The 288358-nt window shown below is 40.3% G+C and overlaps 7 protein-coding genes across 14 annotated transcripts; 6 read left to right on the forward strand and 1 right to left on the reverse strand.

The window, feature by feature from the left end:
* The first annotated feature begins 9463 nt into the window (after positions 1-9463).
* On the forward strand, positions 9464-19007 carry LOC117407899 (zinc finger protein 501-like). 4 transcript variants are annotated; one of them, XM_059014680.1, is made up of 4 exons: positions 9464-9570; positions 9885-10107; positions 13919-14375; positions 15303-19007. In XM_059014680.1, exons 3-4 carry the CDS (start codon positions 13949-13951, stop codon positions 16430-16432), a joined length of 1557 nt encoding a protein of 518 aa, XP_058870663.1. In that variant the 5' UTR covers positions 9464-9570; positions 9885-10107; positions 13919-13948; the 3' UTR covers positions 16433-19007. The 4 variants fall into 4 exon arrangements, with proteins under 4 accessions (XP_058870663.1, XP_058870662.1, XP_058870664.1 ...); XM_059014679.1 differs by lacking the exon at positions 9464-9570 and having other exon boundaries at positions 9791-10107; XM_059014681.1 differs by lacking the exon at positions 9464-9570 and having other exon boundaries at positions 9791-10107; positions 13922-14375.
* Positions 19008-33096: 14089 nt separating this feature from the next.
* Positions 33097-81153, forward strand: LOC131721174 (zinc finger protein 729-like). The gene is made up of 10 exons (XM_059014496.1): positions 33097-33445; positions 43416-43908; positions 44352-45394; positions 52170-52530; positions 53160-53360; positions 59415-59672; positions 60123-60958; positions 64977-65081; positions 77224-77704; positions 78594-81153. The coding sequence occupies exons 2-10, from the start codon at positions 43446-43448 to the stop codon at positions 79802-79804; spliced, it is 4959 nt and encodes a 1652-aa protein (XP_058870479.1). The 5' UTR covers positions 33097-33445; positions 43416-43445; the 3' UTR covers positions 79805-81153.
* A 14533-nt stretch (positions 81154-95686) lies between these two features.
* On the forward strand, positions 95687-118901 carry LOC131721175 (zinc finger protein 665-like). Its single transcript, XM_059014497.1, has 5 exons — positions 95687-95923; positions 99787-100288; positions 101264-102713; positions 114366-114862; positions 115682-118901. The coding sequence occupies exons 2-5, from the start codon at positions 99817-99819 to the stop codon at positions 116641-116643; spliced, it is 3381 nt and encodes a 1126-aa protein (XP_058870480.1). The 5' UTR covers positions 95687-95923; positions 99787-99816; the 3' UTR covers positions 116644-118901.
* LOC131721233 (zinc finger protein 664-like) lies at positions 109812-223223 on the forward strand. Of its 2 annotated transcripts, none has more exons than XM_059014686.1 (3): positions 109812-109944; positions 220411-220862; positions 221283-223223. In XM_059014686.1, exons 2-3 carry the CDS (start codon positions 220427-220429, stop codon positions 222047-222049), a joined length of 1203 nt encoding a protein of 400 aa, XP_058870669.1. In that variant the 5' UTR covers positions 109812-109944; positions 220411-220426; the 3' UTR covers positions 222050-223223. The 2 variants fall into 2 exon arrangements, with proteins under 2 accessions (XP_058870669.1, XP_058870668.1); XM_059014685.1 differs by lacking the exon at positions 109812-109944 and adding an exon at positions 209943-210122.
* On the reverse strand, positions 124149-156740 carry LOC131696638 (aurora kinase B-like). 2 transcript variants are annotated; one of them, XM_059014689.1, is made up of 9 exons: positions 156714-156740; positions 141535-141584; positions 141083-141167; positions 140770-140803; positions 140392-140583; positions 139226-139364; positions 138855-139003; positions 138320-138494; positions 124149-124568 (listed from the first exon to the last, which is right to left on the reverse strand). In XM_059014689.1, the coding sequence occupies exons 2-9, from the start codon at positions 141577-141579 to the stop codon at positions 124398-124400; spliced, it is 990 nt and encodes a 329-aa protein (XP_058870672.1). In that variant the 5' UTR covers positions 141580-141584; positions 156714-156740; the 3' UTR covers positions 124149-124397. The 2 variants fall into 2 exon arrangements, with proteins under 2 accessions (XP_058870672.1, XP_058870673.1); XM_059014690.1 differs by lacking the exon at positions 156714-156740 and adding an exon at positions 145268-145486.
* LOC131721232 (zinc finger protein 345-like) lies at positions 163993-174526 on the forward strand. Of its 2 annotated transcripts, none has more exons than XM_059014671.1 (3): positions 163993-164206; positions 169330-169795; positions 170190-174526. In XM_059014671.1, the coding sequence occupies exons 2-3, from the start codon at positions 169357-169359 to the stop codon at positions 171569-171571; spliced, it is 1821 nt and encodes a 606-aa protein (XP_058870654.1). In that variant the 5' UTR covers positions 163993-164206; positions 169330-169356; the 3' UTR covers positions 171572-174526. The 2 variants fall into 2 exon arrangements, with proteins under 2 accessions (XP_058870654.1, XP_058870653.1); XM_059014670.1 differs by having other exon boundaries at positions 169327-169795; positions 170190-174525.
* Positions 182666-200591, forward strand: LOC131721231 (zinc finger protein 345-like). Of its 2 annotated transcripts, none has more exons than XM_059014668.1 (3): positions 182666-182880; positions 196758-197262; positions 198785-200591. In XM_059014668.1, the coding sequence occupies exons 2-3, from the start codon at positions 196788-196790 to the stop codon at positions 200230-200232; spliced, it is 1923 nt and encodes a 640-aa protein (XP_058870651.1). In that variant the 5' UTR covers positions 182666-182880; positions 196758-196787; the 3' UTR covers positions 200233-200591. The 2 variants fall into 2 exon arrangements, with proteins under 2 accessions (XP_058870651.1, XP_058870652.1); XM_059014669.1 differs by having other exon boundaries at positions 196761-197262.
* Positions 223224-288358: the final 65135 nt, after the last annotated feature.

Raw genomic sequence — 288358 nt, forward strand, 5'->3', positions numbered from 1 at the left:
ATACACTACAGAACACCCACAAATCAAACTGAATACACTACAGAACACCCACAAATCAAACTGAATACACTACAACGCACCCACAAATCAAACTGAATACACTACAGCGCACCCACAAATCAAACTGAATACACTACAACGCACCCACAAATCAAACGGAATACACTACAGAACACCCACAAATCAAACTGAATACACTACAGAACACCCACAAATCAAACTGAATACACTACAACGCACCCACAAATCAAACTGAATACACTACAGCGCACCCACAAATCAAACTGAATACACTACAACGCACCCACAAATCAAACTGAATACACTACAGAACACCCACAAAACAAACTGAATACACTACAACGCACCCACAAATCAAACTGAATACACTACAGAACACCCACAAAACAAACTGAATACACTACAGCGCACCCACAAATCAAACTGAATACACTACAACGCACCCACAAATCAAACTGAATACACTACAGAACACCCACAAAACAAACTGAATACACTACAACGCACCCACAAATCAAACTGAATACACTACAATGCACCCACAAATCAAACTGAATACACTACAACGCACCCACAAAACAAACTGAATACACTACAACGCACCCACAAATCAAACGGAATACACTACAGAACACCCACAAATCAAACTGAATACACTACAGAACACCCACAAATCAAACTGAATACACTACAGAACACCCACAAATCAAACTGAATACACTACAACGCACCCACAAATCAAACTGAATACACTACAGAACACCCACAAATCAAACTGAATACACTACAGAACACCCACAAATCAAACTGAATACACTACAACGCACCCACAAATCAAACTGAATACACTACAACGCACCCACAAATCAAACTGAATACACTACAACGCACCCACAAATCAAACGGAATACACTATAGAACACACACAAATCAAACGGAATACACTACAGAACACCCACAAATCAAACTGAATACACTACAACGCACCCACAAATCAAACTGAATACACTATAGAACACCCACAAATCAAACTGAATACACTACAGCGCACCGACATGGACGGGGGCCTAGAAGTCCCACACTTTAAGCTGTACCATTGGGATTTTCAATTCCGTACACTAAAAATATGGAAAAATCCACTGTCTGCATTTCCCTGGAGAGAAAATGAGGAAGCATTAGTTTCCCCCATTAGACTACAATATATTTTATTTGTAGGTCTCACGAACAAAAAATGTGCACTACACTCTGGTCCTATCGTTGCAAATACAATAGCAAACTAGATGACGGTAGAAAAGCATATGGGGCAAATAGAGCGCTCAGGTCAGGTAATCCAACCTTTGTTTTCGAACCATAGTCTAAAAAAGGCATTAACACACTTAGTGACATATATGATAAGAAAGGGCTTATTAGTTTCCAGGATTTTACCTCACATTTCAATTTACCAGGATGATCTTTTTTCTTATCTTAGACTGCGCTCTGCATTGCCTGGTACAATGCAAAACACCCAAATAACTGTTCTCCTTTCCGTGAGGAAAGCTATATTCTTATGGAAAATTATATTAAGTAACTGAAGGAAACTGCATTGCTGGGTACCTTCACTGCTATAAATCACATTCTTGCCCTGAGTGCTGTGTTAGATGTGCCGATCCAAAGTTATTTTCCTCCTGGTAAGTATAAACTTCTTTTAATGCTTGTTAATGCTGCCTACATAATGATTTAATATTTTGTAACAACCTGTATTCCATTGTTGCAGGTCTTGTTGTCTGTTCAGTTTGTCCAGTGTCTCTTTTATGTTACATGTACTGTTAAGAGGACGGGTCACAGAGGAAAGACCAGGAGGGTAGCCTATATAAGGGAGTGCCACACTGGCTGAGCAGGAGCAGGATAAAGCGATAGTGTGAGAGAGTAGCTAGAAACTGAAGGGGTTATGTATCAAGATCAGCCGATGCAGCGCCAAGTCAGGGGAATGCAAAGTACTGCTTTACCGCAGTGCAAAAGTTACCCCATTCTATCAACTGGTCTAAAATGAATGAGACATGGCCTAATCTTCCACATTTACATGATATCCCTGTGCCAGGCTCAACTGCACTCGAATATTATTATTATTTATTTCTTAGCAGACACCCTCACCCAGGGCGACTTACAGTTGTCACAAAATATACCCATTTAAAGAATCACAGTACAATTAACAGCAAGTACAATATACAATAACTTCAGTCCTAATAAGAGCAAGGATCAAGGAATACTAGTGTAATACCATGTGCACTGAATTATTATTATTTATTTCTTAGCAGACACCCTTATCCAAGACGACTTACAATTGTTACAAGATATCACATTATTTTTACATACAATTACCCATTTATACAGGTGGGTTTTTACTGGAGCAATCTAGGTATAGTACCTTGCTCAAGGGTACAACAGCAGTGTCCCCCACCAGGAACTGAACCCACGACCCTCTGGTCAAGAGTCCAGAACCCTAACCACTACTCCACACTGCTGAATTATGCTACCATATACCCCCCGTTTATGTATTAATAACATCTACATAAACACTGGCAAATCAGTGGTCCTTAGCAAAGCGAAAGTCTTGAAATATTCTATAAATGAAACCACATCTTAATGATATGTCAGATTATTATTATTTCTGTAACGCACGATATTGGAAACCTTGCAGGTTTTCTAATAGAGTAGTTTACATTGAAAGTCAGTTTAGATACAATGTAGTGTGTATCCCTAGACTTGAAAGTTGAAACAATGTAACCATGACGAGTCTTCCAACAGCAGCCAGAATGCTTTGATACAACGTATTTGGTTTATTTAATTGAACAATGGCTTTACAATCATAAGCAGCTACAGATAAATAGTTGCTCAAAATACATTAAGAACTCACAAATCAACGACTTTCATAAGAACATAAGAACATAAGAAAGTTTACAAACGAGAGGAGGCCATTCGGTCCATCTTGTTCGTTTGGTTGTTAGTATCTTATTGATGCCAGAATCTCATCAAGCAGCTTCTTGAAGGATCTTGAAAGGTGTCAGCTTCAACAACATTACTGGGGAGTTGGTTCCAGACCCTCACGATTCTCTGTGTAAAAAAGTGCCTCCACTGGGTTATGGATTTCTAGGGTATCTTTGAGTTTATATGTACCATAGGAGACATGAACTATTATGTGCAAAACTGTGAAATGTAGTTAAATGTGGTTTATTGGAGGGAATTTTGTACTTTTATTTAATCAGAAAAAAATATTTGAAATTCTGTCTCTCACACAAATAGACTTATTTATAGCAAATTATTGTCAAATTTCACTCAATCCAGTGACATTATTGGGTGTGGATATTCCACTATCAACCTAACTTCACCAGGGTGAAATACCCAAAGGAAAAAGCTGCTTCGCCGGCATTTTAAAATATTCTGCATACTCATACTGATGGCTCCATGCGTGTGTCATTTTTATAAAATAATGACCTAACATTTTCAACATTTCAAACCAAAATGATTTAAACAAATATAGCTTTAGTGTATTACCTTTATGTATAACCAGTTGCTGTATTACAATTATAATAATAACAACAACTAACCCTTTACTGCTCGAAAAAAGGTATAAAAAAATATAAAAATAGGCTTATTATGCAACAGATTGGAATACTGTGTAGGCTACCTTCTCAATATACATTGTAAACTTTATAAACCAAATAATGTATCAGTATTCTTGCTTTATTCCTTTCCTGGGTGCATTTTGCCAATGCTAACACGTCGTTAACTTGTCAAAAGTTTCATGATACGTATGGGGCGATTTCTAAACTGGGTGCTATGGCCTTAACACTGTCGCAAACTCTTGATACATGACCCCCTAAGTGTTTATTGTTTAGGAGGCATGGATTTTGGCCCTATACAGGAATTATCTGTAGTTTATAAAGAATAAATGGTTTAATTTGAAAATGAAACACTGACTCCCTGCGTTCTGCACAGAGTACTAATTATCTGGGTTTATAGTTTCAGGAGCTTTTAGCATGTCTCCATTGACACGCTTGGTGAAAGGACGAGGAGTCACCACAAGTCAAGCAAAAAAGACAATTATGTGGACTTCTACAACAAGAATATCTGATGACGGAGTTCTTCATGTGAACCATTTTGTTCCATTGGTACCTGTACCATCTATCCAAGGAAGAAAGATGGTGACAGTTGACCTTGCCAGTGAAGACAGTGATAACAGTCAATCCATTTTTCCAGCAGATGACTTTCCAGAGTTGCCAACCCAAAAGGAAAGGTGTAGCACTCCTTCACCTGCTCCATCTCCATCAACCCAAAGAAGCAAGGTTTTTACACCTAGTCCCAACAGTTCCTCAGCTAATTCAAGTTCTGATCTACCTGACCAAGATCCCTTTCCGATAGAACCTGGGATTGAAACTGTTCAACCAGAGCAAGAGAGAGAGTGAACCATGCGGCTGGTTACCCTCTTCAAGGTAGATTATGGAAGAAATCTACAGACTCATTAGCCATACACAAGCACACAGTATTGTAGGTCAGGTAACCAGAGGTGTGAAAGAGAACTGCTTTTTTATTATTGATAATCATTACAACAGAAGTCGACAAGACAATAAACAACACAGCAACTTTGTTGATGATTGTGGTGTATGGGAATCCAAGGCTGGAAAAACAACCCAGACAACATTACTTGTTGAAGGATGGACAGCTTGTGTTGTGAACTATAGGAAAGGAGAGTATGGGCATCTCATGAATAAGGTATGGGTGCCGAGAGATGGTAATTATTCAAAACGTGTCTCCAGGATAGAGAAGCGACCAAGCTGCTTGGATGAAGCCAGACGTAATGTTGCTGTGTGGGAGTACTTGGGAAAATTTCCTTTTGGAGTGAGAGATCATGGAAACACCAAGCAAAATCCTTTGGAATTTGTTCAGACAAATCCTAGTGCACTGTACAAGGTAGCAGAAGCTGTCAAAACAAAATGACCATCGGAGGTTGGGATGGGGTGCCAGCCCGCCTCTATAATTTGTGTAATCATTTTTACTGTTGTTTTAATTATGATTTTCATTATAATTTTTGTTTGTTTTGGATTGGCAGGGAGGGGGTTAAATTCCTCCCTGCCAAATACATGTGAGAATGTGGCTGGAGCCTTAATTGGTTAATTGTTAATTATTGATTAATTAAGCCACAGACCATAAAAACCAGGAGGAATCCTTTGTCTGGGTGGAGTGGAGTGGTTTGGTTTGGAGAGACACAGAGTAAGTGTTACCTGAAAAAGTGTGGGTGGGAGTGGATATAGATATAGATACATACTTGCTTAATTTGATTTTTTTCGGTGTTTTGTTGGAAACCTTTGTTTTGTGTTTATACCTTTTGTTTGGCTCTCATGCCTTTTTATTTTGTGTTTTTGGTCAATAAAAGGATTTTGTTTCACTGCATTTTCCTGACTGAGTCTTCTCTCTGCGGCTATCCTGTCACAGAGGTGTACAGTGACTTTCTTCTTCAAGACACCACCAGTGTTCCACGGGATCTGAAGCAAGTTTGCAATGTGAAATACCAAGTTATGAAAAAAGATCACCCGTCAGGCAGCAAAAGACAGAACAGTGCAGATGACGTGCAGACTGTCTTGAACATAATTTATGACAACAAGTTTGCACAGCAGGTCACTGCTAGGAAAGGCAACTCTCTTCTCCCCCCCCCCCCCCCCCCTCGAGTGTGATTTTGTATTTAGAAGAACAGTTAGATGTGGAGAGATGTTGTTGTGGGCAGAATGCTGTGTCAGTGTTAAGAGTTGACAGAACTTTTAACCTGGGTGCCTGTTTTGTTACTGTAACGGTGTTCAAAAACCCAACTGTTATGAAGCGAGAGGCTGGAGAAGCACCTATATTTCTTGGTCCCATATATTTACATTGGGATGGTTCTTATGAAACATACCATGACTTTTTCGCCCATTTGAAGTCAAAGTTATCTGTGCCGAACTGAACAACTGAGATAAACCTAAAGAAAAATATTGTTATAGGTTCTGACGAAGAACGTGCTTTGATGAAGGCTATAGAATCCTGTTTTCCCGAAGCTGTACATTTACTCTGTACTAGGCACATACAACAAAATGTTATGCATGACCTTCAAGAAACTGTTGGGATGACAGCAGAAGAAAGAAAATGTGTAGAGACAGAAATATTTTTTGGAGAGGATGCATTTGTGACCTGTCCCGATGAGTACTTGTGAACAGGCTGGCTGTAGGGGGACGTCAGGCCAGAAAGAAACACACAGACAGGCAGTACTGGTGGGTAAAACTGAGACGCTGTGGCACTCAGTGTTTTATTATACACACAGAAAATAAAAGGTTTGAACAAAACACGGCACTTGAGGCCAAACTAAACAGACAAACAAAACAGACTAACACTTAAACAAACAGTGGACTAACAGACAAACAAACATGGTGAGTCAAAACAAACAAGTATCGTGCTGGTCCTTCCAGCACGAAATAGCAATTGTTACTAATTATTTTAAATTTACTTTACTCTCCTTCTCTCTACCGTTCTCTACTCACCGAGAACCCCCTACCCCAAGTGAGTAAAACGTGCATCTATATATACTGTTGTGCCTGGATTCAATTACCAATTGATTATTTACTTGAATCCCACCATGTAAACTAATTTGTGCAAACCCATGCTCACATACTTTATCTGCACATGAAGTGATTATGCAATCCCCGTGCCTAAATACAACTATATATTTTAAATTACTCGTGCTACACAGACCCATTTATATCCCATGCACCAATACCTATACACCAACATTAACACACCATACGCAACACACAACACATAACACACACATGGGCGGGACACACTGCCACAGTACTCCTTTGAAAAGAAGAAAATGGATCTAGAGTTGCACTATGAGAAAAATCACCCTGCTTTTGTTTGTTATTTCACAACTAAGGTAGTCCCCACATTAAAAAAGAAAGTTATCGACCCTAGAAAATCCAAGACATAGCTGCCTCAGAGCTGGACCAACAACAATTGTGAATCTATGAACTACCTCATTAATTTGTCAACCGGATGGAATGCTCAAAAACTACCTGACCTTATTGCAAAACTACAAACTACAGCAGATTTACAATATATGGATCTACAATTATCAATTCATGGCCAGGGTGTGCTCGGCTCACCGCGCACCAGCGACCCCTGTAGACTGACGCTGTAGCTCTTAGGTAGCTGCATGGCGGGCCTGCAGGGTGAAAAAAAGCGGTCGGCTGACAGCACACACACACACACACAGAGACAGAAAAAGGTAAAATGAGAATATAATATTATCTCAGGACGTTTCACACTACAAGTTCTTCAGCTGGATGGAAAAGCGTTAAATGATTTAGAACATAAGAACATAATATTATTATTATTATTATTATTATTATTATTATTATTATTATTTATTTCTTAGCAGACGCCCTTATCCAGGGCGACTTACAATCGTAAGCAAATACATTTCAAGTGTTACAATACAAGTAATACAATAAGAGCAAGAAATACAATAACTTTTGTTCAAGCAAAGTACAAGTGTGACAAACTACAATTCAATAATACAGCAGATAATAGTGATAGTTACATCAGGATATGATTAAATAGTGATAGTTACATCAGGATATGATTAATTACAAAATACTACAGATTAAACACTTGGCAGATTACAGTATTCTGAAGTACAGGATTAAATGCAGTAAAATAGGGGGCAGATAAGAGCAAAATAAAGCACATTTACATGAAGGGTGATAGTATCCCAGGATACAAACAGAGGAGTTCTACAGGTGCTGTTTGAAGAGGTGAGTCTTAAGGAGGTGCCGGAATGTGGTCAGGGACTGGGCAGTCCTGACATCTGTAGGAAGGTCATACCACCACTGCGGAGCAAGGGTGAGAAGGAGCGGGCTCTGGAGGCAGGGGAGCGTAGAGGAGGTAGAGCTAGTCTTCTAGTGAAGGCGGAGCGGAGAGGTCGAGTAGGGGTGTAGGGAGAGATGAGGGTCTGGAGGTAGCTGGGTGCAGTCTGGTCAAGGCATCTGTAGGCTAGTACAAGAGTCTTGAACTGGATGCGAGCGGTGATCGGGAGCCAGTGGAGCGAGCGGAGTAGTGGAGTAGCGTGGGCGAAGTGAGGCAGAGAGAACACCAGGCGGGCAGCAGAGTTCTGGATGAGCTGGAGCGGACGGGTGGCAGACGCAGGGAGGCCAGCCAGGAGGGAGTTGCAGTAGTCTAGGCGGGAGAGTACCAGGGCCTGGACCAGGAGCTGGGTAGCAGAGTTGGTGAGGAAGGGTCGGATTCTTCGGATGTTGCTCAGGAAGAATCGGCAAGTGTGTGCCAGAGTGGAGATGTGCTGGGAATAAGAGAGGCAGGGGTCCAGGGTGACTCGAAGGTTCTTAGCTGAGGAAGAGGGAGAGAGTGTGGTAGATTCCAGAGGAACAGAGATAGAGAGATCAGAGGAGCGGCAGGAGGAGGGAAAGAAAAGGAGGTCAGATTTAGAGAGGTTGAGTTTGAGGTGATGCGAGTGCATCCAGGAGGAAATAGCAGACAGACAGGTAGAGATACGGGAGGAGATGGTGGAGTCAGAGGTGGGGAAGGAGAGGAAAATCTGAGCATCATCAGCATAGAAATGGTATGAGAAACGATAGGATGCGATGAGGGGGCCCAGGGAGCGGGTGTAGAGAGAGAACAGGAGAGGACCCAAGACTGACCCTTGGGGGACTCCAGTTAAGAGAGGGTGAGGTGTGGAGGTTGCTCCACGCCAGGTTACCTGGTAAGTGCGGTTGGAGAGGTAGGAGGAGAACCAGGCCAGAGCAGTGCCAGAGATCCCCAGGTCAGCAAGAGATGATAGTAGAATAGAGTGATCAACAGTGTCAAAGGCAGCAGAGAGGTCGAGGAGAATTAGGACAGAGGAGAGAGAGGCAGCTCGGGCACACTTAAGTGAGTTGGTGACAGACAGGAGGGCGGTTTCAGTGGAGTGGGCAGAGCGGAAGCCAGATTGGAGAGGGTCAAGCAGAGGGTCAAGCAGAGCCTATCTTGCTCGTTTGGTTGTTAGTGACTTATTGATCCACTGTGTTTACTTTTCTTCCTACACAGTCAGAAACGTCCTGAAATAAATTATATTTAATAATTTAATCTGTTGTGTACATCCGAAAAAAAAGCAAAAAGAAATGTCTACACTGCAGTTCTACATTTTTCAAACCCACATACATATATGTGTTTGAAATGATATATATGAGTAGTGAGCAGAGGGTGGAGGAGAAAATATGTAGTCCAGGAGGGTGCTGCAGGACTACATTCCCCAGAAGACCACGGGAGTGAGCCAGGACGTTGGTTCACCTGGCTTTAATTTTAATGCGGGAGTGGTACACCTGCCTGTGATTAGCAGTCATGTATTTAAACAGGCTAAAAAATGTGTTCAGGGCGGTCTGTGTGAAAGCTGAAGTTCTGTGTGAACCGTTACATTGAATTTGAACAAAAAACTGTGTGAAATCGTGTTTTGGTAACCGGGAAACGGCTTAGCCGCCCGGTTTTACAGTTTAGGTATTTAAAAACGTTTTAGTGCTCTGGTAGTCTGGTTTGTAATTTGAGGGCGAAAACAAGTGTAATCATATATATATATATATATATATATATATATATATATATATATATGTAAAATATATATATATATATATATATATATATATATATATATGTATATGTAAAATATATATATATATATATATGTATATAATATATGTAAAATTAGTGTATGTGTTTTTCCTCAAAGAGTAACTTCCCAACGTTTCGGTTTTTAAAATAAATAATTCCGAATGGTTGTTTTCTAACTTCTGATGTTTGTTGTTCTCATGCAGTTTGAAAAACGGCGGCGTATCCCTGCGTCTGCTGCTGCAGAATGAACCCTGTCATGTGACTAAGTCAGGTGACGAGAGCTCCAGTGACGTAGTAAAAGTGATCCTGCTGGCTTTTAAGACATAACGTGGCGTCGTTGATCAAACCGCATAAGAAAGAACAAAACATCAGAAGTTCCAAACAAAAAAAAAGTAAGACGTTTTGCAAGACGACGACGATAAAAAAGTAAGTTATATTTTTAAAAGAATTGTTTAGTTTGCGACGCACGGGTGGCAGACCCAGACTTTGGTTGCAAAATGAACAAGAGTCTGGTTACATTTTCCGTTCCGGTACAGTCCTGTGCTCATGATCCTATGCATGCTGCTGCTAGTGTAGCTACAGGCTTTTCAGCGCGCTAAATGCGTTTGTACCACTACAGGTATGTGATGATCTCGCTATATAGGATGAGCGGCAATCGTGTAAAGACATCAGGATGTGTTGTGTTATTTTATTAGTTAGTTGTATTTTAAACATTTATAACTCTTCGTTTGCTTTTGTGTGCTGTGTCTTCTCGTCTGCCGTCCCCCCTTTTTTTTTCCTTCTTATGCCATCGAGATGGCCGTCATAGCAGCAATATGTGCACGTGGATGTTAGTCTAATTTAAGTTAATGTATGTTATTTTAACATTAAATATAACTGTGAGGATATTTATTTGTTGATTATCTATCTCTATCTATCATGAAATTGTCGAGGTGTGGATGTTTGTGATCCCAGATTGGGGGTGTGATGAGCAGGGACCCTAGTTTTCCGGAATAATAATAAACTGCGTGATTCCGCAACTAAAATAAAAAGCTACAATTGAGTGTTCCCTGCCACACAAACAGTACGGTTGGGTAACAGTTAACACAGGAAGTATTTATTGTTGTTCTTGTTACACTTGTTGCGTCTCCGTGTTGTATTTTAGTGTATAACTTTAATTCTCGAACTGTAATCTTTTATTACAGTATAACACGTGTAAGTCGCTTTGGAGAAATGCGTCTGCTAAATAAATTATTATTATTATTATTATTTATTTCTTAGCAGACGCCCTTATCCAGGGCGACTTACAATTGTTACAAGATATCAAATTATACATTATTTCACGTACAATTACCCATTTATACAGTTGGGTTTTTAATGGAGCAATCTAGGTAAAGTACCTTGCTCAAGGGTACAACAGCAGTGTCCCCCACCTGGGATTGAACCCACAACCCTCCGGTCAAGAGTCCAGAGCCCTAACCACTACTCCAAATGGTTACACTTTCAAATTCTAAGCAAGTTACAAGCTTACAGGGCCAACAAACTTTCTTTTTTTTATTAAGATATTACACATAGTTCCATGTTTAAGAAATAATAATAATAAAATCATGTTAGTTCAACTCCGAGTTAGTCTTAATAGACCTGCAGGACTCCAGCTACAATTGCTCGCTCTTTGGAATGGCACCACGTCCCTAATGTGCTTGCTGAACAAAATCTGTACTTTGTACAGAAGAATGTCGGGTAAGACGGGTACCTGACCGAGATCAGTTACGCAACCAAATCGCTCTCGAAATTGCGCAACTTAATCTCCTGCAACTGCTTTGTCCGCACCTTAATAACTAGTTTCGCAACAAAAGTGTGTGTGTGTGTGTTCCGGCAATTACGCTGACCTTGCTGGTGCTGTCGGTTCATTCCTTAAGTCTGTCACTGTCTTTACTATTTTACTCCATTTAATCCTGTACGTTACAGAGTACTGTACTGCATTTAATCGTATCCTGATGTAACTATCACCGGCACCTGTTATCTGCTCTGATATTGATTCGTATTTTGTAATATACTTGTACTTACTAGAACCGAAGTGATTGTATTTTATCTAGCTCTAAATTGTATTAATAATTGTACTGTGATTCTTGAAATGTATTTGTTTACGACTGTAAATCGCCCTGGATAAGGGCGTCTGCTTAGAAATAAATAATAATAATAATAATAATAATAATAATAATAATAATAATAATAATAATAATAATAATAATAAACGATGGCTTAACTAATTACGGGTGCAGAATAGTTAAGGCTTGGATTTTGTCACGGGAATTTGTACTAAAAGAGGGGGGACTCGCAGAGGAAGGGGGAAATGGCGGTCCTACTAATTACCACAAAGTGCCGCAAACAGTCTTTCAATAGCAGGAACATCAATGCATTTGAATCATTTCGGCCGATGTACTTTATTGCGTTTCAGTGCAGAACTTCACAAGAAGAAAAGTGTTTGCTTTAACATGTTTATATAATTATATAAACGAGGATAACTAAAGGTAACTTCATGAATGGGTTTTTTATACAACACAGGTAATGGAAATAAGCTTTGATAATAATGTGTGTGTGAGCAAATAAGGAACTCGGTTTGCCAAAAAAAATCGGTCAGTAAAGAAGTTAAAACAGAGCAAACAGTGACAAAGAAAGTAGCTTCTTACAAAATCTTACTGCTGATGGTATCTGTGTCACTGATAGTAAACCGCGTCTGAGTCTTTTAATATAGCACTATACCTGATGTTCAAGGTCTCTGTTTATTTTTATTACCTATGCTATATAAACATTAATAAAGTTACCTTTTAGTTATCCTCATTGATATAAACATGTTTTGTTATTGTAAAGTACTTAACTGCAAGGCAATAAAGTATATTGCCTCAAAGTTATATATAAATGTTTTTTTTTTTTAAATACAATATGTCTACATAAAAAAAATAAATTAGTTTGTCTATATAGTAGGATAAAACAAAAATGAATATTTTTTTTATGATTTTCACATCCGGTTCAAGTTTTAATCCTGTAAATCAGTAAGCTTCACATCGCATATACTGTATCAGTTCATTGCTTTTGCATTTTTTTAAAAAAACATTAAAAAAAGAAAAAACTATAAACTGAATAAAGTACTGAAAACAAGATTCAACATTATTCTCAAAACAGCAGGCTGTATTCCATAGTGCTGTTACTATTCTCAAAACAGCAGGCTGTATTCCACAGTGCGGTTACTATTCTCAAAACAGCAGGCTGTATTCCACAGTGCGGTTACTATTCTCAAAACAGCAGGCTGTATTCCATAGTGCGGTTACTATTCTCAAAACAGCAGGCTGTATTCCATAGTGCGGTTACTATTCTCAAAACAGCAGGCTGTATTCCATAGTGCGGTTACTATTCTCAAAACAGCAGGCTGTATTCCATAGTGCTGTTACTATTCTCAAAACAGCAGGCTGTATTCCATTAAAAGTTATTGTTATTGTATTTCTTGCTCTTCTTGTATTACTTGTATTGTAACACTTGAAATGTATTTGCTTACGATTGTAAGTCACCCTGGATAAGGGCGTCTGCTAAGAAATAAATAATAATAATAATAATAATGGGAGGAAGCAAGGACGATTAAACTGTGAGTCACTTATTCTGCTGATGGCTAAATACGGATCTGGGAGCTGCACCTGAACACACACCAGCACCACTGTTTCCAGCACCGCACCTGCACTGAGAGCACGCACTGTCCGTGTGTCTGTGTTTCGTGGCTGTCTTTGTGTTTCGTGCCTGTCTTTGTGTTTGTTATTATTATTTCGTGACTGCAACCCCTTGGTCTTGACACTGGCAATACCCATAGTTGGGTCGAGCCAGCATTATTATTTAAACGGTCAAGGAGACCCAAAAAGAAAAGAAAAGAACTTGAACCGTGAACTTTGTGTTTGTCGTTGTCTGGAGCACCTGCATCACCCTTTCACCTACGCACTGCAACCCACACATTCACACCCCCTCACTGAAGAAAATATTCCCCTAAAATTTTGGGAGGGGGCCACATTGACCCTCAGTCTGTGAGTCCTGAAGCAAACATTGGTATTTATAAATGTATTACAAGAAATGTTATGCCCTTCAGTAGTAAAGCCACCCCTGCTGTTAAAGCCAGATTTTGTTAGTCACTTGAATGGCCTTATTCGCACTGCATTTAAATAAATCTGTATTTTAAAAAATCCATCAATAAATAAATGGTTTACTTTTTTTTCAGCAGTTACTAAACTGAATCCTGTGTGATGTCATGGACAGTGTGAAGATGGAATCTGTCCCAATTAAAGAGGAGTTCCCTGGGCTGGCCTCCCTCCCCATTAAACAGGAGCTCTGTGAGATGCAATGTGACTGCTGTCAGATGGAGGTCTCTGATATTAAAGCTGAGCACAATGAATTGAAGATGCCCAAGACAGAAGAACCCCTTCCTATTAAAGAAGAGGAGGAGGAGGTGCTGGAAATGAAACAGGAGCCGCCAGAAATAGAGTTTGACCACATGGAACCAGGGAAGGAAGGATCCAAGGACTTCAAACCAAAGCCTGTACCCCTGCGGGAATGTAGCGTGGTGCTGGAGAGAATCTGCGTGAGAGAGCGAGGGGCTGGAGAGGAAGACTGCCCCAACAGCACGCAAGGAGGTGGAAAGGAAGACGGGCGGTCAAATTCAGAATGCAGTCTAGCAGGTGAGTGACTCCCATTGGCTGTGGCATTGTTGTTCTAGATTGCATGCTATCTACAGTGTGGTTGAGAGGAAGGGAGCATGTAGGTTAGATTACTTGGTATTTATTATTCCTGCATCCCTCCAACCAGTTCAAGATAGGACTCGCTGCTGGTGAACTTAAGATACAGATCTAATGTTGCCATTGCTCTGGGGGGTGAGGGTTTTTTTTTCTCTTTGTATTGTGTTGGGATGGAAGGGGATATTATACCAAGGGGGAGAAAAATGAAAGTGCTGTATATATCATTATAAATTCATGGCAAAGTCATGGATACGGTGGTACTGAGAACCAGCTTTTACTGTCGTGAGACTGTCCCAGTGCGATAATGTAAAAATGCCGTTGAGTCAGCTGCACTTTTAGTCCTGCCACCAGGTGGCAAGAGAGCAGACCATGCATTAAACAAAACAGCAGGGAGCTCTGTGGACTTCGACTAAGCTTTAAAGACAATCGTCTTTTTGTCAGAGCACAGCTCAACTGCACATGGTTAGGGGTTATGTGTTGACATCAATGGGTTGTTCACGCTTGTTCAAACGGGAGTTCTAGTTATTGAACTAAAATCAACTTACCTAGATTGCTCCAGTAAAAACCCAACTGTATAAATGGGTAATTGTATGTAAAAAATAATGATACAATTAACAATTGTAAGTCACCCTGGATAAGGGCGTCTGCTAAGAAATTAATAATAGTAATAATAAAGTGGGCTGTATAAAAAGTGCTTACAACTTTCACCAGCATCAGTCTTTACTGACCTTTGCTTTTACAGGCTTTAAGTTTAACCCAGTGCACGCCTCCACAGCTGAAATTCACATGCTTGAATCCACTCCACCACCTAACCACATGTCCGAAGCCTACAAGCAGTCCCTCTTACTTTCTTTCCTGTTTATTTTCCAGGTTCCAGTCCAGCAGCTAAAGTGAGGGCGGGCAGTAGAGAATATCCTGGCTGTGTGAAGCGTTTCAGTCAAACGGTAAACCTGAAAGCACACAAGCGAATTCACACAGGAGAGAAACCGTATCGCTGCTCTGACTGTGGGAAGAGTTACAGTCATTCAGAACACCTACAGAAACACCAGCGCATTCACACAGGAGAGAGACCATATTGCTGCTCTGAATGTGGAAAGTGTTTCGGTGTCTCAGGAACTCTGAAAAAACACCAGCGTATTCACACAGGAAAGAAACCGTATTGCTGTTCTGAATGCGGGAAGAGTTTCAGTGACTCAGGAACTCTGAAAACACACCAGCGAATTCACACAGGTGAAAAAGCATATTGCTGCTCTGATTGTGGGAAGAGTTTCAGACAGTTAGAACACCTGAAAACACACCAGCGAATTCACACAGGAGAGAAACCGTATCTCTGCTCTGACTGTGGAAAGAGTTTCAGAGAGGCAGGAGACCTGAGAAAACACCAGCGAATTCACACAGGAGAGAAACCATATTTTTGCTCTGACTGTGGGAAGAGTTTCAGGCAGTCCGGAGAGCTGAAAACACACCAGCGAATTCACACAGGAGAGAAAATATATTGCTGCTCTGACTGTGGGAAGCGTTTCAGACAGTCCGTACACCTGAAAACACACCAGCGAATTCACACAGGAGAGAAACCATATTGCTGCTCTGACTGTGGGAAGAGTTTCAGAGATTCAGGAGACCTGAAAAAACACAAGCGAATTCACACGGGAGAGAAACCGTATTGCTGTTCTGACTGTGGGAAGAGTTTCAGAGATTCAGTAGGCCTGAAAAAACACAAGCGAATTCACACAGGAGAGAAGCCGTATCCCTGCTCTGACTGTGGGAAGTTTTTCAGAGATTCAGAAGGCCTGAAAAAACACCAGCGAATTCACACGGGAGAGAAACCGTATTGCTGTTCTGACTGTGGGAAGAGTTTCAGGCAGTCAGGAGATCTAAAAACACATCAGCGAATTCACACAGGAGAGAAACCGTATTGCTGCTCTGACTGTGGGAAGTGTTTTAGTGATTCAGGAAACCTGAAAAGACACCAACGAATTCACAGAGGACAAAAACCTTGAAGCGCATGTTCAATGGGACTTTCATTCAAGGGGGGAAAAAAACATCTTGCATTATTAGTCCCTGTGTAATAATACTTTTTCTGTGTCACTCTTAAGACCATGCGTTTTAAATGGTAAAGATGCACTTGAGAAAGTGGGTGGTGATGCGAACATGTCTAGTTTAACTGTGTCAATGCAGACAGTGCCTGGGAGCAGGAATATACAGAAATGAAACTATTCCGCAGCTTATCTGATATACGAGTCAGGAGAAATCGGTAACTCGTGTGGTAAATGAGTTTCAGGGTTTAGCATTTAAACTTGATTAATCTGAAAATAAATAAATTGATCAGAACGAGTATCGTGACCCGGTATATAGCATCCAGAGACGAGACGGCACCGTCCTTACTGGGCAATCAGCTGGATGATTTGTCTTTTTAAATTGAATCCAGTTTCTAAAACTAATGAGAAATGATAGTATTATGACATGAATCACTGAATGTTGAGCCACATGTAGCTTTGCACTGTGCATTAGTCATGCTTTTATTTTAGCCTGCTTTTAAATTGCCCCAAATAATACAAGTGTAACAAGCATGTGTACGGATCTTAGGTACAGAAAGGCATACAGGTTTACACTGTGACAAATTACAAATGAAAATGTAGCTTAGCGACCACTATTCATGGATTACGATTGCAGAGCACAAAATAATATAGGCTAAAATGCAATATGGTAATAGAAATAAACAGATGTGTCTGTACTTTTTGCAAAGGCTTTATGTACATTTTTAGTACAGATAGATATATGTCAGTGCTAGACCGGGACCTTGTTAAATTGTGTAACGAGGGCATTTGTGTAAACGTTGTCCTGGTGAGACGTGACTACAATTAACCCTTAAGTGTGCTGATTTAACGGTTGATTAATATACAACAACATGCTCAACTGCACCACTCTACATTTACAAGATTTGTAAAAAATGTGCATTAATACCTTCTTCTATTACTTGTGGTTCTCTAACCCATAAGAATACAAGGCCTAGCCAAAAGTCTAAATGCTCATGTATACGGTACAAAGCAAGAATTACTACACCTTCAAATATATGAAACAAGAAAACCGTGAGTTCCTAATGTATAATCTCATGTTATGCCCATTGAAGAGTGTTTTAGTTTTGCGTGTTTGCGTGCAATACAGCAAATAGCATTACTGCCTCTATTGTATTGCTGTGCTTGCATTCCCTGCGAGAAGAGCTTCAGTGTTAAAGGGGAGCCTGGTGGCATTTAAGACCCAGCCAGTGTTGCCAGCTATAAATTGCTGATTTCTAATTTTGCAGTTACTTGAAGTAGAGTTTCAATAGGTCTACTGCCCAATTGATTTTTGTGTTCTCTCACTTTCTTCTGGAACTACATTGTGTGTGGCTGTATCAGACTTATTACAAACATAGTTTAAAGTGTTCTGAACAGAGCATTGTTTGCAGACTCTGTGTTGTGAAGAATAAGATATACAGTTTGTAAATGTTTAAATATATTGTATAGATTTATAGGATTTGGCCAAACTTGAATGTAATCTTTTCACAAATCTCTGCTGTACAGGGTAAGTCTGAAAGCCTGCTCTCAGACTGCCATCTCCTTCAAAGTCTCCGTTGTTAACAAAATGACAATTTGATCAAAAAGACCCCAGCTGTGATCTTGGATTCAAAGAGACTCCCAGCTGTGAACACAAGTTGGTTTTATTGTTTTCAGTAAACACAATTGTCTGTGCATTGAAGAGATGTTTCCATTAACATATAGAGTGGCAGAGCAGAACCAGACCTCGGCCATCTGGAAATAGTGTCTTCAGGTATGGAGTGAAAAGCCATCTAGTATAACAAGACTGTCTGGAGAGGATGTGAAGTTGTTATGGACTAGTGGAATGGCCAGTTCTGTGTGTTCTCAAACTGTCCAATCATGGACCAGAATCTGTAAGAAACTGCCTACTGTTTTCTAAGGATAGAAAAGGGATTGTTTTGACACACACACACACACACACATTCTCTCGCTGTCCATTCAACACACTCTCCATTCAACATCAACTGTCCACAATCTCTCCTCTGCTCATCTCTTGATATCCTCACACTGATACGCTGCAAGGGGGAGATGCCTTTGAAAACTACATCATCTGAGTAACTTTTTCTGTAACACGGCATGGCTTGTTGAAAAGGACAGCTTCATGATTCTATCCTGCTGGACATCACTGCGAATTTCCAAACAAAAACACAGCCAGGCATTCATTTCTTTGAGGAAATCACCAGACAAAGAAAAACTAAACTTCATTCTTTGGACTTTCCAAAAATCATCTTCACCATGAGGAGTCAAAACTTTATTCCGAGACTAACTTCTTTCGAAACCAAGTATGATAAATCTGCAGATTTATTGAATTTCCATGGTGCATAGATATATAGGATTAATTTGTAAATCTTTTATGTTAAATGAATCCATTGTTTGAACCTGTCTTGATAGAATATATTAATGCATTTTTTTTATTTAGTGGTTTAATAAATGATCAAATATGTGGTTTAGTAAATTACAAAATGAGTTATGATGAATCCTATACTGATACTTTGAACCTACGTACTTTTGTAACATTGAAATAAACAAAAGTAATTTCTTTTAAACTGAGTTGTCTGGTTTTATTTATGAATGTTAATCAAGCTCTGTTCAGGCCTGTTCACACGGGTCACTTTTGGCAATAGCAGCAAGGGGGCGACAGCTGTTGCCGGCTTGTCGCCTCGCGTGACCACCCTGGTCCACATACCGGCGACGTGTCTCCCACTTATTTTCAGGTGACACGAGGGCAACATTTTCAATACGAACCAATCATATTTGACAGTAATGTCACATGATAAGAAGAATATCGGTCATGAAGTCAGACAGACAGCGTATATGGTACATTCCGATTCCTGCATTTCATCCAATTAATTATATGTAGTCTACAGATGCAATACAGTGTGTATGTGGATAAGCGAATGTCTACAATTTACAATAACATACTTAAGCGATGAATACAATTCTTACAATAATAAAATAAATGTGTAGCGTATTTTAAAAAATGTTTTATTTAACATTTTCTGTGTAGGCAGTACATGTGTGTCATTCCTACATTAACCCCCAATCATAACATCTTTCATTTTAACAGTAAACAAAGTTAAAATAAAAAATCATCTCAGGTCTACTTTCTTGCTCTCAAAATCAAAATTAAAAGTACAGTATTGAAAACATTGTTTAGGATAATGAATACCGATATATTTATTATGTTTGGCATATTAAATGTGTAGACCAACTAACTAAATAATTGTACTAATGTACACATTTTTATTTAATTAAGAAGGAACTGCAGGTTTGTTAATGTAATTAGTACTTTTTTAAAATCGTAGTCTTCGCAGCATGTTTACGTCTCATGGCAGAAGCGTTCATTATGCCGTCAACAAAAGTTGCCTTTGTGACCAGGCCTTAAGAAATGTTATTAACACCTATAAAGTTATTAATGGGGAATATTGTTTAAAATATTAAATTAGCTATATACAACAAACATAAAAAGGATATATTGAAGTAACTTAATCTTGGTATTTTTATTTGTTTACATTAACTGACTCGTGTGTGTGTGTGTGACAGGATGATGGAGTGTTAACGTCACCGACCAGGAAGTAAACACACATCGGCAAGGCATTACGGGCGAGTCGCAAATGCGCTGTTTCTTTAATAATAAAAATAAAAGGTTTAAACAAAATCAAAAGGCTTCTTCAAAACAAAACAGCACAGTGGCCAAAATAAACAGACAAAAAACAGTACACACACACACACTACATAAAACAAGTATTGTGCTGGTTTCAAGCCAGCACAAGTAGCTATTGTTACTGTTATATTATACTTCTTTCGTTCCTCCTCTCTGAACACCCAGCCCTGATGAGCAGCGGCTCTGCTCTTATATATATATATATATATATATATATATGGCCGTCTCCAGATTGGGAATCACATCATTAACTGGAGATGGCCACATTATACATGCGTTTAGCTGGATGTGGAACTTTAACCCCATCCATGCTATAAAACAATTGTGTTTGTAAACGCCAAACAATCCATTTAAATCACAGTAATACAACACAAGATACAAATAAACACAGACAGGATGCACCCCGTCACAGTGAGATAATAGTTTCTTCTGAGATACTATCATTAATTTATATACTAACCAATGTGGTTTATTTAATTTAAGTTAGATAATCAATATTAAGTTAAAATATACACCACAATGTGTCAATACACATCAAGAATGAACACAGCATTCTCTCCAGACTGTGTGTGTGTGTCTATACCAGAGATAATAATAATCTCTTTATTTTTATATAGCGCCTTTCATAGTGGACCACCATCACAACACTTTACCGAGGTAGGCTGTGAACTGTGCATTATATGCAGAGTCACTTACAAATAGGACATTGATTTAACATCTCAGAGCCACACAGTGAATTAGTCAGCAGCAGAGGTGGGATTTAAACCAGGGACCTTCTGGTTACAAGCCCTGAACTTTAACCACTGGACCACACTGCCTTGAGACCTGAGGCCAGTTGCAGAAAGATAGACTTTTGAGACTATGTCTGATGTTAAGTCAGTCTTGATAAAGCCATATGGCTAAGCCTGTTGCATAAAGGCATCTTACCTAAGACCGGTCTAACTAGCCAACCCTGCAATGTATTCTGAGCGATTTCAGATACTGACAGAGAGGGAAACGATGGCGATGTTAGGAAAGAAATGTGTACACAGTTTACACAGCTGAAAATGTATGTATTTTAGAGGAATGCAATGTTGAAAAAGCAACACCGTAAGGGAAATTTTTTATCAAGAGCACAAACCAGAACAAACAACTTCACTCATGCCTTCAATGTCATAGATTAAATTTAACTTGATTGTATAGTAACTATGTAAGTATAGAAATAACATAGACTAATAGGGTTAAAAGTGAATATATATATATTATATATATATAATATATATATATATATATATATATATATAATATATATATATATATATATATATATATATATATATATAAATATATATAGTACTGTGCAAAAGTTTTAGGCAGGTGTGAAAAAATGCTGTAAAGTAAGAATGCTTTCAAAAATAGACATGTTAATAGTTTATATTTATCAATTAACAAAATGCAAAGTGAGTGAACAGAAGAAAAATCTACATCAAATCAATATTTGGTGTGACCACCCTTTGCCTTCAAAACAGCATCAATTCTTCTAGGTACACTTGCACACAGTTTTTGAAGGAACTCGGCAGGTAGGTTGGCCCAAACATCTTGGAGAACTAACCACGGTTCTTCTGTTGATTTAGGCAGCCTCAGTTGCTTCTCTCTCTTCATGTAATCCCAGACAGACTCGATGATGTTGAGATCAGGGCTCTGTGGGGGCCATACCATCACTTCCAGGACTCCTTGTTCTTCTTTACGCTGAAGATAGTTCTTAATGACTTTCACTGTATGTTTGGGGTCGTTGTCATGCTGCAGAATAAATTTGGGGCCAATCAGATGCCTCCCTGATGGTATTGCATGATGGATAAGTATCTCCCTGTACTTCTCAGCATTGAGGAGACCATTAATTCTGACCAAATCCCCAACTCCATTTGCAGAAATGCAGCCCCAAACATGCAAGGAACCTCCACCATGCTTCACTGTTGCCTGCAGACACTCATTCGTGTACCGCTCTCCAGCCCTTCGGCGAACAAACTGCCTTCTGCTCCAACCAAATATTTCAAATTTTGACTCATCAGTCCAGAGCACCTGCTGCCATTTTTCTGCACCCCAGTTCCTGTGTTTTCGTGCATAGTTGAGTCGCTTGGCCTTGTTTCCACGTCGGAGGTATGGCTTTTTGGCCGCAAGTCTTCCATGAAGGCCACTTCTGACCAGACTTCTCCGGACATCAGATGGGTGTACCAGGGTCCGACAGTATTCTGCCAATTCTGAGCTGATGGCACTGCTGGACATCTTCCGATTGCGAAGGGAAGTAAGCATGATGTGTCTTTCATCTGCTGCAGTAAGTTTCCTTGGCCGACCACTGAGTCTACGGTCCTCAACATTGCCCGTTTCTTTGTGCTTCTTCAAAAGAGCTTGGACAGCACATCTGGAAACCCTTATCTGCCTTGAAATTTCTGAAAGGGAGAGACCTTGCTGATGCAGTATAAATACCTTGTGTCTTGTTGCTGTGCTCAGTCTTGCCATGGTGTATAACTTTTGACAGTAAACTGTCTTCAGCAACCTCACCTTGTTAGCCGAGTTTGGCTGTTCCTCACCCAGTTTTATTCCTCCTACACAGCTGTTTCTGTTTCAGTTAATGATTGTGTTTCAACCTACATATTGAATTGATGATCATTAGCACCTGTTTGGTATAATTGTTTAATCATACACCTGACTATATGCCTACAAAATCCCTGACTTTGTGCAAGTGTACCTAGAAGAATTAATGCAGTTTTGAAGGCAAAGGGTGGTCACACCAGATATGGATTTGATTTAGATTTTTCTTCTGTTCACTCACTTTGCATTTAGTTAATTGATAAATATAATCTATTAACATGTCTGTTTTTGAAAGCATTCTTACTTTACAGCATTTTTTCACACCTGCCTAAAACTTTTGCACAGTACTGTGTATATATATATATATATATATATATATATATATATATATATATATAAATATATATATATAAATATATATATATATATATATATATATATATATATATATATATATATATATATATATATATATATATTCATTTTGTTAGTTTCACTCCATAAATAAATAATAAATGGTATTATTCCATGAGCTCAAAGAGTATACCATTAAGCAAATTGCTAATCTTAAATCACCTTAGTATTCTATCATTTAAACCATGACTATTACTTTATTAAAACAAGTGTCACAGGTTGGGTGGCCAGGGGTGACCACAAGTAAATAAATAATTTGAATAGTACCAACTGCGCCACCTTGAGTTTGAAAAGGGCAAGGACCTTTATGACCGAGTAGTAATAGCCTTCCCGGAACAGGCAAAGAAGGAGGCCATCAGAAATGTGTACAACAGTAAGTAAAGCTTCTCATACACTCCTGTGTTCCAGCTGGTTACTTCCACTTAGCTTATCTCGGACTCTCGCGTATCTCCCTCTCTCTCCGGTTCTTGAACCCAACTGTTGCACCCTGGACTGGACCACTGGACTTCGACCCCCAATGGTGGACAGGTAAGTATCACCCTGGAATGGACCCCTGGACCTCAATCTCCGACGTGGAACCAAAATCACCCTAGTGGGCTTCAGGCGTACCATGACAGAACACAGAGCTGACTCAGGGTGGATAAATAAGGTATGGATGTACAGTTTAAAATATCAAAGTCTCAAAGAAATAAGCTAATAATCACGAACATTACTCTTCCCTTCTCTCTCTTCACCGGTCACAGGACTCCTGGCACCATCTACTCAAACCTGGACAGCCCCTGCAACGTAGCCTGGCTAAACACAAGCACAACTGGAAAATAAATAAATAAAAAGATGTATACAGCTCCAAAACACATCTTTCTAAAATCCATTGAGTTTCACGGTCTGGTAGCTTTCAACAAACAGCCCAATATGACGGGATATGAAAAGCAGCCACAAAATGGTTGGTGCGGTACATAAACAAAAAAAAGAAAATCCAAAAAAAAAACAGAAAAATTGTAGCACAGTCCCAAAACAACAAAAATTCCAAAACAGCAAAACAAAGGAATCCAAATCTGTTAATTCCCCTACAGCCAGAATCCTTCTTTCAGGGTAGCCAAGACTGTCTTCCTTCTTCCTTCTTCCTTCTTCCTTCTCCCTTCTTCCTTCTCCCTTCTCCCTTCTCCCTTCTCCCTTCTTCCTTCTTCCTTCTTCCTTCTTCCTTCTCCCTTCTTCCTTCTCCCTTCTCCCTTCTTCCTTCTCCCTTCTCCCTTCTTCCTTCTCCCTTCTCCCTTCTCCCTTCTCCCTTCTCCCTTCTCCCTTCTCCCTTCTCCCTTCTTCCTTCTCCCTTCTCCCTTCTCCCTTCTCCCTTCTCCCTTCTCCCTTCTCCCTTCTTCCTTCTTCCTTCTCCCTTCTCCCTTCTCCCTTCTCCCTTCTCCCTTCTCCCTTCTCCCTTCTTCCTTCTCCCTTCTCCCTTCTTCCTTCTCCCTTCTCCCTTCTCCCTTCTCCCTTCTCCCTTCTCCCTTCTCCCTTCTCCCTTCTTCCTTCTCCCTTCTCCCTTCTCCCTTCTCCCTTCTTCCTTCTCCCTTCTCCCTTCTCCCTTCTCCCTTCTCCCTTCTTCCTTCTCCCTTCTCCCTTCTCCCTTCTCCCTTCTCCCTTCTTCCTTCTTCCTTCTCCCTTCTCCCTTCTCCCTTCTCCCTTCTCCCTTCTCCCTTCTTCCTTCTCCCTTCTCCCTTCTCCCTTCTTCCTTCTCCCTTCTCCCTTCTCCCTTCTCCCTTCTCCCTTCTTCCTTCTTCCTTCTTCCTTCTCCCTTCTTCCTTCTTCCTTCTTCCTTCTCCCTTCTCCCTTCTTCCTTCTTCCTTCTCCCTTCTTCCTTCTTCCTTCTCCCTTCTTCCTTCTTCCTTCTCATCCATCCATTTAACGATTCCAGCAGCCAGCTTTTCTTCAGCAGCCACAACCAGACTACCTCCCTACACTGCTCTCCCCCCTCCTTCCTGTCCTTCCTCTTTTATATCCCCCTGTAGATACTCTCATTCGCTGGACTGGGTTTGGGGAGGGACTTCCTACTAATGTAGGGAAAGTGCTCATGCAGATGGTAAAATAGTGTGCACACAAAAATAAACAGTGATTTAAACATGCAGATTCCAAAGTGCAGCAACAAAAAGAGAACACAAAAGAAAAACAAATCAAGTAAGGGTACATCGTAAATGGGAAACACAATAATAAATAATTTCAGTGCGCAAAATAATAATAATACTTGTGAAACAAGTTACAGAAGTGGCTGAACAGGGACAAGCAGTTTTTTGACAGGAGAAAAGAAGAATTAGAAAGCATCATAAAAACACAAAACTAATTAAACTAATTTAAAAAACACTTATTTATATCATCTGTTAATAAATTAAAACACTTCACAACTTTTATTGCAGTGTATAAGAATATTTGTAAATAGTATTTCTAATATTTCAATGTTTCTGTATGTCTTAACTGTTTAAATAAGTATACGTACTGTACATATTTTTTTGTTAAATAACTATACATTTAATACATTTTTAAATAATATTAATGTTTATGTGAAATAATCACTTTATAAGGATTATTCATAGAAATAATTCTCCACAATCACTTGTCTGATGTATCTCCCAGAGCCTTCATCATGGAGGTTTTCCTGCTGCTCTGTTGGTATATCATCCAGTGGACACAAAGGAGCTTCAGGTCCGTCTGGTTCCTCTGGGTCTGGGAGGCAGAGTTTCCTAACATTAATGTAGACTGTAGCTTGGTATGCTGCTCTGGCAACATTAACCACACTGTAAAATTGATTTTATTGTATGTATTTATTTTCTTGTTAGTTCCTATTCAGATGTGTGTTTGAATATTTTAATGTTTTTTGTTCCTGATCTTACATGAATTATAAAAACATACTTAATGAAATAAGTAAGAAATGATATATGAAGGTATGCATCTCTAGACAAGGGTTCCATTTATTCAGAAGAAAATAAATTCAAAAAAGTTCAAAAGCTCTTTTAAATAACACTAAAAAGGGATGATGCATGTTTGAGTGTTTATCTTTTGAATTAAAAATAAATGAATCCTAAGCAAATAGAAAAATAAATCTGTCGCAATTATTTTAAACCAATCTTATTTTTAGTTAAGTTTAACCCTTTGTGGTCCTGGTTCCGACATTACAATTTTTCCTTTCTGGTCCAATGTCTGACCCTGTCCGACATCATCAAAAAGATGCAAAAAACAGGTCTCCAGTTGTTTTTTCTCTGGAAAAAGCAGAGTGAGACCGATAGGAGCCGAGAGAAGCCGAAAAAAAGGGGGGTGTATCTGAGCAATACAGATGTCCCCGGCACCACAGAGATAACATAGACATAAACAAACAAGACAGCTGCTTCCACATCCAGCGCTCAAAGAATATCACAGACATTTGCAGAGCTTTTTGAGATGTTATAGTAATAAAATAATGACTTGGATCACATTATTGAGGAGTTTGGTGATAAAACGAGTGATCAAGAGATGATTTATTGGTATTATTATTTATTTCTTAGCAGACTCCCTTATCCAGGGCAATTAACAATTGTTACAAGATAACACATTATTTTTACATACAATTACTCATTTATACAGGTGGGTTTTTACTGGAGCAATCTAGGTAAAGTACCTTGCTCAATGGTACAGCAGCAGTGTCCCCCACCTGGGATTGAACCCACAACCCTCCGGTCAAGAGTCCAGAGCCCTAACCACTACTCCACACTGCTGCACTAGTATGCACAACTATGAAGAGGTATGTGAAAAATACAGCGAACAAAGGGTGGGGCGGGGCTGGAGATGCAGTACTGAGTGTCCTGTTGATATGCAGTGCCTTTTAAACCTGTTTTACTGTGAAAAAAAAATACTTTTAAACAGCACGTCTAAAATAAACTGCGCCTGTGAAAATAAATTGGACCTGACGCTGAATAAATGGATTGCAAAGGGTTAAACAATGTACAGTTTCAATCCAAGACAACTTTAATCCTAGACTGAAGTAAGGGAAAGAAATATTGTTACTACAATATACTGATTTGCAAAATCCAGCTATTACCTTACTATGTTACACAGAACAGCAGCAGCACAAATAATGCTACAAACTTGGTCAGGAGCCATCCTCAGTTCTCCATGAAGACCATGGAACCTTCGTTTCGATACACCAAAGCATCTTTCAATCACATTGCTAGTTCCCTTTCAATTCGAAGGTCACAACCAACGACATTATGTATGGGATATGCCTGCCCATTGGGTAGATAATTGCTGATCTCTCTATACCAGAGTTACCGAGACCCCTTCCTGGGATGATGCACTCGGTCCGGCCCACCGAGGGATTAAACCATCATCCTGAGGAAGCTTTTTCTCTTTTTCCTTCTCAAGACAGTACGGTAAGACCTCTTTTTTGAGCTGAGCGTGTTGATAGAAAAGAGCTTCTCGAGTTGATTGTATTTCCCTTCTATTCATGCTGAAAGCTGGCTCGTCGCTTTCTCAGAATCAACGACTCTGAAAAGACCTCCTCGCTTGCGTGGTAGGCTGCTGTTTGTTATCGATTGTATTTCTCTTGCATTCATGATGAAAGCTGGCCAGCCGCATTCCACAGAATCAACGACTTTGAAAAGACCAAGCCTTTTGCCTTTCTGTCTTTCAGTGGCCTCCTTTGTATCGGTCTATCTTGGCCCCCCTGTGGCTGCAGGGGATCAGAGTAATAAACTATCTCGACGACTGGTTGGTCTGTTCTGACTGGACTCCAGTGCGATGTGCGTATACCTGTCAGAAGACAGAGTTGCAGCTATCCAGGGTTGCCTCTCCCTGTTTCAAAAGGGATTGCAGGTCACCCTCGTATTGTGCCAGAAACTGTTGGGTCTGATGGCCGCAGCCATTTTGGCCATTAAGCTGGGTCTGCATCGCATGAACCCGCTACAAGCATGGCTCAATGCGTTCCACCTCAACACCAAATGCAACAGACACCGTCGGCTGACTGTGTGTCACGCGTGCTCGGCAGCCCTATGCTGGTGAAGGACGACCTCTCATCTGCGCAAGGGTGGTGATGACAGATGCCTCCAGCTTGGGTTGGGGGGCGGTCTGGGGAGGCAGAGGAGTACACTGGTCCTTGCCGGACCTCTGGACATCCCTGCACGTAAACATGCTGGAGTTGCAAGCGGTCTCCCTTGCTCTCCACCACTTCCTCCCGGTGCTGAGAGGTACACATGTGTTGATCCGGACGGACAACACGACAGTGGTGGCATATGTCAACCACCAGGGTGGCCTACGGTCCCCGGGGTTGCATCGCATGGCCTTCAGGCTACTGAAATGGGCTCAGAGGAACTTGCTGTCCCTGTGGGCGACACATATTCCCAGAGCGGTGAACTGGGCAGCAGACCTCCTCTCCAGGGAGGGTCTGCATCCGTTGGAGTGGCGACTCCACCCTCAGGTAGTGGAGCACATTTGGGAATGGTTCGGGAAGGCGCAGGCCGATCTCTTCGCCTCGGTGGAGATGACGCATTGCCCTCTGTGCAGGCGTCAGTTCTCCTAGTCTCCCCCAGGTGGCCCAGTAGAATCTGGTTCTCGACCCTGTGCCAGCTGTTACACGGCCAGCCCTGGCAGATCCCACTGCGCATGGATCTCCTCAGTCAGATGAGAGGTACTCTTTGGCACCCGGAAACGAGTAGGTTCTGGCTATGGGTCTGGTACCTAAAAGGGACTGCTGATTAGCCTTTGGGCTATTAGATGTGGTTGTGGGTACTTTGCTGAACGCTAGGGCAGACTCCACTAGGTCTTTGTACAACTACAATTGGAGGTATTTCCAAGCTTGGTGTCTGCCTAGAAGCCCTGACCCCATATCTTGCCTTATGCCAGTTATCTTACAGTTTCTGGTAAGAACTGCTTGATGCTGGTAGGTCACCTTTCACTTTCAAGGTGTATTTAGTGGCTATTTCTGCATGCCATGCCACCTTAGATTCGGTGTCTCTGGGTGCGCATTTTTTGGCTACATGATTTCTTAAAGGCGCTCGCGATTACGCCCTCCCAGGTGGACTGTTCTCCCCGAATGGAGCCTTAATCTTGTACTGGAGGCTCTCACGAAGGCCCCGTTTGAACCCTTACACTCCATAGAGTTGAAGTACCTGTCTATGAAGGCAGCCTTACTCGTGGCTATCACCTCCGTTAAGCAGGTCAGTAAGCTGCAGGCACTGTCTGTGCACAGCTCCTGCATGCATGTTTGGGAGGAAGGCAGCAGAGTGTCTCTGCGCACCAACCTTGCTTTCCTCCCAAATACACATACACATAAGGCTGTGATCACAACCCTTTGATCACAGCCTTCCACATTAATCAGTCTGTGGAACTGGAGTCCTTCTATCCAGCCCTGTTTGCTTCAATGGAGGATGAGAGATTGAATTTCCTCTGCCCAGTGCGGTCATTGAGATGCTACGTGGATAGGACTCTGTCTCTCTGTCCAGCTCTCTGTGTCCCTGTCCAGCTCTCTGTCTCTCTGTGCAGCTCTCTCTATGCAGCTCTCTCTGTGTCCATGTCCAGTTCTCTCTGTCCAGCTCTCTGTGTCCCTGTCCAGCTCTCTGCTTCTCCCTGCCCATCCAACCTGCTGAGTGAAATATAAAGTTTATTTTAATTCAATAGATTTATATAAAATAAATTTACTATTTAAATAATGCTTATGAAAGTGGATATTAGTATCAACTGTAATTATATTTTTATTGTCTAAATTAAAGTAGTATAGGCCTACCACTTATGCAGTTTGTTGCGGGAACTGTGAGATTAATTTATCCTATTTTGTTTTTAAAAGGATGAGCTCTTGGAAAAGTCAACGCCATATATTCACAATTAATATTCCAACTTGTACGTTATCATTCTAATAATTTAAACGTTAGCATTATGTTAAGAATAGCTGTGGCAGTACTTCTATGCATTTTAAGTTACAGTAATATTGCCTATACCACAGAGAATATACCTCAACATTTTTTACTTATTTTTTTAATTCTCAACGGAATTTTTTTTATAGTCCTACGAATATTCTTAACGTATTTACAAAGTTAATACTAATAAAACATCTCTCTATATCAACCCATCTAAAACATAAAACATTATCTTACCGTACAGGGATTTAGATAATTTCCCTACCGCTTATCTCAGAAACTTCTCTGACAGAAACTGAAAATAACGAGATTTTCTTGAGCAACGTCAACATGGAGATATGCATGCCAGAAATCCTATCTAAAATGGTGCTGTAGAGAACCCTTTACCCTTAGGGTTCTATAAAGAACCATTTTAACCTAAGGGTTCTTTTTATGGATACCTAAAGGTTCTATATAGAACCTTAAAGAACCCTTTTTTCTTAGAGTGTATTATTAAACAACGCACAAGGTATTTAGAAATCACAGCTTTATTACACCAGCTTTATGATTTCCATTACATGAGAGTAGATGTTAAAACTTCATGCTGATTTGAACTCGGCTCTCGCCAAGATAAGCAGCAACTAAGACGTAACTTTACAGTAAACTAATGTGATCCATCTGCGTCTCCATCCACTTGTGTTTCCTTCCATATGATGATGTAGATATCCTTCTGTCAGGTGTTGATGGCTGAAGTGTAATGCTGGCTCCAGGGATCAGCTTATTTTGCCTCGCTAGCGCATCAGTCCACACAGCGGCTGTGATGCTTGCTCTGGGGATCAACCACAGTGCGGTCTCCCCAGCGCATCAGCATGACAACCGTCTGGATTGAGCTAAATAGGGTACATCTCTGGGGTCTTCAAGTGGCACCTACCATCCTCGTCGACTAGCCCACGACACCTCAAGAGGGCTCGACGGTGATTCTGGCATCCCAGCATCACCCCCTCCGTCCCCCACTCAACTCAGCCCAGCTTACCTACCTGTACATCAGCGTTTCTTTCTTTCTATTGTGCTTGAGATCCCCAGCCAGAATCTTTCCGTTTCAACCACAGTCAGTTGCTGCTCCTCTCTGCTGCTTCAGATAAGTTCTTCGCTGTGCGACACAACTCTTGGCCACTGAATCCGACGTCTCTGAAAAACGGGGTTGTAGAGCGTGCCACAAATCCTCAACAACCCACCTCCACTGGGTGAACCCAGACTCTCTATCCTCGCTGTTCCGCTTCAGTGGCTAGTTGAGCATACCGCAGTTTCTTCCTCTCATACGCCTCATCTACAGCATCCTCTCATGGCACTGTTAACGCACAACATTTACAGGAGCCCTCTGAGAAAACAGCACGAGAACTTTACGCTCAGCTCATTTACATATCAACTCCCACCTTTCCCATTCATTTGCATGATGTCGAGTTAAAAGTCAGGTTTTCTCAAGTAAAATGAACTGAGCTAATGGAAACACGAAAAAGCATTTAGCACAAGACATTTTACTCCAGCAAATGTCTCCAGCTAAAAAAAAGCACACATGGAAATTCCACCTATATTAACTGCATTGGGGTACAAAGGTATTTTTTTTCAGTAGAGTAACGTTCACGATATTGATTATATAATTAAAGAATACATATGGGCTTCCATAGAACAGTGTAAAACACGACCTTATCTATTTTGAGTCACAAATGAGATGCTGTGTAGTTTTATCTGCTTATGTCATATTGGAACTAATAGAGTCCTGAATAAAATAGTTTTCTTATGTTTTTTCTCTTAACACACATTTGTATCGCTGTGTTATTTATGGGTGACCCATGAATACTGGTAGCTATGTTGATGTCTTGGCAATTACCAGCTTTGTAGAGTCACTGATCACACTGATCTACCCCTCTGATCTCACTCTACACACTGATCTACCCCTCTGATCTCACTCTACACACCGATCTACCCCTCTGATCTCACTCTACACACTGATCTACCCCTCTGATCTCACTGATCTACCCCTCTGATCACAGTGATCACACTGATCTACCCTTCTGATCTCACTGATCACACTGATCTACCCCTCTGATCTCACTCTACACACTGATCTACCCCTCTGATCACACTGATCTACCCTTCTGATCTCACTGATCACATTGATCTACCTCTCTGATCACACTGATCTACCCCTCTGATCTCACTCTACACACTGATCTACCCCTCTGATCTCACTGATCACACTGATCTACCCCTCTGATCTCACTGATCACACTGATCTACCCCTCTGATCTCACTGATCTCACTGATCTACCCCTCTGATCTCACTGATCACACTGATCTACCCCTCTGATCTCACTCTACACACTGATCTACCCCTCTGATCTCACTCTACACACTGATCTACCCCTCTGATCTCACTGATCACACTGATCTACCCCTCTGATCACACCGATCTACCCCTCTGATCTCACTCTACACACTGATCTACCCCTCTGATCACACTGATCTACCCTTCTGATCTCACTGATCACACTGATCTACCCCTCTGATCACACTGATCACACTGATCTACCCCTCTTATCTCACTGATCACACCGATCTACCCCTCTGATCTCACTCACTGATTTACAGCAGGCTGGATACAGCAGTGTATCCCCAGCTATACCCTTCCATCCCACTGCACTGATGCATTCTGCAAACTTCTTCTTATTAGAATACTGCTTTCTTATTAATTTATTGTAATTCTATATTTGGTAATAATAATAATAATAATAATAATAATAATAATAATAATAATAATAATTTATTATTATTATTATTATTATTATTATTATTATTATTATTATTATTATTATTATTATCTCAGTTTTCTTTTTTTTCGTGTTATTCAGGGCTTCAGTATGCACCAAAGTAAAGAGTTTTTTTTTTTTTGTTTTTTTTTTGTGGGTGATTGAAATGCCTTTTCTAGTAAGCTGCAAGGTTACTGGCTGAAGCAGAATTGCTTGAGACTAGATTCTCATTGGTTACAATTCAACTTTCAATTCATTATTTCGCAGGTCAATCGTGGAGGAATCAATTCACCCAGAAACCCGTCAAGCCTTTCGCATGGATGAATTGACAAATTCATTTCTGAATTGATGGACGAATACATTTATGAATTTGTGCACGAACTGATGAGTTAATTGATGACTAGTTTTGGCACAAATGTCGCTCCATACTAATGCGCGTCTTTGTAGGGGTGGAGTCAGTGTGCGTGCATATTTACTGCTCGGTGGTGCCAGGGTGCGGCAGCTTTAACCTCATTGCGTGCAGGTATTTTAAAGATACAGCGACGGATTTCAAACATCAGAACTTAAAAATCGACTCATCCATATTTAAACGGTGCTGTACTACACTTTGCTACTCGTGGACGATAAAAAAAAAGTAAGTTGCATTTTTTTTTTTTTTTTAAATAAAGTTTAGTTGTTTAAAGCATGGGTGTTGAAGACCCAGGCTTTGTTTACGAAATGAACAAGGCCGATTCAATTGTAACAAATAAACTTTAAATGCGCTGGTGAAATGAATCGAAAATGAGGCAACGTTGTTATATATATATATATATATATATATATATATATATATATATGTATGTGTGTGTGTGTGTTTGAAGAGGTATAACTCCAGTGTACATGAAAAGTTTTGTTTGGAAGTACACAAAAGTCTTTCAATGCAGTTGTATCATTTGAGCCGATGTACTTTATTGCGTTTTAGTGGAGTGCTTTACAAGTAGAAAAGTCTAACTAAACGTAACTTCATTAATGTGATTATATATAATCTTTCTATCACACACAACACAGGTAATTGAAGTAAGCATTGATAATAGTGAGTGAATGTGTGTCCGTCCGTCCCGTCTCCAACCCACCCGTGAAACACAGGTAGTGGTAATAGGATTGTCAATAGTGTGTGTCGATAATAGTGTGTGTGTCCGCGTGTAAATAGCAGGACCCCTTTATGTCGATACAGACTACAAACCTTCCCGACACTCTGTGCGCGCATTATTGTGGATTGTAAACAGGATATCTAGACACCGCACTGTTTTAAAACATAAGCAAGATAAGAAACGTGTTTTTTAAAAAAAATGTTTATTGGAAAAATGTACAATATGCCTCTCGTTTTGAGAGACATTTTTGGGGTTTGTTTTTATTAAATATTTGTACTAATCTAGGGAAAACAAGTCTATAGCAGTACTAATAGAACATAAGAAAGTTTACAAACGAGAGGAGGCCATTCAGCCCATCTTGCTCGTTTGGTTGTTAGTAGCTTATTGATCCCAGAATCTCATCAAGCAGCTTCTTGAAGGATCCCAGGGTGTCAGCTTCAACAACATTACTGGGGAGTTGGTTTCAGACACTCTCAATTCTCTGTGTAAAAATACAGGTCTATAATTTTGGCTATTATTATTATTATTATTATTATTATTATTATTATTATTATTATTATTTATTTCTTAGCAGACGCCCTTATCCAGGGCGACTTACAATCGTAAGCAAATACATTTCAAGTGTTACAATACAAGTAATACAATAAGAGCAAGAATACAATATCTTTTGTTCAAGCAAGGTACAAGTGTGACAAACCAAAATTCAATAATACAGCAGATAATAGTGATAGTTAAATCAGGATATGATTAAATAGTGATAGTTACATCAGGATGTGATTAAATACAAACACGTAAGGCGATGTGATAGTGAAAACCGCATATGACTGGAGACATGCATGTATTCTCTCTCTATTAAATACACACATGCACACACACTGTATTCCAATGGTTTGTAATAGTGTCCGTGGCGATATCTTTAAGACCTGACAGCCCCATAAGCATTGTACTTTATAACTATTACATGAAATATGTACATAATACAGTGTGGCATAGTGGTTAGGGCTCTGGACTCTTGACCGGAGGGTCGTGGGTTCAATCCCAGGTGGGGGACACTGCTGCTGTACCCGTGAGCAAGGTACTTTACCTAGATTGCTCCAGTAAAAACCCAACTGTATAAATGGGTAATTGTATGTAAAAATAATGTGATATCTTGTAACAATTGTAAGTCGCCCTGCATAAGGGCGTCTGCTAAGAAATAAATAATAATACTTGAACTGCTGCAGTAACATTAAATAGCATTAATTAAATTATAACAAATCACGTTATGTACAATGAAGGGAACCTATACTGTGTCACCCGAATGCTTCTAAAGTCAGCAAAAACATGCATTATGTTTTCCCTTCGTTGTAAATAAAAATGTGATTTGGTATAATTTAATTCTAGCACTATTAATAAACGAATCATGCAGCATGGTTCTAACAGCAGTTTTTACATCTAATGTAAATGTTCTAATAGTTCAAGTGCAATACTTATGGGCTGTCAGGGCTTGTTTTTAAAAAAAAAAAAAAAACACGCCACATGGTTGTATACAAACCAATGGAATACCTTGTATGTGGGTAGAGTAAGCCTTTCTGTGGACAAATCACGTTAATTCAAACGTGCCTGGTCTAAGCGGTGGCGAGTGTGTGTGTGTGTGTGTGTGTATATATATATATATATATATATATATATATATATATATATATAATATATATATATATATATTAGATAGATATAGATACAGAGATATAGACATGAGCAGTGAGAAAATTCAGCTCACCGCTTACCTCTTGACTGGAGGGTTGTGGGTTCAATACCAGGTGAGGCACACTGCTGCTGTACCCTTGAGCAAGGTACTTTACCTAGATTGCTCCAGTAAAAACCCAACTGTATAAATGGGTAATTGTGTGTAAAAAATAATGTGATATCTTGTAACAATTGTAAGTCGCCCTGGATAAGGAAAGAAAGGATATTCCCGGCAAGTCCTTTAACATACATGATTTTAATAAGTTTTCTGTTTGTTTTTTAGTTCACATTTACTTATTAACCTTCATACAATTCCTTGTGGTTTGTTAAAAAAAGACTGCGGTGAAAACATAACTATACTGAGAGGAAAATATCGGGGACTGAAAAGGGGCCTAGCATAGTGAAAGGGGATAAGAGATCGATGGTGTGGAAAGCCGGATATACTGTTTTCAAATACAGTACAAACATGTTTTGCTTAACTCAGTTTAGTACAGTTTATTTACATCTGAAGTTTGCCTCCGCACACTGTTGAACACTGAGTAGTAGCTCATCTGTTAATCTTATCTCGTCGTAGAATGCCTGCTAATGCCTGATGCGGAGGGTCTTATTGCTTATATACTTAAATGTTGCAGCACAATTATCTGTAATTTTTATTGATTTTAACTGAATTTATTTAGGTTCTTCTTTTTTACGTATCCTTTCACATAAGCACTCTAAAACGAACGTTCTATAAATATAGGCCTCCATAACAAAAATATGTATTATTATTGCTGCTACTTCTACTGAAAGGTCACCCTTTTCCAGACCTCTTCCGGCAGTGAAATAAAAACAATTAAAACAGTTATTTAATTTTATTTTTTGTTTTCAAAATCTTTTTACATTTTATTCTTCCTAAAGTAGAAGGGACCTTTTTTTTGTTAAATCGTTTGGTTTTATTGGTTAGTGTTTTTTTTCTTTTCTCTTTTGTTCTCCCTGCACTTCCATTTGTTTGCAAGTGTAGGAGGGCGGCCATTTTGCCTTTGTTTGTGTTTTGTTTTGTTTCTGTGTACTGTTCCCTTCATTTAAACAATTTACATTTCTTTGCTCAATTTTTTTTTTTTATTAAAAAGCACTTTTTTGTTACTTTTAATCTCAAAACTGTTTTAGTTTTTAAAATAATTTAGTTTAATCCCCTGCTTCTGCCTTATGCAGAGTGGGGGAAGGGCAGACATATTTGCTCTGCCCTATTTCCTTATTTTTTAGTTAAAGGTTTTTAAAATAATTACCTTCAACTTTGTTTTGTTTTTTCATTGTTTATTTTTCTTTTAAGAAAAGGAATTTTTTTAATAACATAATTCATCAGTATTTCTTTTGTCTTTGTGCCCCTGCACTGCTCATTATTTGCGTGTAGGTGGCTGTTTGTTTTTTTGTACAGTGTGAGTGTACCCCTGCTCTGTGAGCTTTTGTCAGTGCAGGGGTGTGTCTGTGTATTTGTTTCTTTATTACAAATGAAAAATAAAATAAATACATAAATAAGAGAGAGAGAAAGAAAGAAAGAAAGAAATGAGCGAGCACAGGTGGCGACGAGCAGAGCAGCCCCCCCCCCCCTTTCAAAAACAAGGGGGGGGGACAAGCAGCGGGCGGCAAAGCCCACCTCTGCAACAGCTGGTGGTGGGTCTGGGGGAGTCCCAGAAAAACAGACTCTCGCTGGAACCCCCTGTGAGGCAGGGCGGTAAATCATCCCGTAAAACTAAGCACCTCACCCTCTGGGAGAGGAGCAAGGCGCTACATCCCCACTGCCGCAACAAGGCAGGGGTCCGCCTCCAGTAGCATCAGGGGGAAAAACAAGGCACAGGTGCGCCTTCCCACGTGTGCACACAAGTGCACAAAAACTGGCCTTGCACTTGGGGTCCTGCAAAACAAAAGCAACTGCCTCAGTGTACCCCTCTTCTGGTGATGAGGGTCCCGGCCCTTGTGCTGCCGCAGAGGGGGAAAAAGATCATCCCCCAAGGTGGTTCAGGGCTCCGCTGAGGAAGAGGCTCCCTAAGAGAGGCCGGAGGTAGGGGGGGGGGGGACCCTGAGGGGCAGGCAGCACCCTCGGGGTAGATCCCCTCCCGAAAACACAAGAGACCCTGAAGCCGACCCTGAATCTACCACAGAGGGGCCAGCTGCAGCGGGGGTCGCCGAGGGGGCCCAGGAGGGGCCCCCAAAAGAACAACTGCCTCAGGCTCCATCCCCTTCCAGCAGTGACATGGGTCCTGAACCCTGTGTTGCCGAGGAGGGGGTGGAAGAAACACCTCCGCAGGCGTGGGCTCTGCAGACAACACGGAGCCCATGCAAGCAACCCCCACTGAGGGGCCAGAGGTAGCAGAAGAACCAGAGAGCGCACAAGGTAGTGCTCTTGGGGGAGATCCCCTCCCCCGGAACAGAAAGACCAGAAAACCGGTCCCCAGCCCACCACTGAGGGGGCACAGGAAGGGCCCCTGAAAGAACAACCGCCTCAGGTTGCCCCCTCTGCTGGCAACAAGGGTCGTGGCCCTTGTGCTACCACTTGGGGGAGAAACTTAACCAACGTCTGAGGCGGTCCCGGGCTCTGCAGAGATGGCGGAGCCTGGTCCAGTGACTGCCACTACCCGACCAGAGGGAGGGGAAGAACCTGAGAGGGTAGATCCCTCCCCTCCCTCCGCGGACTGAGGACGGGCCTGAGACCATCCACCACAGGGACAAGGTACAGCTGCCCCTGGACAAATGGGGGAGAGGATTTTCAGAGGATTCTAAACTCTGTGAGATCCTTCCGCAGGGCCAGCCACACCAATAAAACTTCAGGCTTGAACATGCACATTCGAGCCCGTAAGTTACACAACCGGTTGGTGAACTTCGGGAGAACTCGGGATCTCCTGTGAGTGTCGCCAACAAATCGTAACAGAAGACCATGTATCACATCGGTAATGTGAACGTCAAGGGGTGCAAGGACCGTTTTTGCAGGGCCCTGGTAATCACCTATCTGAAAAAAGGAGGTTACTCTGTGTGCTTCCTGCAGGAAACCCACACAACTCCAGAGGCTAAAGCCAACTGGCTTCTGGAGTGGGGGCGTGGAGGGGGGAGTGTTGTTCCGCCACCTCACTGAATCGTCTTGTGGGGTGTCGACACTCTTCTCCCGATCCTTTCTTCCCATGGTACTCTGTGGTAAACGTCGTGCCGGGCCGTCTGTTACACCACCGGATCCAGGACGGAGACGCTATCGTTCACCTCTTGAACATGTACGCTCAGTCTGGGGGTCCAGTTGTTTCGCTGGATGTCGACCTACATGACCAACATCAGCGCCGACGAGCTTGTGGCCCTCGGGGTGTGGGGGGAGGGGGGGGATTTCAAATGCACCCTCGAGGGCGCGGACTGGATGGGGCAAGAACCCTACCCGTTCTCGTCGGCAGCTCTGAGGGAGCTGATCACTCTGCGCTCTCTGGTCGATATCTGGCGATGGCAACACCCGGACGCCTCCACCTTCACTGACACCAGGGTGAGGGAGGGGCAGGTGTCTCGGTCCCGGATTGACAGGTTCTTCGTGTTGCGGAACCACGTGCATTGCGTTTGCTCCTCCGACATAAGGCCGCCACCGTTCACGGACCACAGCCAGCTGTCCAATTTATTTTCACAAGCACAGTTTATTTTAGACGCGCTATTTAAAACTTTTCTTTTTTCACAGTAAAATAGGTTTAAAAGGCACTGCATATCAACAGGACACTCGGTACTGCATCTCCAGCCCTGCTCCACCCCTTATTCTCTGTTTTTTTCACATACCTCTTCATAGTCGTGCATACCGATTTAAATCATCTCCTTATCACTCGTTTTATCACCGAACTCCTCAATAATGCAATCCAAGTCATTTATTTTATTACTATGACATCTCGCAAAGCTCAGCAAATGTCCATGATATTCTTTGAGGGCTGGATTTGGAAGCAGCTATCTTGTTTATGTCTGTGTTATCTCTGTGGTGCCGGGGCTATGTGTATTGCTCAGATCCACCCCTTTTTTTCGGCTTCTTTCAGCTCCTATCGGTCTCACTCGGCCATTGAATGGTTTTATCTGCTTTTTCTGGAGAAAAAACAACTAGAGACCTTTGTTATACGTCTTTTTGATCATGTCGGACAGAGTCCGACATTGGAACGGAAAGGGTTAAATCTGTATTCATATTTATACTAACTAATGTTAATTAGAATAAGTTTATATAATCATGCAATGCTGGCTCTGAGGATCAGCCTTGATTTGGCCGCCCCAGCGCATCAGCATTCACAACGTCAGAATGAATTTATTTATTTATTTATTTATTTATTCATTCATTTATATGTTATGTATTTATTGGAGTTAATTAGCTTTTTCTTTTCTGTTGAATCCCGCTGGCATAATCATGTTCAGTCTATTTATCCATGTACTTTCATTTATTCTTCTATATGTCGCATTGTCTAATGTTAGCTGCTCTAATACTATAAATTATATTTATAATCATTTGTCATGTCCTTGACTGGTGAAGTGCTGAACTATTGGTTCATTAATTTTCTTAATTCTAATTAATGAAAGGTGGTTCTGAATTATTTTATATAAAGTAGTTCCAGTCTCTCCAACATATTTTATTTAATCACATTTTTCATAGGCTATTCCATAAACATTGCTATTTTTACAATAGGTATTAGTTTTCAGTGGATATGTGGTGTTCTTCTGTTTTTATTATTTTTATTATTATTATTATTATTATTATTATTATTATTTATTTATTAGCAGACACCCTTATCCAGGGCGACCTTACAATCGTAAGCAAATACATTTCAAGTGTTACAATACAAGTAATACAATAAGAGCAAGAAATACAATAACTTTTGTTCAAGTGTGACAAACCACAATTCAATAATACAGCAGATAATAGTGATAGTTACATCAGGATATGATTAAATAGTGATAGTTAAATCAGGATATGATTAAATACAAAGTACTACAGGTTAAACACTTGGCAGATTACAGTATTCTGAAGTACAGGATTAAATGCAGTAAAATAGGGGGCAGATAAGAGCAAAATAAAGCACATTTACATGAAGGGTGATAGTGTCCCAGGATACAAACAGAGGAGTTCTACAGGTGCTCCTTGAAGAGGTGAGTCTTAAGGAGGCGCCGGAATGTGGTCAGGGACTGGGCAGTCCTGACATCTGTAGGAAGGTCATTCCACCACTGCGGAGCAAGGGTGGAGAAGGAGCGGGCTCTGGAGGCAGGGGAGCGTAGCGGAGGTAGAGCTAGTCTTCTAGTGCAGGCGGAGCGGAGAGGTCGAGTGGGGGTGTAGGGAGAGATGAGGGTCTGGAGGTAGCTGGGTGCAGTCTGGTCAAGGCATCTGTAGGCTAGTACAAGAGTCTTGAACTGGATGCGAGCGGTGATCGGGAGCCAGTGGAGCGAGCAGAGTAGTGGAGTAGCGTGGGTGAAGCGAGGCAGAGAGAACACCAGGCGGGCAGCAGAGTTCTGGATGAGCTGGAGCGGATGGGTGGCGGACGCAGGGAGGCCAGCCAGGAGGGAGTTGCAGTAGTCTAGGCGGGAGAGTACCAGGGCCTGGACCAGGAGCTGGGTAGCATAGTTGGTGAGGAAGGGTCGGATTCTTCGGATGTTGCTCAGGAAGAATCGGCAAGTGCGTGCCAGAGTGGAGATGTGCTGGGAATAAGAGAGGCAGGGGTCCAGGGTGACTCCAAGGTTCTTAGCTGAGGAAGAGGGAGAGAGTGTGGTAGATTCCAGAGGAACAGAGATAGAGAGAGGGGAGAGGAGGAGGGAAAGAAAAGGAGGTCAGATTTAGAGAGGTTGAGTTTGAGGTTGAGTTTTATTATATTCTTTACTTTTTTCCATGTATTTACACACTTTACATGTACTAGTGCAAGTATTTGTAGAACCTATGCTGTTAGTTATTCTTTTATGCTTACTGTGAACTAAAATATCGCCTAAATTAACTTCTCTTTTGAATGCTACAACTGGGGCAATTTATCCGCACCCCATTCATATATATATATATATATATATATATATATATATATATATAATATAAAATATAATATGTACACACACACACACACACAAATATATTTATATTATACACACACACAAGGATGCATGCGTCAGTCTAAAACCTGTGCAGCACACGTCAAGTGAGCAGCACAACACATATGAGGATTAATTTCATGGTATGAATAGCAGAATGATGCAGATTCTGTAAAATTAGTTTTCCCGAGGAAGTTACTTGGTGAAGCCCAGCAAACATATTTTGCCTCACTGAAACAAAAGACTTATGTTGGACTTTGTCAAGATTCAAAAGCATGACTTGCAACAGTGAATTGTTTATGGAAAGAAAAACCCACTTTTGTTGGTACGTATTTTATTAATGTAAGAAAAGTAAAAATTTCACAGGCTTAGTTTTAAAGTAAAAAAAATAAATAATAGAATTGTATTTTTTGTTCGAAATCCCAGAAAACTAGCATCACTTAGCTACCATTATTTAATATTAATGCGTGGAATAAATTAGCAATAATACCTTGTGATATTTCTAGCTGCGAGACACACACAACTTAGTTTATAGAAAAACTGAGAGCTCTGATGGGCTAAATAGCTTATTCCAGTCAATGTCTTCTCGTTTAGTTTTGTAGTATTTTTTTATTCATATTTATTTATTTTTGGTAACAGAAAATGATAGGGAAATGGGATGGTGTATTGCATTCTGAAAGTATTCTGTAATATTACTGTCTTTGTAATATTGTATTGCATACATCAATAAACGCTAATAAATAAAAATAAATGGAGTTCCAATGTGTTTATATAATATGGAGGCTGTGTGGTCCAGTGGTTAAAGAAAAGGGCTTGTAATCAGGAGGTTCCCGGTTCAAATCTCACCTCAGCCACTGACTCATTGTGTGACCCTGAGCAAGTCACTTAACCTCCTTGTGCTCCGTCTTTCGGGTGAGACGTAGTTGTAAGTGACTCTGCAGGTGATGCATATTTCACACACCCTAGTCTCTGTAAGTCGCCTTGGATGAAGGCGTCTGCTGAATAAACAAATAATAATAATAATAATATATTGTGACAGAGAAACCGCACCCTGCTATATTTTTTGCCTTTTTTTAATAACTTTTTCAACATCAAGTCTAAAATGATTTTAAGGATATAATTGAGCTATCCTGAATGTGCTACCCACCCAGTCTCTGTGAACAACAAACAAGTGGACTATGTTTGGTCTCAACATTGTTGACTAAACGGACACTACGTCTATATAATATAACAGCAAGCATTCCACCATGCTGTAGCATTAGTAACTCTGTATTGGCCTCTTATGCACTTTGCAAAAAAGGTATTTTGCAGCCATTTAACATGTAATGGACCTAAGATCCAAAGTATCATGATAGTATTACATATCAGGATACTGTGCATGGTATCGTATCGAGGCTCCTGAAATGAGGTATCACAGAACACTATATATATAATATTACATACAAACACATACATTTGTGTGTGTAACTGTTACAAAACAAACATTAGAACAGCTTGCATAAATGAAATCTAAAATGAATTATAAATGAAATGGTTACATTGTGTAAACTTTTGGTATTATAAGCTTATTACTAGAGATTCTGTGTCCTTTCAATAGTAAAACCACCCCAGCTATTAAGGCCAGATTTTGTCAGCCCCTTCAATGGTTCTATTAGCACTGTGTTTAAATAAATAAATACATGGTTGGAATGTTTTTTTTTTTTTCAGCAGCTACTAAACAGATGCCCATGTGATGCCATGGACAGTGTGGAGATGGAATCTGTCCCAATTAAAGAGGAGTTCCCTGAACTTGTCCCCTTTAGTGTGGAGTTCTCTGGGCTGGCTTCCCTCCCAGTTAAACAGGAGCTCTATGAGGTGCAATGTGACAGCAGTCAGCCAGAGGTCTCTGAGATTAAAGCTGAGCACAATGAATTGGAGATCCCCCAGACAGAAGAACTGCTTCCTGTGAAACAAGAGGTACTGGAAATTAAACAGGAGTGTCTGACAGTAGAGTTTGACCATATGGAACCAGGGAAGGAAGAATCCGAGGACTTCAAACCAAACATCCCTGAGCTGAAGTCTGTACGCCTGCGGGAGTGTAGCGTGGTGGTGGAGAGGATCTGCATGAGAGAGCGAGGCACTGGAGAGGAAGACTCTCCCAACAGCACGCAAGGAGGTGGAAAGGAAGGTGGGCGGTCATATTCAGAATACAGTCTAGCAGGTGAGTGACTCCCAGTAGCTGTGACATTGTCATTCTAGGTTGCGTGATATCCACAGTGTGCTTGAGACGGAGGGAGCATATAGATAAGATTACTTGGTATTTGTTTTTCCACTACCACTCCAACCAGATCAAGACGGGACTCAGAACTGGTGAACTTGAAATATAGATATAATGTTGTCATTGTTTGGGGATGGGGCGGGATAGAAATAAACCTGAATTGTTGTAGGAGAACTTTGAAATAGATTTTGATCTCAGGGCTCAGTTTCACCAACATTAGTCTTTACTGACATTGCTTTGGTTTTAAGTTTGTTTGCTTTTATAAACTGGTGTAACCCAATGCAAGCCTGCACAGCTAAATTCACATGCTTTAATCCACTCTACCACCTAGCCACATTTCATAACAGGCAGCCCCTCATACTTTCTTTCCTATTCATATTTTCTAGGTTCCAGTCCCACAGCTAAAGCAAGGATGGGCAGTGGAGAATATCCTGACAGTAGGAAAGGTTTCACCCAGTTAGGGCATTTTGAAAAACACCAACGAATTCACACAGGAGAGAAACTGTATCGCTGCTCTGACTGTGGGAAGAGTTTCAGGGATTCGGGAATTCTAAAAGCACACAAGCGAATTCACACAGGAGAGAAACCGTACCTCTGCTCTGACTGTGGTAAGAGTTTCAGACAGTCAGCACACCTTGAAAAACACAAGCGAATTCACACAGGAGAGAAACCGTATCGCTGCTCTGAATGTGGAAAGAGTTTCAGTCGTTCAGAACACTTGAAAAAGCACCAGTATATTCACACAGGCAAGAAACCGTATCGCTGCTCTGAATGTGGGCAGAGTTTCAGGGAATCGGGAAATTTGAAAGCACACCAGCGAATTCACAAAGGAGAAAAACCATATTGCTGCTCTGACTGTGGGAACCATTTCAGAATGTCAGAATACCTGAAAAGACACCAGCGTATTCACACAGGAGAGAAACCGTATTCCTGCTCTGACTGTGGGAAGAGTTTCAGGGAATCAGGAACTCTGAAAAAACACCAGCGAATTCACACAGGAGAAAAACCATATTGCTGCTCTGACTGTGGGAAGAGTTTCAGACATTCAGAAAACCTGAAATTACACCAGCGTATTCACACAGGAGAGAAACCGTATTTCTGCTCTGACTGTGAGAAGAATTTCAGACATTCAGGAGATCTGAAAAAACACCAGAGAATTCACATAGAAGAGAAACTGTATTGCTGCTCTGACTGTGGGAAGAGTTTCAAGCATTCAAGACAGCTGAAAACACACCAGGGAATTCACAGAGGAGAGAAACCATATTTCTGCTCTGACTGTGGGAAGAGCTTCAGACAGTCACAACACCTAAAAACACACCAGCGAATTCACACAGGAGAGAAACCTTATTGCTGCTCTGACTGTGGGAAGAGTTTTAGAGATTCAGGCGACCGGAAAAAACACCAGCGAATTCACAAAGGACAAAAACCTTAAAGCGCATGTTCAATTGGGACTTTTCACTCATCCAGGGGGGAAAAACATCTTGCATTATGAGTTCCTGTTTAATAATAATTGTTCTATATCACTCTTAAGAGCATGTATTTTAAATGGTAAAGATGCACTTGGAGTAGTGGTTAGGGCTCTGGACTCTTGACCGGAGGGCCATGGGTTCAATCCCAGGTGGGGGGCACTGCTGCTGTACCCTTGAGCAAGGTACTTTACCCTGATTGCTCCAGTAAAAACCCAACTGCATAAAGGGTAATTGTATGTAAAAGTAATGTGATATCTTGTATCAATTGTAAGTCGCCCTGGATAAGGCCGTCTGCTAAGAAATAAATAATAATAATAATAATAAAGTGGCCGATGACGCAAACATGTCTAGTTTAACTCTGCCAATGCAGACAGAGCCTGGGAGCAGGAATATGCAGAAAGGAAACTATTCCGCAGCTTATCTGATGTACCAGTCAGGAGAAACCTGTAACTCGTGTGGTAAATGAGTTTCAGGGTTTAGCATTTAAACTTGATTAATCTGAAAATAAATAAATTGATTGGAACGAGTATCCTGACCCGGTATATAGCATCCAGAGACGAGACTGCACCGTCCTTACTGGGCAATCAGCTGGATGATTTGACTTGTAAATTCATCACGTTTCTAGAACTAATGAAAAAATGATAATGTCCTGTGGCTGAATCACTGAATATTGTGCAACGTGTAGCTTTGCACTGTGCATTGTCCATGCTTTTATTTGAGCTTGCTTTTAAACTGCCCTAACTAATGCAAGTGTAGCAAGCATGTGTACGGATCTTGGGTACAGAGAGGCATACAGGTTTTACACTCTTGTGACGAATTACAGTTAATTACTATTAATGGATTAAGCTATCATTACAGAGCACAAAAATATAGGCTAAAATGCAGTCTGGTAATAGAAATAAACATGTGTGTGTTTTTTTTTGGGGGGGGGGGGGGGGTCTAAAGATTTTGCAAGGGATTTATTTACCTTTTAGTAAATGAGGATGTTTGTGTAATCAGAATTCTAATGAGACTTCACTGTACAATTTAACCCCTTTTAAGGACCAAGCGTTTTTTAGTGGGATGCTCCCCAAGACCACTTCTTTTTTTTTTGGCTGTATCTGACTCTCTTCCTAGAAAAAAATTATTAAAATCTTTTTTTTTTTTACAATGGAATCTTGGTGTCCTTTTCTTATATATAAACATAAAGTACTTAAACCATACAAATGTGTCCCTTTTTTCTTTCAAAATGATTTACTTTTATTTAAATTAAGTATTATTTTATTATTATTATTATTATGTATTCTGCTTCGAGATACATGTATAAAACATGCTATTCTGTGACCTGAGGGGACCTTACAGTACTGAAAGTTTAGTTGAAAAATATTGATGTTTGGGCAAATTACAAGACAATTTGCTGAACATGAGTGAGAGGTGCAGTGTACGATAATGTGTACAATAATTATTACTTTTTATATAGCTTATATGCACATGCCTTCCTCTAATGGATCCTCTAATGTTGGCACACGAGAGTATAGAAGGCTTGGGCGTCAAACTCCAGTTATTTTGCTCTTAATATCCTGTTTAAAACTTTCATTTTGAATGACAAACGGCACAGAAGGACAGCACTGCACAATTACATTAAAATACAATTCATTGTTAAATGGCAGAAAAATATGCCTAAGCTTTTATTTGTTACTGTATTCCATCAGTTTGCAAGAACCGGCACAGTTCATTCAAATACAATAACATCTCAAAGCTGTTTCTCATACAGTGCACCTTACCAAACAAAAAGTTTATTTTTGACTGAATTAAATAGTTAGATTAAAAAATCCTGCCTGTTACACAATACGAAATAGCAATAGCAAAACTGGATTCGAAAACGCTACATATTGCTTGAAATGTATAAGTACAACTTCTTTTAAGTAACAGTCCCCTTTGCCTCGAATGTCTTTTTCAATACAGCTATGGTCGAAAGTTTTGCATCACCTAGAATTTTAGCATTGAGACCATTTAAAAAAAAAAAATACAAATATCTGTAAGAACATAATTTTAATATTTTATTTAACATCATCTAATCAATAAAACTACAAAATAAAGTGTCTACCTGAAGCCATAAGTATTTCATGCTAGATTTTGAAATGTCACATTTTTCAATTTGTCAGTTTTTTGTTAAGTATATGGAAAACTACAAATTATGGTATGTAATTTAATATGTTAATGTAACATTATTCAGCAGGTTTCATTCAACGTTACGAAGCAAAATTACTTCATTCTATTGGGTGATGCAAAATCTTTGGCCACAGCTGTAAGAGTTTTTTTTTTTTTTATCCTGCAAAACTCACCAACATCAGAATCCTGCTCAGGCACTCATGAGTTGATACGGGGTCAGGCTTGTTTCTGGCAGTTCAACTCTTCAGTACATGTTTGTTCTCCAAAAAGGTGAATAATTGTGCTCCTGTAAAATCGTACCTTCTACAAATCACATCATCAGAATAGGGAGCAAGTCTCAACTCAGAACTGCGGGATCTACTCACTCTTCTGGGAGGATCATGGTCCAGGATATCTCCCTCCTCTTGATGTACAGTCCACACAAGCACACCGAAGCCTGGCCTCTTCTTGGAGCAACAATAGACTACAAATGTGATTTATGTTTTTCCACCAGTAAGTAACCTATCTTGTTCAACAAAATACTTAATTACTGGACAATTAAACATACTATTTGTAGTGTTGGCTTAAATACGTGTCTAAATGCAGAAATTACACTAGCAAATGATACATCTCATTCTCCACCTGATCTGAGGCACATCGGAATATAAGAAAGTTTACAAACGAGAGGAGGCCATTCGGCCCATCTTGCTCGTTTGGTTGTTAGTAGCTTATTGATCCCAGAATCTCATCAAGCAGCTTCTTGAAGGATCCCAGGGTGTCAGCTTCAACAACATTACTGGGGAGTTGGTTCCAGACCCTCACAATTCTCTGTGTAAAAAAGTACCTCGTATTTTCTGTTCTGAATGCCCCTTTATCTAATCTCCATTTGTGACCCCTGGTCCATGTTTCTTTTTTCAGGTCGTAAAAGTCCCCTGGGTCAATATTGTCAATACCTTTTAGAATTGATCTTCTTTGCTCAAGACTGAATAGATTCAATTATTTTAGTCTGTCTGCATACGACATGCCTATTAAACCTGGGATAATTCTGGTCGCTTTTCTTTGCACTCTTTCTAGAGCAGCAATATCCTTTTTGTAACGAGGTGACCAGAACTGAACACAATATTCTAGGTGAGGTCTTACTAATGCATTGTAGAGTTTTAACATTACTTCCCTTGATTTAAATTCAACACTTCTCACAATATATCTGAGCATCTTGTTAGCCTTTTTTATAGCTTCCCCACATTGTCTAGATGAAGACATTTCTGAGTCAACATAAACTCCTAGGTCTTTTTCATAGTTCCCTTCTTCAATTTCACTATCTCCCATATGATATTTATAATGCACATTTTTATTGCCCGCATGCAATACTTTACACTTTTCTCTATTAAATGTCATTTGCCATGTGTCTGCCCAGTTTTGAATGCTGTCTAGATCATTTTGAATGATCTTTGCTGCTGCAACACTGTTTACCACTCCTATTTTTGTGTAATCCGCAAATTTAACAATTTTGCTTACTAAATCATTAATGTAGATTAAGAATAGCAGAGGACCTAATACTGATCCCTGTGGTACACCACTGGTTACCTCGCTCCATTTTGAGGTTTCTCCTCTAATCAGTACTTTCTTTTTTCTACATGTTAACCACTCCCTAATCCATGTGCATTCATTTCCTTGAATCCCTACTGCGTTCAGTTTGAGAATTCATCTTTTATGTTGGACTTTGTCAAAAGCTTTCTGGAAATCTAAATAAACCATGTCATATGCTTTGCAGTTATCCATTGTCGATGTTGCATCCTCAAAAAAATCAAGCAGTGGCAGAAGACAAGCTGCCAACCGCGCCTCTGCCAGAACACATTTAAAGGAAAACAATAACAAAAACATATGGCTTTGCCGTTATATTTATAAATACATATGAATAAATCAGAATACAAACACAAACACAAAATAGTAAACTGCACAGGGGCAGAGGGGTACCCAGTTCTAAAATAAATCAACAAATACCTTTGTTTTTAAATAACTAAACTAAAAAAAATGATTTATGGCAGGGCTTTGCCCTGCCCCCTTTTCATGTGCAGGGCTCCTTACCATGTCACACTGTTATATAGCAACCATGACCCTATCTGCACTCTGTAAGGAGTTATAAGCTAGTTTTGCATTTGACCTTAAGGCAATTTTTGAATGGAGCATATATGGGTTCATTTGTGTATTCTATAGTAACTATGACACTCTCTAAACTCTCAAAGGATTTTTAAACACGTTTTGCATTTGAGCTTTAGCAGTCATATGTGCAATTTGATCATAGCTCAAATTTGATTGGCTCACGGGGGGCATGTTTTTTTGTTATGTAGCGAGTTGCTTTGAATAAACTTGATAGACAACCTTGCCAAGGCTATGTATGCAAGGTTTTGCTTAAATCGGCATAACGGTTTCAGTGAAAAAGATGTAGTATGTGCCCCAATTTTCACATCTGTACCATAAGCGGTTTTGGACAAGAAGATTTTTTTTAAATTGGCCAAAATTCATCAAAAATCCAGTATGGCCGCCAAATCATGTTACTTATGACCTTCATTTTCGGTATAACACAACTTCCCCTTGGTGCCTCCTCGTTTTGGAACAAATGGCGCTCCATACTAATGGAGGTTTTTGTAGGGGTGGAGTCAGTGGCTGTGTTCCATTTCAAAACCTCGCCCCTACACCCTACTTCCCTTCAAAGTGATCACTTCCAGGAGTGATTACTTTGAAGGGGAATAGGGCGTAGTGATCGCAAAAGTGTTTCAGTTGAAACACACTTCAGCGTCATCATTCACAGCCAGGAAAAGGCATCATCATTAATCAGCAATGGAAATGTGTACAGACAAGAAGATGTGAACTCGGGAGGTCATTGTCATTTTTGTGTATATATATATATATTATATATATATGTGTGTGTGTGTGTGTGTGTGTGTGTGTAAGAGAGCTGTTAAATATTGCTATGCTTAAAGTAGCTATCCATTTTAAAGCGCATACTAATACTAATAAAACATTGACTTACTTTTCGTGTTGTCTGTAATATGCGTGCATGTGTCTTTTTTGGGGGATGGCAAAGTGTGTGTGTTGTTTTTTTTTTTTTGGGGGGGGGGGCGGTGGTACTTGGTTATTAGCAGAACTACAATAAAAAAAAAAACGTTAGCTAGTTATTTATCAATTAAGTTATTTTTATTTTAATGTCCTCTGCTATCCAGAGTCTTGGCGCTCAAAATGAAATGCGAGCGCCGAGACTGGAGAGCAGAGAAAAAATAGAGATAATTGCTGTAGCCGCAATAGCCATCGCTATATTTTTTAATAAATGAAAATCGGAAGATGGGATCTGCAATCTGAAGGAGAGCTTATCACCGTCGTCGTGCAGGGGCATTAATGAGGTTGGCCAGAGAAGTAAGTTGTTAGTTAATTAATTAAGTAAGTAAGTAAGTAAGTAAGTGTGTGTGTGATTTTATGAAGTGTTTTATTATTATTATTATTATTATTATTATTATTATTATTATTATTATTATTTATGAACCTGAGCAGCCCTATATACAAATGTACCATGGCTTGATACTTGTGTACCACTGGATTTTGAAAACAAGCTAATACGATATAATGTTATCAGTGTGAAAGTACAATGGTACTGTATAATATATAATATAATACATGTTTCATAGGGGAGTGAATCTAGTTTGGATCTTCACTACAAAAAGATATACCAATAAATCATAAAGTAATAATCATAATAATGAGTATTGTCCTATGGTAAATAAATGCTATGTATAATACTGTCTATTAAACCAGGTGGAAGATATACATAATAAAAGAGAAAACTGTAAAACCAGGCTGAATTAACCCACGTATAAAGAGTATTAAAAATGTAATTCCGATTGTTATTCCTCTTTTTAAGGGAGACTCAGCCAAGAAGGCATCAATACCAACATACACGCTGAACAAAATACTAATTACTAATATTAACCAATACAACTGAGATATGTAAATATACAATAAAAAAATCAAACAATTAAAAGTGAATATAGATATTAAATATTAAAAAAAATGTTTTAAAATTAAACACTGTCATCAAATTCACTTTTCAGGGATTTAGTCTGCAGAGCTACATAAGCTACACAAGGCTTAACTGCAGTGTGCCAATTCTGCGTCTCTTTTTTGACGTTGAGCGGGACACTCGGCCTCACTTCCGCCTCAGAAGGGAGTCGCTCAGTGCCTTGTTTGGCCTTCTCAGTGGGGAGAGGCGTCACGGCTGGGGCCATCAGCTGGATGTCTTAATTATTTTTGTTTTGGCTAGCCTGTGGAACATCCTACAGGGTTGTGGCAGCAGCCTTTTCTATTCCTCGGACCACAGTGCACAGAGCGGTGCACAACATCGCGGAGGAGCTGATGTAAATCCTTCCTCAAGTAATCAGGCTCCCAAAACAAGAGGAACTCAGCACGGTGGGAGAGGGATTTGGACGGCTCACCAATCATCAAGCATTCCAGAAGGCTGTGGGGGCAATTGATGGGTGTCACGTCCGCATTAAAGCTCCAGGCCAGGCCACTGTGCAGTGCTATTTTAATCGCAAGTTATTTTATTCTGTTCAGCTCCAAGCGATTTGTGACCACACAGGACGGTTCCTGGATGTGTTTGTGGGTTACCCTGGGTCAGTGCATGACTCCAGGGTACTGAAGAACAGCCCTGTGGACACCAGGGGGCTGTACCCTCCACCAGGGTTCTTCTTGTTGAGAGATGGTGGGTACCCCTGTCTGAAAGAGCCAGTGTGCCTGATCACACCATACAAGGAGCCTGTGCAAGGCAGGGTTCAGGCCCGCTTCAACCGCCATCATTCCAAGGCTCGTTCCATCATAGAACGAGCCTTTGGGATGATGAAAACCCGATGGAGGGCCATTTTCTTTAAAGCCCTGGAAGTTCACCCATCATTTGCCCCAAAAGTGATAGCAGCATGTACCATCTTGCACAATGTGATCCTGGCTCATGGCGACCTCCTGCTGACGGAGCCCACTGAGGGGGAAGACAACATGGCACCTGTTCCACCTCATCTGCAGGAAAATGGAAATACAATCAGGGAAGCCCTGGCAGCAGAACTATCTGCTCCAGTTTTCATGCCCCAGCACTTGCTGCAACATGATTACCTTTAAGTTCTGTGAGCTCCCCTCTCCCCAAATCCCTACACCAATCCGTGTTCATTGTATATAGTTTTGTTAGTTGTTTTTAATCCCTGTGTTTATTTTAACTTGTAAATAGTTTTGTTAGTAGTTTAACATTGACATGATTTAACATGATAGTTTAACTGATAGTTGTTTTTAATTGTTTTAAAATGTTAATTTTGATTTTGTTTTAAAATGAATTGAATAAACCAAAGCCTCATGTTAATTATTGTATTTTTTATTGGTATATATTTGTTATTTAAAGTTTTTGAATTAAACGTTCAAAGATAGGAAGCGCTCACTCCTCTCCTCGGCTGCCTTCTCTCTTCTCTCCTCCCTCTCTGCTCGTCTCTCCTCCCTCTCTGACTCCTCTTTTAGAAATTGTAAAATAGTGTCTTCCTGCCTGTGCCCTCTCTTTTCTTTTAGTTGTCTGCTGTGAAGCCACTGCTGTAGACGTGCCTGGTGATTCATCCTCGACGGATGAGGCAATCAGGACTGGAGGCCTAATAGAGGGGCTCCCCCCAATTGCCTCATCCATGAGGGTGAACCACGGCCACGACGCAGCAGTGGCCTCCCCTGCCTCTGTCCCTGTGCCTGTTGGAGGGCATTTCAACTCCTACAAGAGAAGTAATGGAGACACTGTGACAGTAGATAATGTATCTGTATGGCTGTGTGTGTAACAGTCTATAACATGTCAAAAATAGTATTATGACAATGTCAACTTAAATAATCAAATAATCATTTTAGGTAGCTTCTAATTCCACTGAAAACAACATTCAGCCATTATGCTTAACTATAAAACACTAACAACACATAACGCATATTGCTTGCATATTGCTTGCAAGTAAAATAAATAAACAATAGTAATTATGCATTGTAAAAATAAAAAAAGTAATTGTGTAGATACTAGATTTCTGAAAGTGAAAGTTGGTTGATTCCTACACCACAGAATTACACTGCTTCCTGACATGTCATTACCTTATATATTTTTTTAAGGTTTTCCCATTTTTTAGCAGCTTGGCTGGGAGACACTTTATCCTCCAACTCCAGTTCTTTTATTATTGCCCTAGAATATAACATTACTTATTAATATTATTCATATCAATCTTGTTAGATTTACCGAGTACCATAATAACATTAGAAGTACAGTAGTAGTTGTATACAGAATTTCATACCATATTTGCCATATATGTGTATTGCTTATTATTATCTTTAAGGGGAGTAATTGTCTATAAATGGACTTACTCCCAGCCAAGCTTGGAGGTGTTCCTCTTCCCCGTGAACATACCGTCCCGCCCACTCCTAATTCTAATGAAATTAGAGGTTTCATCATCTGTCCCTGTAATAATTGAAATGAATGAGCTGAAAAAGTTGTTTCACAAGAACTAGCTATCTAGCAATACAGATAGCCAACTAGTTAGCAAAACTATTCCTCAAGGTCTCATCTATACAGAATAACATAGCTTACTTTCGTTTGTATGTGCAAGAGATTCTGCTCTTTTAAATATATGCTTATAGCTATTCATTTACACAACACTAATAAAACATTTGCTTTTCATGTTGTCATTTAAGATAAACATAATAAAGTGAAAACACTAAAACCAGGCGGAATTAACCCACGTAGAGTTAAAAATGTAATTCCAGTTAACATTTCTGCATTCAATAACAGCAAAGTATGCGCAAATACTAACTAATACAACGGAGATATGTAAATATACAAATCAAAATTAAAAGTGAATATAAATATTAAAATATGTATTTAAAATTAAAACCAGAAGACAATTGAATTTAGAACATTAATGTATTTATCAAATAAGAGTTATTTATGACACAATAAACATTATAATATTGTTGAGCTCCATCTTCCCGCTCTGTCTTTAAGCACGCAATGCTTGGTCGGTATTTTATAAAATAGAAAATCTCTTCCGCAGAAGCGCACAGTGCTTGTACACTTCGGGAACGCCCACTTGGAGGCCCCTTCGAAGGGAGCATTTTATGCTCACTACGGATTGGAACACCCCTTAACATGGCCGCCGCCCACTTCCGCCCTTCGATCTTCACTTTTTCATGAATTGGAACACAGCCAGTGTGTGCGCATGCGCACATTTGCTAGCTCGGTTGTGCCAGACAGGCGGCTCCTGCAAAGCAGCTTCACCTTTGTCGCATGCGGGCATATTAAACACAGAGACGTTTTTCAAACATTCAGAAGATAAAAAAACGATTCATCCATTTGGAATTATAATACCTGTTCCATCACTGTGCTTGTCGTGGACGATAAAAAAAAAGTAAGTTACGTTTTTTTTTTTAAACTAAAGTTGAGTTGTTTGCGACGCACGGGTGCAGACCCCGGCTTTGTTTAAATGAACAAAGCCGATTCAATTTAAAATATAACAAATACACTGAAAGGCGCTGTTGAGATGAATCAGTGCCTTGCAAAAGTATTCAGACCCCTGACCAATTCTCCCATATTACTGAATTACAAATGGTACATTGAAATTTCGTTCTGTTTGATATTTTATTTTAAAACACTGAAACTCAAAATCAATTATTGTAAGGTGACATTGGTTTTATGTTGGGGAATATTTAAGAAAAATAAAAAAACTGAAATATCTTGCTTGCATAAGTATTCAACCCCCACACATTAATATTTGGTAGAGCCACCTTTCGCTGCAATAACAGCTTTAAGTCTCTTGGGGGAAGTATGTACCAGCTTTGCACACAGTGTCGGAGTGATTTTGACCCATTCTTCTTGGCAGATTTGCTCCAGGTTGTTCAGGTTGGTTGGACGACGCTTGTGGACCGCAATTTTCAAATAGTGCCACAGATTCTCAATGGGATTGAGATCAGGACTTTGACTGGGCCACTGTCGGACATTCACCTTTTTGTTATTAAGTGTTTTAAAATAAAATATCAAACAGAACGAAATTTCAATGTACCATTTGTAATTCAGTAATATGAGAGAATTGGTCAGGGGTCTGAATACTTTTGCAAGGCACTGTGTGTGTGTGTGTGTGTGTGTGTGTGTGTGTGTATATATATATATATATAAATAATTACACACTACCGGTCAAAAGTTTTAGAACACCCCCATTTTTCCAGTTTTTATTGAAATTTAAGCAGTTCAAGTCCAGTGAATAACCTGAAATGGTACAAAAGTAAGCGGTAAACTGCCAGAGGTTAAAAAAAAAAAGTTTAGGTTACCAAAAACTGAAAAATAATGTACATTTCAGAGTTATACAAAAAGGCCTTTTTCAGGGAACAAGTAATGGGTTAACAACTTACAGCTGTTCTGCAGCAATGGAAGTAAATTAAGCCTTGAAAGTTGATGCTAACAGTTCCTACAGGTGTCCCAACTTTTGTTGATTACTTACAAACCCTCTGTCTGTATAAAGGCAGTGTTGGAACAGACTGTGTTACTACACTCTCTTAAGCATTATTTGGACAGTATTGTACTGCAGGAAGTAGTATATTGCTCTCATAATGGCGAGAAAAAGGCAATCAACAAAGGAAGACAGACAGACCATTATAACCCTTAAAAGTGTAGGTCTTTCCTTTAGAGAAATTGCAAAGAAAGCCAAGGTGTCGGTGAGTACAGTGTCCTACACCATCAAAAGGCACTTGGAAACTGACATAATTATATATATGTGTGTGTTTCAATAGATGTATAAGTGCAGTGTACACAAATTTAAGTTTTGTTTGTGTAGAAAGAAAAGTAACACAGTGCAGAGAAAAAGGCTTTTGTCCGAAATACGATTTAAACCTTTTGTGTACATAAACAAAACAAACTTTTTTATTGTAGTGTGTGTGTACCGGCACTGTATTTACCATTGTTCTTTTTTGTACCTCGGGTGTAAAAGCTAGAATAATCTATTTCGTACCTACCTGCCACAACGTTACCACGAAGTACCACAAACAGTCTTTAAATAGCATGAACATCAATGCATTTGTATCATTGGAGCCAATGTACTTTATTGTGTTTAAGTGCAGAACTTCACAAGAAGAAAAGTGTTTGCTTAACACGTTTATATAAACCAGGACGACTAAACGTAACTTTGTGTTTTTTTTTTTTTTTTTTTTGTACAGGTAATGGAAATAAGCATTAAGTGTGTGTGTCGCCTCAAATTATATATTTATGTGTTATATTCATGTAGAATGCATGATTTTGTAAGAGTAAAATGCATTGTTTGTTATTTAAGGATCGTTTGGGGTACTTCTGGTAACGTTGTGCTGCTTTGTGGTACTTTGGGGTAAATAGCAGGACCCCTTTATGTCGACACAGACTACAAACCTCCTCGACACTGTTTGCGCGCATTATTGTGGGTTGTAAACAGGATATCTAGACACCGTGCTGTTTTAAAACATGTTCTTGTTTGTTTATTAAATGTAAAGTATGCCTCGTTTTCAGTGATGTTTTGTTTGCTTGATTTAACTATTTGTACTAATCTAGGGAGAACAAGGCTATGGCAGTACTAATGCATACATATCTACAATTTTGCCTAGAAAGTAAGACGAAGTGATTGTGAAAACCACATATGACTGGAGACATGCATGTATTCTCTCTCTATTAAATACACACACACGGTATTCCAATGGTTTGTATACAATGTCCGTGCCGATATCTTTTGAAAACAAGACCTGACAGCCCCATAAGCATTGAACTTTATAACTATTACATGAAATATTTACATAATTGAACTGCTGCTGTAATCATGATTTAATTTTATTAATAGCGTTAATTAAATTATACCAAATCACGTTATGTACAATGAAGGGAACCTATACTGTGTCACCCGAATGCTTCTAAAGTCAGCAAAAACATGCATTATGTTTTCCCTTCGTTGTAAATAAAAACGTGATTTGGTATAATGTAATTATAGCACTATTAATAAACGAATCATGCAGCATGGTTCTAACAGCAGTTTTTACATCTAATGTAAATGTTCTAATAGTTAAAGTGCAATACTTATGGGCTGTCAGGGCTTGTTAAAAAAAACAAACAAACAAAAAAAAAAAAGCCACATGTATACAAACCAATGGAATATCCTGTATGTGGGTAGAGTAAGCCTTTCTGTGGATCTCTCTCTTTCTCTCTCTCTCTCTCTCTCTCCCTCTCTCTCTCTCATAGATCATTACTAGTATTTTTCTTAGCAGACACCCTTATCCAGGGCAACTTACAATTGTTACAAAATATCACATTATTTTCACATACAATTACCCATTTATACAGTTGGGTTTTTACTGGAGCAATCTAGGTAAAGTACCTTGCTCGTACAGCAGCTGTGTCCCCCCACCTGGGATTGAACCCACGACCCTCCGGTCAAGAGTCGAGGGCCTTAACCACTACTCCACACTGCTGCCCTGTGATAGCTGTGAACCTCCTGGGTTTTAAATTACATGCATGAGTGGAGGAAAGACCAGGATGAATACAGACTTCATTGGCAGCAGATCAGTTTCCCTAGATAACAGGATCAACGTGACGCGTCCCCTGCAGAGGAATGCACAGGACCTTTAGAAGCTTCCGAGTCACACTGCAAAAGTCCACCAATGCAGACGGCTGCAGGTTCAGCATGAAAGCAATAAAAAGCACATGGTTTACTATAGCAGCCAGAGGGCTTGTCTTTTGTCTAATTTACTTTATTTGCAAGATTAACAGCCAAACAAGCATGGTGGGCTGAATGGCCTCCTCTCACTAGTAAAATGTCATCTGTTCTTATTTAAGGTGCATTGGGGCGTTGTTTTGATGGAGACATTTGGCTTGAATACGCTTAAACACAATTCTGTTCTATTGGCACATGAGGAAGGCATCTACATTAATAGCCCGTTTGTTTTAGAAATACAGCATTAAATATGATTTAACTGGAATTTTTCACTATTGAATGTTCGCAGCGTTAGTACTATTAGAAGCTGTTCTTTGCCAGAATTTTTTTTATATATATATAATTGTATTTAAATATTTGGAAGTGGTAATTTTCAAAATATCCAACACTAAAATTGTAAAATGAATGTATAGTGTTTAAAATGAATAAATATGTTTGTGTGTATTCCCCAATGTAATACATCACTTTTTTTTAAAAAGTGTATGTGAATCTGTTAGGCTAGTCTAGTTTAGCATTATACTGTTTACTTGTTTTACTTTCTAAAATATTTGAACAGTACAGAACATAAGAAATGTTACAAACAAGAGGAGGTCTATTTGGCCCATCTTGCTCATTTTGGTTGTTTATTTATCCAAGCAAGGACCGCATCAAGCCATTTCATTCAGTACCCGTGTGAATCAGCTTCCACAAAACCAAGCTTCATTTTTTCATTCCTTGCTCACATTTTTAGAGCACTTCTAAGATACCCCTGTATGAAACATCTGGCCATCCTGTCATCTATCAATCATCTATCTATATATAGAGAGACACACACATGTCTGTGTGTGTAACTGTTACAAAACAATATATATATATATATATATATATATATATAAACAGCTTATAAATCTAAAATGAATAATATATGGAATGGTTAAATTGTGTAAATGTTGGCATTATAAGCTTATTACTAAAATTTCTGTGTCCCTTCAACAGTAAAGCCACCCCTGTTATTACGGTCAAATTTTGTCGGCCCCTTGAATGGCCTTATTAACACTGTTTAAATGAGTGGTTGTAATGTTGTTGTTTTTTTTCAGCAGCTACTAAACAGAATCCTGTGTGCTGGAAATTAAACAAGAGCCCCTGACAGTAGAGTTTGACCACATGGAACCAGGGAAGGAAGAATCTGAGGACTTCAAACCAAACATCCCTGAGCTGGAGCCTGTACACCTGCGGGAGTGTAGCGTGGTGTTGGAGAGAGTCTGCATGAGAGAGCAAGGCGCTGGAGAGGAAGGCTCTCCTAACAGCACGCAAGGAGGTGGAAAGGAAGACAGGCGGTCATATTCAGAATGCAGTCTAGCAGGCGAGTGACTCCCAGTAGCTGTGACATTGTCATTCTAGGTTGCGTGATATCCACAGTGTGGTTGAGAGGCAGGGAGCGTGTAGGTTAGATTACTAGGTATTTGTTTTTCCACTACCTCTCCAACCAGTTCAAGACAGGACTCAGTACTGGTGAACTTGAAATATAGATATAATGTTTTTATTTTTTGGGGGTGGGGCGGAATAGAAATAGACCTGAAATGTTGTAGGAGAACTTTTGAAGTAGATTTTGATCTCAGGGCTCAGTTTCACCAGCATTAGTCTTTACTGACATTTGCTTTGAATTTAAGTTTGTTTGCTTTTCTAACCTGATGTAACCCAGTGCAAGCCTCCATAGCTGACATTCACATGCTTTAATCCACTCCACCACCTAGCCACATGCCATAACATGCAGCCCCGCTTACTTACTTTCTTTCCTGTTCATATCTTCCAGGTTCCAGTCCATCAGCTAAAACGAGGGCAGGCGGTGGAGAATATCCTGACTGTGGGAAAGGTTTCACCCAGTTAGGGCATTTTGAAATAAACCAGCGAATTCACACAGGAGAGAAACTGTACTGCTGCTCTGACTGTGGAAAGAGTTTCAAACAGTCAGCACACCTTAAAAGACACCAGCGAATTCACACAGGAGAGAAACCGTATTGCTGCTCTGACTGTGGGAAGAGTTTCAGACGTTCAGAAGACCTGAAAATACACCAGCGAATTCACACAGGAGAGAAGCCATATCCCTGCTCTGACTGTGGGAAGAGTTTCAGAGATTCAGGAGACCTTGAAAGACACGAGCGAATTCACACAGGAGAGAAACCGTATTGCTGCTCTGACTGTGGGAAGAGTTTCAGACGTTTAGAAAACCTGAAAATACACCAGCGAATTCACACAGGAGAGAAGCCGTATCCCTGCTCTGACTGTGGGAAGAGTTTCAGAGATTCAGGAGACCTGAAAAAACACCAACGAATTCACACGGGAGAGAAACCGTATTGCTGCTTTGACTGTGGGAAGAGTTTCAGACATAATGGAAGCCTGAAAAGCCACCAACTAATTCACATAGTAGTGAAACCGTATCCCTGCTCTGACTGTGGGAAGAGTTTCAGGCATACAGAAGACCTGGAAAAACACCAGCAAATTCACACAGTAGAGAAGGTGTATCACTGCTCTGACTGTGGGAAGAGTTTCAGGGAATCAGGAACTCTGAAAACACACCAGAGAATTCACACAGAAAATCCATATTTCTGCTCTGACTGTGGGAAGAGTTTTTCAGGTATTCAAGACTGCTGAAAACACACCAACGAATTCACACAGGAGAGAAACCGTGTCTCTGCTTTTACTATGGGAAGAATTTCCTAGATTCAGGAGGCTGGCAAAAGCACCAGTGAATTCACAGAGGACAAAAACCTTAAAGTGCATGTTCAATGGGACTTTCATTCAAGTGGGGAAAAAAACATCTTGCATTATTAGTCCCTGTGTAATAATAATTTTTCTATGTCACTTTTAAGAGCATGCATTTTAAATGGTAAAGATGCACTTGAGAAAGTGGGCGGTGATGTGAACATGTCTAGTTTAACTGTGTCAATGCAGACTGTGCCTGGGAGCAGGAATATACAGAAAGGAAACTATTCCGCAGCTTATCTGATATACGAGTCAGGAGAAATCGGTAACTCGTGTGGTAAATGAGTTTCAGCGTTTACATTTAAACTTGATTAATCTGAAAATAAATAAATTGATTGGAACGAGTATCCTGACCCGGTATATAGCATCCAGAGACGAGACTGCACCGTCCTTACTGGGCAATCAGCTGGATGATTTGACTTGTAAATTCATCACGTTTCTAGAACTAATAAAAAAATGATAATGTCCTGTGGCTGAATCACTGAATATCGTGCAACGTGTAGCTTTGCACTGTGCATTGTCCATGCTTTTATTTGAGCTTGCTTTTTAAACACCCCAACTAATGCAAGCGTAGCAAGCATGTGTACGGATCTTAGGTACAGAGAGGCATACAGGTTTTACACTCTGTGACGAATTACAATTAATTATTATTAATGGATTAAGCTGTCATTACAGAGCACAAAAATATAGGCTAAAATGCAGCGATAATAGAAATGAACATGTGTTTTGGTTGGGTCTAGAGATTTTGAAAGGGATTTATTTACCTTTTAGTACATATATATTATTTACCAGTGCTAGACCCGGACCTTGTTAAATTGTGTAATGAGGACGTGTGTAATCGGAGTTCTAATGAGACTTGACGGTACAATTAACCCGTTAAGTACCAAGCTTTTTATAGTGGAATGCGCACCAGTACCACTTGGTTTTGTTGTTTTGTTGTTTTTTTGTTTTTTTTGCTTTGCTATATCTGACTTTCAATAAAAACATTATTTAATTGTGTGGGTTTTTTTTACAATGGAATCTTGGTGTCCTTTTTTTAGATATAAACATTAAAGTGCTTAAGAAACCATACATGTGTGTCCCTTTTTTTCAAAACGATTTAAATTTACTTTTTTTTTTTTTTTTAATTTGTACTATGTATTCTGCTTTGAGATACATGTTGTAACACAGCAGGGAGGGGGGTTATATTTATGCCAGGTAAAATGCTTAGCCGTCCTGCGAGCTAGTCGGGGACCTGCATAAGTGTGTACTTAGTGCTCCAAAGGTTTTTGTTTATTTTGCTTATTAAAAATAGTGCGTAAGCACTTTTAAAACTACAAATCCTGGGTCTGCTTTTAAAGGGGCAACAAACCGTGGCGAGTGTAGCCAGTTTACATATGGTGGTAGAGTGGGATTCAAACCCATGCTTCCAGTCTCTCTGGAGGCGTGGGTTTGAATAAAACAAAATAAACCACACAGGTTTCACACTGCCAGTTTTTTTTTTTCTTTACGGTTGACAAATGACAAATAGCACAGAAGGACAGCACTCCACAATTATATTACAATACAATTGTTAAATGGATGAAAAAAAACCCTCCTATGCTTTTATTTGTTCTGAGTTGATACGGGGTCAGCCTTGTTTCTGGCAGTTCAACTTCAGTACATGTTTGTTCTCCAAAAAGGTGAATAATTGTGCTCCTGTAAAATTGTACCTTCTACAAATCACATCATCAGAATAGGGAGCAAGTCTCAACTCAAAACTGCGGGATCTACTCACTCTTCTGGGAGGATCATGTTCCAGGATATCTCCCTCCTCTTGATGTACAGTCCACACAAGCACACCGAAGCCTGGCCTCTTTGAGCAACAATAGACTACAAATGTGATTTATGTTTTCCCACCAGTAAGTAACCTATCCTGTTCAACAAAATACTTAATTACTGGACAATTAAACAGACTATTTGTAGTGTTGGCTTAAATATGTGTCTAAATTCAGAAATTACGCTAGCAAATGATACCGTTAAGATGCATCTCATTCTCCACCTGATCTCAGGCACATCGGAACATAAGAAAGTTTACAAACGAGAGGAGGCCATTCGGCCCATCTTGCTCGTTTGGTTGTTAGTAGCTTATTGATCCCAGAATCTCATCAAGCAGCTTTTTGAAGGATTGCAGGGTGTCAGCTTCAATAACATTACTGGGGAGTTGGTTCCAGACCCTCACAATTCTCTGTAAAAAAGTGTGTTCTATTTTCTGTTCTGAATTCCCCTTTATCTAATCTCCATTTGTGACCCCTGGTCCTTGTTTCTTTTTTCAGGTCGTAAAAGTCCCCTAGGTCAACATTGTCAATACCTTTTAGAATTTTGAATGCTTGAATCAGATCTTCTTTGTTCAAGACTGAATTGATTCAATTCTTTTAGCCTGTCTGCATACGACATGCCTTTTAAACTCAGGATAATTCTGGTCGCTCTTCTTTGCACTCTTTCTAGAGCAGCAATATCCTTTTTGTAACAAGGTGACCAGAACTGAACACAATATTCTAGATGAGGTCTTACTAATGCATTGTAAAATTTTAACATTACTTCCCTTGATTTAAATTCGACACTTTTCACAATATATCCGAGCATCTTGTTGGCCTTTTGTATAGCTTCCCCACATTGTCTAGATGAAGACATTTCTGAGTCAACATAAACTCCTAGGTCTTTTTCATAGTTCCCTTCTTCAATTTCAGCATCTCCCATATGATATTTATAATGCACATTTTTATTGCCTGCGTACAGTACCTTACACTTCTATTAAATGTCATTTGCCATGTGTCTGCACAGTTCTGAATGCTGTCTAGATCATTTTGAATGACCTTTGCTGCTGCAACAGTGTTTGCCACCCCCCACCCCCCCCAATTTTGTGTCGTCTGCAAATTTAATGAGTTTGCTTACTATATCAGAATCTAAATCATTAATGTAGATTAGGAATAGCAAAGGACCTAATACTGATCCCTGTGGTACACCACTGGTTACCTCACTCCATTTTGAGGTTTCTCCTCTAATCAGTACTTTCTGTTTTCTTCATGTTAACCACTCCCTAATCCATGTGCATGCATTTCCTTGAATCCCTACTGCGTTCAGTTTGAGAATTCATCTTTTATGTTGGACTTTGTCAGAAGTTTTCTGGAAATCTAAATAAACCATGTCATATGCTTTGCAGTTATCCACTGTCGATGTTGCATCCTCAAAAAAATCAAGCAGTGGCAGAAGACGAGCTGCCAACCGCGCCTCTGCCAGAACACATTTAAAGGAAAACAATAACAAAAACATACGCCTTCGCCGTTATATTTATAAATACATATAAATAAATCATAATGCAAACACATTTTTTGGATATGGAATTTTTTAATAGAGCATATATGTGTTACTATATGTGTTCCATAGTAATTATTACCCTATCTGTACTCTGTTAGGCGTTATAAGCTAGTTTTGCATTTTACCTTAAGGACGGGTCAAAGGTCACGGTCAAGTTAATTTTTTAATAGAGCATATATGGATTCATTTGTGTATTCTATAGTAACTATGACACTCTAAACTCTCAAAGTTCTAAACAAGTTTTGCATTTTAGCTTTAGCAAGGTAATATGTGCAAATTATTATGCTATAATAATGATGCATTAATTTATGATGGACGAATTAACGAATTAATTTTTTCAATTGACAAATTAATTTGTGAATTAATGGAACGAATTGACGAATGAATTTGTGAACTGATGGACGAATGGACGAATTAATCTAAGTATGAATCGTTTTGGCACAAACGGCGCTCCATACTAATGGGCGTCTTTGTAGGGATGGAGACCGCGCACGCGCGCACATGTATCAGCCAGGCGGCTCCAGCGAAGCAGCTTCACCTTTCTCGCATGCAGGCATATTAAACACAGAGACGTTTTTCAAACATTCAGAAGTTAAAAAAAAAAAAACCCGACTCATCCATTTTGAATTATAATACCTGTTCCATCACTGTGCTTGTCGTGGACGATAAAAAAGTAAGTTTTTTTTTTTTTTAACTAAAGTTGAGTTGTTTGCGACGCACGGGTACCCAGGCTTTGTTTAAATGAACAAGGCCGGTTCAATTTAAAATGTAATAAATAAACTGAAAGGCGCCGGTGAAGTGAGCGTTTCAGCTGCGTAGAAAGAAAAGTAACACAGTGCAGAGAAAAAAGGCTTTTGTTAGAAACACGATTTAAACCTTTTGTGTACATAAACAACAACAACAACAACTGTTTTATTGTATTGTATTGTGTGTGTGTATATGCTGGTACTGTATTACCACCCGCTTGTATCTCGGGTGCAAAAGCTAGAAAAATCTGTTTCGTACCTACCTGCCACAACGTTACCACGAAGTACCACAAACAGTCTTTCAATAACAGGAACATCAATGCATTTGTATCATTGGAGCCAATGTACTTTATTGCGTTTCAGTGCAGTACGTAACAAGAAGAAACGTGTTTGCTTTAACACGTTTAATAAACCAGGATAACTAAACGTAACTTATTGCTTTTGTTCAAGCTTGCAATCCAAAAGCTGAAATCATTCCATATCCAGTGTCCAATCATCTGTCTCACTAATTAGGTGATTAAGTGCATCTGCTTCAGACAGTCACTCCAAGCATGTCATGGTCAAGGATGAATGATCGGGTGATTAAAAAGAAACCAAAAACATGTAGTCAAATTCCATTATTTATATACCTTATTATTTTTTTTAAATAGTAAATGTTATGATAAGTTTATTTTGATGCTCAGTGTAATATATAGCCTTTATATCGAGAGGAACGGTAGTTCCTTGTGCCAGGTTACAGCGACGCGTGAGAACTGCCAGTTACTACTGTCTGTACAGCATAGATAGTTTACATGTTTTCAGGGTATTGGCGCAGCAAAAATAAATCGGCCAAAAGCACCATTCCACATTTCATTTGTAGATCTCAACACTTACGTGAAATGTAGAAAAAAAGTAAACACCTGTCCTACAGAAGTAAGTCGCCAAAGGAAGGTAAAAATGTACATCGCCTTCTCCAGATATATATATGTTTTTACAGATTTTTGCAAACCCCAGGCACTTTTATCCTCGCATATGTATACAGTGGAACGCACTTATTGACGTCTATCATGTATTAAATGATTTAGTGATTTAAAAAAAAAAAGAAAAATTGACTAGTCGCACGCATCGCAGGCATAAAAAATAATTGTAAAACCCTGGCACTTTTATCCACACGTATGTATGTTACAGGACATCAGATTTTAATGACCATTAACTTGTTTTTGTCAACGTGGAAATTAGAGAAAACACTTATAAATGATACAGACATCACAATATTAAATTGTGAAAAATTGTTTCTGTTTTAAAATGGAACATTTGCCGGCAAAAAAACGCAAAACTTTTTATATAAATATAAAAAGGTCTGGTAGACGTGGGATTTGAACCTACAACCTTCAGTTGTGAAGCGTGTTGTGTTAATTTTCAGTATGTTTCTAACTGTGTATGGTAACCAAAGAGAGCCCAGGTCTCAAAAGAAAGTGGCTAAACAAAGCCTTCAATATGTTACTTCAGCCATTTAGCATGCACACATTTGTGTGCTTGGCAGAAATTGAAAATATTGTATTCAGGATTTGAAAATGTATGTGTACAAATTACTCATTTTATTCAGAAGCAAACATGCAACCAAGCTGGTACCATATAGTCACAGCAACGCTAAAACCTGAATTATAATAATCCTAATTAAAAGAAGAAAAAAAAAAATTGAATAGCATATTATGTACACAAAAAATCTTATACATTAGCTACTAGTAGAAGTCGACGCTTAACACGTGTTGTCAGTCTTAAACCTGTTATTTTCATGTTAAACATAAGGACCCTAATTAATTATGCAATGCTTGTAATGGCAACATTCTACAGTAATCGTATTCTGTTTCAAAATGTTGCCAATTGTATTGCCTTGTTTTTAGCTAATGTTAACAGATCCCTGCTTGAGTTCTGCTGTAATGACTGTACATAGCAGCTTCTGCAGCTGTTGCTAGCCGGTCGTGAAACAGCTTCTGGGAGCATGGTACCGACAAACTTTGAAAGCGTGAACTGAAATAAAATGTATATAGCAAGTGCTGAAAGAGGTAATCCAAACTTGGGTAACAGAGAAATTAGAAAGGTAATTAACGTTATGATGACTATAAAGACATACTAAATCAGAAGCAGAACAACGCAGTGACTAATAAGAAAAGGCAAGATACTTGGAGTTGGAAAGGAATTATTTTTTAACTCTGGACTGCATTTCAATGTAAAACATCTACTGTTGACTTTCTGTGAATGGATGGAGTAACGTCAACATTTGCACTGACCATTAAAACTACAACCAGGTATCCTTGTTTTTAATTATTTACAGGTCATTGAATAAACAAAGTAACTTGACTTAGATTCATCTGATGTCAGTACTTGATGGCTAGTTGTAATTAGTAATGTTAAACTATTGTAATGTTGGAATCTATTTTCTCTTGTTTTGGCCAGGTTACAATATTTACACTATTAAGATTATTTTATAAATATGTTAGAATTAAACGGGTGTAGAATATTTAAGTTACACTATGATAGATGTTATTGTATTCTCAGTACACTACAGCAAAACTTATTTGGTGGTTTGTGCAATATTATGCTACTGTTGCTTTTAATTGGAAGATAAGCCCTATGGCGTTGCTGCTCCATTGAGTTTTGTATTTTTAAATCAGTAAACAAAAGGAAAAACTTGTGCCTAAGGAAATAGGGTATTGAACGAAGAAATTCTCGTCTTGGACATTGTTTGTTTGTACATTTTGTGAACCCGGCTAAACTTTACCAGCTTACACTGTTATGCTGTCTGCTTGTACACATGCATTTGCCTTTTTATTCTTGGGAGCGTAACGGACCAAAGTTCGGGTAATCGAATACACAATAATGTTGCACCCTGTGTATTCAAATAGGAAACTTTTTGAAATTCCCATCCCTAATCCTAATAATAAACACTATTAAAACAATATTCACAATACAAAATAACAATCCTTCTCAGAGCATTGTAGCTTGTGTAGCCTCTTCCAAGTCCGCGCCAATCTTGCTGAGTGATACCAACAAGTTCTGGAAAGATTGAGAATGGCATTTTTGACCTAAACACATCGGATCCCAAATCAAAAAAGTTAGACAATTCTAAACAAGGTTACTTTCTTTTTTCACTGTCATTAATGGAACCATATGAAGCCTCCGCTCAATGTTTTACTTCATTTTTTTGAAGTAATTACTTTTCTTTATGATTTATTGATTTCAGCCATAAGGAAAGCACTTATTGGTTGCTTAGCTGTAGAAAACCCGATTTGTAAAAGATTTGCTATGTTGCGGGGTTGAGTACCAACACAGCACTTCGGTACGCAGTCTCAGATTCTGACTGTACAACAAATATGACGTGCGACAGGAAAGTTGGGATTAGTTTGTAGTTTGTTTTTAAAAAAATGGTTTGTAAATTAATTTTCAGCTTTTTGGCACACTGGCCCATTTTCCTGGATTTACAGAACAGAAGCCATGTGCACTAATATATAATATATATGTATATAATTACACTAGTTAAATGTAACCAGCCCTGAATGCGAAGGGTGTGAAAGCAAGCATTTATTACTTTCAGACCATCGGGCCTAATTCCGTTTTAAATGTCTGTATGTAGTAATTTCGATAAAATTGAATCATTTATCTCCGTGTATGTGATGTAGCTTCAACATTTCCCCAAATATTAGTAACTTAGCTAGCTACCTATTTGTGATGATGGTAATAATGATCCAACCAACATTTTATACTAATTCGCTCAATATATTCATGTCATCATTAAAGTAACACTGTAGATGAAAATATTAGTAAGCAACAAACTTTATTTTGTAATGTAATTGCTTGATCTGGAATCAAACTTATTTTATGCTACTTGCGCTAGCTATATATTTTTTAAAAAATTTAACTGTGCTGGTGGGGGAGACGACACAATCACTATTTAGGAGCTTCCTGTGTGCAGCTTGGGGTCGTGTTGTGGTTTTCATGTAGCTTTGTGTCCGGGAGCTGTCGATCTGAGCTAAACCATTTAATAAGAGCGTTCCTTTGCCTGCTGTTCCAACGCTTCAGTAAAAATAGCAGTTTTCACTGCTTTAAACTGTATTCTGTACCGTCTCCATTTCATCCTGCTGCCGACCAGGAATGCTGCCACTACAATATATAGCAGATTGTTAAGTATGTGCAATGTGAATTGAATACATTGATTGCTAGATTACTATTTCTAGTAATCTGGTAATGGTGTTAAATGACAAAGTACCGGGTGCATTTAATAGATGTAATGAGTCCTGCTTTCAATATGCTCTGATGACATGTAGGCGTACCTGTTTTTACCTTGCTTTAATGAATTAAAGTATGAATAATTGACACCCTTTTGGGATGTAGACTTTTTTTTAGTGTGTGTGTGTGTGTGTATACAGTGGTTTGCAGGAGTATTCAACCCCTGCAAAGTTTTCACATTTTGTTGGTACCTGAGCGTACTCCACGGCACTTTCAAATTAGACTTTACATGTAGAATCTACACAAACTACTCCACATTGATAAAGTTAAAAAATGCATATAGAATATAAATAAGTAAGATTTACAGAGAAACAGATTCAGCTCAGTTGCATAAGTATTCAACCCCTTTGCTACTGCAGCCCTAAATCAACTCAGGTGCAAATGGTGTGTTTTGAGAGGTCACAAAATTAGTGAAATGGTTTCAGCCTGTGTGTACTCAGTGGTTTAACTTGTAGATAATTTCGCTCAGGTATATAAAGACTTTTCAAGCTGCAACTCACATAGTGAGCCAACAAAGCAACCATGAAGACCAAGGAGCTTTCAAAACAAGTCAGGGATAAAGTGGTAGAGAGGCACAGAGCAGGAGAAAGGTACAAGAAAATGTCAAAGGCACTGATTATCCCTCTCAGCACAGTGAAGTCCATCATTAAGAAGTGGAAGATGCATCATACAACCCAGACACTACCCAGATCAGGTCGCCCTCCCAAACTGAGCAGCCGGGCAAGCAGGAAACTGGTTCAAGATGTCACTCTGAAGCCAACAATGACCTTGAGAGATCTGCAAAGTTCTGTGTCTGGGATGGGGGTCAGTGTTCGCACATCAACAATAAGCTGGTCCCTACACAAAGCAGGCCTGTATGGACAGGTGGCAAGAAAGAAGCCATTACTCAAAAAGCCTTATCTTAAAGCATGTATGGAGTTTGCGAAAAAGCATGTAGATGATACCACAGACATGTGGGAAAAGGTTTTGTGGTCAGACGAGACAAAAATTAAACTTTCCTGTCTAAATTCCAAGCTTTACTTCTGGCGCAAGCCCAGCACTGCACATCACCCAGTCAACACCATCCCAACTGTCAAGCATGGTGGTGGCAGCATCATGTTATGGGGATGCTTCTCTTCAGCAGGGACTGGGAAGCTTGACAGGATAGAGGGGAGAATGGATGGTGCAAAGTACAGGTGAATCCTTGAGGAAAACCTGTTTGAGTCAGCCAAGACTGGGGAGGAAATTCACATTTCAGCAGGACAATGACCCGAAGCACAAAGCCATGCTGGAGTGGTTCAGCAAGAAGAGAATTAATGTTCTTGAGTGGCCCAGTCAAAGTCCTGACTTGAATCCAATATGGCAAGACTTGAAGATTGCAGTCCATCCATGATATCCAACAAACTTATCAGAACTGGAGCAATTTGCCCATGAAGAATGGGCAAACATTTCACCATCCTACTGTGCAAAGCTAGTAGAGACCTATCCAAAAAGACTCAATAGCAGTAATTGCTGCAGAAGGTGCTTCTACCAAGTACTGACTTAAGGGGCTGAATACTTATGCAACCAGTAAATTTCATTTTGTACATTTTCTTTGCAAGTTTTGCTGACATTTAACCTCCTCCTCGTATGTGTTCAGTTTAACCACTACAGCTTTGAATAAAAAAAAGTTTGTTTAAAACAATGCATTCATTATTTGTAATTCAACAAAATGTGACATTTATTAGTAGGGGGTGAATAATTTTGCAAACCACTGTATACACACACACACATATACATATATATATGTGTGTAATTATATATATATATATATATATATATATATATATATATATATATATATATATATATATATATATAATAATTACACACACTGATGCACAAAAGAAACGCAACACTTGGGTGTAATGGATTTAATCAGATATTTTAAACAGATGTCAAAAAAAATCATAGAAAATGTGAACAAAAATACAGATCAAAGAAGTTTTTCAGTATAAAACGTGATGCACTGTCAAAATGAAAACATTACAATGTTAGTATCGGGTATGACCACCCTGAGCAATAACACAGACCTGGCAGCGTTGACGCATAGACCTGATCAGCCTCTGGATAGACTGCTGTGGGATGTTCCACTGCTTTTCCTGTGCTGCTGCAGCCAGCTGGCGAAGGTTGGCTGGTCGCGGTTGCCCCACCGGTTGGCATAACGGTCCTGAGCCGGTGTGGTGACCCGCTGCCTTCCAGGACGTGGCCTGTCCCTCACAGAGCTGGTTTCCTGTTTTTCTGGACTAGTCTGCTGATTGTTGAAGCAGAACATCTCATTCTCCGGGCAACTTTTATCACAGACAGGCCCCCTTCAATTATGCTGATAGCAACCGTGCGATCTTCATTACTCAAGCGGGACATGGTCGTATCTTTCACTGTTCTTGCGTTAATTAAATCTTTTCGAATGGCTCTTTATAGAGATTCTTAATCAACTCGTTTTAACTTGACTCAAATAACAAACCCTGAGCATTTTTATGAAATCACTTGAGCTCAGTATTTTGTTATCCCAAGGAACAATACTACTCAAACAATCAACAAACCTATCTGCTCACCATTTAAAATGCAAATAACATTATGTATGTGCCTAGTGAGCTATTGATGTAAAATCTAGACTGTTGCATTTTCATTGTGTGTGTGAGTGTGTATCTAACTCCTATCTATCTGTCATTAGTGTGACAAGGTCACTGCTGTACCTTGTAATGACTAGACTGAAACGTAGTATTTTGTAAGCCACTTGGCTTGTTTATTATTTACAAAGTGCAAGTACAACAGCAGCACCCAGAATATGCTTCCATCCCTTTTGAATTGAATGTCCAGATAAGCTAAGAGCTTTCTAGTAGTCGAGTTACCACCCCCTGCCGGTATAGGGTTTTTCTGTGACAGTATTTAACTTGTATGCTTCCCAGTGGACCAACCAGGAACAGTGACTTCTTTCAGTCCCTCCAGGTAATTAATTCCCGTTTTCATAGTGGCTTATTTAATGTTCCTTATAGTTGCAGATGTTAATTGTATCTTTCCGCCGCTTGCCATGCAACAAAACAGCCCAGTAAATGCCCTACTAAAAAGTCCAGTGTTTGTCCTGTGATTTTTACGTTAGTTTTTTCTTCCGCACTGACACGCAAACCAAACTCGCATTAAAAACACATTATTAACGTGAGGTTCAGAGTGATACTCACACTGTTTGCGTTAATAATCCAAGCGGTTCTGTGCAGCTCCAGATATCCTCCGTGCAGTTTTTTTCCTTGTCCAGCTTCCTGGCTGAACCCGACCCATGCGCTTTCCTTTTGGGCTTGTTTAAAACCACGCCCACATTTGGAATTCATCTTTTTGTTTTCTGGGACTTCCAAGTACCAGCTGCTACAAGAAAGTTTTGTTCTATTTGTTCTCCAAACAAATATTTTGAATCTACTTTTTTATATCAATCTGAAATTGAGCACTGTGCACGGCCTCGTTTTTGCTCATGCGGCTTTCTAGAAACCTTGCACAAACAAGATCTTCAGTTTCATATCAGTTGTCGGTGTCAGAGTATCGGCAGGTACCGGTAGTTTTGCAAAATACAGTAGTTTGAAAAATGTGACCACATACCAGAAAAAAAAAAAAAAAACATTCACGATTTGCCACAAATCATTATGGATTGCCTTGTAAATACTGTATTACGAAATTATAACTGTTCAGATCAGCTGAACTTTGAAAAGTCTTCATGGTTGCCATAAATGCTTTTCATGGCTTGAAAGCTCTTAAATGTGCTTGTGTTTGAACTGTAAAGGAATACTTGAACATCGAAACATTGCAGCTGATGCCTTTCAAATACTGCTCCATGAAAACAGTTAAGCAGGTAGGTAATTTCAAAGTTCCCTAACAGTCCAATTAATATGTCCATATTAACATCCATTTAACTGCTGTCAGCTACATGTCCAAATATTAAAATGTACAGAAATATCTGAAAGTGAAAGTAACTTTAATTTCTTACCGGTACTGTATTACTGTGAGAACTATGCATTTTATTTATATTGTAATCTCAAAACATGTTAAATGTACACAAAGCCAGATTAACACTAGCACCACCATAGCCACTTTTTGAATGGCTTTTGCAATTCAAATTTAAATATCTCCGCATATGTGAATATCTCGTGCACGTCCGTTCTTAAGTGTTAAGTATTTGAATTACCCCATACAGTGTTTCAGCTGCAGAATCGTAAAAATGAAGTTATAAGCACCTGCTTCTTCAATCGCCAGACCTGCAGTTAATGCGGCATATTGAAATCAATACAATATAGCCAACAATTTAGTCTGGGCTTTGTAATAAAATCAAAGTCATTTTGAAATAACGTATTATAATCCTGTTGAGTGCTTGAAACACTGATGAAAGTCATTCTACGCTATTATTATTATTATTATTATTATTATTATTATTATTATTTACTCTACGTTTCTCGGACAGAACGACTGTGCCACCCCGAGTGCGACGGTGCAAAAGACGTCTCATCTGACCACAAAACCTTTTCCCACATGTCTAGTATCATCTACATGCGTATTCTAAACTCTCTGCACTGATGCTAAACAAAAGCCAGAGACTCGTTGCGTTGTAAAATGCAACGAAGTACGGTGTGGATATACTGGATCAAATGGCACGGCTGTATTCTGTCAAAGGTGGTACTCACACCTGGCCTGTGTCTGTTTTTTATAATGTTTTGGACCTGGCAGCCATCAGCGCTATGGTTTTGTACAAGGAGTGCACTCGTAGGGACTTCATTTTGCAGCTAGCCCTGGAGCTACGGCAGAAACATTTTGATGAGGCACAAAAGCCGGCTGGTAAATGCCCCTCAACCTTCAGCCAGCGCTGCGCCCACTGGCACACGGAATAAAAGACAATGCCAGGTTGCTAAATGCAATAAAAACAGAACTTTTGATGTCTGCGTCCGTTGTGAAAAGGCAGTCTGTGACAAATGCACTGGTACAGTTGAAAAGCGTGTTTTCTGCGTAGATTGTACGTGGAAAGCTGTACTAGAACTCTGAACAGACAGACGGAGCCTTTGAACTCTGTTTCACTCAAAGCACTTTCACTTTGCATAAGTTGTTATATTTTTGTTTTATGCTGTTTTTATAACTAGTCATGTATGTTATATAATTTTATATGTGCATACAGCTTTCTACACCTGTTTACGCAAGTTTTTTGCGTAAAGTTTATTTTATTACAGTTTTTCATGTTTGTGCTCTTTTGGGAAAAAAATAAGAAGTTTAATTTTCAATGTAAATACGGTGTTTCTGCTCTGAATGTTATACATGATCATAAATAAGAATATTAAGTTGTATCCGATTTGTTTTTCATTTTCATATTGAAGCTGTTTTAAAATGGAGCCGCACATTTTGCGGGTGCGGCGGTTGTATGTAGTCTGAAATCTCGGTGGTTCTAGGGTTCAGTGCATATTACTTATGAAAAATGGCACAGCGAAGATAACATAACAGGAATGCGCTTGCAGCTGATCAAAAGGAAGTTCATTGATGCTTGTTTATTTCATCATTGCAGTGCATTTGCTAGAAGCTGCAAAAAATACTTTGCAGACATGTGTCATTAAAATTATTGCATGTCAAAAATCTTACCAATGTTTTTATATTTTGGATTTTGTGATAAGCAGTATTTTATGTGTAAGTAATGTGATAGCTGTGAACCTCCTGGGTTTTAAATTGCATGCATGAGTGGTGGAAAGACCAGGATGAATACAGACTTCATTGGAAGCATGTCAGTTTCCTTAGTGTAAGACGACTGGAACTCACTCTGGTTTGTTGCCCCTTTAAAAATTGACCCAGGACGCAGAAAATGGATTTTTCAGTGCGCTGACGCGCTATTTTAATAAACGAAACAAAATAAACACCTAGCTCTTTTACGAGCACTAACTAAGCACACAGGAACCTAACTAAATTGCAGGATGGCTAAGCCGTTTACCTGCTACACAAACTCTAAACAAAATGAACACAGATTTCCCCAACACACCTTCATAGGTTTCACAGTACCTTACTCTTGGTACGCCTTCACACCCTGGCAAGCGGGCTCCACACACAGCAGCCTCGAGTGCATTCTTTAAATACCCTGCACCTGGTTCTAATTTAACAATAACTACTAGGTGCAGGGGATAATTAATAATAAAACAATTAACAAATCTAATTAAACAATTAAACTAAACAAATGTGCCTACGCACATGTTTTCTGCAGGGAGGATCTAACCCCCTCCCTGCTGTCTTACACTAGATAACAGGATCAACGTGACTTGTCACCTGCAGAGGAACGCACAGGACCTTTTAGAAGCTTCCGAGTCACACTGCAAAAGTCCGCCAATGCAGACGGCTGCAGGTTCAGCATGAAAGCAATAAAAAGCACATGGTTTACTACAGTAGCCAGAGGGGTTGTCTTTTGTCTAATTTACTTTATTTGCAAGAGTTTTAACAACCAAACGAGCAAGATGAGCCGAAATGGCCTCCTCTCGCTAGTAAAATGTCATCTATTGGCACATGAGGAAGGCATCTACATTAGTAGCCCGTTTTGTTTTAGAAATGCAGCATTAAATATAATGCTTAACTTTTGAATTTCACGATTGAATGTTAGCAGCGTGTTTAGTACTATCAGAAGCTGTTCTTTGCCAGAAATTATATATATAAGAAAAAAGAAAAGGATATTTCAGGTACTTAAAAAGGTTGAATAATTGATTACAAATCAATTATCAGGACGTTTCGGACTACAAGTCCTTCATCGGCTGAATACAAAAAAACAGTGCTTTAAGAAGCTGAAAAAAAACAAACAAGTAGTCTTTTAAACAAAATTCCAGAATGATGATGATGATGATGATGATGACGACCTCAGAATAGAATGTTCATTCCAAATGGCTCCAAAGTGCCTAGTTTGAAAATAAGTTCACATTCCTTTTGTTTCCTGGCAGCATTAGTTCCATAGCATTGAACCATCCCACAAATTGTGATGTCTTCTATAGTGTGGTCATTTCTGTTAAAATGTCTGGCGACAGGAAAGGTAGAGGTGTTAATTCGTATACTTCTTAGATCAAATAAAAGGTGCCCCAGAGGGCGAGCGCTAGCCTTAAAATGAGGTGTCCCGCTCCAGGAACCGGCTACACTACTGAACCCTCGCTATACATCACATGGGATCACTATCCCCTAACTAACCTACTCATGAGCCGGTATTCATACAATGACTCGTGCTGCTTCATACGGCCTTGGCTGGGCATTGCCTTCACAAGCACCGCTTGCAGTCTCGGTTGCGTAGCTGTCGTTCCTGCAGAGCTGTGTAGCTGTCGTTCCTGCGGACCCTCTCCTCCCGAGTATACCCCGCTCCCCTCTGGCATAGCGTTACAGTCGCCTCGGACCATCTCCCGTGGATGCTTTTGAACTGACGGACACTCAGTCAAGACCCGCCCACCTGTTGATTGAGGTCCAGCACAGCCAATCACTTGCTGCCCTTCCCCTCAACCAAGCCTAGCAGGGAGCAAGTCTCAATCGAGCGCCCGTCTGTAAAACAATAATTCAATTAAACAAATCCACTCCAAAACAACACACAAACCCATTTTCCCATACAGATTATACCAACACTAAATACACATGTGCAGGGCAATCACCCTGCTACAGCGTATTACTAGAAATTCTGTGTCCCTGCAATAGTAAAGCCACCCCTGCTATTAAGGTCAGATTTTTTTAGCCCCTTGAATGACCGTATTAGCACTGTATTTAAATAAATCACTCAATAAATGTGTGTGTGTGTTTTTTTTTTTTCAGCAGCTACTAAACAGAATACCGTGTGATGCCATGGATAGTGTGAAGATGGAATCTGTCCCAATTAAAGAGGAGTTCCCTGAACATGAACCTGTTCACTTTAGTGTGGCGTTCTCTGGGCTGGCTGCCCTCTGTGAGGTGCAGTGTGACAGCAGTCAGCAAGAGGTCTCTGAGATTAAAGCTGAGCACAATGAATTAGAGATCCCCCAGACAGAAGAAATGCTTCCTGTGAAACAAGAAGAGGTGCTGGAAATTAAACAGGAGCCCCTGACAGTAGAGTTTGACCACATGGAACCAGAGAAGGACGAATCTGAGGACTTTAAACCAAACATCCCAGAGCTAGAGCCTGCACGCCTGTGGGAGGGTAGTATGGTGCTGGAGAGAATCTGCATAAAAGAGCAAGGCACTGGAGAGGAAGGCTCTCCCAACAGCATGCAGGGAGGTGGAAAGGAAGACGGACGGTCATACTCAGAATGCAGTCTAGCAGGTGAGTGACTCCCAGTAGCTGTGACATTTGTCATTCTAGGTTGCGTGATATCTACAGTGTGCTTGAATGGGAGGGAGCTATAAGGAAAAATTGATGAAAACTGAAAAACAATAGTGAAAGTCAAAAATATGTGTTATTGCTGTAATACAAGAATAGAACTATTTGAAGAAAGCAGAGACAAATGCTCTGGGTCACAGCAGATGGAAACTGTGCAACAGGCAATGGCTGCAATCACTTTAATACATGGAACACTCCCCTATAATGCCATCATTTGAGACCCTCCCCACCTAAACCTGTGTGTGTGGCCAGTCCCCAAGCCTCACAAACATTCCCCTGCATCACTTCTCTAGATTCTCCCATCCCCCCATGCAACCAAAACACAGCAGAACAGAGACACTTTCCACAAATGCCCATAAATGGTCATATTTGCTGACCCTGCATTCCAAAATACCCCACCTAAACTCTGCTCAATATCTCTCCATTGAATGTACCATACATCCCAAATATTAATATGGACTATCACATTTCCTTACAGAGCATATAGGTAAGATTACTAGGTATTTGTTTTTCCACTACCACGCCAACCAGTTCAAGACGGGACTCAGTACTGGTGAACTTGAAATATAGATATAATGTTGTCATTGTTTTGGGGTGGGGTGGGATAGAAATACACCTGGAACGTTGTAGGAGAACTCTAAAGTAGATTTTGATCTCAGGGCTCAGTTTCACCAGCATTAGTCTTTGCTGACATTGCTTTGGTTTTAAATTTGTTTGCTTTTCTAACCTGATGTAACCCAGTGCAAGCCTCCATAGCTGACATTCACATGCTTTAATCCACTCTACCACCTAGCCACACTTAATTACTTACTTTCCTGTTCATATTTTCCAGGTTCCAGTCCAGCAGCTAAAGCAAGGATGGGCGGTGGAGAATATCCTGACTGTGGGAAAGGTTTCACCCAGTTAGGGCATTTTGAAATAAACCAGCAAATTCACACAGGTGAGAAACTGTATTGCTGCTCTGACTGTGGAAAGAGTTTCAAACAGTCAGCACACCTTAAAAGACACCAGCGAATTCACACAGGAGAGAAACCGTATCCCTGCTCTGACTGTGGGAAGAGTTTCAGACGTTTAGAAAACCTGAAAATACACCAGCGCATTCACACAGGAGAGAAACCATATCCCTGCTCTGACTGTGAGAAGAGTTTCAGAGATTCGGGAGACCTGAAAAAACACCAGAGAATTCACACAGAAGAGAAACCGTATTACTGCTCTGACTGTGGGAAGAGTTTCAGACATAAAGGAACCCTGAAAAGCCACCAGCAAATTCACACAGTAGTGAAACCGTATCACTGTTCTGACTGTGGGAAGAGTTTCAGACATTCAGAAGACCTGAAAAAACACCAGCGAATTCACACAGGAGAGAAGGTGTATCACTGCTCTGACTGTGGGAAGAGTTTCAGTCGTTCAGAACACCTGAAAAAACACCAGCGAATTCACACAGGAGAGAAACCGTATCGCTGCTGTGAATGTGGGAAGAGTTTCAGTCATTCAGAACACCTGAAAAGACACCAGCGAATTCACACAGGAGAGAAGCCGTATCCCTGCTCTGACTGTGGAAAGAGTTTCAGGGAATCGGCAACTCTGAAAACACACCAGAGAATTCACACAGGAGAAAGTCCTTATTGCTGCTCTGACTGTGGGAAGAGTTTCAAACGTTTAGAACACCTGAAAATACACCAGCGAATTCACACAGGAGAGAAACCTTATCTCTGCTCCGAATGTGGGAAGAGTTTCAGGGAATCGGGAACTCTGAAAATACACCAGAGAATTCACACAGAAGAGAAACTGTATTGCTGCTCTGACTGTGGGAAGAGTTTCAGGTATTCAAGACTGCTGAAAACACACCAGCGAATTCACACAGGAGAGAAACCATATTTGTGCTCTGACTGTGGGAAGAGTTTCAGACAGTCACAACACCTAAAAACACACCAAAGAATTCACACAGGAGAGAAACCGTATCTCTGCTTTTACTGTGGGAAGAGTTTCACAGATTCAGGAGGCCGGAAAAAACACCAGCGATTTCACAGACAAAAACCTTAAAGCGCATGTTCAGTGGGACTTTTTACTCATTCAAGGGGGAAAAAACATATTGCATTATTAGTCCCTGTGTAATAATAATTTTTCTGTGTCACTCTTAAGACCATGCATTTTAAATGGTAAAGATGCACTTGAGAAAGTGGGTGGTGATGCGAACATGTCTAGTTTAACTGTGTCAATGCAGACAGTGCCTGGGAGCAGGAATATACAGAAAGGAAACTATTCCGCAGCTTATCTGATATACCAGTCAGGAGAAATCGGTAACTTGTGTGGTAAATGAGTTTCAGGGTTTAGCATTTAAACTTGATTAATCTGAAAATAAATAAATTGATCAGAACGATTATCCTGACCCGGTATATAGCATCCAGAGACGAGACGGCACCGTCCTTACTGGGCAATCAGCTGGATGATTTGACTTGTAAATTCATCACGTTTCTAGAACTAATGAAAAAATGATAATGTCCTGTGGCTGAATCACTGAATATTGTGCAACGTGTAGCTTTGCACTGTGCATTGTCCATGCTTTTATTTGAGCTTGCTTTTAAACTGCCCTAACTAATGCAAGTGTAGCAAGCATGTGTACGGATCTTAGGTACAGAGAGGCATACATGTTTTAGACTGACAAATTACAATTAATTACTATTAATGGATTAAGCTGTCATTACAGAGCACAAAAATATAGGCTAAAATGCAGTCTGGTAATAGAAATAAACATGTGTTTTGGGTGGGTGGTGGGTCTATAGATTTTGAAAAGGATTTATTTGCCTTTTAGTAGAGAATTAGATAAAAAAAAAATATATAGATAGAGGTAGATAGATAGATAACAGTGCTAGACCGGGACCTTGTTAAATTATGTAATGAGGATGTTTGTGTAATCAGAGTTCTACTGAGACGTCACTGTACAATTAACCCTTCTAAGGACTGAGCGTTTTCTGACTCTCTTACTATAAAAAAATCATTTTTTTTTTTCTTTTTTTTTTTTACAATGGAATCTTGGTGTCCTTTATTTATATATAAACATTATAAAGTACTTAAACAATACAAATGTGTCCCTTTTTTTTCTTTCAAAACAATATTTACTTTATTTTATTTTTTTAAATTAAGTATTATTATAAGAAGAAGAAGAATTATTATGATGTATTCTGCTTTGAGATACATGCTTTTCTATGACCTGAGGGGACCTTACAATACTTTTGAAAGTTTTGTTGAGAAATATTGATGTTTGGGCAAATTAAATATTTTATTTAACATCATCTATTCAAAGAAACTACAAAACAAAGTGTCTACCTGAAGCTGTAAGTAGTACAGTATTTCATGCTAGATTTTGAAAAACACATTTTTCAATTTGTCAGTTTCTCATTAAGTATATGGAAAACTACAAAGCGGTATGTAATTCAATATGTTACATGTAACATTATTCAGCAGGTTTCATTCGACTTTATGAAGCTAAATGACTTCATTCTATTGGGTGATGCAAAACTTTTGACTACTTTCTTTGTAGTATTGGCTTAAATGTGTTCCTAAATGCAGAAATTATGCTAGCAAATGATACCGTTAAGATGCATCTCATTCTACACCGGATCTGAGGCACATGTTAATTATGATGCAGGTAAGAGTCAATTAACAGCACAATAGAGATTTATTAATCAGACAAATGATATGCTAATGAGAATTTGTCTCTAAGGGCACGTTATTCTAACGTCGCAATGAGTGATGTTTTTTGATGGTAAATGATGTTTATGCATAACCTGATGAAATACTGTCATGTTAAACACTGTTAATGGTGCGATAAAGGAGACAGTAAGTTTTATGAATACAGGCCATTGAAACAAAATCGCTGATGTACTGGGGAAGTCTGAAAGCCTGTTCTCAGACTGCCATCTCTTTCAAAATGTCTTTTGGGTGGTACTTCAAAGACTGGCCCACCAGTGTATTAAAAGGATGTTTCCATTAACATATAGCGTGGTAGAACCAGACCATGGCCATCTGGGAAATGGTGTCTTCAGGTATGGAGTGAAAAGCCATTGTCTGGAGAGGATGGGAAGTGACTATGAACTAGTGCTGTGGTTCCCAACCTTTTTTCAATGTAAGGACCACCTTGGTGTTTGGATTTTTCCCACGGACCACTTGCCACACATTTTTTCACAACAGCATTTTTAAACTAGTTATGTGTATATGTACAAGTACATGTAGAAAGTAAAGTATATTTATATAACGTACCTAACTTAATGAGATTCCTGGGCTTGAATCTTTGCTATCGGGTCAGCAAGGAATGTTGTCATTTTGCCATTGAAAGTTGTTGATGGCAAAGTTCCTGTTTCTTTTGTTTAAAATGTTTATTTTTCACATTCGGAATGCCTTGTAGATAAATGGCATACCAATTTTACAGGTTTAAGAGTTTTGTTTGACAAAACCTCCAGACCAATAATGCACTGGGGCTCCGGTAAATGGAAATGCCAGTGCTGGTCCCTGCAACCATTACCTCATGTAGCAAACTAATTCTCTATTTCTAACACAAGTTTTTATTCGCCAACATCGCTCGATGTACATATAAAAAAACACCCGAATACGAAGATGAGGTGGGTGAGAAAAATTAAAAAATGATTGGAGAGTGTACAGGATGTTACCACTTGTGGTGGGCTGTGATGTGTAAATTAAACGTGATTGGTGGCACACAGTCGATAGGATTTTGCTTAAATATGACAGTTTCAAGAACAGACTACACATTATTTCCGGAAGTAGTTTTAATTTAATTTTTGGCACATAGTCTTGTGAGATATTAAACCTGGCTGAATAAACCCATATAATAGCATGGAGCTGAAATTGATCATTCACACTACGGTATAGTTCAAAAGTCAAGCTACAAATATAGCCTCTTTTTGTTTCAGATTAACTTCTGTAACTATATGCAGCCAACCACTTCAAAAATGTATGGAAATAGGTATATTCCTATATGCCACTGTAGTACATATTTTATATTGCTGAATATGAAAGTACCAAAACTGTAGTTTTAGTTGTGTGTGTGTTTTTTATTTTAATTAGTCATTCCAACCAAGTTAATAATATTCAATGCAGTGCGCTACTTTTATGCGAGGCAAAAAGGCTGGGAAAGCCAGATTAGGTGTTTTTTTTCCCCCCCTGAGCAGTAAACTGTAATTCTGACAAGACACATGTGCCTTCATAATGTGTAAGTTATTTAGTTAGTATTTGTTTCACATTAGAAAGCTGTTTCAGTTAATGCCGGGTTTGAAGGTGATGCCTGGTATTGCATCAAAGGGAGCTGTGATATATATTAATTTATAAACTCACCCATAATAAAAGAATAGATAAAGGGGGAAAATGCAGACTTCATACATGTCTTGTAATTATATCTCACGTGGTTAAAGCTGTCTTAGTAGTAGCACAACGTGTGATTGTGTAGAAATGGGTTTTTGCAAGAACTGAGGAACCAAATTTTGGGAGTTGTTTGCGGACCACAGGTTGGGAACCACTGGACCAGTGGAATGGGCAATTCTGCTTGTTTTCAAACTGTCAAATCATAGACCAGAATTTGTAAGGAATGCTCTCCATTCAACACACTCTCCATTCAACACGATCTTCATTCAACACTCTCTTCAACACACTCTCCATTCAACACTCTCTTCATTCAACACTCTCTTCAACACACTCTCCATTCAACACTCTCTTCAACACACTCTCCATTCAACACTCTCTTCATTCAACACTCTCTTCAACACACTCTCCATTCAACACACTCTCCATTCAACACTCTCTTCAACACACTCTCCATTCAACACTCTCTTCATTCAACACTCTTCAACACACTCTCCATTCAACACTCTCTTCATTCAACACTCTCTTCAACACACTCTCCATTCAACACACTCTCCATTCAACACTCTCTTCAACACACTCTCCATTCAACACTCTCTTCATTCAACACTCTCTTCAACACACTCTCCATTCAACACTCTCTTCATTCAACACTCTCTTCAACACACTCTCCATTCAACACTCTCTTCAACACACTCTCCATTCAACACTCTCTTCATTCAACACTCTCTTCAACACACTCTCCATTCAACACTCTCTTCATTCAACACTCTCTTCAACACACTCTCCATTCAACACTCTCTTCAACACACTCTCCATTCAACACTCTCTTCATTCAACACTCTCTTCAACACACTCTCCATTCAACACTCTCTTCATTCAACACTCTCTTCAACACACTCTCCATTCAACACTCTCTTCAACACACTCTCCATTCAACACACTCTCCATTCAACACTCTCTTCAACACACTCTCCATTCAACACTCTCTTCATTCAACACTCTCTTCAACACACTCTCCATTCAACACTCTCTTCATTCAACACTCACTTCAACACGCTCTCCATTCAACACGCTCTCCATTCAACACGCTCTGCATTCAACACGCTCTCCACAATCTCTGCTCTGCTCATCTCTTGCTATCCTCACACCAATACGCTGCAAGGGGGAGATCCCTTTGAAACCTACATCATCTGAGTAACTTTTTCTGGAACACGGCACGGCTTGTTAGAAAGGACAGATTCATGATTCTATCCTGCTGGACATCATTGAGTTTCTAAAAATACCACAGCCAGGTATTCATTATACACCATTTACAACGAATCCTATAATTTCTATGCACCATGTTTTAGATAGATTTTGAATTCTGATCAAATATATGGTTTAATTATTTTCTGAACACAACTAATTACAAAATTAGTTACTATAAAGAATATACTGATATTAATTGTGTAACATTAAAACAAACAAGTCATTTTACTTTTAAAATGAGTTGTCTAATTTTATTTTTGAATGCTAATGCTAATAATTTGGACCTGCTCTATCAGGCCCAGCTGAATTATTGGTGTCCATGCACCCATACACCTGGGTGCTACCACCATCAGGGCCGGCTACTCTCTGCAGTTATGATTCCGCCCCCTTCCCTTTTAGGGCATGATCATAAAAAACGGTTATGAACCCTCAAGACACTATTTTGTATCTTAGGTGTTGGCCCTGCAGGCCATTGCAATTGTTCACAATGAGAGAGAGAAGGGTTTTACTCCTGGTACTTCCTGATGCCAAAACGAGATGGTGGCCTCAGACCGATCCTCCAGCAAAGATGCTGACTGTTGCAGTCAGCCAGGCCAGGCAACTGGTTCACTATGGTGGACCTCATGATGCCTACTTTCACATCCCTGTAAAACCCGGCTGCAGCAATTACTTGCAGTTCGCCTTTCAAGGCACCGCGTCTCTCTAGCTCTCTCTTTCTCAAAGTGCATGGATGCCATGCCCCTCTGAGACTCAAGGTATCAGAGTGCTTAATTACCTTGACAACTGGCTGATATGTGCTGAGTCACTAGCACAGGCAGTGTTGCACACAGGACTGATCACCAGCCAACTCCAGCGGCTAGGCCTCAATCGTGTTGCCCGGGACCTTTTGCTATGGGCTCACAAGCACTTGTTTTCTAAAAGCAGTTCACCTGCCAGGGGTGAGGAACTGGGCGGCAGACCTCCTCTCCAGAGGAGACCCCCCCAGTTCGGAATGGGGACTTCACCCGGAGGTTGTGAACCTCATCTGGGAGAAGTTCCGGTGCATAGAGATAGATCTCTTGGCGCCGGAGTCGCTGTGGCATCCAGCCCCAACAGCTCTGCAGCTCAGGCTCTGGCCCCTGAGTGGAGACACTAAAGCCATCTCGGGTTATCAGATAAAGTTATCAGATAAAATCTCCTGGATGCACTCGCATCACCTCAAACTCAACCTCTCTAAATCTGACCTCCTTTTCTTTCGCTCCTCCTCCTCCCCCTCCTCTGATCTCTCTATCTCCATTCCTCTGGAATCTACCACACTCCCTCCTCCTCAGCTAAGAACCTCAAAGTCACCCTGGACCCCTGCCTCTCTTATTCCCAGCACATCTCCACTCTGGCACGCATTTGCCGATTCTTCCTGAGCAACATACGAAGAATCAAACCCTTCCTCACCAACTACGCCACCCAGCTCCTGGTCCAGGCACTGGTACTCTCCTGCCTAGACTACTGCAACTCCCTCCTGGCTGGCCTCCCTGTGTCCGCCACCCGTCCACTCTAGCTCATCCAGAACTCCGCTGCTCGTCTGGTGTTCTCTCTGCCTCGCTTCTCCCACGCAACTCCACTGCTCCGCTCACTCCACTGGCTCCTGATCACTGCTTGCATCCAGTTCAAGTACTAGCTTGTACTAGCCTACAGCTACCTCCAGACCCTCATCTCTCCCTACACTCCCACTCAACCTCTCCGCTCCTCCTGCACTAGAAGACTGGCTCTACCTCCTCTACGCTCCCCTGCCTCCAGAGCCCGCTCCTTCTCCACCCTCGCCCCGCAGTGGTGGAATGACCTTCCTACAGATGTCAGGACTGCCCAGTCTCTGACCACCTTCTGGCGCCTCCTCAAGACTCACCTCTTCAGACAGCACCTGTAGAACTCCTCTTTTTTCCCTCTGGACCATTATCACACTTCCTTAAATGCACTTTACTTGCTCTTATCTGCGTCCTATTTTACTGCATTTAATCCTGTACTTTAGAATACTGTAATCTGTCATGTGTTATTTAATCTGTAGTATTTTGTATTTAATTATATCCTGATGTAACTATCACTGACACTGTTATCTGCTCCGTTATTGAATCGTATTTTGTCATACTTGTACTTGCTAGAACCAAAGTCATTGTATTTATATTGCTCTTAATTGTATTATTACTTGTACTGTGATTCTTGAAATGTATTTTTGTTTACGACTGTAAGTCGCCCTGGATAAGGGCATCTGCTAAGAAATTAATAATAATAATAATAATAATAAAGCGGGCGAATTTGTGTCTTTTCGTTCACATAAAGTCAGAAAAAAACAACATATGAATCCAAATTAACATGTATTTATACTAAAGTAATACAAAATTGACTACAAAAGATTTAGAAGTGAGTAGTTTTTTGAGATTTACGATTATACTGTAAATCACTTTCACGAATCAGCCCCCAAATGTAGTCTCCCATCATGATCTCGTTATACTATCCTTGGTAGAGGCGTTCAAAGTCCAGTATATCCTGGTGGAAGCGCTCGCCTTGCTCCTCCGAGTACGCTCCCATGTTCTCCTTGAATTTATCAAGATGAGCATCAAGGATATGGACTTTGAGGGACATCCTACAGCCCATTGTGCCGTAGTTCTTCACAAGAGTCTCAACAAGCTCCACATAGTTTTCGGCCTTGTGATTGCCCAGGAAGCCCCGAACCACTGCGACAAAGCTGTTCCAAGCCGCTTTCTCCTTACTAGTGAGCTTCTTGGGGAATTCATTGCACTCCAGGATCTTCTTTATCTGTGGTCCGACGAAGACACCGGCTTTGACCTTTGCCTCAGACAGCTTAGGAAAGAAGACTTGAAGGTACTTGAAGGCTGCCGACTCCTTATCTAGAGCTCTGACAAATTGTTTCGTAAGGCCCAATTTGATGTGCAGTGGTGGCATCAGCACCTTCCGGGGGTCCCAGCCGTACTCATCATACTTCAAGGCGTCCAGCAAGGTCTTGATGCAGTTGTAATCCTCTTTGAGGTGCACCGAATGAGCCAGGGGAAGAGACGGGTACTTGTTACCATTATGGAGCAGCACGGCTTTGAGGCTCCTGGATGAGCTGTCAATGAAGAGGCGCCACTCATTCTGGTTACAGGCGATTCCGATTGCCTCGAACAGACTGGTCACATTGTGGCAGAAGCAGAGCCCATCTTGACGGGCGAAGAACCTGGAAAAAGGTTGGTGACGCTTCCTCTGATCTGCGACTTGCACACTTTCATCCAACAAGTTCTACTGCTTGAGCCTAGACGTCAAAAGCTCGGCATTGGACTTGGTGAGACCAAGATCTCTAATCAAATCGTTGAGGTCTTTTTGGTTGGGGTAGTATGGGTTTCTCTCCTCAGCTCCACCACATTCCGGCGCCTCCTTAAGACTCACCTCTTCAAAGAGCACCTGTAGAACTCCTCTGTTTGTATCCTGGGACACTATCACCCTTCATGTAAATGTGCTTTATTTTGCTCTTATCAGCCCCTATTTTACTGCATTTAATCCTGTACTTCAGAATACTGTAATCTGCCAAGTTTTTAACCTGTAGTACTTTGTATTTAATCACATCCTGATGTAACTATCACTATTTAATCATATCCTGATGTAACTATCACTACTACCTGCTGTATTATTGAATTGTGGTTTGTCAAACTTGTACTTTACTTGAACAAAAGTTATTGTATTTCTTGCTCTTATTGTATTACTTGTATTGTAACGCTTGAAATGTTTTTGCTTACGATTGTAAGTCGCCCTGGATAAGGGCGTCTGCTAAGAAATAAATAAATAATAATTGTCATCTGGATCTACAACGTCTTCCTCGCTCTCTGACTTGCTGCTCTCTTCTAAAGATGGCTGCTCTCTCTCCGGAGGAGTGGGTATGGGGAGCTCATGGCAGTGTGGCACCAGGGTGATGGATGAAGGAAGGTCCGGATACGTGATAGCAGGTGCATTCTTGCCAGTCCGACGTTTGGAAGGGTCCACCATGCAGAAGTAGCAGTTGCTTGAGTGGTCAGTGGGTTCTCGCCAAATTCTTGGGATAGCGAACTTCATGGCTCTCTTTTCCCCTCTGTACCATCCTACAAAAATACATTTATTTCACCCATAACTAATAACATTGAAAATTGTAAAACATTTTAAAATTAAAAACTTTTACAATTTTAACAAATTTTAACAAATTTTATAACATAAAATTCCGAGCAACAATTGTCCATCTTACCTTCCAGAGTTTTTTTGCAGTGCTCGCAGGTGAAATGAGGTGCCCAGGGTTTGTCTTGATCCCCGACAGGCATGCCGAAATATGCCTTGTAGGCCTCACACATCTTAGCAGATGCTTCCACAGAGTACTTTTTCGCTCTTGTCTTGATAAATTGACCGCAGACATAGCAAAATGTGTCTGCCGGATGCTTGCAGCCTCTTGATGCCATCTCAGAAAAATGCAGATATGTATCCACTTAGGCAGCTGGAACTAAACTGAACTGGTGGGCTTAAGGCCCCTGTATTTATACTACTATTTATATTACTGGAAAGTTCTAGAAAGTTCTAGAAGTTACTCCAAGTTTACTCAGCACTGAATCTATCTGGAATGTTCGGGAAAATAGGTTAATTTCAAAATATCACTGTCCTGGTGTGGCAAAGTGGTTAGTAAGGGGAACAGGTGTAGAGGTGATGCGGTGCAGGAGTGACAGGCAGACAACGGTAATCCAGTGACAAATGTTTTTATTTGTTTTGCTTCCTGGTCTAGTGACCGTAAATAATAAACCCCGGCAATACACAACGATGTGTAGAGCGCAGGGATGAAAACGACAGGTTACAGTCCTGAAATAAAGAAAACAAAAACACGTTCACCCGTCTCGGGTGCGTGCAGTCGTGCTGGTGGTGAGTGAATACACTTTATTCTGTGACAGTTCGTGAGGTGATGATCCGGCTTGTGCTGGCCCAAGGCGACAGCTCCGGATGTGCTTTAGCTGTCTGGTGGTTGCAAAAACACAGACAGTTATTTTACAGTGGTTTAAGCAAACACAAACACACACACACGCAACTCTTTACAGAGTATCACAGTACTTTACTGTTTCGTCCTTCTCGGTCCTTGGCTTAACCCAAACGAAGGAAAAGAACAGCGTTACCCTGGCCCCTATATGTAATCCCGCATGATATCTAGGTAAACGGTTGCAGCTGCCTTATTACTTGCTGCTGCCCCTTGTTTACCTGTCAAATCAATACGGTCTTACAACAGAGTCTCGCTTCTTTCCAGGCTGACCCACTTCCCGGTCTCGGAAACGAACTGTCAGGCCAGCCCTTCCAGATACTTCTTCTCCCGTTCTTTAGCGCCCTCACAGGTCGGGAGGAAGATTTATCACCAGAACTCATTGTATTTCTGTCACACCTGGTCACAAAAGCAAAGTTTGAGGGGTATAATAACCATTGTCTATACTTTTGAGGCATAACCAATTAGGAAATAACACTTACTACCCAGGAACAAAAAAATAAATAAAATTGTTACACGGTGTAATAATAAAGTCATTGCGACTCTTGAGACTGCCAGAGCAGCGTCTGCACGCTCCCAGTATGGTTGCAAATGGGTGGACTGGACCCCACGACTTGCCCAATGGCAGATTTACTCCAATTTTTGCAGGACCTTTTTGATGAAGGTAAATCTCCCTCCATGCTTAAGGTCTACCTGGCAGCTATATCAGATTGCCATATTAAAATTGACACTCTCTCAGCTCAGGAGATAGCTAGGGAAACAAAAAAGAAACAAAAAAAAGACCCCCTGCTGGCCAAGATTAAGCATTACATTTCAACTGGCTGGCAACAAAATGTTACAGATGAAGAACTGAAGCCTTTTGCAAACAGAAAAAGTGAATTAACAGTGGAAGGGGATTGTGTGTTGTGGGGTTTTAGAGGTATTGTGCCAAAAGTTTTGCAACAGAATCACTGGGGAATAGTTAAGATGAAGGCCCTAGCTCGTAGTTATTTTTGGTGGCCTGGCTTGGATGCAGAAATAGAGCAAATGGTGAGTCAAAGTGAAGTATGCCTAGCTAGCAGGAATATGCCTGCCACAGCCCCCCTCCACACATGGAAGTGGCCAGAAAGACCATGGCAAAGAGTTCACATTGACTTTGAAAAGCAAAAACAAAGGTTTCTGGTGGTAACAGACACAACCTTTGAGGTTTTGCGAAATTTGTTTGCCGCATATGGTCTCCCAGAGGAGATTGTCTCTGAAAATGGGCCACAATTTACTTCAGATGATTGAGACCTTTTTACTCAGAAATTCAGTAAAGCACACTAAAACACCACCTTACCACCCAGCTTCAAATGGTTCTGCAGAAAGACTGGTGCAGAGTTTTAAAAGAGCTCTGGATAAAAGTGCACATTTAGGTTGTGCAGCACTGAGGCTAATTTTCTGTTTGATTATAGAAATACCCCCCATGCCACAACAGGAAAATCACCTGCAGAATTATTTCTGAAAAGACAGGTGTGCACCAGATTAGCCTTGATTAGGCCAAATGTAGCAAGTGTGATGGAAAGTAAGAAATCGGGGGAATATGAGAAAAGAGACAGGCATCAGATAAAACCTGTCAGAAAATTCTCTCCAGGTCAGGTGGTACTAGTAAGAAATTACAGGGGGGAGAGAAATGGGAAACGCAGAAAATCTCATGTGAATCAAAATGATTGAAAAATGTACTCAGGAGTTAGTTTGCTCAGACTGGGATGATTTAGGAAAACAAATGGAAAGTGTACATGAGTTGGCAACTGAAGGAAATACCCAGGTTCAATACCAGGAGCCTTCATAGCAAATGACAGAATCTGTTACTTCTAATGAAGGGGTAAATTGGCATCCCAAAAGGGTAATAAAACCTCCTGCTAGGTTAAATCTGTAAAAATAATAATGAAAATAAATAAAATAGAAGGGGGGGGGGGGGTGTTTTAAGGCAATGTTTATTGCATTACTGTGCAGTTATTTGTTGTTAGGTGCATGTTTCGTATTGGTTGCGGTATGGTTTTTCCCCACGCAGGGCAAGTTGATATAAAAAAAGGGACTGAATAGTTGAAGCGGGAGGTTGGATCCCTGTGACAGAGCGGCCGTCTTGTGTCTGCATCAATAAAGCTTCTGTGAGAATCAAAACTTGGTCTTGTCAACTCTTTTCAATATACCACATGTTTCAGACTGCTGCATTTCTGTCTGAGTTTCCCCTTTTAAAAATGAATAAACACAGCGTGCTGCCATCGAGACAGAACAGCAACTGTCACGAAGGACAATTAAGTCGGGGGTAAGTATAATTATTTTAATTACTAAAGGTAGCCAAACTACGCCACCTGGTGGAATATACGGGCACCAGATCCCGAAATTAATATACTTAAACTTTTATTCAAATCCTTTTATCCAAATCCTTCTTTTTCTTTTATCCCAGGACCATACAACACAAGATACGATTATAAATAGGCTTTATTTAGTACAAAATTCTTTAAAATATAAAAACTTCAGTCACAACATACAGTATTATTCCTTTTTCTTGCTCATCTGGTTAACACAGGATAGCATACTTAGTACACATTTTTAAAACACATTATTCAATAACGAGGGTATAGCAACTAAAAAGATAAGATCAGCATTTGGCAGAACAATTGAATAAAGTCCACTAAATCGCGGTGCAACTACTTGTCCAACGCAACCAACTAGAAGTCTTAGTATGCAAAAGAAAATAAAACACCGTTGACAGCTGATAAAAGGTCCGACTTGTTACACCCGTGCCTTTTTTTCTTCAGCTCCCCTAAAAACAGACTGCATGAAAGACAAACAATTTATTTAGCAAGGTAAGATCCTGCAGAGAGCCATGCATGAGACTGTTACCCTTGAGAATCTTCTGAAGATGCAGGATGTGAGCTTTCATTTCTGGAACGGTAACCCAGATATTCTGTGTCTACCTCAAGTAAATTGACAGCAATTTTCTAGCAATGTACAGAATGGCCTATTGGGTCTCCACTGGAACCTGATCCTGGATGTAAGGGCTATTTTATTTCTCTGCCTGTTTGGAGCATACTCTGTGACATTTGAATTGGACATTTCAAATTGTGAAGAAAATGTGGGGTAAAATCCACGAAGAAACGAAGGTATTACTTATTTTCCTTACCCATACACCAGTCCATAAAGGTAATCCAATGATTCCTTCCACCGTGTCAGCATTCATCAGGACAGGACCAAACAGCAGACTCAAGATCCCAGTTATTATTTGCACGACCTTACAAAACAAAAGCAGATTTCAGGATAAGAATACTCAGGAATTTTAACATTTCACACATTTTGCGAATAAATAAAACATTTCATTGGTATCACACATTGTTGCATAAATCGTAGAGATAAACAATGAATTCAAATGTTGATTTAGATTGTATTAGAGATGTAGGATCTATACTCTAGGGTCCACTCAGACTATGAAAAGCACTTGTTTCCAAGATTTTACAGACAAGCATAGTCGGATATCTGCTCAGATCTTGCAGCTGGTCCTCAGAAACCAGCAAATCAGCTAGAATTGTGTTGGTAAGTCTGCCCTGTTTCTGTGTCCTTGCAACTTGAGAGTAAAGGACTTTTCACACCAAGTGTCAAAGTGTCTTTATTTTGGCGTGAAGTGCCGTGTCCTGTTTTTCTGTTTTGTTCAACCTTTTATTTTGCAATAAACCTTCTGAATGCTACCATTGCGTCTCAGTTTCACTCACCACTACTGTCTGTCTGTGTTTCTTCCGGGTCTGACGTGTCACCACTCAGCCAGCCTTGTGACAGGGGTTTATAACATTGAAAATGCTGGGTGAATAGCATGGGCCTGTGCAGGAGCTGGATCTGGACAGTGATATGTTTCATTTTTAACATTCTTCAGAATGAGCAGAGACAGGTTTGCTGAGCGACTTGGCATGGTTGGTCCAAACATTAAAAAAAAAAAAAAAAAAAGAAATACCAACTACTGAGTGTCTGTCAGTCCAGACAGTGTCTGTCCATCTGCTTGAGGAGAGTACTATACATAAACATATTTACACAGTCGACTGCACATTAGTGTTCTGTAGCGCCCCCTAATAGAATACAAGTCTACTTACAGTGTAACCACATCTTTTATTAAAGATACAATGTTCCACTATCATTATTAAATATATATGCATTTGTATAGATGAAGATGATTTATTCACAGGGGAGTGAGGGTCTAAAGCTAAATACCAAAAGCCACTGTTTGAAACCCTGTTTACTAGATTAAAACGGTTTTACATGATTTAAAACCTCAGTGTTGATCTCACCCCAGTCTTCTTTTCTCTCTATATCTTTATCATTTTTGAAATTTTGAAAACTGCTCAGTTGGACATTCATCACTTCTAATAGTGCTCATGATGCTGTTCATTGCCGTGACGATGATCTCCCACAGTAATCATCGCCAGTGTTTTCACCTGCCCTAATCTATCCCTCACAGACAATAAAAAGAGTGCTTCGACTCACAAACGGGAGAGAAAATGAATGAACCGTGATAAGGGAGGAGGAATATAGACCCGCAAGATCGACCCGATATTAATGGATTAACACTTGCTCCACCCCGACCATTTTAACAACTTGGTCATTCATGACACAACTACAGTGACAGCCAATAGTCCACAACAATAAAAGCTACAAATAAACCTATTTGAACTACAGACTTAAAGGAAAAACTAGCTCACAAATATGTGCTGGTTCCATTTCTAATCATTTTACTCTCGCAATCACTACAACTGATCATTACTCCTCTCACTCCATCCCCCGCTTTTCGGGGGAAACAGATAAAAAAAAGTTTTAAAAATATTTAAATATACCCCAGCATAAGAAATGTCAGGTGTCCCGTTTTTGCATTTTGAAAAAGTGGTCACGCTACGCTCCATTGATTCCACTGTGTAACAATTTTTTTTTTTTTTGGTTCCTGGGTAGTAAGTGTTATTTCCTAATTGCTTATGCCTCAAAAGTATAGAAAATGGCTATTATTCCCCACAAACTTTGCTTTTGTGACCAGGACAGTGATATTTTGAAATTTACGTATTTCCAATGAGAAAACGGGCGAATTTGTGTCTTTTCGTTCACATAAAGTCAGAAAAAAACATATGAATCCAAATTAACATGTATTTATACTAAAGTAATACAAAAATGACTACAAAAGATTTAGAAGTGAGTAGTTTTTCGAGATTTACGATTATACTGTAAATCACTTTCACGAATCAGCCCCCAAATGTAGTCTCCCATCATGTTCTCGTTATACTGTCCTTGGTAGCGGCGTTCAAAGTCCAGTATATCCTGGTGGAAGTGCTCGCCTTGCTCCTCCGAGTACGCTCCCATGTTCTCCTTGAATTTATCAAGATGAGCATCAAGGATATGGACTTTGAGGGACATCCTACAGCCCATTGTGCCGTAGTTCTTCACCAGAGTCTCAACCAGCTCCACATAGTTTTCGGCCTTGTGATTGCCCAGGAAGCCCCGAACCACTGCGACAAAGGTGTTCCAAGCCGCTTTCTCCTTACTAGTGAGCTTCTTGGGGAGTTCATTGCACTCCAGGATCTTCTTTATCTGTGGTCCGACGAAGACACCGGCTTTGACCTTTCCCACAGACAGCTTAGGGAAGAAGTCTTGAAGGTACTTGAAGGCTGCCGACTCCTTATCTAGAGCTCTGACAAATTGTTTCATAAGGCCCAATTTGATGTGCAGTGGTGGCATCAGCACCTTCCGGGGGTCCCAGCCGTACTCATCATACTTCAAGGCGTCCAGCAAGGTCTTGATGCTGTTGTAATCCTCTTTGAGGTGCACCGAGTGAGCCAGGGGAAGAGACGGGTACTTGTTACCATTATGGAGCAGCACGGCTTTGAGGCTCCTGGATGAGCTGTCAATGAAGGACAGTATAACGAGAACATGATGGGAGACTACATTTGGGGTCTGATTCGTGAAAGTGATTTACAGTATAATCGTAAATCTCGAAAAACTACTCACTTCTAAATCTTTTGTAGTCATTTTTGTATTACTTAGTATAAATACATGTTAATTTGGATTCATATGTTTTTTTCTGACTTTATGTGAACGAAAAGACACAAATTCGCCCGTTTTCTCATTGGAAATAGGTACATTTCAAAATATCACTGTCCTGGTCACAAAAGCAAAGTTTGTGGGGAATAATAGCCATTTTCTATACTTTTGAGGCATAAGCAATTAGGAAATAACACTTACTACCCAGGAACAAAAATTGTGTTACATAGTGTACTCAATAGAACAATTTGTCCCAAGCGCTCTCTTAGCTTTGCGCACAGCGCGACGGAAGTAAAGGGGGAGTTGAGTCTCGTTGTAGAATATCCTTGGTTTGAATGATCTCGAGTCGGCCATTTAACGTGAGGCGTCTGCGACTGTGGAGTGAAATCCTGTTATGTGACCGAGTCATTCGACTCATCCATCTGGAGTTATTAATATTAGTATTTATTTAAGTGGTGTTGCACACCAGTTTGCTCGGTGTGGACGATAACAAAAAAGTAAGTTACATTTTTTTTTTTTTAAATAAAGTTGAGTTGTTTGCGACGCACGGGTGTTGTAGACCCAGGCTTTATTTACAAATTGTACAAGGCCGATTCAGTTTAAAATGTAACAAATAAACTAATAAGCGCCGGTGAAAAATAATGGAAAATGAGTTTTTTTATATACACACCCGCACAAAATGTATGTTTGTGTTTGAAAAGAGTTATGACTACAGTGTACACAAATGCTTTTTTCTTCTTTTTTTGGGTGTATACGAAAGCCTTTCAGCTGTGTAGAAAAAAAAAAAAAAGTATAAACGCAGTGCGGAGAAAATGGCTTTTGTCCGAAACATTTGAATCATTCAAACCTTTTGTGTACATAAAAATTGTATTTTATTTGTATGTGTGTACATACTGTATTTACCACCCTCTTGTACCTTGGGTGAATTTAATTGTAGCCAAAACAATTGATATCGACACAGACTACAAACCTTCCGACACTGAGAGCGCGCATTATTGTGTTGCAAGAGGATATACACCACGCTGTTTTAAAACAAACAGGACTTTGTTTATTGGGGAAAAATGTAAAATATGCCTCGTTTTGAGTGACTTTTTTGTTTCATTAAGTAGTTGTAGTAATTTAGGGAGACGTGTAATCAATTTATTTATTTATTTATTTATTTATTTATTTATTTATTTATGTGTTGGTATTAGTAAAGAAATTAATCTAAACAATGATATGTAGAAATCAACTCAGACGGTCAAACTGGGTACTGTAGCACACGCCAGTGTGTGCTGGGAGGGAGTTAAGTGTGTAAATGACACCTGAGAATAGATTTTGGACAGAGTGTAATCACACTACTCTGACTTTATTATTGTGCGATTGAGATACACGAATGGCTCCAACAAATGTCAATTGAGTTCTAAAAGTATAAAAAAAATTGAAGCCTAACACATTTGAAACATACTAGGTCTTTACATAGACCATACTTTTCAAACAACGTCATCGACTGTTATTCTGAGTGGAAACCACCTTTATCTTTATATAAAACAAATCTAAATTAAATGACGTCCAGTAAAATGATAACATTATTTATAAGTTTGAGATGGGGGGGGGGGGGGGGGGCTGGAGTACAAAGGGGAGTCTAAATTGATATTACGCAGCAAATAAACTAGCTGATCATGGGAATTATACATTTTAAATACTGTATTTACTTTTGATGGAACGAATATATAGAAGGGTAATGCATTTAACCAAATACTCATCATCCCGATAATAGTAAATATGGCCCAAGTCTCTTAATGATGTGTTTTGTAAAGAAAAAAGACCTTTGTTTAACATTTGTATGATGAGCAAGCGCATCTCGTCTAATTTCTTTTTTAAAACAATCGCATTTCACCCTCAGATAACTTGGGAGGTGGCATTTTAATAATAAAAATGTAAGTTTTACTAAAATGTGAATAAAAAGACATTGAAGAAAATAGCAACAACCTTGTATAACCATATTAGGTATTATATAGGATTACCTCATATGATCTTTTGATGCAGCCTGCTCATTATATTGTATTACATTGTGTGTGTTATTAATGTGTTTCTCTAGCCCCTATTTATCTTTACTTTTTTTTTGCAGGGGACCACAAAATTGCTTGATCTGGCCATTCTTAGTATTATAGAAAAACTAAACATTACAAGACTAGGAATTACTCAGCTAGTTTGGCAAGGCTTTTTCAAAACATTATGTCCGTACAATATGATACACTTGCCACTATCCCGGGGGAAGGTGTTTTCATATAGAAAGGCCAGCCTTAATGCACTACTACTATAGAGGGCTGTGGCTGGCATGTTTTTATTAATGGATACAGGTGTATAAAACTCATTGTCTCAAAACATTCTTAATATTTTCTGAGAGAAATGTGCGCACACGATATACAGTGTGAAATGACCTTGGGGCAGTACGTCCTAAAGGGTGTCTGCTGTGCTGTTTTTTCCTGGGGTGATGTCAGATAGTGTAGCTGGCTGTAATATTTGGCACCCCTGTCTTTCAAGGGTTAACCCTTTGAGGTCCATTTATTCAGTGCCTGTCAGACGTGTCAGGTCTAAGTTATTTTCACACAAGCTGTTTATTTTACACACGCTGTTTAAAAGTAATTTTATTCACAGTAAAACAGGTTTAAAAGGCACTGCATATCAACAGGACACTCAGTACTGCATCTCCAGCCCTGCCTCACCCCTTGTTCACTGTATTTCACATATCACTCTTCATAGTCATGCGTACTGATAAATCCTCTCCTGATCACTCGATTTATCACCAAACTCCTCAATAATGCTATCCAAGTAATTATTTTATTACTATAACATCTCAAAAAGCTTGGCAAAAATAAATACTCAGATTCATTTTTTTTTTTTTGGATCGGGGGTGTTTTATCGGTTAAAACTTAAAATCAGAAGCCCTACATATATCTTGTGTTATGCGTAATCATTTCAAAAGAATGCCGATATTAAATCTACCAATTTACCTTATTTTGTTTCAAGGTATGTTGTGTTTGGATTATATGGCAATATTATATTTAAAGGGTTAAACTAAATTAAAAAAAACGTTTTTTTCAAACTATAAACCCAGCACTGCATACAAGGATTAAATAGCCAAGGTACAGTACAGGGGTGCAAACAGCTGATTGATCGTTCTGTCAAGTGTTTACCACAGTAGTGCTCCTTTATTATTTAAACCTATGAATGTCAAGATAACGAGGTGAAACAGCTAATTGGTGGATTATTAAGAGCGATTACTACTAAGCTGTGCGTTTGTTATTGAAATCTATGTAAATGGTACATAATGAGATCCAAACAGCTGAGTTTACCTGAAATATATGGCATGCTTAACCCAGAATAAACAATGTCTTTGTTATTGAAATCAATGGGAATGGCAAACGCTATTAGCTTGATATAGACGGCTGCCTGAAGTAACCATGGATGGTGTAAGTGGTGGATACTGTAATATATATATATTAAACACAAAAAAGTGTTTTACTTGACTGTAAAAGCTGACAATTCAGAAACAAAATTGGAAAATGGCAGGTAAGGCTGCCACTGCGCCCTTACCTGACACATGTTCTGACAAGGCTTTCCAGCACACACTGCTTAACTGGTACAATAGGTGGGTTCACTTCAGACCAACGTTTCCCAAAGTGGGGGTTGCGGCAAGGTTTCTGATGGGTCGCCAAACAATCTAAAGATATGAAATTCAGTGCACATTAAGATTTAGTTTCACTATGCAACTGTTATGCTTATATTCAAAATAAATATAATTTGCAAACAAATCATTAGCAGTAATTATGGGAACAATGTATTGTTTTAAATATGAAACAAAAAAAAAATATTATAAAAAAATATATATATTATAAGGTGACATTTCACGTCCGGTTACTTGGGATTTTGAAAACAGTTGTTAAAATCGCTGCAAAATGAAAAATGTCTAATCCTATCTGCAGCTCAAAGAAACAAAAACAAAAAAATCGCAATTACCATCTCATTGGTGACGAGGATGATGCGCGTCCTCATGTGTCATTTGTTGTGAAGTACTGGCTTATGAAAGCTAAGGTCTGGCATCTTGAGACACGGCATCCACATTGCGTTGGGAAATGACACAAGTTTTTCCTGATCAATTAGCTAAACAGCAAGACATTCTTAAAAAATTAGTCACTGTCTCAGAGAAGGAGATGAATGTATCCTATCTGGTTATAATGCATATTGAAAAAAACTGCACAACTGACTGTTGTCTATGTTTGCAATGCTTGATGTTGAACTGGCCTTATTAGCACTGTATTTAAATAAATCAATCACTAAATAAATAAATGGTTGGAATGTGTGTCTTTTTTTTCAGCTGCTACTAAACAGAGTCCCGTGTGATGCCATGGACAGTGTGGAGATGGAATCTGTCCCAATTAAAGAGGAGCTCTTTGAACTTGAACTTGTTCCCTTTAGTGTGGAGTTCTTTGGGCTGGCTTGTCCCCCCATTAAACAGGAGCTCTGTGAGGTGCAATGTGACAGCAGTCAGCAAGATGTCTCTGAGATTAAAGCTGAGCACAATGAATTGGACATCCCCCAGACAGAAGAACTGCTTTCTGTTAAACAAGAAGAGGTGCTGGAAATTAAACAGGAGCCCCTGACAGTAGAGTTTGACCACATGGAAGCCGGGAAGGAAGAATCCGAGGACTTCAAACCAAACATCCCTGAGCTGGAGCCTGTACACCTGCGGAAGTGTAGCGTGGTGCTGGAGAGAATCTGCATGAGAGAGCGAGGTACTGGAGAGGAAGGCTCTCCCAACGCCATGCAAGGTGCTGGAAAGGAAGACGGGTGGTCATATTCAGAATGCAGTCTAGCACGTGAGTGACTCCTAGTTGCTGTGACATTATGGAGATCTTGCAATCTTGAATGACAGTGTGATTGAGATGGAGGGAGCATATTGGTTAGATTACTTAGTATTTGTTTTTCCTGTATCACTCCAACCAGTTCAAGATAGGATTCACTACTGGTGAAGTTAAGGTACAGATAGAACCCTGCTTGCTGCTTTTCGATATTAATCGATAAGGCTTGTTAAACGTTGAGTTCCCAAAAAAATATGAGTTTGACTGAAATCAATTTATATACGATAAACGTTGGTAAAACCACTCGCTATTTTTTATTTTCTTACCAAAAATAATTTAGAAATCATCTCTAGTTTGTATAGTTTTTATACCTGCTGTCTGTCCCGTCTCCGTTCCGCTCTGAATGGCTGGGGGTCGCTGTCAGTCATCTCAGTGGTCCGTTAGTACTGTAGTTTCACCCTGTTCTGACAGATCTCGTTGACTGAAGCAGTGCTAGAATGCTCTCATTTGCCAGCTACAGCACCTGTCATTCAAAACGCCTACTTTGAAATTAACAGGGTAAGGTGTAGGTAAGCTTTTGCTATAGGTATACGGTGACACTAGTTTGTAAATGTATAGCTCAACTGTGACCAAACATTATTTCAATTACAATGTTGGTAACCATGGTTTTGTTGCATGTTTTTCAATGGCATAAGAGTGTTTTTTTTTTTTTAAAGCATAAAGGTCGATTTCACACATTCGCTGCTTGAATTGAAAAATAGATTAAAAAAAAAAAAAAACGGTAAATTCTTTGTAAAATAAATGTCAATATTAATCGTCGATTTGGCAAAAAAATTAAAATCGAATAGTAGCAAACCTAGATAGAAGGTTACCATTGCCTGGTAGAACAGAAACATTACAGGAAATGCACTTACTTTAATCCACCACCACCTAGCAACATGCCCTAAGCCTTCAGGCAGCCCTTCTTACTTTTTTCCTGTTCATATTTTCCAGGTTCCAGTCCAGCAGCTAAAGTGAGGCCGGGCGGTGGAGAATATCCTGACTGTGGGAAAGGTTTCGCCCAGTTAGGGCATTTTAAAAAACACCAGCAAATTCCCACAGGAGAAAAACCGTATCTCTGCCCTGACTGTGGGAAGCGTTTCAGTCAATCGGGAAACCTGAAATCACACCAGCGAATTCACACGGGAGAGAAACCGTATCGCTGCTCTGACTGTGGGAAGCGTTTCAGTCATTCAGGAGCCCTGAAAACACACCAGCGAATTCACACAGGAGAGAAACCATATCGCTGCATTAATTGTGGGAAGATTTTCAGTAGGATACACTCCCTGAAAACACACCAACGAATTCACACAGGCGAGAAACCGTATCGCTGCTCTGACTGTGGGAAGAGTTTCAGTCAGTTAGCACACCTTGATTCACACCAGCGAATTCACACAGGAGAGAAACCGTATCGCTGCTCTGACTGTGGGAAGAGTTTCAGTCATTCAGGAGGCCTGAAAGCACACATGAGAATTCACACAGGACAGAAACCGTATTGCTGCATGGACTGTGGGAAGAGTTTCCGTGTTAAACACAGCCTTAAAACACACCAGAGGATTCACACAGGAGAGAAACCGTATCACTGCGCTGACTGTGGGATGAGTTGCAGTCGTTCAGAACACCTGAAAACACACCAGCGAATTCACACAGGAAAGAAACCGTATTGCTGCTCTGACTGTGAGAAAAGTTTCAGTCAACTGGGAAATCTGAAAGCTCACCAGCGAATTCACACAGGAGAGAAACCGTATCACTGCTCTGACTGTGGTAAGAGTTTCAGACGTTCAGAAAACCTGAAAACACACCAGAGAATTCACACAGGAAAGAAACCATATTGCTGCTCTGACTGTGGGAAGAGTTTCAGACAGTCAGGAGACCTTGAAAGACACCAACGAATTCACACAGGAAAGAAACCGTATCTCTGCTCTGACTGTGGGAAGAGTTTCAGAGATTCAGGAGACTTGAAAAAACACCAACGAATTCACACAGGAGAGAAACCGTATTCCTGCTCTGACTGTGGGAAGAGTTTCAAGCAGTCAGGAGAGCTGAAAACGCACCAGCGAATTCACACAGGCGAGAAACCGTATCGCTGCTCTGACTGTGGGAAGAGTTTCAGTCAGTCACACAGCCTTGTTTCACACAAGCGAATTCACACAGGAGAGAAACTGTATTGCTGCTCTGACTGTGGGAAGAGTTTCAGAGATTCAGGAGACCTGAAAAAACACCAACGAATTCACTCAGTAGAGAAACCGTATTCCTGCTCTGACTGTGGGAAGAGTTTCAGAGATTCGGGAAACCTGAAAAAACATCGGCGAATTCACTCAGTAGAGAAACCGTATTCCTGCTCTGACTGTGGGAAGAGTTTCAGAGATTCGGGAAACCTGAAAAAACACCAACAAATTCATTAGAGGAGGGAAACCTTAAAGAGCATGTTCAATGGGACTTTTCACTCATTCGGGGGGGGGGGGGGGGGAACCATTAACCTGTGTAATAATTATTATTATTATTATTATTATTAATTATTATTTTTTGCATAGTTGGCACTGCCTAATCGGGACACTGATAATTGGGACTTCTGCTTAAATGGGACAGAATGTTGGGGGGGCGGTTCTTCCCAATGCTATTTGTTTAATTGGGACGTCACTTCGTTTAGTTGGGATAGAGTATTTTGAAATACTGACCAGAGATCACTTTTTAGAGCTGTGACTTGTGTAAATTGCATAAACCAGATTAATGCTTGAAGGAGCTGGAGTCTCCTGTGGTTTCGCAGGCTGCTGTGGCAAATAAATTTGGCATGTCAACATCACAGGTATCTCACTTTGTGCTATGATGTGATTTTTAATCATTTTTCATTTAATTTGTAATGAAATATCTTTTTTATTTCTGCTGTCTGTTTAACTCCTAGGAGCAGGGTTACAAATGAAAATGTACAACCTATTAATGGATTAAGCTACCATTACAGAGCATAAAATGCAGTCTGGTAATAGAAATAAGTGTGTGTGTGGGGGGGTGGGGGGTCTGTAGATTTTGCAATGGATTTATTTACCTTTAGTACAGATAAATAAATACCGGTGCAAAAGATGCTTTTTAATGGTCTAGTTAATATATTTAATTCAGTATATTTGAAGAGTGTCCAATACAGGTGTTAATAAAACACAGGCGTGCCTTTTAATCAGGCTACAGCAGGGGTCTCCAACCCTGGTCCTGGAGTGCTGGTGCCCCTCCTGTTTTTTGTTCTAACTGTACACAATTAATTAATTTGACCAATGAAGCTTCTAATAATCACTTAATTGATCCAATTAAGACATTTTAAGGTACAGTTGGAACAAAATCAAGGAGGGACACCAGCCCCCCAGGACCAGGGTTAGAGACCCCTGGTCTACATCCTTCTGCAAGCTATGCACCCATACATACAGAAGCATTACTTTAGAATAATTCAGCAAATCCACAGAACTGGTCAACTTTCCAACTTTAAACAAATACCTGAAAAAAAACTGATCAATCGCAACCAGTTTGCTTGTTCAACTCCCAAAACAATCGACAATTAATTTCTAGTATTGTAAATTTCGAAACAGACAAACCTGGCTAGATGCCAGGTGAACAGAATCCCTTCTTACCAGTATCTGTGCATGTGCACAATCTGTCCTGAGAGGGCAGCCAAGTTAAGCATACAACAGTAAATGACATTCAAGGCTGTAAATCATTGGTTCCCAAGCTTTTTCAATGTAGGGACCACCTTGGTGTTTGGATTTTTCCCACGGACCACTTGCCACATTTTTTCACAACAACATTTTGCAACTACGTTTTATGTGTATTTGTAGAAATTGTAGAAACTTTAATGATATTCCTGGGCTTGGATCGTCGCTGATGGCAAAGTTCCTGTTTCTTTTGTTTACGTTTTTTTTTTTCACATTCTGAACGCTTTGTGAATAAATGGCGTCTCAATTTTGCAGGTTTGAGAGTTTTGTTTGACAAAACCTTGTGACAAATAATGCACTGGGGCTTAGGTCATCCTCAGATCCAGTAAATATAAATATGTGCTGGTCTCCTTCTGTAGCAAATTAACCTATTCATTTCTAACGCAATTTATTCTGCTCACTGAGTGCAAACTTTGTTCGATGTACATATAAATAAAACACTGAAATACAAAGACGAGGTGGGCGGGAAGCAATTTGAAAAATTTAAAAATGATTGGAGAGTGTACAGGATGTTACCACTTCTGGTAGGCTGTGATAGATGTAATTTAAATGTGATTGGTGGCACACAGTCGATGGGATTTATAGCATTTTGGTTAAATATGACAGCGTCAAGAACAGACGACATTATTTTCAGAGGTAGTGTTAATAGAATTTTCTTTTGGTATAGTCTTGTGAAATATTAAACCTGGCTGCATAAACCCATATAATATCATGGAGCAGAAATCAATCATTCACGCTATGGTACAGTTCACAAGTCAAGCTACAAATATAGCCTCTTTGTACCACATTAACATCTATTACTGTATGCAGCTAACCTCTCCAAAAACGTACAGAAATAAGTATATTTCTATATCCCTGGCAACACTGTAGCACATATTTTATATTGTTGAAAATGAAAAGTACCAAACTGGTTTTAATGTATTTTTTTAATTTAGTCATTCCAACAAGTTAGGAATATTCAATGCAGTGCGCTACTTTTAAGGCTGGGAAAGCCAGATTATGTTTTTTCCCTTGAACAGTGAAGAATGAGCACAGATTCGAAAGATGTGCATTTAGTGAATGTTAGATGTAGATTGATTGATTTATTTATTCTAAATAATGCTGGCTAAAGACACATGTGCATGGCAGCTTTGAAGGCGATGCTTGGTCTTGCATCAAAGGGAGCTGTAATATATATTAATTTATAAACTCACCCATAATAAAAGAATAGATAAAGGGGGGAAATGCAGATTCATACATATCTTGTAATTATATCTCACGTGGTTAAAGCTGTCTTAGTAGTCTTAGTAGTAGCACAACCTGTGATTGTGTAGAAATGGGTTTTTGCAAGAACTGCGGACCACAGGTTGGGCACTGCTCTAAATATAATCCATTCAAAAATAAAACCAAAGAGTTTGAGGTGTTGCATTGTGTAGACCCCTAATGGGTAAATGTATAAGCCTAGCCCTTTAGTTTCACAGCTAACCTAAACAAAACAAGGGTCCAAGTGAAAAACTGAACTATGAATGTTATTTTTATGGTAGCAACCTCAGCACAGCAAGACGGTATTTCTCAGTATGTGTTCCCTGGACCATGGCTGCTGGCTATATCTTTGGGGTTGGGTATATGGGTCAGATCAATTAAAAATGAATGCTCTGTAGTGTCACACTTTTATAGAAAATCAGCTTGACACGAGTGGCCCAAGCCAATGCAAACAGTCCCTAGTATCACTGGATCAGTCCCAACCTTTTACATTTGTCAGGAAAAGAGTGTCGTTGCCAGGGAAGAAAAATAAAGTGTTTCCTGAATAAGAAGCTGGTCTACTGCAGCCCAGCATATGCAAGGAAACACGTTTCCATAAACATGATTCAAGAACAACTGTTTCATGCATATGCCGCTTCTGTTTCTATATAAAATGAGATCACTATTTGAAAATAATGCTTCTACTTCAGTGATTTTGTCTGTTTGTAACAGAAAGCCAAATCAGAAAAAAAACATTTATTTCAAACAATATTATCAACAGTTTCACACTTTAAATTGCAAGAGAAGCTTAAGGCTACATTATCCAGTCGTCTTGAGTTACATTATTCAACACAATCCTCTGTAACGCTTTAAAATAAAGGCTGCACATTCCAAATGAATTCTGGCTGAATAGCACAGAAATAAGACCTGAATATCTTCTGCACTTCCTCATGCCTTATACATGTGATCAACAGCATTTGTTATAAAGGAATATGGAATAAATATGGTCAATTAAATCTACATGAATTAACAGGCTTCCTACTCTCAGCACATCTCTACTCTGGCACCCTCCTATGGCTACTTTCAGCACATCACTGCTCTGGCACCCTCCTATTGCTTCTTCCTTGGCAACATACACAGAATTCGCCCCTTCCTCACCGACTACTCCATGCAGCTCCTAGTTCAGGCCCTGATACTGTCTTGACTACTGCAACTCCCTCCTGGCTGACCTCCCTGCCTCTGGTACCTGTCCGCTCCAGCTCATCCAAAATTCTGCTGCTCGCATTGTCTTTTCCCTTCTGCATTTCTCATACACTATCACTGCTCGCATCCAACTCAAAACTCGCTGTCTTGACCTTTCTGCTCCCTCCTATCTTCAGACTTTCATCATTTCTCCCTACACCCCCTCACGCCCCATCCGCTCCTCCACCTCCGGCAGACTAGTTATATCCCCCTCCATTCCCCTGCCTCCAGAGCCTGCTCCTTCTCCACCCTTGCTCCTCAGTGGTGAAACAACCTACCGATGGATACCAGGACTGCTGAGTCCCTGACCACCTTCCAGCGCCTCCTCAAGACACACCTGTTCAGACAGCATCTGTAAACCTCACAACTCTTAACTACATGGCACTGAACTGCTCCATACCTTGCCACATTTAGCTACTGGTCCTAACTATAACACTGTATCTTGTGTTTGATTTTACTCTTGTAGGTAGCCGTACTCATGTTTTTTTGTAATTGTTCTTATTTGAAATCATTCTCATCCATTTATCATATTTACTACGTGTTCTTACTGGATTTTACTCATATAAGCAAAGAAGACTACACAGTGATCTGATTCAAGCATTCAAAATCCCAAAAGGTATTGACAATGTCGACCCAGGGGTCTTTTTTGACCTGAAAGAAACAAGGACCAGGGGTCACAAATGAAGATTAGATAAAGGGGCATTCAGAACAGAAAATAGGAGGCACTTTTTTACACAGAATTGTGAGGGTCTGGAACCAACTCCCCAGTAATGTTATTGAAGCTGACACCGTGGGATCCTTCAAGAAGCTGCTTGATGAGATTCTGGGATCAATATGCTACTAACAACCAAACAAGCAAGATTGGCTGAATGGCCTCCTCTTGTTTGTAAACTTTCTTATGTTCTTATGTTTTTTCTTAAGATATGCACTGCAAATCTGATGAGGGACATACTAAATAAATGATGAAGTACTCTGTTTTATCTTCATAATGAAATGCAGACACACACCATGCTGGACCGCAGTCTCTGCAACTATCTGACAGGTGCAGAAGCAGGTGTATATTGAAAGACACATTTTCTAAGTCATTGAGCATTTCCATTTTTTTAAGACATTTTTTAAGAGCATGCTTTACTGATTGTGCTGTCTGTCATTTTATCTGCCAATAACAAATGAATGGCATGTGTAGAAACTGTGAAAGCAAGGGTATTGAATAAAAAGTAAAAATGCTCTCCACTCTGATGCTTTCCAAAATGTTCTTTGCTGTAAGGAACGAGGTGTAGGTGTTATTTCAGAGGGCAGCTTAACGTTTACTAACACATTGTCTAATTTCCCCACTTATCTACGTAAGGAATAAGGTTTTGATGAGCTAGAAGGATCAAACCAAAGATTAACTAACTGCCATACAACCCCTAGCAAAACACAGAGCATGAAATCAAGAATTATATACAAGTTTGGAATGAACATCAAACCAATAGGTCCCTTAATTACAACAACATTAAAGAAATAATAATTAATGTTTAAAAATGATGCATGGAAGCATTTAGTAACTTGGGGAGGTGGAGTAGCATGTGTTAGCCACATTTAGTCACCCTATATGTACAGTGGAACTAGTATAGGTGAGTCAGCGTTTTGTTTTATGTAACCTGTCTCCGTAAATGTAACAGGGACAATACAATACCTTCCCCCACAAATCAGCTTGTGATTTATGGTTCCCTTGGAACCCGAGTAAATGTTGTACTGCACGATCAAGATAACAGGTCTGCTTCTTTGATCGTTCTACTCCTTTGATCGTTATCTTGTACGTGCACAAAACAAGTCTGCTTCTTTGATCATCATCTTGTCTGTGCACTGGTCATCATCTTGTCTGTGCACTGGTCATCATCTTGTCTGTACTGGTCATCATCTTGTCTGCGCTGGTCCTCATCTTGTCTGTGCACTGGGCATCATCTTGTCTGCACTGGTCATCATCTTGCCTATGCACTGGACATCATCTTGCCTATGCACTGGTCATCATCTTGTCTGCGCTGGTCATCATCTTGTCTGTGCACTGGTCATCATCTTGTCTGCGCTGGTCATCATCTTGTCTGCGCTGGTCCTCATCTTGTCTGTGCACTGGTTATCATCTTGTCTGTGCACTGGACATCATCTTGCCTATGCACTGGTCATCATCTTGCCTATGCACTGGTCATCATCTTGTCTGTGCACTGGTCATCATCTTGTCTGCGCTGGTCATCATCTTGTCTGCACTGGACATCATCTTGTCTGCGCTGGTCATCATCTTGTCTGTGCACTGGTTATCATCTTGTCTGTGCACTGGTCATCATCTTGCCTATGCACTGGTCATCATCTTGCCTATGCACTGGTCATCATCTTGTCTGTGCACTGGTCATCATCTTGTCTGCGCTGGTCATCATCTTGTCTGCGCTGGTCCTCGTCTGTGCACTGGACATCATCTTGCCTATGCACTGGTCATCATCTTGTCTGTGCACTGGTCATCATCTTGTCTGCGCTGGTCCTCGTCTGTGCACTGGACATCATCTTGCCTATGCACTGGTCATCATCTTGTCTGTGCACTGGTCATCATCTTGTCTGCACTGGTCATCATCTTGTCTGCGCTGGTCCTCGTCTGTGCACTGGTCATCATCTTGCCTATGCACTGGTCATCATCTTGTCTGCACTGGTCATCATCTTGTCTGCACTGGTATAAAATGTTGTATCTTGCGATTACTTGTCAGAGAACTGATTGCAGACCGCCTGTATTACTTCTCTCCAGAATTCTGAATAATAAACTTGATTGTTACATCTACACACTTTGAGGCTGGTTTGGATTTCTTCAGGGTCCCTACAAAACAACACACTATCATGAAAAATCTCTTTAGGAGAGTTTTTGTTTTCTTTTATTTGTAATAAACCATTAGGGCAAGCAATACTGTGTACAACAGCACAATAGTAATGTAATTGTAACCCAGTAATAGTAATTGTAGTACAGTATCATAGTACCTTCACAGTATTCTCATTTTACTTCAACGTGTGCCCAATTTAAATGAACCTTTACACCCCCCCCCCCCCCCCCCCCCCAAGCCCCCAAGCCCCCCAAGCCCCCCAAGCCCCCCCCGCGTATACACCAGAAAGCAAGATAGTATTTGCTGCAGTAGCCCTTCAAGACTAAAATTTCCTAGATATATGTGATAACTTCAACTTCTGCTATGAGACAGCAGCTGCAGGCTGCAGTAATACCCTACTTCTTGCTCTAGGCATCTGTGACTGTGGAATGCAACACGGTGATGTGACCGAGTCAGGTGATAAGAGTTTCAGTGACGTATTAAAACGGCGCCTGCAAGTGTTTAGAAGACAGCGCCGTATTTCAAACATCAGAAGTTATAAATAAATAAATAAATAAAAATAAAACGACTCATCCATTCGGAAGTATTATTATTTTTATTATTACACCAGTTTTCTAGGCGTGGACGATTAAAAGTAAGTTACATTTTTGTTTAGCTGTTTGGACGCATGGGTTGCGGACCTAGGCTTTGTTTACAAAATGAACACGGACGATTCAATTTAAAATATAACAAATAAACTAAAGGCGCCGGGGAAATGAATCTTGTTGTATCTCGGGTGAATTTGTAGCTATAACAATTTATGTAGGCACAGAATTTAACAGCAGGGTTTGTGTAACAGTTTATGCAATGGGACAACAATGCGCTCACACAGTAGTAAGATCATCTCGTAGTGAGCACGGGTGACAGGGCTCAATATAGTACATTAGTAGCAAGACAGAACCAATTGCAATGAACTAAACCTCCATAGTCTGCAGGCGTGTGTTGGTTCAGGGGTTCCCAACTTTTTCAATGTAGGGACCGCCTTGGTGTTTGCATTTTTTCAACGGACAAGTTGCCACAGCATTTCTAAACTAATTTGTATGTGCATATGTATAAGTACATGCAGAAAGTAAAGTATGTATATCACGTACCTAACGTAATGAGATGCCGCTCAGAAAGCACACTGAGGTGAATTTAAATGATTTAACGCTCTGCTACACGAGAGCGCTGACTTTTAAAATGGCGACACTATGTAACACAATTTTTGTTCCTGGGTAGTAAGTGTTATTTCCTAATTGCTTATGCCTCAAAAGTATAGAAAATGGCTATTATTCCCCACAAACTTTGCTTTTGTGACCAGGACAGTGATATTTTGAAATGTACCTATTTCCAATGAGAAAACGGGCGAATTTGTGTCTTTTCGTTCACATAAAGTCAGAAAAAAACATATGAATCCAAATTAACATGTATTTATACTAAAGTAATACAAAAATGACTACAAAAGATTTAGAAGTGAGTAGTTTTTCGAGATTTACGATTATACTGTAAATCACTTTCACGAATCAGCCCCCAAATGTAGTCTCCCATCATGTTGTCGTTATACTGTCCTTGGTAACGGCGTTCAAAGTCCAGTATATCCTGGTGGAAGCGCTCGCCTTGCTCCTCCGAGTACGCTCCCATGTTCTCCTTGAATTTATCAAGATGAGCATCAAGGATATGGACTTTGAGGGACATCCTACAGCCCATTGTGCCGTAGTTATTATTATTATTATTATTATTATTTATTTCTTAGCAGACGCCCTTATCCAGGGCGACTTACAATCGCAAGCAAATACAAATACATTCAAGTGTTACAATATAAGTCATACAATAAGAACAAGAAATACAATAATTCTCAAGTGTGACAAACCACAATTCAATAATCCCAATGTACGAGATGTAGTTCTTAACCAGAGTCTCAACCAGCTCTACATAGTTTTCAGCCTTGTAATTGCCCAGGAAGCCCCGAACCACTGCGACAAAGCTGTTCCAAGCCGCTTTCTCCTTACTAGTGAGCTTCTTGGGGAATTCATTGCACTCCAGGATCTTCTTTATCTGTGGTCCGACAAAGACACCCGCTTTGACCTTTGCCTCAGACAGCTTAGGGAAGAAGTCTTGAAGGTACTTGAAGGCTGCCAACTCCTTATCTAGAGCTCTGACAAATTGTTTCATAAGGCTCCCACTTGATGTTAGTCCTCCCCACAGAGAACTCGGTCCGCTGTGGCCAGTCCCGCCTGTGGTAGTGCGCCTTGGTGTCCCTGCTGTCCCAAAGGCAAAGATAGCAGGGAAACTTGGTAAAACCGCCTTGGAGACCCATCAGGAATGCCACCATTTTGAAGTCTCCTATGACCTTGATGCCATCTCAGAAAAATGCAGATATGTATCCACTTAGGCAGCTGGAACTAAACTGAACTGGTGGGCTTAAGGCCCCTGTATTTATACTACTATTTATATTACTGGAAAGTTCTAGAAAGTTCTAGAAGTTACTCCAAGTTTACTCAGCACTGAATCTATCTGGAATGTTCTGGAAAATAGGCAAATTTCAAAATATCACTGTCCTGGTCACAAAAGCAAAGTTTGTGGGGAATAATAGCCATTTTCTATACTTTTGAGGCATAAGCAATTAGGAAATAACACTTACTACCCAGGAACCAAAAAAAAAATAATTTGTTACACGGTGTAATTCTTTGCTTTTTGGTATTTGTGATGTTCTGGTTGATTATATATATATATAGAGAGAGAGAGAGAGAGAGAGAGAGAGAGAGAGAGAGAGAGAGAGAGAGAGAGAGAGGTAGATAGATAGATAGATATAGATACAGATAGATAGATAAATATATATATATATATATATATATATATATATATATATATATATATATATATATATATATATATATATATATATATACTTCAATAATTCATGATGTTTTTATTTTAACCCGATATTAGGTATCATAGGATTTTGTTATCATGAAATACCGTAGTTAACGATATACTGCGGAACACTTATCCCATATTACACATACTTGTATATCTGGCAAATATATTTAGCATGATTTAACCATATTAAGTATACAGGGTTAAGTCATATGTAAGCAATAAGACACGACAGGGAGTTAGTTGTGTTAGAATAGCCGGACGCCCAGGGGCGTAGCCTTTAGCCCTTGGAAGTGTGGTTATTCCACCACAACCAACACCTGGCAGTGTCTTATTGTGCTTATAAAATGGGTTACTAGTTTTTAGAAATAAAGATAGTGACACATTTTTATTTAAAACAGGCGGAAATAGAGCTGAGTGTAAAGAGTTGAAAAAAAAAAAAAGGAGCACTGGTAAAAAAGTAAAACGCCTTTTTCTTTTGCATGCAAAAAGTTCACGTCAGGCAATGGCAAAAGCAATGGAGAGTGCTCTGTGTGACAGAGATGAACAGCTGTTAGGACTCCTGAAAGCAGCTTATTTTAAAGCAACACCAGTGTAAATGATGATGCAGTAAAAAATATATATATATATATATATACATTATATATAATGTAGTTTTTTATATGCAAAAGTGCCTTTCCTTTTGCCATTCCCCCCTAAAATTTTGGAATCCCCCCAGGCAATTTAGCTTTAAATTTACGTAAACATACTTGTTCAATAAAACTGTTCCTGTTGTACAGAGGTCAAGGTTGAACGAGGCTGAATCATAGCTGCAGTTTACTTCAGTATCCAGTGCATTGTTACGACTGAATGAGCTGCTTAAACATGCAGAAAACGATACAAAATCACCCCTAAGATCGGGTCAAAGAGTTTGGCAACAGCCATGCAGATAACAAAGACTAACTCGGAGATAAACTGGCATGAACACCATCTAGTGGTGTTTTTTTTTTAATTTAAGTATTTTTAAAAGAAGTGTTTGTGCTGATTAAAGGAAAGTGGTCAGTTTGTTTATATTGGTTATTGATTGCACTGGTGAGCGTGTAACTTCCTTAGAATTTAAGAGTACCAATACATGCTTCCTGTGTTAACTGTTATTCAGTAGTACTATTTGTTTGTCTTATAATGTGACGGTGGGGGCTCAATTTTAGCCTTTTATTTTTATTGTGGAATAACTCAGATTTTTATAGTTTATCAGAATTTTTTTATTATTTCTTTTAATGCAGAAAACCAGGATCCCTGGTGATGACAGTATGACGTGTGAGGCCCCGGGACCAGGCGCTTTTTGGCTGTAGTTGACTCTCTTCCTATAAACATTCACTAAAAATCAATTTTGTACAGTAGCATCTTGCAAATGGTGTCCTTTTTCAGAACACTCTTGGGAACATTATAAAATACTTCTGAAACCATACAAACTTAAGTAATTTGTATTATGTTTTCTGCTTAGAGATAGATCTATAAAAACACGTTATTCTATAAATATTGATGTTTGGGCAGATTACAAGACATTGTTTCACCAGAGTGATTGCAATGACATAATACACATTTATTCTCAGGGTCTTTATAAGCAATAATGGACACTACTCTCAATTTATTTTCTCAAAGTAAATATTTATAAATAAAATAAGTTACTCATTTCATTATTATCAGTAATAAGGAAAAAAAAAAAACATACCTGATACATTTAGTTCAACTCATTTCTTGATATTTATAAATGTTGTAATAACATATATATTAAAACACGAGACAGAATAAATGTTCTAATGTAATTGTCAAATACATCAGATTTACAGTGTTTCCCTTTTTCTTTATTCGCTCTTGTGATGTTTTGCTTCTGCGGGCTGCTGTAAACTGTCTCCGCCCTTAGACACTAAATGGCCTTCTCAGTGACGTCACACGAAAAAAAAAAAAAAAACTCAGGAAGTGAACGTCAGTCCCTCCCTTATCTATTGATGTGTGTTTCAAGCCTGTACTGCAAAGTATGGTGGCCCTGTTTTATTGTGTTAACATGATCCCAGTCCTTGAAGGGTTAAGGCCAGATTTTGTCAGTCCCTTGAATAGCCTTAACAGTACTGTATTTAAATAAATAAGTAAATACATTTTTTGTGCTTTTTGTTTTGGCAGCTACACAGATGCCATGGACAGTGTGAAGATGGAATCTGTCCCAATTAAAGAGGAGTTCCCTGAACATGAACCTGTCCCCTTTAGTGTGGCTTTCTCTGGGATGGCTTCCCTCCCCATTAAACAGGAGCTCAGTGAGATGCAATGTGACAGCAGTCAGCCAGAGGTCTCTGAGATTAAAGCTGAGCATGATGACTTGGAGATCCCCCAGACAGAAGAACTGCTTCCTATTAAAGAAGAAGAAGGGCTGCTAGAAATTGTCCATATTAAACAGGAACCCCTGAAAGAAGAGTTTGACGACATGGAACCAGGGAAGGAAGAATACGAGAACTTCAAACCAAACATCCCTGAGCTGGAGCCTGTACTCCTGCGGGAGGGTAGCGTGGTGCTGGAGAGAATCTGCATGAGAGAGCAAGACGCTGGAGAGGAAGACTCTCCTAACAGCACGCAAGGAGGTGGAAAGGAAGACAGGCGGTCATATTCAGAATGCAGTCTAGCAGGTGAGCGACTCCCAGTGGCTGTGACATTGTCGTTCTAGATTGCATGATGTCCACAGTGTGGTTGAGAGAGAGGGAGCATATAGATTAGATTACTAGGTATTTATTATTCCTGCACCCCTCAACCAGTTCAAGATAGGACTCACTGCTGGTGAACTTAAGATACAGATCTAAAGTTGCCATTGCTCTGGGGGGTGAGGGGTTTTTTTTCTCTTTGTATTGTGTTGGGATGGAAGGGGATATTATACAAAGGGGGAGAAATGAAAGTACTGTATATATCATTATAAATTCAGTACAAAAAAGCATGGATACAGTGGTAGCCAAAGCCAGCGTTTACTGTCGTGAGACTGTCCCAGTGCGATAATGTAAAAATGCCGTTGATTCAGCTGCACTTTTAGTCCTGCCACCAGGTGGCAAGAGAGCAGACAATGCATTAAACAAAACAGCAGGGAGCTCTGTGGACTTCGACTAAGCTTTAAAGACAATCGTCTTTTTGACAGAGCGCAGCTCAACTGCACATGGTTAGGAGTTATGCGCTGACATCAATGGATCATTCGCGCTTGTTCAAACGGGAGTTATAGTTATTGAATTAAAATCATAAAGTAGGCTGTATAAAAAAGTGCTTACAACTTTCACCAGCATCAGTCTTTACTGACTTTGCTTTTACAGGCTTTAAGTTTAACTTTGTGTTTTAAACTGGTGTAACCCAGCGCAAGCCTCTACAGATTAAATTCACATGTATAATCCACTCCACCACCTAGCTACATGCCCTAAGCCTACAAGCAGTCCCTTTTACTTTTATTTACTGGTTATGTTTTCCAGGTTCCAGTCCAGTCACTAAAGCGAGGGCGGGCGGTGGAGAATATCCTGACTGTGGGAAAGATTTCACCCAGTTAGGGCATTTTAAAAAACACCAGCGAATTCACACAGGAGAGAAACTGTATTGCTGCTCTGACTGTGGGAAGCGTTTCAGTCACTCAGGTATCCTGAAAGCACACAAGCGAATTCACACAGGAGAGAAACCTTATCCTTGCTCTGACTGTGGGAAGAGTTTCAGACGGTTAGGTGACATGAAAACACACCAGCATATTCACACTGGAGAGAAACTGTATCGCTGCTCTGACTGTGGGAAGAGTTACAGTCGTTCAGAACACCTGAAAAAACACCAGCGCATTCACACAGGAGAGAAACCGTATCGCTGCTCTGACTGTGGGAAGAGTTTCAGTCAATCAGGAAACCTGAAAACACACCAGCGAATTCACACAGGACAGAAACCGTATTGTTGCTCTGACTGTGGGAAGAGCTTCAGTCAATCGGGACCCCTGAAATCTCACCAGGCAATTCACACAGGAGAGAAAACGTATCACTGCTCTGACTGTGGGAAGAGTTTCAGACGTTTAGATAACCTAAAAACGCACCAGAAAATTCACACAGGAGAGAAACCGTATTGCTGCTCTGACTGTGGGAAGAGTTTCAGGGAATCGGGAAATCTGAAAGCACACCAGCGAATTCACAGAGGAGAAAAACCATATTGCTGCTCTGACTGTGGAAAGAGTTTCAGATATTCAGGATACCTGAAAATACACCAGCGAATTCACACAGGAGAGAAACCGTATCTCTGCTCTGACTGTGGAAAGAGTTTCAGACATTCAGGAGACCTGAAAATACACCAGCGAATTCACACAGGAGAGAAACCGTATCACTGTTCTGACTGTGGGAAGAGTTTCAGACATTCAGGAGATCTGAAAATACACCAGCGAATTCACAGAGGAGAGAAACCTTAAAGCACATGTTCAGTGGGACTTTTCACTCACTCATTATTTAATGCATTCTTGCATTATGAGTGCCTGTGTAATAATAATTTTTCTATGTCACTTGAGAAAGTGGGCGGTGATGCGGACACGTCTCTAGTTTAACCTTTCCGCTCCGGTGAACAGTCGACCTGTTTGAGGTCTGACTGACATAACGTGACTTTCGGCTTGTGATTCAGGACAAATATCCACTGAAAATATACCCTATTCTAACTTTCTAAACAGCTGAGAATCTGAAGATTATTAAGAGAATAACGTTTTCACTCTATGGTGAATATACCCTACGATTACCTCATTTAAATGTAAAAAAAAAAGTTTTAAAATGTACTCAAATTTAATTTTTCTTTAGAGATGTCTCCATAAGTGTCATTTAGTGATTTCCTACCAAAAAATGTAAAAGTGGCAGGGGTAGACTCAACTCTCAGGAACTAGGATCAGAACAAATTGTATAAATACCAGACTTGTAGTCTAGGGTTACCATATGGCTCCAGATTAACGGGACGCTTTGAGACAGACCGGGATTTCAAAATTCCCCCTAAACTGAAAGTAATCCACGTATAAATGAGCTCCACCTTTGCTGAGATTAATCCTGCTGTGGTGGAATTGCTTGGGCACAGCAAACAAGTCACACTGATCAGCTGCTTCTGATCAGATCTTAATGAACGAATAGCTAATCTATCGATAGAGCAACAAGATGATGATGCTTTGATTGTATTTGCAGGATAATATGGGCGATTGAATTTTAACAAACAGAAAAAAATAGCGACTGGCTGCAAATCATTCTTAGTGTAATACAATTATTTGACGCTGTCACAAAGACGGCCGGAGTGGGTGGTGTCAGACCAGATCCAGGAAATAAAACGACGGAGACTTGGGGTTTTGGTGAAGCTGAGCGCGTGATCGCGCTCAGCATTTAATAATTAATTGACAGAACAGAAAATAAAAGGTTTGAACACAAAACAGGACACGGCACTTGCGCCAAAATAAAGACAAACAAAACGCACTAACATTTAACAAATGGTGAACGGACAGACAAACAAACGCGGTGAGTACAAACACTTATATTTACGCTTTTACTTATTTTAACTCCTCTCTCTCTCCCGTTCTCCACTCTCGAACATTATTAATTGTAGCTAAGGATGGTTCATTTACACATTTATTTATTTAAATTTTGAAATCCTGTTCTGTCTCACAGCATCTGGTTAATCTGGAGTCACATGGTAACCCTATGTAGTAGAGTCCTTAATCTTCGAGTCCGGGTCCCGATTGTCGAGTATGAGTCCTTGAAACACTCAAATCATTTGATTTCTTTTTTCCAGCTAGATTATTCTATTTGCATGCCTTTTTCAACTTGTCTGTCACTATCGTCTTTTAGAATTTGAATACTGTTTGAATGTACCTGAAGCTTATAGTTAAGCTTTAACACTTTCAGGACCAAACATTTTTCAGTGGGATGCTACCCCAGGACCAGGTGCTTTTTGGCTGTTGTTGACTCTCTTATAAAAATTTACTAAATTTTACAGTAGCATCTTGCAAATGGTGTCCTTGTTTTCCGAACACTCTGGGGAACATTTAAAGTACTTCAGAAACCATATAAACTTTTTGCTTTTTTTTCTTATATTTTTTAAAAGTAATTTTTATTATGTATTCTGCTTAGAGGTACGTTTATAAAAATGTGTTATTCTGTGACCTGAGGGACCTTACAATACTTCCTGAAAGTTTTGTTGAAAAATATTGATGTTTGGGCAGATTACAAGACATTGTTTCACCTGAGTGATTGCAATGACATAATACACATTTATTCACAGGGTGTTTATAAACAATAATGGACTCTACTCTTGATTGTTTTCTCAAAATAAATATTTACACAGCCCGGCTTCACCCCGTTAAACAGATGGGATGAACGGCATTGTTGATGTGCCAATGTCACGTGAGAGGGGGAAGTGAAACACACATTACCCAGAAGAAGGAAAGTGCAATTCATTAAGAAGAGACTGGGGGTTCAGCGAGCAAGCAAACACTGTTAACCGTCCGCACATGGTATTTCCCCTTTGTGTATGTTCATAAAGGAACAAAAACATGAAGTTCACACAATACAGATTTCTAGGTTGAGACTGCACAGCGTATTGTTAATGTGTTTTCCCCACATCCATAATAAATAATTTTCATTTTGGTAAATTAAGTGGTATTAAGTTATTCTGTCGTTCTTTTTTTTAAATCAATCTCTCCTTCTATCCTATCAGTCTGATATATCTGGTTGACAGGCAATTTTCAACTGAATTTGCCAGGTGAATTCATTGACGTTGTTTGCAAACGGTGATGGCGTGTGCTGGGAACGAGTGGATATTAGAAGCAATAAACAGAATATTTAATCACACAACCACTTTATGATATGAATTAAGAAGCTCTAAAAGTATGATTTATAACTTAAATGATTATTTTTCATTAGTTTTTGTTTTCAGTAAACTCAATTAAATTAAGTATTTTTCAAGAATGCAGTTTTAGAAATGTATTTCTACAGTGCAAAAAACTTAGAACACAGTTTAAAGTAGTAAAGAGAAATAAGTACTTACTTGTTTACCATGCTGACATCATTTATTCCTTCTAGAACTTAATGCAAAAGAGGAAAAGAAAACTTGGTCTGCGATAGCTGCAGCTGGGTTTTGTGTAGAGGTGTGTACGCTGCAACCTGCCTCGCTTCCAATTTCTAATTCTTACTATGATTGGCTGCAAAGACAACAGGGCTAACCAGTGATTGGATAATGTTTTGTTTGGTTGGTTTTCATTATGCACAGGTTTCCTAGTAACTGTAATATTATTTGTGTAATAGAAAATTTAAAAAAGGTGGACAAGCGGTGGCTTTAGCGGTGCCGTTTCGTGAGAAAGAAACTATACCCACCGGTAAAAGATAATAATAATAATAATAATAATAATAATAATAATAATATGTTAACAACATATTGTTTAATTTAAAACACGAAAGCTGTTATATGTATTAAATACCTATGAACTTATGAAGGGGGATTATTATTACAATAGTAATAATAATGTAATGCGTACGAGAAATACGAAACACAAATACAAACTGAATTAAATGTTATATAATGAATATTTAACAATCTTATATATAGACGATCACTGAAATTAAACGCAATTTTGGAGGAACAATCAGCTTGACCTATAGTGGGTCTTCATATTGTGGTAAGTAAATCAATGTATTATTATTATTATTATTATTAATAATAATATTATTATTATTATTATTATTCTTGCTTTAGGCAGGGATCTCCACATTGTGTGTTTTATTTCAGTTTCAGTAGGGCCTATTTGGCGCTCTAGGATTAGCTCAAATTCATACGGCACTGAAAAGTTTTTACCAATAGATTCTATCTCTTCAAATTCTGACAAAGAACTGTCACTTCCAGTGCTCTGTGAGATTTGCCATCTTTGTTTACAAACCAGCCTGTCCAGTGCTCCAACCAGTGATGTCACGGGAAAACTTTGTCAATATGGCAGCACACATCAACATTTAAGTGCCTGCTGCCGTAGTTCTAGAAGTATTTTTATTGTGTTATATGATAAATACAAGGATGTTTGAGTGGGAAATGTTATCTTCAGCACTTGACGAATAATTTTAACACACAAAAGTCCTGCCGTTTCTTGCCCCTTTAAATGGTGATCACGGGTGACGTATATAAATTAATGCGTGAGAGCGCTTAAACTGTAGCATTCTGGTTTCCGAGTCTCCTTGCCCACGCACCCGGTCACATATGGCGTGACAGTAGGATGGCGGCCTTGGAGACTCAGAGACAGAACTACTAGCTTATTTGAAAAAGAAAAAAAGTGAAAAAGAATGGAATGGAAGGAAAGCAGACTGTAGCAGCAGCGGCGGTTGAGGGAAGGAGGGGCTCCATGGTGCCTCGCCTGCCTGGAGTATGGGCACCTGTGACAGAGATCGAATGATTCTTGGTGTTGGATCTCCCTCCCGACCTGTGAGAGCGCTGTGTAAAGGGAACAGAGTACCCTGGACAAAATGGCATGACAATTTATTCCTTGGGTTAGGTGGAAGTTGGCCAACTGTGAGTGTTTGTCTTGTGTTTGTTGTAACTGTTGTCTGTTTTAACCCCTTGCAGTCCTATGCTGGACCTATGCTCCGACATTGCAATTTTCCATTTCCGGTCCGGACAGGGTCCGATATCATCAAAAAGATGCAAAAAACAGGTCTCTAGTTGTTTTATCTCCGGAAAAAGTCGAGAAAACCATTCAATGGCTGAGTGAGATCGATAGGAGCTGAGAGAAGCCAAAAAAAAGGGGTGTATCTCATGAATACTGATAGACCCGGCAGCACATAGATAACATGGACATAAACAAACATGATAGCTGCTTCCACATCCAGCGCTCAAAGAATATCACAGACATTTGCAGAGCTTTTTTTAAGATGTTATAGTAATAAAATAATGACTTGGATCGCATTATTGAGGAGTTTGGTGATAAAACGAGTGATCAGGAGATGATTTATTGGTATGCACTACTATCAAGAGGTATGTGAAAAAACAGCGAAGGTGGGACGGGGCTGGAGATGCAGTACTGAGTGTCCTGTTGATATGCAGAGCCTTTTAAACCTGTTTTACTGTGAAAGAAATACTTTTAAACAGCGCGTCTAAAATAAACTGGTCGTGTGAAAATAAATTGGACCCGACGTGCCTGAGACGCTCTGAATAAATGGACCGCAAAGGGTTAATAGACTACCAGTAACACGGTCCAGAGCTGTAGCGCAAGCCAGCATCAACCCGGACATCACTTCACCCCTGCATTCACAGAGAACTGTATTGCACCACTAGCACTTATCACTGGCACTAAAAACTGTGTTTGTGTTTTGTATTAAGTGTGGGTGTGTGTATAAAACTGGACTTTTGGTTACGGGTCAAACCCAGGGATTATAATTACCAGAGTTATACACACTGCTGTATATTCATAATGTGGTTATTTACAGCTCCACCCAGCGAGAGCATTTGGCTAGGGTTACAGCTGTCCTTCAGTCTCTAAGGGTAGCCCGGCTGACAGCTAACTTGGGAAAATGCGCGTTTGCCAAAACGAGACTCAGTATTTGGGATTTTTAATGGGGAATGGAAGGGTGAAACCTGTTGTCACCAAAATCCAAGCTTTGGTAGACGCGGCAATCCCGAAAACAAAGACTCAGGTGAGGTCACTACTGGGATTAGCCGGTTATTACTGCCGTTTTATCCCTGAGTATGCCACAATGGTTAACCCTTTAGTCGACCTCACCAAAAAGAGTGCTCCAAATGTGATTAAATGGTCAGTAGAGTGTCAGGGGGCGTTTGATACGGTTAAGCGAAGACTCTGCCAGGCCCCTACTCTCATCACACCTAATGTCACCAAGAGATTCATCGAGCACACCAATGCGTCGGATGTGGGTTTGGGTGCGGTCTTGTCCCAAAAGGTTGACGGAGTAGAACACCCGATATTGTATGTTAGTAAAAAGATGCTCCCTTCGGAGAGCAACTACTCCGTAGTCGAAAAGGAGTGTTTGGCCATTAAATGGGCTACTCACTCCTTACAATGCTAACTGCTGGGACATTCATTTGATCTTGTCACAGATCACGCCCCACTCAAGTGGTTAAGCACAACGAAGGATAGCAATGCCCGGATACCTCGGTGGTATCTGGCATTGCAGCTCTTCATGTACAACATGGTACATCGTGCACAGAAAGACCACCAAAATGCAGATAATTTTTCCCAGGAGGGGTGAGCAATGGGAAAGGTAGATTCAGCTGAGTGTTCCTTCGGCCTGACACTTCGGAAGGGAAATGATTGGAGGAGCGGCTGCAGTTGTTTACCAAGGGGACACGAGCGACGGTATAAGCAGGGGTCGAAGCGACGTAATCTGTTCCTTTGTTTTGGTTAAAAAAAAGAACCCGAAAGGACCTGTGTTTTCTGTATCCGTATCGTGATTGTTTTGTTATCTAATTGTTACTTCTTATTATTAGACAGCTAACACGTTCTGGAGCTGTCGCCAGAGGCCAGCACAAACCAAGAACAAACCCAGAACAGCACTGCACTTGTAGCACAAATAACTGTATTGTCACCATGATCTCTAATTCACACACTAATAGACTTGTGTATGTGTTTTGTGTTTCGTGCGGGTGTACAATAAACGGGACTTATTTCGGGACAAACCCAGGGATTACAAAGCAAGTAATACACACCACTGTATTACTTACCATTATTATTGTTTATTTTGCCATCAGGCACTGAACATACAAACCCATTAAACTACTTGGCACCTAGATTATAATGGTCTGTCTGTTCATTGATCATTTGCACCTGCACTGTTAACCACTTTGCCACACTCCCACATGATATTTATAAGGCACATTATTACCTGCATGCAGTACCTTACACTTTTCTCTATTAAATGTCATTTGCCACGTGTCTGCCTAGTTCTGAATGCTGTCTAGATCATTTTGAATGACCTTTGCTGCTGCAACAGTGTTTGCCACTCCTCCTATTTTTGTGTCGTCTGCAAATTTAACAAGTTTGCTTACTATACCAGAATCTAAATCATTAATGTAGATTAGGAATAGCAGAGGACCCAATACTGATACCTGTGGTACACCACTGGTTACCTCGCTCCATTTTGAGGTTTCTCCTCTAATCAGTACTTTCTATTTTCTACATGTTAATCACTCCCTAATCCATGCACTCCCTGTGCATGCATTTCCTTGAATCCCTACTGCGTTCAGTTTGAGAATTAATCTTTTATGCAGGACTTTGTCAAAAGCTTTCTGGAAATCTAATTAAACCATGTTGTATGCTTTGCAATTATCCATTGTCAATGTTGCATCCTCAAAAAAAAAAAAAATCAAGCAGATTAGTTAGACACAATCTCCCTTTCCTAAAACCATGCTGACTGTCTCCCAGGATACTGTTACCATATAGGATATTATTATAGTTTCCATAAGTTGACATATAATATAAGTCAGGCTTATTGGTCTGTAGTGACCTGGTTCGGTTTTGTCTCCCTTTTTGTGGATCGGTATTACGTTTGGAATTCTCCAGTCTGTCGGTCCAACCCATGTCAAGAGACTGTTGCATGATCTTGGTTAGTGATTTGTAAATAACTTTATTTCTTCGAGTACTTTGCAAAAACTTATGAAAAGTAATCATTTAGTATATTTGCTATATTTTTCTTTTCATCTATGATTTTGCCATTTGAATGTTCACTTGCTATTATAAATATTGGAAAAACTTTTTGGAATTGGTTTTAGCACCCTTAGCAATGATCATTTCCATCTACCTCTTGGTCTTTCTAACTTCCTTTTTGACTCGTGGTTGCAGTTTCAAGTACTCTTTCTGTGTACCTTGTTCTTGGTCCCTTTTAAAACGTAAAAAGTACCTTTTCTCTCTCTGAATATTTTTTCCACCCCCCACAACCACCACACAACACATTTGGTCAATGACTTTATAACGTAAATACAATTTATTAAATATTTGCACAGAATATATTCAACAAGAATACAAACAGAATAAATAACTTCATATCAACCTCATTATCCTTCAAACCAGATTACAAGAGACGAGACAATATACAAAACATCTGTGTTCAACACGAGTCAGACGTGTAAATGAGTTACAAAATGTATCCCAGTCTTTTGAATGAGTTGGCCTGTGGGGGCAGATGTAACACGCGTGTACCTGGTCTGGGCTCAGCTCTTGGGGTGGTACACTGGGGGCAGTATCCTGCGGGAGTTAGTTTTCACCCAGGGGTGCTCCAGCACTTTTTTCAGAGGCAGCCGCATGGTGGGGCAGTGCCTCAGGAGGCTGGAGATGAGGTCCCGTGCACCGGGGGAGACTATGCTGGGGAACTGCATATCCACCTAGGGAGGGTGAGAAGAGGATTTTACACTCTGGTGGCTTGGTGGTCCAGTTGATAAAGAAAGAAAGTGGCTAACTATACCCTGCCCAAATGATCTTCAATGGCAAATGCACACAGACACTACAATACATTGGTTGTGAGGCTTGGTGGTCCAGTGGTTAGAGAAAGTGGCTTGTTACCAGGAGGTTCCCAGGTCAATCCCATCTCAGCCCTGACTCACTGGGTGACCGAGCAAGTCACTTAACCTCCTTCTGCTCCGTCCTTCGGATGAGACGTAAAACCAAGGTCCTATTGTAGTCCAGCAGATTGGTGCAGATTTAAGGATATGTGGGTTTTATGCTAAAGCACCAAAGTTTGCACATGTATAGGTTTGACCTACTTCTCAATATTAGATATGGAGCCCAATTGAAATTTTTCCACACATGCTCAAAATTCACTTTTACTGATGTTTGGTTTGTAAATCACATAGATCACTTTTTTGGTTATAAAATTATTAATATAAACATGTTACTCACTCCGATACATGACTTAAAAACATTGTGATCATAACTAATCCTTGACCACAAAGGCTTTTTACCTACATACACAAGGAGGAGGTTTAAGGTGCAAACAAGCCTCTTATATAAAAGTTTGTTCAATTAAATAGTGCTTAATATATCTGGATAGCTATTTAAATTCCTAAAGAAACATACATTTGTCGAGTATGTGTTTAATAAAATGATTATTGTGAAGGGATCTTTAGCATATGGTCCAAGCAAAATCGCAATGCAAAACATCCTAGAGATTCATTGCGGTTTGGAACTTGATATGAAACAGCTATCTAAAACTTTGGCAGATAAATCCTACTGAAAACATTCATGTTGCACAACGGAAACAGGCACCCCTTAAAATGCCAGATTTTGAATGAAACTTTTCCCTTTTCTGTGTGTGTTTTAGGTAAAACTGTTTCAGTAATTAACATATCATGTAAAATGGTATATAAAATTGAATAAAGGAAGATAAATGTAAATACATATATAGCCTATGTATAAGCTATATATGTAGTTAGTTAAATTTTAAAAATGTAAACCAACAGACTAGAACAGCTAGCTATAGTAAATGGATATGAAGTCAGGGTGACGCGGTGTGAAAACCCTTTACAGTCAGCACTCACATATCCGACCCCAAAATTAGTGTTACTAAAGTGACGGATAAACATGTGAGATGTATATCTGCTTAACCCTTTGTGGACCTGTGTCAGACCAGGTCCAACATGACAGTTATCCCTTTCCGATCTGATGTCAGACCCTGTTCAACAAATACGTCAAGCACAGGTCTCTAGTTGTTTTTTCTTCAGAAAAAGCAAGACAGAAACAAAGACAGCTGCTTCCACATCCAGCGCTCAAAGAATATCACATTCGTTTGCAGAGCTTTTTGATATGTTATAGTAATAAAATAATGATTTGGATCGCATTATTGAGGAGTTTGGCGATAAAACTATGACCAGGACATGATTTATCATCAGTATGCATGACTATGAAGAGGTATGTGATAAATACAGTCAACAAGGGGTGGGGCTGGAGATGCAGTACTGTGTCCTGTTGATATACAGTGCCTTTTAAACCTATTTTACTTCAAATAATTACTTTTAAACTGCGTGTGTAAAATCAACAGCGCATGTGAAAATAAAATTGGACCTGACGCGTCTGACAGGAGCTGAATAAATGGACCGCTAAGGGTTAAGATTGCCTGTGTTCCACTGAACACTAAGAATAAAATGTCAAATATACATAGGATGTACTATCGTTGGCTTTATGGATAAGTGCTACATTTTAAGACTGTACATAATGACATGACTCTGAAAATGCTACTTGCCTAAACAAGGACTGCACGTGAACCGTATTACTCTACATAAATTAAATTTATTCTAACCTCCAAAAGTGCAAAGACAAATTTTGCGTTATGGTTCACAGGAATTGCAGTTCTCGCTCGCTTGTGTGTCAGACAATGCGTATGACATATAAGCCTATTGGCTTAGGAATAGAAAAATGTATTTTTTAATAAGACTAAGAGTCATTTGACATTTATCTGGGTGATGAACATTCGTGTGCCGACTGTATTCTGTTTTTAATATGTTTATATGTTAATAACTATTTTGTATGTAGCTTCTGTATTAAATATTGCTTTCCATCTGTATTAATTGTAGAGAAAGCGTTTCCTTTTTGTATCTCTTATTTTTTGGGCCAGCTCTTAATTTCTATTTTAGAATAAAGAAATAACTTCAAAAACCTTTGGTTGCTTCACTAGTAATTCACAAGTGTACACCTAATGTAATACTCATTTTAACAAAACATTAAATTATGTACCACACTGTACTTCACATAGGACACTAGATGAATTTGCTTCTAATTTATTTATTTTTTGTTTGTAAGTCACTTATAAATCCCAGTAGCTCAAAAAAGACCTGGCACTAAAGCTTTAAATGTCACTTCATTTAAGATTTTTGTAACTTTTTGGTAATATTTCATAGTATCAATGTTAGTACATCTAACTCCAAGACAAAGTATTTTTATTTTTTATTTTTTTTATTTCAAAAATACTGCTGTCAGCTAATTCCTCACAGCAGCCTATAGATGCTTCAAGAGTAGGGGTATGGAAATTACATTGTGCTTGGAGATTGCTGTAGAAAGTAGAAACTTTTAAAATGTTAAACTTGCATGATCACAGACCAAGACAACCCAGAGCCATCACAAAAGATGAGCTCATTAAACTGGGCCATATGTATCTTATGCCAGAAAACTACTGCAGAACCACTGTGTCCAGCTGACACCAAGCAAACTGACATTGACTTTGGTACAGGGTACAAAACACTGGCAAGCAACATTCACTGGTTTCATGAGCTGGGGTGTTTACCAATGCCTCTGAATTCAGACCTACTTGTTGTGGATAGTGCTATGGTAGAAACTTTGATAAAACACCAAGCCAAGTGGCACACACATTGTAGGAACAACAATATGAATTTGCAAAGAATAGAAAAAAAAGAAAGTTTTGACGATGCTGAGGAGTGACATTTCTGACCGTAGCAAGATCACATGACATAGTTGTGGTGTAGCCACAAGTATAACAAAAGGAGAAAAAATGGAATTCTGGCCAACTTCCCTGACATGCAGGCTCACAAGGTGGGACAATGTTTTACTTCTGTTCAATGAAGACATTGGACTTGCACTGCAGAAAGCATGCGAGTTTGACTGTGATAAGCCACGATTCTTGCAAAAGCAGCTGAAGTTGTCCGGAGAGACATTTTTAGTACAAAGTCTGTTTTGAGTGGAACATTTCAAAAGAACTGTCAACAGGACACAGTTCCTTATTTACTCACAACATTAGTTTGCATGATATTGGGTGATCCAAATATCCAAACTGTCAAATGAAATGGGAAATGGTATATGTGCTTGCTTTGAATTAGAAAAGGTTGTGTGTCCATCAAAAAAGCTTTATTGTGGCATCTTTACAACTGTTGCTGTGGACAACATTGACCATAACCCAAGCTCTCCCACAGCCCAAGGTGCCCTGCATGGGGCAGGGTTATCTTTGTTCCAACACCCCAGTGCAAACTTCAGTGGAAAGGACGTGGTGTGGTTGTCCTTGATCGTACAAATTCCAACAGGAAGAGCATAGTTCAACTGCCAGACATACACCAGTGTTCCTCCTGTAGTTCTCCCCCAAAAAAGAGCCTACTGTTCCCTCAGTGCAAGGTCCTCATGTCAGTGACTACCAGATGATTCCTACAGCTTTCGATGCAGAATACAGGCAAGACCCATGTCACATTACATATGTACATACCATTCTAATCAAAGTAGTTTATACTGTTGAAATAATGTGCATGCTTTGTAATTTTGTAGAGAAAAAATGTCATTTCTGTTGTCAATTTTACATAAGTTACTGTGGTTGTAGCCAGTAGAACATTATAGTAAAATGATAGACTGCTTTTTGTGGGTATAGTACCAACAGTTAATTCACTCACATTTCATTTCCAGATGGCTTGAGCATGTGAGGAATGAGCTTGACACAGATGCTTCACAAGATATGCACGCATCATGGGCAGCTTTCCATGCAGGTCAGGTGCATATTGATCAATGTTCCCCATTGGATATCAGTTCACTTCTACCACTGTTCTGGTGCAAGCTGGCATATCAGCAGGCACAGCAGATTCCTTTCTTAAAAGCATCGCACGTGTCATGGAGAAGACATGCCCACCAGGTGACTGCTAGCACTCTCCACATTCTTATGAATGGGCCATAGGCACTACCTTAAGGACATTGATCAAGTAACTGATCCTCTTCACTTTGACATCTGGAAGGCACAAAAAGCTGAAATTCCTCAGTTCCAGTAGTGGTCAATTAAACATGTTTGAATTGGTCATCTGATCTTTGTGAGATCCTTGCGCGAGGGCAACTTCCAAAAAATCGACAAAGATTCAATCACAATGCTGGTGCCCTGTTTTTTTTGCCCTTGACCACACAAACTATGCACGCTGGGTACCAGTTCACATTCGTGACATGATGACACTGACCAATAAGCATCCAGCTGTGAAAGCAGAAATTGAGAAAGGCAACTATGTTGTGCACAAAACATGCTTTCTCATCCATTCCTATTGGTCAAGCCCACAAGCAAAATAACAAATGTGTTAAAGGAGATGGGAGAGCAGTCAGCCTCACTGAAAACACATCTCAGCTGCTACGTTGGATGGTGTCTGGGCCATTTATCAAAATCAATGAGTTTGAGTCATCCCAAGAGCTCAAAACGCAAGCAGAGCAAAAGAGCCGGACATTCGCCATCATGAACAAGTGAAAGGAGTCCAGGTCACATTGAGGAAGCAAGTGAAAGCTTTGTGACAGTTGAAATTAGCAACCCATTTATATGGGAAAGACCTTGTGACAGCCTGGAGATACAGCTGACAGGAGGCGAGACACCCCATTGGGGCTGGCAAGGGTTAGCTACCCTTGTTGGCAGTATCCAGCTCTGTGTTTACAGGATGCTGGAGACACCCGCCCAAGGCTTCCAAGAAATCAAGAGAAAAATACCCCTAGTCTACGAGAGCCGGGGGCAGGAGATAACACAATGACTTAGGAACGGATATGAGAATAGAGAGTATGTCACAAGAGACTAGTTAAAGATCTGCAGTTAGCAAAGACATGGAACTCCAGGTTTGTGTCTGCGGCTGAAGCAAGGTGACAACGGTCAGGGTTTTGAAGGGAGAATGAAATGCTTGAGGGAGAAGGGACAAGAGCCTTGCACTGATCAATACTTCTTACGAAGTCAGTTGAATGAAATCCAGAGACAGGACGCAAACCCCAGTTTGCAGGATATCAGCACCCCTGTCAGACGCGAGGAGGACTTGCATGGATACAACTAGTGATGAACCTAATGATCCTTGTGAACCCGGTCAGACAAACCAGCATAACAGACAAAAGAACCTCAATGGGCACAAGCCTGGAGTTAAATGGCCAAGAGCTTGTGAGAAAACTGTGTGGGAAACAGTAAACACGGATCTCTGTTTTGCATTGGAAAGGTTAAGTGGAACAGTTGAAAAGCTGTATAAATTTGGGGACATCACCTACGCATATGGAAGAGAGAGGTTTGGAATTGAAAAAAAGGAAGGAAAAAGTACAAACTATTCCTGGAAAGTCTAGACAGCAGCAGGAGTGAACGATTAGCTAGAGAAAGGAGGAGGTATGACACAGGCCCGGTTTTTGGGATGGAACCGCATAACAGTCTCACGTTTTGATTGGTCCATATCTGTCACATGAATATGTCGTCACACGAGTGGAAAAGCGGGCAGGCATTTTTAACATTGTGATCAGATAGAGAGAGTGATCTGCTTTCCACAACCTTACCATTAAAATATATTGTGGTATTACACTGTACTGATATTACAAACTATGAGGAATTACTTTATATAAATTATCATGTTATGCACGAATGTAAGAATTGGCTTTCTGTGGTGGTGTACTTTTTTCTTTCAAGTAGCATATATCTATAATCGTTTTTGCGATATATTTTAATATAAAACATACACGCTATTGCAGTTTTGTTACAGAATACATTAGTTTATCTCTAATGTAATCACAGTTTTACATATAGACTGCCCCTGTTTTCATTTACGTCCCAAATTCTGGGCCGCTTTGCTTTTCAGATAATGTCCCAAATTCTGGGCCGCTTTGGTTTTTAGATAACGTCCCAAATTCTGGGCCGCCTTGGTTTTTAGATAACGTCCCAAATTCTGGGCAGCCTTGGTTTTTAGATAACGTCCCAAATTCTGGGCCGCTTTGGTTTTTAGATAACGTCCCAAATTATGGGCAGCCTTGGTTTAGATAACATCCCAAATTCTGGGCCGCTTAGCATTTCTGAATTCAGCCCAGTTTTGGGGAATCAGTTGACAGCCGAGCTTATGCATGCACAGTTTACCATAAACTGGATCGTGAATTCATTTGAGAGTAACCCTTAGTACATTAATCAAAGTTCATGTATTTTTTACTCTCCCCAGAAATCTTTTTTTTTTTTTAATGAAAAAAACAAAAATGTAAATGTTAAAAAAACGTATTTCTTATTACATGAAGAAACTACATTGCACTGAAATAGATACATGAAAATTAATTTAAGCAGTCGTTTTCCTTTATTAAAGGCTAATATTAAAACACATTTTTGGGAAGGAACATGGTATTCTGAAAAAAGGACATCTCGTTTTCTTATGTAACGTCCATCAATATATTGTAGTGTTTCAGGTTCTTTATGGACAGAAATGAGACTGCAACTGTGAGTAGATGAAGGCCGTTTATTTTGACAATAATTAAATAATCACAAAATAAAATTATAAAGTGAGGGAAAGGAGACTGGGAGTCGAAAGTGAAAATAAATGATTGTAGTAATTTTTCTTTTACCCTACCCTTCCCAGTCTTTTCCCCGCCCCTCTTGTGCGCAAAACCTGAACTCCAATTCCCCTCCACACACGTGTACCACCATGCAATCCTGGCACGCACACACCACCATGCAACCCCTGCACGCATACACCCACCATGCAACCCCTGCATGCATACACCCACCATGCAACCCCTGCACGCACACACCACTATGCAACCCCTGCACGCATACACCCACCATACAACCCCTGCATGCATACACCCACCTTAGCAATTCTTTGCAAAATATATTTTCGGGTATTCAGCCCCATTCATGTCTATGGCAGTGTTATAAAACACATTTTCAGGCATATCTCTCGAACCGTAGAACCACCATTCAAAGTGATATAGACTCAGGGGAGCACCCCAAACCACCCCCTAAAAAGGTGTGGTGGTTCACCCAAAAACTCATGTCATGACGAAAAAATTCACTTTGCCAAGCCGTCCTGGCATTTGAACCATAAAAATAGTGACTCCTTGTGCGGGGCCCCATGGGGCCCCAACCCAAAAAAAAAAATCAAGTTCCTAACCCCCACAGAACCCGAGATACGCCCTGTCAAAAATGTCCAAAAACTACCCTTTTCTGGGTCATATCTCCATGACCCCGGGGCCTAGAAACCGGGTTGAACTTCCTAGGGTCATGTCTGGGGGCCCTCTTTCACAGGGAGCAACCCGTTTTCAAATGCTACATTTTCAACAAATTTTCACATTTTCAGCATGATGGCATGTCAAGGTTGCATTTCCAATAGCTTTTGAGCTCCAGGTTGGCAAAAAAAGTCTAAACTGGTGTCCTTTCTAGCTGGGGACACGTCACTTGGTGGGATCGACAGGGGCCAAGAGGTAGACCTCCATACCGATTTTCAAGTCTTGGGGACCCCCGGAACCCGAGATACAGCACCCTGAAAAATGTCTATGGGAAATCCCATTATAAAACCCCTTTGGGGCAACGGCCACCATCTGGCGGTGGGGTGGCGTTTGAACCCGTGGCTGATGTCTTTCTTTAGCTAAGACTCTTGTGCATGCAAAGAATGTCCTTCTGAGTTTGTTGGCCCAGGGGTCGTGGAGATACGGGTACGATAAGAGACCACCCCCTTCCCTATGGCAAATCCCATTATAAAAACACCATCGGGGTAAGGCTCAGCTAATGGCGGTCGTGGGTCTTACGAACTCGAAGGAACCCATTTTCTTTAGCTAAGATTGTTGTGCATCTAAAAAGAGTACAGAAGCACCAATTTAAGTCCATTCCAAGTGTTTTGTGATCACATCATCAGCCTGAGTGTATCGGAGCACAATTTTGCACCAAAAGCGAGGGGAAGCGAAAAAAAGCACTACATACCCTATTCTTTTAAGATATCACTTTGCACTGCAAATTTGAGGAACGCAACCACTTAGCAACTTGCAAATTGGTACTGCAATTTAAAGGCCTGTAGTGCCTAACTGATTCAAGTGTTTTTGGAATGATTCTTGCAAAGACTGATTTATAAGAAAAAAGAGAGATTGACAAACAGCATTTTGCTTTATATGCAGTAACGGGCAACTACAAGAGGGTGTCAAACAAGCTGTGAATGTCCCAGGAGGCTACAGAGTACCTCTGAGTATGAATCCAGATGCTCGCAGTACCTGTTCTTAGATGTCCGAAACCACTGTATCGCTGTATAACTGTATACCCTATAAATATCACTTTTTATTGTGTATTTGAGGAACACAACCAATTACAAACTTCATTTGAATTGCTGTGCTATCAGAATATCAGTGTATAACTTTGCTGGGTATTGCAGTGTATGCTGGGTATCAAAAGGTCTTCAAACTTTTACAAAAGGCCGTCAAAGTTACAAAAAAATAGGTGTGCTCCTAACCTAATACTTGTCTTTTTAATTCTGTGCATCCAAATACTTGTAGTTAAAAGTTTTAAGAATTAAGCTTACTGTTTGTTGTTCTGTCCTAAACCAGCAGTTTGTCACCCAGATTTATTAAATAAACCGGGGGGGGGGGGGGGGTCATCAGATTATTCTCCATTTTATTGTAACTGAGGTACCGTTCAGTTGAGCGAAAATTGTAAAGGGGTACTCGAGCTGAAACCTCCAGATAGAAGGGCTACAGTTTCAAAAAAAGGTTGAAAACCCCTGACCTACAGTATAAATGATCAGGAATAGATAAGGGAAATGCTGACTAATACAATACAATAGGATTTATTTGAAGTTGTTGAAGGGCACTGGTCTCTTAAACCCAGAAGTTCTGATAAACCCCTATGCCTCACTATATATTGATGGACATTACATAAGCAAATGAGATGTCCTTTTTTTTTTTTGGTATACCATGTTCCTAAATGTTTTCTGAGGAGAGTAAAAAATACATTAACTTTGATTCATGTTCTCTTAAATGAATTAACGGTCCAGTTTATGGTAAACTGTGCATGCATGACTTAGAAACTCGGCTGTCAGCTAAGCAGAATATCTCAAAAACTGGCCTGAATTCGAAAATGCAGAATTCGGAACGTTATCTGAAAACCAGAGCAGCCCAGAAATTGGGATGTTATCAAAGCGGCCCAGAATTTGGGACGTTATCTAAAAACCAAAGCGGCCCAGAATTTGGGACGTTATCTAAAAACCAAAGCGGCCCAGAATTTGGGATGTTATCTGCAAACCAAATCGGCCCAGAATTTGGGACATTATCTGAAAAGTAAAGCGGTCCAGAATTTGCGACGTAAATGAAAACAGGGGCAGTCTATATGTAAAACTGTGATTACATTAGAGATAAACTAATGTATCCTGTAACAAAACTGCAATAGCGTATATGTTTTATATTAAAATATATCGCAAAAACGATTATCGATATATGCTACTTGAAAGAAAAAAGTACACCACCACAGAAAGCAATTCTTACATTCGTGCATAACATGATAATTTATATAAAGTAATCACCCATAGTTTGTTATATCAGTACAGTGTAATACCACATTATATTTTAATGGTAAGGTTGTGGAAAGCAGATCACTCTCTCTATCTGATCACAATGTTAAAAATGCCTGCCCGCTTTTCCACTCGTGTGACGACATATTCATGTGACAGATATGGACCAATCAAAACGCGAGACTGTTATGCGGTTCCATCCCAAAAACCGGGCCTGTGTCATACCTCGAAAGGAGACAGCTGAGGAAGCAATGGAGAAAAGCAGAACAAAGGTCAGAAGGAGGGACTCAATCTGTTACAAATGGTCATAAAAAAGATAAGCTTGCAACATTGCACAGCGCGCCTACGGAAATGCGACAAAAAGGAGCGTGCGAGAACTAACTTTTATAAAAGACACATTCAAATTTGTAAAGAAGTTATTCACCAGTGAGAAGAATGGCACACTAAAATCATCTAAGTTTGAGCTCGAGAGATTTGGAGGAAACCACCAGAATACAAAATGTCAGACTGTGCACCTAAGTGGAAAGTAGAGCAAGCTGTGAAAGCAAGGGCTTCATCATCTCCAGGGCCTAATGGAGTTCCGTACAGAGTGTACAAGAGTGCTTCAGGAGTTCTACGAATCCTACACTGGATCAAACTTGCCAACAAAGCTTTCAATTCTCGATAAATTAACAAAACAGCTACAACAAAGTCTTCAGTCCTCGCTATAGGATCCACAACAGCGTATGTCTGCTCTGTCCTTTTCTGAATCTCTTGGCTACGCAGGTAGCAGGGCACAGTTTACTTTGGATACTGTGGTTGTAGATATACAGCAGACCCAGACTGGTTTGTCTGATAAGTCTCAAAGTTTTATGGCAGTCCTTCCAGACCTGAACCCCATTGAAAACCTCTGGAATGCGATCAAGAGGAAGATGGATGGTCACAAGCCATTAAACAAAGCCAAGCTGCTTGAATTTTTGCGCCAGGAGTGGCATAAAAAGTCACCCAACATCAATGTGAAAGACTGGTGGAGAGCATGCCAAGACGCATGAAAGCTGTGCTTGAAAATCAGGGTTATTCCACCAAATATTGATTTCTGAACTCTTCCTAAGTTAAAACATTAGTATTGTGTTGTTTAAAAATGAATATGAACTTATTTTCTTTGCATTCGAGGTCTGACAACACTGCATCTTTTTTGTTATTTTGACCAGTTGTCATTTTCTGCAAATAAATGCTCTAAATGACAATATTTTTATTTGGAATTTGGGAGAAATGTTGTCAGTAGTTTATAGAATAAAACAAAAATGTTCATTTTACCCAAACACATACCTATGAATAGTAAAACCAGAGAAACTGATAATTTTGCAGTGGTCTCAATTTTTTCCAGAGCTGTATATATGGCGGTCGCTGATTTTGCCGATACGTCTCTCCCTGCTGCAGGAATGTGTGGACTTTATCATTCTTTTCCTGGGAGGAGAAAAATCTGTATCCCGTTGTTCTCTGGGACAGCCTGCTCTTTTAGAAGTAGAGGGTGTAGAACAAACTTTAAAATCAGAACAGTGAACCACCAAAGGGGAAGGCGCTTCCTTGCGAGTTGGAGTGACTGACATGTCTACACACATTAAACTAAACTGAAGTGCGGAACCATACTTAAAAACAGATGGAAGGCATAGAAGCAGAAAATGGAGAAAAGGGGAAGAGAGAAAACCCTATTTATTTATATTTTATTTTTTTAACACAAAATAAAGCGCAACGCACATTAGTCCTTACTCAAGCAACGCAGGAGAAATTTGGACAACCTGACTTGGATATGAGGTGGGGGTTTTATGGAGGAGGAGCATGTATTTGGTGCCAATGAGGATTATAAAAATGATCTCTGGGAAAAAGATCTTGTTCTTTCTCCTGACCCAAGGGACATGGAGACTGGAAGTTCATGTTGTGTGGAGTTCAGACGAGGCAAGAACCAAACTCTTCCACCTTCAGTTTGGAAAACTACGTTCTGGATGCAAGTCAGACTTGTTTCAATGCCTCCAGAGGCCCCCGTTGTTGATGTTCCGCTTCTTGATGGTGCTGCCAATATCAACCTGCTGAAGCCTGGTGCCTCCCAGACATTTCAGGAATATGCCCAAAAGGTCTTTCTGTCATATCATAATGATACAAGTGACCTATCACCATGCAGTCATGAAGAAGCCAACACCAGACTCCTCAATGTGGCTGATGCTGCCAAGCAAGGGTACACAAAAGTGATGGTGCACACAGTTGACACAGATGTGTTGGTGTTAGCCATTGCAATGATCCGGCTTGCATTTGGAGTTGGTAAGCACTTCAGGTACCTCCCTGTACATGTCATTTCCCCAATCATTGGGCCCAGAGAAAGCAAGACCTCTACTTACATTTCATGCCTTCACTGGATGTGACCAGACATCTGCTTTTGCAAGCAGAGGAAAGAAAACTGCATGGGTGTCATGGAATGTGTTTGAAGAGTTACACCAGCTTTTGAAGCTCTGAGCAATGTCCCCAGGCAAGATGCCATAAAGGAAGTGATGCCTTTGCTAGAAAGGTATGTCATAGTTATGTATGACAGAGGAAGCACATGCACAAGTGTAAATGAGGCTTACAAAGAGCTACTTACAAATAAAAGGCAGGTCAATTGATGCAATCCATCCAACTGCTGCCGCTTTACTTCAGCACACTAAAAGCGCTGCATACCAGGCTAGACACTGTTGGGGACAGACATTGGTGCCTTCTCAGATGCCTTGCCCAGATGAATGGGGATGGATGAGAGGACCAACACAGATGTGGGAGCTTTTTTGGACTATACTTCCACAAGCATCCGAATCCAGCCTCAAACCTTTAAAGTGGATAAGGGATGTAGGGGGCACTGCAAATGTGTGAGAGCACAGGTGTTGTGTACAGCACTGTGCAAATGTCGAGAACACGAATAAGCATTGGAAAAACAAAACAGATTTCTAGAATTACATTTGAAATACTGCACATGAAGAACTCTGTTCCTGAATAAAAAACACCGTTTATCAACCAGTCACAATTGTCAGTCAAGTACATGAGTTATGTTAAAAAGCAACAGGTAAAAGCCAAAGGGGATAATTACCATAGCGCTGCATGTGAGATTGAGATTCAAAGTGGAAGAAACTGTAGCTTTTTTTATTTACTGTGTAATTCTGGAACAATAAGTATATGAAATATGGAAAAGTCCTCACTAATTAATGACCATAATCATTTCAGATCTGTGGCAGCCATACTGAATATTAACCATTAGAAAAATATATGTCAATATCAGATTTTAAATCAGTAGTTCATTGCCTACCTATGTGCAAATTAACCAAAAACAGTGATCAATATGTAAATTTACAAACCAAAACATCTGTAAAAATCTGAATCTTAAACACACGACGGCCATCTTAATTTCAATGGGGTCCATACCTAATATTGATAAGTAGGTCAAATTCTATACATGTGCAAAATGTGCTGCTTTTGGCATAAAACCCAACATTTTGCACCATTCTGCGGAGCTATTGTAAGTAACTCTGCAGCAGCAGTTGTGATGCATAAGTCACCCCGCAGTCTCCAAGTCACTTTGTATAAAAGTGTTTGCTGAATGACCAATTTATAATAATTTCATCCAGGACTTAACAACGCTGAAAATCAGGAGGAGTGAAGTGTTTGGGCTCTAGTGCTTCAACAGTCCTTTATAGGGGTGTAACAATATGACATGCATCATGATAGTTGGAATGGTCCTGATGGGACCACTTTGTTAAAAAGACAAAGAGTATTTCACTCCAACTATAAAAACACATCCATTGATTCAATAACCACACTGAACTACAGGGAGCTGTGCCGTTATGCTTTTGGTATTGCAACAGTTGGTTGGTTGAGGGGTACCCTGATGGCAGGGTGACCCTGACACTGACCTTCGTGATCCGGGAGTAGGTCTCGGCGTGGCTGGCGGACTCGAAGGGGGGGTGCCCCACCAGGAACTCGTAGCAGAGCACCCCCACACACCACAGGTCTGCATTCTCATTGTAGGTCTTCCCTTCTATCATCTCAGGGGAGAGGTAGTCCAGAGTCCCGCACATAGTCTTGCGCCTGTGGGGGGTGGGGTGGAGATAGAAGAGTGGAGCAAGAGGAGAGATGGTTCACAAAGGGCAGCAGGCCATTCATCATAGAATATTCTTTAAAAAACTTAATCATTTCATGCATTAAATATTGAAAATAACTTTATATGGAGGGGGGGGGGGGGGGGGAAAGAGATGGAGAGAACGACAGCATCTGGCTCATATGGATGAAGGTGTCTGCCGAATCAATAACACTCATGAAGTTACACTCCCTGCATAACTTACCCGAAAACTTCATGTTTTAGTAATAATGTGAAATAGTGATACAATACCCCTGCCCCCTCACACACGGTCCCTCCCCTAGCAGGGGGTCTCACACCCCCCCCCTCACCTCATGGAGGGTGCGTGCACGGACCAGCCGAAGTCAGCTATCTTGAGCTCCCCCCTGAAGCCCAGAAGCAGGTTCTCTGGCTTGATGTCTCGATGGATCACTTTTTGCTCGTGGCAGTACTGCAGGGCGTCCGACACCTCCTCCATATACTGCAGAGCAACACAATGACAATTAAAATCCATCCATTGTCAACACCTCCTCCATATACTGCAGGGGGGGCACTCCTCAATACTCTTCTATCCAGACAGCCAGTTTGTAATGCAATCTATCAGCTCCTAATACTACCACTGTTCTGTTTGTAGTTAGTTTGATGACATGGCAGAATGACCCGCCCCTCTGTATAGCGCTGCCTTGCCCCCCACACCCCTCACCGTGGCGCTGCGCTGCTCGTCAAAGCGCTGGCAGCGCTGCAGCTCCTTGTACAGCTCCCCCCGCGGTGCGTACTCCAGAATCAGAAACACACGCTTGCAGTCGTGGAAGTAGTTATAGAAGCGGAGGATATTGGGGTGCCTGCAGGGGGGACGAGAGCGAGCAGACAGTCATTAACACAGAGCAGCACAGCTGCATATCCAACTCACTCAGAACCAAAAGTAAAGGAGAAAAAGACAAGTCCAGTGACAAATTCATGACAAAGGGCACCACAAATCAAAAAAAAAAAAAGGATTTCAACGATAATACAGTGCTCCCTCACTATAAGGCTCTTGTAACGCGCCTCTGATATAACGCTCCTACAGCAGGTCCCCCAATTCCCTATACTAGTGATTCATGCAATATTTCTAGAGTAAATTTTTTGTAAAATATAGCGTGGACTACACGGTGCTTTATGCATGGTTAATTCATGGAAAGTTACATTTTTGCTTTACTCCATGTGCATTAGAGGGAGTTCTGACGCTCTTCGGTTATAACTCGTATTGTGTGTCCCGAGACCTGCGTTATAGCGAGGGAGCACTGTATATGGGAGTCCATTTCGAAAGGAACTGATAAGCCTGGTGTGTATGATTGATTGCCATGTGTTGAATTACCATCAGAGAAGACACTCAATTTCCACATGTTGACAAATATGTACCAGTCTTGATCATAGTTTTGTTAATAGCATTTTTGAACAGTTGTATACATCTGGCAGTTTTCAAACCTGTCGCATGGGCTGTGTTGCTACTGGTTTGTATGTTCATGTCACTGTGAAAGGGTCTCGTCGCCAATTAAATCTCATTGCATCTGGTGTGTAGAGACCTTTATTTACATCCCTGTATATACTAATCTTGCCTAGGTCTGGACAGTCCTTTGCTCATAATACCAGGGCTGAAAATAAGACTCCTGTTGCATAGCAGTTTGATCCATTCCTGGTTTCACCGGAGTTTAATAAAACACACCTTAGCTTGTTACCTATACACACACACTCACACTGTGCGAATCAAGTAGTAAAACCTGGAATTAAATCACACTGCTATGCAGTAGGAGTCTTATTACCATCCCTGCTATACATTATGGGGTAGTTCGTAGTTTACCTAGAAATAAAGCAGGTTCGCCCCCACCTCACCTGAGACGGGACTGGATCTCGATCTCTCTGCGGAGCTGGTACTCCATTCCCTCCTTCTCTATCTGGGACTTGAACATGACCTTGAGCGCCAGTATGAAGTTTATCTCTCGATCCCGGGCCAGGTATACGTTCCCAAACTTCCCTTTCCCCAGCGGCCGGCCGATTTCGAAGTCCTTGAGAGAGAACGGCTCCCTGCAGAGGCAGGGGGATGGGAAAGACAGGGTCAACACACACACCAACAGGATACTGCTAGAAGAAACTAAGTTAGGCAGACAAGCGTTCGGGCAGGGGATTACTGAAACGAGAAGAAACTAAAACTGATAAAGGAACGAGTCCAAACACTGATCTGAGTTCTAACTGCAAATAAATGGCTCTTACTGGGCAGGAGGTTCAGACATTACTCTACCAGGACCTGCAAGGGAGACAAGTTTTTAAAGTGAATGTTTGTAAGAAAAAACAACAACCTTTAAACTTTATATACATATATAACATGTATTTATTTAATATCTAGGACTTTTATAGAAAGTGCCTGTATGGCACATTTCACTATAAATACATTTAGTAAAGTGTTGTACAGTACAGACAGTCTGACACCGAATACAGTCCAGAAATCAGCAACACCAAATAACTTGTGTTAAAGAAGGTCTGATCAAGTGCATGAGCACGGAGTGACTCCCGCTGCAGGACTGACCCAACACTGCCACAGTCCCACCACTGGCTTTGGAACTGCTCTTCATTTCATGCTGGGAACTATCGATCCTGAGAGGTGTCAAAAGCTGGAACAGAAAAGGAGAGAGACAAGAAAAAATAAACTATTAAAAGTCCAAGTGCTTAAAAGTGGTTTTAAAAGAAGTACGCCCAAGTGTGAGCCTGAACTGTCCCAAACGGTCCTAGTGTACATGGAGACATATGGTAACCTCAGTCTGGGGGGGAAACGACACAACACGACACCAATCCTGGTCCAGGAGAGCTTCAGGGTCTTCTGGTTTTCATTCTACCAGAGTTCTCATCTACTTCACTGAATATTTTTTCCAGGTTTTTAGCCATTGATTTAACAGATACCCAGAAAACCTGCACGATTGTGGCTCTCAGGACCAGGGTTGGTCACCCCTGCCCTAGGGGGCTGGGCAGTAGAGGGCTTACCTTTGGTGTAGAGGTGCTAGGGTGCAAATTCTCTTTGGAAGACATGGTTCCTGAAAGAAAAGAGTTTTGAGCAGGAAGACGAAGATTACCTATAATATGGTTTCTTCATAGAATGATGAACTCCACACAACGTAAACTCCTGGTCTCCATGTCGTTGGGTCAGGACAAAGATCTGCCTCTTTCATTTTAATAATCCTCACTGGTGCCAAGTATGTGTTCCTCCTCCATAAAACCCCCACGTAACCCAATCCGGTTGTCCAAATTGACAAAAAAAAATAATTAGTAAAATGGAGAAAGGGGGACAGGAAGGTATCATATAGGTGTGGAGTTCATCATCCTATGAAAAAACATATTTCAGGTAATCTTCGTCTTCTTACCTTTATGATGAACTCCACACAACGTGAACTATACTAAAGTATGCAGACTAAAGGGTGGTAGGTTAGATGTTAGTAGAAGCAACCAGATAAAACTGAACGAGCAAAAGGTAGGTTGAGAGCAAGATACATTGCAGTAATATATTTGATGAAAGTATTGAAAAGATGCCCAAGTAGCGACCCTGCAGATGTCCTGAATAGAAACAGATTAAAATGTTTGCCTATGTAGTAGCCACTCCCCTTAATGAGTGGGCTTTGATGCGTTTTGAAACAGTTATGCTGTCAAGCCTGTAACAGAACTCAAGGCATTATGACACTTATAAAAGATGGAAGTCTAGCTTCTTCCCTTGATTAGTGAGGTTTTGGGTAGAAATCTGGAAATGTTATGGTTTGATCCAGATGAAATTCGGTTGCCACCTTTGGCAAGAATTGAGGATTAGTTCTGCAAACAATCCTGTCCTTAAAGAACTGAAAATATGGAGCGTCAACAACCAGTTCCTGTAGCTCGCTTACCCTTCTTGCCGATGTCACTGCCATCAAGAAAGCCATTTTCCATGTCAGGTACTTCATGTCTCAAGTTGTCATCATCTCAAGTCGTGGTCCTATGAGCTTAAGTACCAGACTGAGACGCCATTATGGAATAACACATTTCCTTGGGGAGTTTCAATTGTTCACTCCTTGAACAAATCTGGTAACCAACGGAAGGGAGACCAGCCAGGTAGAATACTGGAGATTGCAGCAACATGTACCTTAATAGGAGGACAGGGAGAGACCCCTATGGAAGAAGTGGCTGAGGCAAGAAGTCTGAGAGGGTAGGCATCTTTGAGATCTATAGAAATCAACCAGTCCCCTAGTTGAACTGCCTTGATGGCAAAGTATCTTGAGTAATGGCCGTGGGTCTGTGAAGATAAGGGGACCTCTTGTATGGCATGGGAATGCAGCATAGTTTTTATTTCCTCTAGCAGGCAGATGCCCCTTGGCTTTGACCAATCTAATACTGCCTGGATAATGCCTGTTGATGGTGGTAAAACGTGGAACGGGATCTTGTAGCCATCTTGAATAAGCCTCAGTACACAGGGTCTGATGTATTCCCCCCCCAATTGGTTACAAAATGAGACACCCTTCTCGGGGTCAGGGGAGAGGAAGGAGATATAGGCCTGGAAAGCTGAGAAGATAAATGGTCAGGAAGAGGCAGAGGATCTACCTCCCTCTTTATGATCGCCACATACTACTCTGCGTTGTCTGAACCCCTGGCCACGTTGAAAGCGGCTCGGTCTGTTGAACCATGGTTGAGGTGACCGATTTCTGAATGATGTTTGTCTGCTGATAAAAAAACCTCTGTTGCACGAAGCACCTCTCCCTGTTGTAGAACAAAATCTTATAGCCTGTCTAGCCTCCTTCATATCAGACAGGGAATCTTTGAGGCTGGTGCCAAATAAAAGATCACCCTGAAAGGTTATCTCTGCAGACAGAGAGGATGTTCTCATTTGGATTCGCAGTCTTGCAGAGACTACATTAGCCACAGCTCTGGTGTTAGTATCAAGTCGCATTACATGCTGCTTGCAGTTAAACCTTTGCAGTATTTTTTTCCCCTTCTGCCAACTGCATGGCCACCTCTAGATTTTCAGGTGTAGGTGACTGCAAAATTGTAGACAGCTGGTCCCACAGCATATGCTGCTACTTTGCTGCATAGACCTGATAATTACTGACACACATGCTGCATGTGGAGGCAGAGTAATTTCACACACAAAAAGAAATCCCACACATGATCCACCCAAAGAAGCAGATCTAGAGGACATACCTGCAGCTGGTGTAGCCATGATAGTATCCAGTTGAGGCTGTTTGAAAAGATGTTTTTTATGATCGACTAGTACCCTGTAGAATTAATCTACAGGCAGGCATGGTGCAGAAATAGCCGATTTCTTGCCAAATAGCCTCAACGGGCCTCCAGATTGCCTCATGGAAGGGGAACCCTTCAAAAGGCTTTATCCCTTGCATCCAAGATGCTAAAAGTCATCCTGATCTGCACAGGTTTGGGGTTGTACTTTGAGACAAGATGAACTCCTTCTCAGAAGGCATCTGCATATATAGGAGAGGGGCACCTGTGTACTCCAAAATGTCATCCTCGGGGGCGGAGTCAATGACATCATCTCCTAGGGTTGGGGCACCTGGAAAGTATTGCTCCTTAGTACTTCAAGGTGCAGCAGTACCAGATCTTGCTGTGAGTTACAGACTGTGAAGGTAGAAGCTGCTGGAGCCTCTGCAATGGCAGTCGCTGAATTCGCCGGCACATCTCTCTCCCTGCTGCGGGAGTGTGTGGATTTTCCTCATTCTTTTCCTTGGAGGAGAAAAATCTAAACTCCGATATGCTCTGGGGCTGCATGCTTTTTTAGAAGTAGAGGGTGTAGAATGACTTATCAGAACAGTAAACTGACAGTGGGGAAGAAACTCCCTTGCGAGGTCAGAGTGACTGACATGTCTACACACAAACATAAATCTGTGTTAGAAGATGGAGAAAGTGGTGAACCACACTTAAAACAAACAGAAGGCATAGAAACAGGAAATACGAAAAATAAATAAAGGAGAGAGAGAAGTATTAGCTTCCCTCCTAACAAAATTAAAGCAGTAAGCGAAACTAGTCCTTACTGAAGCAAATGCATGAGAAATTTGGACAGCTGCAATGGGTTTATGGAGGAGAAGCACATACTTGGTGCCAATGAGGATTATGAAAAAGATCTCTGGGAAAGAGATCAGGTTCTCTCCTGACCCAAGCAACATGGAGGAAACCAGGAGTTCACACTGTGTGGAGTTCATTATACGAGGTAAGAAAGTATATTTTTAATTGTTTATCCTACAGAATAAAACTAAATTTGCAACAACTTTAGAAATACTAAAAGCAACTTATAAATCTGAATGACACTCACCCTATTTCTATGTTAATTTCATTTTTTTTTTTTTTAACTACAAGTCACTCTAGGTCTTCAATATCTTTATGGTTTAGTTAATAGAGCTACACTTATGAAGATGAGTTCTACTGCGTGTGTAATGGTTTAACCAGCTAAATTAGTTACACCCTCTAATAGGGGAGAAAGGAAGTGCAACATATTGGGGGGGGGGGGGGGGGGGGCGGAAGCAGGCCTATATAATTATGCCATTCTCTGTGACCGAGGCTACAGCAGTGGTCCTCAAAATAATTTGGGCACAGCCATAAATTGATCTTACTTGGCTGTTTGCGGGCATTCGGACTATTGCATGGGTTCTTAGCTTAAACACTGCGACATACAGTAATATTTTTTTAATTACACACACAGAGCATCAAAAGAAAACTTACATTTGGTATCAAAAGAAACTTCACTTACATTTGGATAAAATTCAGTAGATGCAATTAAAAAAAATGACATTTCAGCAGGTGCAGTGACTTTTTATTGTGCCGATTAACAACGGACATCACAAAGATTCTGCAAAACGGTCGGTTGATCTCAGGCAGGTGTTGGGACTCTTGGTCTCCCAGTTCGTGGCCTGTCGTTGGATAAAGGCGCATGATAGACAGATAGATAAACAAGGTATTAAAGGATGCATCATCATTCCAGGTTTCCAAAGAAAATAGCGAGGATACATCTACTGTTGCCAGCCAAGAATGTCAAGTGTTGATAAATCTGACAAGATTTCCTTCCCCAGTCCATCTACATCAAGCACAAAAGGTAAACCAGCTCAAGCGTGTTTTGGGATACTTTTTTGGATACAATCTGATCCGAGGCTTTCCGAGTTATCATTTGACAGTCAACAAAACTGCTTCTGTCGGTAAGAACGACTCTATATCATCATCATCAATGTCAATGTCATTAATGTTTTTATTATTGCTTTTAAGACTGCAACTGCTTTTCCAATGAATAGACATCTGGAAAGATCGCTCCAGATGGCAGCTGGGAAAAAATAATAATTGCTTCGACAAGTTACAACCAAGGAGCATATTCAGGCACAGAATGCACAACGAAAAGGACTGGGAAAAGGCCCAAAGAGCCATTATAGGAAATGATAACAAAAGACAGTTATTCATCATCTCAAATGTTCTCTGGCTAACAAAAGAACACATTGCCATCTCTAAAGCCACGCATCTGTGCAGGTAGGAATTATTTTATAAATTGGTTTGCTTATTTATCCTACAGTCATAGCATTAATTCAATACTCGTTCAGCATGAAAACGTTATGTCTTTTCTATAAGGTTGATGGAAAGTCACGGTGTATCTGTGGGTGCTCACCATAGAAGCAAAAACTAAGCTTGGCAGTTTGTGGATGCATTAAATGAACCAGTTGAATCAGAGACTTTGAATGGTGTGCGAGAGCATCTGTTTCACTCTTTGATTTGACAAAAGCACTGACATAGCTACAGAGAAGCAACTGTTGCTTTTTGTGAAATATCCATCAGAAGTTAGTTTAAATTTAACTTGTAGTGGATGTCATTATATATAAAAGTATGTGGTTAATGTACATTTCGGAAACATAAAACTAGTTAGTATACATAATATAAAAAAACTTCCTGCCTGCCTCCCTGCACCGTCAGGCAGGGTAAATCCGAATGTATGGTAAAGCCACGTTCTCGATCAGTGTAAGACGCCCAAAACACTCCACACTGAGTGTAATGACCGTACGTTCAAAAAACACTCTGCTGCGCTTTGAATCTACGTTCAAAACACTCTTTTTCAAGACCACAACACTATAGCTATGTACACTGAAAACAATCCCCTCAAAACACCATCATATCAATAAACAGTGCAATACGTACATATACTATTTGCTTAAATAAATAAAAACAGCCACATTTAACCCATTACTTTTATTTAGTCAATGTGTTGTTAAGATAGAGAGATAGATAGAGAGATAGGATAGATAGGATAGATAGATTAGATATAGACACACACACACACACAGCTCTGGAAAAAATTAAGAGACCACTGCAAAATTATCAGTTTCTCTGGTTTTACTATTTATAGGTATGTGTTTGGGTAAAATGAACATTTTTGTTTTATTCTATAAACTACTGACAACATTTCTCCCAAATTCCAAATAAAAATATTGTCATTTAGAGCATTTATTTGCAGAAAATGACAACTGGTCAAAATAACAAAAAAGATGCAGTGTTGTCAGACCTCGAATAATGCAAAGAAAATAAGTTCATATTCATTTTTAAACACCACAATACTAATGTTTTAACTTAGGAAGAGTTCAGAAATCAATATTTGGTGGAATAACCCTGATTTTCAAGTTTTCTTCCAGGACAACCTTGTACTTGGCTTGATTCATGCCAAAGCTGCCCGATTCTAGCCTTGCTGAAGCACCCCCAGATCATCACCGATCCTCCACCACATTTCACAGTGGGTGCGAGACACTAACCGTCTAACCATCAGACGACCAGGTGTTGGGCAAAGCTGAAAATTGGACTCATCTGGGGGTGCTTCAGCAAGGCTGGAATCGGGCAGATTTGTCTTTGTGAAGGACGCATGAAGCAAGCCAAGTACAAGGTTGTCCTGGAAGAAAACTTGCTTCCTTCTGCTCTGACAATGTTCCCTAACTCTGAGGATTGGTTTTTCCAGCAGGACAATGCTCCATGCCACACAGCCAGGTCAATCAAGGTGTGGATGGGGAACCACCAGATCAAGACCCTGTCATGGCCAGCCCAATCTCCAGACCTGAACCCCATTGAAAACCTCTGGAATGTGATCAAGAGGAAGATGTATGGTCTCAAGCCATCAACAAAGCCGAGCTGCTTGAATTTTTGCGCCAGGAGTGGCATAAAGTCACCCAACATCAATGTGAAAGACTGGTGGAAAGCATGCCAAGACGCATGAAAGCTGTGCTTGAAAATCAGGGTTATTCCACCAAATATTGATTTCTGAACTCTTCCTAAGTTAAAACATTAGTATTGTGTTGTTTAAAAATGAATATGAACTTATTTTCTTTGCATTATTCGAGGTCTGACAACACTGCATCTTTTTTGTTATTTTGACCAGTTGTCATTTTCTGCAAATAAATGCTCTAAATGACAATATTTTTATTTGGAATTTGGGAGAAATGTTGTCAGTAGTTTATAGAATAAAACAAAAATGTTCATTTTACCCAAACACATACCTATAAATAGTAAAACCAGAGGAACTGATAATTTTGCAGTGGTCTCTTAATTTTTTCCAGAGCTGTATATACATACACACATACACACACAATATAAAAAATACCAAAATTTCAAAAGTATTCACTTTGATGCTAGGATAGTATTGTCTACAAGGTGCCAGAAATTTCAATATTGTAATGCAGAACCTAATTCTAGAAAATGCTGGATTGTAGGTAAGCATTCTTGGAGTATAAAAGGGTTTGGATGATTGCTGTCATTACCAAGAAGTCAATATGGTAAAAGTAAAAAGCTATCTGAAGACCTTAGGCAGAAAATTATTCATAAAGCTGGAGAGGGATACAAGAAGATTTACAAGCATTTGAGTATCCCAATTTCAACTTGTGCTTCTATTATCAACTATAAGACTCATCGTACTGTCACAACTCTCCCTTGGTCTGGAAGAAAGAAGGTTATTTCACCAACAAGTAAAAATTGTGAGGAAGGTTAATAAATTCAAGACCGACTGCCAAAGATATTCAAAATGAATTGGCTGCAAGTGGGACTGGGGTTTCCATTTCAACCATAGGTCGAGTATTGCATGGTGAACGTCTCAATGGTCTGAGGCCAAGGAAAAGCCACTGTCAAGAAAATGACAAAAGACAAAATCGCTTAAAGTTTGCAAAACAGCATTTGAATGATGGATATGAGTTCTGGTCAAAGGTTTTGTTGATTGATGAAACAAAACAAAAAAAAATATTTGGTCATGCTGATAGTCATTACATTTGGAGAAAGTCTGGTGAGGCGTACAAAGAAAATACCATACCTACTGTCAAGCATGGAAGTGGTAATATCCTTCTATAGGGCTTTTTCCTCAGACACAGGAAATTTAGTTTCAATATAGGGGTTGAATGATTTGAAATCTTTCTCCATGAATATGTGCGTTTAACACAGGGTGGAACTAGGATAGGTGACTCAGCGTCTTGTGAAATGTAATATCTGTCTCCCTAAATGTAACGAGACAATACCATACTCCCCCCCCCCCCCCCCCCCAAAACTGATTCCCTTGGAACACAAGTTAATCTTCTGCTGCATACAGATCTACTCCTTTGATCATTATGTTGTCTGCATGGAGACAACAAGTCTACCCATTTGATGATTATAAGAACATAAGAAAATTTACAAACAAGAGGAGGCCATTTGGCCCATCTTGCTCATTTGGTTGTTAGTAGCTTATTGATCCCAGAATCTCATCAAGCAGCTTCTTGAATGATCCCAGGGTTTCAGCTTCAACATCATTACAGGGGAGTTGGTTCCTGACCCTCACAATTCACAGTGTAAAAAAAATGCCTCCTATTTTCGGTTCTGAACGCCCCTTTATCTAATCTCCATTTGTGACCCCTGGTCCTTGTTTCTTTTTTTCAGGTTGAAAAAGTCTCTTGGGTCGACACTGTCAATACATTTTAGAATTCTGAATGCTTGAAATCAGATTGCCACGTAGTCTTCTTTGTTCAAGACTGAATAGATTCAATTCTTTAAAGCCATACGACATGCCTTTTAAACCCAGAATAATTCTGGTTGATCTTCTTTGCACTCTTTCTAGAGCAGCAATAACCTTTTTGTAGCGAGGTGACCAGAACTGAACACAATATTCTAGATGAGGTCTTACTAATGATTTGTAAAGTTTTAACATTACTTTTCTTGATTTAAATTCAACACTTTTCACAATATATCCGAGCATCTTGTTGGCCTTTTTTATTGCTTCCCCAGTCTAGGAAGACATTTCTGAGTCAACATAAACTCCTAGGTCTTTTTCATAGATTCCTTCTTCAATTTCAGTATCTCCCATATATTTATAATGCACATTTTTATTGCTTGCGTGCAGTACCTTACACATCTCTATTAAATGTAATTTGCCATGTGTCTGCCCAGTTCTGAATGTTGTCTAGATCATTTTGAATGATCTTTGCTGCTGCAACAGTGTTTGCTACTCCTCCTAGTGTCGTCTGCAAATTTAACAAGTTTGCTTACTATACCAGAATCTAAATCATTAATGTAGATTATGTAGATCCCTGTGGTACTCCACTGGTTACCTCACTCCATTTTGAGGTTTGTCATCTAAAATCAGTACTTTCTGTTTTCTACATGTTAACCACTCCCTAATCCATGTGCATGCATTTCCCTTGAATCCCTACTGCGTTCAGTTTGAGAATTAATCTTTTATGCAGGACTTTGTCAAAAGCTTTCTGGAAATCTAAATAAACCATGGTGTATGCTTTGCAATTATCCATTGTCAATGTTGCATCTTCAAAAAAATCAAGCAGGTTAGTTAGACACGATCTCCCTTTCCTAAAACCATGCCGACTGTCTCCCAGGATACTGTTACCATATAGGTAATTTTCCATTTTTGGTCTTATTATAGTTTCCATAAGTTCACATATAATAGAAGTCAGGCTTATTGGTCTGTAGTTACCTGGTTCGGTTTTGTCTCCCTTTTTGTCTCTGGATCGGTATTACGTTTGCAATTCTCCAGTCTGTTGGTACAACCCCTGTGTCAAGAGACTGTTGCATCATCTTGGTAAGCGGTTTGTAAATAACTTTAATTTCTTTGAGTACTATTGGGAGGATCTCATCCAGCCCAGGGGATTTGTTTATTTTAAGAGCTCCTAGTCCCTTTAACACTTCTGCCTCTGTTATGCTAAAGTTATTTAAAACTGGATAGGAACGGGTCAACATGTGGGGCATGTTGCCTGTATCCTCCTTTGTAAAAACTTGTGAAAAGTAATCATTTAATATATTTGCTATTTTTTTTTCTTTGTCTATGATTTTGCCATTTGTATCTCTTTACACCTTTAACCTTCTCTTTGAATGTTCTCTTGCTGTTATAATATTGGAAAAACATTTTGGAATTTGGTTTTAGCCCCCTTAGCAATGCTCATTTCTATCTCTCTCTTAGCCATTCTAACTTCCTTTGACTTGTGTTTGCAGTTCCAAGCACTCTTACTGTGTACTTTGTTCTTGGTCCCTTTTAAACGCTCTGTAAAGTGCCTTTTTTAGCTGAATATATATATATAATACATATTTTTAATTGATCTATTAAACCATTTTTGCCATTTTGTTTTAGGATGCAATTGTTTTGCGCCTCTAGTACATCATTTTTAAAAAACAGCCATCCTTTTTCCATGGATGTTTTCTCTATTTTACTCCAATCTACTTCTGTTAGTCTGTTTCATTCCTTCATAGTTTGCCTTCCTAAAATTGTAAACCTTAGCTTTAGTCATTACTTTTGTGGTTTTAAAAAGCACTTCAAAAGTTTGCCAAATGTTCTCTGACCTCTGTTTTAGTTACTCTGTCTTCATTATTTGAAAAGACTAAATTAAGGTATGCCTCCCCTCTAGTCAGTGCCTCGACAAATTGCGTTAGGAAGCAGTCATTTGTCATTTCCACCATTTCAATTTAGTCTGTCGGTGCTCCCCACCGGGTTTTCACATTTTATATGGGGGAAGTTGAAATTGCCCATTAATATGGCTTCTCCTTTGCAGGACACATTTCTAATGTCATTGTAGAACAGATTATTTTGCTTGGTGCCTGAATTTAGCGGTCTACAGCATGCCCGTATTATTATGCCCTTTGAATCTTTGTACATTATTCTGACCCATACTGATTCTGCGTGGATTTTTTCTTCCAGATTTAACACCTGGGCTTCAAGACTATTTTTGATGTATAGCGCTACTCCTCCACCTCTTTCCTATACAGTGTATACTTACTAATATTATATTAGTCTCCATCACTCTTGGATAACCAAGTTTCTATAATACCTATCACATCATAGTTACCTGTTAGTGCATTAGCTTCAAGTTCTAACATTTTGTTTTGAGACTTCTAGCATTTAGATAAATACATTTATGGCTGTCTGACAGAAATATAATAAATCTTGGTTGTAAGTCTCTCTCTCGGCCTGTGAGAGCGCTAAGCAGTGAAAGTAGAGTTCTTTGGACGTGCTGGCCTGACAGTTTTTTCCCAGGGTTTGGAAGTCGGTCAGTCTGGAAGAAGCCGTGACTCCGTTGCAGGAATGTATTGACCCAGAAGGGAAACTACGTAGCAGCTGCAGATTGTAGAGACAGCTCATTTACCAAGGGGTCATGCCTGCTAGCATAAAGGGGGGGGGGGGGGGGGGGAACAGAAAATCGCAATCTACTCCTTCGCTTGTTTTTTTAGAGAGAGAGAAGTGGAAAGACCGGGAGAGACCCAGAGAAAACTAAAAAGTATTTGAGTGTTTTTTGTTTGTTTGTCGTGGTTAGTAATTGTCTTTGTTTGTGAATCACCAGATGGCTAACACATATCCGGAGCTGTCGCCTTGGGCCAGCACTAAACAGTAACACCAGTCACTTAATAAAATTGTTATCACCAACCACGAGCACTACTGCACGCACCCGGACTGGTGACCGTGTCAAGTATTATTGTGGGGTGGATAACGTGTATTTATTGTTTGGGTTGCAACTCATTATTATTGTTACCTCCGTGAATTACACATTGGTGTGTATTGCCGGAGGTTTGTTTGGTCGCCAGACTGGGATTAAAAAAAAGACCGCTTTTCCAAATGATTTACAGCTTCTGGTTGTGATTACTCCTGCACTGCATCACCTCTGCACCTGTTCTCACTCAGCAGCCACTTTGCCACACGGTCTTACCTGAGTTGTTGCCGTTGTTCTAATGTAGTCTCCCTTCTGTTTTTTTGTTGATTTATCACCCCTTCCTTTCTAGTTTAAATGCTTCTGAACCTCCGAGGATTCTTTCTCCGAGTAGATTGTTTTCCCAACCCTCCGTATTTTGATTCAGTACATTCGCACAGTTACAGTTTCTAACAGTGAATTGTTATGTTGGTTAACTCAGTTCGCTTTAGCTGAAAAACATTTGGGGAAAATACAAATGTAACTACTGTAAACATCTACGTAAATGCTTTGAACTTAATGTACTGTAAGGTGTTGTGCACGTAGGAGTATTTTGAAAGTAATAAATGCTTTGAAGATTAATGTATAGTGTTTTGAAAGTACGTAGGGTGGTGTTTTGAACATAGAGTGTTTTGAACGTACATTGAAAACACTCCCCAGAAGTTTTTTTTTTTTGTGTGTGTGTGCGAGTGTTGTGAGTGTACTACACCGGCAAATAAATATAAGCACAGTAAATGTGTAGAATAAGCATGTAGAAGGATGATAACTGCAAAATTAACATGCACATCATCAACTCTATGATCAACTTTTATAAGGGTAACATTATTTGCTTCTTAGTAAAACAAAACTATAACCTACTACACATAAGCTGCAAATATATCTATTGTTCAAACATTAAACTTGACAAACAGCAACCTCGTACCCAAGATGTGGGTTATACAAGGATTACTTAATCACATTAAAAGTTACCCTTCAGATGGTAAATTAAATAGAAATAAACCTGTGCAGACAAAGATGAGTTAACGTCTGTTTATAAAAAAAATCATCTACCTAAACAACTATCCATACGTGGCCAATCCGACAGGTAATTTATATATAAAAATAGTAAATAAACCAACTTGAAAGAAAACCGGCAAACGCGTCCTAAATATATTACTACTGTAATGACATTAGTAAGGTATGTGTGAGCAATAACAAAAGATACAAAAATAAATATTCAATGCTCTTACCTTCGGTGTCTACAGCGAAAAGATCCAGAAGCTCTTCATCCTCCAAATCAGGATCCTCGACTCCACTGGAGTAATCACAATTACCCCCATTCTCCAAAACTAACTACCTTGCGAGATCACTTGCCAAATTCCATGTTCCAAATGAGCTGTTTTCACTGCAAACTACAAGTACATCCTGAGATGCGTTCAACTAGGCGAACTTCCGAGACTAACTGTTAGCTTTGAACAGGTCTAGTTGAACGGTTTACTTAATATTCCAGGGACATTTCAAATATGCAACACATCCTAAAATCCAAAAGCAAAAAAGGCAGATTAGCTATTTTAACCCTTTGTGGTCCTATGTCGGACCTGGTCCGACATTGCAATTATTCCTATCCGGTCCAATGTCGGACCCTGTCCGACATCATCAACGAGACGCAAAAAACGGGTTTCTAGTCGTTTTTTCTCCGGAAAAAGCCGAGAAAACCATTCAATGGCCGAGTGGGAGCGACAGGAGCCGAGACAAACCGAAAAAAAGGGCGTATCTCATGAAGTCATACTTGCCCCTGGCATCTAATAATGGAAGCCATAAGGAAACAAGCTGGCTGTGACTGCATCAGCACTCAGAGAATATCACAGACATTTGCAGAGCTTTTTTCAGATGTTATAGTAATAAAATAATGACTTGGATCGCATTATTGAGGCGTTTGGTGATAAAACGAGTGATCCGGAGATGATTGATCGGTATGTATGACTATTATTATTTATTTCTTGGCATATGTAAAAGCTTTAGCGAATGAAAGGGTAGGGCGGGGCTGGAGATGCCTAGTGAGTGCTTTGTTGATATGCAGGGCCTTTTAAACCCGTTTGACTGTGGAAAAAAACACTTTTAAACAGCGCGTCAAATTAACTGCTCGTGTGAAAATAAATTGGACCGGACGCGCCTGACACGCACTTAATAAATGGACTGCAAAGGGTTAAAACTGAAATTTATATATATTTTTTTTCTTTCCTTTATCATAACAGCATACATATTTTATCAATTTGATCAAAATACCAATATTTTATAAATAAGTCGCATTATAATAAATATACCTGAAGTAACTTTCGGCTTTTTTTTGTCATATAAAAATGGACAAAACTTGTCCATCCCCAAGAGTCAAAGAAATGTTCTCCCAGCCTGTTGCCCTTTATTGTGTTATGCAAAACTACCTCTGCAGAGTGTTCGCCTCAGTCACCAAACCTTTGAGGCGAACGTACCAGCAATAGAAAAGTTTAAAACTGTAAGCAAACATTCTCCTAGCTCAGTGGCACCCGCAGATTCATGCCCGCGAAGCCAGGCCATCGTGCCCACGGTAGCTGACCTTAAATTATGGGTCATGAACACATTCCTGGCGGGTCGTAGCGTGGGGAAATAAATAAAGCTTTAACAAGTTTTCCAACAAATGCAGTCACAACAGCAGTCTGTTGACAGTGATGCTCACTTATGCTGTGCTTGTACTTATGACATTTTTATTTTTCCTGAAGGGCCTCTGCAATACGATTAACAAATTGAATATCTGCATTTTTTCTGCGGTACCCAATCATAAATTCGCTGGGTGGGACATACACTGTCTGTTTCAGTTGCAGGTACTGACAGCAAGTTTAACCAATTGGAGAGTCAAGTATCTGCCAAGTTTTACCCAGCTGTCCAATCATAAGCAAGCAGAGGTTGTTCACGGTATTCTGCATTAAAATTGAAGGCGAGTGAGTAGCCAATGGATAAGTGAAAGATCTGACCAGTGTCCAATCATTGGTGAGCAGAGGCGGGGTGTTAATATGCCAGGTAAGCACTTAATTTTGCAGACTTGGAGAAAAATACTACATTTCAGTATTTAGAATTTAATTCTCTCTCTCTCATATATATTATAACCAGACAAGGGAAACCCTGTAGTAGATTGTTACCAATCCACTTTCTCTGAATAATTGTACTGGAGATGAGCGATCTTTAAAACAGTAGTGTTGACAATTTACCAAATTGAAACAAAGCAACACGCTATCTATACTCTTATTTTTGTTTATTCATGGTTATCTGCGTAAACATGCTATTTAAAAATATTTGCATTACGTATTTTATATAAATTATTTAAAGAATAAGCACAGCATGCACAATTACTGCCCGAGACTTGGCCTTATCAGAGTGAGCCAAGAATAACTCCCACTAAAACTCTTAATATATATTGTTATACTCTCTGGTTTGAATTGTGTCTGTCTAGGGAAGACAGTGTTTAAGATAATAACCTATGCAATAGTCAGCGTGCCTGCAAACAGCCAAGTAAGATTTATGCCCGTGCCCATATTACTTTGAGGACCGCTGTCCTAACCTCAGGAGCGCTGTGAAACTGTGGGGCCCCAAACATTCGGCTCAGCCCTGAGGTAAATCATACAGGACTTGCCGAGTGGATTTCTACTAAACTATTGTTTCAACTTTTTTTTTTTTTTTTTTTAAAACACACACACACACACACACACACAAGTGAAAAATAAACTAGCGGGCTTTGTGAAACTGGACAAAAAAAAGTTCCTAGAGTTACTTGGTTAGGATTACAAACACAGCAATTCTGATGCTGTGCAAATCAAATACCTAAAGTCTGAAGCCTTGATCAAAGTTAAATGAGATATTGATTATCAACGCAACAATAATATTTTGTTAAAACCAAACGTATTGTAGCGTTCTACAAAAAAACATTTTAAATTAAATCAATTAAACAAATTAACACATCTGTTTCCTCTAATTTAACCTAAAGAGACCTTTAAAGCTTGATTAATTTGTGTTTAGTTAGGCCAATAAAAGGCATCACATCGCCTTCTCTGTCTACAAAATTATTAATAATTATTATTATTAAAATAGACTCGTCTATAAAAACGCTCTAAACTCGAAACGAAAGATAAAATTCAAACAAAATAAGCCTATAGTATATTAGTTAAAGGCATTTCGCCTTAAGCCGTCGTTGTTTTATTTATTTATTTATTTATTTATTTATTTATTTATTTATTTTCATACCTTGATATTTATCCTAATTATTCTGCGCGTCTCTCTGAACTCAATCCAACGACCGAGTTTCTTTCTTTCATTCTTTGCGTCACACCTGCCAAGATATTAAAAAAGCCTTTTCTCTCTTCTGATTGGATGCTTTCAGCCCCTCATTCGTGTCATTGGCTATCGGTTGGTTTACAGGTAAACAGTAGACGCAAGCTGATTAGACTCAAGCGTGCCATTCTTTCTCAAGTCCGCCAATCAGAACTCCCTCCTCTCTTAGCGGTATTGCCAAAGCTGATAAAAGTACAGCATGTAATATAGACATTACAAAAGCATTATAAACATCAATATAAAAAAGGAAATAATGAAAAGGAAAAATTAAATAAAGACGTAGGAATGTAAAACGGAACACTGGTAAATAAACAAATAAAATATTATGTTAAAGGTTTATGAAAGTCACAATAGTGTTTCTTTTCACTGTTTATGAGAAAATACACTCACCTATATTATATACACACTTATACTTACGGGCATCTATTTGTAACTGAAAATAATAAAAGTGATATTTTTATGGATACTCAAGAAGTAGCATAATTTTCATCGAAAATTAATTGTCATGGGTGCCGGGATATTTCAAGTACGTCGTTTACCTGGCGTTTACGTCTCCATTTGGTACTTCCAAAATGTTTTAAAAAACACGTTTGTCCATATCAGAAAAAAGATTATTAATATAATGTATAATTTAGATATTGTATAACGTCACGCAATCAAAAGAAACTACAAAATGTATCGCAAAAGTCTACCGGAAGCCATAATAGAACAGTATTGCACGTTAGATTTTGAAATGTCGGCTTTGTATTTACGTTAGGATAATTTATTCTCATTGTATATTATATTAATAAAAATATTACATTAATGAATTTACATTTGCATATTTTAATGCTTTGTCCATAGACTTATATACTTATTTATTTTGCTCGCTCAACTGTTCAAACTGAATAAATCAGCAAGTGTTCTTCCTATAAAATGTGAAATACAGGAAAGCATGGAGCTGTTCCAGCAGCCCCAGCTCAGAAAACTGGCGAGCTCCACAAAGGCGCCAAGGGCTCCATAGCCAGAGCACAGCCAGCCCTATTCTATAGTACTCCAAAGCCAGTACAGAGTTAGATGTGTGCATGGAGATTGAGGTATAATAATTAGGCACAATAAATGAAATAACAAGACATTCATTTATTTATACATGCTAGCTGTCATAATCTGAAATGTTTAGGCTTTTATAGGACTTAACATTCTAAAACAATGTTTACAGCAAAACCACCCAACTAAATAAAGAAGAGGAGGAACTGAAACTGAATATCTCCCCCAGGCCGGCTGAGACTGGTTCTGTTATTCAAGTTTTCAAGAGCGATATCATGTGATCAAGAATATTTCATTTTTATTTAAAGACTGTGACATAAATACAGTGATTCTTGGTGGTAAATCTCCCTCCCAACCTGTGAGGGCGCTGTGTAAAGGGAACAGAGTGTCCTGGACTCAGATGGCCAGACAATTCATTCCAGGGTTGGAAGTCGGCCATCTTAGAAAGGGGGCAGAGCCACAATACTGCAAGTCATTGCCCCAAAATGGTCGCCAATGTGTCAATTGCGGATTAGAGGAAAAGTGATTTTCCCCGCTACCATAGGGGGTGTGACTAGTGGTATAAAAGGGGATGTGGCGTAGCAATCTGTTCCTTCATTTGGTTAAAGCTTTGAACCTGAAAGGACCCGTATTGTACTGTATTGTGAGTGTTTTGTTTGTTTTGCTAATTGTTACTTGTTATTATTAGATGGCTAACACGTTCTGGAGCTGTTGCCAGAGGCCAGCACTTACCCGGAACAGCACTGCACTGGAGCATGATAAATTGTATTTACAGCACGAGCACTACTGCACTCACTGAGGACTGGTGACCGTCTGTGTGTTTTGTGTATGTGTTTTGAATACTGTGTACATTGTCTGCCCCATGAATTAAATATACAGAGCAGTACAAATCGTTGTGTATTGCCTGTATCTCATTATTATTTCTGTTGGCAAGGTTTTTTTTTTATATATAAATTTAGTCGTTGCCAATTATTTTTATTATTTTCGCCCAATTTAGAATGGCCAATTATCTTTTTAAACTCAGCTCACCGCTACCACCCCTGTGCTGACTCGGGAGGGCGAAGACGAACACACGCTGTCCTCCGAAGCGTGTGCCGTCAGCCGACCGTTTTTTTTTCACACTGCGGGCTCACCATACAGCACCCAAGAGCTACAGCATCGGAGGACAACGCAGATCTTGGGCAGCTTACAGGCAAGCTCGCAGGCACCCGGCCAGACTACAGGGGTCGCTGGTGCGTGCTGAGCCGAGGATACCCTGGCCGACCTAACCCTCCCTCCCCCGGGGTGACACTCGGCCAATTGCGCGCCGCCCACTGGAAGCTCCCATCCACGGTCGGCTGTGGAATAGCCTGGACTCGAACCGGCAACGTCCAGGCTATAGAGCGCATCCTGCACTTCACGTGGAGCGCCTTTACTGGATGCGCCACTCGGGAGACCTTGTTGGTCAGTTTTGACCCCTGGATTATAAATAAACAATCATCACTTCATCAGAACTGTTGTTTGTCTTTGTTTGGAGCACTGTATCACCTCCACACCTGTGCAGTGCAACCCACTTTGCCACACTGACACATGCTTTTTTTTTTTCAAATGGTGAATTCTATTGAAATTCCATTCATTTATAAAAATGTTGTGTAGTTCTACCTAAAAATATTGGTTGATTATTTCTGCAGGAGAACCAACTCCAAAATGTAGAGTTCATTCAATAAGTTCACTGTTGCTGTTTGTTGCACATGTTTCTATATTTTTTAAATGACAAATAATTAAATAAATTTTAAATCAATAGCACAATATATAAATAGCTTATTATAATGGTAATGTAATCACTCTTATCTGCTTATAAGCCTCAAACCTCCATTTATGATACCTTACAGTATTCTAACCAATGTACCTAGATTACTGTTTAAATTACTATTCAGTCTACCATTGAAAACATAATTTTAATTACTATTCAGTTTACCATTGAAAACATAATTTTAATTACTTTTCAGTTTACCATTGAAAACACCATTTAACTTACTATTCAGTTTACCATTGAAAACACCATTTACATTAGCATTAGCTACCATACAGAATGTTCCAAAACACCTTTAAAATTATCATGTGAAATCCAATGGTTTACAAATGGTAATATTTAATGGTAAACTCCTATGGCAATGAATGGTACATTTTTGTAAGGGCAGAGTGCTCACTGTGTGTCCCTCAGCCTGTGACAAGCACACACATACTGGGCAGCCATTGAGGCTGTGTGTCCATCCCCCAGTAGGACTGCCACTATCTGGACTGCTCATGTGTGGGAATTGCAGGAGATTACAATGTTTTTAAAGAAAATGTCCCTTGTTTGGCTGTATTTACTGCAGTGTAGGAGAAAGTGCACCTCTGTCTCGTCTTCTCCCTGTTCACAGCGACTATAGTCTCCTGTTTCTGGGCAGCCAGGACTGTCTGTGTCATCCTGTTTCGATGGCCAGGTGGTGGTCACTGAGTCTGTACTTGATCAAGATCTGCCTCTGCTTTGTGTCTTTCACCCTGACCAGGTATTCAGCCAGGGTAAAGTCTCTTTTTAGGGCCCGATAGCATTCAAGTTTGTTTTGTGTTTTAGTTACTTTGTCCCAATGAGTGAGGTATGAGTTTTTGAGGTGAGATCAAAGTTGGTTGAATCTGATTAGCATTGTTTTAGCAGTGCTGTTCTGAAGCTGACTGATGTCAGTGTCGCTCAGTGCAATGAGCTTCATGGCCAGCTGCTGAGGACTCCTCTCTGGGCTGAGCTCTTGGCTTGGGATTCATGTTATATTTGTGATGGTAGGATTTTGGATCTGTGGTTTAAATGAACCCAGTATTTTAGTGCTCTTTTTTAATATTAAGAATTAGAGGGTAGAGGCTCCAGAGTGGCGCATCCAGTAAAAGGCGCTCCACGTGAGTGCAGGATGCGCTCTATAGCCTGCAAGTCGCGAGTTCGAATCCAGGCTATTCCTTTGCCGATCGAGGACGGGAGCTTCCAAGGGGCGGCGCACAATTGGCCGAGCGTCGCCCAGGGGGAGGGAGGGTTAGGTCGGTCAGGGTGTCCTCGGCTCACCGCGCACCAGCGACCTCTGTAGTCTGGCCGGGCGCCTGCGGGCTTGCCTGTAGCTGCCCGAGAGCTGCGTTGTCCTCCGACGCTGTAGCTCTTGGGTGGCTGCATGGTGAGTCTGCAGTGTGAAAAAAAGCGGTCGGCTTGACGGCACACGCTTCGGAGGACAGCATGTGTTCATCTTCGCCCTCCTGAGTCAGCGCACGGGTGGTAGCGGTGAGCCGACCGTAATAAATAATTGGCCATTCCAAATTGGGAGAAAAATAATAAAAAATAATTGGCAACGACTAAATTTATAAAAAAAAAAAAAAAAAAAAAAAAGAATTACAGGGTAGTGGCCTAATTCGGCCCTGCATGCAAGATTTGCTGTATTTCTTTGTACTTTTAGTACATCTTTACAGAATTCTGCATGCAGGATTCCTGTTCGGTGTTTGTCCCACTTTGTATAGTCCTGGGCCCACATATTCGAAGCGATGCACAATCCCCTCGCGAAATTTGTGCCTCGCAAAAATTAGTGCTTTTACATAAAAATTGATATTTTCCAACACGGCACAAAACAGTTGCGCAAGTTGGAAAATAACAGTTTTTTGCTCAATTCGCAAATGTGTTTGTGCCTCGCAAAACCACCTGTGCATTAATTACCAATATAGCAGAAATGCACAAGAGCTACGCGTGAATGCACTGAATTGGAATACTACACGACAATGGACTGTTAACAATATCCTGCCAAGCAGCTATCATAGGTGTACAGTACATTCCAATATCCCTCAGAAGAGTCAACACTCAAATGTAACCTGCACATGAAATACAGAATCAAAGCTCAACATACATCGGTAGCATTGGCACCCCTAAAGTTGCATGCCCACCCCCACAAATATATAAATAAGCCACTAAATGGAGAAATGAAACAATGGACCACAGGACAGTGTAGGCCAGGGGTCTCCAACCCTGGTCCTGGTGAGCTACTGAGGCTGCTGGTTTCGTTTCAACCAATCTCTCAGTTACTTAATTGAACCAATTATTGTCTTAATTAGTCAAGATTAACAAGTGTTCCAGATCTTTAGCCACTGATGATGTAAAGACACCTATAAAACTTGCTGGATAGGGGCTCTCCAGGACCAGGGTTGGAGACCCCTGGTGTAGGCTATTCAACATATAACTTAAATAAAAATATATTGTAGCAACTTGCTAACTGGATAAGTGTCAACATGAAGGAGACAGACAAAATATCTCTGTAGTATCTGTGACAGAGATTGAATGATTCTTGGTGTTAGATCTCCCTCCCGGCCTGCGAGGCAGCTGCATAAAGGGAACAGAATAGCCTGGACTAAATGGCACGACAGTTTATTCCCAAGGTTAGGTGGAAGTGGGCCATCTAGAAAGGGGGCAAAGCTAGGGTATACGAACTCAATGACCCGGACAGGAAACGCTGTTATAAAATGGGGACGTAGTCATGTGATCTGTTCCTTTGTGAATGGTTACATTAAATGACCCCAAGGGGAAACTGTGCTGTGAAATGTGAGTGTTTTTGTTTGTTTTTGTTTGTTGTTAATAATACTATTTGTAATTATTTGGACGGCTAACACGATCCAGAGCTGTCACCAAAGGCCAGCACTAAACCTGGATCAACAACACTGCACTTTTGTTGTCACTAAAGAACTGTATTCACCACGAGCACTAGAGCATGCACTGTGGACTGGTGTTTGTGTATGTGTTATGTGTGGGTGAACTGAAATGGGACTGTTATTATTTCAGGGCAAACCCACGGATTATAAATAAGCAATACACGCTGCTGTATTGCTTAATTAACATTGTTATTGTTTACTGCTGTTAGCCACCAGGCATCGGATTATACAATTAAACCTTCATTGCACCTGGATTATCGTTGTTTGTCTGATTATTGATCACCTGCACCTGCACACTGTTAACCACTTTGCCACACATAAAACTATGGAATGCAGATTGTGGGTGTCAAAGTATGCTTCTGATATCAATGAGAAATAAATAACAATACTTAAAAACAAAAGGCAGCTGTGTCCTTATACTTGAGTGTGGAATTACTGGGTGAGGCATGAAAAGGAAAGGGAGCCTTTGGAGAATGCAACTACAGGGATATTTTACGGATTGAGCCCTTGGGCACTGCGGCCCTTTGCCAATGTTGCAGAGGATAGGGCACTTAGCTAAACGCATGTAATGGAAACATTCTGCGCATTGTAAGTCTGTCACGCTTATCACAAAACTTAGCCATTTTCATTCATATTTGGTCTTCGGAGCAGTTCAAATAATTTTGTGCTTAAGCATATGAAATTTGCATACCTTTGTATCTAATGTTTATCATTATCACAGGCATTAGCACTGACAGTGAGTGCATTAATAGAGTGGGGGTCCAGGTCAGTAATGGCATAGTCTACCACACTGTTACCAAGAACTGAGCTGTAAGTAAACCCTCCCAAAGAGTCCCCTCTGATACTGCCATTAAGGATGTACAGACCTAGGCCTTGACAGAGATGCACTAATCTCCCATTTTTGTTCAAAACACTGTCAGCATTGTTTCTGTGTGTTGTGGTGGGCGTGTGATATGCAGGGGTCAGTCCTAATATATGCCTGTTTCCTTGTGTTTTGATACTGTTAGGCTGTATGCCTGTCCTGGCATTAAAATCCCCACAGAGCAGCACATTCCCCGGGGCCTGGTAATGTAAGGTGATCATGTGGCTCTGTGTTCAGCGGGACAGTTCAGGCTTTTCAACTCACAACCCAATGCATTCTGGTAAGCATAGTCCTGCTTCTCTTAAAGGAAAGAATGGCACCTGAGACAGGTAAAAATGTACCCGAATGCATAGGGTTTTGAGTTGAAAAGCCTGAACTGTCCCAATCTGTCCCTCTGAACACGGAGCCATATGGTCACCTTACTGGAAAATGTATACAGTTGTCTGGAGGATTTGAAAACATTCCTCATTATATGGGTAGTCAGAGTGGGGAATTAGGTTGCACACATGCATATATCTGCCTGGGATAGGGTTATATGTGTTTATTTTCAGCCTCATAGGTATATCTTTATATAACTGTCTATGTTTACCCTTCTCACTGAGTTTCCGTGAGGCGACTGTGGAATGAATCCCTGTCATGTGACCAAGTCCGGTGATAAAAGCATCAGTGACGTATTAAAGGGAAGCCTGTAGGCATTTGAAAGACACAGCGCCGTTTTTCAAACATCAGAAGTTAAAAAACCGACTCATCTATTCGGAATTATTATTAATATTATGTTTTATTTAAATGGTGTTGCACACCAGTTTGCTAGGCGTGGACGATAAAAAAAGTAAGTAAATATATATATATTTTTTTATTAAAGTTGAGTTTTGCGACGCACGGGTGTTGCAGACCCAGGCTTTGTTTACAAAATGAACAAGGACGATTTAATTTAAAATGTAACAAATAAACTAAAAGGCGCCCAGGTGAAATTAATCGAAAAAGATGCAAAGTAGTTTTTATTGTATTGTATTATATTTGTGTGTGTGTGTGTGTGTGTATTTACCACCCTCTAGCACCTCGTGTAAATTTGTAGGTAGAACAATTTCTGACTTCACCTTCCCGACACTCTGTGCTCCCATTATTGCCGGGTTGTAACTGTAAGAGGAGGGGGGGATTACATACGTTTACTAATTTAGGGAAATGTGGTGGTATTATTATTATTTATTTTAAATATTAGTTTGTATAATTAATGTAATTTTTACCAAAACATGCAGTGTAGAATACAGACACGATTGAATTGGGTACTGTACCACACGCGTGTGTGTGCTGGGAGGGAGAAATGTGCTGTGTAAATGACACCTGCGTGCGGTGTCCATATTATTATTATTATTATTATTATTATTATTATTATTATTATTAATTTCTTAGCAGACACCCTTATTCAGGACGACTTAAAGTCGTAAACAAAAATACATTTCAAGAATCACAGTACAAGTATTAATACAATTAAAAGCAAGATAAAATACAATGACTTTGGTTCTAGCAAGTACAAGTATATGACAAAATACAATTCAAGAATGGCGCAGATAAGTGTCAGTGATAGTTACATCAGGATATAATTAAATACAACATAGTATAGATTAAATAACACTTGTGACAGATTACAGTACTCTAAAGTACAGGATTAAATGCAGTAAAATAGGGAGCAGATAAGAGCAAGTAAAGCGCATTTAAGGAAGAGTGATAGTGTCCAGCGGGAAAAGAGTTCTACAGGTGCTGTCTGAAGAGGTGAGTCTTGAGGAGGCACCAGAAGGTGGTCAGGGACTGGAAGGTCATTCCACCATTGCGGGGCGAGGGTGGCAGGGGAGCGTAGAGGAGGTAGAGCCAGTCTTCTAGTGCAGGAGGAGCGGAGAGGTCAAGTGGGGGTGTAGGAAGAGATGAGGGTCTGGAGGTAGCTGGGTGCTGTCTGGTCAAGGCATCTGTAGGCGAGTACAAGTCTTGAACTGGATACGAGCGCTGATTGGGAGCCAGTGGAGTGAGCGGAGCAATGGAGTTGCGTGGGAGAAGCGAGGCAGAGAAGACACCAGGCGAGCAGCGGAGTTCTGGATGAGCTGGAGTGGACGGGTGGCAGACGGGGGGAGGCCAGTCAGGAGGGAGTTGCAGTAGGACATCTGGCAAAAATGAGTCATTATGTGCACCCTCCTCTGAAATGCCATCCTTTGTCCCCCCTCCGTCATGCTTCATTCACACTCCCAAATCATTTGTGCTGGTCTGAAGAGATCAGCCAATAAAAAAAAACGTTTCCAACTTTTACACGTTTTCATTGGTTAAATTAAATGCCAGTCATATTACCCGGGAGACCAGCTATATAATTGAATGGGGCGTAACTAACTAACCACATTCAACGTTTTGAGAACTGAAAAAGTAATAATAACAATTATAATATCTAAAACCAAATAATCGTTTTCGTGAGGTAATGATTGCAATTGTACATTTTAATGCAGCAAAGCAAGCCCCAAAAAGCATGTCAATAAAGTACACATACTTGTTTAAAAAATATGCTCCTTAAAAGTACACATTCTTACTTTTTCAGCTCTCAAACGTTGAATGTGTTTAGTTAGCTCTCCCAGGTAATATGTATGTGTGTGTATATACTGTGTATATATATATATATATATATATACACACACACACACACACACAAAATTGTAAAAACAAAATAATTATTTACAAAAATAACATAAAAGGCTTTATTATCAAGACTGAATAGATTCAATTCTTTTAGCCTGTCTGCATACAACATGCTTTTTAAACCAGGGATAATTCTGGTTGCTCTTCTTTGCACTCTTTCTAGAGCAGCAATATCCTTTTTGTAACGAGGTGACCAGAACTGAACACAATATTCTAGATGAGGTCTTACTAATGCATTGTAAAACTTGAACATTACTTCCCTTGATTTAAATTCAACACTTTTCACAATATATCCGATCATCTTGTTGGCCTTTGGCCTTCCCCACATTGTCTAGATGAAGACACTTCTGAGTCAACATAAACTCCTAGGTCTTTTTCATAGATTCCTTCTTCAATTTCAGTATCTCCTATGTGATATTTATAATGCACATTTATATTGCCTGCGTGCAGTACCTTACACTTTTCTCTATTAAATGTCATTTGCCATGTGTCTGCCCACTTCTGAATGCTGTCTAGATCATTTTGAATGACCTTTGCTGCTGCAACAATGTTTGCCACTCCTATTTTTGTGTCGTCTGCAAATTTAACAAGTTTGCTTACTATACCAGAATCTAAATCATTAATGTAGATTAGGAATAGCAGAGGACCCAATACTGATCCCTGTGGTACACCAATGGTTACCTCGCTCCATTTTGAGGTTTCTCCTCTAATCAGTACTTTCTGTTTTCTACATGTTAACCACTCCCTAATCCATGTACATGTATTTCCTTGAATCCCTACTGCGTTCAGTTTGAGAATTAATCTTTTATGCGGGACTTTGTCAAAAGCTTTCTGGAAATCTAAATAAACCATGTCATATGCTTTGCAATTATCCATTGTCAATGTTGCATCCTCAAAAAAATCAAGCAGGTTAGTTAGACACAATCTCCCTTTCCTAAAACCATGCCGACTGTCTCCTAGGATACTGTTACCATATAGGTAATTTTCCATTTTATACCTTATTATAGTTTCCATATAATAGAAGTCAGGTCCATAGTTACCTGGTTCGGTTTTGTCTCCCTTTTTGTGGATCGGTATTACATTTGCAATTCTCCAGTCTGTCGGTACAACCCCTGTGTCAAGAGACTGTTGCATGATCTTGGTTGGCGGTTTGTAAATCACTTCTTTCATTTCTTTGAGTACTACTGGGAGGATCTCAACCAGCCCAGGGGGTTTGTTTATTTTAAGAGCTCCTAGTCCCTTTAACACTTCTGCCTCTGTTATGCTATAGTTATTTAAAACTGGATAGGAACAGGTCGACATGTGGGGCATGTTGTCTGTATCCTCCTTTGTAAAAACTTGTGAAAAGTAATCATTTAATATATTTGCTATTTTTTTTTCTTTGTCTATGGTTTTGCCATTTGTATCTCTTTACACCTTTAACCTCTTTGAATGTTCTTTTGCTGTGATAATATTGGAAAAACATTTTGGAATTTGGTTTTAGCCCCCTTAGCAATGTTCATTTCTATCTTGGCCTTTCTAACTTCCTTTTTGACTTGTGTTTGCAATTCCAAGTACTCTTTCTGTGCACTTTGTTTTTGGTCCCTTTTAAACGCTCTGTAAAGTGCCTTGACAAATTGCGTTAGGAAGCAGTCATTTGTAATTTCCACCATTTCAATTTCATCCGTCGTGCTCCCCACCGGGTTTTCCCATTTTATATGGGGAAGTTGAAATCCCCCATTAGTATGGCTTCTCCTTTGCTGCACACATTACTAATGTCATTGTATAACAGATTATTTTGCTCAGCGTCTAGAATTTGGCGGTCTATAGCATGCTCCTATTATTATGCCCTTTGAATTTTTGTCCATTATTCTGACCCATACTGATTCGGCGTTGTTTTCTTCATCCAGATTTAACACCTGTGCTTCAAGACTATTTCTTATGTATAGCGCTACCCCTCCGCCTCTTCTGTCCTGTCTGTCTTTCCTATACAGTGTGTGCCCACTAATATTATATTCGTCTCCATCACTCTCAGACAACCAAGTTTCTGTAACACCTATCACATCGTAGTTAATTGTTAGTGCAGTAGCTTCAAGTTCTAACATTTTGTTTCTGAGACTTCTAGCATTTAGATAAATACATTTAATGGCTGTCTTACCTGAGTTGTTGCCCTTGTTTTGATATTGGACAGTATTAAGTACAAATACTGTACCTACAGTAGCAGAGCAACATGGATACAGTTTCAAGGTATGAAGTTTGTTTTATAGACAGACGTGTGCTTTAACACAATGTTATATATATGTCAACAACTGAACATGAAGATAATTTCGTACCACTTGATTTGCACCGATGAGAGATAACCTGGTTATCCTTACTGATGGCATATTAAATGCTTAGATATCAGATATGTTTGCATTCTTGTAGAACTTAAGGATAAAACAAAATACATTTTGACAAGGAATTGCGTTAGTTCCATTACTTAGTTGAGCACAAGGTGGTTTCAGTAAATATTTTCTGATTTAAATATAGGCCTACTATATAATAGTTTGGGATATTCAGTCTATTTAAAACAGTAGGTAGGTAATTATTAGTCGAATAAACTGCTACCGAATAAGACCATTTTGCTACCTACTTTCCAGGCAGGTAGCAAATCCTCACTACTGCCTTAAGCTAACTTCTAACCCTGATATTATATATTTTCTGTTGCGACTTTCTGTTGTGTGGAATTTAATAATAAATGAGAAGCAAAATGCTGAGTTTTTTCACCTTAGTTTTACAATGCCATTTCCACGTTTTGTTTTATTGGAATTGAAGTTTTAAATTTCAGTTTTTGTTGGCTTGTTCATGTACAAAAAGGCACAAGTAAACCTTGTGTTATTAGTTTATGAAAACGTGTCTATGGCCACTGTTTACTGTGAAGAAACAGCAATGGCAAGGAATGAAAAAATAAATAAATAAATGCATTGCCAACTTTTATGTACTATATTTCGGGAATAAACAAAACAAGTTTAACTTGAACTGATATTTGGCATCCTTTGTTTTGTAGTTAATTCACTGGGGTAGAGTAAGTCCTACACAACTTATTCTTTACTCATGAAAAACAAACGAATATCTGAATAAATATTTAAATTGAGTGAATATCACAAACATAATCTAAGCTTATTACTAGAAATTCTGTGTCCCTTCAATAGTCCCTGTCAAGGCCAGTTTTTTTCGGCCCCTTGAATGGCCTTATTGGCACTGTATTTAAATAAATCAATCACTAAATTAAATGGTTGGAATGCTTTTTTTTTTCAGCAGTTACTAAACAGATGCCCGTGTGATGCCATGGACAGTGTGGAGATGGAATCTGTCCCAATTAAAGAGGAGCTCTTTGAACTTGAACTTGTTCCCTTTAGTGTGGAGTTCTTTGGGCTGGCTTGCCCCCCCATAAAACAGGAGCTCTGTGAGGTGCAATGTGACCAAAAAGCGGAGCACAGTGAATTGGAAATCCCCCAGACAGAACTGCTTTCTGTTAAACAAGAAGAGATGCTGGAAATTAAACAGGAGCCCCCGAAAGAGTTTGACCACATGGAACCAGGGAAGGAAGAATTTGAGGACTTCAAACCAAACATCCCTGAGCTGGAGCCTGTACACCTGCGGGAGTGTAGCGTGGTGCTGGAGAGAATCTGCATGAGAGAGCAAGGTTCTGGAGAGGAAGGCTCTCCCAACAGCATGCAGGGAGGTGGAAAGGAAGCCGGGTCATATTCAGAATGCAGTCTAGCAGGTGAGTGACTCCCAGTAGCTGTGACATAGTCATTCTAGGTTGCGTGATATCCACAGTGTGGTTGAGAGGGAGGGAGCATATAGGTAAGATTACTAGGTATTTGTTTTTCCTGTAGCATTCCAACCAGTTCAAGATATGACTCACTACTGGTAAATTTTATATATATATATATATATATATATATATATATATATATATATTATATATGGTTGCCATTGCTCTTTAGTGACTTTGCTTTGGTTTTAAGTTTTAAATTTGCTTTTCTAGATTGGTGTAACCCAGTTCAAGCCTTCACAGCTAAAATTCCCATGCTTTAATCCACTCCACCACCTAGTCACATGCCCTAAGCCTTCAGGAAGCCCCTCTTACTTTCTTTCCTGTTCATAATTTCCAGGTTCCAGTCCAGCAGCTAAAACGAGGGCAGGCGGTGGAGAATATCCTGACTCTGGTAAAGGTTTCACCCAGTTGGGGCATTTTAAAAAACACCAACGATTTCACAAAGGAGAGAAACCGTATCGCTGCTCTGCCTGTGGGAAGCATTTCAGTCAATCGGGAAACCTGAAAATACACCAACGAATTCATACAGGAGAGAAACCGTATCGCTGCTCTGAGTGTGGGAAGTGTTTCAGTCATTCAGGAGCCCTGAAAACACACCAACGAATTCATACAGGAGAGAAACCATATCGCTGCATTAACTGTGGGAAGATTTTCAGTAGGATACACTCCCTGAAAACACACCAACGAATTCACACAGGAGAGAAACCGTATTGCTGCTCTGACTGTGGGAAGAGTTTCAGCCAATTAGTACACCTTGAAACACACCAGCGAATTCACACAGGAGAGAAACCGTATCGTTGCTCTGACTGTGGGAAGAGTTTCAGCAACAGAGGAATCCTGAAAGCCCACATGCGAATTCACACAGGACAGAAGCCGTATTGCTGCACGGACTGTGGCAAGAGTTTCAGACTATCTGGAGACCTGAAAATACACCAGAGAATTCACACAGGAAAGAAACCATATTGCTGCTCTGACTGTGGGAAGAGTTTCAGTCAATTGGGAAACCTGAAAGCTCACCAGCGAATTCACACAGGACAGAAACCGTATTGCTGCTCTGACTGTGGGAAAAGATTCAGATGTTCAGAAAACCTGAAAACACACCAGAGAATTCACACAGGAAAGAAACCATATTGCTGCTTTGACTGTGGGAAGAGTTTCAGACAGTCGGGAGACCTTGAAAGACACCAACGAATTCACACAGGAGAGAAACCGTATTGGTGCTCTGACTGTGGGAAGAGTTTCAGAGATTCAGGAGACCTGAAAAAACACCAGCGAATTCACACAGGAGAGAAACCGTATTGCTGCTCCGAATGTGGGAAGAGTTTCAAGCAGTCAGGAGAGCTGAAAACGCACCAGCGAATTCACACAGGCGAGAAACCGTATCGCTGCTCTGACTGTGGGAAGAGCTTCAGTCAGTCACACAGCCTTGTTTCTCACCAGCGAATTCACACAGGAGAGAAACTGTATTGCTGCTCTGACTGTGGGAAGAGTTTCAGAGATTCAGGAGACCTGAAAAAACATCAGCGAATTCACTCAGGAGAGAAACCGTATTGCTGCTCTGACTGTGGGAAGAGTTTCAGAGATTCAGGAAACCTGAAAAAACATCGGCGAATTCACTCGGGAGAGAAACCGTATTGCTGCTCTGACTGTGGGAAGAGTTTCGGAGATTCAGGAAACTTGAAAAAACACCAACGAATTCATAGAGAAGAGAAACCTTAAAGAGCATGTTCAATGGAACTTTTCACTCATTCGGGTGAAAAACAACCTTAACCTTGGATTATTAGTCCCTGTGTTTTTTTGGTTTTTTTTGTGCAGTCGACGCCGCCAAATCGTAACACTGATAATCTGGATTTCTGCTTAAATGGGACAGAACTGGGGGACAGTTCTTCCCAATGCTAGTTATGTTTAATTGGGATGTCACTTTGTTTATTTTGGCTACAGTATTTTAAAATGATAAACGGAGATCGCTTTTCAGAGCAAGACAGGTTTGTGTGGTGCAGTGTTTACATATTTATGTTATGACTTGTGTAAATCGCGTAAACCAGATTAACTCTTGAAGTCTCCTGTGATTTCTCAGGGTAATATGTATGTGTATCTGTCTATATCTATCTATCTGTCTATCTATAATCAACATCACAGGTGTCTCGCTTTGATATCATGTGATTTTCAATTCTTTTTCATTTAGAAATAAAAAAAACAGCGATTTCATTGTAATGTCACAATAGCCTTCTCTGCTGTTGGTTTAACTCAGGCTGTCAATGAATGCAGTCAGTGCCTGGGAGCAGAATATGCAGGAAGGAAACTATTTCCCAATTTAACAGATATACGAGCCAGGAGAAATCGATAACTCAATGTGGTAAATAAGTTTCAGTGTTTAGCATTTAAACTTAATCTGAAAATAAATAAATTGATCGGAATGAGTATCTCAACCACAGTGTATAGCATCCCAGAGACAAGACTGCACCATATACTGGGCAGTCGGCTGGATGATTTGACTTGTAAATTCATCACAATTCTAGAACTAATGAAACGATGACATGAATGACCGAATATTGCGTGACGTGTAGGTTTGCAATGTGCATTGTCCATGTTTTTATTTTAGACTGCTTATGTAAACTGCCCCAAATAATACATGTGTAGCAAGCATGTGTACTGATCTTAGGTACAGAAAAGCATACAGGTTTTATCCCCGTCTCTTTCTTGCTCTTTTGCAGTAGTTTACACTCTGACAAATTACAAATGGAAATGTTGCTTAGCTATGACTATTAATGGATTAAGCTACCATTACAGAGCATAAAATAATATAAAATGCAGTCTAGTACTAGAAATAAACATGTAGGGGCTTGTGACAGGATGACGTTGTGGTGACGTCAGGCCAGATGCAGGAACAGAAAAACAAAGGCAGTACTGCAGGGCAAAAAGACGTGCCAAAATAAAATATTTTTAAAAAAAAAACTGCACACAGAGCAAAATAAATAATTAAACAAAATAAATCACAAACACTACAACCGGTCAGGCTGGGCAATCGCCTTCACTGACCCTATCCTTTTGTTTAGTTTAGTTTTTTTACTTCTCTCACTCTCCCGTACTCTGTACACCTCCCCGAGTGCAGAGAGCTGCAGGCTTTTATTTACTATGGCCAAGGGGTTAACTATCGATTTATCTCATTACCCCTCGGCCACAATCTTTTTTTCTTTTATGTGGATGGGGCTTCCCATCCACTCTGCTAAAAAAATACAAAATAATAACAAAACACGGCTCTGCCGTCATTTATAAATAAACCATAACAATAATAATAATAATACAACAAAACAAATACAAAACAGTCAACTGCTCAGGGGCGGAGGGGTACCTCGTTCTATAAATAAATAAATAATACATTTATTACAGGGCTTTGCCCCGCCCCCTTTTCATGTACAGGGCTCCTGTCCCTGTTACAGGGGTCTATAGATTTTGCAACAGATTTATTTACCTTTAGTGCAGATACATATATATCGGTGCAACAGATGCTTTGATACAAAAGCATTTTTTCTTTGTCATAATGAAATGCTGCTGTGTTGTAGATGCTGAATCTTGGTGGAGTCCTGTTTTCATTTAAAATTGCTGTTCAGTATTAATGCTGATTTAGGGTGTGGTTTTAACATAAATATTTTCTGGCCACTCTTATTAAGAGACCAACAAAAACCTTTATATTATGAGGAGTCTTTGCCACCGCTTACTAGGGCTGCTACGATTAAATCTAAAATGTTTTTTTGATCGATTCCATTCCTCATTATATACATCGATATAAATACTGGATAATCGATTCAATACTTAACGTAATAGTTCATGTTATTTAAGTTTATAAACAAAACTGTACCGAACGCCCTGCTTTGTTATTTTGTTATTTTGTTGTTTAAAGCCGGATTAAAGGACGAGGGGGCCCTATGCACAATAGGTTGTGAAACAGTGTTGTAATTAACAGCCTGTAGGTAAAGTGTATCTGCAAGGAAAGCTTTCAGTTCTACGTCAGATGCATGTTCACCATTTAGACTTTGCAAAACAAATACAATGTGTAACATCTCAGTTGACTTGTAGTGACCACTGACAAGCAACCAATTTACCAATTCCATAATCTCCTGCTTGTGATACTCAGCAACTTTAGGTAAGTATTCACGTCTCAGCTGGGCTGATAAAGGAATCACTCCACCATTTGCTACACTCAGTCTGAAGAATTTACGTTACTTTTTAGTCCAATTTTTCAAGAGGGATATTTGTGCAAACAAACACCTCTGTCAGGTCAAAATGTAATGTGTTTCCTGCTTCACAGTTTTCAGTGGACTTTTGGAACATGACAGTCATCGTTTTTTGTTTGTTTGCAAGTAAAGCAGTCGCGGTACTGCTCTGGATTTCTGCCTTTCTCTTGAATCTAAATGCTTGTCAGCAGACTACTTTCAGTAGTGATCTACAGTAACATTGCAGGACGTACCGAAGAGCTTCCCTCCATCGCTGTGTAAAACTCCTGCTGGATACGCAATAAATGGAAACTGTTTAAAATACTGCCAAATCTAAGGCTAATGAATATACCGGTACCTGCATTACAATATATAGAAGTGTTTATTATAACAAGTTGTACATTTCAGTAAATGAAATTGCATCCCCATTATATGAAGCTTATAGTAATACTGGTCTGTGTTGTTACTTGCAGAAATTGTTTAGTGGCATTTGTTTTTAAATAAAGTGTTGGCTGACATTCAGATATCTTTGTCTTGTTTGTTTTTTGATTGCTTCTAAAATGTACTGAGTCGCCTACCAGATTTTGAGAAGATCCGGTAGCGAAGTACCGTAATGTGAGGCAAACCTGGGGAGATTGAGGAAGTGCTCCATTTCTGGAAGATGAATGTTTTATGCTACTTTCGAGTTCATCAGTGATCTTCAAAATATGCTCGTGTCTAAATCTAAAACGGACATAAAGGTCAATATCGTATTGTCAAGAGGATATATGCAGTCTCGCAAAACACGCTGAAGCCGAAAACTTCAAACACCAGTCATCTTCAAACAGAAGTTCATGTAGTAATAGTTGCCGTGCCATCTTGCAATGTGATTCTATGAACAGCTTACACCTTCCCGCAGATATGTATAAAATTTAAGTAACAACTAAGCCTTTGGTTATAACTAGGGCTTCTCATTTTTGGTTTTAACCGATAAAACACCACCAATACAAATCAAATTAAATCGGTGGATAGCCAATAAACATTGGAAATGGTTAATCTATTCACGTTGACTTTACCCTTTTCACATTTAAAAAAAAAAAACTACTACAAAAATAATAAATACATTTCCCAGTGCTGCTGGGCAATGTCCTGCCTGCCTGACTTGTATCTATCATTGATTAGTTCTGAATACTTTAAACCCGCCCAAACTACTGAGTGACAGCACATTCATACATTTCCATTGGAGACTCCACTTGCAAGATTTAAAATGAGATTACAATCAGGATGGAGGCTTGTTAGCGGGATTTAAAACTGTATTACAGTTAGGATACGGAGGATTTAAAACAATTGTGGCGAAATGTACAAAAATGCCTACACACAAAAACCCCAGAAGAATGTGCCCGTGACCGTAGGGATTTCATTGTGGAAGACCGCAAAGGAAAGAAGGTACAACTTAAGCGTGCAAGTACTGTCGAGTTACTACTATACATATTTTAACACAAAAGAAAATGCTCAAGCATTTTGGAAAGTAACCGAAAACACTAATTTCATACAGCATATCAAAAACGAAAGCCCTTGTGCACCTGTGTGTGTGTGTGTGTGTGTGTAAGCCCGGCTGCCCTTTTTGTAAAATGTCCCAAATACATCGACCTTGCGTTGGCCCCAATTCTGCTGGGGGCCCTACGCTATAGCGCAATTTGCGTATAGGTTAATCCAGCCCTGCGTACGTTCATATTTACTGCACACATACTATCCACTGAACATAATGTGTATATTAATAAACAAAGGATTTTTCTTTATCCTCTTCAGAATTTTACATACAGAGTTGCTGGCTTTCTCTCTCTTTGCTTCATTTCCCCTGTCCCAATTAATTGGCAGGCTCCCTCCCTCTTGTATTTAAGAACTGTTCCTCCTTTCAGCTTCTCATCTCTTTACTTTCTGCTCTCTCCTACAGCAGTGGTTCCCAACCTGTGGTCTGCAAACAACTCCAAAAATGTGATTATACAGTTCTTGAAAAAACCCATTTCTACACAATCACATGTTGTGCTACTACAATTTGTATTACTAAGTAACTTAACAGCTTTAACCACATTATATATCATTATAAGATATGTATGCCGTCTGCATTTTCCTCTATCTGTTTTCTTATATTGAGGGTGTGTTTATACATTAATATATATTCTAGCTCCCTTTGGTACAATACCAAGCATTGGCTTAAAAGCCACCATTAACTGAAATAGCTTTCTAATGTGAAACAAATACTAAATAACTTACACATTATGAAGGTACATTTGTCTTGTCAAAATTACAGACTACTTTTTTTTTATTTATTTTTTTAGCAAAAACTAAATCCACATCTAGCATTCACGTAAATGCACCTCTCTATAATCTGTGCTGATTCTACTGCTTGTTTTGTTTTCACTGTTCAGGGAAAAATAAATGTAATCTGGCTGTCCCAGCATTTTCACTCTGCATAAAAGTAGCACACTTCATTGAATATTTGTAACTCGGTTGGAATGAAATAAATAAAATAAAAAAAAATGTGCTACAGTGTTGCCAGGGATACAGGAATATCCCTATTTCCAGCATCTACGTTTTGGAGACGTTAGCTGCGTATAGGAACTGAAGTTAATGTGAAACAGAAGAGGCTATATAAGAACATAAGAAAGTTTACAAACGAGAGGAGGCCATTCGGCCCATCTTGCTTGTTTGGTTGTTCGTAGCTTATTGATCCCAGAATCTCATCAAGCAGCTTCTTGAAGGATCCCAGGTTGTTGGCTTCAACAGCATTACTGGGGAGTTGGTTCCAGACCCTCACAATTCTCTGTGTAAAAAAAGTGTCTCCTATTTTCTGTTCTGAATGCCCCTTTATCTAATCTCCATTTGTGACCCCTGGTCCTTGTCTCTTTTTTCAGGTCGAAAAAGTCCCCTGGGTCGAAATTGTCAATGCCTTTTAGAATTTTGAATGCTTGAATCACCGCGTAGTCTTCTTTGTTCATGACATGCCTTTTAAACCCGGGATAATTCTGGTTGCTCTTCTTTGCACGCTTTCTAGAGCAGCAATATCCTTTATGTAACGAGGTGACCAGAACTGAACACAGTATTCTAGATGAGGTCTTACTAATGCATTGTAAAGTTTTAACATTACTTCACATTTTTCCAAGTTTTAACATTCCCATATTAGTAGCTTGACTTCTGAACTGTACTGTAGTGTGAATAATCAATTTCAGCTCCATGTTATTTATGGGTTTATTCAGCCAGGTTTAATTTCTCACAAGACTATGCCAAAATGAAAATTTCTTAACACTAATTCTGGAAATAATGTGTACAGTCTGTTCTTGACGGCGTCATATTTAACCAACATGTGAAATCCAATTGACTGTGCGCCACTATCCTGTTTAATTTACATATCACAACCCACTAGAAGTGGTATGAAATAAGTTGTGTTAGAAATGGATGAAAAGGGCTTGTAACCAGGAAGTCCTCAGTTCAAATCCTGGCTCAACCACTGACTCACTGTGTGACCCTGGGCAAGGCACTTAACCTGCTCCGTCTTTCGGGTGAGACGTAGTTGTAAGTGACTCTGCAGCTGATGCATAGTTAACACACCCTAGTCTCTGGATAAAGGCATCTGCTAAATAAACAAATACTAGGTTAAGTGCATTATTTGTCACAAGGTTTTATCAAACAAAGCTTTTAAGCCTGCAAAATTGAGATTTCATTTATCTCCAAAGTATCCAGAATGGGGAAAAAACAGAACTTTTGCCTTCAGCAACTCAGTGCGCAAAATGACAACATTCCTTGATGCAGTGGTAGTGAAGTCAAGCCCAAGGATCTCATTAAGTTAGGTACGTTATATAAATACTGAATAGGTTCATTTTTATATTATGGTATGTGTACAAAACTTGCATAGAGATGAAGAAGTAACAGCTCACACTAGCCTGTGAAGATAAGAGTCTACAAAAACGATTCTAGTGAAGAGGGGTGCAGCTGAACACACACATAAGTAAAACCGGCTGAAACTAGTTCCAGCCATGGCAATAAAAACTTTAAAAGTAGCTCAAAGTTCAACATACCAAGTGTAAAAATACTAAAGGATGGGATGGGGGGGATATAACTGTGTGCTGTCTGCTGTAATTGGTTAACTAGGGGATATATAGGGGAGGTACTTTAAAATCTGGGCAGGGATGTATGGTGTATACAACTGTAATGAGTACATCAGAGCTCAGAGAATTTGATCTCTGTTTTGCACTGTTTGGTGTGCCTTTTGCAATAAATCGAACCACTGGTTTTGAAACCGGACTCCATGACTTGTGCGACTTCTTTTACTCCCCACACCTTGGTGCCGAAACCCTGGAATCTGTGATCTTGCAACCACTGAACTTGTGAGTGATGGAGTGGTCTTGGTATCTACTAATCAGTTATCTGGGGTGTGGAAGGGTGGTGGACAATTCACTGGCACACAGGAGACAGAACTTTATTTGTAACGCCGCTTGGGTAAGCTGCTCGAGTGTTTAATTTGCTTACTGACAGTGCTATTTGAATTTCTGACAGATGTACACAAATACCAGTTGGAGCAGAGAGTACTGTACAGCCTGTTTAAAACAAGTAAGAGAATAGTACCTCCTACATTAAGCAGGTGGGCTATTCTGATGAAAGCTCACCAAAAAATAGGAGCACTAAATAGTGTATTAAGGGGATCCTATATCAGCTAAGAGAATACTGGTGCCCAGAACTGCAACCTGAAACCACAGAGAAGTGTTACATGCAGAGGTAAGTGAGAGAGACTTCTGTTTGATAAGGTGACTGTGCAAATGGAACAGATTAACAATTGTACCTGGAAATGTTTTGTTAAAAATATTTTCATGAATCAGAAACTGCATGAAAAATCAAAGACATGTTATTAATTTGGCTAGAATAATATTAGGGAAAGAAAGTATATATTACACTATTTAAGTTTAGAGTATACATTAAATAAATCAAAATCTGTTAATAACAAATGTGTATATATATATATATATATATATATATATATATATATATATATATATATATACAGTGCCTTGCGAAAGTATTCGGCCCCCTTGAACTTTGCAACCTTTTGCCACATTTCAGGCTTCAAACATAAAGATATGAAACTGTAATTTTTTGTGAAGAATCAACAACAAGTGGGACACAATCATGAAGTGGAACGAAATTTATTGGATATTTCAAACTTTTTTAACAAATAAAAAACTGAAAAATTGGGCGTGCAAAATTATTCAGCCCCTTTACTTTCAGTGCAGCAAACTCTCTCCAGAAGTTCAGTGAGGATCTCTGAATGATCCAATGTTGACCTAAATGACTAATGATGATAAATAGAATCCATCTGTGTGTAATCAAGTCTCCGTATAAATGCACCTGCACTGTGATAGTCTCAGAGGTCCGTTTAAAGCGCAGAGAGCATCATGAAGAACAAGGAACACACCAGGCAGGTCCGAGATACTGTTGTGGAGAAGTTTAAAGCCGGATTTGGATACAAAAAGATTTCCCAAGCTTTAAACATCCCAAGGAGCACTGTGCAAGCGATAATATTGAAATGGAAGGAGTATCAGACCACTGCAAATCTACCAAGACCTGGCCGTCCCTCTAAACTTTCAGCTGATACAAGGAGAAGACTGATCAGAGATGCAGCCAAGAGGCCCATGATCACTCTGGATGAACTGCAGAGATCTACAGCTGAGGTGGGAGACTCTGTCCATAGGACAACAATCAGTCGTATACTGCACAAATCTGGCCTTTATGGAAGAGTGGCAAGAAGAAAGCCATTTCTTAAAGATATCCATAAAAAAGTGTCGTTTACAGTTTGCCACAAGCCACCTGGGAGACACACCAAACATGTGGAAGAAGGTGCTCTGGTCAGATGAAACCAAAATCGAACTTTTTGGCAACAATGCAAAACGTTATGTTTGGCGTAAAATCAACACAGCTCATCACCCTGAACACACCATCCCCACTGTCAAACATGGTGGTGGCAGCATCATGGTTTGGGCCTGCTTTTCTTCAGCAGGGACAGGGAAGATGGTTAAAATTGATGGGAAGATGGATGGAGCCAAATACAGGACCATTCTGGAAGAAAACCTGATGGAGTCTGCAAAAGACCTGAGACTGGGACGGAGATTAGTCTTCCAACAAGACAATGATCCAAAACATAAAGCAAAATCTACAATGGAATGGTTCACAAATAAACATATCCAGGTGTTAGAATGGCCAAGTCAAAGTCCAGACCTGAATCCAATCGAGAATCTGTGGAAAGAACTGAAAACTGCTGTTCACAAATGCTCTCCATCCAACCTCACTGAGCTCGAGCTGTTTTGCAAGGAGGAATGGGCAAAAATTTCAGTCTCTCGATGTGCAAAACTGATAGAGACATACCTCAAGCGACTTACAGCTGTAATCGCAGCAAAAGGTGGCGCTACAAAGTATTAACTTAAGGGGGCTGAATAATTTTGCACGCCCAATTTTTCAGTTTTTTATTTGTTAAAAAAGTTTGAAATATCCAATAAATTTCGTTCCACTTCATGATTGTGTCCCACTTGTTGTTGATTCTTCACAAAAAATTACAGTTTCATATCTTTATGTTTGAAGCCTGAAATGTGGCAAAAGGTCGCAAAGTTCAAGGGGGCCAAATACTTTCGCAAGGCACTGTATATATATATATATATATATAGACACACAGACGTGCTCAAATTTGTTGGTACCCCTCCACAAAAAACGAAGAATGCACAATTTTCCCTGAAATAACTTGAAACTGACAAAAGTAATTGGCATCCACCATTGTTTATTCCATATTTAATAGAAATCAGACTTTGCTTTTGATTTTTTATTCAACATAATATTGTAAATAATAAAACAAATGAAAATGGCATGGACAAAAATGATGGGACTGCTAACCTAATATTTTGTTGCACAACCTTTAGAGGCAATCACTGCAATCAAACGTTTTCTGTAGCTCTCAGTGAGACTTCTGCACCTGTTAACAGGTAGTCTTGCCCACTCTTCCTGAGCAAACTGCTCCAGCTGTCTCAGGTTTGATGGGTGCCTTCTCCAGACTGCAAGTTTCAGCTCTTTCCATAGATGTTCGATAGGATTCAGATCAGGACTCATAGAAGGCCACTTCAGAATAGTCCAATGTTTTATTCTTATCCATTCTTGGCTGCTTTTAGCTGTGTGTTTTGGGTCATTATCCTGTTGGAGGACCCATGACCTGCGACTGAGACAGAGCTTTCTGACACTGGGCAGTACGTTTCGCTCCAGAATGCCTTGATAGTCTTGAGATTTCATTGTGCCCTGCACAGATTCAAGGCACCCTGTGCCAGGCGCAGCAAAGCAGCCCAAAACATAACTGAGCCTCCTCCATGTTTCACTGTAGGTATGGTTTTCTTTTCTTTGAAAGCTTCATTTTTTCGTCTGTGAACATAGAGCTGATGTGACTTGCCAAAAAGCTCCAGTTTTGACTCATCTGTCCAAAGGACATTCTCCCAGAAGGATTGTGGCTTGTCAATATGCATTTTAGCAAATTCCAGTCTGGCTTTTCTATGTTTTTCTTTTAAAAGTGGAGTCCTCCTGGGTCTTCTTCCATGGAGCCCACTTTCACTCAAAAAGCGACGGATGGTGCGATCAGAAACTGACGTACCTTCACCTTGGAGTTCACCTTGTATCTCTTTGGCAGTTGTCCTTGGTTCTTTTTCTACCATTCGCACTATCCTTCTGTTCAATCTGGGGTCGATTTTCCTCTTGCGGCCGCACCCAGGGAGGTTGGCTACAGTTCCATGGACTTTAAACTTCTTAATAATATTTGCAACTGTTGTCACAGGAACATCAAGCTGCTTGGAGATGGTCGTGTAGCCTTTACCTTTACCATGCTTGTCTATTATTTTCTTTCTGATCTCCTCAGACAACTCTCTCCTTTGCTTTCTCTGGTCCATGTTCAGTGTGGTGCACACAATGATACCAAACAGCACAGTGACTACTTTTCTCCATTTAAATAGGCTGAATGACTGATTACAAGATTGGAGACATGTGTGATACTAATTAAAGAAACTAATTAGTTTGAAATATCACTATAATCCAATTATTTATTATCTTTTCTAAGAGGTACCAACAAATGTGTCCAGGCCATTTTAGAATATCTTTGTAGAATAAGCAATAATTCATCTCTTTTCACAGCTTCTTTGCTTTATTCTATGACATACCAAAGGCATGCAAGTATACATGATAAAATAGCTTTTAATTTCATCACTTTTCAGGAGGAATGAAGCATTATTTCAATGAGCTGTAAGGGTACCAACATATTTGAGCATGTCTGTGTATATATATATATATATATATATATATATATATATATATATATATATATATATATATATATATATTCTACATGAATTGAGGGGAAAAAAGCTTTTAAAACACAAATTAATAATAATACATTTTAACAGTAACATAAGTAAAATATTTTAATATTATAAATGTGGTTATTTTAATTTAAATTTTTAAAAAGTGTCTTGAATAATCTATTTAGTTAAGGGTGCAATACTTTTGTCTGCCACTGTATGTGTAACCATGACAACTCCCTGATTAGGGGGAAGGAATTTACCATGACACTGGCTCTCGGTTACAGAACGGAACCTACATCTGTGGGTTGAGTGAAGCGTCGGCCATTTACCGTGGAGACACAGCCAAGTTTTTCAAACATAAGAAGTTAAAACACCGACTCATCCATTCGGAATTATCATTAATAGTATTATTTATTTAACTGTTGTTGCACACCAGTTTGCTTGGCGTTACGATACAAAAGTAAGTTACATTTTTTTTTTTTTTTTAATAAAGTTTACCTGTTTGCGACGCACGGGTGTTGCAGACCCAGGCTTTATTTACAAAATTAACAAGGCCGATTCAATTTAAAATGTAAGAAATAAACTAAAACTAAGGCGCCGGTATACAGTGCCGTTATACCGCTTTGTATATATGAGTTATAACTGCAGTGTACAAAATGATTTTTTGTTTCTATTTTTTTACACAAAAGCCCTTCAGCTGCGTAGAAAGCAAAGTAAACACAGTGCAGAGAAAAGGGCTTCTCTCTGAAACATCTGAATCATTTAAACCTTTGTGTACATTTTTTTTTTTTTAGTTTTTTATTTGTATGTGTGTGTATATATTGACCCACCCTCTTGTACTTTGGGTGGATTTATTGTAGCTAGGGAGAGCGAGCGTCTGTGTGCGCATAATATTGTGGGTTATGAAGAGGACCTCGTAATACTCTAGACAGAAAAGCTTGCAGGCATTTTTAACATTGTGATCAGAGAGAGTGATCTGTTTTCCGCAACCTTTCCATTAAAATCTAATGTGGTATTACGCCCTGTACTGATATAACAAACTATGCGTGATTACTTTATATGAATTATCATGTTATGCACGAATGTAAGAATTGGCTTTCTGTGGTGGTGTACTTTTTTCTTTCAAGTAGCATATATATATATATATATATATATATAATCGTTTTTGCGGTATATTTTAATATAAAATGTATACACTATTGCAGTTTTTTTAGAGGCTACATTAGTTTATCTTTAATGTAATCATAGTTTTACATATAGACTGCCCCTGTTTTCATTTACGTCGCAAATTCTGGGCCGCTTTGCTTTTCAGATAATGTCCCAAATTCTGGGCCGCTTTGCATTTTCGAATTCTGTCCAGTTTTGGGGACTCAGCTGACAGCCGAGTTTCTAAGCCATCCATGCAGTTTACCATAAACTGGATCGTGAATTAATTTGAGAGTAACCCTTAGTACATGAATCAAAGTTAATGTATTTTTTACTCTCCCCAGAAATCTTTTTTTTTAAATGAAAAAACAGAAATAAAATGAAACTGTTAAAAAAACGTATTTCTTATTACATGAAGAAACTACATTGCACTGAAATAGATACATGAAAATTAATTAAAGCAGTCATTTTCCTTTATTAAAGACTAATATTAAAACACGTTTTTGAGAAGGAACATTGTATTCCAAAAAGGACATCACATTTTCTTATGTAATGTCTATCAATATATTGTAGAATTTCAGGTTCTTTTTGGGGCAGAAATGAGACTGCAGCTGTGAGTAGATGAAGGCTGTTCATTTTTACAATAATGAAAATAATCTCAAAATAAAATCATAAAGTGAGGGAAAAGGGACTGGGAGTCAAAAATGGAAATAAATGATTGTAGTCCCACCACCCCCTTATATTCCCTTGCTTCCCCCCCCCCCTCTTTTGCGCCAAATGTGCACTCCAGTTCCCCTCCACACACATCCACACGCAACCCCTACATGGACACACCACCATGCAACCCCTGCACCCATACACCCACCATGCAACCCCTGCACCCATACACCCACCATGCAACCCCTGCACCCATACACCCACCATGCAACCCCTGCATGCACACACCACCATGCAACCCCAACACGCACACACCACCATGCACACACCCATGCACGCATACACCTACCATGCAACCCCTGCACGCACACAACCAGCATGCAACGCCTGCACACACACACCACCATGCAACCCCTACATGCACACACCACCATGCAACCACTGCATTGAATTTCGCCAAACTTCTATTGAGGAAAATAATACATTATTTAGAATTACATTTTCTCTATATATATTAATTTCACCAGACAAGGGAAACACTAGTAGATTTATTTACAAATCTACTTTCTCTGAATAATTGTACTGCAAATGAGCTATCCTTAAAACATAAGAACATAAGAAGGTTTACAAACGAGAGGAGGCCATTTGGCCCATGTTGCTCATTTGGTTGTTAGTAGCTTATTGATCCCAGAATCTCATCAAGCAGCTTCTTGAAGGATCCCAGGGTGTCGGCTTCAACAACATTAACTGGGGAGTTGGTTCCAGACCCTCACCATTCTCTGTGTAAAAAAGTGCCTCCTATTTTCTGTTCTGAATGCCCCTTATCTAATCTCCATTTGTGACCCCTGGTCCTTGTTTATTTTTTCAGAGTCGTGTTGACAAATTTGCCAAATTGAAACAAAGCGAGATGCTATCCTCTTTTAGTTTATTCATGGTTATCTGTTTAAACATGCTACTTAAAAATATTTGCATTGCGTTGTAACAAATTTACCTAGTGTGCAATAACCAAACACCTAGGCCATAAGTGTATACTAGCACCGAGCATAAAACATTCAATACTACAGTCCCAGCAGGTAAATCAGTACAGCAAAAAGCAATTTTTCATGTTCATAACTAAAGATTGCTAACTCGCAAATAAACAAAACATGGCTTAATTTACTCCTTGGCATAACATCTTGCATGTGGTGAAATAACATTCTATTGCAAGTTTTTATGTAGGAGCTATGAACCATTATATGATGTAACTACCTACTGCACAATGTAAAGTGAATATGAATGCATATTTTTCATGTTCATAACCAGAGATTGCTTACTTGCAAATCAACGAGACATGGCTTAAATTACTCCTTAGCATAACATCTTTCTTTGGGTGAAATATTAGTGTTTTGCGCGAATATCCAATATCAACCTAACTTCACCGGTGTGGAAATTGATGGCTTTACTGTGTAAAGGATGTAGTCACTACACTACACAACGTTGATTTCATAAAGACATTCTGTCTGGAGACACGCCTCTTTTTAATCTTGCAAATAACACTGCAGAATTAGGAAAGAAACAATTGAGAGGATTAATTCTGCGTTTACATTAAAAGGGGCGCTATTTAAATTACAATCGGGTAATACATAGCAGTGAACCTATTGTAGAGCAACGAGTCAGTCAACACACCTTTATCAGTGTTTCATATTTTATCCTGGTTATTATTATAATGTTTTAAAATGCTAAACTTCATTTGACTGAACTACTGTGTTAGTGGAAGACTGTAAATATGATTCTGTTCTAATATAATTCTTAGGTTTTCCTGCTTATTTTAATGCCAGCAATGAGCCAAGTGATGTCTATAAACATGACAGATTTGAAGTGTCTTCAGGCGCTTTATTTACTATTACAGCAACAAGTCTAATTGAAAAAAAAAAAAAGAAAAAATTGTGGTCATATTTACTAAGTTTACTTATTTTAACTACCAACATTATGTTCAAATGCCAAAAGTGGGAACAAATGGAATCGGCCATTTTTGAAAAAAATGGAATTTGGTATTCCCAAGAATGGAACAATTAGTAACCCTAACGATGGTTACAATCGAAGGCAGTGCAGACGCCAGTGTTTCATGCAGTAGTATAAAGCAATTTTATGCAGGTCACCAGTTAAGCATGCAGTCTTTATCTATGATAACAACCGACAGGGCTGCATAGGATCAGAGGATGATTCAGGATCAGAGACAGAGCCACAATAAATGTCTTGTTTAAATTTAAAGTAAATTGTAAAATTGTTGAGATACTTGTGTTGGAATATTGTTTCAAAATTGTATAATGCAACAAAAATATATTAAAAGGGTTAATGCGTGGCCGAAGGTTTCTCACTGATAATTTACCCTTTCTCAATCAAAAAGGCAAGATTCGTAGTATTTAAAAGCTTGGAGGGAATGCTGAAATACTGTATTCAAGATTTGAAAATGTATGTGTACAAATGATACTCAATTTTTTACAAGCAAACCTGCAACCAAGCTGTTACCATATGGTCACAGCAACGCTAAAAGGTTACATGATTTATACTAATCCTAATAATATACACTATTCAAACAATAATCATAATAAGTAGTCGTTTTCAGGTCGTTGTCGCTTGTAGCCTCTCCCAAGTAAGCACCAATCTTACTGCTGATACGAACGATTCCTGTAAAGATTGTGAACGGCATTCATTGTACCCCAAATCAAAACGTTCAGTCCCGTTGTCCAGCTTCCATGCGCGTCTCTGGGTATCCATCGGTGCATCTTTTTACGCTGAAGTCACAGCAGCAGACAAACATCTGCTAACCTTGCAAACTATTACTGTGAGACTGGATATGAGGGCAACTAAATGTTGAATTCCCAACAAAAAAGCTGCTGTTTTATCTGCAGGTCTGGGAAACTGACATTTGTTTCACTGTCATCATGAAGCCAGATTGTCTTTCTTCCACTCCACTCTATATTTTCGTCATCATTTTTTCTTCATAATTTCATTCTTTCTCATTATTGATTTAAACACTTTACTTGATTTATTGGTGCAGTTGGTTGCTTAGTTGTTTAAAAAAAAAAAAAAAAAAAAAAACAATTGTAAAAAATTGCCATGTCGATAAATGAGTACGCACTTCAGTACGTGGTCTCAGATGCTGACCGGGGGGGGTGGGGGTTTTGGCACACTGACCCATATACTTGCCCCAGGGGTTGTGGAGATATGGGGTACGACAGCAGTCCCCCGACCGCGATTCCCTATGGCAAATCTCATTGGCCAATGTCTTTCTTTATCTAAGGCTCTTGTGCACGCAGAGTGCCCTCCTGAGTTTGTTGGCCCAGGGGTCGTGGAGATATGGGTATGATAAGAGACCACCCCCCGACTGAGATTTCCTATGACAAAATACATACAAAAAATTTCCATTATATATAAAAGCACATTTTGTACTGCATTTATGCAACAGAAGCACCAATTAAGTCCATTCGAAGTGTTTTGTGATCACAGTATCAGCCTGAGTTTATCGGCAACAAAAAACAATATATAGCCTATTCTTTAAAATATCACTTTGTAGTGCAAATTGAGGAACGCAACCACTTAGCAACTTGCAAATTGGTAGAGAGTACCAGAAGCACAGCAGTGTCTGGCTCTTTTGGTTCCCATGGAGCAGCTTGCCCTAGAAGGACGAAAATGCACTCTTGCACTATACTTGTAAATAGCAGCTTTCTAAACGTTTTTCAGCAACAGAAAGGGTTAAGAACTCAATTTAAATGGATATGGTATCAGACCGGTAGTCTCTAACTGGTCCCAGTGTTTCTGGAATGATTCCTGCAAAGACTGATTTATAAGAAAAAAGAGATTGACAGAAATGGGCAACTACAAGAGGTTGTCAAACAAGCTGTGAATGGGCTGGGAGGCTGAAAATTGCTACAGAGTACCTGTAGTGCATGCAGCTAATAAATCGAGTGTCTAGCTTATTTGGTTCCCATGCAGTACCTGTCCTTAGATGGCCGAAGTCACTGTATACCTTATAAATATCACTTTTTATTGTAAATTTGAGAAACAACCACTTATGAACTTAATTGCTGTGCTATCAGAATATCAGTGTATAACTTTGCTGGGTATTGCAGTGTATGCTGGGTATCAAAAGACCGTCACTTTTAAAAAAGGCCGTCACTTTAAAAAAGACCTTCACTTTGAAAATAAACAAGTTTTTTGATGCCGTCACTTTTACAAGTGGGCGTCAAAAGGTTGTCAAACTTGGAAAAAAAAGTTATTTCCATGAAAAAGCTCCAATAAAAAGTATAGGAAAAAGGCCGACAAATGGCCGTCATTTTAAAAATGATCCGTTCTTTTACAAAAAGGCTGTCAAAAGGCAGTCAAAGTTAAAAAAGGCAGTCAGTTACAAAAACAATAGGTGTGCTCCTAAACCTAACCACTGGACCACCAAGCCTCCCACAGGGAAGCGCAATCTTTCTGTATTTTTGAGAAGTACAGTATAAATAATAACGGTAAATATAATTATTAATCATAATAATCACACTTTTTTTTTTTTTTTTTTTTATTAGGCGCGGATGCATTTTAGTAACAGCAATAGCGAAGGGGTTGAATTTGTTTTCGGTGTTTGATGAAATGGATACATTACTTGCAAAACAAAGGAAGAAAACACAAGGGTCTACAGAGTGTAAAGCGCATGAAAATTATACTGAATCCCTTTGGATATTTTTTATGTTAGCTTTAATAAAGATGTTTATCATTGTTAGTAGTTATTATAGTTTTGTTTTGAGGTAAACATTTTAAATGGCACACAATTATGCGGAGATGGGAAGTAAATGTTAACGTAAAAAAACATTTACAGTGCACACTATTTTGTATTATTTGTACTAACTTTGCCGAATAGTAAGCAAATCCGAAGAGATTACCAAATACTTGTCTTTTTAATTCTGTGCATCCAAATATTTGTAATTAAAAGTTTTAAGAATTAGGCTTACTGTTTGTTATTCTGTCCTAAACCATCAGTTTATCACCCAAACTGTTGTGGCATTCAATTATTTATTTAACCTCCAGATAGAAGGGGTACAGTTTCAAAAAAAGGGTGAAAACTCCTGGCCTACAATATAAACTATCAGGAATAGATAAGGAAAATGTTGACTAATACAATACAGTAAGATTTATTTGAAGTTGTTGAAGGGCACTGGTCTCTTAAACCCAGAAGGTCTGATAACCCCCTACGCATGACTATATATTGATGGACATTACATAAGCAAATGAGGTGTCCTTTTTTTGGAATACCATGTTCCTTCTCAAAAATGTGTTTTAATAATAACCTTTAATAAAGGAAAACGACTGCTTGGGTGTGTGCATGCAGGGATTGAATGGTGGGTGTGTGCATGCAGGGGTTGCATGGTGGGGTGTGCGTGCAGGGGTTGCATGGTGGGGTGTGCGTGCAGGGGTTGCATGGTGGGGTGTGCGTGCAGGGGTTGCATGGTGGGTGTGTGCGTGCAGGGGTTGCATGGTGGGGTGTGCGTGCAGGGGTTGCATGGTGGGGTGTGCGTGCAGGGGTTGCATGGTGGGGTGTGCGTGCAGGGGTTGCATGGTGGGGTGTGCGTGCGTGCAGGGGTTGCATGGTGGGGTGTGCGTGCGTGCAGGGGTTGCATGGTGGGGTGTGCGTGCAGGGGTTGCATGGTGGGGTGTGCGTGCAGGGGTTGCATGGTGGGGTGTGCGTGCAGGGGTTGCATGGTGGGTGCGTGCGTGCGTGCAGGGGTTGCATGGTGGGGTGTGCGTGCAGGGGTTGCATGGTGGGGTGTGCGTGCAGGGGTTGCATGGTGGGGTGTGCGTGCAGGGGTTGCATGGTGGGGTGTGCGTGCAGGGGTTGCATGGTGGTTTATGCGTGCAGGGGTTGCATTCATTTATTTTCATTTTCTATTCCCAGTCCCATTTCCTTCACTTTATGATTTTATTTTGAGATTATTTTCATTATTGTAAAAATAAACAGCCTTCATCTACTCACAGCTGCAGTCTCATTTCGGTCCCAAAAAGAACCTGAAATGCTACAATATATTGATGGACATTACATAAGAAAATGAGATGTCCTTTTTTTGGAATACGATGTTCCTTCTCAAAAATGTGTTTTAATATTAGCCTTTAATAAAGGAAAATGACTGCTTTAAAGAATTTTCATGTATCTATTTCAGTGGAATGTAGTTTCTTCATTGTAATAAAGAATTTTTTTTTTTTAACATTTCCATTTTATTTCTAATATAATATTTTCTGGGGAGAGTAAAAAATACATTAACTTTGATTCATGTACTAAGTTTTTGGTAAAATGTGCATGCATGACTTAGAAACTCGGCTGTCAGCTGAGCAGAATATCCCAAAAACTGGGGTGAATTTGAAAAAGCAAAGCGGCCCAGAATTTGGGACGAAAATGAAAACAGTGGCAGTCTATATGTAAAACTGCGATTACATTTGAGATAAAGTAATGTATCCTGTAACAAAACTGTAATAGTGTGGAAGCTATATATTTGCTATTAAAATATATCACGCAAACAATTATAGATATATGCTATTTGAAAATAAAATGCCAATTTTTACATTCGTGCATAACATGAAAATTCAGTGTGTGCTGGGAGGGAGTTAACTTAAGTGTGAAAAAGACACCTGAGAATAGATTTTGCATTCACAGAAACAACACGTAAATTAAATAACTTTTACTATTACTGGCTTAACAGGGATCAATTGAATTCATAAGGAGAGTAGAAAAGATTTATAGATTTGAAACATATTAGGGTTTTACATAGACAATACTTTTCAAACAACCTTTATCTTTATATTAATAGAATCTAAAGCAAATATCACCTTGATTAAAACGATAACATTATCTATACGTTTGAGATGGAGGGTAGACGTACAAACGGGAGTCTAAATTGCCATTACGTGGCAAATAATTAAACTAGCTGATTGTGGGGATTACACATTTTAATTACTGTATTTATAAATGAGAACTTTTGATGGAACGAATATATAGAAGGGCAATGCATTTAACCAAATACTCACCATCCCGATAATTGTAAATGTGGCCCAAGTCTCTTAATGCGGTGTTTTGTAAAGAAAAAAGTTAGGAGCTTACCTTTGTTTAACATTTGTATAATGCGCAAGCTCATCTTGTCTCATTTCTTTTTTACAACAATCACATTTCACCCTCTGATGACTTGGGAGGTGGCATTTTAATAATAAAAATGCAAATTTTACCAAAATATGAATAAAAAGAAATTAAACAATCGCAAAAAACTTGTATTACCACTGATGCTGTATTACTGCGGATGAGATGATATGGTTAAATCATGCTGAAGATTAAGTATTATATAGGATTACCTCATATGATCTTTTAATGCAGCCTGCTCATTATATTGTATTACATTGTGTGTGTTATGAATGTGTGTTTGTTAGTATTAGAGAAAAATCTAAACATTACAAGATTAGGAATTCCTCAGCTAGTTTGGCAAGGTTTTTTATTTATTTATTTATTTATTTATTTATTTATTTATTTTTCTTACTGATTTATCAGGCTAAAACAATGTATATGTGTATATATATATATATATATATATATATATATATATATATATATATATATATATATATATATATATATATATATATATATATATAATATATATATTTATTCACACACACACACACACACACACACATATACACAATTGTAGTCAAAAGTTTACATACCCCAATGGAAATTTATAATTTCTAGAAATTTCTTGAAAACAAATTATTGGAAAAATCTTTTGTAGCAAATGTTTTGCTTTTGTGGATGAGGAAAAAGTTACAAGAAATACAATTATTTATTTCAGCAATTTTTTTTTGCAAAACTCCAAAAATGCTAATTCAAAAGTATTCATACCCTAACAAGGAACATGAAATTAATAGCTAGCTGAGGCACCTTTAGCAATAATAACCTCTTTTAAACATTTAGGATATTTGTCAATGAGCTTTCGGCATGATTCTTTAGTGATTTTTGACCATTCTGCAACACAAAATTGTTCCAGTTCATTCAAAGTCCAAGGACTTCTCTTGTGCACAGCCTTCTTCAACTCATACCAAAGATTCTCAATCGGATTTATATCAGGACTTTGACTAGGCCATTTCAGAATCATGATTTTATTGTTCTTTAACCATTCTGAAGTAGATTTTGATGTGTGTTTTGGATTGTTGTCGTGTTGGAACGCTTTAAACCGAGTTTTGTAGTGGAGGGTTTCAGGTAATTGGCCAGTATCTTTTGGTATGCTATGGAATCCATTATACCATGTATTGGAACTAAATTTTGTGTGCCATTAGATTGACAGTAGGTATGGTGTTCTTTTCTTTGTATGCCTCAACAGACTTTCTCCAAACGTAACGACTACCAGCGTGACCAAATAGCTCGATTTATGTTTCATCACTCCACAAAACATTTGACCAGAACTCGTATCCATTATTCCGCCATTTTGCAAACTTTAAGCGATTGTCCTTGTGACGTTTTCCTTTTTCCCTGGCCTGTGACCATTGAGACCTTCACCATGCAATACTCGACCTATGGTTGAAATGCAAACCCCAGTCCACTTGCAGTCAATTCACTTTGAATATCTTTGGTAGTCAGTCTCGGATTGTTATTAACCTTCCTCACAATTCTTGTACTTGTTCTTGATAATAAAAACAATTGTTGAAATTGGGATACTCGTGCTTGAAAATCTTCTTGTATCCTTCTCCAGCTTTATGACAATAAATATTTGTTCTGCCTAAGGTCTTCAGATAGCTCTACTTTTTCCCCATACAGACTTATTGGTAATGACAGCAATCATCCTATGCCTAGCCCTTTTATACTCTCTAAGAATGTTCACCTACAATCCAGCATTTTCTAGACTTTTTTAGAACTAGGTGCTGCATTATCATATGACATTTTTAGCACCTTGTAGACAATACTATCATAGCATCAAAGGGTATGAATACTTTTGAATTAGCATTTTTGAAGTTTTGCAAATAAATAATGAAACAAATAATTGTAATAATAATTGTAATCTATTTCTTGTAACTTTTTCCTCATCCACAAAAGCAGACAACATTTTTTTCCTATAATTTGTTTGAGAAATGTCTAGAAATTATACATTTCCATTGGGGTATGTAAACTTTTGACTACAACTGTGTGTGTGTGTGTGTGTGTATATATGTATGTATATGGGCAGCTGGCTCTTTGAGCTAAAATATATATATATATATATATATATATATATATATATAACTTAACCCTATGCCGCCTAGGGGGAATGACCATATTTGGTCATAAATATGAACACTTTGTGTTTTAAGCGCTTCTAGTTTTGGAACCTTAAATCAGAAATTAAAACTACAGAAAGGCATTAAGTAGATTTTCCAGTGAGGACATTAATTTTGTTGTTTTTTTCATATGAGCTACACCTCCCGAAAAATAATAAATAGTATTTTTCAACCTCTTTCCAAATGTTATATAAAAAAAAAAAACTTGGAGTATATTGTAGCTTCACAATTTATCAAGGATTTGAATTGAAATATCTTGTACAGTTGCAGAGCTAGATAAGGTTTTACAATGCATAGTATTTTTATAAAAATCAACCTCCGAAATGGCAAAGGCAGACCAGGGCTAAGACTTGCCAAAAAGTGAAATTGGAAACATTATTGCCCTGTTTGAGATACAATTATATTTCAGTATAAAAATAAATTAACACACAAGTTATCAAGCAAAAAAATTATTTATTTTTTTGGAAAAAAAAGCATATTAGAAATAATAATATTCTTTAATATTAAGAATTTTTATTTGGGAGGGAGGGAGACAAGAAAAAACTTCCATATTGTGCTGAATTGATTTATTTTCAAAACTAGAATCAATAAAAATCAGGCTAAAACATTTTATTGCAGAAAAGTAATATTTTATAACAATTCTTTTTAATGAATTTAACATTTTATACAAGATAATGATCAGTAAAGTACTTACAGTAACAACAAGCACCCTGTTCACGTATGGAGACCTACTTTTTTTTATTTTTTTTGTTAGTTTTAACGAAAATAATTACCTTCGGGGGATTGCCAAATCTGAAAACAGTTCCGATTTTTAACTAAGCAAAGCAGCTTCATGTTGCATTCTGGCGCCATGCAAACAATCAGGGTCTTATGCTCTTTTCTGTATTTACGGTAGCAAAGCCAGCAAGTTAGTTCCGGCACATGGAGAGAGTGAGAAGACAGGATGGGTGTGGAGGGTTAGGGTTAGGGTTGAGGTTGAGGTTAGGGATAGGGTTGAGGTTGAGGTTAGGGATAGGGTTGAGGTTGAGGTTGAGGTTAGGGATAGGGTTAGGGTTGAGGTTAGGGATAGGGTTGAGGTTAGGGATAGGGTTAGGGTTGAATTTGGGTTAGGGTTGAAGTTGGTTAGGGTTAGGGATAGCGTTAAGGTTAGGGTTGAAGTTGGTACAGGGTTAGGGTTGAAGTTGGTTAGGGATAGGGTTATTGTTAGGGTTGAAGTTGGTACAGGGTTAGGGTTGAAGTTGGTACAGGTTAGGGTTATGGTTAGGGTTGAAGTTGGTACAGGGTTAGGGATAGGATTCAAGTTGGTACAGGGTTAGGGTTGAAGTTGGTACAGGTTAGGGTTATGGTTAGGGTTGAAGTTGGTTAGGGATAGGGTTAGGGTTAGGGTTGAAGTTGGTACAGGGTTAGGGATAGGGTTAGGGTTGAAGTTTGAACAGACGGTTTGTAAATGGGAACGACATCCAGAGTCAGGGCCCTCCTCCTCTTCAGTGACTGGACCAGATGCTGGAACCGATTCATTTTCTGTCTTACACACACCTACATAACATTAAACTAAATACCAATTAATAAGAAAGATTCTCCATCCTTTTTTACATACAGAAAAAGTAAACTAATAATAATAATAATAATAATAATAATAATAATAATAATAATAATAATAATAATGATTGTTCTTTACACACACACAAAGTAAAAGTAAACTAATAATAATAACTACTCAAAATAGAACGTACCTTTCTGGGTTCATAGGCTACTCACTTTCGTCTTTTCGTAATGTATAAACATGTATAAACACAATAACAAATGTTGAATTCAGAATAGTACCGTTGTAATCTTTCAAGAGATGCCACCTACCGGGTCTATAAGGAAAACTTCACACACATTGCTTAAGGAAATGTAGCTCATTATTAGGCAGCAATTCTGATTCAGCTTTACAGTCTGATCAGAGCCTCTGTAGAAAGGCCCGTCCCTGCAGTACTGTTGCTAGGAGACAGCAACGCAAGGAGAGAGTTGCTTCCACAGCCCATACACACAGTGCCAGGTTTGTTTTTTTTAAGCATGGGGCCAATGGATAAATATAGCTACAGTAGGCTGTCACGTATCCGACTGCAGTGGTACCAGAGTAAGGCTGGATATGTAAAAAGTCCGTGAAATTAATGCTGTTTGAAATACAATTATATACAGCTGTAACAATTACTATATTCACACAATTCTTGTTTTGAGTTTCAGCTTTTATTATGGTGCTCCCCTAAATCCCTTGTTTAGAAAGATACAGGGTAGCCGTCTGCCATGTGGGTGCGTGCATTCGCTGCTTAGTGACCGTCAGGAGAGCGAGATGGAGGTTGAAGCTGATACGCCCCGCAGGCGAACAGGATTTATTTACATATCAACACACTGAACAGCTCACATGACACTACCAGCAATGGTAGAGCATGGAGTTTATACAACAGTGTACGAAAACTTATGTGGAATCTGCAATCTCTGAACTAATCTTTTCTGTTCAATGATAAACGAACTCCGGCTACTCGCCCAACTGTCTGCGTTTTCCTGGTTCTGGCTCTCTCTTACTCACTCACACACACACACACACACAGTGCTGAAGAGCTTGATCATGGTGGATAAACGGTTAGGGTGGATATGTGACAGTTAGATACATCACGGATTACTGTACTATCTATATGTATATGTTAGGGCTGTCAGCTAAACCTCCAAATAGCAGTTGATTAATTGGGCACACAATAAAATAGTTAGAAAAATATGATGATTGTACTCGGTGCAGCCTACAGACATTTTTACTAAACTTAATGTGATAAACTTAAATAATGTTATAAACTATGTGCGTTACAAAAATGTAATTATTTAATCGATTATCCAGTATTTATCTTAATGTATGTAATGAGGAATGGTATCGATAAAAAAATAAATTTTCGATGTAATCGTACCAGCCCTAATGTGTGCGTGTGTAACTGTTATAAAACTAAACAAATATATGAGAACAGCTTGTATAAATTAAATCTAAAATGAATAATATATGGAATGGTTAAATTGTGTAAACCTTTGGTATTATAAGCTTATTACTAGAAATTCTGTGTCCCTTCAATAGTAAAGCCACCCCTGCTATTAAGGCCAGATTTTGTCTGCCCCTTCAATGGCCTTATCAGCACTGTATTTAAATAAATCAATCAATAAATGAATGATTGGAATGTTTTTTTCTTTTTTTTTCAGCAGCTACTAAACAGAGTCCCGTGTGATGCCATGGACAGTGTGGAGATGGAATCTGTCCCAATTAAAGAGGAGCTCTTTGAACTTGAACTTGTCCCCTTTAGTGTGGAGTTCTTTGGGCTGGCTTGCCCCCCCATTAAACAGGAGCTCTGTGAGGTGCAATGTGACAGCAGTCAGCAAGATGTCTCTGAGATTAAAGCTGAGCACAATGAATTCGAGATCCCCCAGACAGAAGAACTGCTTTCTGTTAAACAAGAAGAGGTGCTGGAAATTAAACAGGAGGGTTTGACAGTAGAGTTTGACCACATGGAAGCCGGGAAGGAAGAATCTGAGGACTTCAAACCAAACATCCCTGAGCTGGAGCCTGTACACCTGCGGAAGTGTAGCGTGGTGCTGGAGAGAGTCTGCATGAGAGAGCGAGGCACTGGAGAGGAAGGCTTTCCTCCCAACAGCACACAAGGCGCTGGAAAGGAAGACGGGTGGTCATATTCAGAAGACAGTCTAGCAGGTGAGTGACTCCCAGTAACTGTGACATTGTGAATATCACGCAATGAGAGGAACTACTAGGTAGGGATTACTCAAGATTCCCATTCTATTCTATGATTGGCTTCTCAATCTAGCACTTCAGGTTTCATTCTCTAAGGCAGTGCTAGTACTGTGGAATGTGCCTGGATAAGGGCGTCTGCGAAGAAATAAATAAATAATAATAATAATAATAATGAAAATCGGGGGAGTGTCAGGTAACATTTGTATCAAATTGCGTGTCATGTAGCGATTCCAATCTACCTGCGGGAAATCATTCAACTTTTACAAGTGTGTGTGTAATATATATATATAGTGTTTTAAATTTGTTTTATTATTAATTTTACTTGTTTAGTTGTAGTTTATATAGTTTTTAGCAAAAGCTAAACATGGCAACGTACGTGGTCTTTCTATAATGAGCAATGGGAGTGAAGTTGGTTCGGAGGATTTAAGAGGATGTGGAGCCAAGAACAGTTCAAACTGTACAAACAAAAGAGTATGCAGCTACTTTACAGGTAAGCCAGCTGCAATCGGGAAGCTGTTTGGTTTGAAATGGCAGTGCTGTGACAAAATACTATTAAAACACAGCACTGGGTACAGGCAATAAGGCAGCCAGATCCATCACAATGCCTGTGCAAAGTAGCTGCGTACACGCATTTGTGACTATCCCTCCAACACAAGGGAAGCAGAGACTGTAAAAAAGGTGCAGGGTCTGCTACGAAAATGAAAACAAATGAAAAGACACAAGAAAAATGTGCAGTGGTTGCGAAGGCAACCCCGGGTTCTGTTGTATTGAACATTTCAATGAATGGCACAGAGCAAGTCGATAATGGCACACGTTTTTATGTTGTTTTGATTTTTATTTGATAATTACTGTTTACTGATTATTATTTTATAAGCAGCATTTTTGTTTTCATTGTTCAAAAAACCAAAAAATCTATATATTGAACATGGGTATGTAGTACACAGGAGCATAAAGGGTTAAGAAACACAGTTTAGGTCATTTATTTGTGTTTTATTCATCACATGTTAACAATTTATAGCAATTACAGATTTGAAAACATTATTATTATTATTATTTTCAAAATGTGGTACCTGGGAAGGGGTTTCATTTTTACATCTGGAGTTGAAGTGGTTAAGTTTGCTTTTCTAAACTCTTGTAAACCTCCACAACTGAAATTCACTTACTTTAATCCACTCCACCACCTAGCCACATTATTATTATTATTATTATTTATTTCTTAGCAGACGCCCTTATCCAGGGCGACTTACAATTGTTACAAGATATCACATTATTTTTACATACAATTACCCATTTATACAGTTGGGTTTTTTTTTTTTTACTGGAGCAATATAGGTAAAGTACCTTGCTCAAGGGTACAACAGCAGTGTCCTCGACCGGGGATTGAACCCACTAACCTCCAGTCAAGAGCCTTAACCACTACTCCACACATGCCCTAAACCTTCAGACAGACTCTCTTACTTTCTTTCCTGTTCATATTTTCCAGGTTCCAGTCCAGCAGCTAAAGCGTCGGTGGGCAGTGGAGAATATCCTGACTCTGGGAAAGGTTTTAAAAAACAGCAGCGAATTCACACAGAAGCTAAACCGTATCGCTGCTCTGACTGTGGGAAGCGTTTCAGTCAATCAGGAAACCTGAAATCACACCAGAGAATTCACACGGGAGAGAAACCGTATTGCTGCTCTGACTGTGGGAAGCATTTCAGTCATTCAGGAGCCCTGAAACAACACCAGCGCATTCACACAGGAGAGAAACCATATCGCTGCATTAATTGTGGGAAGATTTTCAGTAGGATAGACTCCCTGAAAACACACCAGCGAATTCACACAGGAGAGAAACCGTATCTCTGCTCTGACTGTGGTAAGTGTTTCAGTCAGTTAGCACACCTTGAAACACACCAGCGAATTCACACAGGCGAGAAACCGTACAGCTGCTCTGACTGTGGGAAGAGTTTTAGCAACAGAGGAATCCTGAAAGCCCACATGCGAATTCACACAGGACAGAAACCGTATTGCTGCACGGACTGTGGCAAGAGTTTCAGACAGTCTGGAGACCTGAAAATACACCAACGAATTCACACAGGGGAGAAACCATATCGCTGCTCTGACTGTGGGATGAGTTGCAGTCGTTCAGAACACCTGAAAACACACCAAAGAATTCACACAGGAAAGAAACCGTATTGCTGCTCTGACTGTGGGAAGAGTTTCAGTCAATTGGGAAACCTGAAAGCTCACCAGCGAATTCACACAGGAGAGAAACCGTATCACTGCTCTGACTGTGGGAAGAGTTTCAGATGTTCAGAAAACCTGAAAACACATCAGAGAATTCACACAGGAAAGAAACCATTTTTCTGCTCTGACTGTGGGAAGAGTTTCAGACAGTCAGGAGACCTTGAAAGACACCAACGAATTCACACAGGAGAGAAACCGTATCTCTGCTCTGACTGTGGGAAGAGTTTCAGAGATTCAGGAGATCTGAAAAAACACCAGCGAATTCACACAGGAGAGAAACCGTATCGCTGCTCTGACTGTGGGAAGTGTTTCAAGCAGTCAGGAGAGCTGAAAACACACCAGAGAATTCACACAGGAGAGAAACCGTATTGCTGCTCTGACTGTGGGAAGAGTTTCAGTCAGTCACACAGCCTTATTTCACACCAGCGAATTCACACAGGAGAGAAACTGTATTGCTGCTCTGACTGTGGGAAGAGTTTCAGAGATTCAGGAGATCTGAAAAAACACCAGCGAATTCACTCAGGAGAAAAACCGTATTCCTGCTCTGATTGTAGGAAGAGTTTCAGAGATTCAGGAAACCTGAAAAAACACCAGCGAATTCACTCGGGAGAAAAACCGTATTCCTGCTCTGACTGTGGTAAGAGTTTCAGAGATTCAGGAAACTTTAAAAAACACCAGCGAATTCACAGAGGAGAGAAACCTTAAAGAGCATGTTCAATGGGACTTTTCACTTATTTGGGGGGAAAAAACGTTAACCTTGAATTATGTCCCTGTGTAATTATATATATATATATATATATATAATTTATATTTTCCCCTGTATAGTCGGCGCCACCTAATCGGGACACTGATAATCAGGATTTCTGCTTAAATGGGATCATTTCAGTATTTTGAAATGATGAACAGAGATCACTTTTCAGAGCAAGACAGCTTTGCGTAGCTCAGTGCAGTGATTACGCTGTGACTTGTGTAAATTGCATAAACCAGATTAGTGCTTGAAGGAGCTGGAGTCTCCTGTGGTTTCTCAGGCTACTGTGGCAAATAAATTTGGTGTGTCAACATCACAGGTGTCTCGCCCTTTCTATGATGTGATTTAATCCTTTTTCATTTCATTTAAAAATAAAAAACAGCAATTTCATTGCAACATCACAAGAGGCTGCTCTGCTGTCCTTTTAACTCGGGCTGTAAATGCAGTCAGGGCGTGGGAGAGTGAATATGCAGAAAAGAAGCGATTCCTTAGCTTTTCTGATATACGTTATCTTGTGCATGCTTTTGTAAACTGCCCCAAATAATACAAGTGTAGAAAGCATGTGTACTGATCTTAGGTACAGAAAAGCATACAGGTTTTACCCCAGGCTTTCTTGCTCTTTTGCAGTAGAATCTACTATAAAAGTATACAAGTATTTTTATTTTAGTAAATGTAACACATACTGCTGTTTTTTTTATCGTTCTGAATCTAGAGGTACCTGAGAATACTGTGGCTATTGACAAGCGATTGCTTAACATGCTGTCGTAGTCACAAATCAGAAAGCAGTTCAACAGAATTCCCTCTATTTGAGGAATTGGTGCCTCCATCATGCCCTCTGAATGTCATTTCTTGCTTGCTAAGGTAAACAGAATCAATCGAGCGTTTAAGAATCTCCAATTTTTCTGAGAACCAGAACGATTACGATGTCCCTGTTGTCTGACATTTTTTTTAATTTGTAAAAAGCAATTCTAAATATCAATATAATTCTCAATAATGATCTTTTTAATATTAGCAATATAGTGTGAAATTCAGCTATTCTTACACCGTGCACCCTAGCATATTTATGTCCCACCTCAGCTCACTAATGATTGGACAGCTGCAAAACCAGGGCAGATCTTTGACTTTCCCATTGGTTAAACCTACTCAAGACTACTCAAACTGTTTATGTCCCGCCTCCCCTCACTTATGATTGGACTGCAGATCTTCTGTTGGTTGATTTGATTTTATATGAAAAAATAAAATTCTGCACGATTTAAATTGTAAAAAGATTTAATCTGCAATCAATTCTTTAGTTGATTAATCAGTCCAATTTTTAATTGGAGCAGCCCTAGTGTTAACATATATATTCTCTGCCAACTCTTTAAGGGACCAGCAAAAACCTTCATATTATGAGGAGCCACTTTCGGTATCATACATTCATATTTACTGCACAAATACTATCCACTGAACATAATGTGTGCATTAATAAACTTTTTTTTTTCTTTATCCTGTTCCAAATTTTACATAGAGTTGCTGGCTTATCGCTCTCTTTTCCCCATCTTTTCTTCATTTCCCCTGTCCCAATTGATTGGCAGGCTCCCCTTCACTCCCTCCTCTTGTATTAAAAACTGCTCCCTCTTCAGCTTCTCATCTCAATCCTTCTACCTCTCTCTCCTAGACGATTTCTTTCATACACAATGGAGTGGCATACATACGGTGTCTCTATACAGTATCTGTGTATGTACAAAATAATGATTTTTAATTCATTTAAAGGTATTATATATTCGCTCTAAACCAGTATGCTTAATATTATAATTTCTCCTGTCAGAAATGGTTAGATTTCTTCTTTGCAAAGGAGGAAAACACAAGTGTCAGAAAGTGCAAGGCGACAGAGTTATACTTTCAGTCATTTGTGTGGCTTTAATAAAATGTTTATCATTGTTAACGATTCTTGTTTTATCTTGAGGTTAATGTTTTTGGTATTCTGAACATTTTAAATGACACACAATTATGCTGAGATGGGAAGTAAATGGAATGTGATAAACATTTACAGTGTAGACTATTTTGGATTATCTATAACTTTGCTGAATAGAAAGCAAATATGTGTGTTCCTGAAGAGATTCCCAAATACTGTATGATTCTGTGCTTCTAAAGACTTGTATTTTAAAAAAAATTGTAAGGGATCCCTAAAGATTTTACAGTCAAATCTTATTTGTTTGTGGATTTTAAATATCAACGCTTTTGTCTGTGTCCATCTGGCAACTATCAACTTGAGCCAGGTCCTTTACTTGAATAAACACTGCTTGAAATATATTCAGTGGTGAAAATGTTCAGATATAAATGACTATCAAACACATGCAAAGGAAGCCAATGCATAAATGAGGTCTGAAGAATAATTCTACTGTACAGAAGTGTTTGGATTTAATTTGCTTGTGAATTTGTTGCTGTAATATGGTAGAGATCATTGCATTAATTAAATGTACTTTAATTAAATGTAACACAATATTAAGTACAGTCTAGTTAATATACTTGTATTTTGAAGTGTGTCCAATACAGGAGTTAACAAAACATTTTTCATAAGGCGTTCCTTTAATCAGTGTACATCCTTCTACAACTACTCACCCACACACACAGCATTACTTTGGAATAATTCAACAAATCCACAGAACGGGTCAACTTTCCAGTTTCATTTTACAACAAATACCTGAAAAAATGAATCAATCGCAACCGGTTTGCTTGTTGAAACCCCAAAACAATCAAATTAATTTATTGTATTGTACATTTTTAACAAACCAGGCTAGATCCCAGGTGAACAGAATCCCTTTCAGCCAGAATCCTGCATGTGCACAATCTGTCCTGAGGAGGGCAGCCAAGTCAAGCATTATACAGCAACAGTGAGTACACTATGTAACACCATTTTTGTTCCTGGGTAGTAAGTGTTATTTCCTAATTGCTTATGCCTCAGAAGTATAGAAAATGGCTATTATTCCCCACAAACTTTGCTTTTGTGACCAGGACAGTGATATTTTGAAATTTACCTATTTCCAATGAGAAAACGGGCGAATTTGTGTCTTTTCGTTCACATAAAGTCAGAAAAAAACAACATATGAATCCAAATTAACATGTATTTATACTAAAGTAATACAAGAATGACTACAAAAGATTTAGAAGTGAGTAGTTTTTCGGGATTTACGATTATACTGTAAATCACTTTCACGAATCAGCCCCCAAATGTAGTCTCCCATCATGTTATCGTTATACTGTCCTTGGTAGCGGCATTCAAAGTCCAGTATATCCTGGTGGAAGCGCTCGCCTTGCTCCTCCGAGTACGCTCCCATGTTCTCCTTGAATTTATCAAGATGAGCATCAAGGATGTGGAGGAACATCCTACAGCCCATTGTCCAATAGTTCTTCACCAGAGTCTAAACCAGCTCCACATAGTTTTCGGCCTTGTGATTGCCCAGGAAGCCCCGAACCACTGCGACAAAGTTGTTCCAAGCCGCTTTCTCCTTACTAGTGAGCTTCTTGGGGAATTCATTGCACTCCAGGATCTTCTTTATCTGTGGTCCGACAAAGACACCGGCTTTGACCTTTGCCTCAGACAGCTTAGGGAAGAAGTCTTGAAGGTACTTGAAGGCTGCCGTCTCCTTATCTAGAGCTCTGACAAATTGTTTCATAAGGCCCAATTTGATGTGCAGTGGTGGCATCAGCACCTTCCGGGGGTCCACCAGTGGCTCCCACTTGACGTTGTTCCTCCCCACAGAGAACTCTGTCCGCTGTGGCCAGTCCCGCCTGTGGTAGTGCGCCTTGGTGTCCCTGCTGTCCCAAAGGCAAAGATAGCAGGGAAACTTGGTAAAACCGCCTTGGAGACCCATCAGGAATGCCACCATTTTGATTTCTTGCCAGTCCGACGTTTGGAAGGGTCCACCATGCAGAAGTAGCAGTTGCTTGAGTGGTCCGTGGGTTCCCGCCAAATTCTTGGGATAGCGAACTTCATGGCTCTCTTCCCTTCTGTACCATCCTACAAAAATACATTTATTTCACCCATGACTAATGTGTAAGAGATTCTCGCAACATTTTTCATATAGGATATATTTTTTCAATAACATTGAAAATTGTAAAACATTTTAAAATTAAAAACTTTTACAATTTTAAAAATTAACAAATTTTATAACATAAAATTCCGAGCAACAATTGTCCATCTTACCTTCCAGAGTTTTTTTGCAGTGCTCGCAGGTGAAATGAGGTGCCCAGCATTTGTCTTGACCCCCGACAGGCATGCCGAAATATGCCTTGTATGCCTCACACATCTTAGCAGATGCTTCCACGGAGTACTTTTTCGCTCTTGTCTTGATAAACTGGCCACAGACATAGCAAAATGCATCTGCCGGATGCTTGCAGCCTCTTGATGCCATCTCAGAAAAATGCAGATATGTATCCACTTAGGCAGCTGGAACTAAACTGAACTGGTGGGCCCCTGTATTTATACTACTATTTATATTACTGGAAAGTTCTAGAAGTTACTCCAAGTTCACTCAGCACTGAATCTATCTGGAATGTTCTGGAAAATAGTTAAATTTCAAAATATCACTGTCCTGGTCACAAAAGCAAAGTTTGTGGGGAATAATAGCCATTTTCTATACTTTTGAGGCATAAGCAATTAGGAAATAACACTTACTACCCAGGAACCAAAAAAAAATGTGTTACACGGTGGTATTATTATTATTATTATTATTATTATTATTATTATTTATTTCTTAGCAGACGCCCTTATCCAGGGTGACTTACAGTCGTAGACAAAAATACATTTCAAGAATTAGTACAAGTATAATACAATTAAGAGCAAGATAAAATACAATCACTTCGGTTCTAGCAAGTACAAGTACATGACAAAATACGATTCAATAACAGAGCAGATAACAGTGTCAGTGATAGTTACATCAGGATATAATTCAATACAAAATACTGCTGATTAAATGACACTTGACAGATTACAGTACTCTAAAGTACAGGGTTAAATGCAGTAAAATAGGGAGCAGATAAGAGCAAGTAAAGTGCATTTAAGGAAGAATGATAAGTGTCCAGATGGAAAAGAGGAGAATAAAACACAGGGCTCTAAATATAATACATTCAAAAATAAAACTAAAGAGTTTGAGGTGTTGCATTCTGCTAGACCCCTAATGGGTAAATGTATAAGCCTAGCCCTTTAGCATGGGTGAAGGTATTCCATATGTAGACAGAATTTCTTCAAAATGGCCTCTCAGGTTGATTTGCAATTTGTAAATTGTATCAGGGAAGGTGGTTAATTAACTTGAATAGAGTTGTTTGCATTTGGATTGGTCTCCACACAGCCTCCTGTAGTGGTGTGATCCCATTGAAGTGTGTGAAAGTATTGTCTCTAGAGCAGTTAGCAGCTGTGCCAGTTCCCTTGCAAAGTGAGGTGGAACCTATTTAAGGGTGGGTATCTAATAGTTGTCAGTCTACAGGTAACCAGGGACCGAGGCAGATAGGTAAGTTCCTGCTTCAAGTAATTTTAAATTAACTACATTTGGTAACATTGTAAGGTGGAGTTTGAATTAGCTGAGTTAGTGTGTGATTAGTACCAGGTGAGTGGTTAAATTGATTAGAAGTTGATTTGCTATTTGATTTGGTTTCCACACAGTTTAGTTGGTTCTTTTGCCACACAGTTGTAATATTAATCAAGCAGCCTATTCCATGCCAGCAAGAAGCGCCAGCAAACAGAAGAGCCTCAACAAAAGAGCCGGGAGTCTAGCTGTGGGAGTCCAGAAAGGGGGGGCCTGCGCTGAGACACTCTTCGAATAGATCCGAACCTAGCAGCGCTCTGGAAGAAGCCATCTACTAGTCAAGTCTGTACCCTTCACCCCACTGCTCCCACTGTGCCTATTTGTCTTGCCTGTCCTGCTATGACTGTCTCTCACATCCCTGTTCTGTCCTCTTGCCCTCGTCCTCTGCCCTCTCTCCGCTGCTGCTCCTCCAACCCCTCTAACCTCATCCCTCTGCCTCTCCGCCCCTCCCGCACACTCTCTGGTGCACTCTGGAACTGCCACTCTTCTGCTAACAAAGCTGATTTCATCTCTGCCTTTGCCGCCCACCTCTCTCTCTCGATTTCCTTGCTCTCACTGAAACCTGGCTGTCCCCTGATAACACTATGACTCCTCCTGCCCTGTCCTCTCTCTACATCCTGTCCCATACCCTGCGTCTCACTGTACGGGGAGGTGGGACTGGTCTTCTCCTCTCTCCCTCCTTACTCTTTTTCTGTCCCCTCCGATCTCTCCTCACTCTCTGTTAATACCTTTGAATTTCATGCAGTCCAACTAACCTGTCAACTCCTGCTAATTGTACTGTACCGCCCCCCTGGGCCTCTCGCTCACTTTCTAGATGAACTCGACTATCTCCTCTCCTCCCTCCCCTCTCTGTCTAACCCAACTGTCCTGTTAGGTGACTTCAACATCCATCTCTCCAACCCCAGCCACTCTGCTGGATTCCTCCCTCTCCTTCACTCCTTCGACCTCTGTCTCTCTCCATCCCCTCCTACCCACAAAGCTGGCCGTCAACTGGACCTCACCTTCTCCAGGGCCTGCTGCCCCTCTACCCTCTCTGTCACCCCCCTGGACCTCTCTGATCACTATTTCATCTCTTTTTCTCTGTTTCTCCCCTCTCTCCCTGCTCCTCCTACCCCCACTGTCACCTCTCGCCGTAACCTCCGCTCTCTCTCCCCCTCTGTCCTTGACTCCACTGCCCTCTCTCACCTCCCTCCTATCGACTCCTTTTCACAACTCTCCTTAGACTTTGCTACCTCCACCCTCTTCTCCTCCCTCAGCTCCTCCCTCGACTCCCTCTGTCCCCTCACCTCCCGACCTGCTTGCCCCTCCCTTCCCCAACCCTGGCTCTCCTCTGTGCTCCGCTCAGCAAGAATCACACTTCGATCTGCTGAAAAGAAATGGAAGAGAAAAAAACTCGCTGCTGCCCTAGACCTTTACCGCACCCTCCTCTCCTCCTTCTCCTCAACTCTCTCCTCTGCTAAATGTACTTATTTCCAATCTGTAATCCAAGCCTCTATTAACAACCCACGTAAACTATTCTCTACCTTCTCCTCCCTCCTCTATCTCCCCTGATGACTTTGCCTCCTTCTTCTCTTCTATAATCTCAGATATCCGCAAACTCTTTAACACCTTTCCCTCCCCCGCACCCTCTCCTGCTCCAACCCCTACACCCACTGCATCCCCTACTAACTCACCCTCCTTCTCCACCTTCTCGCCCCTCTCAGACTCTGACCTCTCCTCCCTGCTCCAGGGTCACAAACCCACCACGTGTGCCCTGGACACCTTCCCCACTCACCTCTTTCAAGCTGCTGCTCCTGCTCTACTTCCCTTCATCTCCTCCCTTCTCAACACCTCTCTACTTTCTGGTCTCTTTTCCTCTGCCTTCAAAAAAGCCTCTATCACTCCCCTCCTCAAAAAACCTACCCTCGAGCCCACCTCCCTCCAGAGCTACCATCCTGTCTCCCTCCTACCCTTCCTCTCCAAAACCCTCGAGCGAACTGTACACCGCCAGCTCTCTGCTTTCCTGTCCAACCACTCTCTGCTCGACCCTCTCCAATCTGGCTTCCGCTCTGCTCACTCCACTGAAACCGCCCTCCTGTCTGTCACCAACTCACTAAACTCTGCCCGAGCTGCCTCTCTCTCCTCTGTCCTAATTCTCCTCAACCTCTCTGCTGCCTTTGACACTGTTGATCACTCTATTCTACTATCATCTCTCGCTGACCTGGGGATCTCTGGCACTGCTCTGGCCTGGTTCTCCTCCTACCTCTCCAACCGCACTTACCAGGTAACATGGCGTGAAGCAACCTCTACACCTCGCCCTCTCTTAACAGGAGTCCCCCAAGGGTCAGTCTTGGGTCCTCTCCTGTTCTCTCTCTACACCCGCTCCCTGGGCCCCCTCATCGCATCCTATGGTTTCTCATACCATTTCTATGCTGATGATGCTCAGATTTTCCTCTCCTTCCCCACCTCTGACTCCACCATCCCCTCCTGTATCTCTACCTGTCTGTCTGCTATTTTCTCCTGGATGCACTCGCATCACCTCAAACTCAACCTCTCTAAATTTGACCTCCTTTTCTTTCCCTCCTCTGGTCTCTCTATATCTCTGTTCCTCTGGAATCTACCACACTCTCTCCCTCTTCCTCCGCTAAGAACCTCGGAGTCACCCTGGTCCCCTGCCTCTCTTATTCCCAGCACATCTCCACTCTGGCACGCACTTGCCGATTCTTCCTGAGCAACATCCGAAGAATCCGACCCTTCCTCACCAACTATGCCACCCAGCTCCTGGTCCAGGCCTTGGTACTCTCCTGCCTAGACTACTGCAACTCCCTCCTGGCTGGCCTCCCTGTGTCCGCCACCCGTCCGCTCCAGCTCATCCAGAACTCCGCTGCCCGCCTGGTGTTCTCTCTGCCTCGGTTCTCCCATGCAACTCCACTACTCCGCTCACTCCACTGGCTCCCGATCACCGCTCGCATCCAGTTCAAGACTCTTGTACTAGCCTACAGATGCCTTGACCAGACTGCTCCCAGCTACCTCCAGACCCTCATCTCTCCCTACACCCCCACTCGACCTCTCCGCTCCGCCTGCACTAGAAGACTGGCTCTACCTCCTCTACGCTCCCCTGCCTCCAGAGCCCGCTCCTTCTCCACCCTCGCTCCGCAGTGGTGGAATGACCTTCCTACAGATGTCAGGACTGCCCAGTCCCTGACCACATTCCGGCGCCTCCTTAAGACTCACCTCTTCAGACAGCACCTGTAGAACTCCTCTGTTTTTCCCCTGGGACACTTATCGCCCTTCCTTAAATGCGCTTTACTTGCTCTTATCTGCCCCCTATTTTACTGCATTTAATCCTGTACTTCAGAGTACTGTAATCTGCCAAGTGTTTAATCTGTAGTATTTTGTATTTAATCATATCCTGATGTAACTATCACTGACACTGTTATCTGCTGTATTATTGAATTGTATTTTGTCACACTTGTACTTGCTTGAACCAAAGTCATTGTATTTATCTTGCTCTTAATTGTATTATTACTTGTACTGTGATTCTTGAAATGTATTTTGGTTTACGACTGTAAGTTGCCCTGGATAAGGGCGTCTGCTAAGAAATAAATAATAATAATTCCTATGATTCGTGTAGAAGTGCCAAATAAATAAATAAAATAAAATAAAAAACAGGTGGGGGTATATATTTATCGTGTAAAAAAAAAAAGAAGAAAAAATTGCACACGCTTGATTTTTGTGACCTTGTTCTTGTTGAACTGTAACTTGATTGAGACCGTAGGCGCCTAAACCATAGGCCACAGGGTGGCAAACTATATTTTGCCCTTCTGCTTTTTTCTTTTTTTTGCTCGGTGTATACAAATTATTATTTATGTTTTGCTATGATTTTGCCTTTAAACGGATTAAAATGTAATTTAAAAAATAAAAATAAATAAACGGAGTCATTCAGAAGACGCCAGAAGTCCGACAATGATATAAAAAAAAAAAACGTGCCCTACACAAACATTGGTTTGACCCATTGATTTCACCTTGCTGTAACTAAGAATTTTGGACCTTGACATGAAATAATTGTTTACCCCTATTCTAGGCGTCTGTGACTGTGGAATGCAACCCGATCATGTGACCGAGTCAGGCGCTAAGAGCTTCAGTGACGTATTAAAATGGCGCCTGCAAGCATTTAGAAGACACGGCGCCGTTTTTCAAACATCAGAAGTTAAAAAAACCGACTCATCCATTCGGAATTATTATTATTAGGTATTTATTTAAATGGTGTTGCACACCAGTTTTCTCGGCGTCGACGATTAAAAGTAAGTTACATTTTTGTTTAGTTGTTTATGATACACGGATGTTGCAGACCCAGGCTTTGTTTACAAAATGAGGCCGATTCAATTTAAAAATATAACAAATGAACTAAAAGGCGCTGGAGAAATGGATCTTGTTATACCTCGGGTGAATTTGTAGCTAGAACAATTAATGTAGGCTTAAACCCTTAACAGCAGGGTTTGTGTAACAGTTTTTTATGCAATGGGTCACTTGCAATGCGCTTATCTAGTGTTCTAACTGGAGACCATCTCGTAGTGAGCACGGGTGACAGCGCTAACAATAAGATATAGAACCAATTGCAATGAACTAAACCTCCATAGTCTGCAGGCGTGTGTTGGTTCAGGGGTTCCCAATCTTTTCAATGTAGGGAGCACCTTGGTGTTTGGATTTTTCCCACGGACCAGTTGCCACGCATTATTTGCAGCAGTGTGGAGTAGTGGTTAGGGCTCTGGACTCTTGACCGGAGGGTCGTGGCTTCAATCCCAGGTGGGGGACACTGCTGCTGTACCCTTGAGCAAGGTACTTTACCGAGATTGCTCCAGTAAAAACCCAACTGTATAAATGGGTAATTGTTTGTAAAATAATGTGATATGATATCTGCATAATGTGAAATAATGTATAATGTGATATCTTGTAACAATTGTAAGTCGCCCTGGATAAGGGCGTCTGCTAAGAAATAAATAATAATAACATTTTTTTCACAATAGCATTTTAAAACTAATTTGTATATGTATAAGTGCATGTAGAAAGTAAAGTATGTATGTAACGTACCTACCTTAATGAGGTCCCTGGGCTTGGAACTGTTTTCGCTACCGGTCAGTAGCAATGTTGTTATTTTGCGCATTGAAAGTTGCTGATGGCAAAGTTTATGTTTCTTTTAGTTTTATGTTTTTATTTTATTTTTTAACATTGCGAATACTTGCAGGTACATGGCGTTTCAATTTTGCAGGTTTAAGAGTTTTGTTTGACAAAAACTCCTGACAAATAATGCATTGATCATGGGTCGTCCTCGGATCCAGTAAATGTAAATGACAGTGCTGGTCCTCACACCCGTTATCTCGTGTAGCAACTGAATCTATCTATTTCTAGCTATTATTATTATTATTATTATTATTATTATTACTACACAATGTACTGGTACTTCACAGTTACCATTTGTTATTGATCTTGCTTAATCTGCATGTGTTGCGGGTGTATTCGGCGGCATTTTGAAGCAGAAATTGATTATTGTGCCGTCTTTTAAGTAACGAATTTGACCATTTTTTTGTTATTGTTGGTTAAGTGAACAATTTGTTGTGCTGCATGTTTAATCAGCGTGTGCTTAAAATGAGAATTTAACAAAAGTTGTTGTTGTAGTTGACTATGTGGACTACTTTTTTTTCTACTGTACAGTATAGGTAGAAGTTATAAGCACAATGTTTGACAGTAAGTGGCTATTATTATTATTTATTTCTTAGCAGACGCCCTTATCCAGGGCGACTTACAATTCATCACATTATTTTTACATACAATTACCCATTTATACAGTTGGTTTTTTACTGGAGCAATCCTAGGTAAAGTACCTTGCTCAAGGGTACAGCAGCAGTGTCCCCACCTGGGATTGAACCCACGACCCTCCGGTCGAGTCCAGAGCCCTAACCACTACTCCACACTGCAAATGCGAAATGTTATTTTTGTGTGACTATTGTAATGAATGCATGTGGTCTGTAACACTGCACTGTAGGAAATAGTGTGACGTTCACATTAGGTATGCTATAAGTAATAGTGCCATTCTTTTGTGGTATAGCAGAGGTGCGCAAACTGGGGGGCGCGCCCCGGTGGGGGGGTGTGGAGAGTCACTAAGGGGGGGCGTGACTATGACTAAAGGTGCATTTCTGCTAAATACATAAATGTTAACAAAGACATTCTTAAAAGTCAGAGTGTAAGAGCAGCTATGAAACCTACAATGCCAAATCAAACGCATCAAAGGGCATGGGCTTGCATGTTGAAAGAGCTACAACGCAAGCGGCATGAATGAATCGAGCAAATATAGAAATACATCGGTTTTATTTGTATTTTGCTATGCGCTGTCGCGTCGCAATGGACCAATTAGAAATAAGGTCAAAGGTAGTGGCTGTCAGACTGTCAGTGTCTTGCTCACGCAGAGATTACCACAGAAATAAAAAAAAAAATCGACATCAATGACAATTTAATTATTAGTCGAAAAAATATAATGTTCTTTATGATGCCAGTGTCCGTGGTTAAAGACAATAAAAAGAAGGACGCCACATGTCAAGAAATAGCAGAACAATTGGAAATTGATAGTATGTCTATCTCTCTTATTTCACCTTAATTTTAGTCAGTGAAGGGGAGCGCCATGCACTGGTTTCGTATTTCTGTAAAATGACGCTTCTTTGTTTTAATAATGTTGACCAATAATAATAATGACATTAGCTCTTTTGCAAGCCGGTGGTATTCCCTAAACGGTTTCCTTTTTTTAGTGTGTGGTGTTGCCACGCTCTTCTGTGTTTTATTTATTTTATTTCGTCTCCACAAAAGGAGCCCGTCTTTTCTTTTCATGACTGGCTACATTTTTTGTACTCGTTCTGTATTCATGTCGTTCGCTTCGCTCCTGATGTGTGTGCTGTATTTTGTGAAAACCTAAGATTTAATTGCTGAACAATAATGTTTTTCACATGTATCTGTCAGGTAACTGTTGAATCGCCAAGTTTAAACAAAACAAAAATAGAGTTCAGATTTCTAGACTGGTTTTAAATGTTGGATTTGTGATACGCATATGTGTTTAGCTAAATCTGAATTTTTTTTGTAGTTAAGAAAAATATGCAATTTACACGAAATCGAGGAAAAAAAGCTGTTAAAATATAAAGTTATGGTCTAATGTTTTAATATGGGGGGCGCGACAAAATGTATGCTTAAAAAGGGGGGCGGCATTTAAAAAACTTTGCGCAACACTGGTATATAGGTTTAAGGTCTGAGGACGGCCCTTCTAATAGCCAGGGGGAATATGTAATGATCCCTTAGATATTAATCCTAGCTCTGCACCTTTAAGGGTTGGGACTTGAGAGACTGACGTCAAACCACCTCCCAATGGAGGAGATGCATAGTGGTGCGTGTGTACTATGAAGAGCGTGAGGCAAAGGTACCACGAAATGTTCCTGTCACTGATAACTGAGGAAGTCGGCACCTCCCGTCAAAAACACTTATTCACTGCCAAACATGAACTAATTTAGATGTGTGGTTTTTTACTTCTTGTATGACAAAAAAAAAGAACGAGCAGTCTGTATGTTAAACTGTGATTTACATTACAGATGAACTAATGAATCCTGTCGCGAAACTGTAATAGTGGGTAGGAGATATATATATATATATATAATATGCAATTAAAACAAACCATGCAAATTATTATAGATATATACTATTTGAAAGAAAAACAATTCTTATATTCATGCATAACATGACAATTTGTATAACGTAATAGTCACCCATAGTTTATTAGTGCAGAAAAATACCACATTTATATTTTAATTGAAAGGTTCTGGAAAGTAGATCTCTCTGTCTCCGATCACAATGCCTCCAAGCTTTCCCACTCGTGTTGACGTCATATTCCTGTGATCGAAACGCGAGACTGTTATGCGGTTTCATCCCAAAAACCGGGCCTGTGTCATTCCTCAAGAGAGTTGATCAAGTAGCGCATGGTGGTTAATAGTTGTGCAGGGATATCAGAAGATTATAAAAAGCAATGTAACCTGAATGTCTTTCAGAGTTGCTACTAAATGCCTGACGGTGAACTCTTAGGATGCTATGTATATATTGACTGTCTGTGGCTTGTGTACCCTATTGGGAGGACTGGGTAATGAAGTATATGATTGGAAAGTCTGGACTGATGTGTATTCAGTGAAATCTCTTTCCCACAACCTTACACTGTTGTGAAACAAATGTATACATTTCTGTCAAGCACACAATATAATAGTATTAGTATTAATAGTATACTTTGTATTCATTTTCTGAAGTAAATGCAACTAGGAAACAATAGCTGTTCATTTTTGTCATACAAGAAGTAAATGATATCTGTTCATTTAACATCTATAATTATAAAACAGTTTAAATATAGGCCCCATGTTTTGTTCTAGTCGTTTACAATAGCTTACCTGCACTGTCTATTATTATCAGTATCGGCCAAGAAAATCTTAATCTGTGCACCCTTACTTATTACATTGCGTGTTTTGAAAAATAACAAACTCCCGTTCTTTGGCAGTTAAGCCTTCTTGTATTGTTTATTTAAAGTACTTCTGTTCGCAGTTACATACAGCATTTCAAATTGTGTTTACTTTGTTTATATGTAAGCTGTGTTGCTTAGTAATAGTAGCAGCACGTGTGATTGTGTAGAAATGAGTTGTTTGCGGACCACAGGTTGGGAACCACTGTGTTTTAGATGATCTCAATTGCAATGAACACAATGCCGTGTGCCTTAGAGGTGATTTACATATTTAAGTTTTATATACAGGGTATTGAGGTGTGCACCATAGATGGTTAATGTAATTATACTAATGCACAAAAGAAATGCAACACTCAGGTCTAATGGATTTAATCAAATATTTTAAACATAGCTATCAAACAATCACAGAAAATGTGAAAAAAAAATACAAATCAAAGAATTAAGTTAAGTTTTCAGTATGAAATGTGACACACTGTCAAAATGAAAACATTATATGACCATCCTGAGCATTAACACAATCCTGGCAGCGTTGACGGAGAGACCTTATCAGCCTCTGGAGGTTGTCTCCTGTGGATGGTACTGGCAAGTTTGGTCCCACAGATCTTCTATTGGACCCAGGTCAGGAGGAAAAGCTGGCCACGGCAAGACCTTGTTTTCTTGAAGTCGTGCAATTGTAATCCTAGCACTGTGTAGTTTTGCATTGGCCTGCTGGAAAATCAACACTTCCGGATTGGCTTGCAGGAACGGAAAAACTGCTGCCTCAATGTGGCAGAGTGGTTGCAATGACGTCACAGACCAGGAAGGAGTAAATCATAAACAAAGAAGTACTGGGCAAAACTGTAGCGCAACCGGCGCTCAGCGCGTTTATTAAATAATAAAACAAAATATTTAAACATGACAAAAGACAGAAACTAAAGGGCACGTTGGCCAAACAAAACAAACAAACAATTGTGCTAACAAATACTGTGCTGGCAATTCCAGCACAATAGCAGTTGTTTTCGCTTTTCTCTTCTCTCCTTAACTCCCGTTCCTTACTCCCTGAACACTCTCTCCTTCAGTGCAGAAAAGCTGCACGTTTTTATACAGGTGACCATCTCCCGATTAGCAACAATTAGTCAGTTAATTAACTCGGGAGATGGTCACCGGCTGCATGGGGTTTTTAAATAACTAAACGAAACAAACAAACAAACACACAGCTTTTCGCCGTCATCTCAAAATAACTAATACGGACGGCTTTGTCCGCCTGCATAAAACTACAATAATAATACTAATAATAATTACAACAACAACAATAATAATAAAACATACATAAATATAAAGGGGTGGGCACTTTGCCACACTCAAGGACTTCGTCAATGTATCGCTGAGCAGTAAGGTTACCTTCAATCTGCACCACAGGCATTCTTGTGTTAAAGGAGATTCCTCCCCACATCACACTTCCACCGCTCCACAGGTTGGCTTGAACAACGCAACAGTCCACATAATGGTCCTGGGCCGGTGTGGTGCCCCTCTGCCTTCCAGGACATGGCTTGTCCCTCACAGAGGCGGCTTCCTGGATTCTCTGGACTAGTCTGCTGATTTGTTGAAGCAGAACATCTCATTCTCTGGGCAAGTTCTCTCACAGATAGTCTGTCTTCAATCATGCCGATAGCAGCCAGGCGATCTTCATTACTCAAGCCGGGCACGGTCGTATCTTTCGCTGTTCTTGCTTTAATTAAAATCATGTCTTTTCAAATGGCTGTTTATACAGATTCTTATCAACTCATGGCAATTTTAACTCGACTCAAATACCAAACACTTGAGCACCTGGCATTTTTTATGAAATCACATGACTCAGTCTTGAGCTCGGTATTTTGTTATCCCAAGGAATGCTACTTAAACAATCAACAAACTGATCTGCTCACTATGTAAAATGTAATGTGTGTGTGTTATATATATATATATATATATATATATATATATATATATATATAATAATTTTTTTTTTTTAATTTTGTAGTCGGCTATTGATTTTTACCCCGTTTCTCCCACTTTGAAATAGCGGTGAGCTGAGCCTAAAATAATTGGCTATCACCCTTGCGCTGACTCGGGAGCGGTGAAGATGAGCACACGCTGTCCTCCGAAGCGTGTGCCGTCAGCCGAATGCATCTTTTCACTCTGCACGCCCACCATGCAACCACCTCAGCGCTACAGCGTCGGAGGACAACACTTCTCTGGGGCAGCTTACAGGCAAGCCCGCAGGCGCCCAGCCAGTCCACAGGGGTCGCTGGTGCGTGGTGAGCCGAGGACACCCTGGCCGACCTAAGCCATCCCCACCCAGGCGACGCTCAGCCGATTGTGCGCCGCTTCTTGGGAGCTCTCGTCCACGGTCGGCAGTGGAATAGACTGGACTCGAACCGGCGGAGTGCCTTTGCCGGATGCGCCACTCGGGAGCTCAAAATGCAAGTTACATTATGTATGTGCCCAAAGAGCTATTGATGTAAAACTTAAGACACTTGCATTTTCATTGTGCATCAGTATATAATGTGTGTGTATATTAGTATTCTGCGATACCTCGTTTAGGGAGCATCAATACGATACCATGCACAGTATCATGATATTCAATACTATTACGATACTTCGGCTCTTATGGCCATTACGTGTTAAATGGCTGCCAAATTCCTTTTGCAAAGTGCATAAGAGTCTAATACACAGCTAATAATGCTACAGCTTTGGTGGAATGCTTGCTGGTTAAATATTTCCAGTTCCAGTGTATTCAATGGCCATTGTCACCGACTATAACATTCAAATAAATCTGGTAAGAAAGCGCAACACTTCGTGTACTTCAAGAAAGGGCTTGATGAGGTTTTGCTTGGATCAATAAACAACCAAATGAGCAAGATGGGCCAAATGGACCACCTCCTTGTTTGTAACATTTATTATGTTCTTAAAGTCACATGCAACATAATACCTCCATGAATCTAGACTGTTCAAATCCTGATAACATTTTCTCTGTTGTGGGGCTCTATATAGATACTGTAGAACACAATCTGTTTCCATATGATAAGCTAGGCAATGTGACTTATGTTAAAGGACAGTGTCGTGAAAAAGTCTGATTTTCTGCATTTTTGCATATTTTTCACATTGTATTTGGTCAGATTTTTTTGTGGGTTGTAGTAGTATATAGTGGTCTGAGAGAAAAAATGACACCAAAGTTTGGTGCTTCTTTTGTTTGGTGTGCAAGGTAATCAAACATGCAATCTAAAGGTGTGAAAAGGTTATTGCCCCCCCCTAGTTAACTCAACCCAATTAAAGGGATAATTGGTGTCGGCTGTTTGAGTACTTTGGTTAACAACCAGGCCTGCGCAATATAAATCTGACTAACTTTGGCCCTTACCATCAGAGTGAAGTTGTCAGCACACAGGTTCTAGAGGCACATCATGCCATGAACAAAAGAAATTCCTGAAGACCTCTGGAAAAAAAGTTGTTGATGCCTAACAGTCTGGAAAGGGTTACAAAGCTATTTCTAAGGCTCTGGGGCTCCACTGTACCACAGTCAGAGCCATATTGTCCAAATGGAGAAAGTTTGGGACAGTAGGCCGTCCTGTCAAAGTCTCTCCAAGAGCAAGGCGTAAAATCGTCCAGGAATTCACAAAGAACCCTAGAACAACATCCAGGGATCTGCAGGCCTCTCTCGCCTCGGCTAAGGTCAGTGTTCATGACTCCACCATCAGAAAGACACTGGGCAAAAATGGGATTCATGGCAGAGTAGCAAGGCGGAAACCATTGCTCACTAAGAAGAACATGTATGCTCGTCTCAAGTTTGCCAAAAAGCACCTGGATGATCCTCAAGAGTTCTGGAAAAATGTTCTATGGACAGAAGAGTCAAAAGTGGAACTTTTTGGCCGACATGGGCCCCATTATGTCTGGCGAAAACCAAACACTGCATTCCACAACAAGAACCTCTTACCAACGGTCAAGCATGGTGGTGGCAATATCATGGTTTGGGGATGCTTTGCTGCATCAGGACCTGGACGCCTTGCCATCATTGAAGGAACCATGAATTCTGCTCTGTATCAGAGAATTCTACAGGAGAATGTCAGGCCAGCTGTCCATGAGCTGAAGCTGAAGCGCAGCTGGGTCATGCAGCAAGACAATAATCCGTAACACACAAGCAAGTCTACATCAGAATGGTTGAAGAACAAGAAATTTAAAGTTTTGGAATGGCCTAGTCAAAGTCCAGACCTAAACCCCATTGAGATGTTGTGGCAGGACCTGAAACAAGCAGTTCATGCTCAAACCCACAAATGTCACTGAGTTGAAGCAGTTCTGCATGGAGGAGTGGGACAAAATTCCTCCACGGCGCTGTGAGAGACTAATCAATAACTACAGGAAGCCTTTGGTTGCAGTTATTGCTGCTAAAGGTGGCGTAACCGGTTTTTGAGTCTAAGGGGCGATTACTTTTTCACATGGAGGCATTGGGTGTTGCATAACTTTATTTAATAAATAAATGAAATATGTATCAAATTTTTGTGTTATTTGTTCACTCAGGGTCCCTTTTATCTAATATTAGGTTTTGATTGAAGATCTGATAACATTCAGTGTCAAAAATATGCAAAAATGCAGAAAATCACACGGGCAAATACTTTTTCACAGCAGTGTATAGTTCTATATTGTGTATTGAAAACCTGGTGTTTTGAAGTTTTCTATGGTGCACCACTGCCCCCTTTTAAAAAGGTACATTGTAAAAAAAAATATATATATATATTAGCTCAAAGAGCCAGCTGCCCAACGTTTTGATATGTTGTACATATCTTTCTCAAGGGAGCCTGTGTTTGAATCAAAACATTGGAGGTATTTATAGGTTTTTGACAGCATGACAACTACTTGTTATTGTTTACATTCAAGTCCATGATTTATTCTTACATGATGTAATGGTGTTCTATATTTTGTGACTTCATTTTTACTTCTATCTTTGAATCTGTATTAATTCTAATTAACACTACTTTATATAAACTTATATTTTTATTATATCATGCAATGCTTGCTCTGAGGATCAGTCTAGATTTGGCCTCCCCAGTGCATTAGCATGCACAACTTTTGAATGAATTTTTTTTATTTATATAAATGTTATATATTTATTGAAGTTAATTAGTTCATTCTTTTCTGTTGAGTCCCATTGGCATAATCGTGTTCAGTCTATTTATCCATTTACTTGCTTTTATTCTTCTATATGTTGCATTGCCCCTTTGATTACTGTGTTGTGGATGTATTTTCAAATTGCACAACACAACCTGTTGCATGGAAAATTGTATGTTACTATGGAAAGCGACCATTCACAAAATTATTACTGTCTACTTCCATTCGGAATTTATGTAAGTTATAAATTTGACTTCAGTTATTAATCTCACGTCTCCTATAGAATTGCTGTCGATGTCGGTAACCGCAGAATAAGTTACTGTATTTCCTGCAGTGGGGGTGTTCACTGTGAAGAACGTATTGTCCCAGCAGCTGGTCATTTTTTATCACTATAATCACAGATTTCCCCAGTAATCTATAATAGTAATCTATTGTAAAATATAATAAAACGGCTGCATGAGAAGACATTCAAGATGATTCTAAATACTGTACTTAAAGTCAAAGACTCAGTTATTAACTCCCCTTTTCCATATAACAGACCCGTCTGTAAAAGAGCGCTAAAATGTTTCTACGTACAGTATTACACCAACTTGTTCATGGACCGTGCTAGATGTTTTTTTTGTTTTCCCCGATGACCATTGGCTTTTTTTTCTGCATTGTTTATACACTGGGGTGGATATGAAACTTTTCTTACTGGACTTTTCATATTAGAACTAGAGGAAGGTAATACAAACCCATTTTTTTCCCCACATTACGTTTTTTCACTATAGAGACTCGCATTGACAAATAAATAAATAAAAGCCAAGTTAATAAACATATTGGTACATGAAACATTAATCGAACAATAAATAGATGGTTAGTAGCATAATCATGAGCATACTATAACTGTAATCAATGAACAGCATTGTAATTTAAATAATTATTTTTTTTCCCGGCAGAATCCCGTGTCATGCCATGGACAGTGTGAAGATAGAATGTGTCTCAATTAAAGAGGAGTTCCCTGAACGTGAACTTGTCCCCATTAGAGTGGAGTTCTCTGGGCTGGCTTCCCTTCCCATTAAACAGGAGCTCTGTGAATTGCAATGTGACAGCAGTCAGCCAGAGGTCTCTGAGATTAAAGATGAGCACAATGAATTGGAGATCCCCCAGATAGAAGAACTGCTTCCTGTTAAACAAGAAGAGGTGCTGGGAATTAAACAGGAGGCCCCTGAAGTAGAGTTTGACCACATGGACCCAGGGAAGGAAGAATCGGATGACTTCAAACCAAACATCCCTGAGCTGGAGCCTGTACGCCTGCGGGAGTGTAGCGTGGTGCTTGAGAGAATCTGCGTGAGACAGCAAGGAGGTGGAAAGGAAGACGGACAGTCTTATTTGGAATGCAGTCTAGCAGGTAGGTGACTCCCAGTAGCTGTGACGTTTGTCATTCAAGGCTGCGAGACTGCTTGAGAGGCAGGGAGCAGTTAGATTACTAGGTGTTTGTTTTTTCTGCATCACTCCAACCAGTTCAAGGTTGGACTCACTACTGGTGAACCTGAGATATAGATATAATGTAGCCATTGCTCGGGGGAGGTGGGTAGAAAAAGAACTAAAACATTACAGGAGAAGTCAGATTTTGGTCCCAGAACTCACCAGCATCAGTGTTTACTGACTTTGCTTTGGTTTTTAGTTTAACTTTGTTTTTCTAAACTGATGTAACCCACTGCAATCCTCCACAACTGAAATTCACATGCTTTAATCCACTCCACCACCTAGCCACATGCCCTAAGCCTTCAAGCATCCCCTCTTACTTTCTTTCCTGTTTATTTTCCAGGTTCCAGTCCAGCAGCTAAAGCGAAGGCGTGCGGTGTAGACTATCCTGACTGTGGGAAAGGTTTCAGCCAGTTACGAGCCCTGAAAGCACACCAGCGAATTCACATAGGACAGAAACCGTATTGCTGCTCTGACTGTGGGATGAGATGCAGTCAATTGGGAAACCTGAAAACACACCAGCGAATTCACACAGGAGAGAAACCGTATCACTGCTCTGACTGTGGGAAGAGTTGCAGTCGTTCAGAACACCTGAAAACACACCAGAGAATTCACACAGGAAATAAACCTTACTGCTGCTCTCATTGTGGGAAGAGTTTCAGTCAATTGGGAAACCTGAAAGCTCACCAGCGAATTCACACAGGAGAGAAACCGTATCACTGCTCTGACTGTGGGAAGAGTTTCAGACGGTCAGAAAACTTGAAAAAACACCAGAGAATTCACACAGGAAAGAAACCATATTGCTGCTCTGACTGTGGGAAGAGTTTCAGACAGTCAGGAGACCTTAAAAGACACCAACGAATTCACACAGGAGAGAAACCATATCTCTGCTCTGACTGTGGTAAGAGTTTCAGACAGTCAGGAGACCTGAAAAAACACCAGCGAATTCACACAGGTGAGAAACCGCATCGCTGCGCTAACTATGGGAAGAGTTTCAGTCAGTCCACAGCCTTGTTTCACACAAGCAAATTCACACAGGAGAAAAACTGTGCTGCTGCTCTGACAGAGATCACTTTTCAGAGCAAGGCAGCTTTGCGTAGCGCAATGTAGTGATTACGCTGTGACTTGTGTAAATTGCATAAACCAGATTAATGCTGGAGTCTCCTGTGGTTTCTCAGGCTGCTGTGGCAAATAAATTTGGCGTGTCAACATCACGTTTTGTGCCATGATGTGATTTCATTCCTTTTCATTTCATTCATAAATAAAAAAACAGTTATTTCATTGCAATGTCACAAGAGGCTTCTCTTCTGTCAGGCTGTAAATGCAGTCAGTGCCCGGGAGCGCGAATATGCAGAAAGGAAACTATTCCGCAACTTAGTTGATATACGAGTCCGGAGAAATCGATAACTCAGTGTGGTAAATGAGTTTCAGGGTTCAGCATTTCAACTTAATTAATCTGAAAATAAATAAATTTATTGGAACGAGTATCCTGACCCCGGTATATAGCATCCCAGAGGCAAGATTGCACCGTCCTGGCAATCGCCTGGATGATTAGTCTTGTAAATTCATCACGATTTTAGAACTAATTAAATAATAATGTCTTAGGACTGTATTTTGACATGAATGACTGAATATTGCGTGACGTGTAGCTTTGCACTGTGCATTAGTCATGCTTTTATTTTAGCCTGCTTTTGTAAACTGACCCAATTAATAGACGTTTAGCAAACATGTGTATTGATCTTAGGTACAGAGAGGCATACAGGTTTTATCCCTCTTTCTTGCTCTTTTACAGTAGTTTACACTCTGACAAATTACAAATGAAAACGTAGCTTAGCTACGACTATTAATGGATTAATCTACCGTAACAGAGCACAAAATATAAAATGCAGTCTGGTAATTCAAATAAACACGGGGTGAGGTGGTTCTGTAGAGTTTGCAGTGGATTTGTTTACCTTTAGTACAGATCCATACCGGTGCAACAGATGCTTTGAAACAAATTTTCTTTTTTTTTTTCTTCATAATGAAATGCTGCTGTGTTGTAGATACTGTATCTTGTTAAGGGACCTTCATATTATGAGGAGGCTTTACTACTACTTACTACTACTAATACTACTACTACTACATTCGCTATCCTACATTCATATTTCCTGCACACATACCATCCACTGAACAGAATGTGTGCATTAATAAACAAAGGGCATGTGTTTTGGTTATTTTTTTCTTTTCTTTCTTTATCTTGTTCAGAATTTTACTTAGAGTTGTTATCTCTTCCCCCATATTTTCCCCACATGATTGGCAGTCTTCCCTTCACTCACTCCTCTTGTATTTAAGAACTGTTCCTTCCTTTCAACTTGTCATCTGAATCTCTCTCTCTCGACGTTTTTTTACATACACAATGGAGTGGCATACATACGGTGTCTCTATACAGTTTCTTGTATGTACATATTGACTTTATCAAAGCAGGATGTTTCAACCGGGGATACCCATAGCCCTGGGGTACTTCTAAAGGTCATAGGGGGTACGCAGGACGACTCAAATACAAAAGAAAGAAAATAATGATTTTGAATTTATTTTAAAGCATTATATATTAACTTTAAACCACTGTGCATGCATATAATTTCTCCAGTTAAAAATGGTTAGATGTCTTATTTGCAAAAGAAAAACAAAGGAAGAAAACACAAGTGAAAGTGCAAAGCGACAGAGTTATATAGAGTCACTTTGGATCATTATGTTGGCTTTAATAAAACGTTCATAAATGAGGTCTGAAAAATAATTCTACTGTACAGAAGTGTTGCTATCCTTTTTAAAAAATGTATGAATTGATTTACTCAAATCTGTAATCAATATGGTAGAGATCATTGCAAGCACTTTAATTAAATGTAACACAATATTAAGTACAGTCTAGTTAATATACTTGTATTTTGAAGTGTGTCCAATACAGGTGTTAACAAAACATTTTTCACAAGGCCTGCATCATTCTACAAGCTACACACACACACACAGAAGCATTACTTTGGAATAATTAAACAAATCCCCAGAATGGGTCAATTTTCCAGTTTCTTGGTACAACAAATACCTGAATAAATTGATTGTTTGCAACCAGTTTGCTTGTTGAACCCCCCAAACAATCGACAATTAATTTTTAGTATTGTACATTTCCAAGCAAACCAGGCTAGATGCCAGGTGACCAGAATCCCTTTGTCAGAATCTGTGCATGTGCACAGTTTGTCCTGAAGAGGGCGGACAAGTCAAGCATTATACAGCAACAGTGAATAAAACACAGGGCTCTAAATATAATACATTCAAAAATAAAACCAAAAAGTTAGAGGTGTTGCATTCTGATAGAGCCCTCCCTGGACCATTGCTGCTGGCTACATCTTTGGGGTAGGGTATATGGATCAGATAGAATTAAAAATGAATGTTCTGTAGTGTCACTCTTTTATAGAAAAGCTTTTTCTGAATAAGAAGCTGCCCTACTGCAGCCCAGCATACACGAGGAAACACGTTTCCATAAACATGATTCAAGAACAACTGTTTCATGCATATGCCGATTCTGTTTCTATATAAAATGAGACCACTATTTGAAAATAATGCTTCTACTTTGGTGATTTTGTCTGTTTGTAACAGAATGCCAAATCATAAAAAAACATTAATTTCAAACAATATTATCAACAGTTTCAAACATTAAATTGCAAGAAATGCTGGAGTTACTTTGGCCTTTGGATCAGTTCTTTGTGACAACCTGTAAGAAGGTAACTGTGAGAGGGTAGCATCACAGTCCAAGATGTTATGGCAGGAAATAGACCCAGAGACAGAAAGCTGTAGTTTTACACACAAAGCACACTTTAATTAACAAAAACAAACAGGAACAAATAAACAGCATGAGGGCCAAAATAAAAGGTTTAAATAAAAATAAAAAAACAGGCTGGGCATTGGCATTCACCTTCACTATAAAGTTGCAAAACAGTATAGCAATCACAGCACAAACATCACAACACAAACACACTTTGGCTTACCTCCTCCAAGGTGGTCCCAGAATTTTCCTTTGTAAGCAAATTATCTGGTCCAAACTTGGGTTGTGGCATTCATGATTAGAATGTGTTCAGGAAATACTCCTCACCTGTCTTGAGAATATTCTTCCATGTACTGTCAAGGTATGTACTGCTTTGTAAATCCTGCCTTATTGATGTCCTCTGGCTTGTCTCCATGAACTTCAGCCTTACTATGGATTTAATCTGGCTCTTTATTAGCTTTCACGTCTGAAGCTTCATCACTCAGTGACAAAATGGTCTTTGGTCTTTCACTGTCTGAATCTGGCATACTTTCTTCTGAAAGGTAGAATCTCACAATTCCCATTTTTACTATTATGTCGATTTCTTTATCCAGTACAGCTCCCTGGAAATCTAGGATGTGTGTGAAATCCTTCCACTTCCCTTTCTCACATTTTCCCTTAGGAAAAAACAGATTGTTCACAAGCTGTAAGATGTCCTGTTTTCTTGCTGGTTTGGGTACATCAACGACACATGTTCCACCACCACCATGTTTCCCTTTACGCAGCCTCCCAATTCAATTTTACCAGTATATTGTTCTGAAAATCTGTTTCCCCTAAAGTCCCATTTACTCTTGTCCATCACTTTAGGGTCCTCAGCATCTTTCCTCCCCACTAGACTTATCTTGCTCCAAAGCTTCTCCAACAGTTTGTTATATATATATATATATATATATATATATATATATATATATATATATATATATATATATATATAGTGCCTTGCAAAAGTATTCAGACCCCTGACCAATTCTCTCATATTACTGAATTACAAATGGTACATTGAAATTTCGTTCTGTTTGATATTTTATTTTAAAACACTCAAACTCAAAATCAATTATTGTAAGGTGTCATTGGTTTTATGTTGGGAAATATTTTTAAGAAAAATAAAAAACTGAAATATCTTGCTTGCATAAGTATTCAACCCCCACACATTAATATTTGGTAGAGCCACCTTTTGCTGCAATAACAGCTTTAAGTCTTTTGGGGTAAGTATACCAGCTTTGCACACAGTGTCGGAGTGATTTTGACCCATTCTTCTTGGCAGATTTGCTCCAGGTTGTTCAGGTTGGTTGGACGACGCTTGTGGACTGCAATTTACAAATAGTGCCACAGATTCTCAATGGGATTGAGATCAGGACTTTGACTGGGCCATTGTAGGTCATTCACCTTTTTGTTCTTGAGCCACTCCAATGTTGCTTTAGCCTTGTGCTTGGGATTATTGTCCTGCTGAAAGGTGAATTTTCTCCCAAGCTTAAGTTTTTTAGTGGACTGAAGAAGGTTCTCTTGCAGTATTTCCCTGTATATTGCTCCATCCATTCTTCCTTCAATTTTAACAAGATGCCCAGTCCCTGCTGATGAGAAGCATCCCCACAGCATGATGCTGCCACCACCATACTTCACTGTAGGGATGGTGTGTCTTGAGGCATGGGCAGTGTTAGGTTTGCGCCACACATAGCGCTTTGAGTTAGGCCAAAAAGCTCTATCTTGGTCTCATCTGACCACAAAACCTTTTCCCACATCACAGCTGGGTCACTCTTATGCTTTCTGGCAAACTCCAGACGTGCTTTCAGATGGTACTTTTTGAGTAATGGCTTCTTTCTTGCCACTCTCCCATACAGGGCAATGTTATGCAGAGCTCTTGTTATGGCTGACTGATGCACCATTACTCCACTCCCAGCCACTGAACTCTGTAGCTCCTTCAAAGTGATTGTTGGCCTCTCTGTGGCTTCTCTCACAAGTCTCCTTCTTGTTTGAGCGCTGAGTTTTGAGGGACGACCTTTTCTTGGCAGTGCCTGGGTGGTGTGATGCAGCTTCCACTTCCTGATTATTGATCCAACTGTGCTCACTGGGATATCCAAACACTTGGATATTATTTTGTACCCTTTCCGTAATCTATGTATTTGTATTACTTTATCTCTAACTTCTGTAGAATGCTCTTTGGTCTTCATTTTCCTTCAGATTCACAGCCTGACCAATGATCCTTCAACAGTGGGGTTTTTATCCAGAAAATGTGACAGCAACTTTAATGGTTCACAGGTAGAGGCCAATGGTAAGGTAATTGTGTCCTTGTTAGGGCAATTTCTTTCATCGGTGTAAACTGGGAGCTTCCACAGCACAGGGGTTGAATACTTATGTAAGCAAGATATTTCAGTTTTTTATTTTTCTTAAAAATATTTCCCAACATAAAACCAATGTCACCTTACAATAATTGATTTTGAGTTTGAGTGTTTTAAAATAAAATATCAAACAGAACGAAATTTCAATGTACCATTTGTAATTCAGTAATATGAGAGAATTGGTCAGGGGTCTGAATACTTTTGCAAGGCACTGTATATATATATATATATATATATATATATATATATATATATATATATATATATAAATAAATAATTAGTGGTAACATGGCTGGCAGTCAAGTCTGGCCAGCGGCAAACACATAGACAGTATTGCAGTTCAGTGCCCCTTAAGCCCCCAGAAAGGGTTCTCTTTTTATAATGAGGTGCGTGCTAGAGGACGAGGCGATGATATTGCCATTTTTGGTCTGGAGTTTTCTCTTAAGAATGAGAGTATGGACGATTATTCGTCATTCGAAATTTTAGCGTTTGTGGTTTGTAGCCAAATTCTATTCAGGTTGAAGTTATTTATCATCCTCCAAGACTTAGTTGTCTTGTTTTATCTAAATTTGGTGAACTTTTGTCAACACTTGCTGTTAACCATGATAAGATTGTGGTGTTAGGTGATTTTAACGTACATGTTGATGTACAACGAAATCCCCTTGGAAGAGCATTCATGATATTGCTGGAGTCCCTTGGTTTCACTCAACATGTTACTGGCCCTACTCATATTCATGGCCATACTCTAGATTTAGTTCTCTTGTGGCCTAAACAGAACTTGGCCATCATTGATCTACAGTTCCAGATCACTCTGCTATTATTTCTGAAGTGTTCTATAAAACTCCAGGCTCGATACATTAAAACTCAATCTCTCAATTCATCAACTACTGACAATTTATTGGAAGCATTGTCCTCTTCATCTTTTACTCAGTCAGGATCAGTTGAAGAGCTGGTAGGAAATTATAACGATATTCTAATAAACACCTTAGATACTATTGCACCTTATAAAATTAAGAAAGTGGGTATAAAAAGATTCTCCCCATGGTTTAACGACACAACACGTATGAGAGCTATGAGACTTCAGGTCCTTTATTTAGTTTGGAAAGATAATATTTTTATATATAGGGCTGCACTATTCTCAGCAAGATCAGCTTATTCAAATCTCATTGAAATAAACAATAATCTAAATTTCTATTTCAGTCTATAGCTAAGTTAACTCATCCTCCTCTAGAGTCTGTCCAATCAACACTATCATCGGTAAGTTGTAATGACTTCTTACTGACATTAGGAATCAGACATTCAACAACGTGCCAAATCTAGATGTGTCATCAAACTAAGCTACTTGTAGACATCAATCCACATTGGAGCATTTTTCTTGGATTGGTCAAATGGATCTGGATATAGTTAAGAAGATGAAATCTTCTACATGTGCGTTAGATCCTATCCCTACTCCACTTCTTAAAGAAGTATTCTCCAAAATAAATACCACTGCATTAAATATTATTAATAGCTCTTCTTTCAGGTATTGTGCCTAACTCTTTCATGACTGCAATAGTAAAACCACTGCTGAAGAAATCTACTTTAGATTACAATGTTCTTAATAACTACAGGCCTATTTCAAATCTTTTATTTCTGTCAAAAGTTTTACAAAGAGTAGTTGCCGAGCAATTTACAAAGTTCTTGCAGTTCATAACATGTATGAGAAATTTCAGTCTGGGTTTCAGCCTTATCATAGCACCGAGACAGCACTTATTAGAGTGGTTAATGATGTGTTATTATCATAGCACCGAGACAGCACTTATTAGAGTGGTTAATGATGTGTTATTATCATAGCACCGAGACAGCACTTATTAGAGTGGTTAATGATGTGTTATTATCATAGCACCGAGACAGCACTTATTAGAGTGGTTAATGATGTGTTATTATCATAGCACCGAGACAGCACTTATTAGAGTGGTTAATGATGTGTTATTATCATAGCACCGAGACAGCACTTATTAGAGTGGTTAATGATGTGTTATTATCATAGCACCGAGACAGCACTTATTAGAGTGGTTAATGATGTGTTATTATCATAGCACCGAGACAGCACTTATTAGAGTGGTTAATGATGTGTTATTATCATAGCACCGAGACAGCACTTATTAGAGTGGTTAATGATGTGTTATTATCATAGCACCGAGACAGCACTTATTAGAGTGGTTAATGATGTGTTATTATCATAGCACCGAGACAGCACTTATTAGAGTGGTTAATGATGTGTTATTATCATAGCACACAGACAGCACTTATTAGAGTGGTTAATGATGTGTTATTATCATAGCACCGAGACAGCACTTATTAGAGTGGTTAATGATGTGTTATTATCATAGCACACAGACAGCACTTATTAGAGTGGTTAATGATGTGTTATTATCATAGCACCGAGACAGCACTTATTAGAGTGGTTAATGATGTGTTATTATCATAGCACCGAGACAGCACTTATTAGAGTGGTTAATGATGTGTTATTATCATAGCACCGAGACAGCACTTATTAGAGTGGTTAATGATGTGTTATTATCATAGCACCGAGACAGCACTTATTAGAGTGGTTAATGATGTGTTATTATCATAGCACCGAGACAGCACTTATTAGAGTGGTTAATGATGTGTTATTATCATAGCACCGAGACAGCACTTATTAGAGTGGTTAATGATGTGTTATTATCATAGCACCGAGACAGCACTTATTAGAGTGGTTAATGATGTGTTATTATCATAGCACCGAGACAGCACTTATTAGAGTGGTTAATGATGTGTTATTATCATAGCACACAGACAGCACTTATTAGAGTGGTTAATGATGTGTTATTATCATAGCACCGAGACAGCACTTATTAGAGTGGTTAATGATGTGTTATTATCATAGCACCGAGACAGCACTTATTAGAGTGGTTAATGATGTGTTATTATCATAGCACCGAGACAGCACTTATTAGAGTGGTTAATGATGTGTTATTATCATAGCACACAGACAGCACTTATTAGACTGGTAAATGATGTGTTATTATCATAGCACACAGACAGCACTTATTAGAGTGGTTAATGATGTGTTATTATCATAGCACACAGACAGCACTTATTAGACTGGTAAATGATGTGCTGTCCGTCTGGTGTTCTCTCTGCCTCGCTTCTCCAATGCAACTCCACTACTCCGCTCACTCCACTGGCTCCCAATCACCGCTTGCATCCAGTTCAAGACTCTTGTACTAGCCTACAGATGCCTTGACCAGACTGCTCCCAGCTACCTCCAGACCCTCATCTCTCCCTACACCCCCACCCGACCTCTCCGCTCCGCCTGCACTAGAAGACTGGCTCTACCTCCTCTACGCTCCCCTGCCTCCAGAGCCCGCTCCTTCTCCTCCTTAATCTGCCAAGTGTTTAATCTGTAGTATTTTGTATTTAATCATATCCTGATGTAACTATCACTGACACTGTTATCTGCTGTATTATTGAATTGTATTTTGTCACACTTGTACTTGCTTGAACCAAAGTTATTGTATTTATCTTGCTCTTAATTGTATTATTACTTGTACTGTGATTCTTGAAATGTATTTTGGTTTACGACTGTAAGTCGCCCTGGATAAGGGCGTCTGCTAAGAAATAAATAATAATAATAATAATAATAATAATAATAATAATAATAATTTACTGGTGGAAGATGCAGAAACAAGAGCATTGTATTTACACGTGTTTCTCCTTACTGTTTTAGGTAAGAAATAGTACTTTATTTGCCTCATACTCAATATCAATGTGTTAATAATACACCTGGGTACTAGAGAAGCCAGTCTGGGTAACATTTGTGTGTATAAATAATGTTTTATGATTTCCATTACACGAGAGTAGATGTTAAAACTTCATGCTGATTTGAACTCGGCTCTCGCCAAGATAAGCACCAACTAAGACGTAGCTTTACAGTAAACTAATGTGATCCATATGTGTCTCCCTCCATTTACGTTTCCTTCCATATGATGATGTAGATATCCTTCTGTCTGGTGTTAATGGCTGAAGTGTAATGCTGGCTCCAGGGATCAGCTTATTTTGCCTCCCTGGCGCATCAGCACACACAACGGCTGCGATGCTGGCTCCGGGGATCAACCAAAGTGCGGCCTCCCCAGCGCATCAGCATGACAACCGTCTGGATTGAGCTAAGTAGGGTACATCTCTGGGGTTTTCAAGTGGGCACCTTCCATCCTCAGTGTTTCGTCGACTAGCCCACGACACCTCAAGAGGGCGCGACAGTGATTCTGGCGTCCCAGCATCACCCCCCTCCGTCCCCCACTCAACTCAGCCCAGCTTACTTACATGTCCCCAGCCAGATTCTTTCCGTCTCAACCACAGCCAGTTGCTGCTCCTCTCTGCTGTTTCAGATAAGTTCTTCACTGTGCGACGCAACTCTTGGCCACTGAATCCGACGTCTCTGAGAAACCGGGTTGTAGAGTGTGCCACAAATCCTCGACAACCCACTTCCACTGGGTAAACCCGAACTCTCCATCCTCGCTGTTCCGCTTCAGTGGCTAGTTGAGCATACCGCAGTTTCTTCCTCTCATACGCCTCATCTACAGCATCCTCCCATGGCACTGTTAACTCTACCAGGTGAACAAGGCGTGCTGATCCAGACCACAAGACAATATCTGGTCGAAGGTTAGTGGTGGCAATCTCAGGTGGAAAAATAAGCCGTTGACCAACATCTGCCAGCATTTTCCAGTCTCTAGCAGCTTCCAGTTGTCCTGGGCGAGAATTGGTTTTAACACCTTTTCTTGGTGGTTGCTCTCCTGGGCGGAGGAATGTTGTCTTTTGTGTGTAATGTTTTGATGGAACAGGTGACAACTTATTGGTCATGTTACGCTTGTCTTCCAATGCTAAGGCCAAACATCGCAGCACCTGGTCATGGCGCCAAGTAAACCGTCCTTGGCTAAGAGCCACCTTACATCCTGTCAAAATGTGCCTTAATGTTGCAGGTGATGAACACAAAGGACATGAGGGATCCTCTCCTACCCAGAGGTTTAGGTTCTGTGGTGATGGGAGAACATCATATGTTGACCTGATGAGGAAACTGATCCTGCTCTGTTCCATTGACCATAGGTCTTTCCAGCCAATCTTGCGTTGTTCCACACTCTCCCATCTCATCCATTCTCCCTGCTTGGCCTGGGAAATGGCCTTTATACACCTCATCCTCTCCTCCTGCTTTTGCACCTCGTTGACTACCAGCTTCCTCCTTTGAGCTGGGGCCGCCTTGTGCCATGTAGGAGGAGTTGAACTGAAACCAAGACCCCCTCTTCCATGCTGAACTTGCCCCATGATATCACCAATTCGAAGGGCAGCCTTTGCATCTTCCACAGCTTTCTTTGCCGCCCACTTTCTTCCAGTTTTCAACACAAAGCGAACAGAGTTGCGGCTTTGTGGGTATGTGTACAGGCATGTATGGTAATGAGTACAGGGACATACGTGGCAAAATAAATGGAATAGTAAACTGTTGTGTAGTTAAATTAAAAACGATATCTGACTAGAAATGTAATTAGTTATCAATAGAGATGTAAGATAATTACTGTTTGTGCAAGGGTGTGAGTTGTGGTTGGCAGGGAAACAGAGATCCTGCCTTAACAAGTTCTTGACTATCAGGTATGCCTCAGCCACATTCCAGGCAATGACTCATTACGGCAGGATACCTCTGGAATTAAAATGCATTAAAATATATATATATATTTTTTAATTTATCTATGCATCCTAACCCACAACTTCCAAGTGAAAAAGATATTCTAGAAATTTGTAGAAAATTAATTAAAAATAAAAACTGAAATAGCTTGGTTGGATAAGTGTCCACCCCCCTTGTAACAGCAATCCTAATTTAGCTCAGGTGTAAGCAATCGCCTTCAAAATCACACACCAAGTTAAGTGGCCTACACCTGTGTTAAATTGTACTGATTCACTTGCTTTCAGGGTAAATTCAGCAGTTCATGCAGGTTCCCTCTGCAGGGTAGTGCATTTTCAAAGCAAAGACTCAACCATGAGCACCAAGGCGCTTTCAAAAGAACTCCGGGACAAAGTTGTTGAAAGGCACAGATCAGGAGATGGGTATAAAAAATATCAAAGGCCTTGAATATCCCTTGGAGCACGGTCAAGACGATTATTAAGAAGTGGAAGGTGTATGGCACCACCAAAACCCTGCCCAGATCAGGCCATCCCGAGCAAGAAGGAGACTGATCAGAGAGGCTACCAAGAGGCCAATGGCAACTTTGCAAGAGCTACAGGCTTTCATGGCCGACTGGACAAAGTGTGCATGTGACAACAATATCACAAGCACTCCACACATCTGGCCTATATGGTAGGGTGGCAAGAAGGAAGCCATTACTCAAGAAAGCCCACATTGAATCCTGTTTAAAGTATGCAGAAAAACACCCAGGAGATTCTGTAGCCATGCGGCAAAAAGTTTTGTGGTCTGACGAAACTAAAATGGAACTTTTTGGCCTAAATGCAAAGCATTGTGTTTGGTGCAAACCCAACACAGCGCATCACCCAAAGAACACCATCCCTACTGTGAAGTATGGTGGTGGCAGCATCATGTTATGGGGATGTTTCTCATCGGCAGGGACTGGGGCACTTAGGATAGAAGGGAAAATTAATGGAGCAAAGTACAGAGAAGTCCTTGAGGAAAACCTGCTGCCCTCTGCAAGAAAGCTGAAACTGGGATGGAGGTTCACCTTTCAGCATGACAATGACCCAAAGCACACAGCCAAAGCTACACTGGAGTGGCTAAGGAACAAAAAGGTAAATGTCCCTGAATGGCCCAGTCACAGCCCCGACCTAAATCCAATCGAAAAATTGTGGCATGACTTGAAGATTGCTGTCTATCAACGCTCCCCAAGGAACTTGACAGAGCTTGAACAGTTTTGTAAAGAAGAATGGTCAAATATTGCCAAATCTAGGTGTGCAAAGTTGGTAGAGACCAATCCCAACAGACTCACATCTGTAATTGCTGCCAAAGGTGCTTCCACCAAGTATTAACTCAGGGGGGTGGAGACTTATCCAATTATGATCTTTCAGTTTTGTACTTTTAATATATAATTTTTTCTCAATAAAAACTTTTTCCCCCTTAACAGTGTGCAGTATGGTGTGTAGAAAAGTGGAAAAAATCCTCATTTAAGTGCATGACACTCTGAGGCACTGACACAACAAAATGTGAAAAAAGTTCAAGGGGGTGTAGACTTTCTATAGGCACTGTGTGTATATATATATATATATATAAAGAAGGAAGTTTGTCTGTCTGTCTGTTCCTTTATGCATTTGGACCCCGCAGGAGCCAGTGCAACCAAACTTTGCATGGCCTCCTCTTTCATCCAGGGGAAGGTTGAGGGCTATGTGTGGATCTAACATTTTGACCCCCAGGGTGCTGGATCACTACAGTAGCCGTGTATCTCAAATTAAAGAAACCCACAAAACCAAAAAATAAAAATAACAAAATTAAAAGAAATTTAAAAATGGCAAAAACCAAAAAAATAAAGTTAAAAAAAGGGAAAGGGTGAGTGCGTTGTGCGACACCCAGGCTGTGTGAAGCCGTGTGAAGAGAAAAAGGTACTGTGCAGACCTGTGTTAAATGAAAGTGTTTGTGACGGGTAAACGGCTTAGCCGTCCAGTGGTATAGATAGGGTCTGTAAAGTTTAGTTAGCGCTCCAAAACTGAGTTAGGGGTTTGTTTGTTTATTTTGTGTGTAAAAATAAAAGTCCATGAAAGTGCGTAACTGCAAGTTCTGTGTCTGGGTCTGCTGCTTCAGTGTGCAAATGAGCCGAGTACAGAGAGGCTACGTTACCATATAGATAGATAGATAGATAGATAGATAGATAGATAGATAGATAGATAGATAGATAGATAGATAGATAGATAGATAGATAGATAGATAGATAGATAGATAGATAGATAGATAGATAGATAGATAGTGTGGCAAGGTAACAGAGGTAAGATATGTCAGTCTATGGTTAAGCTTATGTTATAAAATTGAGAATGCTGCATGCTGATTGGTCCATCAGTGTTCCAAGCCATTACAATATCCAGCACAATGTCACGATTAAGATCTACTAAGGAACAAAAACAAATCACTGCACCTGTGCTAACCAGGTATCACTGTGCCATGCAAAATCAAAGAAAACACCTGTCAAAATACCTGTTGTTATGGAAGATACTGTTTGTGCCCATGGCAACTGATGAATGGTTACAAAACAAAGCCGCATCAATTCATAAAAGCAACTCTCCCAAAACTGAGAAAAGAAAAGGGTGACCCGTCATGCTGAGGTACAAAAATGTAACATTGACGTGCTAGAAAAAACTCGAAATGAAATGACTACCACAAAACAAACACATTGGGCTGTTACATGCCTCAGTGACTGGCTTTCTGCAAAAAATATACAATCTGACTTTAAATGAATTACAAAAGAACAGTTAAGTAATATCCTTAGAGATTTCTATGTCACCATCAGAAATTGTAAAGGCGAGCAATACAGAATAAGCAGCTATGTGGGGCTCCTTGCTGGATTAAACATACATAAATGACCCCCCGCTAGTTTTATTATTTGTTTATTTAGCAGACGCCTTTATCCAAGGCATCTTACAGAGACTAGGGTGTGTGAACTATGCATCAGCTGCAGAGTCACTTACAATTACGTCTCACCCGAAAGACGGAGCACAAGGAGGTTAAGTGACTTGCTCAGGGTCACACAGTGAGTCAGTGGCTGAGGTGGGAATTTGAACCGGGGACCTCCTGGTTACAAGCCCTTTTCTTTAACCACTGGACCACACAGCCTCCTCAGAATTCATAATTTCAAATACTGTGTATGTGGGTACAATAAAAAAAAAAAAAACAGACAAGACGTCCGGGATAAAACACAACATCACCTCTCAACAACTGAAAAAGATTGAGTTTATTACACATTCTGATGCATAAACCCAGACACAGCTACAGGTCTTGTTTGTAAAGAATGGTTTGGCGTCCAGTTACATTTCAGACGCAGAGGAAAGGAAAGAAACAGGCAACTAAAAGCTGACTCTTATTATAAAAACAGATGAAAACAGCTAAGTATGTCACCATGACCTTTAATGAAAGTACAACAAATCTCAAAAATCCCTACGGAACAAAGATTCTCATTGCGGATTCATGTTTGAGTAGTAGATTCACTGGAGAAGTACTACACACATTTCCAAAAAATCTGCCTGCCTTTTATCTTCACCCAAACAAAGCAACTTAAACTCTTGGAACATAAGAAAGTTTATAAAATGAGAGGAGGCAATTCAGCCCATCTTGCTCGTTAGTAGCTTATTATTATTTATTTCTTAGCAGATGCCCTTATCCAGAGCAACTTACAATTGTTACAAGATATTACATTATATAGATATCACATTATTTTTTACATACAAATTACCCATTTATACAGTTGGCTTTTTATTGGAGCAATCTAGGTAAAGTACCTTGCTCAGCAAGCAGTGTCCCCCACCTGGGATTGAACCCACAACCCTCCGGTCAGAGCCCTAACCACTACTCCACACTGCTGCCCTGATTGATCCCAGAATCTCATCAAGCAGCTTCTTGAAGGATCCCAGGGTGTCAGCTTCAACAACATTACTGGGGAGTTGGTTCCAGACCCTCACAATTCTCTGTGTAAAAAAGTGCCTCCTATTTTCTGTTCTGAATGCCCCTTTATCTAATCTCCATTTGTGACCCCTGGTCCTTGGTTCTTTTTTCAGGTCGAAAAAGTCCCCTGGGTCGACATTGTCAATACCTTTTAGGATTTTGAATGCTTGAATCAGATCACAGCGTAGTCTTCTTTGTTCAAGACTGGATAGATTCAATTATTTTAGCCTGTCTGCATACGACATGCCTTTTAAGTCTGATCGCTCCTCTTTGCACTCTTTCTAGAGCAGCAACATCTTTTTGTAACAAGGTGACCAGAACTGAACACAATATTCTAGATGAGGTCTTACTAATGCATTGTAGAGTTTTAACATTACTTCCCTTGATTTAAATTCAACACTTTTCACAATATATCCAAGCATCTTGTTGGCCTTTTTTTATAGCTTCCCCACATTGTCTAGATGAAGACATTTCTGAGTCAACATAAATTCCTAGGTCTTTTTCATAGATTCCTTTTTCAATTTCAGTATCTCCCATATGATATTTATAATGCACATTTTTATTGCCTGCTGCAGATTTGTCTACTTTTGGGATGTAATTGTTTTGCACCTCTTGTACTACGTTAAAAAAAACAGCCATCCTTTTTCTGTGGATGTTTTCTCCAATCTACTTCTGTTAGTCTCTGTTTCATTCCTTCATAGTTTGCCTTCCTAAAATTGTAAGCCTTAGCTTTAGGCATTACTTTGGGGGTTTTAAAAAGCACTTTAAAAGGAGACCATGTTGTGGTCTGAGTTTGCCAATAGTTCTCTGACCTCTGTAAGAAGCAGTCATTTGTCATTTCCACCATTTCAATTTCTTCTGCCGTGCTACCCATATATATATATATATATATATATATATATATATATATATATATATATATATATATATATATATATATATTGTAAAATAGCGGGTTATGAGAAACAGCAGGGAGGGGGTTAAAACCTCCCTGCTATAGAAATGCTCTGGTTTGATTTGTGTTGCTTTATTGTTTTGTTTAATTGCTTAATTGTTTTATTATTAATCATCATCCGCACCTGGGCGTTATTGGAAATTAGGCCCAGGTGCGGGGTTTAAAAAGAGAGCAGGCAGTCTGCTCAGTGCTGCTGAATGGAAGGAGGCAGAAAGGAGTGCTCTGCTTCCTGGCAGTCCCGAGAGAAAGGTACAGTGCAAACCCGTGTGGTTAAGTTTTGTGGAACAGGGAAACGGCTTAGCCGTCCTGTGATAGTTAGGTTCCTGCGTGTGTAGTTAGTGCTCAGAAAGAGCTAGGTGTTTATTTTGTGTATTTGTTTTATTTTTGTCTTTATTAAAAAATTAGCGCAACCACGCAAGAAAAGCCATTTCTGTGTGCTGGGTCGTAATTTTAAAGGGGTACGAACCCGAGTGAGTGGCAATCGTGTTACATATGGTGGCAGAGTGTGTGGGCGCCCCTACGACCCTAGAAATGGAGAGCATTGAGGAGTTAATTGCGCGAATCAATCGCAATACTGCTGCTCAATTAGAGCAGACTGCCAGAATGGAGAGACAGATGAGCGAGTGGGGGTTGGCACCGCTGAGGAAGAGGGAGCCAACAGAGTTGGAGCTGTTGCTCCAGAAATGGGAGCAGGCTAGAGCAGCTCCGCAGTCTCCCGAGCCAGAGGGGGAGGAGCCGCCGCTTCCGGAGCCCAGAGGGGAGGAGCCGCCGCTTCCGGAGCCCAGAGGGGAGGAGCCACCGCTGCCGGAGCCCAGAGGGGAGGAGCCGCCGCTTCCGGAGCCCAGGGGGGAGGAGCCGCCGCTTCCGGAGCCCAGGGGGGAGGAGCCGCCGCTTCCGGAGCCCAGAGGGGAGGAGCCGCCGCTTCCGGAGCCCAGAGGGGAGGAGCCGCCGCTTCCGGAGCCCAGAGGGGAGGAGCCGCCGCTTCCGGAGCCCAGAGGGGAGGAGCCGCCGCTTCCGGAGCCCAGGGGGGAGGTGAAAAGTATACCTCCACCACAGCCCCGACCACCGCCCCTACGGTCCAGTCCGGCACCGCTGCATCCAGTCCCTCACCCCTTGCTCCAGGACACCCGGCCGGTCTTCCCGGACCTTCCTGCGCTGGACCTTGAGCCAAGGAGTGTGCAGCACTGGCCACAGCTTTTCCCCTGGTTCCCTGCTCCGCTCTTCCCGAGCACCCAGACGTCGCTGGGCTGCTGCCAGACGTCGCTGTCGCTCCCCCTGTTCGCTGCTTCGCTTCCCCTGGGTGATCGGACATCACTGCGCCGGTTCCCAGGGGAAGATCTCTGCCCACTGCTGCATCCTCCAGTGCCACGGTCTACGCTCCGGTCGCCCCTGTTGAACCGTTGGGTCCCCTTGTCGCCGGTGCGCGGTCCTTACCTGGCTGAGCCGGGACGTGGACCGATCCACCCTCAAGCCTGCCCGTGGAAGAGGGCAAGAAAGGACATTTATGGACTTGAGGGTGGGTGGTTATGTTTTAGGGGAGGAGGTGGGCGTCTCGTGGCCTGTGTCTTGTAAAGACAAGGGGGGGGATGTGTAAAATAGCGGGTTATGAGAAACAGCAGGGAGGGGGTTAAAACCTCCCTGCTATAGAAATGCTCTGGTTTGATTTGTGTTGCTTTATTGTTTTGTTTAATTGTTTAATTGTTTTATTATTAATCATCATCCGCACCTGGGCGTTATTGGAAATTAGGCCCAGGTGCGGGGTTTAAAAAGAGAGCAGGCAGTCTGCTCAGTGCTGCTGAATGGAAGGAGGCAGAAAGGAGTGCTCTGCTTCCTGGCAGTCCCGAGAGAAAGGTACAGTGCAAACCCGTGTGGTTAAGTTTTGTGGAACAGGGAAACGGCTTAGCCGTCCTGTGATAGTTAGGTTCCTGCGTGTGTAGTTAGTGCTCAGAAAGAGCTAGGTGTTTATTTTGTGTACTTTGTTTTACGTTTGTGTTTATTAAAAAAATAGCGCAACCGCGCTGATAAAATCCAATTTCTGTGTGCTGGGTCAAGTTTTTAAAGGGGCAACGAACCCGAGCGAGGGTGAGTCTTTTACTATATATATATATATATATATATAAAGCAGGTTTTGTTGTTTATGAACCCCCCTTATTAAGATCAGGAGCTGCTACTCAGTAAGAGGCATCTAAAGTGTTCGCTTTGAGCTTGATGATACATCTTCTCACATGCTTATCACACCTAGGGGCACAGACGAGTGACACAACGTGAGCCTGGAAGCCTGCAGGTGGATTAACAGGAGTGTTTACTGGATGTTTCTCACAAGTACACCTCTCTAAAGAATGCTGTTTTTGTTCATTCTTGTTTTGAAGAAAGATTATGAGGTTCAGTTATCTGATCCTAGTCTAGCCTTCGGGGATCTTCAGAAACATTGCACTGTGATTACTGAGATGATTAATTCATTCTGTGGAAGTCTTGTCCTTGAAAAATAAAAGAAATCTCTTGATTCCGACAGGTGGCTGAGTGTTTATTTTCCCCAACATTACTTCACTGCAGTCACCCTGTTACTGAATTCATTTCATGGTCCTTCTTTTAAAAAACAAAAAATAAAATAAAACTTTTAAAAGGTACGGGAACAAAACTACAAATAAAATGTTGTGGATATAGTCTGTATTTAATTAAGAAAGAGAAGGAAAGCATGTGTTGGGAATTGTCCGTGGTGCAGAGATATGACAGTAATGCTACTTTAACAGACCAGTGGTTTACATGGGCTTCTGTTTCAATTCGAGACCCCGAGGTCGAGCCAGTTGCTGCAATCTACAGTACATATAATACAATAAACAACACTGCAACAGGCTTGCTTTCTGAGTTATAATACAATAAACAACACTGCAACAGGCTTGCTTTCTGGGTTATAATACATTATTAAATGGGCAGAAACAATTGGCGAAAATACTAGCTTCTGATTGGCTGAGACCTTCTCCCTAGCCATTAGATATTATTATTTATTTATTTATTTATTAGCAGACACCCTTATCCAGGGCAACTTACAATCGTAAGCAAATACATTTCAAGATATCTGGTGATAACTCAACAGCGTGAAACTTCTTTCTCCAAAGCGGCCTCATCACAGTAAACAAAATCAATACGCCAACTGTAAATGTACGCCTGGGTAAACAAAACCATTCGAGTTAGTCAGTGTGACAGCAATCCCTGAGATTGACTACAAAAGTCCTGCAGCTGAAAACATTAAAAAAGAAAGAACATGTCAACATCTCAACCTAGAAACGAACACAAATGAGGGAAACACCAAGCACCAGACAAAATGGGCTGTGAAAGTTTTCCGTGACTAACTAAAGAACTAAAGAATATTGACATTGATTTAAAAACAAAATGTCACAACACCAGCAGCAGCAGCAGCAGTAGCTTGTCTACTGGACAAAACCCAGACATACATGTGAAGCAATGAATGGCAACATCCAGTTCAATATCTACAAAGCCTAAACAAGAAACTATTAATGAAGCCCCAAAAAAGAAAATATTATATAAAACAGTTTAAAATCAAATGCTTTATTGTTAAGCTAACAATTTTAGTTACTGTGGAACTACTTTTTCTCTCAGTGGAAGGTTACACAAATACAAATTATTCAAAAAAGTTTAGTGTCTTCTTTATTTACAAACAACAACACACTCATAGACCCATTTAATAATAGCAATCAGGGCTGGATTAACCTATACGCAAATTCCGCTATAGAAGAATTGGGGCCCCCGCGAGGTCGCCATTTGTTTGGGACATTTTACATAAACTGCATGCGGGCGAGCGGACGGGCCCACACACACAGGAAGAGCTGTGCACAAAAGCTTGCTTTCGGTTCATTTTGTTCTTTTATGACGGCTAAGCATTTCTTTCTTGATTACGGCATACATAAGAAAGTTTACAAACGAGAGGAGGCCATTCGGCCCATCTTGCTCGTTTGGTTGTTAGTAGCGATACCTAGGGGAGAGATCCATCCCTAGTCCTACTATGTCAGAGGCATGTCTGCAGGATAAAATGTATGAATCATATTCAATTTACGTATTCATTTATTTCAGTTTTAGGGCCAATTTAAAAACCTGTCCTGTTTCAATTGTGCACAGTATGCCTCTTTAAATTTTGGAAACTTTCCTTTTTCATTTGGGGGTTTGGAATTTTAGAAAAAAAAGGCAGGTAAACTAAACGTGTACAATGCGCGAGCCTGAAGGAAATTCAGATGTGGATGTCTGCAGCCGGCAAGAACGGTTTAAGACTATTAAAGGACAGAAAAGTGATTCCCTTTTTTTGTTAAACTACATTTCTTGTTATATTGAATGCAATGCTACTGCTGGTCCGTAGAAGGAACCTACGATCAGGTTTTGAAAAAAAAAAACATCGTTTTTGTTTTGCTATATATATATATATATATATATATATATATATATATATATATATATATATATATATATATATATATATATAATGCTGCTGCTGTTCTATATATTAGCTGCTGGACTTTGTGGTAAACTAACAAAACCATTGACCCATTAACCCCAGTGGATGTTATATTATGCACTTGCTAATATTTTTGTACTGTCTGGATCTGAAGCTTTTTTTTATGTCTGTGATCCATTTGAATCATTTTGTGTTCTATGTTCCCACAGATGTTTGAATGTTAATTAAAATTGTCATTAACAACAGTGAGATTTAATTCTTATCACTCGCAAGGGATTTCTGTCATATGGTACAAGGCAATAAGCCAGACAGACACAGTTTAACAAGCCTCATACCTTGAGTACCCTGGTTGTTGTGGAAGAGTGAGTATGTAGGCCCCCAAAATATTATGATCAGCAAATAAAAAAGCCAACATAAAGTGCTCAGAGAAGTTATCTAATTCAATTTGAAGACACTTTCTCATTATTATTGATTGGGACTGAAAAAATGTGTGAATCAAAAATCAAGTAAAAGTAGGAAATATCATCTTGCAATGAACAGGTTTTTCACAGGTTCCTACGATGTTGTGTATGGTGTACTCAGTTTGTATCTGGGCTTGTTTGTATCTGAATACCTCATAGGTAGCTCAAAGCTACCCATGAATACATGAGTGAGTCTCAACGGGGCTAACTGACCACCCTGTAGTGTATGATCTATCCTTAAGGAGGCAGTGTGGTCCAGTGGTTAAAGTCCAGGGCTTGTAACCAGAAGATCACCGGTTCAAATACCACCCATGCCAATGACTGACTCACTGTGTGACCATGAGCAAGTCATTTAACCTCCTTGTACTCCATCCTGCGGATGTGATGTTAATCAATGTCCTGTTGAAAGTGACTCTGCTTATAATGCACAGTTCACAGCAGTGGCACTGGAACAATTTTTAAAGTGGGAGTGCTGAAAGCCATTGAACAAAACTGTAACCCCTGTATATGATGGAAGCCATTCAAAGCCAGCACCCCTGGTTCACAGCCCACCTCTGTAAAGCACTTTGTGATGGTGTTCCACTGTGAAAGGCGCTATATAAAAATATTATTATTAAGGTGTTCACACTGTGCTATATTGGGGCATAACCGTAGAACTGTAAGCCTATAAGAACAATATAGGCTATATAATATGCGCAGACAGATGGACACACTGATGATGTTTCTCTTATTTTTACATGGCAGCTCCACAATCAGGAGAATATATATGTTTCCCTCCATAATGAATTATAAAGTGCAACGCCAATCACATTGAATATAAAAGCTTTTTTTTTTTTTTAAATGCAGTTCTCAAGTCCGCAAAACATAAGTGTCTACGTTTGGTTTGAAACTGGAAAATGAATGGTTAAAAGGCTTGTTTTCTGAGTTATAATACAATAACAACACTGCAACAGGCTTGCTTTCTGAGTTATCCTCAACAAATGCACTGAATTTAAGAACACTGTGTCAGGTAAAGTGACGATATACCTGAAAGGAGAGAATTGCAGTTTCACAACTATTGAATACCGAAGCTCTATAGCTTTGTATTGCTGTTTGTTTACTTACTTGTCTGACTCCAATTTCTGTATTTCATTTTTTGGAACTCACTCCCTCAACCATCAGCCTCTTTGACATTGTACAGTTTTAACCCTAGATACCCTCCCTCGATCTGTTTTTTCTTCACACTGGTGGTGACTTATGTTGGCAGTGGCAAACTATTGATAACACTCAAAACACATCTCAATTGGAAATGTAATTGCAATTTTAACATTTAAAATATCCATTCTGAGTAAAATGTGATTTTTTATTTTTTCAAAGGAATTGCTTTCCAGTGCTTGGTGGGGAGCTTAACTTTACTGCACCGAGGCCCTTGACAACTGAGCCTTTCAAACAAGCAGAATTACACATAATAAAACATTTTCTTGCTTCATTTCACTTTTTCTGCTGATGCTTTTTCTGTCACACAAAGCTGTCGGACTCAGTTTTACTTTCTTTGTGCTTGTGGCAGGATGACTGGGCGGTGATGTCAGGCAGAAGCAGGAAGGACAACACTGACACCAGGGAGTACTGCAGTTTAAAGGCTTGCGCCGTTTTAATTAAATAAATCAAAAAGAAAATAAAAAGTTTAAACAGAAAAACACTGCTCACAGAGCAAAATCAAACAGATAAACAAAACAAAATCTCAAACACAAAAATAATACGATCTTTTAATTTCGTTTTGCTTTCGTTTCCTCTCGCCGCTCTCACTCCTAAACACCCACCCCGAGTTGGAGAGCTGCACGCTTTTTATAACAGGTGACCATCTCCCTATTAGCAACAAATTAAATCACCTAATTGATTCGGGAGATGGCCACCACCTGCACGAGTTTACTAATTACCGTGTGGATGGGGCTTCCCATCCACACTACTAAATAATAAACAAACGGCTACGCCGTCATTTAAAATGCAAAACAACCGGCGCTTCGCCGTCATAAATATAATACAATAAAAATAAATAAACAATACAAAATAAAGACAGGGGCGGAGGGGGACCCCGCTCTAAAATAAAATAAACAAAACAATGTACAGGGCACCGCGCCCTGTTACATATCCCCCCCTTCTGCAACGCACACATGGCCCCAATGGCCACGTCCCCCCTCAGTCTCAGAGTCCCGGAAGAGGGGGAAGCACAGTGTCCATGGGGGTGGCCATGGTGGGAGGTCCGGCACCCCCCCATTCTTCATGGCTGGCAGCTCCCTCTTCCGGGGCTCCCGCCACACTCTATCCTGCCGCGAAAGTGCGGCTGGGGGAGCTGGTCTCCTGACCTCCCCCCCCTTCTTCATGGCTGACAGCTCCCCTTCATGGGGCTCCGGCCACAGTGTAGCGACCCCAGGCGAAGCAGAGCGTCTGGCGACCCCAGGCGAAGCAGGACCCTCGACGACCCCAGGTGGAGCAGGATCCCCGGCGACCCCAGGCGACGGCAGCGGACCCTCGGGATGCGACGGCATCAGCAGCGGACCCTCGGGAGGCGACGGCAGCAGCAGCGGACCCTCGGGAGTTGAACTCGAGAGGGGAGCCGCTGGCCATGGAGGCGGCAGCTATTGTAATGTTGGAATGCATTTTCTATTGTTTTGGTCAGGTTACAGTATTTGCACTGTGGTAGAGCTAGTCTTCTAGTGCAGGCGGAGCGGAGAGGTCGAGTGGGGGTGTAGGGAGAGATGAGGGTCTGGAGGTAGCTGGGTGCAGACTGGTCAAGGCATCTGTAGGCTAGTACAAGAGTCTTGAACTGGATGCGAGCGGTGATCGGGAGCCAGTGGAGCGAGCGGAGTAGTGGAGTAGCGTGGGCGAAGCGAGGCAGAGAGAACACCAGGCGGGCAGCAGAGTTCTGGATGAGCTGGAGCGGACGGGTGGTGGACGCAGGGAGGCCAGCCAGGAGGGAGTTGCAGTAGTCTAGGCGGGAGAGTACCAGGGCCTGGACCAGGAGCTGGGTAGCATAGTTGGTGAGGAAGGGTCGGATTCTTCGGATTTGCTCAGGAAGAATCGGCAAGTGCGTGCCAGAGTGGAGATGTGCTGGGAATGAGAGAGGCAGGGGTCCAGGGTGACTCCAAGGTTCTTAGCGGAGGAAGAGGGAGAGAGTGTGGTAGATTCCAGAGGAACAGAGATAGAGAGATCAGAGGAGGGGGAGAAGGAGGGAGAGAAAAGGAGGTCAGATTTAGAGAGGTTGAGTTTGAGGTGATGCGAGTGCATCCAGGAGGAAATAGCAGACAGACAGGTAGAGATACGGGAGGAGATGGTGGAGTCAGAGGTGGGGAAGGAGAGGAAAATCTGAGCATCATCAGCATAGAAATGGTATGAGAAACCATAGGATGCAATGAGGGGGCCCAGGGAGCGGGTGTAGAGAGAGAACAGGAGAGGACCCAAGACTGACCCTTGGGGGACTCCAGTTAAGAGAGGGTGAGGTGTGGAGGTTGCTCCACGCCAGGTTACCTGGTAAGTGCGGTTGGAGAGGTAGGAGGAGAACCAGGCCAGAGCAGTGCCAGAGATCCCCAGGTCAGCAAGAGATGATAGTAGAATAGAGTGATCAACAGTGTCAAAGGCAGCAGAGAGGTCGAGGAGAATTAGGACAGAGGAGAGAGAGGCAGCTCGGGCACATTTAAGTGAGTTGGTGACAGACAGGAGGGCGGTTTCAGTAGAGTGAGCAGAGCGGAAGCCGGATTGGAGAGGGTCGAGCAGAGAGTGGTTGGACAGGAAAGCAGAGAGCTGGCGGTGTACAGTCCGCTCGAGGGTTTTGGAGAGGAAGGGTAGGAGGGAGACAGGACGGTAGCTCTGGAGGGAGGTGGGGTCGAGGGTAGGTTTTTTGAGGAGGGGAGTGATAGAGGCTTTTTTGAAGGCAGAGGGAAAGAGACCAGAAAGGAGAGAGGTGTTGAGAAGGGAGGAGATGAAGGGAAGTAGAGCAGGAGCAGCAGCTTGAAAGAGGTGAGTGGGGAAGGTGTCCAGGGCACACGTGGTGGGTTTGTGACCCTGGAGCAGGGAGGAGAGGTCAGAGTCTGAGAGGGGCGAGAAGGTGGAGAAGGAGGGTGAGTTAGTAGGGGTTGCAGTGGGTGTAGGAGTTGGAGCGGGAGGGGGTGCGAGGGAGGGAGAGGTGTTAAAGAGTTTGCGGATATCTGAAATTTTAGAAGAGAAGAAGGAGGCAAAGTCATCAGGGGAGATAGAGGAGGGAGGAGGAGGGGGGGAGGGTTTAGGAGGGAGGAGAAGGTAGAGAATAGTTTACGTGGGTTGTTAGTGGAGGCTTGGATTACAGATTGGAAATAAGCACATTTAGCAGAGGAGAGAGTAGAGGAGAAGGAGGAGAGGAGAGTGCGGTAAAGGTCTAGGGCAGCAGGGAGTTTGGTTCTCTTCCATTTCTTTTCAGCAGATCGTAGTGTGATTCTTGCCGAGCGGAGCGCAGAGGAGAGCCAGGGATGGGGAGGGGAGGGGCGAGCAGGACGGGAGGTGAGGGGACAGAGGGAGTCGAGGGAGGAGGTGAGTGAGGAGAAGAGGGTGGAGGTAGCAGAGTCTACGGAGAGTTGTGAGAAGGAGTCGATAGGAGGGAGGTGAGAGAGAGCAGTGGAGGCAAGGACAGAGGGGGAGAGAGAGCGGAGGTTACGGCGAGAGGTGACAGTGGGGGTAGGAGGAGCAGGGAGAGGGGGGAGAGACAGAGAAAAAGAGATGAAATAGTGATCAGAGAGGTCCAGGGGGGTGACAGAGAGGGTGGAGGGGCAGCAGGCCCTGGAGAAGGTGAGGTCCAGTTGACGGCCAGCTTTGTGGGTAGGAGGGGACGGAGAGAGACAGAAGTCGAAGGAGTGCAGGAGAGGGAGGAATCCAGCAGAGTGGCTGGGGTTGGAGAGATGGATGTTGAAGTCACCCAACAGGACAGTCGGGGTAGACAGGGAGGGGAGGGAGGAGAGTAGATAGTCGAGTTCATCCAGAAAGTGAGTGAGAGGCCCAGGGGGGCGGTAAAGAACAATGAGCAGGAGTTGACAGGGAAAGGTTAGTTGGACTGCATGAAATTCAAAGGTACTGACAGAGAGTGAGATGAGATCGGAGGGGACAGAAAAGAGTAAGGAGGGAGAGAGGAGAAGACCCGTCCCACCTCCCCGTCCAGTGAGGCGCGGGGTATGGGACAGGACGTAGAGAGAGGACAGGGCAGCAGGAGTAACAGTGTTATCAGGGGACAGCCAGGTTTCAGTGAGAGCAAGGAAATCCAGCGAGAGGTGGGAGGCAAAGGCAGATATGAAATCAGCTTTGTTAGCAGAAGAGTGACAGTTCCAGAGTGCACCAGAGAGTGTGCGGGAGGGGGGGAGAGGCAGAGAAATGAGGTTAGAGGGGTTGGAGGAGCAGCAGCGGAGGGAGGGCAGAGGACGAGGACGGGAGGACAGAACAGGGATGTGAGAGACAGTCATAGCAGGACAAAAGGCACAGTAGGAGCAGTAGGGTGGAGGGTACAGACCTGACTAGTAGATAGCTTCTTCTAGAGCCCCGGTAGGTTTGGATCTATTGGAACAGCATCTCAGTGCAGGCCTCCCCTCGCTGGACTCCCACAGCTAGACTCCCGGCTCTTTTGTTGAGGCTCTTCTGTTGGCTGGCGCGTCTGGCTGGCGCTAAAATAGGCTGCTTAATATATAAAAAACAACTACGTGGAAACCAATCAGATAGCAAAACAACTATTCAATTAAACCACTCACCTGGTACTAATCACACACCAACTCAGCTAATTCAAACACCACCTTACAGAGTTACCAAATGTAGTTAAAGATTACTTGAAGCAGGAGCTTGCCTATCTGCCTCAGTCCCTGGTTCCTGTAGTTAACTGTGATTAATTGACAGCCCTCATTATTACCCATCTGCAAACATCTACACCCACCCCCCCAAAACAAAATCCTGGCTACGCCACTAATTGGGCATACAGACATGCAGTGTCTTCTGGGAATAGTAGTTTATCTGGTAAATACTGAAAGGTGTTCCCAATCAGCAGATATGCAGAGGAAAACTACAACCCTCGTAATCCATGCATGATGACAATGCTGGCTTCGATTAACTCTGATTTAATGGGACTAAACAGTCAAGGGATTTTCAGCAATATAGAGCAGTGACACACTTTATTTTTTGTCTGCTGTCCCAGATGTTTTTTTTTTTTAATTTTCCTACCATTATGATGTATTTCTTCAATTTTTCAAAATCTCCTTCTAGCATATAAGTAAGCAGTGGTTCAGCAGGGAGTGGGAGGGTTTGAGTTGCTCCTCCAATTGAAACCAGGGACTATGTCACCTGCCATTCCTAGTACTGTACTGTGTGTGGTTATAGAAGATAGGAGTTTGTAACGGAGGCTTGCCTCTAATAAAAAAAAAACAAAAAACTCTGGGCTCCTCCAATTAAAACCAGTGCTCAGATCACATGATCTGCTACTTTTTTATTTTTTTATTTCTTAGCAGACGCCCTTATCCAGGGTGACTTACAATTGTTACAAGAGATCACATTATACATTATTTCACATTATACAGATATCATATTATTTTTACATACAATTACCCATTTATACAGTTGGGTTTTTACTGGAGCAATCTAGGTAAAGTACCTTGCTCAAGGGTACAACAGCAGTGTCCCCCACTGGAGATTGAACCCACAACCCTCCGGTCAAGAGTCCAGAGCCCTAACCACTACTCCACACTGCTGCTACTGCTGTTAATATAGGAATGTTGAGGTTCCGGAGTGGCGCATCCAGTAAAAGGCGCTCTGCGTGGAGGATGTGCCCTATAGCCTGGAGATCGCAGGTTCGAATCCAGGCTATGTCACAGCCGACCGTGACCGGGAGTTCCTAGGGGGCGGCGCACAATTGGCTGAGCGCTGCCCGGGTAGGGAGGGATTAGGTCGGCAGGGGAATCCACGGCTCATCGCGCATCAGCGACCCCTGTGGCCGATAGGGCGCCTGTGGTTCTGCAGTGGAGCCGCCAGATCTGTGTTGTCCTCCGGCACTATAGGTCTGGTGGCATTGCTGTGGATCTGCAGTGCGAAAAATGACGGCTTGGCAGGAGCACGTTTCGGAGGACGCGTGTTTCAGCCGCCGTTTCCCGAGTCGGCGGGGGGGTTGCGAGCGGTGAGCCGAGGATACAGATAATAATTGGGCATACTAAATTGGGGAGAAAACCGGGGTAAAAAAATTGGCAATAGGGTTTTGGTTAAAATGTCATTTTTTCTTACATTTTAGAACATATTTGATTTGTTTTGTTGAACATTATTATATTATAATGCTACACAACAATATATATATACAGTGGAACTCTGTTTATCTGCATGCTTGGGGAGACATAAGTCCACAGATGTGTGAAATTTGTGGATAAATGAGGTGTCATTGCGTGTGAACAGAATGCATGAATAAAATGCCTAGTAATGTAGACCACATTAGTATTTACTGGAGATGTATGCAATATAATATATTACAAAGACAGAAGAATGTTTTAAAATGAGTTTACTTTGACAGTGTTACTCCTAGCAAAATCAAAATGCGATACCTCTCCAACCCTGTTTCACTAGCTTTTTATGTTACCAAATATATTATTATTATTATTTATTTCTTAGCAGACGCCCTTATCCAGGGCGACTTACAATCGTAAGCAAATATATACTGATATATATATATATATATATATATATATATATATATATATTAATAATAATAATAATAATAATAATAATAATAAATAAAAATACTACAAAGCTACAAGATCAAAAGACATTTTATGATGGGAATAAGATATTCAGCCCATCAGAGCTCACAATTTTCCTATAAACTAAGTTGTGTGTCTAGCAGCTAGAAATATCACAAGGTATTCACTCATTTATTCCATGCATTATTGTTAAATAATGGTAGCCAAGTGTCGCTAGTTTTCTGGGATTCACTGCTGCAAGTCGTTCTTCTGCACCTTGTTTATTGAATTGTAAGGATGAAAAAAAGCCACAGATATATATATATATATATATATATATATATATATATATATATATATATATAAACAGTAATAATGGACAAATAAGCATGATATACTTTCTGAACTATTATCCAGTCTGGCACAGGAGGCATCAGACAGTGGGGATCAAGTAATGAAATGGCAGTGACAACTGCAAGTATTCACCCAGCTCCTGGTCCAGGCCTTGGTACTCTCCTGCCTAGACTAGTGCAACTCCCTCCTGGCTGGCCTCCCTGCATCCGCCACCCGTCCGCTCCAGCTCATCCAGAACTCCGCTGCTTGCCTGGTGTTCTCTCTGCCTCACTTCTCCCATGCAACTCCACTAATCCGCTCACTCCACTGGCTCACAATCACCGCTCGCATCCAGTACAAGACTCTTGTACTAGGCTACAGATGCCTTGACCAGACTGCACCCAGCTACCTCCAGACCCTCATCTCTCCCTACATCCCCAGTCAACCTCTCCGCTCCTCCTGCACTAGAAGACTGGCTCTACCTCCTCTACGCTCCCCTGCCTCCAGAGCCCGCTCCTTCTCCACCCTCGCCACGCAGTGGTGGAATGACCTTCCTACAGATGTCAGGACTGCCCAGTCCCTGACCACATTCCGGCGCCTCCTCAAGACTCACCTCTTCAGAAAGCACCTGTAGAACTCCTCTGTTTTTCCCCTTGGACACTTATCACCCTTCCTTAAATGCGCTTTACTTGCTCTTATCTGCCCCCTATTTTACTGCATTTAATCCTGTACTTCAGAGTACTGTAATCTGCCAAGTGTTTAATCTGTAGTATTTTGTATTTAATCATATCCTGATGTAACTATCACTGACACTGTTATCTGCTGTATTATTGAATTGTATTTTGTCACACTTGTACTTGCTTGAACCAATGTCATTGTATTTATCTTGCTCTTAATTGTATTATTACTTGTACTGTGATTCTTGAAATGTACTTTTGTTTACGACTATAAGTCGCCCTGGATAAGGGCGTCTGCTAAGAAATAAATAAATAAATAAATAATAATAATAATAATAATAATAATGATAATAATAATAATAATAATAATAATAATAATAATAATTTACTGGTGGAAGATGCAGAAACAAGAGCATTGTATTTACACGTGTTTCTCCTTACTGTTTTAGGTAAGAAATAGTATTTTATTTGCCTCATACTCAATATCAATGTGTTAATAATACACCTGGGTACTAGAGAAGCCAGTCTGGGTAACATTTGTGTGTATAAATAATGTTATATTATTGTCTAAAGCGAACAGAGCTGCGGCTTTGTGGGTATGTGTACAGGCATGTATGGTAATGAGTACAGGGACATACGTGGCAAAATAAATGGAATAGTAAACTGTTGTGTAGTTAAATTAAAAATGATATCTGACTAGAAATGTAATTAGTTATCAATAGAGATGTAAGATAATTACTGTTTGTGCAAGGGTGTGAGTTGTGGTTGGCAGGGAAAAAGAGATCCTGCCTTAACAAGTTCTTGACTATCAGGTATGCCTCAGCCACATTCCAGGCAAGGACTCATTAAGGCAGGATACCTCTGGAATTAAAATGCATTAAAAAATATATATTTTTTAAATTTATCTATACATCCTAACCCACAACTTCCAAGTGAAAAAGATATTCTAGAAATGTGTAGAAAATTAATTAAAAATAAAAACTGAAATAGCTTGGTTGGATAAGTGTCCACCCCCCTTGTAACAGCAATCCTAATTTAGCTCAGGTGTAAGCAATCGCCTTCAAAATCACACACCAAGTTAAGTGGCCTATACCTGTGTTAAATTGTAGTGATTCACTTACTTTCAGGATAAATTCAGCAGTTCATGTAGGTTCCCTCTGCTGGGTAGTGCATTTTCAAAGCAAAGACTCAACCATGAGCACCAAGGCGCTTTCAAAAGAACTCCGGGACAAAGTTGTCTAAAGGCACAGATCAGGGCATGGGTATAAAAAATATCAAAGGCCTTTGTGGCAATGTGCCCCGCCCCTGTGTGCATTTGTGTGTTATGTGTTGTATGTTGCGTGTGTTAATGTTGGTGTATAGATTGGTACACGGGATATAAACGGGTCTGTGTTTCACGTGTATTTAAAAAGTGTAGAATTGTATTTAGGCACGAGGAGGGCACAAATCACTTCACGTGCTGGTTAAATGTAATATGTGAGCACGGGGTTGCACAGAATTAATTCACGTGCTGGGATTCAAGTGAATAATTAATTAGTAATTGAATCCCAGCACAACAGTATATATAGAGACACGTAGCATTCACTCGGGGTTGGGTGTTCGGTGAGTGGAGAACGGGAGAGAGAGAAGGAGAAAATAAAACAAAGTAAGAACGTAAATTAGAAGTGTTTTCACTCACCGTGTTTGTTCGTCTGACTGTTTAAGTGTAGTACGTTTTGTTTGTCTTTTTGTTTTGGCGTGAAGTGCCGTGTCCTGTTTTTGTGTTTAAAACCCTTTATTTTCTGTTCTGTTTGGTTATTAAATGCTGAGCGCGATCATGCGCTCAGATTCATCAAAACCCCAAGTCTCTGTTTATTTCCTGCTTCTGGTCTGACGCCACCCACTCCGGCCGTCTTTGTGACAGCCTTGAATATCCCTTGGAGCACGGTCAAGACGATTATTAAGAAGTGGAAGGTGTATGGCACCACCAAGACCCTGTCTAGATCAGGCCATCCCGAGCAAGAAGAAGACTGATCAGAGAGGCTACCAAGAGGCCAATGGCAACTTTGCAAGAGCTACAGGCTTTTATGGCCAAGACTGGACAAAGTGTGCATGTGACAACAATATCCCAAGCACTCCACACATCTGGCCTATATGGTAGGGTGGCAAGAAGGAAGCCATTACTCAAGAAAGCCCACATTGAATCATGTTTAAAGTATGCAGAAAAACACCCAGGAGATTCTGTAGCCATGCGGCAAAAAGTTTTGTGGTCTGACGAAACTAAAATGGAACTTTTTGGCCTAAATGCAAAGCATTCTGTTTGGCGCAAACCCAACACAGCGCATCACCCAAAGAACACCATCCCTACTGTGAAGCATGGTGGTGGCAGCATCATGTTATGGGGATGTTTCTCATCGGCAGGGACTGGGGCACTTAGGATAGAAGGGAAAATTAATGGAGCAAAGTACAGGGAAGTCCTTGAGGAAAACCTGCTGACCTCTGCAAGAAAGCTGAAACTGGGATGGAGGTTCACCTTTCAGCATGACAATGACCCAAAGCACACAGCCAAAGCTACACTGGAGTGGCTAAGGAACAAAAAGGTAAATGTCCTTGATTGGCCCAGTCACAGCCCCGACCTAAATCCAATCGAAAAATTGTGGCATGACTTGAAGATTGCTGTCTATCAACGCTCCCCAAGGAACTTGACAGAGCTTGAACAGTTTTGTAAAGAAGAATGGTCAAATATTGCCAAATCTAGGTGTGCAAAGTTGGTAGAGACCAATCCCAACAGACTCACATCTGTAATTGCTGCCAAAGGTGCTTCCACCAAGTATTAACTCAGGGGGGTGGAGACTTATCCAATTATGATCTTTCAGTTTTGTATTTTTAATATATAATTTTTTCTCAATAAAAACTTTTTTCCCCTTAACAGTGTGCAGTATGGTGTGTAGAAAAGTGGAAAAAATCCTCATTAAAGTGCATGAAACTCTGAGGCACTGACACAACAAAATGTGAAAAAAGTTCAAGGGGGTGTAGACTTTCTATAGGCACTGTGTGTATATATATAAAGAAGGAAGTTTGTCTGTCTGTCTGTTCCTTTATGCATTTGGACCCCGCAGGAGCCAGTGCAACCAAACTTTGCATGGCCTCCTCTTTCATCCAGGGGAAGGTTTAGGGCTATGTGTGGATCTAACATTTTGACCCCCAGGGTGCTGGATCACTACAGTAGCCGTGTATCTCAAATTAAAGAAACCCACAAAACCAAAAAATAAAAATAACAAAATTAAAAGAAATTTAAAAATGGCAAAAACCAAAAAAATAAAGTTAAAAAAAGGGAAAGGGTGAGTGCATTGTGCGACACCCAGGCTGTGTGAAGCCGTGTGAAGAGAAAAAGGTACTGTGCAGACCTGTGTTAAATGAAAGTGTTTGTGACGGGTAAACGGCTTAGCCGTCCAGTGGTATAGATAGGGTCTGTAAAGTTTAGTTAGCGCTCCAAAACTGAGTTAGGGGTTTGTTTGTTTATTTTGTGTGTAAAAATAAAAGTCCATGAAAGTGCGCAACTGCAAGTTCTGTGTCTGGGTCTGCTGCTTCAGTGTGCAAATGAGCCGAGTACAGAGAGGCTACGTTACCATATAGATATAGCTAGATAGATAGATAGATAGATAGATAGATAGATAGATATAGATAGTGTGGCAAGGTAACAGAGGTAAGATATGTCAGTCTATGGTTAAGCTTATGTTATAAAATTGACAATGCTGCATGCTGATTGGTCCATCAGTGTTCCAAGCCATTACAATATCCAGCACAATGTCACGATTAAGATCTACTAAGGAACAAAAACAAATCACTGCACCTGTGCTAACCAGGTATCACTGTGCCATGCAAAATCAAAGAAAACACCTGTCAAAATACCTGTTGTTATGGAAGATACTGTTTGTGCCCATGGCAACTGATGAATGGTTACAAAACAAACCCGCATCAATTCATAAAAGCAACTCTCCCAAAACTGAGAAAAGAAAAGGGTGACCTGTCATGCTGAGGTACAAAAATGTAACATTGACGTGCTAGAAAAAACTCGAAATGAAATGACTACCACAAAACAAACACATTGGGCTGTTACATGCCTCAGTGACTGGCTTTCTGCAAACAAATATACAATCTGACTTTAAATGAATTACAAAAGAACAGTTAAATAATATCCTTAGAGATTTCTATGTCACCATCAGAAATTGTAAAGGCGAGCAATACAGAATAAGCAGCTATGTGGGGCTCCTTGCTGGATTAAACACACATAAATGACCCCCCGCTAGTTTTAGTGACACAGAATTCATAACTTCAAATACTGTGTATGTGGGTACAATAAAAAAAAAAACCGAGACGAGACGTCCGGGATAAAACACAACATCACCTCTCAACAACTGAAAAAGATTCAGTTTATTACACATTCTGATGCATAAACCCAGACACAGCTACAGGTCTTGTTTGTAAAGAATGGTTTGGCGTCCAGTTACATTTCAGACGCAGAGGAAAGGAAAGAAACAGGCAACTAAAAGCTGACTCTTATTATCAAAACAGATGAAAACAGCTAAGTATGTCACCATGACCTTTAATGAAAGTACAACAAATCTCAAAAATTCTCATGTCGGATTCATGTTTGAAGAGTAGATTCACTGGAGAAGTACTACACACATTTCCAAAAAATCTGCCTGCCTTTTATCTTCACCCAAACAAAGCAACTTAAACTCTTAGAACATAAGAAAGTTTACAAAACGAGAGGAGGCAATTCAGCCCATCTTGCTTGTTAGTAGCTTATTATTATTTATTTCTTAGCAGATGCCCTTATCCAGGACAACTTGAAGGATCCCAGGGTATCAGCTTCAATAACTACTGGGGAGTTGGTTCCAGACCCTCACAATTCTATGTGTAAAAAAGTGCCTCCTATTTTCTTTTCTGAATGCCCCTTTATCTAATCTCCATTTGTGACCCCTGGTCCTTGTTTCTTTTTTCAGGTCGAAAAAGTCCCCTGGGTCGACATTGTCAATATCTTTTAGGATTCTGAATGCTTGAATCAGATCACTGCGTAGTCTTCTTTGTTCAAGACTGAATAGATTCAATTATTTTAGCCTGTCTGCATACGACATGCCTTTTAAGTCTGGTTGCTCCTCTTTGCACTCTTTCTAGAGCAGCAATATCCTTTTTGTAACGAGGTGACCAGAACTGAACACAATATTCTAGATGAGGTCTTACTAATGCATTGTAAAGTTTTAACTTTACTTCCCTTGATTTAAATTCAACACTTTTCACAATATATCCAAGCATCTTGTTGGCCTTTTTTATAGCTTCCCCACATTGTCTAGATGAAGACATTTCTGAGTCAACATAAACTCCTAGGTCTTTTTCATAGATTCCTTTTTCAATTTCACTATCTCCCATATGATATTTATAATGCACATTTTTATTGCCTGCGTGCAGTACCTTACACTTTTCTCTATTAAATGTAATTTGCCATGTGTCTGCCCAGTTCTGAATGCTGTCTAGATCATTATGAATGACCTTTGCTGCTGCAACAGTGTTTGCCACTCCTCCTATTTTTGTGTCATCTGCAAATTTAACAAGTTTGCTTACTATTATTATTATTATTATTATTATTAGTTTATTTAGCAGACACCTTTATCCAAGGCGACTTACAGAGACTAGGGTGTGTGAACTATGCATCAGCTGCAGAGTCACTTACAATTACATCTCACCCGAAAGACGGAGCACAAGGAGGTTAAGTGACTTGCTCAGGGTCACACAATGAGTCAGTGGCTGAGGTGGGATTTGAACCGGGGACCTCCTGGTTACAAGCCCTTTTCTTTAACCACTGGACCACACAGCCTACTATACCAGAATCTAAATCAATAATGTAGATTAGGAATAACAGAAGACCTAAAACTGATTCCTGTGGTACACCACTGGTTACCTGGCTCCATTTCTCCTCTAATCGGTACTTTCTGTTTTCTACATGTTAACCACTCCCTAATCCATGTGCATGCATTTCCTTGAATCCCTACTGCGTTCAGTTTGAGAATTAATCTTCTATCCGGCCCAGGGGATTTGTTAATATTAAGAGCTCCCAGTCCCTTTAACACTTCTGCCTCTGTTATGCTAAAGTTATTTAAAACTGGATAGGAACAGGTTGACATGTGGGACATGTTGCCCGTATCCTTCTTTGTAAAAACTTGTTAAAAACGAATCATTTAATATATTTGCTATTTTTTTCTCTTCGTCTATGATTTTGCCATTTGTATCTTTGAGCTTTGTGACTCTACAGGGATGATACATCTTCTCACTTGCTTTTCACACCTAGGGGCACAGATGAGTGACACAACGTGAGCCTGGAAGGTGGATTAACAGGAGTGTTTACTGGATGTTTGTCACAAGTACACCTCTCCAAAGAATGCTGTTTTGTTCATTCTTGTTTTGAAGAAAGATTATGAGGTTCAGTTATCTGATCCTAGTCTAGCCTTCGGGGATCTTCAGAAACATTGCACTGTGATTACTGAGATGATTAATTCATTCTGTGAAACTCTTGTCCTAGAAAAATAAAAGAAATCTCTAGATTCCGACAGGTGTCTGAGTGTTTTTTCCCCAACATTACTTCACTGCAGTCACCCTGTTACTGAATTCCCAGTAAACAAAATCAATACGCCAACTGTAACTGTACGCCTGGGTAAACAAAACCATTCGAGTTAGTCAGTGTGACAGCAATCCCTGAGATTGACTACAAAAGTCCTGCAGCTGAAAACATTAAAAAAGAAAGAACATGTCAACATCTCAACCTAGAAACGAACACAAATGAGGGAAACACCAAGCACCAGACAAAATGGGCTGTGAAAGTTTTCCGTGACTAACTAAAGAACTAAAGAATATTGACATTGATTTAAAAACAAAATGTCACAACACCAGCAGCAGCAGCAGCAGAATCAGCAGCTTGTCTACTGGACAAAACCCAGACATACATGTGAAGCAATGAATGGCAACATCCAGTTCAATATCTACAAAGCCTAAACAAGAAACTATTAATGAAGCCCCAAAAAAGAAAATATTATATAAAACAGTTTAAAATCAAATGCTTTATTGTTAAGCTAACAATTTTAGTTACTGTGGAACTACTTTTTCTCTCAGTGGAAGGTTACACAAATACAAATTATTCAAAAAAGTTGAAAGTCTTCTTTATTTACCAACAACACACTCATAGACCCATTTAATAATAGCAATCAGGGCTGGATTAACCTATACACAAATTCCGCTATAGAAGAATTGGGTCCCCCGCGAGGTCGCCGTTTGTTTGGGACATTTTACATAAACTGCATGCGGGCGAGCGGACGGGCCCACACACACAGGAAGAGCTGTGCACAAAAGCTTGCTTTCGGTTCATTTTGTTCTTTTATGACGGCTAAGCATTTCTTTCTTGATTACGGCATACATAAGAAAGTTTACAAACGAGAGGAGGCCATTCGGCCCATTTTGCTCGTTTGGTTGTTAGTAGCGATACCTAGGGGAGAGATCCATCCCTAGTCCTACTATGTCAGAGGCATGTCTGCAGGATAAAATGTATGAATCATATTCAATTCACGTATTCATTTATTTCAGTTTAAGGGCCAATTTAAAAACCTGTCCTGTTTCAATTCTGCACAGTATGCCTCTTTAAATTTTAGAAACTTTCCTTTTTCATTTCAGGGATTTATATATATATATATATATATATATATATATATATATATATATATATATATATATATATATAAATAAATAAAATGCTGCTGCTGTTCTATATATTAGCTGCTGGACTTTGTGGTAAACTAACAAAACCATTGACCCATTAACCCCAGTGGATTTTATATTATGCACTTGCTAATATTTTTGTACTGTCTGGATCTGAAGCTTTTTTTATGTCTGTGATCCATTTGAATCATTTTGTGTTCTATGTTCCCACAGATGTTTGAATGTTAATTAAAATTGTCATTAACAACAGTGAGATTTAATTCTTATCACTCGCAAGGGATTACTGTCATATGGTACAAGGCAATAAGCCAGACATACACAGTTTAACAAGCCTCATACCTTGAGTACCCTGGTTGTTGTGGAAGAGTGAGTAGTAGGCCCCCAAAGTATTATGATCAGCAAATAAAAAAGCCAACATAAAGTGCTCAGAGAAGTTATCTAATTCAATTTGAAGACACTTTCTCATTATTATTGATTGGTACTGAAAAAATGTGTGAATCGAAAATCAAGTAAAAGTTAGGAAATATCATCTTGCAATGAACAGGTTTTTCACAGGTTCCTACGATGTTGTGTATGGTGTACTCAGTTTGTATCTGGGCTTGTTTGTATCTGAATACCTCATAGGTAGCTCAAAGCTACCCATGAATACATGAGTGAGTCTCAACGGGGCTAACTGACCACCCTGTAGTGTATGATCTATCCTTAAGGAGGCAGTGTGGTCCAGTGGTTAAAGTCCAGGGCTTGTAACCAGAAGATCACCGGTTCAAATACCACCCATGCCAATGACTGACTCACTGTGTGACCATGAGCAAGTCACTTAACCTCCTTGTACTCCATCCTGCGGATGTGATGTTAATCAATGTCCTGTTGAAAGTGACTCTGCTTATAATGCACAGTTCACAGCAGTGGCACTGGAACAATTTTTAAAGTGGGAGTGCTGAAAGCCATTGAACAAAACTGTAACCCCTGTATATGATGGAAGCCATTCAAAGCCAGCACCCCTGGTTCACAGCCCACCTCTGTAAAGCACTTTGTGATGGTGTTCCACTGTGAAAGGCGCTATATAAAAATATTATTATTAAGGTGTTCACACTGTGCTATATTGGGGCATAACCGTAGAACTGTAAGCCTATAAGAACAATATAGGCTATATAATATGCGCAGACAGATGGACACACTGATGATGTTTCTCTTATTTTTACATGGCAGCTCCACAATCAGGAGAATATATATGTTTCCCTCCATAATGAATTATAAAGTGCAACGCCAATCACATTGAATATAAAAGCTTTTTTTTTTTTTTAAATGCAGTTCTCAAGTCCGCAAAACATAAGTGTCTACGTTTGGTTTGAAACTGGAAAATGAATGGTTAAAAGGCTTGTTTTCCGAGTTATAATACAATAACAACACTGCAACAGGCTTGCTTTCTGAGTTATCCTCAACAAATGCACTGAATTTAAGAACACTGTGTCAGGTAAAGTGACGATATACCTGATAGGAGAGAATTGCAGTTTCACAACTATTGAATACCGAAGCTCTATAGCTTTGTATTGCTGTTTGTTTACTTACTTGTCTGACTCCAATTTCTGTATTTCATTTTTTGGAACTCACTCCCTCAACCATCAGCCTCTTTGACATTGTGCAGTTTTAACCCTAGATACCCTCCCTCGATCTGTTTTTTCTTCACACTGGTGGTGATTTATGTTGGCAGTGGCAAACTATTGATAACACTCAAAATACATCTCAATTGGAAATGTAATTGCAATTTTAACATTTAAAATATCCTGAGTAAAATGTGATTTTTTATTTTTTCAAAGGAATTGCTTTCCAGTGCTTGGTGGGGAGCTTAACTTTACTGCACCGAGGCCCTTGACAACTGAGCCTTTCAAACAAGCAGAATTACACATAATAAAACATTTTCTTGCTTCATTTCACTTTTTCTGCTGATGCTTTTTCTGTCACACAAAGCTGTCGGACTCAGTTTTACTTTCTTTGTGCTTGATGTCAGGCAGAAGCAGGAAGGACAACACTGACACCAGGGAGTACTGCAGTTTAAAGGCTTGCGCCGTTTTAATTAAATAAATCAAAAAGAAAATAAAAAGTTTAAACAGAAAAACACTGCTCACAGAGCAAAATCAAACAGATAAACAAAACAAAATCTCAAACACAAAAATAATACGATCTTTTAATTTCGTTTTGCTTTCGTTTCCTCTCGCCGCTCTCACTCCTAAACACCCACCCCGAGTTGGAGAGCTGCACGCTTTTTATAACAGGTGACCATCTCCCTATTAGCAACAAATTAAATCACCTAATTAATTCGGGAGATGGCCACCACATGCACGAGTTTACTAATTACCGTGTGGATGGGGCTTCCCATCCACACTACTAAATAATAAACAAACAGCTACGCCGTCATTTAAAATGCAAAACAACCGGCGCTTCGCCGTCATAAATATAATACAATAAAAATAAATAAACAATACAAAATAAAGACAGGGGCGGAGGGGGACCCCGCTCTAAAATAAAATAAACAAAACAATGTACAGGGCACCGCGCCCTGTTACATATCCCCCCCTTCTGCAACGCACACATGGCCCCAATGGCCACGTCCCCCCTCAGTCTCAGAGTCCCGGAAGAGGGGGAAGCACAGTGTCCATGGGGGTGGCCATGGTGGGAGGTCCGGCACCCCCCCATTCTTCATGGCTGGCAGCTCCCTCTTCCGGGGCTCCCGCCACACTCTATCCTGCCGCGAAAGTGCGGCTGGGGGAGCTGGTCTCCTGACCTCCCCCCCCTTCTTCATGGCTGACAGCTCCCCTTCATGGGGCTCCGGCCACAGTGTAGCGACCCCAGGCGAAGCAGAGCGTCTGGCGACCCCAGGCGAAGCAGGACCCTCGACGACCCCAGGTGGAGCAGGATCCCCGGCGACCCCAGGCGACGGCAGCGGACCCTCGGGATGCGACGGCATCAGCAGCGGACCCTCGGGAGGCGACGGCAGCAGCAGCGGACCCTCGGGAGTTGAACTCGAGAGGGGAGCCGCTGGCCATGGAGGCGGCAGCTATTGTAATGTTGGAATGCATTTTCTATTGTTTTGGTCAGGTTACAGTATTTGCACTGTGGTAGAGCTAGTCTTCTAGTGCAGGCGGAGCGGAGAGGTCGAGTGGGGGTGTAGGGAGAGATGAGGGTCTGGAGGTAGCTGGGTGCAGACTGGTCAAGGCATCTGTAGGCTAGTACAAGAGTCTTGAACTGGATGCGAGCGGTGATCGGGAGCCAGTGGAGCGAGCGGAGTAGTGGAGTAGCGTGGGCGAAGCGAGGCAGAGAGAACACCAGGCGGGCAGCAGAGTTCTGGATGAGCTGGAGCGGACGGGTGGTGGACGCAGGGAGGCCAGCCAGGAGGGAGTTGCAGTAGTCTAGGCGGGAGAGTACCAGGGCCTGGACCAGGAGCTGGGTAGCATAGTTGGTGAGGAAGGGTCGGATTCTTCGGATTTGCTCAGGAAGAATCGGCAAGTGCGTGCCAGAGTGGAGATGTGCTGGGAATGAGAGAGGCAGGGGTCCAGGGTGACTCCAAGGTTCTTAGCGGAGGAAGAGGGAGAGAGTGTGGTAGATTCCAGAGGAACAGAGATAGAGAGATCAGAGGAGGGGGAGAAGGAGGGAGAGAAAAGGAGGTCAGATTTAGAGAGGTTGAGTTTGAGGTGATGCGAGTGCATCCAGGAGGAAATAGCAGACAGACAGGTAGAGATACGGGAGGAGATGGTGGAGTCAGAGGTGGGGAAGGAGAGGAAAATCTGAGCATCATCAGCATAGAAATGGTATGAGAAACCATAGGATGCAATGAGGGGGCCCAGGGAGCGGGTGTAGAGAGAGAACAGGAGAGGACCCAAGACTGACCCTTGGGGGACTCCAGTTAAGAGAGGGTGAGGTGTGGAGGTTGCTCCACGCCAGGTTACCTGGTAAGTGCGGTTGGAGAGGTAGGAGGAGAACCAGGCCAGAGCAGTGCCAGAGATCCCCAGGTCAGCAAGAGATGATAGTAGAATAGAGTGATCAACAGTGTCAAAGGCAGCAGAGAGGTCGAGGAGAATTAGGACAGAGGAGAGAGAGGCAGCTCGGGCACATTTAAGTGAGTTGGTGACAGACAGGAGGGCGGTTTCAGTAGAGTGAGCAGAGCGGAAGCCGGATTGGAGAGGGTCGAGCAGAGAGTGGTTGGACAGGAAAGCAGAGAGCTGGCGGTGTACAGTCCGCTCGAGGGTTTTGGAGAGGAAGGGTAGGAGGGAGACAGGACGGTAGCTCTGGAGGGAGGTGGGGTCGAGGGTAGGTTTTTTGAGGAGGGGAGTGATAGAGGCTTTTTTGAAGGCAGAGGGAAAGAGACCAGAAAGGAGAGAGGTGTTGAGAAGGGAGGAGATGAAGGGAAGTAGAGCAGGAGCAGCAGCTTGAAAGAGGTGAGTGGGGAAGGTGTCCAGGGCACACGTGGTGGGTTTGTGACCCTGGAGCAGGGAGGAGAGGTCAGAGTCTGAGAGGGGCGAGAAGGTGGAGAAGGAGGGTGAGTTAGTAGGGGTTGCAGTGGGTGTAGGAGTTGGAGCGGGAGGGGGTGCGAGGGAGGGAGAGGTGTTAAAGAGTTTGCGGATATCTGAAATTTTAGAAGAGAAGAAGGAGGCAAAGTCATCAGGGGAGATAGAGGAGGGAGGAGGAGGGGGGGAGGGTTTAGGAGGGAGGAGAAGGTAGAGAATAGTTTACGTGGGTTGTTAGTGGAGGCTTGGATTACAGATTGGAAATAAGCACATTTAGCAGAGGAGAGAGTAGAGGAGAAGGAGGAGAGGAGAGTGCGGTAAAGGTCTAGGGCAGCAGGGAGTTTGGTTCTCTTCCATTTCTTTTCAGCAGATCGTAGTGTGATTCTTGCCGAGCGGAGCGCAGAGGAGAGCCAGGGATGGGGAGGGGAGGGGCGAGCAGGACGGGAGGTGAGGGGACAGAGGGAGTCGAGGGAGGAGGTGAGTGAGGAGAAGAGGGTGGAGGTAGCAGAGTCTACGGAGAGTTGTGAGAAGGAGTCGATAGGAGGGAGGTGAGAGAGAGCAGTGGAGGCAAGGACAGAGGGGGAGAGAGAGCGGAGGTTACGGCGAGAGGTGACAGTGGGGGTAGGAGGAGCAGGGAGAGGGGGGAGAGACAGAGAAAAAGAGATGAAATAGTGATCAGAGAGGTCCAGGGGGGTGACAGAGAGGGTGGAGGGGCAGCAGGCCCTGGAGAAGGTGAGGTCCAGTTGACGGCCAGCTTTGTGGGTAGGAGGGGACGGAGAGAGACAGAAGTCGAAGGAGTGCAGGAGAGGGAGGAATCCAGCAGAGTGGCTGGGGTTGGAGAGATGGATGTTGAAGTCACCCAACAGGACAGTCGGGGTAGACAGGGAGGGGAGGGAGGAGAGTAGATAGTCGAGTTCATCCAGAAAGTGAGTGAGAGGCCCAGGGGGGCGGTAAAGAACAATGAGCAGGAGTTGACAGGGAAAGGTTAGTTGGACTGCATGAAATTCAAAGGTACTGACAGAGAGTGAGATGAGATCGGAGGGGACAGAAAAGAGTAAGGAGGGAGAGAGGAGAAGACCCGTCCCACCTCCCCGTCCAGTGAGGCGCGGGGTATGGGACAGGACGTAGAGAGAGGACAGGGCAGCAGGAGTAACAGTGTTATCAGGGGACAGCCAGGTTTCAGTGAGAGCAAGGAAATCCAGCGAGAGGTGGGAGGCAAAGGCAGATATGAAATCAGCTTTGTTAGCAGAAGAGTGACAGTTCCAGAGTGCACCAGAGAGTGTGCGGGAGGGGGGGAGAGGCAGAGAAATGAGGTTAGAGGGGTTGGAGGAGCAGCAGCGGAGGGAGGGCAGAGGACGAGGACGGGAGGACAGAACAGGGATGTGAGAGACAGTCATAGCAGGACAAAAGGCACAGTAGGAGCAGTAGGGTGGAGGGTACAGACCTGACTAGTAGATAGCTTCTTCTAGAGCCCCGGTAGGTTTGGATCTATTGGAACAGCATCTCAGTGCAGGCCTCCCCTCGCTGGACTCCCACAGCTAGACTCCCGGCTCTTTTGTTGAGGCTCTTCTGTTGGCTGGCGCGTCTGGCTGGCGCTAAAATAGGCTGCTTAATATATAAAAAACAACTACGTGGAAACCAATCAGATAGCAAAACAACTATTCAATTAAACCACTCACCTGGTACTAATCACACACCAACTCAGCTAATTCAAACACCACCTTACAGAGTTACCAAATGTAGTTAAAGATTACTTGAAGCAGGAGCTTGCCTATCTGCCTCAGTCCCTGGTTCCTGTAGTTAACTGTGATTAATTGACAGCCCTCATTATTACCCATCTGCAAACATCTACACCCACCCCCCCAAAACAAAATCCTGGCTACGCCACTAATTGGGCATACAGACATGCAGTGTCTTCTGGGAATAGTAGTTTATCTGGTAAATACTGAAAGGTGTTCCCAATCAGCAGATATGCAGAGGAAAACTACAACCCTCGTAATCCATGCATGATGACAATGCTGGCTTCGATTAACTCTGATTTAATGGGACTAAACAGTCAAGGGATTTTCAGCAATATAGAGCAGTGACGCACTTTATTTTTTGTCTGCTGTCCCAGATGTTTTTTTTTTTTAATTTTCCTACCATTATGATGTATTTCTTCAATTTTTCAAAATCTCCTTCTAGCATATAAGTAAGCAGTGGTTCAGCAGGGAGTGGGAGGGTTTGAGTTGCTCCTCCAATTGAAACCAGGGACTATGTCACCTGCCATTCCTAGTACTGTACTGTGTGTGGTTATAGAAGATAGGAGTTTGTAACGGAGGCTTGCCTCTAATAAAAAAAAAACAAAAAACTCTGGGCTCCTCCAATTAAAACCAGTGCTCAGATCACATGATCTGCTACTTTTTTATTTTTTTATTTCTTAGCAGACGCCCTTATCCAGGGTGACTTACAATTGTTACAAGAGATCACATTATACATTATTTCACATTATACAGATATCATATTATTTTTACATACAATTACCCATTTATACAGTTGGGTTTTTACTGGAGCAATCTAGGTAAAGTACCTTGCTCAAGGGTACAACAGCAGTGTCCCCCACTGGAGATTGAACCCACAACCCTCCGGTCAAGAGTCCAGAGCCCTAACCACTACTCCACACTGCTGCTACTGCTGTTAATATAGGAATGTTGAGGTTCCGGAGTGGCGCATCCAGTAAAAGGCGCTCTGCGTGGAGGATGTGCCCTATAGCCTGGAGATCGCAGGTTCGAATCCAGGCTATGTCACAGCCGACCGTGACCGGGAGTTCCTAGGGGGCGGCGCACAATTGGCTGAGCGCTGCCCGGGTAGGGAGGGATTAGGTCGGCAGGGGAATCCACGGCTCATCGCGCATCAGCGACCCCTGTGGCCGATAGGGCGCCTGTGGTTCTGCAGTGGAGCCGCCAGATCTGTGTTGTCCTCCGGCACTATAGGTCTGGTGGCATTGCTGTGGATCTGCAGTGCGAAAAATGACGGCTTGGCAGGAGCACGTTTCGGAGGACGCGTGTTTCAGCCGCCGTTTCCCGAGTCGGCGGGGGGGTTGCGAGCGGTGAGCCGAGGATACAGATAATAATTGGGCATACTAAATTGGGGAGAAAACCGGGGTAAAAAAATTGGCAATAGGGTTTTGGTTAAAATGTCATTTTTTCTTACATTTTAGAACATATTTGATTTGTTTTGTTGAACATTATTATATTATAATGCTACACAACAATATATATATACAGTGGAACTCTGTTTATCTGCATGCTTGGGGAGACATAAGTCCACAGATGTGTGAAATTTGTGGATAAATGAGGTGTCATTGCGTGTGAACAGAATGCATGAATAAAATGCCTAGTAATGTAGACCACATTAGTATTTACTGGAGATGTATGCAATATAATATATTACAAAGACAGAAGAATGTTTTAAAATGAGTTTACTTTGACAGTGTTACTCCTAGCAAAATCAAAATGCGATACCTCTCCAACCCTGTTTCACTAGCTTTTTATGTTACCAAATATATTATTATTATTATTTATTTCTTAGCAGACGCCCTTATCCAGGGCGACTTACAATCGTAAGCAAATATATACTGATATATATATATATATATATATATATATTAATAATAATAATAATAATAATAATAATAATAATAAATAAAAATACTACAAAGCTACAAGATCAAAAGACATTTTATGATGGGAATAAGATATTCAGCCCATCAGAGCTCACAATTTTCCTATAAACTAAGTTGTGTGTCTAGCAGCTAGAAATATCACAAGGTATTCACTCATTTATTCCATGCATTATTGTTAAATAATGGTAGCCAAGTGTCGCTAGTTTTCTGGGATTCACTGCTGCAAGTCGTTCTTCTGCACCTTGTTTATTGAATTGTAAGGATGAAAAAAAGCCACAGATATATATATATATATATATATATATATATATATATATATATATATATATATATATATATATATATATATAAACAGTAATAATGGACAAATAAGCATGATATACTTTCTGAACTATTATCCAGTCTGGCACAGGAGGCATCAGACAGTGGGGATCAAGTAATGAAATGGCAGTGACAACTGCAAGTATTCACCCAGCTCCTGGTCCAGGCCTTGGTACTCTCCTGCCTAGACTACTGCAACTCCCTCCTGGCTGGCCTCCCTGCATCCGCCACCCGTCCGCTCCAGCTCATCCAGAACTCCGCTGCTTGCCTGGTGTTCTCTCTGCCTCGCTTCTCCCATGCAACTCCACTAATCCGCTCACTCCACTGGCTCACAATCACCGCTCGCATCCAGTACAAGACTCTTGTACTAGGCTACAGATGCCTTGACCAGACTGCACCCAGCTACCTCCAGACCCTCATCTCTCCCTACATCCCCAGTCAACCTCTCCGCTCCTCCTGCACTAGAAGACTGGCTCTACCTCCTCTACGCTCCCCTGCCTCCAGAGCCCGCTCCTTCTCCACCCTCGCCACGCAGTGGTGGAATGACCTTCCTACAGATGTCAGGACTGCCCAGTCCCTGACCACATTCCGGCGCCTCCTCAAGACTCACCTCTTCAGAAAGCACCTGTAGAACTCCTCTGTTTTTCCCCTTGGACACTTATCACCCTTCCTTAAATGCGCTTTACTTGCTCTTATCTGCCCCCTATTTTACTGCATTTAATCCTGTACTTCAGAGTACTGTAATCTGCCAAGTGTTTAATCTGTAGTATTTTGTATTTAATCATATCCTGATGTAACTATCACTGACACTGTTATCTGCTGTATTATTGAATTGTATTTTGTCACACTTGTACTTGCTTGAACCAATGTCATTGTATTTATCTTGCTCTTAATTGTATTATTACTTGTACTGTGATTCTTGAAATGTACTTTTGTTTACGACTATAAGTCGCCCTGGATAAGGGCGTCTGCTAAGAAATAAATAAATAAATAAATAATAATAATAATAATAATAATAATAATAATAATAATAATAATAATTTACTGGTGGAAGATGCAGAAACAAGAGCATTGTATTTACACGTGTTTCTCCTTACTGTTTTAGGTAAGAAATAGTATTTTATTTGCCTCATACTCAATATCAATGTGTTAATAATACACCTGGGTACTAGAGAAGCCAGTCTGGGTAACATTTGTGTGTATAAATAATGTTATATTATTGTCTAAAGCGAACAGAGCTGCGGCTTTGTGGGTATGTGTACAGGCATGTATGGTAATGAGTACAGGGACATACGTGGCAAAATAAATGGAATAGTAAACTGTTGTGTAGTTAAATTAAAAATGATATCTGACTAGAAATGTAATTAGTTATCAATAGAGATGTAAGATAATTACTGTTTGTGCAAGGGTGTGAGTTGTGGTTGGCAGGGAAAAAGAGATCCTGCCTTAACAAGTTCTTGACTATCAGGTATGCCTCAGCCACATTCCAGGCAAGGACTCATTAAGGCAGGATACCTCTGGAATTAAAATGCATTAAAAAATATATATTTTTTAAATTTATCTATACATCCTAACCCACAACTTCCAAGTGAAAAAGATATTCTAGAAATGTGTAGAAAATTAATTAAAAATAAAAACTGAAATAGCTTGGTTGGATAAGTGTCCACCCCCCTTGTAACAGCAATCCTAATTTAGCTCAGGTGTAAGCAATCGCCTTCAAAATCACACACCAAGTTAAGTGGCCTATACCTGTGTTAAATTGTAGTGATTCACTTACTTTCAGGATAAATTCAGCAGTTCATGTAGGTTCCCTCTGCTGGGTAGTGCATTTTCAAAGCAAAGACTCAACCATGAGCACCAAGGCGCTTTCAAAAGAACTCCGGGACAAAGTTGTCTAAAGGCACAGATCAGGGCATGGGTATAAAAAATATCAAAGAATTTGTGGCAATGTGCCCCGCCCCTGTGTGCATTTGTGTGTTATGTGTTGTATGTTGCGTGTGTTAATGTTGGTGTATAGATTGGTACACGGGATATAAACGGGTCTGTGTTTCACGTGTATTTAAAAAGTGTAGAATTGTATTTAGGCACGAGGAGGGCACAAATCACTTCACGTGCTGGTTAAATGTAATATGTGAGCACGGGGTTGCACAGAATTAATTCACGTGCTGGGATTCAAGTGAATAATTAATTAGTAATTGAATCCCAGCACAACAGTATATATAGAGACACGTAGCATTCACTCGGGGTTGGGTGTTCGGTGAGTGGAGAACGGGAGAGAGAGAAGGAGAAAATAAAACAAAGTAAGAACGTAAATTAGAAGTGTTTTCACTCACCGTGTTTGTTCGTCTGTCTGTTTAAGTGTAGTACGTTTTGTTTGTCTTTTTGTTTTGGCGTGAAGTGCCGTGTCCTGTTTTTGTGTTTAAAACCCTTTATTTTCTGTTCTGTTTGGTTATTAAATGCTGAGCGCGATCATGCGCTCAGATTCATCAAAACCCCAAGTCTCTGTTTATTTCCTGCTTCTGGTCTGACGCCACCCACTCCGGCCGTCTTTGTGACAGCCTTGAATATCCCTTGGAGCACGGTCAAGACGATTATTAAGAAGTGGAAGGTGTATGGCACCACCAAGACCCTGTCTAGATCAGGCCATCCCGAGCAAGAAGAAGACTGATCAGAGAGGCTACTAAGAGGCCAATGGCAACTTTGCAAGAGCTACAGGCTTTTATGGCCAAGACTGGACAAAGTGTGCATGTGACAACAATATCCCAAGCACTCCACACATCTGGCCTATATGGTAGGGTGGCAAGAAGGAAGCCATTACTCAAGAAAGCCCACATTGAATCATGTTTAAAGTATGCAGAAAAACACCCAGGAGATTCTGTAGCCATGCGGCAAAAAGTTTTGTGGTCTGACGAAACTAAAATGGAACTTTTTGGCCTAAATGCAAAGCATTCTGTTTGGCGCAAACCCAACACAGCGCATCACCCAAAGAACACCATCCCTACTGTGAAGCATGGTGGTGGCAGCATCATGTTATGGGGATGTTTCTCATCGGCAGGGACTGGGGCACTTAGGATAGAAGGGAAAATTAATGGAGCAAAGTACAGGGAAGTCCTTGAGGAAAACCTGCTGACCTCTGCAAGAAAGCTGAAACTGGGATGGAGGTTCACCTTTCAGCATGACAATGACCCAAAGCACACAGCCAAAGCTACACTGGAGTGGCTAAGGAACAAAAAGGTAAATGTCCTTGATTGGCCCAGTCACAGCCCCGACCTAAATCCAATCGAAAAATTGTGGCATGACTTGAAGATTGCTGTCTATCAACGCTCCCCAAGGAACTTGACAGAGCTTGAACAGTTTTGTAAAGAAGAATGGTCAAATATTGCCAAATCTAGGTGTGCAAAGTTGGTAGAGACCAATCCCAACAGACTCACATCTGTAATTGCTGCCAAAGGTGCTTCCACCAAGTATTAACTCAGGGGGGTGGAGACTTATCCAATTATGATCTTTCAGTTTTGTATTTTTAATATATAATTTTTTCTCAATAAAAACTTTTTTCCCCTTAACAGTGTGCAGTATGGTGTGTAGAAAAGTGGAAAAAATCCTCATTAAAGTGCATGAAACTCTGAGGCACTGACACAACAAAATGTGAAAAAAGTTCAAGGGGGTGTAGACTTTCTATAGGCACTGTGTGTATATATATAAAGAAGGAAGTTTGTCTGTCTGTCTGTTCCTTTATGCATTTGGACCCCGCAGGAGCCAGTGCAACCAAACTTTGCATGGCCTCCTCTTTCATCCAGGGGAAGGTTTAGGGCTATGTGTGGATCTAACATTTTGACCCCCAGGGTGCTGGATCACTACAGTAGCCGTGTATCTCAAATTAAAGAAACCCACAAAACCAAAAAATAAAAATAACAAAATTAAAAGAAATTTAAAAATGGCAAAAACCAAAAAAATAAAGTTAAAAAAAGGGAAAGGGTGAGTGCATTGTGCGACACCCAGGCTGTGTGAAGCCGTGTGAAGAGAAAAAGGTACTGTGCAGACCTGTGTTAAATTAAAGTGTTTGTGACGGGTAAACGGCTTAGCCGTCCAGTGGTATAGATAGGGTCTGTAAAGTTTAGTTAGCGCTCCAAAACTGAGTTAGGGGTTTGTTTGTTTATTTTGTGTGTAAAAATAAAAGTCCATGAAAGTGCGCAACTGCAAGTTCTGTGTCTGGGTCTGCTGCTTCAGTGTGCAAATGAGCCGAGTACAGAGAGGCTACGTTACCATATAGATAGATAGATAGATAGATAGATAGATAGATAGATAGATAGATAGATAGATATAGATAGTGTGGCAAGGTAACAGAGGTAAGATATGTCAGTCTATGGTTAAGCTTATGTTATAAAATTGACAATGCTGCATGCTGATTGGTCCATCAGTGTTCCAAGCCATTACAATATCCAGCACAATGTCACGATTAAGATCTACTAAGGAACAAAAACAAATCACTGCACCTGTGCTAACCAGGTATCACTGTGGCATGCAAAATCAAAGAAAACACCTGTCAAAATACCTGTTGTTATGGAAGATACTGTTTGTGCCCATGGCAACTGATGAATGGTTACAAAACAAACCCGCATCAATTCATAAAAGCAACTCTCCCAAAACTGAGAAAAGAAAAGGGTGACCTGTCATGCTGAGGTACAAAAATGTAACATTGACGTGCTAGAAAAAACTCGAAATGAAATGACTACCACAAAACAAACACATTGGGCTGTTACATGCCTCAGTGACTGGCTTTCTGCAAACAAATATACAATCTGACTTTAAATGAATTACAAAAGAACAGTTAAATAATATCCTTAGAGATTTCTATGTCACCATCAGAAATTGTAAAGGCGAGCAATACAGAATAAGCAGCTATGTGGGGCTCCTTGCTGGATTAAACACACATAAATGACCCCCCGCTAGTTTTAGTGACACAGAATTCATAACTTCAAATACTGTGTATGTGGGTACAATAAAAAAAAAAACCGAGACGAGACGTCCGGGATAAAACACAACATCACCTCTCAACAACTGAAAAAGATTCAGTTTATTACACATTCTGATGCATAAACCCAGACACAGCTACAGGTCTTGTTTGTAAAGAATGGTTTGGCGTCCAGTTACATTTCAGACGCAGAGGAAAGGAAAGAAACAGGCAACTAAAAGCTGACTCTTATTATCAAAACAGATGAAAACAGCTAAGTATGTCACCATGACCTTTAATGAAAGTACAACAAATCTCAAAAATTCTCATGTCGGATTCATGTTTGAAGAGTAGATTCACTGGAGAAGTACTACACACATTTCCAAAAAATCTGCCTGCCTTTTATCTTCACCCAAACAAAGCAACTTAAACTCTTAGAACATAAGAAAGTTTACAAAACGAGAGGAGGCAATTCAGCCCATCTTGCTTGTTAGTAGCTTATTATTATTTATTTCTTAGCAGATGCCCTTATCCAGGACGACTTGAAGGATCCCAGGGTATCAGCTTCAATAACTACTGGGGAGTTGGTTCCAGACCCTCACAATTCTATGTGTAAAAAAAGTGCCTCCTATTTTCTTTTCTGAATGCCCCTTTATCTAATCTCCATTTGTGACCCCTGGTCCTTGTTTCTTTTTTCAGGTCGAAAAAGTCCCCTGGGTCGACATTGTCAATATCTTTTAGGATTCTGAATGCTTAAATCAGATCACTGCGTAGTCTTCTTTGTTCAAGACTGAATAGATTCAATTATTTTAGCCTGTCTGCATACGACATGCCTTTTAAGTCTGGTTGCTCCTCTTTGCACTCTTTCTAGAGCAGCAATATCCTTTTTGTAACGAGGTGACCAGAACTGAACACAATATTCTAGATGAGGTCTTACTAATGCATTGTAAAGTTTTAACTTTACTTCCCTTGATTTAAATTCAACACTTTTCACAATATATCCAAGCATCTTGTTGGCCTTTTTTATAGCTTCCCCACATTGTCTAGATGAAGACATTTCTGAGTCAACATAAACTCCTAGGTCTTTTTCATAGATTCCTTTTTCAATTTCACTATCTCCCATATGATATTTATAATGCACATTTTTATTGCCTGCGTGCAGTACCTTACACTTTTCTCTATTAAATGTAATTTGCCATGTGTCTGCCCAGTTCTGAATGCTGTCTAGATCATTATGAATGACCTTTGCTGCTGCAACAGTGTTTGCCACTCCTCCTATTTTTGTGTCATCTGCAAATTTAACAAGTTTGCTTACTATTATTATTATTATTATTATTATTAGTTTATTTAGCAGACACCTTTATCCAAGGCGACTTACAGAGACTAGGGTGTGTGAACTATGCATCAGCTGCAGAGTCACTTACAATTACATCTCACCCGAAAGACGGAGCACAAGGAGGTTAAGTGACTTGCTCAGGGTCACACAATGAGTCAGTGGCTGAGGTGGGATTTGAACCGGGGACCTCCTGGTTACAAGCCCTTTTCTTTAACCACTGGACCACACAGCCTACTATACCAGAATCTAAATCAATAATGTAGATTAGGAATAACAGAAGACCTAAAACTGATTCCTGTGGTACACCACTGGTTACCTGGCTCCATTTCTCCTCTAATCGGTACTTTCTGTTTTCTACATGTTAACCACTCCCTAATCCATGTGCATGCATTTCCTTGAATCCCTACTGCGTTCAGTTTGAGAATTAATCTTCTATCCGGCCCAGGGGATTTGTTAATATTAAGAGCTCCCAGTCCCTTTAACACTTCTGCCTCTGTTATGCTAAAGTTATTTAAAACTGGATAGGAACAGGTTGACATGTGGGACATGTTGCCCGTATCCTTCTTTGTAAAAACTTGTTAAAAACGAATCATTTAATATATTTGCTATTTTTTTCTCTTCGTCTATGATTTTGCCATTTGTATCTTTGAGCTTTGTGACTCTACAGGGATGATACATCTTCTCACTTGCTTTTCACACCTAGGGGCACAGATGAGTGACACAACGTGAGCCTGGAAGGTGGATTAACAGGAGTGTTTACTGGATGTTTGTCACAAGTACACCTCTCCAAAGAATGCTGTTTTGTTCATTCTTGTTTTGAAGAAAGATTATGAGGTTCAGTTATCTGATCCTAGTCTAGCCTTCGGGGATCTTCAGAAACATTGCACTGTGATTACTGAGATGATTAATTCATTCTGTGAAACTCTTGTCCTAGAAAAATAAAAGAAATCTCTAGATTCCGACAGGTGTCTGAGTGTTTTTTCCCCAACATTACTTCACTGCAGTCACCCTGTTACTGAATTCCCAGTAAACAAAATCAATACGCCAACTGTAACTGTACGCCTGGGTAAACAAAACCATTCGAGTTAGTCAGTGTGACAGCAATCCCTGAGATTGACTACAAAAGTCCTGCAGCTGAAAACATTAAAAAAGAAAGAACATGTCAACATCTCAACCTAGAAACGAACACAAATGAGGGAAACACCAAGCACCAGACAAAATGGGCTGTGAAAGTTTTCCGTGACTAACTAAAGAACTAAAGAATATTGACATTGATTTAAAAACAAAATGTCACAACACCAGCAGCAGCAGCAGCAGAATCAGCAGCTTGTCTACTGGACAAAACCCAGACATACATGTGAAGCAATGAATGGCAACATCCAGTTCAATATCTACAAAGCCTAAACAAGAAACTAATAATGAAGCCCCAAAAAAGAAAATATTATATAAAACAGTTTAAAATCAAATGCTTTATTGTTAAGCTAACAATTTTAGTTACTTTGGAACTACTTTTTCTCTCAGTGGAAGGTTACACAAATACAAATTATTCAAAAAAGTTGAAAGTCTTCTTTATTTACCAACAACACACTCATAGACCCATTTAATAATAGCAATCAGGGCTGGATTAACCTATACACAAATTCCGCTATAGAAGAATTGGGGCCCCCGCGAGGTCGCCGTTTGTTTGGGACATTTTACATAAACTGCATGCGGGCGAGCGGACGGGCCCACACACACAGGAAGAGCTGTGCACAAAAGCTTGCTTTCGGTTCATTTTGTTCTTTTATGACGGCTAAGCATTTCTTTCTTGATTACGGCATACATAAGAAAGTTTACAAACGAGAGGAGGCCATTCGGCCCATCTTGCTCGTTTGGTTGTTAGTAGCGATACCTAGGGGAGAGATCCATCCCTAGTCCTACTATGTCAGAGGCATGTCTGCAGGATAAAATGTATGAATCATATTCAATTCACGTATTCATTTATTTCAGTTTAAGGGCCAATTTAAAAACCTGTCCTGTTTCAATTCTGCACAGTATGCCTCTTTAAATTTTAGAAACTTTCCTTTTTCATTTCAGGGATTTATATATATATATATATATATATATATATATATATATATATATATATATATATATATAAAAATAAATAAAATGCTGCTGCTGTTCTATATATTAGCTGCTGGACTTTGTGGTAAACTAACAAAACCATTGACCCATTAACCCCAGTGGATTTTATATTATGCACTTGCTAATATTTTTGTACTGTCTGGATCTGAAGCTTTTTTTATGTCTGTGATCCATTTGAATCATTTTGTGTTCTATGTTCCCACAGATGTTTGAATGTTAATTAAAATTGTCATTAACAACAGTGAGATTTAATTCTTATCACTCGCAAGGGATTACTGTCATATGGTACAAGGCAATAAGCCAGACATACACAGTTTAACAAGCCTCATACCTTGAGTACCCTGGTTGTTGTGGAAGAGTGAGTAGTAGGCCCCCAAAGTATTATGATCAGCAAATAAAAAAGCCAACATAAAGTGCTCAGAGAAGTTATCTAATTCAATTTGAAGACACTTTCTCATTATTATTGATTGGTACTGAAAAAATGTGTGAATCGAAAATCAAGTAAAAGTTAGGAAATATCATCTTGCAATGAACAGGTTTTTCACAGGTTCCTACGATGTTGTGTATGGTGTACTCAGTTTGTATCTGGGCTTGTTTGTATCTGAATACCTCATAGGTAGCTCAAAGCTACCCATGAATACATGAGTGAGTCTCAACGGGGCTAACTGACCACCCTGTAGTGTATGATCTATCCTTAAGGAGGCAGTGTGGTCCAGTGGTTAAAGTCCAGGGCTTGTAACCAGAAGATCACCGGTTCAAATACCACCCATGCCAATGACTGACTCACTGTGTGACCATGAGCAAGTCACTTAACCTCCTTGTACTCCATCCTGCGGATGTGATGTTAATCAATGTCCTGTTGAAAGTGACTCTGCTTATAATGCACAGTTCACAGCAGTGGCACTGGAACAATTTTTAAAGTGGGAGTGCTGAAAGCCATTGAACAAAACTGTAACCCCTGTATATGATGGAAGCCATTCAAAGCCAGCACCCCTGGTTCACAGCCCACCTCTGTAAAGCACTTTGTGATGGTGTTCCACTGTGAAAGGCGCTATATAAAAATATTATTATTAAGGTGTTCACACTGTGCTATATTGGGGCATAACCGTAGAACTGTAAGCCTATAAGAACAATATAGGCTATATAATATGCGCAGACAGATGGACACACTGATGATGTTTCTCTTATTTTTACATGGCAGCTCCACAATCAGGAGAATATATATGTTTCCCTCCATAATGAATTATAAAGTGCAACGCCAATCACATTGAATATAAAAGCTTTTTTTTTTTTTAAATGCAGTTCTCAAGTCCGCAAAACATAAGTGTCTACGTTTGGTTTGAAACTGGAAAATGAATGGTTAAAAGGCTTGTTTTCCGAGTTATAATACAATAACAACACTGCAACAGGCTTGCTTTCTGAGTTATCCTCAACAAATGCACTGAATTTAAGAACACTGTGTCAGGTAAAGTGACGATATACCTGATAGGAGAGAATTGCAGTTTCACAACTATTGAATACCGAAGCTCTATAGCTTTGTATTGCTGTTTGTTTACTTACTTGTCTGACTCCAATTTCTGTATTTCATTTTTTGGAACTCACTCCCTCAACCATCAGCCTCTTTGACATTGTGCAGTTTTAACCCTAGATACCCTCCCTCGATCTGTTTTTTCTTCACACTGGTGGTGATTTATGTTGGCAGTGGCAAACTATTGATAACACTCAAAATACATCTCAATTGGAAATGTAATTGCAATTTTAACATTTAAAATATCCTGAGTAAAATGTGATTTTTTATTTTTTCAAAGGAATTGCTTTCCAGTGCTTGGTGGGGAGCTTAACTTTACTGCACCGAGGCCCTTGACAACTGAGCCTTTCAAACAAGCAGAATTACACATAATAAAACATTTTCTTGCTTCATTTCACTTTTTCTGCTGATGCTTTTTCTGTCACACAAAGCTGTCGGACTCAGTTTTACTTTCTTTGTGCTTGATGTCAGGCAGAAGCAGGAAGGACAACACTGACACCAGGGAGTACTGCAGTTTAAAGGCTTGCGCCGTTTTAATTAAATAAATCAAAAAGAAAATAAAAAGTTTAAACAGAAAAACACTGCTCACAGAGCAAAATCAAACAGATAAACAAAACAAAATCTCAAACACAAAAATAATACGATCTTTTAATTTCGTTTTGCTTTCGTTTCCTCTCGCCGCTCTCACTCCTAAACACCCACCCCGAGTTGGAGAGCTGCACGCTTTTTATAACAGGTGACCATCTCCCTATTAGCAACAAATTAAATCACCTAATTAATTCGGGAGATGGCCACCACCTGCACGAGTTTACTAATTACCGTGTGGATGGGGCTTCCCATCCACACTACTAAATAATAAACAAACGGCTACGCCGTCATTTAAAATGCAAAACAACCGGCGCTTCGCCGTCATAAATATAATACAATAAAAATAAATAAACAATACAAAATAAAGACAGGGGCGGAGGGGGACCCCGCTCTAAAATAAAATAAACAAAACAATGTACAGGGCACCGCGCCCTGTTACATATCCCCCCCTTCTGCAACGCACACATGGCCCCAATGGCCACGTCCCCCCTCAGTCTCAGAGTCCCGGAAGAGGGGGAAGCACAGTGTCCATGGGGGTGGCCATGGTGGGAGGTCCGGCACCCCCCCATTCTTCATGGCTGGCAGCTCCCTCTTCCGGGGCTCCCGCCACACTCTATCCTGCCGCGAAAGTGCGGCTGGGGGAGCTGGTCTCCTGACCTCCCCCCCCTTCTTCATGGCTGACAGCTCCCCTTCATGGGGCTCCGGCCACAGTGTAGCGACCCCAGGCGAAGCAGAGCGTCTGGCGACCCCAGGCGAAGCAGGACCCTCGACGACCCCAGGTGGAGCAGGATCCCCGGCGACCCCAGGCGACGGCAGCGGACCCTCGGGATGCGACGGCATCAGCAGCGGACCCTCGGGAGGCGACGGCAGCAGCAGCGGACCCTCGGGAGTTGAACTCGAGAGGGGAGCCGCTGGCCATGGAGGCGGCAGCGGCAACATATGTTCTTATGTTCTTATTTAAATGTGTTTTATTACTGATGCTATTGTAATGTTGGAATGCATTTTCTATTGTTTTGGTCAGGTTACAGTATTTGCACTGTTCAGATTATTTTATTAATTTTATTAGTGTAGAATTAATACAGCAATGATTTGTTGGAACTCTGTTTTGTACTGCGCAGCTAATGCTACTGTAGTTTTAACTGGAAGACCTTACGCACTGTGACAGGGCTGCTGAACTGTGGGGAGTTTGGTGGTGGAGATCGTTACCATGTGGTACTTTGAGCAAGTTTCACTGAGCTCTGTATTCTTAACGTATAACTAAAAGCAACAAATCTGTGCCAAGGAAAATAAAGAATATTGCTAAGAGGGACAAGACAGGAGTGCGAATTAATCTCCCCAAAAATTAACACGTTAATCGCAGAAGTTAACTGTGATTAATTGACAGCCCTCATTATTACCCATCTGCAAACATCTACACCCACCCCCCAAAACAAAATCCTGGCTATGCCACTAATTGAGCATACAGACATGCAGTGTCTTCTGGGAATAGTAGTTTATCTGGTAAATACTGAAAGGTGTTCCCAATCAGCAGACATGCAGAGGAAAACTACAACCCTCGTAATCCACGCATGATGACAATGCTGGCTTCGATTAACTCTGATTTAATGGGACTAAACAGTCAAGGGATTTTCAGCAATATAGAGCAGTGACGCACTTTATTTTTTGTCTGCTGTCCCAGATGTTTTTTTTTTTTAATTTTCCTACCATTATGATGTATTTCTTCAATTTTTCAAAATCTCCTTCTAGCATATAAGTAAGCAGTGGTTCAGCAGGGAGTGGGAGGGTTTGAGTTGCTCCTCCAATTGAAACCAGGGACTATGTCACCTGCCATTCCTAGTACTGTACTGTGTGTGGTTATAGAAGATAGGAGTTTGTAACAGAGGCTTGCCTCTAATAAAAAAAAAAAAAAAAACTCTGGGCTCCTCCAATTAAAACCAGTGCTCAGATCACATGATCTGCTACTTTTTTATTTTTTTATTTCTTAGCAGACGCCCTTATCCAGGGTGACTTACAATTGTTACAAGAGATCACATTATACATTATTTCACATTATACAGATATCATATTATTTTTACATACAATTACCCATTTATACAGTTGGGTTTTTACTGGAGCAATCTAGGTAAAGTACCTTGCTCAAGGGTACAACAGCAGTGTCCCCCACTGGAGATTGAACCCACAACCCTCCGGTCAAGAGTCCAGAGCCCTAACCACTACTCCACACTGCTGCTACTGCTGTTAATATAGGAATGTTGAGGTTCCGGAGTGGCGCATCCAGTAAAAGGCGCTCTGCGTGGAGGATGTGCCCTATAGCCTGGAGATCGCAGGTTCGAATCCAGGCTATGTCACAGCCGACCGTGACTGGGAGTTCCTAGGGGGCGGCGCACAATTGGCTGAGCGCTGCCCGGGTAGGGAGGGATTAGGTCGGCAGGGGAATCCACGGCTCATCGCGCATCAGCGACCCCTGTGGCCGATAGGGCGCCTGTGGTTCTGCAGTGGAGCCGCCAGATCTGTGTTGTCCTCCGGCACTATAGGTCTGGTGGCATTGCTGTGGATCTGCAGTGCGAAAAATGACGGCTTGGCAGGAGCACGTTTCGGAGGACGCGTGTTTCAGCCGCCGTTTCCCGAGTCGGCGGGGGGGTTGCGAGCGGTGAGCCGAGGATACAGATAATGATTGGGCGCATGCTAAACTGGGGAGAAAACCGGGGTAAAAAAATTGGCGACGACTAAATTTAAAAAAAATAAATAAATAGGAGTGTTGAATCTAGGGTTTTGGTTAAAATGTCATTTTTTCTTACATTTTAGAACATATTTGATTTGTTTTGTTGAACATTATTATATTATAATGCTACACAACAATATATATATACAGTGGAACTCTGTTTATCTGCATGCTTGGGGAGACATAAGTCCACAGATGTGTGAAATTTGTGGATAAATGAGGTGTCATTGCGTGTGAACAGAATGCATGAATAAAATGCCTAGTAATGTAGACCACATTAGTATTTACTGGAGATGTATGCAATATAATATATTACAAAGACAGAAGAATGTTTTAAAATGAGTTTACTTTGACAGTGTTACTCCTAGCAAAATCAAAATGCGATACCTCTCCAACCCTGTTTCACTAGCTTTTTATGTTACCAAATATATTATTATTATTATTTATTTCTTAGCAGACGCCCTTATCCAGGGCGACTTACAATCGTAAGCAAATATATACTGATATATATATATATATATATATATATATATTAATAATAATAATAATAATAATAATAATAATAAATAAAAATACTACAAAGCTACAAGATCAAAAGACATTTTATGATGGGAATAAGATATTCAGCCCATCAGAGCTCACAATTTTCCTATAAACTAAGTTGTGTGTCTAGCAGCTAGAAATATCACAAGGTATTCACTCATTTATTCCATGCATTATTGTTAAATAATGGTAGCCAAGTGTCGCTAGTTTTCTGGGATTCACTGCTGCAAGTCGTTCTTCTGCACCTTGTTTATTGAATTGTAAGGATGAAAAAAAGCCACAGATATATATATATATATATATATATATATATATATATATATATATATATATATATATATATATATATAAACAGTAATAATGGACAAATAAGCATGATATACTTTCTGAACTATTATCCAGTCTGGCACAGGAGGCATCAGACAGTGGGGATCAAGTAATGAAATGGCAGTGACAACTGCAAGTATTCACCCAGCTCCTGGTCCAGGCCTTGGTACTCTCCTGCCTAGACTACTGCAACTCCCTCCTGGCTGGCCTCCCTGCATCCGCCACCCGTCCGCTCCAGCTCATCCAGAACTCCGCTGCTTGCCTGGTGTTCTCTCTGCCTCGCTTCTCCCATGCAACTCCACTAATCCGCTCACTCCACTGGCTCACAATCACCGCTCGCATCCAGTACAAGACTCTTGTACTAGGCTACAGATGCCTTGACCAGACTGCACCCAGCTACCTCCAGACCCTCATCTCTCCCTACATCCCCAGTCAACCTCTCCGCTCCTCCTGCACTAGAAGACTGGCTCTACCTCCTCTACGCTCCCCTGCCTCCAGAGCCCGCTCCTTCTCCACCCTCGCCACGCAGTGGTGGAATGACCTTCCTACAGATGTCAGGACTGCCCAGTCCCTGACCACATTCCGGCGCCTCCTCAAGACTCACCTCTTCAGAAAGCACCTGTAGAACTCCTCTGTTTTTCCCCTTGGACACTTATCACCCTTCCTTAAATGCGCTTTACTTGCTCTTATCTGCCCCCTATTTTACTGCATTTAATCCTGTACTTCAGAGTACTGTAATCTGCCAAGTGTTTAATCTGTAGTATTTTGTATTTAATCATATCCTGATGTAACTATCACTGACACTGTTATCTGCTGTATTATTGAATTGTATTTTGTCACACTTGTACTTGCTTGAACCAATGTCATTGTATTTATCTTGCTCTTAATTGTATTATTACTTGTACTGTGATTCTTGAAATGTACTTTTGTTTACGACTATAAGTCGCCCTGGATAAGGGCGTCTGCTAAGAAATAAATAAATAAATAAATAAATAATAATAATAATAATAATAATAATAATAATAATAATAATAATAATAATTTACTGGTGGAAGATGCAGAAACAAGAGCATTGTATTTACACGTGTTTCTCCTTACTGTTTTAGGTAAGAAATAGTATTTTATTTGCCTCATACTCAATATCAATGTGTTAATAATACACCTGGGTACTAGAGAAGCCAGTCTGGGTAACATTTGTGTGTATAAATAATGTTATATTATTGTCTAAAGCGAACAGAGCTGCGGCTTTGTGGGTATGTGTACAGGCATGTATGGTAATGAGTACAGGGACATACGTGGCAAAATAAATGGAATAGTAAACTGTTGTGTAGTTAAATTAAAAATGATATCTGACTAGAAATGTAATTAGTTATCAATAGAGATGTAAGATAATTACTGTTTGTGCAAGGGTGTGAGTTGTGGTTGGCAGGGAAAAAGAGATCCTGCCTTAACAAGTTCTTGACTATCAGGTATGCCTCAGCCACATTCCAGGCAAGGACTCATTAAGGCAGGATACCTCTGGAATTAAAATGCATTAAAAAATATATATTTTTTAAATTTATCTATACATCCTAACCCACAACTTCCAAGTGAAAAAGATATTCTAGAAATGTGTAGAAAATTAATTAAAAATAAAAACTGAAATAGCTTGGTTGGATAAGTGTCCACCCCCCTTGTAACAGCAATCCTAATTTAGCTCAGGTGTAAGCAATCGCCTTCAAAATCACACACCAAGTTAAGTGGCCTATACCTGTGTTAAATTGTAGTGATTCACTTACTTTCAGGATAAATTCAGCAGTTCATGTAGGTTCCCTCTGCTGGGTAGTGCATTTTCAAAGCAAAGACTCAACCATGAGCACCAAGGCGCTTTCAAAAGAACTCCGGGACAAAGTTGTCTAAAGGCACAGATCAGGGCATGGGTATAAAAAATATCAAAGGCTTTGTGGCAATGTGCCCCGCCCCTGTGTGCATTTGTGTGTTATGTGTTGTATGTTGCGTGTGTTAATGTTGGTGTATAGATTGGTACACGGGATATAAACGGGTCTGTGTTTCACGTGTATTTAAAAAGTGTAGAATTGTATTTAGGCACGAGGAGGGCACACATCACTTCACGTGCTGGTTAAATGTAATATGTGAGCACGGGGTTGCACAGAATTAATTCACGTGCTGGGATTCAAGTGAATAATTAATTAGTAATTGAATCCCAGCACAACAGTATATATAGAGACACGTAGCATTCACTCGGGGTTGGGTGTTCGGTGAGTGGAGAACGGGAGAGAGAGAAGGAGAAAATAAAACAAAGTAAGAACGTAAATTAGAAGTGTTTTCACTCACCGTGTTTGTTCGTCTGACTGTTTAAGTGTAGTACGTTTTGTTTGTCTTTTTGTTTTGGCGTGAAGTGCCGTGTCCTGTTTTTGTGTTTAAAACCCTTTATTTTCTGTTCTGTTTGGTTATTAAATGCTGAGCGCGATCATGCGCTCAGATTCATCAAAACCCCAAGTCTCTGTTTATTTCCTGCTTCTGGTCTGATGCCACCCACTCCGGCCGTCTTTGTGACAGCCTTGAATATCCCTTGGAGCACGGTCAAGACGATTATTAAGAAGTGGAAGGTGTATGGCACCACCAAGACCCTGTCTAGATCAGGCCATCCCGAGCAAGAAGAAGACTGATCAGAGAGGCTACTAAGAGGCCAATGGCAACTTTGCAAGAGCTACAGGCTTTTATGGCCAAGACTGGACAAAGTGTGCATGTGACAACAATATCCCAAGCACTCCACACATCTGGCCTATATGGTAGGGTGGCAAGAAGGAAGCCATTACTCAAGAAAGCCCACATTGAATCATGTTTAAAGTATGCAGAAAAACACCCAGGAGATTCTGTAGCCATGCGGCAAAAAGTTTTGTGGTCTGACGAAACTAAAATGGAACTTTTTGGCCTAAATGCAAAGCATTCTGTTTGGCGCAAACCCAACACAGCGCATCACCCAAAGAACACCATCCCTACTGTGAAGCATGGTGGTGGCAGCATCATGTTATGGGGATGTTTCTCATCGGCAGGGACTGGGGCACTTAGGATAGAAGGGAAAATTAATGGAGCAAAGTACAGGGAAGTCCTTGAGGAAAACCTGCTGACCTCTGCAAGAAAGCTGAAACTGGGATGGAGGTTCACCTTTCAGCATGACAATGACCCAAAGCACACAGCCAAAGCTACACTGGAGTGGCTAAGGAACAAAAAGGTAAATGTCCTTGATTGGCCCAGTCACAGCCCCGACCTAAATCCAATCGAAAAATTGTGGCATGACTTGAAGATTGCTGTCTATCAACGCTCCCCAAGGAACTTGACAGAGCTTGAACAGTTTTGTAAAGAAGAATGGTCAAATATTGCCAAATCTAGGTGTGCAAAGTTGGTAGAGACCAATCCCAACAGACTCACATCTGTAATTGCTGCCAAAGGTGCTTCCACCAAGTATTAACTCAGGGGGGTGGAGACTTATCCAATTATGATCTTTCAGTTTTGTATTTTTAATATATAATTTTTTCTCAATAAAAACTTTTTTCCCCTTAACAGTGTGCAGTATGGTGTGTAGAAAAGTGGAAAAAATCCTCATTAAAGTGCATGAAACTCTGAGGCACTGACACAACAAAATGTGAAAAAAGTTCAAGGGGGTGTAGACTTTCTATAGGCACTGTGTGTATATATATAAAGAAGGTAGTTTGTCTGTCTGTCTGTTCCTTTATGCATTTGGACCCCGCAGGAGCCAGTGCAACCAAACTTTGCATGGCCTCCTCTTTCATCCAGGGGAAGGTTTAGGGCTATGTGTGGATCTAACATTTTGACCCCCAGGGTGCTGGATCACTACAGTAGCCGTGTATCTCAAATTAAAGAAACCCACAAAACCAAAAAATAAAAATAACAAAATTAAAAGAAATTTAAAAATGGCAAAAACCAAAAAAATAAAGTTAAAAAAAGGGAAAGGGTGAGTGCATTGTGCGACACCCAGGCTGTGTGAAGCCGTGTGAAGAGAAAAAGGTACTGTGCAGACCTGTGTTAAATTAAAGTGTTTGTGACGGGTAAACGGCTTAGCCGTCCAGTGGTATAGATAGGGTCTGTAAAGTTTAGTTAGCGCTCCAAAACTGAGTTAGGGGTTTGTTTGTTTATTTTGTGTGTAAAAATAAAAGTCCATGAAAGTGCGCAACTGCAAGTTCTGTGTCTGGGTCTGCTGCTTCAGTGTGCAAATGAGCCGAGTACAGAGAGGCTACGTTACCATATAGATAGATAGATAGATAGATAGATAGATAGATAGATAGATAGATATAGATAGTGTGGCAAGGTAACAGAGGTAAGATATGTCAGTCTATGGTTAAGCTTATGTTATAAAATTGACAATGCTGCATGCTGATTGGTCCATCAGTGTTCCAAGCCATTACAATATCCAGCACAATGTCACGATTAAGATCTACTAAGGAACAAAAACAAATCACTGCACCTGTGCTAACCAGGTATCACTGTGGCATGCAAAATCAAAGAAAACACCTGTCAAAATACCTGTTGTTATGGAAGATACTGTTTGTGCCCATGGCAACTGATGAATGGTTACAAAACAAACCCGCATCAATTCATAAAAGCAACTCTCCCAAAACTGAGAAAAGAAAAGGGTGACCCGTCATGCTGAGGTACAAAAATGTAACATTGACGTGCTAGAAAAAACTCGAAATGAAATGACTACCACAAAACAAACACATTGGGCTGTTACATGCCTCAGTGACTGGCTTTCTGCAAACAAATATACAATCTGACTTTAAATGAATTACAAAAGAACAGTTAAATAATATCCTTAGAGATTTCTATGTCACCATCAGAAATTGTAAAGGCGAGCAATACAGAATAAGCAGCTATGTGGGGCTCCTTGCTGGATTAAACACACATAAATGACCCCCCGCTAGTTTTAGTGACACAGAATTCATAACTTCAAATACTGTGTATGTGGGTACAATAAAAAAAAAAACCGAGACGAGACGTCCGGGATAAAACACAACATCACCTCTCAACAACTGAAAAAGATTCAGTTTATTACACATTCTGATGCATAAACCCAGACACAGCTACAGGTCTTGTTTGTAAAGAATGGTTTGGCGTCCAGTTACATTTCAGACGCAGAGGAAAGGAAAGAAACAGGCAACTAAAAGCTGACTCTTATTATCAAAACAGATGAAAACAGCTAAGTATGTCACCATGACCTTTAATGAAAGTACAACAAATCTCAAAAATTCTCATGTCGGATTCATGTTTGAAGAGTAGATTCACTGGAGAAGTACTACACACATTTCCAAAATATCTGCCTGCCTTTTATCTTCACCCAAACAAAGCAACTTAAACTCTTAGAACATAAGAAAGTTTACAAAACGAGAGGAGGCAATTCAGCCCATCTTGCTTGTTAGTAGCTTATTATTATTTATTTCTTAGCAGATGCCCTTATCCAGGACGACTTGAAGGATCCCAGGGTATCAGCTTCAATAACTACTGGGGAGTTGGTTCCAGACCCTCACAATTCTATGTGTAAAAAAGTGCCTCCTATTTTCTTTTCTGAATGCCCCTTTATCTAATCTCCATTTGTGACCCCTGGTCCTTGTTTCTTTTTTCAGGTCGAAAAAGTCCCCTGGGTCGACATTGTCAATATCTTTTAGGATTCTGAATGCTTAAATCAGATCACTGCGTAGTCTTCTTTGTTCAAGACTGAATAGATTCAATTATTTTAGCCTGTCTGCATACGACATGCCTTTTAAGTCTGGTTGCTCCTCTTTGCACTCTTTCTAGAGCAGCAATATCCTTTTTGTAACGAGGTGACCAGAACTGAACACAATATTCTAGATGAGGTCTTACTAATGCATTGTAAAGTTTTAACTTTACTTCCCTTGATTTAAATTCAACACTTTTCACAATATATCCAAGCATCTTGTTGGCCTTTTTTATAGCTTCCCCACATTGTCTAGATGAAGACATTTCTGAGTCAACATAAACTCCTAGGTCTTTTTCATAGATTCCTTTTTCAATTTCACTATCTCCCATATGATATTTATAATGCACATTTTTATTGCCTGCGTGCAGTACCTTACACTTTTCTCTATTAAATGTAATTTGCCATGTGTCTGCCCAGTTCTGAATGCTGTCTAGATCATTATGAATGACCTTTGCTGCTGCAACAGTGTTTGCCACTCCTCCTATTTTTGTGTCATCTGCAAATTTAACAAGTTTGCTTACTATTATTATTATTATTATTATTATTAGTTTATTTAGCAGACACCTTTATCCAAGGCGACTTACAGAGACTAGGGTGTGTGAACTATGCATCAGCTGCAGAGTCACTTACAATTACATCTCACCCGAAAGACGGAGCACAAGGAGGTTAAGTGACTTGCTCAGGGTCACACAATGAGTCAGTGGCTGAGGTGGGATTTGAACCGGGGACCTCCTGGTTACAAGCCCTTTTCTTTAACCACTGGACCACACAGCCTACTATACCAGAATCTAAATCAATAATGTAGATTAGGAATAACAGAAGACCTAAAACTGATTCCTGTGGTACACCACTGGTTACCTGGCTCCATTTCTCCTCTAATCGGTACTTTCTGTTTTCTACATGTTAA

This window comes from Acipenser ruthenus, chromosome 48 (assembly GCF_902713425.1).
Source record: "Acipenser ruthenus chromosome 48, fAciRut3.2 maternal haplotype, whole genome shotgun sequence".
Taxonomy (NCBI): Eukaryota; Metazoa; Chordata; class Actinopteri; order Acipenseriformes; family Acipenseridae; genus Acipenser; species Acipenser ruthenus.

Coding starts and splice junctions, on each gene's coding strand:
- LOC131721174 (XM_059014496.1), top strand. CDS start 43,446: ATGGACAGTGTGGAGATGGAATCTGTCCCAATTAAAGAGGAGTTCCCT. Junction 53,361..59,414: donor TTTCAACTCCTACAAGAGAA/GTAATGGAGACA, acceptor TCAGCAGCTACT/AAACAGAATCCTGTGTGCTG. Junction 77,705..78,593: donor CTCAGAATGCAGTCTAGCAG/GTGAGTGACTCC, acceptor CATATTTTCCAG/GTTCCAGTCCAGCAGCTAAA.
- LOC131721175 (XM_059014497.1), top strand. CDS start 99,817: ATGGACAGTGTGGAGATGGAATCTGTCCCAATTAAAGAGGAGCTCTTT. Junction 100,289..101,263: donor TTCAGAATGCAGTCTAGCAC/GTGAGTGACTCC, acceptor CATATTTTCCAG/GTTCCAGTCCAGCAGCTAAA. Junction 102,714..114,365: donor AAACACCAACAAATTCATTA/GAGGAGGGAAAC, acceptor TTGTTTTGGCAG/CTACACAGATGCCATGGACA.
- LOC131721231 (XM_059014668.1), top strand. CDS start 196,788: ATGGACAGTGTGGAGATGGAATCTGTCCCAATTAAAGAGGAGCTCTTT. Junction 197,263..198,784: donor TTCAGAAGACAGTCTAGCAG/GTGAGTGACTCC, acceptor CATATTTTCCAG/GTTCCAGTCCAGCAGCTAAA.
- LOC131721232 (XM_059014671.1), top strand. CDS start 169,357: ATGGACAGTGTGGAGATGGAATCTGTCCCAATTAAAGAGGAGCTCTTT. Junction 169,796..170,189: donor TTCAGAATGCAGTCTAGCAG/GTGAGTGACTCC, acceptor CATAATTTCCAG/GTTCCAGTCCAGCAGCTAAA.
- LOC131721233 (XM_059014686.1), top strand. CDS start 220,427: ATGGACAGTGTGAAGATAGAATGTGTCTCAATTAAAGAGGAGTTCCCT. Junction 220,863..221,282: donor TTTGGAATGCAGTCTAGCAG/GTAGGTGACTCC, acceptor TTTATTTTCCAG/GTTCCAGTCCAGCAGCTAAA.
- LOC117407899 (XM_059014680.1), top strand. CDS start 13,949: ATGGACAGTGTGAAGATGGAATCTGTCCCAATTAAAGAGGAGTTCCCT. Junction 14,376..15,302: donor TTCAGAATGCAGTCTAGCAG/GTGAGTGACTCC, acceptor TTTATTTTCCAG/GTTCCAGTCCAGCAGCTAAA.
- LOC131696638 (XM_059014689.1), bottom strand. CDS start 141,579: ATGTCTTCCAAAGAGAATTTGCACCCTAGCACCTCTACACCAAAG. Junction 140,584..140,769: donor ATGTCTGAACCTCCTGCCCA/GTAAGAGCCATT, acceptor CTGCCTCTGCAG/GGAGCCGTTCTCTCTCAAGG. Junction 138,495..138,854: donor GTGCACGCACCCTCCATGAG/GTGAGGGGGGGG, acceptor CACCCCCCACAG/GCGCAAGACTATGTGCGGGA.